The 288358-nt window shown below is 36.6% G+C and overlaps 3 protein-coding genes and 1 long non-coding RNA gene across 12 annotated transcripts; 1 reads left to right on the top strand and 3 right to left on the bottom strand.

Annotated features, from left to right (window-relative positions):
• Nucleotides 1–15779: 15779 nt before the first annotated feature.
• LOC141397313 (uncharacterized) lies at nt 15780–16496 on the bottom strand. Its single transcript, XM_073973458.1, has 2 exons — nt 16374–16496; nt 15780–16267 (listed from the first exon to the last, which is right to left on the bottom strand). Exons 1-2 carry the CDS (start codon nt 16383–16385, stop codon nt 15983–15985), a joined length of 297 nt encoding a protein of 98 aa, XP_073829559.1. The 5' UTR covers nt 16386–16496; the 3' UTR covers nt 15780–15982.
• A 64282-nt stretch (nt 16497–80778) lies between these two features.
• Nucleotides 80779–90012, bottom strand: RNaseZ (ribonuclease Z). 3 transcript variants are annotated; one of them, XM_073975085.1, is made up of 5 exons: nt 89915–90012; nt 89322–89858; nt 89181–89245; nt 88333–89122; nt 80779–82075 (listed from the first exon to the last, which is right to left on the bottom strand). In XM_073975085.1, exons 2-5 carry the CDS (start codon nt 89818–89820, stop codon nt 80952–80954), a joined length of 2478 nt encoding a protein of 825 aa, XP_073831186.1. In that variant the 5' UTR covers nt 89821–89858; nt 89915–90012; the 3' UTR covers nt 80779–80951. The 3 variants fall into 3 exon arrangements, with proteins under 3 accessions (XP_073831186.1, XP_073831187.1, XP_073831185.1); XM_073975086.1 differs by having other exon boundaries at nt 89931–89974; XM_073975084.1 differs by lacking the exon at nt 89915–90012 and having other exon boundaries at nt 89322–89908.
• A 10471-nt stretch (nt 90013–100483) lies between these two features.
• On the bottom strand, nt 100484–101696 carry LOC141399957 (uncharacterized). Of its 2 annotated transcripts, XR_012412034.1 has the most exons (4): nt 101615–101696; nt 101074–101333; nt 100932–100996; nt 100484–100859 (listed from the first exon to the last, which is right to left on the bottom strand). It is a non-coding gene; the product is annotated as an uncharacterized lncRNA (long non-coding RNA). The 2 variants fall into 2 exon arrangements; XR_012412033.1 differs by lacking the exon at nt 101615–101696 and having other exon boundaries at nt 101074–101525.
• An 8876-nt stretch (nt 101697–110572) lies between these two features.
• On the top strand, nt 110573–282792 carry csw (protein tyrosine phosphatase non-receptor type corkscrew). 6 transcript variants are annotated; one of them, XM_073975081.1, is made up of 11 exons: nt 110573–110723; nt 114649–114836; nt 114910–115036; nt 269248–269410; nt 275720–275899; nt 277592–277709; nt 277872–278740; nt 278811–278901; nt 280989–281178; nt 281251–281684; nt 281744–282792. In XM_073975081.1, exons 1-11 carry the CDS (start codon nt 110710–110712, stop codon nt 281818–281820), a joined length of 2451 nt encoding a protein of 816 aa, XP_073831182.1. In that variant the 5' UTR covers nt 110573–110709; the 3' UTR covers nt 281821–282792. The 6 variants fall into 6 exon arrangements, with proteins under 6 accessions (XP_073831182.1, XP_073831181.1, XP_073831180.1 ...); XM_073975080.1 differs by having other exon boundaries at nt 281251–282792; XM_073975079.1 differs by lacking the exons at nt 110573–110723; nt 114649–114836; nt 114910–115036 and adding an exon at nt 237899–239915.
• The last annotated feature ends 5566 nt before the right edge of the window (nt 282793–288358 follow it).

The raw sequence follows: 288358 nt of genomic DNA, 5'->3' as shown, positions 1-288358 counted from the left end.
TAATCCGGAAAATTGTTCCACCTAAAATTGTGAAAGGAAACGAATTATTTCATTTTAAATAAGACTATTTTATACCATAAAATGGTACATCCCTCCCGATTTTCGGTACTTTGAAGGTTGTGGCCTCAATATTCCGCCGAAATGGCTGAAATTTGGTATTTAGTCTTAATTTTGGGTATTATAAACTTTTCATATGAAATTTGTCGGTATAGGTCTACGCCTTCATATAGCCCCCATAGAACTGTACCTCCCGATTATCAGTATTTGGAAGGTTGCGGCCTCAATATTCCACCGAAATGGCTGAAATTTGGTATTTAGGGGTATAAAGCTTTCCCCCAGAAACTTGTCGGTAAAGGTCCACGCCTTAGATAAGCCACCATAGAACTGTACCTCCTTATTTCCGGCATTTTGAAGGTTGTGGCCTCAATATTCCTCAGAAATGGCTGAAATTGGTATTTAGTCTTCGTTGGGGTATAAAGCTTTCCCCCAGAAACTTGTCGGTACAGGCCCACGCCTTAGAATAGCTACCATAGAACTGTACCTCCTTATTTCCAGCATTTTGAAATTTGGTATTTCGTCTTCATTTGAGGTAATAAACGTTCCATATGAAATTTGTCGGTATAGCCCCCATAGAACGGTACCACCCGATTTTCCGTATTTTGAAGGTTTTAGCCTCATTATCACACCAAAATGGCTGAAATTTAGTACTTTGTATTCGTAGGGGGCAAAAAAATTTCTCCCAGAAATTTATCGGTATAAGTCCACACCTTCATATAGCCCTCATAGAATGGTACTTCCCGATTTTCGGTATTTTGAAGGATAACCACATTGTTTTACCGAACTTGCTGAAATTTGGTATTTATTCTTCTTCATAAACGAAGGGAAACTAATTGTTCCATTTTAATTCAATACAACTCGTGGTGAAGGGTATACTCGTTCTTACTTGTTTTCTTTTGCTTTAAAGCGTTCGCAGACTTACAGGGTTTTTGTTCTATCCTGTCATTGGTTTTAGGCCCTGACCAAAACAATATCGTTTGTATTTGCCTTTGTAGAGGGATTGCTTATCAATGTTTTTCTTTTTCTTTTGCATTTCTAATTTTCTTTATATCAAAAATTAGCCCTATATTTAATGGTAAATTCTCCACAGCTTAACTGTGTAAGGGGAACAACATGGCCATGTTATCAAACAAACTGACTTTAATGTTCCTCTTTAGCCTTTTTTTAATTTTTGTTCTAATAAATTTTCTACGCTATGCTGAAACAACCCTTTTTCTATTATTTGTCCAGCTTCCGTATTTTCATTTTGGATTTCTTCTTAAAGCAAAAAAAACGAAGTCTAACAAAAATACAACAACGATGAGTGAAAGTTAAAAACCCTTACTGGTAAATGGTCAGTGACGTTTGTTTCCTATGATGTGAATAAATGTTTTAGAGGCAATCAATGGGGTTGAGGCAAATGAACGGACGGAAGTTGAATGCCGCTAAAAAGGAATCTACATAGCCGATTTTAACAAAATAAAGGATTAACCCAAAACAAAATATTGACGATTAATTTGGGAGGCTGTAAAATCTACAGAAAACACAGACATCAAGGGAAAGCTTGAGGTAGCCTTAGTTATGCAGTTGATATTTTAGTCTAAAAACCGACAACAGAAGGAGGGAAGATGAAAACATCATCATCTGACAAGGGTTTTATTTCTGTACGTTTGATGGATAAATGCATTTGCCTGGCATCAACGTTTTATGCTATGTATGTAGATTGTCATGATGCACCATGAATATGGACACCACCACCACGACCCCTTTTTTTGATTTCAACAGACCACCAACTTTGAAAAGAGGGTTGACCGAAAGCAAGGGCATGTAATAAATTTGACTTTTATTACAAACTTTAATCTGAATGAATTTTCATGCCCGAATATGTAAATTCAAACTGGTTAGTTTCACAATTTTCCCGGGAAAAGAGTTCTAATGGACGAAACAAAAACAACAATGTTGACGACAACATGTCAACAAGGATAAAAATAACTGTCTAAATGAATCCAACGTGTATGAAATATGTCCAAAACTATAATCGCAACCACAAAGGTGAAGATGTAATCTTCATTGTCCAGCGTGCCGAAGGCAACGGCGAAATAATTTGGATGTGTGTTTTGAATTCATTTAAATAAATTAAACGTAATAGGCAAATAGGAAAACCGACAGCAAGGATGTTGATATATTATTTGGACTATTGCATCTGGGCATTGTAGAAAACTAAGCAAAATGGTAGATTTCTAAGTTAGATAAATATCTATCACCTTGAATAAATGTTGACGCTAACTTGTCTTCCTTACTTTTAATTTTTTACATTCACTTCTATAAAACTGGGGAACAAATTAAACTTTTTTCCAAAATGATGAATGAAGATGGTTTGGATGACATAGAGGGTAGAACGATATGTCCTTGATCAGCTTTAACATGACAAAGTCCAAAGAGAGCAGCGCCTGGTTCCCAAATGGGAAAAACCAGATATACGTTCAATCATGCTGTGATTGACGAAAGACACACTTCCAGTGTGTTAGATATTCGATCGATTCAAGGATCGAATATCGATTCGGACCATTTCTATGTTGAAGCTAAAGTGCGATCTAACACAGGATGGAAGCTGGATGTCGACGAGCTGCAAACACGACAGATAGCACCAGTCTACCCCGCTAAACTTACCCACATGCTGGAAGAAGGCAATCCTTGTCACCATAAAGTAGAAGCGCAGTGGCACAGAACAGCCCAATCTCTTCAAACTATACTTGGATACCAAAACCTACCACCTTACCTTACGACTGAACTGAAGGAGGAGGACTCCCTATAAGGGGGTTATAGCCACTTATTGAGTACCAAAAAACCATTTTTTTATGCATTTTTACAAGAAATCTACTAAACTGTTTTAGAAGATTTTTATTATTATTATTATTTTGCATATGAAAGGTCAAACCTTGAACTTCTTTCGGATTTTTTAAGTATTGCTTAGTTTTCTGACAATTGCCCGCCTACGAAACACTGCTTTTACTAAAGCAGTTTGCGGTGCCCACTGTACCTCGAATACGAATTAACCGATCAGCATATATTTTTATGGGATCACTTAGGACCTAATAATCTTGTCCTTAAGTGAAACGGAATTAATTGCTCCCGAAAAAAATTTACCTTCTTTAAAAGCGCTGCATACACAACATGTTGACAAAAATGTAAAAACTATTCCAGACGAGTCCTTAAACTGCACTCCTTTTAAACTTTGTGTGAAAGGTACCAGAAAGAGTGGCCCGATGTAGTCAATATGTACAACGTTTGGACCAAATCGGTTTCTCCCTTCGAGGGTTATCTTATGTACTACCCAGATGGAGATTGTGGGTCATTATCTCAGGAAGTAGAAGAAATTTTTGAAATTTTTTCAAAACTATCCGAGATGAGCTGTTAAATTTTGTGTAGAAGGTACCTGAAGGACGGGACCGACCTCCAACCTGATACATGACTATATAAAATATTACGATGTGCAAAGTTTAAACCAATAAGAAACTCCCTGTGGAAGTAATTTTGCGGATTTGTCAAGGTTTCTTGGAGCTTTTAGGCCATTATCTCAGGAGGTATAGACTTGTACCGTCGTAAAAAAGGCGGCAAAGACTACTTGCTGAAAAAAAAAAATTTAAAACGATCCGAGAGGAGATCTTAATCTTCACTTCTTCCGAATTTTATGTGGCAGGTACCCAAAGGAGTGCACCGATATAGTTCATATTCGAACCTGACCAATGCCTGAAAGTAATATTATCATATGCAAATTTATGATCAATTCAGTTACTCCCTTGGAGAGTTATCATGTGCACCATTTTAACACGCATTTTTGAACTTTTGTGGAAGAGGTACCGGAGAGAGTGGACTGATATGGCGTATCTTCAAACATAAACTAAGTTTGGGCAAAATATTACGAAGTGCAAAATTTAGTTCGAATCGGTTGGCCCGTTCGAGAGTTATCGTGTGCACCAGCCAGGCGGAAACGAACTTCATCCAAACATACTTGGGGTCTAAAACCATTATTTGGATCAGGCAAATTTTTGGCCGTATCAAAGGGTACGTACCCTAAAATATCATGGTATAAAAATATCATTTTTTTTTTAAAAAATAGTGAAATGTCGAAGTCAAAACTTCGATTTTAACGAAAAATATGAACAGTTTTTTTTCGCCAAAAATCCGTCAAAAAATATTTGTATAAAAAGTGTCAAGATTTTTATTTGTTTAATAATTCCACAAAAACATATGAAGAACGAAACATCCGTTCTCGAGCTACAGTGGGTGTTCAAAATACTTTGAACAGATTATCTCACATTTTCCATTGATTTTATAATGGAAGTGTTTTAAGATAAGAGTTGAAGATCCCCCATGCAGTGGTAGCTGGTATCGATAGTGGTATGCGTGTGCGCTATGCACTTAAGATTTTATGACACATGCATTGTGACACTATGAAATCTTTGTATCTTTAGAACATTGAGTTTAGTGATAAGAATTGTAATGCAAGAGTAGCCTAAGAAATATTTTGTATTGATACAGTTAAGCAAAATATTATTGAAATAAATCAGTGACTTACGACCACTCATTGTGTTAAGACGTTCTGCGTCTTTTCTTATTTTTTTACAGACAGCTGCGGCTGTCTGTTGGATGATGCGGCATCAAATTTATATTTATTCATTTTGGTTCTTCGCAATATTGAGTTTTCCTCCACCCGCGGTAAGAGACTCAATAGAACTGGCGAATGGAAGTATTTGGCATAAAAAAATACTTTAGCAATTTTGAAGAATTGTTAAATATTTTCTGTCCGAATAAAAGTGGGCAGTTTTTTTCTAAACCGATAAAGTGGATCGGTAAAGCGTTTGCCGTGGCTTGGACAACGACATAGAGTGAAAATATAAAAAATTACCTCAAAACTGGATTTTAGTATTGAAGGTTTTGAGAGGAAGCTCCAGGAGATGGAGTTTAAAGAACAATGTTGGCGATTTGCTCGAAAAGTCGAGGAGCTGACAATTTGTCGAAGCTGACAATTTGTTAGACCAGTGCGACTATGTTTCAAATAAATTGGACAACATGGACGCAGCTGTAGCCGGAGGCTGGATGACAACAGTGAGGGAGGTGTATGACAAGCTCAAACAGTGGCTCCCAGAAAAAGCTGATATCCACGAGGCGGAAGATTTGGCTTTCAAAATGAACCGTGTTGAGGCGGTGTATAAAAAAACACTGATGAGCGTATTTGATATGCTTACATCGTCCTCTATATTTTTATTGGCCCCGGCAAGCTCTCACCAATACCAGAAAACGAACTCCAGTGCATTAAAAGTCTTTATTGGAATCAGTCGGCACGAATTGACGTAAGTGGAGAACCCACAAAAGAAATTGCCATATCAAGGGGTGTTAGACAGGGATGCCTTTTATCTCCCCTGTTATTCAACGTGTATTCAGAGAAAATATTCCAAGAAACACTCGAAGGAGAAAACATTGGAATCAGAATTCATGGGAAACTAATCAACAATATAAGGTATGCGGACGATGCTACGTTACTGGCAGGGAGCATATCCGGTCTACAAAAACTAGTAGAGAAACTGGCACGTGTAAGTGAGAAATATGGTCTTAAAATCAACATGAAGAAGACGAAGTACATGATCATTAGCAGAAAAAATCCCCATGCTGAGGTGAACTTAAAAGTACAAGGTACACAAATAGAAAGAGTGAGAACCTTTAAATATCTTGGGATGTTAATAAACGACAAATGGGATCCCTCGAAAGAAATAAAAAGTCGAATAGAGATGGCGCGAGATGCTTTCTGTAAATATAGTAAAACCCTGAAAAGTCATGACATAAATATAACAACAAAAATACGCTTTATAAAGTGTTATGTTTGGTCGGTGTTGTTATATGGAACAGAAGTTTGGACGCTCAAATCCTCTGATGAAAGAAAATTGGAATCCTTTGAAATATGGATTTACCGACGAGTACTGAAAATACCATGGACTGCGAAAATTTCTAATGACGAAGTACTAAGAAGGATGAATATAAGCCGGCAATTAATAACAACTATAAAAAGGCGCAAAATAGCGTATCTGGGACATGTATTAAGAAACAACAAATACATAATTTTACAAGCAATTCTGAAGGGAAAAATTGAAGGAAGGCCAGCTAGAGGAAGGAAAGAAACATCCTGGCTCAAAAATATCATGGACTGGACAGGTTATACCAACGAAATTGATCTGCTGAATGCTGCAAAACACAGAGAGCTGACAACCATTATACAATAAGATAATAATTAAAATGCGATAAATATTAAAAAGAGATGAATTGTACGATCATTTATATCCGGATAACGGATGAGTAAATAAAGAAGAGAGAGAAGCTCTCACTGCGGAGAGAATTCCTCGATGGACAGTTCGCTGGAAAATGGTGACATAGGCAAAGCAAACTATATCATTGAAAGAGAAAAACAGCTTTCAGGCGAAGACGATGGTTTAGCTGAGCAAAACAAAGAAGAAGCTACGCCGCTGTCAAATATAGAAGAAAATTGTGGTTACTCCAGAAATAGTGAAGTTGAAGAAGAAACTGAGGTAGAACGTCAGAGCTTGGCTGACTTACAACTGTCTGAGGTAAAGCAAGATGACTTTAACTTGAACAAGCAAAACAGTCCACTGAAAGAGAGAGAATATATATGCAACAAAGAGGTACAGCACAAAATACAGTACGAAAGATCCAAGAAAAAGGCAGTTGAGAAATCCAAATATAGTAAGATGTCCAAAAGGAACCCAGGACGAACTCCGGCAAAAGGAAGCAGCAATGGTAAAATTAAGTATTTTGCATTTTATAAATTCTCTAATTTTAGAAGACATTGTTCGATGAGAACTTATGGTTCAATAAACAAGGAGTCACCTGGCAATTGGAGCATTTTTGGTGGTGGCATGACTGCCGGTGATGCAGACGCTCCAACCGAGTTGAGAACTGAGGTATCTAAACAAATTTAAGTGTTTAAAGATCCTGACAAGCAACATTCAATAACCGAAAAGAAAGTGAAACATCGATGGAAGAGAGGCCCAGTGGTAGCTGGTATCGATAGTGGCATGTGTGTGCGCTATGCACTTAAGATTTTATGACACATGCATTGTGGGAAAACTCTTCAACTATGAAATGTTTGTATTTTTAGAACATAGAGTTTAGTGATAAGAATTGTAATGTAAGAGTAGCCTAAGAAATATTTTGTATTGATACAGTTAAGCAAAATATTATTGAAATATATGATTGACTTACAACCACTCATTGTGTTAAGACTCGCGGGTCTATCCTTATTTTTTACAGACGAGCTGCGGCTGTCTGTTGGATGCTGCGGCATCAAATTTATAATTATTCAGTGGGCACCGCTTAAAAACTCCGATATTACATACAAATCACAATGAATTTTTCCTTTTAACGCTCGTATCTCAGTCAATTTCAGTCAGTGTGTCAACAAATTTGTATGGGATGTACTAGAAGTAATGGACCTATATAGTCCACATTCGAAGCTCATCTACGTCTGGAGGAAATATTATGACCTGCAAAGTTTGGACAAAATCGGTTACTCCTTTCGAGAGCTATCGTTCGCACAATTTATAAAAAAAATCGTACTTTTGTGGGTGAGTAACCCGAATCAATGGATCAATGATATGACCCATCTTCGAACTTTATCTAAGTTTGGACAAAGTATTACGAGAACCAAATTTTGTACAAAATCAGTTGATTCGTTCGTCGGACAGACAGACGGCGAACATGGCTAAATCGACAAATTGTCAGAAACGGATTTCGTTAAACATACTTGGGGTTCTAAACCCATTATTTCGAGTAGGCACATTTTCATCGTATCAAAGTGTATATTGGGGTTATGACTTTTTGACATTTTTTCTCGAACATGATTTCCTGTAGTGAGAACGAATGAACTTTCGCCTATTAGAGTCAAAAATAACCTTCATTCCATTTAATTACTAAAAAGGTCAGGCACAAAGCACTTTGATTTTTATACCCTACACCACTATGTGGTAAGCGGTATTATGTGTTAGTGCATTTGTATGTAACATACAAAAGGAAGCGAGATAGACCCATAGTTCCTTCTAGGGATATACATAGAATCACTTTCTGAGTCGATTTATGCATGTCCGTCCGTCTGTCCGTTCGCAACATACAGGTCGCATTTGTTGACCGATTTCGCTGAAAATTGGGGAATACCATTTTTTACCCTTGGAAGATCAAGTTCGAAGATGGGCTATATCGGTCCAAGTTTTGGTATAGCCCCCATATAACGGTACCTCCCGATTTAAGGTATTTTAAGGATCTTAGCCGCATTTGTTGCCCAAACCAGCTGAAATTTTACATTTGAGGTTCCCAATGGCCGCGAAATTGCTCCACTAAAAATTATCAAGATAGGTGCACGGTTCGGTATTGTCCCCATATAACGATACCTCCCGATTTAAGGTATTTTATGGATCTTAGCCACATTTTTTGCCCAAACTAGCTGAAATTTTACATTTGTGGTTCTCAATGGCCGCGAAATTGCTCCACTAAAAATTGTCAAGATAGGTCCACGGTTCGGTATAGTCCCCATATAACGATACCTCCCGATTTAAGGTATTTTAGGGATCTTAGCCACATTTTTTGCTGAACTAGCTGAAATTTTACATATGTGGTTCCCAGTGGCCACGAAATTTCGCCACTTAAATTGAGCCCATATATATGTTCGCCCGATTTCACATATTTGCTGCACCAAACACGCTATATACGCCCGATTTTGATAAAATTTGGAATGTTTGACTGAATTCGGTCTAGAAATAAGTGTGCCAAATTATATCGAAATCGGTTCCGATTTGGATATAGCTCCCATATATATTTTCGGCCGATTTCACGTATTTTCTGTACCAAACACGCTATATATTTCCGATTTCGATGAAATTTGGAATGTGTGACCGAATTCAGTCTAGAAATAAATCTGCCAAATTATATCGAAATCGGTTCAGATTTGGATATAGCACCCATATATATTTTCGGCCGATTTCGTGTATTTTCAGCTCCAAACACGATATATAAATCCGATTTCAATGATATTTGGAATGTGTGACTGAATTCGGTCTGGAAATAAATGTGCCAAATTATATCAAAATCGGTTAAGATCTGGATATAGCTCCGATTTATATTTTACATATTCACAGTGGTGTAGGGTATTATATAGTCGGCCCCGCCCGACTTTGATCCTTTCCTTACTGGTTTGTTTTTAAATACTTTGAAATGAAAAAAAAATAAATGTTAATAACTAAAATAACTTTTATTCCATTTAAATATTGAAAAATGTCACGCACAAACTACTTTCAATTGATATGATATATGGAATAAAGTTATATATGATATAAAATGATATATATGTAACTAGCAAAGTGCCCACCAACTTCGCATGCGGAAAGGAAATAAAAAACAACAACAAACAATATTTAATACAGAAATGGTGAACACTGAAAATTTGGTTGTACTACTACCTATTTTATTTGATATGTAATTTCATTTAAGTACTATTTGTAACACTTTAGTTAGATTTTCCAAAAAATCGGACGTATCTCCCCCTACAAATTAGCAGCGATGTATTTCAATTTATGGCTTTCTGTCCTCTGTCGCATAGGTCTACGTTTCCAAATGGACTTTTTAAAGCATTCAGTATAAAAACACAAATTTGTTGAAAAATAAAACCGCCTTCGCGTTCACATAAAAACAATGGTACAATATTCAATACAATTTTTCAAACCAAGGACCTTATCTTAAATTTTACAGTTTTATCCCTACGAGTACTTGCTCGTCAAATGCCTTTGGCATTACATGTAGAAACATGCCATACATTACTTAGGATGCAAATTGGTAAAATTGTTAATATAATGAGTATATTTTTTGTCCTATAAGACAGGCTCTTATACATATACATACTAGTTATAGCCATATACATATACATCCCATAGTTTTAATTGTTTGCGGCGTAATCAAAATCACGTTCAAGGTCGCAGTTATAATTCAATAATGACAAAAAATTTCCATGACACGCTTTTCGGAAACAACGAAATCATCTATTTTGATTTGATGGTGAGACATTTGTCGCCTCCCTTCAAATAGTCCCTGAACCAGTCCATTAAATTTAGTACGAAAAGCTAACGGAGAGTAGCGTCCATGAGGCGATTATAGACGTTTAAATGCTGCAATAATTCCCGGCTGCTACCTGGTGCCTTATATACACGATTTTGGACACATGTAGAGCAGTAAGAAAATATTCAGGGTTTATTACCTCGTCAAGGCATACCATAAAATTTCTGTCGAAAAATCCGATATTCAGAAGAATGCAATTATAACACCAAAGTTTTATTTGAGTTTCACAGTACGTCTCTCGGAGTATGTAATGTCGCACAATCGCTTCAATAATGAGGTTGTTCTCCCCTCTGGAGGGGGTATACGGCATGAATTGTTTCATGCTGTTAATACAAAATGTCATGAACAAAAGCACTGGTTATCTTATGATGCAAAAACAGGCATGGGGAAACAAAACAATCTTCAAAACAACATAAAAGCCTACCAATTTAGTGGGTTAAATAGACCAAAATGTTTGTCTGAAAATTGGTTAATATAGATTTTATGGCGTTCCTCCTGGAAAACACATACCGCCCACGTAAGTTATATTTGGAAGAAGATTTCTTAACTTTTCCATTGATGCCAATTATGTTAATGTACGTGATCACTGCTCAGATAACAGAGTTATACCCTAATCTATCCATGGGAAACATATTCTAAGATAGGTTTAGTCTGCGACACACCGTTTAAAGTCGGCAACTAATATTAAGAGTGGATAATCTTCAACCCATGACATACATTGGAAAATTATTCCCGAGGTGGTCATTGGTGGCATCATTACTAAAACATTAGGTCAAATTTAAGGATATGATCGAGTTGACATTACAAAATGCTCTAAGAGTATATACAGCTGATTGGAATTCCACAACAAGTTAAAACATTATTTAAAAAAAAAAAAAAAACAAAATAAGTTATTAACTCTTCTTCAAAATTCAAAAGCGATATTAACAAGGTAGTGGTTTCACACCAGCTGATCGAATATGAAGTGTCAAATCCCTTTATAAAAACATATTTTTGTTTTTCCCCAACTACATAAAGAAAGTTTTGACATAACATATTCAAAATTGTACGATACCACCACTATCTTGGTTGGTAATTGTGCCATGATAAAAACTAATATACTTTTAAAAAGTTCCATGTCTTAGCTGTCAGATGTTGCACCAAAAACATAACATTCAATTTTTTTATTTTTGGCCAATGCACAGTGCGAAATATGGGAAGTTTAGTGGAACTTTAAGGAATTTTGAAAGTACATAAAATTAATTTAATTATACCCTCAGCTTTTAGGCTAGGGTATATACACTTTGATACAACCAAAAATGTGGCTCATTAAAATAACGGTTTTAGACCATAGCCGACCAAGAAGAGCGAGCGCTTAAATTGTTTATGTGTGGGTAAAATTACACTGACAGAACAGGGTGATGATTTTCATATTGAGTATGAAATGAAAAACACAGGAAAAAAGTTGTCACGGCCTGTTAGCGTTCAGAGCCAAACATAGTGGTGGGTGTGTGGTTCGAATCATCGACTTTCCTTTTTCATTTGCATTATAGATCATAAAAAAGCTCGATTAATAAATTAAAAAAAAAAAATTACTACTAAAAATGATCTTCGCCTAAAAAGGCAAAATTTTCAAATAGAAAAAATATATTGCTGGCGCGTTCGCTTTGTATGACTAAAATTAAAAATAATATACAGTGAATCACAGTCAAAAGTATCCACTTCAGTTTCTGTTATTAAAACTGCGATTGCTAAGAGTTAATTAATGATAGCGATTTCGTTCTTTTTTATATTTTTACATTAAGGTCTTAACTTAAATATAATAAAATAAAAATAACGAAATTCGGATAAATTTAGATAAAACTTCCGTTTCGAATGCATCAACAATGGCTTTTCCAGTTACATTACCATAAAATGATTTCAACTTTAAAATTTCTTCAAATGCATTGAACAAATTGTCTACGGTTCTAATATAAATTAGCATTTGACTTGTGTCCCTTATATCAGTGCTTTCATCAAAGCAAACAGACACATATACCGCATTTCGAATCCTCTCCCTTGTTTCATGTTCTATGAATTTCCCTATTGACTCGGTGCGGCGGACTATTGTGGACCGAGATAAAGGCACCTCTTTGAAAATGTCTTCCATTTTTCTACCAGTATCTCCAAAAAAAGGTAATACTGACATAAAAACTTTAAAAAACCCCCCATCTTCAAAAGGTCTACATTTCTTGGCCAATTCCAAAGCAATTTTATATGAGGCCCTGATTGTGCATTATCATAATTGTCTTTGTCTTTTATAATATTAAGACACCTATTATTTTTATTTTTTAAATTATATTTAAGCTGGCATATTATTTTTTCGCACATTTCCTGTCATTAAATGATATTTTGTATGCGTATTATAACGACACCTAAGGTAATATGGATATACATTTTTTATTGTTGCATTGCAGACGAGGCATTCTGCGTCATTAAAAATATTAATACAAACAAAAAATCATTTTCAAATTCTTCCCTCCACATATTTTCTGTACAACTGCAAAATCTTTTCAGTGTACCAAAAAAAACAAATAAAGCGGCATCAACCTGCTTGCATGAAATTCAGTACAAGACTGAAGTAAAAAAATCAAAACATTTGCTCTCTTACTTTGCGTTCGGGTCGCGTGTGTGTGATTTGCCGAAAAACTTCGTAACCAAATCAATACCCACGAACGGGTTTGTTTTAGACCCCAAGTATGTTTGGACGAAATTAGTTTCAGACAATTTGGAGTCGATTTAGCCATGTCCGTCCGTTTGTCTGTCTGTCTGGCTGGCTGGTGCGCACGATAACTCCCGAAAGGATCAACCGATTTGAACCAAAATTTGGCTATCGTATTATTTTGCCCAAACTTAGTCGAAGATGGGTCATATCGGTCCACTCCTTCCGGTACCTCCCCCACAAAAGTTCAAACATTTTCTGTAAAATAATATGAGCGATAATTCTCGAAGGTAGCAATCGATTTTGTCCAAACTTTGCACATCGTATTGTTACGGAATTAGGTTTAACTAATCTCCGTGTAGACGTTGTTTTATTCCCCGATACGATTTGTACCAAATAAAACAGGGTTCGTTTTACATTACGTTTCTACAATGCTTTATTTACTTTATTACACTTATTCAGAACCGACTTTAATTACAAAGCACACAGCAAGTCTCTAGTTAGCACGCAGCAATTCTTTAACCGATCTGTTCAGTTCAACGCTTAAAACACAACTCCACTCGTCATTGCCAGTTCCCCTACATTTATATCCCAAAGTCTCCCTGTTCTAGAGTCCTCCAGAACACATATGGCAACATCTCGAATCTGTGCAGCGAACACACAGACGCACATTCGCACTAAGCGAACAACCATACTCACATACATACATGGGGGAATACAATTGGACGACAAGCACAGTAATGACGTAACAACAACAAACAAGTGCAAAGAAGTAAAAAACTAAACAATAATTACATGATTATGGCAAAACAAAATAAAAGCACATTAATGAAAGGTAAAGTAACATCTAGAATAATGAAGAGAGTTCTACATGGTAGTTGTTGTTGCTTAAATAAAGTAACTGCGTAATAAAAACTTTACGTTACAATTCAAATTTTTAAATTAACGGAAATTAAACTAAACTAACTTAAACCTATCAGTTACATTCGTAACAGTATTATTTCTTCCAGATACAGATCGGGTTCGAATATGGACTATACCAGTGCACTTCTTCGGGTACCTCTCACACTAAACTAGGATAAAGTTAAGTTTTCCATGCGGCTCCCTTTACGATGGTGCACTTTTTTCATGCGCAAGTCCATACTTCCTGAGATATTGGCTCCAAAACCCAGCCTGTACTCACTAAAATGGCTATTGTGCAAGACAACTCTAAAACTTTTTCAAAAATTGCTTCCAAACTTAGTTTAACGTAATTTAATATTTATGAAGAAGTTTGGTTACTAAAAATGATTTGATATAGGCCCACATTACGGCACATCCATATTTTAAAGCAAACTCGTGATACAAAATCAATATATTTTATATACGGCATCATTACGAGTATTGTGTTTGGTTTGATTTAGTTTTTTTACTTTTTGGTCAGTGGCTGAGGGCATTTCTCCGTCAGCACAGCTGACTGATACTTTCTTACTTGTTTTTATTGAATTCGTTAGCTAAGTACTCCACTGCAAATGGCCCATACTAAGTTTGGCGATTTACTCCGTGAAACCACTTAAAAATACACTTAAAAGTTGCACTTTTGTTTCATAATTTTTTTCTTAGAAATATATTCTCTATTCATTAAAAAAATGGAGTGGCGCGGACAAATTGTAAGTCAGTATCCCATGATTTATCTTTCTTAATATTTTCAGAACAATTATTATATTTTACTCTTTAAAAAATGCAAAAAAACTCTTATCGCTTTCGTGCAATTTTAATTGGAAAGAAGTGCTTTTTAAAGATTTCAAAATTATTTTTTTTTATTTTCCGTGGACATTTCAAAAGTGATTCCCGTACATTCCAGTGTTAAGATATATATAACTGAAATATTAGGGTCTCCCCTGTTCGCAAATCTATAAAACAGACACAGAAACGCACAGTCTTCGGAGATATTCAAGATTTTTTAAAGTGACTTCAAAAATTTCATTTAATTGCATTTTCCAAAAGTGGAAGGTAAACACGACAATGAACGCCATTGTGGACTGTGTTTTGAAGAAATGGACTCACTAATTCTAACAAATGGTTAAATTAAGAATCCTCACGGAGTTTTTCATAGTTTTGACCTGTAAATGTTGGAGATTTATATATAGTGCAACATTTGTAGATGCTGTGGTGCAAATACCAATATACGTTAAAAATTTTAAAGCAGTGCAATGGTACAGATCTGCTGAATAGACCAATAAACATTTTTGATACAAATGAACACAAAAAATTATTGACATTTTACTCCTTAATGAATGTGTAGGTTTGTGGGGCTTTACCCAGAAGTCGACGTATGTTGACAGTTTTGTGTGAGGAGGTTTTTTATTCGCTAAAATCTTAAAATTTACATTTGGATCAAAATCGGTTGCAATTTTTGTCTTTAACCTTTAAAATACCTAATATGAGGGTACGCGTCATATGGGGGGTTATACCAAAACGCAAACCTACGTTCCTAATATTTCGCACAGTGGTTTCCTCTCTACGAAGTATCTATATTTCCCAGTTTGAGCCCCACACTACCTACTAATATAAGAAACATGTTCGCAAAATATTTTAATTGCTTCGTACAATGATGAGGAGGGAACACTGTGAACATTTAAAACAGTCATTTCAAAGTTTGGTTTTACCATTAATAAGAACAAATCGATCTTTATCCCTCTTTCATAATTATCCTGATATTCTTTGTAATTATTTTTTGCGTTGCACAATAGAATGCTGCTTCGTTGTCGCTATATGCACTGAACATATTTTGGGCTGCTGTTGTCATACAACTGCGACCACAGTGTAATGATTTCCTTTAATTTTTGTTTAAGAATTTTCCGGAAAATAATATCTTTCTCGTCGCATATTAGTAAAAACTATTTCCAAATTTTATCAAAAAATGTTTATCTTTTATTTACAAAACACTTTTTTCATATAATACACTTTGTTTCCCCATTTTAATGTTTTTTTATATTAAAATTGATTTCTATAGAAACACAAACTGGCCCCTATATAAATGGTTTCTTTGTAATCCTTTGGACTGGCTCTATTATACAAACTCTTTTTTTTTGTAAATCTCTATGTTGATTCTTAATGATAGAATCCATGATGATAGGGATAGTAACCATGACCACCATAGTAGGGAGCAGCATATCCATGATGAACGGCAGCATAACCTCCATAATGGGGATAACCAAAACCGTGGCCGTAGTAACCACCAAAACCGCCTAAACCATGACCATAGCCAAATCCATAAATACCACGTTTCTCTGTTTTCTTCTCAGCCAGGGACGCATCTACTTCCGATTGTTTTGGTTCAGCTGAGGCAGCATAGCAAGCGGCCAAGGCAAAGATAATGAAAATGCACAAAACACTCTGCAACAAAACACATAGAGAGAAGAAAAGGAAATTAATATATTTTTTTTAATTAGTAATCCTTGTTAATCCTTTCGCGTTGAGTTTTGTTTGCTTCCACACTTACGAAGTATTTCATGTTGATTTATTTTTGGTTTATTTGTTTAAGAGCTTTTTACAAGATTGTGATCTTATTTGTATGAGAGCTTAATTGCTTTTGATGTTGAATAGCCCAACTGCAGCATTATTTATACTGACGAAGATAGTCCAAATGGCGTTGCATCGTTGCATTGGGTGCAGCTGAGGTGAATATTAAAATGCAATATGCTCTGAGACCGCTCTCCGATTTGTCGTCACCAACAACATCATCAGCAACAGCTGCTGTCTAGGTAAGCCCTCCTCAATATGACAGTGTGGGGCAATGTAACACCCCTGCCCCAACCATTCATCCATCAGCAGGGCAGCAGTGATTTTTTTCTGCATTCGTTTTAACAAAACAATGGCTTCAATTACCTCTCTTTGGTAACTATATTATAATTATTCAAACATAACTATATATTTCACTAAGTGAATGTGTGTGTGCATCCATGTTAGTATGCAACTATGGCCATGTATAATTATTATTTGGTCTATTGTCTTCTATTTAACCTACTGTTGTCTTTCATATTTTCCAACACTCAAAACTGTTATAAGACCGTTAAAGAAAAAAGACATTGATTTACAAATATTTCAATTTTTTATTTTGCCTTTTCATTGTTTTTAGTTTCGGGCCAACCGCCGCCTAAAAAAGGGCATCGAAAAACTAATATTATTTTCATGGTATTTGAATGTTGTCATCTGAAAAGTATTGCATTATTGTCATCAAATACCTAAAAGAGGTTAACGTGTGTCATATTTTTAGCAGGAAGGCATTGAAAGTAAGAATGGGAGGGAGGGAAGCATGGACATGAGCAAATTTGTGGAAATAAACTGTATTATTGCTGATATGCTGGTTTTCTCCAGGTAAATCTTGAGATTAGATGTTTTAGCCTCCCTATGACTACCACAGTCAACTTGTATATTGACTGTGGTAGTCAGAGGGAGGCTAAAACATCTAATCTCAAGATTTACCTGGATGAAAAACCAGCAACACTTCGGAAAAACAAACCTCCAACCGATGACAAGAACGACCAGACAAAAGACGTGGACCCATAAATAGCATATGATCGATGTCCAAGGCAATGATGAAAGGGGTGCAACGTAACGTAGAGATAGGTAATGAAAAGCAATAACACTGGTCAACAGGACTTTTGTTTCAACCGAAGTTGCGGTTGTTTCTAGATGAAATCGGCGAGTTATTTTCAAATCCGGTCCCGGTTTTTCTCCATCAGCTCTTGTTTTTGAGATATAGCCCAAAATCGGTTTTTACGAGTTTAACCCAGACTTTCGTTATTTACGGATACAAACAAATATTTTTTTGTGGGTTTTTCGACTTTAAAATATTAAGGATATGTTGTACGCTCGATACAAATCATATTTGAAATAGTTATGGTGAGTATATATCAGAAAAATATAGAAAATATACGACGGACCTTGTAAAAATTGCATATTTTGAGTACTTTAAGCTGTAATTACGTCATCGGGGGAAGTCATAGGATCTCCATATGGTACTCCGGATATGCTTAGGGTGTCTACTATATAATCCAGTATTCAAATGTATAATATGAAGTTCATAGCCCCCATGATTCGGCCATAAACTAAAAATCGCCACGAAGTCTGCTAAAGGGAAATAATTTACCAGTGATATCATTACCACATAAGCCATTTACTTTTCAATGGCAGTCTTCATGATGATTTTTAGGTTATGGCCGAATCATGGGCGCTATGAACTTTATATTATATATTTGAATACTGGACTATATAGTAGACACCCTAAGCATATCCGCATTGCCATATGGAGATCCTATGACTTTCCCCGATGACGTAATTACAGCTTAAAGAACTCAAAATATGCAATTTTTACAAGGTCCGTCGTATATTTTCTATATTTTTTTGATATATACTCACCATAACTACTTCAAATACGATTTGTATCGAGCGTACAACATCTCCTTAATATTTTAATGTCGAAAAACCCACAAAAAATATTTGTTTGTATCCGAAAATAACGAAAGTCTAGGTTAAACTCGTAAAAACCGATTTTGAGCTATATCTCAAAAACAAGAGCTGATGGAGAAAAACCGAGACCGGATTTGAAAATAACTCGCCGATTTCATCTAGAAACAACTACAACTTCGTCTGAAACATTCAACTTTTTCAATTTTGTTGAGCAGTGTAATCAATTTTTGGACTTTCCGATTTTGGTCTAAAAAATTTCGATTTTTCGGTTTTGCGATTATTTCAATTGTCCTAAAACTGGACTTTCGACTTTTTAATATCCACAGAAAATCGACTATTCTTCGATTTGAAAAACTGTAGAACCGCCAACGACAACTAAAATCTATGGGCAAAATCAAAAATCGATCACAAAATAATCGATTTTGAGATTTTCTCGACTTCGATTTTTAGATTTTTACAACAAAAAGTCGTCTTCATATCCTCCGACCGCCGTACTCTTCTGAGTCATGGGAAAGCTGATTGGCAAGGGTTCAGAAAATTTATTAAATTCCTCTTCACAGAGCTACCCATTCCGTCACTTGCTACATACCTTGCCGGATAATTTCACAGATTATTAGATTTTTACTACAAAAAGTCGACTAATGGATTAATCCAAAGTCGACTTACCTATACCTAGTACAACGCTGGTTAAACAAATTGATAAGTCCACATTTACCACGCTGTACGAAGACACTCCTATGAGGATAAGAAGAAATTGCCACAGCTAGCCTGACATCACCACTGTGGCACCCGGTCTGATAAATGACGTGTCATGACGACCCGTTATTTTCCTTGGCTCAGACCATCTTCCGTTCAACGTCTCCGTTTGCAGATCATCCGTCTTCATATCCTCTGACCGCCGTACTCTTCTGAGTCATGGAAAAGCTGATTGGCAAGGGTTCAGAAAATTTATCAAATTCCTCTTCAGAGAGCTACCCATACCGCCGCTTGCTACATATCTGCTGGTCGAATACCCGAAATCAGACCAAATTTCACAGCAGATGCGACAGGACCAGCAAATGTGAGTGATGAGTCTCGTCGTACGAACCCTAAAGACCCAAGAGTTAGAGAACTTCATCTTGAAGTTAACAAGCTAGTAGGCGAGCAAAAGCAATGCATCATTGACACATAATTAAGTAAATTGTGGGTAACGGTTAAATCAGTCTCGTAGAACGTCTCGAAGAACGGATTTTAGAACTGATGTTAATTTGAACGGCGTGACAGAAGTGTTAATGTTTTTATCCCCGAGAGTGATAGTGCGAAGAGGAGTATGTGAAATTACGATGAGCGATGGTAACGAACGCGGCATCTGAAACGCGAAATGATCCAATGTGTTGGGTCCACACTAAATCTCACTCGTTTGACCACTACAAGTGACCTCAATCTCTCGTTAGCCACACATATTGTACCAGAAGCCTGGAAAGTAGGGAAGCCAGACAAGAATGCCAGCAGAGGCGAATTGTACAGGCCGATTTCACTGTCGCCAGTATCAAAGATTCAGGAGTCACTTCTCCTCCGGATTCCGGAAAATGCAGAGAATCATAACAGCATTACATGCCATATCCACACATATAAGTTGAAGAAACAGACCATGCGGCCGAACTTTTTGGTGGCTCTTGACCCATCGAAATCCTTTGACACCGTCAACAATACCAAGCTGTACGAGGACGTAGAGAAGACTTCTACCCGCCGTGTTTGAAACTTTGGATAATCAACTGTATGTGTGAACGCCAATAGAAAAAAGAGTCCAAAACCCGTACAGTGAAACCGACTCTTCCTCAAGGTCGGGTTATATCTCCGGAAATGCTTAACCCTTCTGAAATTCAACACACTCCAGACTCCAAACAGATGGTAATGTATGCGGATGATAGCACCATTTTGTCGTCGAGTCCTATCGTAGATGATATGTTAGCGCAGTTCTTCCATCTGATCGGCCGAATAATACACTGCCACACTGTTCACCACATGAACGAAACCTGAAGTGAGGCTTTTCCTGAACATATTGGTCAATGGTGGCTTGATTCCGACCACTAATTACCCCAAAGATATTGGGTGTAACATTTGACAACATGTTTAAGTCGTCCGTACAATTTGCTACAAGATCAGAAATAGGAACAAGGTTATCAAGCACTTAGAGTGCTGACAAAGAAGCCTTGCTGACCTCTTATAAAGCAATAGGCCGATCCTTGGTATGCTATGCGGCGCCAGTGTAACATGCAGATGTGCAACAGGGTGCCTCCTGATGTCGCCAGAGGACCATCTTCACGAGGAGATGAAGATTTTACCGGTGCATCAACACAATAAGATGTTGTCAATGCAGTACCTTATTAGGTGTTACAGCCATGAGGATCCCTGCCACGATCAAGCTGACAGCCTTCCCACACCAAGGCACATCTGGACAGATCCTCATGATATGGAGAGAATTTTTTAATTTGGACTCAGCGGAACCATTACTAGATAACTTAATAAAATATAGAATCGAATATATTTGGCAATTTAAAATCCAGAAAGTGGCGAATGGATAGTTAGCACCAGAACATGTTTGGTCTATTCCTACTGTATCGGCGCACAGTGGTCCCTGTTGTATGGAAAGGAGTGCCAAAAATAGTTCTAATAGAGCTACTGGCTCGAAATTTTAAACATAGGTTTATAACGAGACAAAAAGATAGAAAAAAATACTGGTTGTAGCTTCCACATTTGGGTATAGCCCCCATACAAAGGTAACGCCAATTTGGTTGAAGTTTTGCATTTTGAGCTCTGAGTGAACAAAAAACTTCCTTGCAAAAAAAATTCAAAATAGGTCTACGTTTAGGTATAGCCCCGCCCAATTTTCGGTATTTTAAACTATTTCTATTTTTTATAGCTCCCATATAAACCGACCTCCCGATTTTCGGAATTTTGACAATTTTACAGGAGTGATATAATGGGAATAACATGGCGTGTGGCAGATGGGGCAGCTGGGATTTCTTTCATCGTAAACTAAAAACTTTGCCCTCTATTGCAAACAAAAATTCGAGACACACAAATACTCACAACATTAGAAAAACTCAACATAATTTAATAGTAATGATACAAAAAATACCAGAAAAAGTAATTTACAACATTTTTTAGGGAAGTTAGAAAACGAATTATGACTATGTTTTTCCTAAAATAATTTTCAAGACCATCAGCTATCATTTTTATTTTGAAAGTTACCACATCAATTTTTTATAATTGCACTCAAAAACTACGAATTCTTTGCGGATATATTTTCCCTTATTAAGACACCACAAACAAATCTCAAATTCTTCGACTCAACTTGGCATATTACCGCTGTATAATGACAAAACAATACTGGATATTAAAATTTTGATGTGTTTAGAGAATATTCAGTTTCGATTTTTGTCCACGGGCGGAACCACTGTACGGCTATGTATTATAGGAGAGCAGCTGTCAGAGGTCAACTCTTCATTTTCGTAGATTTTGAGAAAATATCAGTGAGGGTTTTTGATCAGCAATATACAACATCGGGTTTGCCAGCATAACATATTTTTGGGTCCTACAAACAAATATATGTTTGGGTGCAAACAAATACAAACCCAAAAGCCACAAAAAACAAACACATGTACCAGTGGGCGTTTTGTGAGAACAAGGGAGCGTAATGTCACATGTAAACACATTTAAAAATGGTGTTTTTTATTGAAGGGCATAGAAAAAAATCAAGGCAACAAAGACACATAGGTACATACAAAATTCCAAGGAAATACATAACACCCTTTAATAAAAGAAAAACTGAACGAAATAAATTATAAAAAGTCGCACTTTTAAAAAGAAAGAAAATATATAGAAACATCGTTGAACGCATCTTCTTAGGGGTAGTTTACACTATATGTAAATGTCATATGACATGAAATTTTCCATCATAAAATAGCCGCTAATATGTGCAATATTGGGGATTTTCCTTACGCCATTTACTTTGTGCGTCCACACCACCAAAAATGTAATAAAATTTCTTCTCCACATTGCCTGCGTGCGTAGATAAGGAATGTTTTTATTTCGTGTCATATGACATTTACATATAGTGTAAACTACCCCTTAGTTGTGAAATAAAACACATTTTCTTCAAAGTTGAAATCATCAGCGGGAAATCGGCATCTGGAATCAAATGATTATATAATGTAATAAATAGGTACATCCATATTTCAAATATACATATGTATGTATGTATATGAAAAATGTATTGATGTAATTACCAATATTAAAAGCGATTTCTTCCTTGTCCAATAAAGTATTTCCATTCATCTTTTTGATTCAATTATAAAATTTTTCCGGCATTTAATTTACTAAAAAGCACAATTTCTTTTAGAAAAGACAAAACACTGATTTATTCACTCACTTTACCGTCTTCACTCAACGACGTTCTCTAGATCACTGATGAAAAAAGACCAACATAATTGATACCATTTTTTCTTTTCCTCTTCGCTTGCTACGTTGGTTAACAACAACAAAGCACGAAACCCAAGTGTTTTACGTATTACACCATGCACACAGCTCTTTATTATAAACCAGGATTCGGCAACTGTGAGAGCCCTGTTGTTACTCTCTTTGACAAAAATCCTCTCCACCCATAAAAAATATGTTCTAACATAAAAAATATTAAATTTTAAATATTAAATTGAGATATGTTACAAAATGTTGCAAACATATATTTGTTTGGACACAAACAAATTATGTTCGGATCCAAACATATATTTGTTTGCACTTACTCCCAAACAAATATTTGTTTGGATCCAAACATATTTCCAACATATATTTTTCTGGGTGTAATCATATTGTATGTAGCCCTAAAGCTATCCAGTGTCACCAACAATAAAACCCTACATACAGCCATGGGCATACAGACGACATCTGCCTCAATCGAAGGTTGTACGCAAATGGATTTACACTCCGGACTTAAAACCAATGTCTACAAGACAAAGACTATTCATATCAGTACATCAAATACAACTGCGTGGATCCCAAACGGTTCTAAAATTGTTGACGTCAACAAATTTATATACCTTGGCATCATTGTTTCAACTGATAGAACTCATCGCAAATATTGTAGCGGCATAAAATGACAATTTTTGATTAAAACGCAGTGTCTGTTCTTCTATATGTTTGTGAAACATAGAAGGTAACAAATACAATAACAAGAAAACTCCAGGTATTCGTAAAGGAAAGATAAAAATAATATTTCGGCCCAACTGTATAAATCGGAGCGATTTTCTTATGATTAGCGACAAAAGGCAAATGTCTGCAATGAACCCGTCATGGAAGAAGAAATATAGGTCTACGAATGTACCGGGTAATAGAGGTCTATACTGTTTAGGGGAATAAGGGATTTGCAAATGCGCCGCTGTCCTTGATGTTTTACTTGCTTGCTTATTCTTCACTCCAGGAACATGTTCTAGAAAAAGAGTTACACTCAAAAAGCCAATGGACTAATATTTAAGGAGAAGAATTAACAGAATAATTCCAAGTAGCTGAATCCATACAAAATGACAATGTGAATGAAGTGCTATGAGGCTATACTCCCTCCACTGCTCGAGCCCAGCTGACAATCTAGATTGGTATGAACACCGTGGCGTACTTGAGATGCAATAAGTAGAAATCCGCTTGCAAAAATTCGCCAATATATAATATCTACTACATTATACGTTTAATGTTTTTTCTTAAGGTGGAGTATAATTAAGTTTTTTGTTTGCTTTTGTTTTACTCAGCGTTTTCTTGTGATATAAGTCGTTTAACATTCAAAATAAGCAGCATAGTACATTTTATCTTTCTAAGGGCGTGTTAGCTTAAACCAGGGTTTCGGAGTCGAGTCATTTTTAGTTCAACTCCGACTCTGGAGTCGACTTCTTTCACGACTCCGGAGTCGACTCCGAGGTTAATTTTCAATACTACTAAAAAGATAAAATATGTACAATTTTCCAATTCTTTCCTATATGTTGACTTCTTCATAAGATATTCCTTGAGGGATCATTCATTCTAATAAAATACTCAACTACAAAACTTGCTTATAAATCCTGAAATTTCACAGAAATAAAAACTCAATAAAACCATAACTTCCACTGGCACTCTTCCCCGTGAGAAAATCTTTAAGCTTTGAACATTGTCAGCTTGAAGGGGCTATAAAAACGTTGACCTATATAAGATACAATATGTGAACTTTAAACAATTCGGCTTGATAAGAAATCTGAGACGAATTTAAAATTTATAACTTAAAACTCTGTACTGAATTCAACAGACGTACTGACATGGCAAAATAGACATAGAAATTGATTATGATATTGCTCAAATGATAGTAAATATCCTCTGCTTCATCCTCTAACTGAGTACATTATAGTTTTGCCTACATGTTTTCATAGTTTTCTTATAATAGAAATAAACGGGCCAACAAACTTATTTGTTCGCATATCTATATAAATAAAAATCAAATGTCGTTCGTTGGTAATGACATCAGTTGAGAACGGCTGGACCGATTTGAATAATTCTTTTTGTGAAATGTTCCGACTTAGGTTTTTATGCCAAACAAAAATTAACCACGCCCACTTTTACGACCACTTTTTTCAATTTTAATATTTTTTACAAACCGATTTTCCTGAAATTGCCAGGGAATGTACATGTAAATTAGGCTACAAATTTAGTTGAATTTCGGAAGAATTGCGTGACAATTGTGGTTGTGTCTCCGACCTTACTTTCTCCTTTAGGGCCCAAAGACTTGACCACATCCACTTTTTAAAATATGTTACATCTACAAAACTACTGAACCGATTTTCCTGAATATTTTAGGGAATGTACAGGGATGGCCCCCGGTGAAAATAGTATGCATATTTTCTTAAATTTTGAAGGGGGCAGGGTACATCCCTTTGCCATATTTAAAAAAAAACCCAACTTAGGTTTTTATGGAAAGAAAAGTTTACCATGCCCTTTTTCCAATTTTTAATTGAAATCTTTTCTGTACAGGGATGCCCCCGAAAACAGGCTACATATTTTATTGAATTCCAGAGGGGGCGGGATACCTCCCCTATGCGATATTCAAAAAAAAAAACGTTATATTTGCAATAATTATGCATGTATCGGTTTAAAAATTTACGGATTAATCTTCAATCTATGTACTTCTTTAGGGCCTAAAGACCCGACAACGCCTGTTTTTTTTAATATGTCATAACTCCAATACTACTGAAGCGATTTCCATAAAATTTGCAGCAAAAGCTCAATGTTTGCCGGTGTTATGTATATTTTATAAATTTCGGAAGAGTTGGATCACCTTCCCCATGCCTTTATTTTAAACGCTATATGTATAAGCCAAACTTATGATTATATCGGTTTCAACATACATTTTGGTAGGCAATGAAGTTGTGTATATGTTAAAATTGATGACCACGAGTGGTCGTTTTCAAAACATTATTTTTTCAATACTACTGAACCTAATTTTCAGTAATGTTCAGGAATGTCCCTTGGTCCAAAATGCTATACATATAATTGTAGACGAATTTCGGGGCCTATTGTTTTATAATCGCTATATTTGCTAAACTTATAAGTGCATTTGTTTGAAAATTAATTTTTGAGACAACGGTGGTTGCGCCCCCGATCATGACAAACTATATATTTACAAATTTCCTTAAATGGTGATGTTCAACGGTCCATCAGCCATGAAAAACTAAAATATATAAGTCTTAATAAGCGGAAGAATTCGACTTAACCATTTTTTTAACTTTTAAATTTAGATCGCTTTAATAAATCCTAAATAAATAAATTTAAAATCCTCCTCGGTTTGACAATGCACCGAACAAGTGAGGTAGAAAATACCTGTTTTTGAATTGTCAATTGTCATTACGACGGGCCAGCAACGCGGACCGGGGTCTGCTAGTTTTTAATATTTTTAATATAAGAATAAAATAAACCGAATATGTAGGAAAAAATTTAGCAAGGAGTCGGAGTCGAGTTATTTTTTTCGACTCAGACTCCGACTCCAGCAAAATTGTTTGACTCCGACTCATAGACTCCGGCTCCGACTCTGAAACCCTGTCTTAAACCATGTCATTCAGAACACCTGATACAAATTTTAACCAGTAAGGAAAGAATCAATGTCGGGTGGGACCGAATATATGATACTCTACACCAAATCTCGATCGATATCAATATAATTTGTAAGGAGTGGTTTTATCGAAGGCTGAGGTTAGCTTAGCCGCTGCCAGGGTCGACTTACGGACCCACAAACCTTAAGTAAGGAAAACGGTTAAAACTCAATGTTTTATTGGTAGAATTTAGAAAACATGAGTGTTTGTAATTAGGCGGTGTTGGCTCGATGGTGATCGGGTTGATAAGATCGTTCGATAACAATCGTATTGCTGCTATTGGCTCGGCAATCGTCGCTTGGCTTGGCCCGGTTGTATTCGTCAGTTGGTGGCTCCTTCACAATCGTCGGGTTGTTGATGGCTCATTGGTTTTCGTCGGGCAGGAGCGAACGAATCGCAAGGAGCGAACGGATCGGATCGCACACTCAGTGAGAGAATATAGGTGAGAGGATTTCTTTGTCTATACTTTTATTAGTCTATGCAAAAACTAAAAAAAAAAATACTAATGAAAAAAATGTAGATATTTGTTGAATTCGTTGAACAATACTTTGGGTAATAATTTCGGGATGAAGTTGTTGTGCTAGAAAAATGTACGAAATGATTTATTTTTGTAAAAGTTTCTGACTTTGTTGTAATAGTACGGTTACATTAGAGTTTTTTGCCGGTTTAACTTCATGAGGATTTATTTGACGTTTGCGCTATGGAATTGGCATTTGAAACCCAAAAAACCTGGTTAATCCGGTTAAGTACCTTCGATTTTTTCATTCAAGAGCAAATACTCGATCGAATCGAAATACGTAATTAGGCCCCTGGTCTATGTTTTCCTGTACAATCAGACACCAAGATGTTATAATGTTACATACAAATGTGTAGGGTATAATTATTAGCAAGATAGTTAATTGTAACATGATTGTTTTTAAACTATCGACACATAAATTCTTGTAATTTAACTTTGCACCCTGATCTATACTGAACTGAACGTATGTATGTAAATATATCAATTATTTTAGAAATTCTTTTGGTCCATGAACAGAAGCCCTCCGAGTTGTATGTTTTTAATAATAGAATTCATTAAAATAATTATGACTGTTCGTAGGTCAGAATGTATTCACCATATGGTGGTGTAAACAAAACCATTCAAGAACAGATATAATAAACCGCAATTACAAGCAATACCTAGCAATATATAATTAAAAAATTTCATTTTGCTATTGACAGTCGATTGGAAGTAGATTAGTTGGTGATAACTTTATTAATTGTAAACAATGTAATCTTTGGTGACTTTTGCGGAGTGTTTACTTTTTCAGAAACAAACATGTAAAACGTAAATTGTTCGATTTGTTTCTGTTTAAATAAAAATATTTATAATTCTCATACCTTTACGACGTGATTCTGTGTTTTAAACATAATCAAGGTGTGCCTTGGCCAAATTTAAATGTAAGGTGCTTACACCTGGGAAGTTTTTACAGATTCTGAAACTACAATGTTCATAGATGAGAAATATCAAGAAACAAAAAAATCGCCGGAGGGATTTTCAAATAAATCGCGATTTAAGTTCACATTTTAGGGGTTCTTTAGGTTTTCACGATTTTCAAAGCTGATTTTGCTTGGAAACCGCGAGTCCTATGTAAATGGACCATTTGCTTTTTCACATGTATGTTGCCACTTTGGGTATACTAATATACAGAACAGCTGATGTCATACATGTGAAAAAGCAGATGGTTAGTTTATTGAACAAACAATTATTTGTATACATACATATGCTTTTTTATGTTAAAATAAACGCTTAAAATATAGCAATTTGAGGAAATGTATGTATTGGACGTATGTAGAATTTTCCGATATTTAAAATTATATTCAATTTCAATAACAAGTACCTTATTTAATAACGATATGCTATTATAATAGAAAAAATAACTAAAAACTGCAATGAAAAACTTGTATGTAATCAGTGCGGAAACTTTTTTAACGGTAGGACAAAAGTCATAATGCATATCTTAATATTTTTTCATGCTCTATACGGCTATGTGGTGGTATTTGATATTTGCAAAAAATGCAGAAAAGTATCCTAGTGTTTACCTATCGGATTTTTTCATGGAGAGTAGCGATGAAGTTCTTCGCTTGGCAAGATTGTCTCCAATATGTTCTTACAATCTAAAACCGCTGCAGACTTGATAGAGTGGGATCTTAGTGATTTAAGGGCCGCTTGAATATTCACATAAATAGTTATCGATCCAGCTATGTCCCTTTTCATGTTACTTATCAACACTGCTGCTTTTTTGATTGCACAGATCTCAGCTTGGAAGACACTATAATGTTAAACATCCCCATGATGTTTATTCCAAAAATGTGAAAAGGAATATCACAATTTGTGAAGTTAGTCTTTTCAGACAAAATACAGTCGAAATCGCTTATAACGTCATAACGCTTATAACCACGAAATCCAAAAGCCCAGAATTTCTGTTCATAAATGAATATCGGTTGTAACGTCGGTTTTTTGTTAGGAGTCTTGAGGAATACAAATTTCTCTAATATTTTGTTGTGTGTATTTTTTTTAAACTCAAACAACAAAAAAACTAAACATACATATCGGCCTTTTTGTAGAAAATTTACTTATGTTGAAACTGAGGTATGAGGTATTGTAACTCGCGAATTGTTGTAATATACCATAACTTTTGAACGCATTTAGGTAAAATAAATTGTTTTAGCACGATTCACCGATGGATTTGTTAAAATTACGATTTGAGCGGAAGCTGTGGTCATATTAATGTAAAAAAAGAGGAAAAAATCGTTGAAGAAAACGAGTTTTTTTAAGTCAATTTTTAATTAGTGACTTTACAAGATAATGCAGAGTATAATGTTCAAAGAAGAAGTTAAAGAATACACTTCAGAGATGAAGTTCCTAATGTATGATTTTTTAATATAACCAATGCATCAATCTCAAATGGATGCTGACATTTTGAAGACTGAAAAGTTGCGTTTTTTGAATTTTTGCTCTAATCGGGACGCGCAACTGTACTCGTTTAAAAACTGATTATGAGATTGTAGTACTCGCGATTACGCATTTTTTGGTGTATAACTCGGGCGTGTAGCCTTCAAAGGTTGACAACAATATCAGCTTAAAATCGAAATTTTTGTGCGTAAATTTTTCTAAAAAAACAGTTTTTTGGATTCAAAATTTACAAATGCCATTCGATTTCAGTGGAAACCCGCATGAATTTAGTTTTTTTACGTTCTGAATCTAACAAGCCTTTGCGCGTCTAAATCCATCAACTAGATCAGCGGATATGATACCCCTCAAATTTCGAAAATCTGCAAAAAATGTTTTTGAAAATATCGCGTATTTAGATGGGTTTTAGATGTGTTATTACTACTTAGATAAATAGAGCGAAACGCATATTTAAAATATGCGAAAACAGATATTGAAAAACGTTCGCGAATCCGGAGATATAATAGATTTTTTCTAAAAACTCAGTGCGATGCTACATCCACGGTTCTTGATGGATCGCATTGAAATGACATAGGATGATGTATTTTTTAATGGTGATCATTGAAATCGGATGCGCATAAAATGCAAATGTACTTCGTTGAAATTATGGGCATTTTACTGTTTTTTGCACCCTAACATGCAACTGATGCTACATCGTGGTCGCCAAATGGAATTTCACAAAGTGTATATCAAATAAGAGGGATTGATTCGCTGTTTTGGAAAATCGGATGCGCATCTTGTGATTTCCACTATTACGCGGTTTATATGCGTTTCAAATGTTGTAATATTCAATATAACATTATTTAATTGTTATGCCACAATTGGAATTCCTTGTGATTTATTATAATGTTCTAAAAATACTCGCCAATAGGAAAACTATAAGCGAAAAATTTGTTGCAACGGAATATTTTCATTATTGCGTGGAATTTGGACAAAAATGACGAAGAACTCAAATATTGTTTCTTCAACCTTTCCTATAAAACGATAAAAAAATAAAATTAGAATAACATGATTTTTATTTTTTTCGTCATAGTTTTTCTTTGTATTTTTGCAAATAACATGAATACTATAGCTCCAAACTTCACGACTTAGGTTTCATTTTATTCCTCACAATGTCTGGATGCTGCTATATTTTTTATATATATATTTTTTGTAAGTATAAGCGCTATTATTTCAAAAATATGTTTGTAAATACGTGAAATTATTTAACAAATTTAATTTTTCGCGAATCCATTGAAACTTTTCGAATTTTTTTTTGCATCATCGCAAAGGGTGCGAATTCAATTAACGATAATAGGATATAACAGCTTACTATATTAAGCCGCGATTTTTTTAGAATTTTTTCTAATTAGCATAACTAAAACGGTCATATCTTTTGCGCGCAACGATCAAAGTTGGTAACGAAAACAGATTTGGAATGACGATTTTTTTCTTAATCTATGTACCAAAAATCATAGATGTAGTATCAAAAATTTTTTTTTTGATTTTTTTGAAATGGAAAAGACGATTTTAGAAATTTTTGCTGATATGCACAACATGTTCGAAAATGGGATTGGAAAACTGAATTACGACTGTCATGTAGGCGGTCGGTCTCAAGTCAATTACGCTTGAATTTTGGCCACAAAATGTCACATCTGTTTTACAACCCATAGACCAAGGAGTAATAAAATCAATAAAATCGCATTACCGGAATCGGCAAATATCCACTATCCTGCCGAGAATAAAAAAGGATGAAAGTTCGCAATTAAGTGTCTTGGGTACAGTATTATTGTTGATGAAGCCTGAACAAATTTAGCGTCTTCTGTCATTGCTGATTATTTTATTAATGCGGGATTAATGATCCTTTGAACAATTCGGAAGATATTTATCTCCATTCTCATTTCTCCCAACACGTAGAAGATGAATTAGTAGCCATCGAATAATATTGGAAGTTTTAGATGAATGCAATTCTAACGAAGATATTGAGGATACTACAGAACCAGAATTTCAATTACCGCCAGAGTCAGAGGCGTGCTATAGAAACTCTTCAAAAATTTTTTTACTCAAAAGATGTTACAAGCAAAGAATGCGTTTAGGAAATTCTTTCAAAACTCGGATCTGAGTTAAATTTAAAACTTATAAATTCCAAAACAGCCAAAACTAAAATAACAGACTATTTTAATAAGAGCATATTAACGTAATATATCTGTTCGAGAATGAATTTAATGTCGTTAATTTTTATTATTTTGTTTATAAGTCTTTAAACGTATGTATATAGAACGAAAAGTACAAAAATTGAATTGAATTTTTTTATTTACCTAAAAACACAACGTGTTTATACCCAAGAGTCACTACACATAATATAAGTTCACCTCTCTTATTAATATCGTTTATAACGACTATCATTTATAGCGTCCGAATTTGGTCGGTCCCTTGACCCACGTTATGAGCGATTTCGACTGTATATTTAAAACTGAGAACAAACAATTTTTATTGTGTACAGATGCTTCTGGCAAGATTGTATCAATAGATTTAAAATTGTCCCATCACAATATAAAAATCCGTACTTGGGAACCAGAGTCATCCACCAAGATTAGAACTGTAGTATGCTATGGAAAAGAAGAAGGCAGAATATAAGGCTAAGAGGTATCAAGAGAAACGAATGGAGGAAAAAGTATTATCAGTAGAAATTTAAAAGCTGGAGAGTAAAAAATCAGTATGTATAGGAGTCACAAAAAAGTCAGAAAATTATGAAAACACTGATCATTTCAATTCCACCTGACAAATACACTTTGACCTTGCGTCAATTTCTGGAGAAGACTCGATCGATATATACCATCATTTCGTGTATTGCAATTTATCCTTGAATACCATGTTAGGATAAACCACCCCTTCAAAAGTTATCCCGCTTATCAGTAATATATGTTGGTGGCCATTATCTAGGAGGTAAGGATTTCTACATGGAAATAATCGCATCGCCAGCTTTAAACATTTCCAAACAATTCGAGTATAAGCAAAAGTTTTGAAGTTCTGTGGGATAGGATCCAGTAGTAGTGGACCCACTTTGCATATCTTGGAACTTGATCTAAGTTTGGAGAAAACATTTAGCTGTACCAAGTTTCGACTAAATCCGTTACTTACCCACCAGCAACCAACTAAATTATGTGTAAGGGATATGGTGTAAACATATGTGAGTTATAAAACCAAATTTTTCGATCTTATGTGGTTAAATGTGATCAAATTGGAAAAGCAATATGCTAAAGTAAGTTTGGCAGTAAACGTCGATAACAACAAAATTGGAGTCGGAGCTAATAAACTGTGGACAATGATTAAATCACTCACGTTCGCTACCATCATTTGTTGATCCGAAGAGGTGCGCTAGTTATTTTAACCGACAATTTATCGGGTACACTGAGATAGATGCGGCAAACTGAAGAGTATTACGTCGCATTGAAACTAGCAAACAGTAATTTATGCAAAACGTTGGTACCGAACAGAATCTCCATGGTAATGCTGAAACAGCTAATGGTCCAGGAGTCAAATATCTTTCAAAAGTTCTAAAGCTACCCTCATCATTCCCGATGTCTGCAAAAAATAACATGTCGAATCGTACAGACAAATTACACTTTTATCGTCAGTAACAAAGACCCTTCAGACTATAATCCTCACCAGCATTGGAGATATCCAGTTGGCGATCATTAGATTTCACAAGCAACACAATACAATAACAGCACTATACGCCTATACAAGTTCCTCATGTTCCTTGCCGGCAGGATTTGGGGTGCAGATAAAGAAACTTTTACAACTACTTATAATGCTATAATACTGTTTGTGGTAAGCTATGTGGAGTTGGTGCGGTTCTCGAATATAGAAAAGTAATCTGACCCGTCAGAGCCCTGCACTGAGGACTGAAACAGGGTATTCTCCTCATATCTTTACCTCATATCATACTTCCTGCAAATCCGCAAGATTACAATTTTCGCAATTTCAAAGTTAAAATCAATTTTTATCAATAATTGTAGTCTTCGATTTTCTTGTTTTTTATACCCTAGACCACTATGTGGGGAGGGTATTATAAGTTGGTTTTGGCCAAAAAGTTTGTAACGCATCGAAATAATGGTCGTAGACCCATACTTATATATATCAAAATGAATGTCTCGACGAGCTGAGTCGATCGTCCGTGTCCGTCCGTCAGTCCGTCCGTCCGTCCGTCTGTCCGTCTGTCCATCTAAACCTTGTAATCACGCTACAGGTCGCAATTTTGATCGGATCGTCACGAAATTTTGGGTGTTGATAGGGGTCCCGGAGGAGAAGAAGCCTATTGATTTTGGTGATGGTCGGATAATATTTAGAGGTCGGAATGGGCAAAAAACTTATGTGGGTAAAAATACAAGGTTTTTTTCCAAAGCGAATATCTCAGCTTCTATATGGGGTATACCAAAAGCAAAACCTGACAATGAAAGTAGAAAATATCACATTTCTAACTATGTAAAGTAGGTTCTCGTGGGTGATCAAACAAAGAAGATATCACAATAGTCGCAAATTAAACCCAAATTTTCATTTTTGCGATTTTAGTTATAATGACGAATATTACAGCTTTGGTTGGATACTTTCCAAAAGCAAAGCCTTACTATGAAAGTAGAAGATCCCATATTTACAATGATGCAAACTAGGTCGTCGTAGGTGACCAAATAACGGAGATATCGCAATATTCGATAATACATCCCATTTTTCCATTTTTTGGAAATCACGCTACTGGGCGCAATTTTGATCGGATCGTCACGAAATTTTCGTGGGTTAATGAGGGTCTCACAGAGGAAGAAGCCTATTGATTTTGATGATGGTCGGATAATATTTAGGGGAAAAAGTCAACATTTTATTCCAAAGCAAATATCTCAGCGTCTATAAGGGGTCTACAAAAAGCAAGACCTGGCAATGAAAGTATAAAATATCACCCTTACAACAATGTAACGTAGGTTGTCGTAGGTGGTCTAACAACGAAGATATCGCAATAGTCGCTAATAAAACCCAACTTCTCATTTTTGCGATTTTAATAATAATGACGTATATCACACCTTTGGTTGGGGACCTTCTAAAAGCAAAGCCTGAAGAAAGTAGAAAATCCCATCTTTGAAATTATGCAAAGTAGGTTGGCGTAGGTAGTCAAATAATAGAGATATCGCAATAGTCGTTAATGCATCCCTTTTTTCCACTTTTTCTGCAATCACACTACAGGTCGGAATTTTGATCGGATCATTACGAAATTTTCTCACAGAGATAGAGATGTTGGTGATGTCGACAATAGTCAAATATTAAATTAAATATTAGTTATTTTGGTTCAGTTCGCCTTAAGTCATTTGGTATAAAAGCCAGATAGGTGAAAACTTTCGTATCTCCATAAAAGAAATGTTTTCGAGTGAAAAGATTATTCACAGAGGTAGTGGTGTAGGGTATCACATAGTCGGCCCCGTACCGACTATAGCCTTTTCTCACTTGTTTTTATATTACAAATTTTAAGTCCTATTTGGTAGTAGGATTCGAATGATTACTATTTTTTTATTTTTTTTTAAATTTGTCAATACAGTTTTTCCTTTATAACAATGCGAAACATTTGTTATTTTACCAAACAAATAATAGTTTTATTTATAAACATTTGTTTTGATGTTTTATTTATGAATTTATCTTAATTGCCATTTTCAAAATCAAAAAATGATGACGTTTTGAAGATATTTAAAATTAATTCCCAAATAAAAGTACAAAACAAATGTTGAAAAATATATATATTCGAAATGAGTGTATAAAAATAGGTAACAAAAAATTAGGTTTTTGGCAAAAAAGCAATTTCTGATCCACTGTTCAGCGCACACTGGTCCCAACCCGCGACAAAAATCGGTATCAGCAAATCTCTGCGACAATTCAGCAAATTTTCTCTAAACATATTATATTTTAATATTCCAGCACTGTTTTTGTAATTTTTAACGGTATTTAACCAAACAAGACAGAAGAAGTTGACATTTACGTATAATCTCTTAAAAACTTTAATAACATCAGTAAGGTTGTGACTTCTTACAAGGCAAGTAACTCAAAATTGAAAGAATAAAATTATTTTTTTCGAAATGGAAGTTTTAGTACAAGGGTTTCTAATTACTTTTACATAAAAATGTGTACACATTATTCCCATAAAATGAGCTGGAAATCACATTTTTTATAATCCTTTTTTTGTGGATTTTTTTCCAAGTCCTTAAAATTGAAGTAGAGTTTTACTAACTTCGCCATCCTTCGCCACTCTCCAAATTTTTTGAAAAATGTTCGAAATAGTGTCAAGTTTACAAAAAATTTGGTTCCAGCTGCATATATTTGCATTTCCGGGTGTGACATTAAAAATACTGACGATGCCTCTGGTCGTTTCAGTGAATATGCCGTATTACTGTATTCTCAGTTTCTTCATTGTTTTGTGTTTTAATTGTTTGTTTTGGTTTTTTTCTTTAAAGATTTAGACATTTTTGTTTTGGGATCTACTTATGAGTGTATTTTTTACATCTGTATGTTTTTGATATATGTATGATGCTACATATAATATGAAAAACAAGTAAAAATGTGTAGTTCGGTCGCACAGAATTTTATTATGAAATATTCTGACCTCAAATGGAATAATTTGTTTCCTTTCCCGTCCACGATACCAGTCGGAGACGTTTTTTGACCAGTCAGAACTCCAAATCGCAAATTACAACCAATTCAAACCGAAAATATAGATAACAAGTAAGAACAGACTATAGTCGGACGGGGCCGACCATGTGATACCCTATACCACTAAACGCGTCTTCTTGGGATAAAGTTATAAGATGTGCATTAGAAATTTTACCAATTTTCACACAAAAGTTTTGATCAATTTAACCCGCTAAATATTATCCGATCATACCGTTGACTTGCACGCTACTTCTTCATCTCAAACCAAAACTACGTTTAAAATTTCGCGCCGATCGGACTATTATTGCGACCTACAGAGCGAGCAAAAATTTTGTTTTTGGTCCATTTCATCCCTTTAACATTTCACGATCATCGCCAAAAACTAATCAGTTCTATTCTGGTCCAAACCCGACCTCCATACTAAATTTCGTGACAATCGGTCCATAATTGCGGCCTCTAGCTTGATTACAATTTTTAATGGACGGACAGACGGACGGACGGACGGACGGACACACATCGCTAAATCGCTTTATCTCGTCGAGATATGAAGTTTGGTATACCACATGAGGGGTCTACGACGAATATTTCGCGGCGTTACATGAATTTTTGGGAAAACAAACTTATTATACCCTTTTCCACATTGTGGTATAGGGTATAAAAACCTCAAAATAACTATAATAGGGAGGTTCCGTAATATCAGGGCTATACCGAAACCTGGACCTAAGACCACCATTTTTAGCGCAGAAGGTTTCTGATCATTGAAAACCCCAAATGGCAAATTACAACCAATTCGGGCCGAAAATGTTGATAAAATCTCCAAAATACCAGAAATGGGGAGGTATCGTAATATGAGAGCTATAATGAAACCTGGACCTAAGACAACAATTTTTGGTGCAGAAGGTTTCTGACCGTTGGGAACCCCAAATACCAAAGTACAGCCAATTAAGGCCGAAAATGTAGATAAAAGCCTCAAAATACCTGAAATCGGGTGATACTGCTACATGGGGGCTATAGGAAAAACTGGACCCATATTGATGATTTTTTTGGGTAAAGTATTTTTGACTTATTTTTAGCATATACTGAAAAAATCAGATTGATCCGACGATTACAAATATTTTTGTCGCTCCTTCCCATACAAGTGGGACCACTGTGCAGCGTAGCGAATATAGAATACTCGAAGAAAAGTTTTATAGATCTATATGGCTTAGGTTTTTTCTAAAAAATACATCCGCATATCAAAAATATGTATATAAATAACACAAATAAAATATAATTTAAAAAAATTAAGTTTCAGTGTTTTATTTAGAAATACACTTAAACTAGGAAATAATTTGTCGACTAGCCTCAATAAATATATTCTTTCTCATGATGGAATCTCTCAAATAAAACGCTTGCCGTTTAATTTTGCCACCAGTTATAATTTAAATCCTATCGTTTTATTTGAGAGATTCCATCATGAGAAAGAATATATTTATTCTGGCTAAGCGACAAATTATTTCCTAGTTTTAAGTGTATTTCTAAATAAAACACTAAAGCTTATTTTTTTAAATTATATTTTATATTTAACTTTTTAGTAAATACATTTTTTTGACCACTGAGAACAAAATTATAGTCAATTTAGGCCGAAAATTTAGACAAAAACTTTAAAATGCCTGAGATCGTGTAGTACCGTTATATAAAGGCTATACCAAAACCTGGACCTATGTCAACAATTTTTGGTGGAGAAGTTTCTGTACCATTGGGGACTCCAAATGCCAAGTTACAGCCACTTCGGCCTCAAAATGAAGATAAAATCCTCATAATACTTGAAATCGGGTGGTACCGCTATAAGGGGGCTATACCAAAACCTGGACATATGTTCCCAATTCTTGGTGGGGAAATGTCTGTATCATTGGAAATGCCAAATGACAGCTAATTCGGCCAAAAATGAAGATAAAATCCTCAAAATACCTGAAATCGGGTGGTACCGCTATATGGGGACTGTAGGAAAAATTGGGCCCATATTCATGTTATGTCATCCAAATCTGAAAAGTGTGCAAAGTTTCAGTTCGATTGGTCAACTGCAACTGTGTGGAAAATGAGTTACCAGAGTTGTAATGCAAGTTAAATAAAACACCGTTAAAACACTGTAAAATGGACCAATCTTTGTTTTAATTTCAAATTCATGTATTGTCATCCAAATCTGAAAAGTGTGCAAAGTTTTAGTCCGATTGGTCAACTGCAACTGTGTCAAAATTGAATTACCAGATTTGAAATGCAATTTAAATAAAACACCGTTAAAACACTATAAAATGGACCAATATTGGTTTTGATTCCATATTCATGTATTGTCATATAAATCTGAAAAGTGTGCAAAGTTTCAGTTCGATTGGTCAACTGCAATTGTGTTAAAAATGAGTTACCAGATTTGAACTAAACGGACCAAAGCAAGTTAAATAAAACACTGTAATAATTCAGAATCTATATATGTACAAGTCGATTTTTCGTGCTTGTGTCTTAAGTCTTTTGTTTCGGTATAACACAACTGTCCACCTTTTTGTAATCACGTACATACACTCATATGTATGTATGTGGAGCACACATAACCACAAATTAATAAAACAATTGCGTAAATTCAAAGCAGAGCAACCAACAAATTGCAAATCAATATCATAATTAATCAAACCACATATTTAATGAGACTTTTTGGAAATAAAGCCGCTGTCAAACTCGTGGCGAAATTACCCAAGAGTTTACATTTACATTTTTTACAGAAGATACGCCAAGGCACAGCGAGCTTATGAAAATCGATACCCGTAACTTAATATCAACTAACTACAAACATTATCAAAGCCTAGCCTACTGTAAAAGTACCGCTAAAATGAATGCGTCCCCAACACCAAACTGAAGGAATGAAAGACGAAATGTCTGCTTCCCTTTTCAATTTGCCTTTTACTGTCTGGTCGGCAGACTAAATGGAACTATATTTAACCATAGATTACACATGAACTAAAAATGACAATCGTGGAAAAATGGAAATGACGCCACTTTGAGTTTGAGTTGTTATTAGCATAACAGAGTAGGAAAGTCATGAATGATATTTATTACATAATATGTATTTTAATTATTACAGTATTTTGAATATTAAAATGTAGACAACTAGATAAGGAAACATTCTTTGTGAATAAATTCTAAATCTAAATTCTATTATAATCGATTATTTAATAATGGAACTATTTGCTGTTCAAAGTTGTTAACAAAAACATCTGTTGATTTTGTTTAAATTTGAATAAAATAAATCACGATTTTGTTTGTTTTTTCTTTCTTAATTTTTTTGAATAAAGAGAGACCCATCAAATCGTCAGCCAGTAAACATCAACTCAATTTATCTTAATTGGTTTTATGTTTCATGCAATTCAAATCGAATTCAATTTTAAATAATTTATTTGAAACTTAATCGTAAACTATGTTTTCTCATTCTCAGAAAAATATGGTATGAAAGTCTGTATTGAATACACTTGTACCCTATATTAATAATATAGGATATTAATATTGCCCCCATGTAACAGTACCGCCGATATTTTATTTCGTGGATTCTTTGTCACATTTTCAGAACGAAATGTGGATAAGACAGGTTTATTAGTCCGGTCAAAATAGACATTGAAATAGCAAAAATTCCCACAGAGCTGAATTTTGGTGGAGAGCTAGGGTTTGCCATTAGAAGCAATGTCCTAAAAGTCCCCATCGATCCCATGTGTGCAAAAAAATATTCGGGGTCAAAGGTCAAATTTTGTAGGTTTTTAGGTTTTCGGATTTATTTTTTGAAAACTGTTGATCTAATCAAAAAGTGACTAAAGTAAATATTGTAGACAGAAAAATTATCTACAAGTTTGACCTTTATAATTTTTTTCCTAGAAGGAACCATTCTTGAGATATAGCTGTTCTAAAAAACACATGATTTTTATGCACTTCTAAGGGAAATATGCACATATTCAGACGAACCGGCTAAAATAAGCGAAGTAATTGGGCCTGTACCCCAAAAAATACATATTTTCTTGAAGTGCGAAATTATAGCTATCTTCTAAAAAAAATTCCAACAAAATCGGAGCGTGTTTAGTAGAGTTATTCAATGTTAGAGTCATTTTATGCAAAAATAGCCCATTTAACGCACATGTATAATCGAAAGCCCAACGGGAACGACCCCAATGAAAACTCTCCGATTTTTTTCAAGTTTTGTCCGAAGGTAGTGATTGTTGCGTTGATTACGGAAATGTATAATTTTCAACGGTTGCGGATCCGGTTCGCCGGTTATTCGACCAGAAAGGCCAAATTTAAAAACCAGGTTAGACCCGGTTCTACTGAACCGATTACTGCAAAGTGGATATCGTTTGAAAGCTTACGGAAGTATCTAACACATAGTGTCTAGATCGCGATATCTCGAAAATGGTAAGTCTTTTTTAAGAATCATAAAGACAACTCTTGTAGACAATTATTGAATCTACAACTTTTACTTTAGCCGGCTTTTGCCAAGTCTTACCGTTTTTGAGAAAAAATTAAAAAAATTGAATAATGCCTCCAAAAATTACCTTTGACACCGAATAACTTGTTTTGCACACATGGGATCAATGGGGACTTTTAGGACGTTGCTTCTAATGGCCAACCCTAGCTCTCCACCAAAATTCAGCTTTGTGGGAATTTTTGCTATTTCCCCCTTATACGCATGTCTATTTTGACCGGACTATATTGGGAAAATTGTTTATACAGGAAACTTATTATTCCATTTTGCTTCAATGCAACTCGTGGTGGAGAGTATAAAATTTCCGGCCAGGCCCGGAACATAATGCATGTTTTACTTGTTCTTCGGTATGTTAGCGTCCAAAAGAAAACTGCCTTAAGGCTTACCGATAGCAACAATGTAGCTAACTTATATTTAAATTCACTCAATATTTTTCTATTTAAGTGCTACCAATATTTGCATTTTTAAATGAAATTGAGTAATCTCATAATGCAATAACAAGCCCAGCTGATGTCATCTTTTTCTGTCAAAATAAATTTTTGTTTTAAAAAATAACAAAAAAAATATTTTATTTGTTTTCTTATTAGGACGAAGGTCATTTATTTGTGGGAGTTTTTATTTAATTGATTTAATTGAGCTTATCATGACCTAAGGAGTTTTGTATTGAAAAAATTGATATTTAGCGAAGCCCCCACACATCCAACCAATATGTTACGATCGTTTCGCTGGTGGTTTAAGCCAGCTAATAAGACAACAAATAAATAAAAATTCATAGCATGAGCCCGGTTGACCCTGCTGAGGTTTGAACCTGGGTTCTCCCCAACAAACAGACAATGTTGTCAAGGTCTTAGCGTTCTAAGCCAAAGCCAATCTATGAATTCATGAAGAAAAAAGTCTTCGATTGTATATATGCGTGTATTGAAGAAGGATTCTAGGAAAACCAGAGACACTAGGCTGACTTGATAGTAAAAAGGCTTTAAAAAATACTTCACAACTGCAAATTTGCAATAAGTTTAGTATATATACACGTTTTCAAACTCAGCCTTTGTCTAGCACCACATCTAAGTATGCCTGATGAGCTGGCTTAAACCACCAGCGAAACGATCGTGGCATATTGGTTGGATGTGTAGGGACTTCGCTAATTATCACTTTTTCAATACAAAACTCTTTAGGTCATGATAAGCTCAATTAATTCAATTAATGACGACGTTTAGGATTGGTTCTGAAGTATCTTCATTAGGGTTATGACTTTTTTACAGCCTCGTATCCCTGTATGATATTTTTATGAGTTTTTACATAAGATTGCATAAAATCTTAATTATAAAGTGATTCGATAAAAAAAGCTTCCGCACAAAAAGCTTTTAAAGTTTTTATTTTTCCGAACTTTTGACAATTCTTTGAAGTCACTGTAAGCAGATATTTCACTGAAAACAATGTATGGGGGCGCACGACATAAATAAAGTGACATAACCGTTTGTTTCTCACTAATTTTATCATCGTATCATCGTAACATATATATCATTTAATATTATATATAACTTTATTTTATATATCATAAAAATTAAAAGAAGTTTATGTGGGACCTTTTCTAAAATTTAAATGGAATAAAAGTTATTTTAGTCTTTAATAGGCAAAATAGGCCATTCATTCGTGCAGCAGGAAATAATTTTTTGAGAAAAAAAATTTTTTTTTTCATTTCAAAGAATTTTTCCACAAAAAATATTTCAAAGTGCTTTGTGCGGAACCTTTTTTATAATAAAATGGAATGAATGTTATTTTAGGCATTAATAGGACAAAGTTCATTCATACTCACTACAGTAAACCATTTTTGAGGAAAAATGTCAAAATCATAACCCTAATCTCCATCGTCGTATATGTATATATTTATATGTTTAATACAAAAAGGTTGTTGAAATGCTCCTTCCACATCAGATTCCGTTCGTTATCTTTACAAGATAGTGTGTCTGAACCATAACCGTCAGACAGGTGTTTTGCACTCTAGTAAAATGTTAGGACTTCATTCTGACTGATAAACATCTAGACATTCTTACGTTCATGTTTTTCCTGTTATTTTCACTCTTCTGAAAATACGCTTCTCCTTTTCTGCCGATATTTTTCCTACGGGCTTCGTGTTGCTACTGACTGCAGGGTTGCCTTGTATGCCGCGCTCTTCTCTTTAGTAGGCTTTCGGCACGACATCGTAACAAGAAATTTTAGATGGTAGCCGGGCGTAGTTTTGGTACAAGAAGTGCCGTATTCCATCATGTTGGCAAGATCAGCAGAGTAGTTCCGTGCAATCTGTTGTGTTTGCAGCTTCTCAAAATCCAGCTTCAGTCCTGGAGCCTAAGTATGTGAGACGATTCGATCGAGAATTTACTCGTGAATAAGTTTTCGATACGAAAAATAAACGGCATGATAAGAATCGATCGAAAACGTTCCAGCAATGTTATCAATTTTTTTATAGTAACCGGTAACCACCGTGGTGCAATGGTTAGCACGTCCGCCTTGCACTCAGAAGGTCTGCGGTTCGAATCCCAGGCCAAGCAACATCAAATTTTCAACGGTGGCTAAATTCCCCCTCAGTAATGCTGGCGACATTTCCTGAGTATTTAAGCCATGAAAAACTTCTCTACAAGTGGTGTCGTAAGACACGCCGCACAGTGTTGCCGCTTCCATACAAAAGTGGACAAAAATAGAAGGAGTTGACCTATTTTGATGAATTTTTGCACAAGTACTTGTAAGGGCATAGGAATGAAAAATTTCAACTTTGGTTCATATCGGTTCAGATTTGGATATAGCCCCCATATATATCTTTCTCCGATTTTGCTATAACTCGGTCAATTTTGATCGAATAGCCTTCAAATTTAATATGTAATATTTGCTTAGGCCCCTGAGTAGGGGTTCAGATTTGGATATAGCCCCCGTATATATCATTCCCCGATTTTGCTATAACTCGGTAAATTTTGATCGAATAGCCAAATCTGAACCGATTTTTACGAAAATCGGTGAACCTATTCAGGGACCTAAGAAAATATCACATATCAAATTTGAAGGCTATCGGGGAAAGAAATATATAAGGGCTATATCCAAATCTGAACCGATTTCTTTGAAAATCGGTAGAGCTACTCAGGGGCCTAAGAAAATATTACATATTAAATTTGAAGGCTATTCGATCAAAATTAACCGAGTTATAGCAAAATCGGGAAAATATATATATGGGGGCTATATCCAAATCTGAAGCGATTTTTGTGAAAATCGGTAGAGCTACTCAGGGGCCTAAGAAAATATTACGTGTTAAATTTAAAGCCTATTCATCGAAAATTGAGCGAATTATAGCAAAATCGGGGAAAGATATATATAGGGGCTAAATCCAAATCTGAACCGATTTTCGCTAAAATCGGTGAAACTACTCAAGAGCCTAAGAAAATAATACATACTAAATTTGGCTATTCGATCAAAATTGAACGAGTTGTAGCAAAATTGGGAAAAGATATATATGGGGGCTATATAAAATCTGAACCGATATATCTCAGAAGGTTGCAAGGATGGGCAGAATGTTTTTACACATTTTGATTTGGAAGATATGTCCAATTAACGGAAAACAGGAGCCAAGGTGGCAATAGGTGGCAATCAAAAGATCTGCTCTACTAAATATTAAGAATTTTGAATTTTTTTATCAAATTTCTTGATAACGGTACATTGCCCATGTGCAGTTAATGTCAACTTTTTGTACTAAAACGTTATATTTATAGCCCACTCATCAAATCCCCATCCAAAACTTTTAGTATTATCAACAAATTTTTCAGAAAATTTTATTTTAAGTGTCGCCTTATTTTCATATGATTATCGCCGTAGATTACCTGGGAAATATTTTTCATATTTAAAGAGCTATAACTTCATTATGGATGCACATATCGACAAAATTCTTTCAGATACCTTGTATCGGATGTGTTTACTGTAAAAAAAAAACATAAACATATGTAAAAGTTAACATCACATTTTTTGATTTTTGTCCACGCGGCAACACTGTGCGTCGTTGGGACTCGGCAATAAAAAGTAGGTCCCATATCATTGAGCCAATATGAATCGACGTGCACTCATTGATATGAGAGAAGTCTCCCTTGTCCCATCTGGGATGTTTGTGGAACAATTATATATATATTATAACCGGTAATCGAACTGTGAAAACCAATATGTTCTTTAAGGAACATATTTATAGGTAGATGCCAAAAAAGTATTTATACTAAAACAAAAACGAAAAAAAAAAACAAGATTATGACTAAAAAATGTAAATATTTGTGAAATTTTTTTAAAAATGGATTGAATAGAAATTTCGGAAAAAAGTTGTGGTAAGAAAATAAGAACATTGTTAATGTTTACAAATCCTTTTTGAAATTGTTGTAACATATTGCTAATGCATATACCTTAATAAATGTACGGTTGTTTTGACAGAATTAATAAAGAGCAATTGTTGGTTGGCGCAATTTTTAATTCGTAAACAAATTCGTACACACAGTGAACCATTATCTTTACCGGAAGCTGTGTAAGTATTTTAATGTATGAAGCATAAAATTATCAATTTAAAATGTATATGATATTTCTTTCCAGATTTCGACAGAGATTCAGGCTGACGAAAGAGGCTTTCCATTATGTACATTCTTGTTTGGAATTTTCGGGCCAAAGTTCAAAATCTGTCCCCCCAATTTTGCAGTTGGCAGCATCGTTGTCCCTTTTGGGAAGTGGCGGTTGCCAACACACTGTAGGGAATGATTTCCTTTTAGGTCATATACGATTTTCCCCAGAACAATCGACTACCTGTAAGGCACTGATGGGCAGAAATGCTCTGCCTCACACACAAAAGTGTAAAAAATACATGAGTCTCTCGCAATTTGCCCACCATTGCTGTAAGGAATCATTTTATACCAAATATGGAATTCATGGAGGTTCGTATATATCAAATTGATATTATTGATTATTATTATTATTGTTATTATTATTATTATTATTATTATTATTATTATTATTATTATTATTATTATTATTATTATTGATTGATATTATCAATTCTCATTGAGTGAGAGAATTTAGGTGAGAGCATAGACAAATAAAAGAATAGACCATTGATGCTCAAAATAAAAAAGAGAGTAAAGTAGTGAGAGAATCACAAGAAAGTTTGTATCAGCATTCAGTGGTTGCTAGACATGTGACCAGTAAACATGTGGCGGGTGTGTGAGGTTTTGTTCAGTATCCCCACTAAAATTATGCGTATATCCATGCACATGTTTACTTGTCGGCTGCTCAGCGACGACTGATTGTTATTCTCACATACGTTAACGTATATGGATGATCTTGGCTGGAATAGACAAAGAAATCCTCTCACCTAAATTCTCTCACTCAATGAGAATTGAATCAGTTGACGAGATACTCAATTTTTAAAATGACAATAACTATGCAGTTTGAAACTATTTATGATGGTAAAACACAATATGTGGGTAATATTGGTCGGATCTACATCCTAAAATAAAAAAATCAACAAAATCGTGCAATTTACCCCAAACAAAATGCAATTGAGTGAACACAGAGCATATTGAGTGTAAGGGCGACCCCTACAAAAACCAAGCACACTACAATTTCTCTGTCTATTCTTTTATTTGTCTATGGGTGAGAGGATTTCTTTGTCTATTTTTTTATTTGTCTATAATAGTAAGTTTTGTTTATAGAAAATGTTGTTTTCATTACAATTTTATTGACATGACTATAGATCTGCGATCATGAATATACAATTTTGGCAATATGTTCCAAATATGGCGGTGCGGCGCATGACTCATTCGTTTGGAAACATTCAGACCCAAGACAATTGTTGGAGTAGTTATACCCTAGACAGACGGCAGCGTTAATTTGCATTAACTGAATTAATTCAAATTAATTCGTGCATTATCCTCATTCTTACCCCCTGTTTTTGTAACAAATTTTATTGTTCTCACACGAATTGTCAAATTTTGTAGATGGATTTACTCGCCTTAGCGCAAATGTCGAGCGCTGATTTTTAAATGGGGTATTCTTTAATAATGGGTGCCACCGTGGTGCAATGGTATGCACACCCGCCTTGCACGCAGAAGGTCAGTGGTTCGATTCCCCGGCCAGGCAACATCAAACATTTTTCAACGGTGGCAAAATACCCCTCAGTAATGTGGCGACATTTCCTGAGTATATCAGCCTTGAAAAACTTCTTTACAAGTGGTGTCTTAAGGCACACCGTTCGGACTCGGCGATAAACAGTAGGTCCCATATCATTGAGCTAATATGAGTCGGGGTGCACTCATTGATATGAGAGAAGTCTCCCTTGTCCCGTATGGGATGTTGTGGAACAATGTTTTTTTTTTCTTTAATAAATATGGAACGCGTCTACAAAAATTAGTTCTGTATGTCAACTGGGGGAAGAGATATGGATGCTTAAATTATTACGAATATAGACGAACGAACAAAAAATAGTTACAAAAACTGGGGGTTAATGCACAAAATCAAAGGAAATTTAAAGTGAATTTAGGTATTTCAATATGGCAATGCTGTGAAAGACAGCCCATATTCATGTAGGAAAGAGAGCATATTCATGCTCTGAGACACAATTTGCATTGAAAATCAATTGTCTTTTGTCAAACTTCCATGTTTTAGAAAAAAAGGAAAACAAATCAGAAATTTTCGCGTTTCTTTCAAATAAGTAGTGGTCTCTCTCGAATAGAATAGCAGCTAATCGTTTTTCGCGCCTTCTATTAAATCTATTTTTAAAATTTTTATTTGCACAAGCATTTCATTACCCACCATACCAATTCTATCCACCATACCCACTAGAGCCATGGTACATAACCCCATATAGAAATTAACCGGAGGGATCTGTCGAGTCCAAATTTAATGAAGTGCACTCTTCAGCGAGATGTATTATAGAAAGAACGATCGGCGTTTTGAAGGCCAGATGGAAAATTCTCTATCATGACAAAAGAAACCGATATACCCCAGAGAAGGTAGCCCAATTTGGAAATGTATGTGCCGCATTACACAATATATGCCTGAAATTCAAAGTACAAGGGTATACCGACACTGATTTTAATGAAGAAGCTCCTACAATAGAAGTAAACTCAGGCAACCAAACCAATAAAGTAGGAGAAAAATATGATATCAAATTAAAAGAAATATGTTTCCAACTAATAAAAAGTTTGTATTATTAAATAGTGAAATTATTATTTATTTAATTCATTTTTTAATATATAAAGTTTATAAGTATAATAGTACGTTTTTATTTACGAAATACTACGTAGTCCCTGTCCTTATCAGAGTATTTTCATTAAAGGAATTTCATTAAAATATGCGTTCTCAGATCCATTTCATAAAATTGCTCTAGTATGGAACTCCTATCTTAGAAGGCATATTTTAATTTTTTTTCAAGGCACTAGTCTAGTATGGATTGGGACTAAGGGTATAATGTAAGTAATTTAATTCGAGGGAGCTTTAACACTAATAGTACGTTTACATTTACGAAATCCACTCGATTTCAACTGTCAATTTCTCTAAAACCCATTGAATTTTAAGGTTTAAACAAAAGAATTGACAGTTGAAATTGGGTGGATTTCGTAAATGTCAACGTACTATAAAGCAGCGATCGGCAGCGTGCCCTTGCTGAGAGCAAAAGAGCATAAATTTCAATGTAAAATGCATGAAAATTACGCTCTTTTGCTCTCAGTAAGGGCACGCTGCCGATCGCTGCTATAAAGGACAATAATTGAACACATGTGGTGCATGTAAGTGTAAAAGATACATATGATATGATCATTAAAGACAATTTATCACAAATTTGATATTTCTTTTAGAATGTTTAATTGCAAGTTTTTTATTTCTCTTAATTTATATATTTCTTTTTTTATTTTTATCGATTTTGTTTTTGCTTCTATCAACGATTCCCAAAATTCCTTTTGCTCGCGTCTTCCTTCCTCTTGCTTTTCTATATTTTCTTTTAAAAGGGACATCTTTGAAGTGGACTTTGCACGTGAGTTGCTTTATAGCGATCTGGAACTACTTGTTGGCTTTATGGAGCTACTGATTGGTATTGTGACATTTGTTGGCATTGTGGTGATGCTTTCATCGTCGCTAGGGTTAGTTAAATCCAAGTGCACTTCATTACCACCTTCTAAAAGTCATTGATTCTGAGTGCCGAAGCTTTCAACAGATGAAAGTCATTTTACAGCTGCAGATAAACCAGCAGCTTCCAATATTAGCTCCTCGGAATGTGTAAGCAATTTTTCCTCATAGGGACCGCCGCCAGTCTGTTTCTTCGAAGCTTTATCAAATTACAGCTTCTTTTTCACAATATGCTTTTGGTCAGTATACACCTCATTATAAGAGTTAATAAACACTATGAATTTGAACGATTGCCATAATATTATGTGTGTCTAGTTACTTGCATGTTCTTGCTAGAAGAAATTTCTCCAGCAATAAACTGCAAGTTCTCAGTTAAGAACTCTAAACAAAGTGTGATAACAGACAACTTTCTGCAACAATTTGTGTACAATCTTTCTGTAACCAGATAGGCCAATTTTTGAATTCTTGTCTTTCGCCACGATATTGCATTCTTCATTGGGGGCCCCGCGGCATTTAATTTCGTTGCAAGTTGCTCCCATAAACGATTGGAAAATGCCCGAGCTTCTGGACAACTAAATTTCCTTTTGGCCAAAGATGGGTGTTTATCTTTTTTTTTGCATAAACGAAAGCAAAACCTAATTTGCACATTTCTCTTCTTGTATTTTCTTTTTCTTGTTTACGATTGCTAATGTAGCAAGTAAAATCTCGCAAAAAATTGTTCGATAACTCGATAATTTTACTCGATATCGAATGTTATCATACTAACTTTGGGTATTCGGTTCGAAAAAACTCGATATCGACTCATGTAATTAGGCACCTGTATTAGATCGCACTTTTGTCGAAAGACTGAGACTGGTGCGTACCTTTGCTGCTATAAGGAATTGGTCCGGCTGGACATGCGACCGTGGATCCAAAGATATTTTCCCTCCCTATTTCAGCAATAAAATCTCCTTAGATAATATTACTAAGGGAGAGTTACAAAACCGAAACCGGTTTTCGTCAAAAACGCCATTTTTGGTTAACCAAAAAAACCGGCTATTTGTGTCGGTTAACCGGTTTTAACAAAATAGTAATATTTTTAATGCTCAATAAAATTGTATTCTTGAAAGTAAACTAAACTTACACAAGGTATGGGCAAAGTTATAAATGTCAGTACCTTTAAATTTGAAAAATATTTTGTGTAAAATGTATAATTGTGCCAATCTAGTTCAATTGAACGATCAGTGAAAAACTGTGAATACGATATATCACACGGCAGTTTAAATGGCGTTACTCATACGTTTTTGAATTAGTACAGCAAACTAAGAACTTGTCGAATTTTAGGTTGTAAAGGGTAACGATAAAAAATTCATGTTTTATTCCGGCACCATAATTTGAGGTTCTCAACGCATCAGGGGGAATTCAGACGTAATAAAATGTAAACTTAATTCTTTTGGTACACAATATTATATATAGCTCTGTTCCAGAACTAAAAAGTTTTTACAATTTTACCACTTTTACACATTTTGCGTTCCCGTACACAAAATTTATATGAAAATCGTTTACGACTTTTACAACTTTTACCACTTTATAAAGTACGGGAACAAGCCATATGTAAGGGTTTTTGCTTAGAGCATAATTTCAGGCTTAATTTTGCTGTCCGCACTTCGTGGTTGACATTTAACCTATAACAGGGATATTATGAGATAATTATACAATAATGAAGTCGTTATATTTTATTTAAACCTTGCCGCACATTTTTAAACAAATATTTATCAATTATGAGCAATTTGTTACCCATTTCAAAAAATAGGTTAACCGGTTTTGACTTTTTTTGAAAACCGAACAACGGTTTTTAAAGAAATGAAAATTTCGGTTAACCGAAAACCGTTTTGTTTGGAAAAAAGCGAGGTTTTGGACACCCCTATATTAATGCCATGGCCAGGAAAGCGGTTACATGTCCTATCCAGGCGCTCGTACAATATATCTTTGGTTACTTAATTTCGGAGATCAAAAGTCATTTTTGGAGGCAACTGATTTGTCTCAAAAACGGTAAGACTTTGCAAAAACCGGCTAAAGTAATAGTTGTAGATTAAATTTTTTTCTACAAGAATGGTATTTATGATTTTTTAAAAGACTTACCATTTCGAGATATCGTGATATAAAGGTCAAATTAAAAATTAGCAGCCTAAGTACATTATGAGGCGAACCGGTTAAAATAACCACACCATGTATTTTCGATGGAATTGGGCTTACAATTACACATTTGACTTAAAAGGGCGAATTTTGCATAAAATTAATCTAACATAGAACAACACGGTGCTCTTGAAGCAACTTTAAATGGAAGTTGCTTACACCTGGGAAGTTTTTGTGGATTCTGAAACTACTATCTTCATAGATTAGAAAAATCAAAAAACAAACAAAAGATTCTCTATAGTCCCATTTCGATAAGACTTATCGTTTTCAAGCAAATCATGAACCTAACAAAAGAAACCTAAAAATGTGACCTGAACTTCTATAACTTAATCCCCATTTCGATAGGATTTGCGGTTTCCAAGCAAAATCGCGAAAACCTAAAATAAACCTAAAAATTTGAATTTTGACCTCGATTTATTTAAAAATCCCTCCAGCGATTTGTTCTTGTTTTTGGATTTTTCTCACATATGAACATTACTGTTTCAAAATCCGCATAAACTTCGCAGGTGTATGAGATTGTTTTATAGGGGGCCATATAGTCAGTACATTGTCCCAATTTGAACTTCTATATCTCAAAAATGGTAAAACCTACGAAAATACGATTGACGTATCTTGTAGAGAATTTTCACTGCTAGAACATTTTCTTTAATCCTATTTCGATAGGGCTTGCGGATTCCAAGCAAAATCGTAAAAATCTAAAAAAGGCCTAAAAATGTGAACTTTGACCGCGATTTATTTGAAAATCCCTCCGGCGATTTTGTTTTTTTTTTTTATTTTTTTGATTTTTCTCATCTATGAACACTAGTTTCAGAAAACTCTTCCACCCACTGAGAAACCGAAATACAAGTTACAGTCACTAAAGTAGAATAGTCACTTAAAAGACTTCAATTAGAGCGGTATCGTAGTACCTTCCAATCTGAAAGGTTTCAATACCTCTTCTATGGGCTACATTTATCTATCGCTTTGATTACTGACGTAAAACAAACTTAACATCGGCCACCAGTAGGGCGATTCTCTAACTCATTTTTAGAGATACCGACAAAAATCGGAACTTTTAAATTTCCATCCCTGAGTTGAGTATTGGCTGCCCGTGTAATTACACCTGTCCGATGTTGATCTTCCGTGATGTATCAGTTCGTATTTTATTCGCAACGTTCAATCGCATTGTTGGAACAAGGTTGAGATATAGTCGATTTTTCGATTGTATTTCCAGCATACTCGATGTGTACCCTCTACCCACCACGACGTGACCAATTGGGTTTCTTGAGTCGATTATGGCCTTCTGTATTTCATGTTTTTTGCAAGAGCGAAGTCTATCAAACTCACTTGTTAGACGGATGTTTCACTATGGAGACAAAGAGCTTTATAATTTGGAACAGATGTTTCTATATTGATATAGCCCCATTTCGGTATTTTAAAGTTTTAGCCTCATGATCCCAACGAAATGGCTGGTATTTGGTCTTCCTTGGGGTACAAAACTTTTCCCCAGAAATTTGTCAGTATAGGTCCACGTTTTTGTATGGTCCTCATAGATGGGTACCTTCCGATTTCGGTATTTTGAAAGAAGACCAAATACCAGCCATTATACCGGCTGACATTTGGTCTTCCTTGGGCCACAAAACTTTTCCCCCCATAGAAAGGTATCTTCCGATTTTCACTATTTAATCGTTTTACTTCCATTATTAAACCGAAATGTCTGAAAATTGGTATCTAGTTTTCTTTGGAGCTACAAAACTTATCCCCAGAAATGTGACAGTACTGGTCCACGTTTTAGTGTAGCTCCCATAAAATGGAACCGCCCGATTTTTGGTATTTTGAAGGGTTTAGCCACTTTTTATACCCTCATTTATGCTAACGAGGGTATATATGTATATACACTTTTATACGGGCAAAATGTGCCTCATAGAAACAATGGTTTTAGACCCTAAGTATGTTTGGATGAAATCCATTTCAGACAATTTGGAGTGTATTTAGCCATGTCCGTCCGTCTGTCTATCTGGCTGGCTGCAACCGATTCAGTCCAAAATTTCGTAATATTTTGTCCAAACTTGGTTTAAGTTCGAAGATGGATTATATCGGTCCACTCCTTCCGGTAAAGTTCGAAAATGTTCGGAAAATTTGTGCGCACGATAACTCTTGAAGAGAGTAACTAACTGATTTGGTCCATACTTTGCACATCGTAAAAATTCCAATATGGACTCCAATATGGACTCACTCCTTCGTGTATATCCCACACAACATTTCGGAATAGATCAGTTTAGGACCTGCTCGCCAATCGTTTTGATTTTTGTTGTAAGAACTTGTATTCACTGCCTCGCTTACGGCGGTACATGTTTCATCACGGGCAAACCGTGTGTAATGGTTGGAGCGCAAGGTAACTCTCGAACGGATCTGGTGATTCGGTTCAAAATTTGGCCTTTGTAATATTTTGTCCAAACTTAGTTTAGATTCGAAGATAAGCCATATCGGTCCTCCACAAAAGTTCAGAAAGTTTGGAAAACTTGTGCGCACGATAACTCTGGAAGAGGGTATAAGCTTTGGTCAGTACTTTCGGGTACCTCCCACACAAAATTTCGAAAAAAATGCAGTTTAAGGCCTTCTCTCGAATCACTTTGATCTTTGTTGTAATAACTTGCAATCGCTGCCGCCATTACGACGGTACAAGTTTTTTCGGGTGCAAACCCATACTTCCTGAGAAAATAGCCCCAAAGCTATAAAAACCCCTATGGAACCATGTGAAGTGGCTGAATGAAGTGAAGCGCCGATTCGGTCCAAAAATTTAGCTTTCGTAATATTTTTCCAAGCTTTGTTTAATTTCGGAGATGGGCACTATCGGTGCGCAACTTCCGGTACCTCCCTCCCAAAAAGTAAAAAATTTCACTAAAAAGCTACGCGCTATATCTGTGGAATGGAGCAACCGTTCAAACTTTGGATCTCCTAATATTTAGTCCAAATGTAGTTTTACTTCAGAAATGGTCCATATCGGTCTTCATCCAGAAAAGTTCAACATTATTGTTTAAGTACAGTTTAGGATCTGTTTGAAGATCCTTTGGAAATGTATAGACGGAATTACATTTGATATTGTCAATAGATGAAAGTTTCAATTCACACAGGCTGAGGGTATATCTCTGTCGGCAAAGCCGACTGATACTTTGTTACTTGTTCTAACTGATTTCAATCTCACATTTAAGGTTCCCATTGGTCAGAAAACTTCAAAAAATTCGACATTTAAGGTTCCAAGACGTCAGAAAATAGATCTAATAGATCTAGCTATAAGTTGCTGTAATTTCGTACTGCGGAATCTCTGATTTGAACGATACAGCCTAATATGACGTCGTTTAAAGGATTTTTTACTAAATTACAGCCACATTTCGAATTTTCAGTATTTTAATATAGAAGAAGAGGGTTGATGAAAAAGTACGTCATATGAGATTCTCTCGAAATTGTATTCTCGTAAGACTTTATAGTTAAGTCGTTAAGTTCACACAAATTCCTTCCAAAATAAAATATTATAAGTCTATGTAGGGTGCCTTATTTTTTTATTATTTTATACCATCAACTAATAACCATAACCAATTAAGTTTACATGAAATAATGGCCAACATTCATTCAACCGTGATTTTTGTTTCTTTCATTCATTTTGAAATACTGACCTTGACCAAAAAGTGGGTGTTGCCTATGGACTTAAGATATTGCAAGATCATTATAATAGTTTTATTAGCAGCAGTTCCACCTCCACGACCCCCATCATCCTGTGGCATAGAGTTCCAACTTCATTCCGGGTTAAGGTATGCCTTCAAAATAGAAACAAAAGTAACGAACAACGAAGCAATCATCGTCGTCGTCATCGCTTGTCTATTGTTTTCAAAACTTGACATCATCATTGTTGCATGGCATCTTAAAAAACATTTTCTGTTATTTCTTTACTGTTGTAAGAATACAACTAAATACACTAAGTGGCTTGTGATAATTGCAGCGGTTTTTGTTGTTTTTGGCTAATAATAGCAATAAACAATAATTTCTTGGTAATAAAAACAAAACAATAGAAATACTAGCAGTTCAGTTAGTATTGCCACAATACTTAAAAGTATCTTGGCATGATCGAATTGTAAACCCTTGCTTCCTTCCTTCAATGGTTTCCAATAGTTTCCCAAAGCCTTTAGCCGCTGTTTCCAACCACCGACTCTATGTTATGCTGGCCCTGTGAACCGCAGCAAAGTATTTCCATTGTCTGTCAAATTCAGACAAAGGGCATTCAATGCCGTTAGCTTCTTGAGTGAACGAATGTCTTGCTAGACATTTGTTCGTCGTTGCTAATGCATGCATACCTACAAACATACATACAGCATATGTACATGTCGAGTTCTACTAAGTCTAGTATGAGTTACTTAGTTGGACTTAGTAGACAGTAGCAGTTGTGGCATTTATTTTTTATTATGGTTGTAATCAAATGTAAACTGTGAAAATTGTGCTAAATGTAGTCAGATAAACGTAGTTCAAAGAAAAGGGTGCGGAATTTCGCATGACAAAGTGATGATTTACAGTATTTATTTAGAGAAGTTGGACTGTGTATTATTCAACTATCTGGATCTGGTTTCTCATATCCAGATTCATAAATTCTTCAAACTGAAGTGGCTGTATTCATGAAGAGACAGATGAGTGGGTTCGCATGTGCAGGGTTTGTGTAGGGCATCGTGGCATAAAGTCTAGCTCAATATAAACTTAGGCGTCCTAATCATAACTGGGCTAAGACCACTCATGTTTGCCTTGATAGCTTTCGTTCTTCTGCTGCAATGGATGAAGGATGGCCACCGAATACGACATTCACTGTGTACCTTTGTACTGGCTGCGAAACTGTAGCAATATACATGCCTGCCTGATAGGCTCGTTGATCAAGAGGTTCCCGTTTATATCATTGTACCTCTATTTCTCTTTCCAGATCATGAGGATCTCTCCTGATGTGTCTGCGTGGGGGAAGCCTCTCCACTAGATCGTGGCAGGGAGTATCGCAGTGATAACACACAAGAAGTTTGATGCACCGCCAAAATCATCGTCTCCTCATGAAGATGGTCCATGAGGAGTCACGTTGTTGCAGTCCTCAGAGCGGGTTTGAATATTCTTCCACTGCGTAGCGCTAACATTTGAATACCACTCTGTCGCTGCATAGCTTACCGCAGGCCGGTCCATTCCTTTATAAGAGGTCGTAAAAGTTTCTTTGTCAGCAACCCAAAAGCTGCCGGCCAGCGACTTGTTAGCCGTCGTAATCAGGGCACCATCGACACATATGTTCGGGGAGAGCCTCATTTCAGCCGTCCAGGTGAACAGTGTGGCAGTGAATTTAGCGGCAGATAATTGCATATTCCTCAGATGGAAGAACTGCACTAAGACAGCCAAGTAGACATTTAACCTACCACATATGTCATCGACGATAGGGCCCGACGTACAATCATCTGCGTGCATTACGATCTCTATGCGGAGCCAGGGGGTGTGTAATTTCAGAACGCCAGAGGTTAAACTGTCCAGGAGATATCACCCCGCCTTGGGGAACTTCCTGTTTCACTCTACAGGTTTTGAACTTCTTATTTCTGAATTCTACAAACGACTGGCGAACACACATATAGTTGATTATCCAACGTTTCAAACTGGGCTGTGGGTAAATATTCTCTATATCTTCGAACAGTGTGGCATCGTTGACGGTATCGAAAGCTTTCGATAGTTTAAGAACCACCACAACTGTTCGGTCTCACGGCCTGCTCTGGTTCAGTCCTCGACTGATATGAGGGGATATGGCGTATAATGCTGTTGTTGTGCATTTCCGGAATCCATGCTGTTTTTTGGCAACTGGGAAATCGCTTCTCATCATGGAGTAGTGCCTCTAGAATCTGTGCTATTAGCGACAAGAGCAAAATCGAACTTGGTCTTTAGTCTTTTATCAGATATGACTTCAGCACGAATGCCATGCTTCTTATGTGTCGAGGCCTTAACGCTTTGGATGACTTCGTAAATTGTGGTGGTACCTACTCGGCTGCGAGAGGACTTCGTATACGACGTTGGACACTCCCCGTCGCCCTATCACTCTCCGTCGCTCTATAAACTGCCACATAAAATAACAGGCGCACCTCTTCGGATCAGTTTCTGTCACGCCGTTGAAAATAAAGGCTGGGTACATAAGCTGCCGCGCCTGGTTGCCTTGCTTGTCTGCTTCATTTCTGACATAATAAAAATAAAAGACTAAAGAAGAAAAGGGTAATCTAGTTCGAAATTGGTTCGGCCTTCTTTGTTCTTTTATTTTTTATAATATCAGAAATGAAGCAGGAAAGCAAGGCAAGCAGGCGAGGTAGCTTATGTACCCAGGCCTTAACAGACAGCGCTTCTGTCATTCTTCTTTCCCGGGTTTTAGAGTCATTAACCGTTGCCCACAATTTACTTAATAGTGCTCTAAAGTAGTATTGCTTCAGGTGGTCTAGCCACTTTTTCCGTTTATGTTCGCCTACTATCCTGTTGACGTCTAGAGTAAGTTTTCTTACTCTAGAGACTTCAGGTTCGTACGACGAAGCTTATCACGCTCATTTGCTAGTCCTGTCACCTCTGTTGGGAAATTTGGGTTAATTTCGGGTATTCGACCAGCAGGAGCGTGTCAGCGGCTGCTACTATTGGATGTCCCGGAAAGTTCTTTCATCTACTTGGGGATACGAGGGAAAGGGCAAATCTCCGAAGCGGTGATTGGTAAATTCTCTGAACCTTTAGCAGTCAGATTTTCCAAGGTTCAGAAGAGTTCGGCGGTCAGAGGTTATGAAGTCGGTGGGTTAGTTTATGGAGACGACGATAGGAAGATGGTCTGAGCCAAGGAAAATAACGGGTTGAAGTGAAGTGATTGCCCTCCAATAGCGAGGTGGTGTATAAGGAAGACAAGTCCTCATCCGCCGCTTCTTGTACCATCATTCCGCAAAATGTTGTAACTATCGCAACGTTGCAAGCTAATGATGACGGCAAGCTTGGTTTCCTGGATCGCGGTGACCATGATGTTCTTTCTACTCATAAAGTCTACTAATTTGCTAACTTTGTTGCGGAGACTGAATTGCAGGAATGATGCATTTCCGGGGCGCTGAACAACAACTTGGGGTGTTAAGATAAATGCTAAGTTTGTTTTTGCGACAGTTCTTCTGCTTAATCTGGCTCTGGGTCAATCTCCAGTTCCAGGAATGTGAATGAATGTTATTCATACCTGCTTGACGTGTTTGTTGACCTAGGTCTTTTCTCTTGTTACGCTGGACCCCTCATTCTAGATCATGAAGACCCCTCTTGACCTGCCTAAGTATGTGGGGCGTATCCACCATATCGTTATTGGGATGGCTCTCACGGTAACACCCGAGCAAGTACTGTAAAGAAAGCATGTTATTGTTTTGCTGTACTGGAAGAATCTTTGCATCCTCATATAGATGGGGACATGAGGAGGCAGTGTCTGTTGCTGTTCTCAGGACGGTATTCTGACAAATTTTAATATCTTTCTATTACGTTGCACTTAGGTTAGGTTAGGTTAGGTTAAAGTTGCGCGTCCTGTCGTGTTGGACAGCCACTCCACTCGGAGACCTTATGGTCCATTGTGTTCATCCTATAGTAAGGGTAGGAGAAAAGAAAAGAAATAATAGCATATCGAGTTTAGAAATAGGAAAAAGGAATAATTAAGTAAGTTAGAGGATAGTTGAGAATGATTAAGTAAGCGCTACGGATTGAGAGATTATTTGTAAGGAGAGAGAGAGCGAGTAAGGAGGTTAGCCGTATTAAGATGCTGTAGTTTGTTCGTGTTGAAGCCACTTCAGACCCTTGGCGAGAAGAAGCAGTGTTGTCGGCTCGGATTGGCAGAATGTTGTCAGAGATGATAATGTATGTTCACCCATTGTGTGAACTCTCCTGGTCCTGAGCATTGGACAACGGCATAATAAGTGCTCAATCGTCTCTGTTTCTTCTTCGTCTTCGCATAATCTGCAGTAGTCCGTGGGGTCATCTCTATCCCATTTGCAGGTCATTGATCTTATCCTGCAGTGTCCCGTGATAACTCCAATCATTAGTTTTAGATCGGGTTTTCTCATAGAGAGTAGGGAAGTGGTCTTCCTTTTGGAGAGGTTGGGCCAGATTGCCTTTGATACCTTGCAGCCAGGTTCGTTATTCCAGATCTGACCAGCCTTCTCCCTGTATGTTTGTTCTAGGAGCCGCATGAAGTGACACAGGGGTGGCCTGATTGAGTTATCGATTTCGATGTCGTTTGACTCAGATCCGCGACGTGCCAGTTCATCCGCCTTTTCATTTCCCTCGATGTCGCAATGCCCCGGGACCCAGCACAAGGTAACGATTGATCGTAGGGCCTCCAAAGCCTTCCTGCAGTGCAAGACCGCAGCAGATTTGATTGAATGGGATCTAAGTGATTTTAGGGCCGCTTGGCTATCCACATAGATAGTCACCGGTCCGGCTATATCCCCTTCCATATTTTTAATCAATTCTGCTGCTTTCGTGACCGCAAAGATTTCGGCTTGGAAGACGCTACAATTTTCGCTTAGCTTGTACGAGATCCGTAAGTTGAGGGTATCGCTGTAGACGCCCGCTCCTGTTCCCTTTTCCATCTTGGATCCGTCGGTATAAATCTCTATACCGGGTAGAGGTAGGGAGTTGTGGGTCCAGGCTTCTCTGTCAGGTATCCGAACTTCAATGTCGTCGAAGTGTAATTGTGGTGATATATAGTCACTGATTACCTCCAAACCCACCGATAGTCCAGATTGTCGTAAGATAGCAGCATGGCCGTAGTCGAAGTTACGCCATGAATTTAACTCCTTGAGTCGGAGAGCACTCTTTGCTGCCAACTGCTGTACCACGAGATTCATCGGATGAAGATCCAGTAATACATTGAGAGCAGCCTGTGGAGTGCTTTTCATGGCACCGGTAATTAGGAGAGATGCCGCTCTTTGAACGACATTAATCTTACGGAGAAGGGATGTCTTACTCAAAGCATTCCACCATACCAATGAACCATAAGTTATAATGGGGCGAACTATGGCCGTAAAAATCCAGTGTATGACCTGTGGTTTCAAACCCCAACTCTTACCAATAGAGTTCTTGCAAGAATAAAGGGCTATAAGTCCTCTCTTGGCACGTTCCTCGACATTCCTTTTCCACGTTAGTTGGTGGTCCAGGATAATGCCAAGGTACTTGGCCTCTAGGGAGAGCTTTAGGGCCACTCCATCCAGCGTTGGTAGGGTGAATGGTTTGACTTTTCTCTTGTTCGTAAATAGAACCAGCTCTGTCTTAGATGGGTTCACCCCAAGTCCATTGTTGTGTGCCCATCTTGATAATTTGTCCAGAGCTCCTTGCATGAGTTCCGATAGCGTTTGTGGGAACTTCTTGGTGATCATTATGACCACGTCATCAGCATAAGCTACAGTCTTTATACGTAGTTGGTCAAATTCTTTAAGTATTTCGTTAATCACCAGGAGCCACAGCAGTGGTGATAATACACCTCCTTGTGGTGTGCCCCTGGTGACAGACTTCCGAATGGAGGTCTCACCGATATTTGAATTGATTATCCTGCCGCTAAGCATTCCATCGATCCAATTGATCAGTGTAGTGGAAACACCTAAGTTCAAGAGTGAATTGTGGATGGATTCGAGTTTGACGTTATTAAAGGCGCCTTCTATATCTAGAAACGCTGCTAACGTATAGTTTGAGCCCATCATATTCCTCTCGATTAAACCAACGACTTCATTAAGTGCAGTCTCCACCGATCTGCCTTTGATGTAGGCGTGTTGGGCAGGACTAATAACACTGTTTCCAAGTTTGGACCTTATTCCTAGGTCAAGCAATCTTTCTAACGTTTTCAATAGAAAGGAAGATAGGCTGATTGGTCTGTAGTCTTTGGGAAGCGTGTGACTTGACTTCCCCGCTTTGGGGATGTATGTCACCGTGACCTCCCTCCACAGAACCGGTGTGAACGATAGACGTAGACAGGCCCTATAAATATGATCCAGGTGTGGTATCAACACCTCCAATGCGTTTTGTAGCATAGCAGGGAAGATACTATCTGGACCAGGTGATTTAAAGGGCTTAAAAGTGTTTATCGCCCAAGCTATCTTTGTGTGACTTATGATCTCCTCGATGACACTCACTTCCCCTGTGGCTTGGTTACACATTGGTGGATCGGCTGAGCGATCTGGTGCATCCATGCAGTTGGGAAAGTGGGTTTTGGCCAGGAGATCCAGAGTTTCTAGACCGGAGTTAGTCCATGTGCCATCATCCCGCTTGATACTGCCGATGGATTTAGGGTCCTTCGACAGTACTCTACGAAACCTGGCTACATCCTTTACTCCCTCTATAGACTCGCTGAAGCAGACCCAAGATCTGCGTTTAGCCTTCTTTATTTCGCTGTTGTACTTATTGAAAGATACCTTGTAGTTCTCCCAATCTGTGGACAACTTCGTTTTGTTGGCTTTATTGTAGAGCCTTCTGCTAATCTTCCTGAGATTAGCCAGATCTTTCGACCACCAGACCGGTTGACATCTTCTGCCTGGGTAAGTGAGTGGGCAGGCGGTCTCATAGCTGTCCACCAAAACCTCTGTCACGTGATTCACTGCACTATTAACCTCTGTGGCTGTTTGGGGGTATCGTGACACTCCCAGCTTGGAGCTTACTAGTTCATTGAATTTGTTCCAGTCGGTTTTCCGTGGATTTCTAAATGGTGGCTGTCGAATGCCATTAACAGAGACTTGGAAGAATATCTTCCGATGATCCGAAAAGGAGCATTCTTCCGATACCCTCCAGTCACTGATAATAGATTCGTCTTTATTAGTGAGGGTTATGTCTATAACCTCCCCCCTGATTCTATTTTGAAAAGTGTATTCATTTCCCCTGTTGCATATTCTGAGATTATATTTTAAAATAAAATCGAATACGGACTCACCTCTGGCATTTGTGTCTCTGCTGCCCCAGTGGAAATGGTGAGCATTGGCATCACATCCTAGGATGATGAGGCAAGTGCTACCCATCTCTTTGACAAGCTTCTCCACGTCATTACCCGGTGGGTCAGGGCTCTCGAATGGCATGTAAATGGACGAGAATATGGTGGCTCCATGGGAGCTGCATTCCATCCTTACAGCCGTAATATCACCTCCGCTGAAATTAGAGAGGAATATTAGTTTAAGACTCTTCTTAGCAACTACACAGGTTCTTACCTTGTCCCCGTTGGATGTGGCGAAGGTGGTGTAGTTGCTATCGTTTAATCCAGCAACCTTATTCTTGTATAAGTAAGGCTCCTGGATTAAGACGATGTCAACTTCAGACTTCTTGAGGGCTAGAAGAAGTTCAGCAGCAGCCGCTTTGCAGTGATGCAGATTAATCTGCATTATGCGAAGCGGCTGCTGCCTCCGTTCCTCCACTACTTTCGTCCTAGGCGGAATCTGATCCATCCTAGACCAAAGTGTAGTTTGCCCTCACGAGTCCTTAAGTACTCTTGCCCCTGAGTGTCTATTGACACCCTGATGGCAACACCTCCATTTTCCGGATTGTGGCTGACCAGATTCCATGTGCTGGTCCGGAGATTGGGGTTTTGTCTGCCGAGTATGGTCAGTATGCGCGCGGGATCCACAGGTGGAGGTGGCACCCAAGCTGACAACACTCTTCTGAAAGGGACCTCGTTGACCCCAACGACTGCCAATTGACATCCCTCCCAGAGTTCGCCAAGACCCTCTATCGTGGAAGTGAGGAAATCCAGAGATTCCCTATTTTCACAACAGATGACCCTAACGCCTCTGTATGGAGCGGCACTGCCAAATTGGGTGTGTTTACGACGAGTTTCGATAAGTAGCCATCGATCCTCTCTGATTATCCAATCAGGGTCAGATTTATCGATGACCGCTGCTCGCAACTCATCCGGCACCATCGGTCTGCTTGTTCTTTTTCCCCTGCTGTTGGTCTTGAGATGGGAACTGGAAGATTCCTTGTGGCCCAAGTTAGCTTGTGAGGCTGAACTGGCTGCGGCATCTTTCCTGTTCCCAGTCTTAGGGCAACCGGCTGGGGAGGTATGAATAATGGGTTGTTGACCTGAAGTGGGCCTCTTTGCACTGGGGAGTGGCTCCTCCATTGACCTGTCTCTCTTCACCGCGATTTTTGGTGAAGATGGATTGGGCTTGGTAGGTGCTCCCCCAGGTGCGGAGACCGGTGTTCGGTCGGACTTCCCAGATTTTGAACTCTTATGATGCGTCCCCTTCGGCTTGGCTGCCTTCTTCTTTGAGGTTTGCCCTGTCTGTGTGACGGGACATCCCTTTGAAGAGAGCTTTGAGGTCGAAGGAGGCGAATCATTTGATGGTTTACGGATCATGTCAACATCGCTCCCAGTTTGGCCCTTGGGGGCTGTGGGAGTCGATGTAGGCATTGACCTAACCTCTTCGTTTGCCGTAATAAGAGAAAGCTTGCTGATATCAGGTTTTCCCTTGGGTAAGTGAGGGTGAGATCTTTCGATCTTTTTCACTACCTTGAGATTAATCCTGATCAGCTTGCATTCTCTCAGCGTTATAGATGAGGGTTCCCTGTCAATGAACTTCCTGAGGAAGTGCATTGCTCTGTGGTACGCCTTCCTCTTTTTGGCCCATTTACTAGCAGAGCTATCTGAGGTGGTGGGAGCTTTTCCGGCCGGTATTTTGGTCAGAGCTCCTTCCTCAACAGCAGCCAGTCCTTTTGAGCCAGCAACATCGGCTGCGGCCGATGGTTGGGTAGCTGGTGCATCGGTTGGTCCAGAGTTCATACAGGTGGCTGCTTCCACTGAGGTCGAGGCCGACTCATCGTTGACTACAGTCGCTGGAATGACTGTGGTGTTCATTTCGTCATCCGATGAGCCGTCCTCGGCCCCAGTAGAATAGCCACCCTGACTGAGACGCAGGGCCAACGTCTGCTCCAGTATCTCCAGGAGTTTCCGGCTTTGTTCAGCCAAACTGTCAGTGACAGCTCCCAGAGTGGGTACCTTCGGTCCGTCCCCTCCCGACACTACCGTCCCGTCAACCGTTGGCTGGGTTTCCCCAGACTTGGTAATAGATTTTGAATCTGAAGAATTGTCCTTTGGCATTGCATTGTTGTCATCAATCGGATTAGTTTTGGTTGTTTTTTTGTTTAAATTTTTGCTCTCCATACGTCATAGATTTAGTGGGGGAAGTGAGGTCCACCATGGCATAGCCCTCCTGTACCATGGCAAGGACATGCCAACTAAGCCATTACTGCGTTGAGATGCCCAGGTATCAACGAGGCTCCGTTCTAATACAGTTGGTACCCTAACTGCAAACCTTAGAACACCGATGGGCACGGTTTCGCCTGACACCCCGGCGTTAGGGGGTCTCTAATAAGTAAGAGACCGCTACTTGGATAACCTTTGGTCGGTCACAGTTCCCCAACTAAACACTTCCAGGGTGTTGAGTGTGGAAACTGTGACCTTAAGCCTCCGCATCGCGTCAAGATTGTTATCCCTGGCGTTGCACTTATATTCGCGGACTAAAGTTGCACCGCATAACTTATATGTGATCAACAAGGTTTCTTTATCTGCACTTCAAGTGCTGCCGGCTAGAGACCTGAGGATCATGTTCATTCTTTCTCAAATGACATCAGGGAAGATACCTGATGCCATGATCGTACAATCGTCCGCATACATTACGATCTCAATGCCGTGTGGAGAGCGCGGAATACAAGAGAAACTCCCTGTTTCAATCTACGGGGATCGGACTTCTTGTTCCCGAATTCCACGTAAGACTGGCGTGCACACATATAATTGATTATTCAATGTTTCAAACTTGGCCGGAGGGCAGTCTGCTCGATGTTCTCAAATAGTGTGGAGTGCTTTACGGTATCAAAGCATTTAATAAGTCGAGCGCAGTGCAGTAGTGCAGTGCAGGCAAGGATGCCCTTGCCTGACTACTGTTGCGGGACCACCCTGTCCATTTTCCAGACTTCGGGAACGATGAGGGTGGCTAGCGACAGGTTGAAAACTTTAGTGAGATACTCGACTCCAGGCACATCCAGCTGTTTCAGCATTACCATTCAGACTCTATCAGGGCCCAACGCTTTGGATGATTTAGCGTTCATGATGACATTTGCAACATAATCCATTGTAAATTGTGGTGGTTCCTCCTCGACAGAAAGAGATCTGATGCGACGTAGTTCTTTTCTCTTCACCCTGTCATACCCGTGCCGCACGACAAATTGTCGACTAAAATAACTTGTGCACCCCTTTGGATCAGTCAACGTAACGTCGCCAACCGTGACTGAAGTAGTATCTTCCTTCTTTCCAGGGTTCCAGAGTGACTTAACCGTTGCCCATAATTCACTTATACCGACTCCAAAACTGCAACTCTTCAGATGATTAACCACGTGTTCTGCTTATGCTTGCTGACCAGCCTGTTAACTCCCAGTGTCAGCTCCTTGACTCTGGGATATTGGGGGAGCTCAAAACGCTCATTTGCTAATCCCGTCGCCTCTGCGGGGAAGTTTGCTCTTACTTCGGATATTCGACCAGCAGGGATATGGCGAGCGGCTGCAGCGGTGATGATGTCTCGGAACGTCCTTTCCGCTACCCGAACATCAGAAGGATTGGGCAGTTCTATGAAGAGGTGAATTGTGAACTCTGGTTGACGAATGTGTGGCGTTCGGAGGTGATGAAATCATGTAGTCTACTTATGGAGACAATTATGGGGAGGTGGTCTGATCCAAGCGACAAGACGGGTTGCCAGGTAACGTCATTTGTCAGACCAGGTGACACGACGGTTATTTCTGGCGAACTGTGACACTCTCCTCTAATTCTGGTAGGGGCGCCCTCATTGGCCGTGCAAAACGTAGAGCTATCAATCTGCTCAGTCAGGGCTGTACCCCTCTGGTCGTTTCCGAGGGCCCAATGCCACATCTCATGATGCGCATTAAAGTCCCTTAGGACCAGACGATTATGACCTTCCAAAAGCGGGCTAATGTCAGGCTTGTAATCAGAGATACAACTATTTATTTTTTGCAATTGGAAAGCTAATACCCCACCTCTACTTCTGGTGATATCCTTCCTTAGCACGTTGTAACCATCACAACGTTGTAAGCTACAGTTGTTGTTGAAATTGGTTTCCTGCACCTTCGCGCCCCTGATATTCTTCCGACTCATGAACTCCAATATTTTCTCTATCTTACCTCGGAGTCCATTGCAATTAAATTGCAAAAAGTATGAATTTTCAGAGATTGGAACAACAACGACTAGTGTTAAATGCTGCGTGGGCGGTTGCTGTTGGGGGGACTGCGGAGGAGTCTCGTAATCTGACGCCGATGACGCACTGGGGCTGTGTTCACGCAGCATGCAAGGGGCTGTGTCTCTCGCATGAACAAGCCTATAACAGCCCCTTAAATGCACCCAGGCAGGCATTCTGGGATATGCTGCTTCAAATACAGAAAAGCGATACCAATGCAAACATATGAACAATGAAGTGGCAGCCGCTGGCCGGAACGTGTGATTCCGGGTCAATTCGGTGCGAGAGAACCCCCTGCCGTGGGATTGAGTTTGTTGTTATTGGGGACTGTGGGGGTCCCTCGTATTCCGACGACGAAGTTGGAGACATGCTGGTAGATGCACGGCGCAGCAAACAGCAACATAACTCATATCGCAATAGTCGATCATCAGTAGACTCGAATCAAAATAATAACACCCTTTTGCAATATGAATAAATATGTATTTATATGCTTATGATTGTAGGTATGTATTTATTGTTCAGAGCTGTTAAAACAACTGCAAAAAGTTAACTTAGTGACGTCTTAAATTCTTGTCTTCCATCAAACAGTGTCCGTACCCATAGCTGTGTGGATATAAAACGCTGCATTTTTTTATTAACATTATTAGTTATTAGCTTGTTATTTGTCAGAGTGTCATAGCAGCCGTTTGTTATTATGGTGTTGCAGCGCTTACAGCCGTTACTAACAAACTCTCCAGTATGTACCAGTCGTCCGTCCGTTATAGATGTTGCTGAACAATTGTTTAAAGTGTTTATTTTTCAAATTTCCATATCAATATCTATGGCAGTTGTTCTTGTTTTTTAATATTGTTCCTTTGTTGTAAAACGCTTTAAGGCAATCACGTTTTAAACATTATTTTAATTGTTTATTAATTTTTATGCTTTATGCTGACCTGGCTGTGATCTTTTTCCAATGATTTTTTTGTAGTACTTTTAGTTGTACATATTAATTTAAATGTATGTAATTATTTTGCTTCCAATCAGTTAATTTTTAACAATGTTCTATTTTTGAATGTTGGAAATATAATAGCAATTTAATTAAATTCGTGTTGTTAGTTTAATTTAATTAAAAAGTTTTAAATTATTATTTATTATATCATAAACTAATACAGGGGTTTTAAAAAGGGTCCATTGATATTAAACAAAATTGACGTCCACATTTCCCATAATTAACGCTGAAGAATATTTGGCTACAATTAGTTCAACTAGGATATTCAATAGCATCAAGGCGAACCACTGTGGGAAAAATGTAGATCTAGCGTGCAGAAAATTAAAGTCGATGTTTTATGTTATGTTTATCCATAATTATGATAAGAATAGCTTTAGATTGACGATTTTACTTCATTTACTGATATATTTGGCCAATTTGTATTTTTTATATATTTTTTAGTATACATCCCATATGGGGCACCTCCCGATTTATTTAATTTTTATGATTTTAGCCGCATCATCCAACTGATATGGCTGAAATTTGGCATCCAACAGAGAATTGTAGGTACAGGTCCACTTTTTGATATAGCCCCCATAGGAAAGTACCGCCCGATTTTGGTAATTTTGAAAATTATCCAACATTACCCAACTGAAATGGCCGAAATTTAGCATTTAGTCTTCGTTGGTAGTATAAAAATATTCCAACAGAGAATTGTAGGTACAGGTCCACTTTTTGATATAGCCCCCATAGAACGGTACCGCTCGATTTTCGGTATTTTTAAAATTTCACCCACATCATCCAACCGAAATGGCTGAAATCTGATTCAAATATACATAATTAATGGTGGAGAGTATAATAAATGTTCAAAATAACCCCATTCTGCACTTTTTAGTAATAAAAACTTGTATTTAACAGTTTGTTTTGAGACGCATCATTGCATTAATTTTCCTACTTCCACCCATATCGTGGGAACCGAAGGACGGACATTTTAATTTTGTATTTTCCTATCTGTTATGCTGTGATCAAAAATACTTGCAAATGGATGTAGAAGCAGAGTTTGTTGTTCGTGAATAAAAATAAAAAATAATCCCTGATGATGATCGACGATGCCGATCGAAATATTGGAAAAATAAAATGATAAAAAAACAAAATTAAAATTGTTTTTTATTCTACTGACCTTGAGCCAAACTAAACTAAAAAAGGTAATCTGAGTCCAAAGGTCAACAAAAAACCACACAAAAAAAATTAAAGCTAAACTCGACTAATACTAAACCCCTATTTTAATTGAAGAATTTAATACAATTTTCCTTACATTTATTTACCCCGAAACATCTAAATTAAAATAACTTATGAGTTACAAAACTATTTAATTTATTTAATAAAGACCATTACGGTATATCAAAAATACAAAAGATTCCGCAATAATATATTCACAGAATTCACATATACACTCCGGTTCATCTGAATAGAACCAACCAATATTGGTCTACAAATACCGTTATATCTGACGAAAGGAGAAGAATTGTAAATTATAATTTTGCGGACATGTAGAGTATATAGAAGCCGATATTTTCAATACCTAACATGTTTTACATATGCGTTATAACGGTACTTTTTACTCGCTTCATGAAAAAATGTCAAAATATTAGCATGTTTTAATGGTTCACCAGGATAGAACCACCTTAAGAATTTACACAAATCCTTTGTTAGATGTGGTAAACTTTAACAAAAAACTATTTATATTATAAATAAATGTCGTGAGTGTTGATTGCCAACAAATATTGTGCAAAAATTTGTATTAGGGTCTTGAAATTTGATGAAAATCGATGCTTAGGGCTCCAAAAAATATTTTTATGAAGAAATCGGTAGAAACAATTTATAAAGTTGAAGTTTTATACTGGATTATGTTCAAAATTTTCTATACTACAATAAAATTACAAAAAAGTCACATTAGATAGGTTTATGAGTCCGAAACAGAGGAAATACCTTTCCAATCCGAAAATTGATATTTTATCTCAGGAAAGTGAATGCAAATCGATGGGTTCCACCCAGTCTCGTTGAATGTGGACAAAAAATAAAGAAAATCCCACCGCCGAACGCTTCATGTCAACATCAAAAGCTTTGATTTAGAAGATATCGCATGACATGAAAACCACAGAAACATAGGCGCTCTTTTTTGTGTAATAACGGATCAGAAATATTTTTTCGGTACTTATACTATGAGTAAAAGATGTGTGAACATCATATCCATCAAAATTAAACCCTTTCCTTTCGAAAAAATTAACGTCTGCCTTCCCCTATCGCTAAGTTGTTTCTTCACATCAAATGTCTTAGAACCTTTTGAAATTCCACGGACTTGATGGTTACAAGGAGCGTTCAGCGGTGGGATTTTCTTTATTTTTTGGACCTGTAGATGTCCACATCCAACGAAACTAGGAGGAATCAATCGATTTGCATTCACTTTCCTGAGATAAAATATCAGTTTTTGGATTGGAAAGATAGAAATTTGAGTTATCTTTACAATATTTCCTCTGTTTCGGACTCATAAACCTATCTAATGTGGCTTTTTTAAATTTTATTGTAGTATAGAAAATTTTGAACATGATCCAGTATAAAATTTTGACTTTATAAATTGTTTCTACCGATTTCTTCATAAAAATATTTTTTGGAGCTCTAAGCATCGATTTTCATCAAATTTCAAGAACCTAATACAAATTTTTGCACAATATTTGTTGGCAATCAACACTCACGGCATTTATTTATAATTATAAATAGTTTTTTGTTAAAGTTTACCACATATAACAAGGGATTTGTCTAAATTCTTAGGGTGGTTCTATCCTGGTGAACCATTAAAACATGATAATATTTTGACATTTTTTCATAAAGCGAGTAAAAAGTACCGTTATAACGCATATGTGAAACATGTTAGAGATTAAAAATATCGGCTACTATATACTCTACATGTCCACAAAATTATAATTTACAATTCCTCTCCTTTCGTCAGATATAACGGTATTTGTAGGCAAATATTGGTTGGTTCTATTCAGATGAACCGGAGTGTATATCGCAATTTTACAGCTAAAAAAGGCCATGGTTACCATAGTGAAACATATCAATTTTAAATGTACCGTTATTCCGTTCTGACTAACTATTTCTAATTATAACATATGCGGTTAAGTACATTCAACTCTCTAGTTCAATACTGTACTAAGGTTTCATATTTTCCTTCATGTACATTTTTGATTTTCTGCACGCTAGATCGGTATTTTTTCCCACTGTGCGAAGGGCCCTTAAGGCCACCCGTGATTTAATTTCTACAATTTAAAGCTTTAGACAGATCATAGCATTGTTCCCTTTAAAACTATTTATAAGCACATCAACAATACATACAGGTGGGAGATCGATCTTGATCGGCTTTAACATGGCAAAGTCCGGGACTTAACTTGGACTTATCCCTCTGTGGTGTCGCCACGGGAACTAACATGTAAGCTAACATGTGCAATGATTAGGTTAGGTTAAAAATGCGCAGAGGCCTAATTGTGTAGGTTTGGGAGACCGTTGGTCCGTTTGGAGACTTAAATGCTCATCATGAGCTTTGGCATTCAGCCCTAGGTAAATGACCAGAAGGGTACAACGCTGGCCGAGCAAACTGATAGATCAACGTTTTGCACGGTGAATGAAGACGACTATGAGGATTAGAAATGATTGCTACAGCTCGCCAGATATCGCCCTGATGACCCGAAAGTTAGAGAACTTACTCTTGAAGTCAACAGGTTAGTAGGCGAACATAAGCGGAAAAAGTGGCAAGATCACCTGAAGCAATGCAACATTGGTACAGGATTAAGTAAATTGTGGGCAAAGGTTAAATCACTCTCAAATCCGGGAAAGAAGGATGACGGATGTTACTTTCAACAGAAACAGATCCGAAGAGGTGCGCGTGTTATTTTAACCGTATAAGAAAATACCTCCCAGCCGAGGAGGTACCACCACAATTTAGGATGGGCGATGTTGCAGATACCATCCGAAACGCAAAATCATCCAAAGCGTTGGACACATACCGGATATCGATAGTAATGCTTAAGCAACTGGATGAACTCAGAGTTGATTATTTAACAAGAATCCTCAACCTTACGTTAGCCACCCATATTGTACCAGAAGCCGGAAAGTTGGCACGGTTGTTCCTCTACTGAAACCTGGCAAGGATGCCAGCAGAGGTGAATCGTACAGGCCGATTTCAATCCTGTCGCCAGTAGCAAAGATCCTAGAGGCACTACTCCTCCCCACGATGAGAAGCTGTTTTCCAGTTGCCCAACATCAACATGGATTTCGGAAAACGCATAGTACTACAACAGCATTAGACGCCATATCCAGACATATTAGTGGAGAACTGAAGCACAACAGGCCGTGCGACCGAACAGTCATGGTGGCTCTTGACTTATCGAAGTCCTTCGATACTTTCAACCAATACAACCTGTTCGAGAATATATAGAAGACTACTCTCCAGCCATGTTTTAAACGTTGGGTGATCAACTATATGTGTGGATGCCAGTCGTTTGTGGAATTCAGAGACAAGAAGTTCAAACCCCGTAAAGTGAAACAGGGAGTTCCCCAAGGAGGGGTGATATCTCCGGAACTGTTTAACCTCTACCTCACTGAAATTGCACACCCTCCTAATGTATGCGGATGATCTTGGCGCCGGGTCCTATCGTCGACGACGTATGTGTCGTAATGTGACGTAATGTCTACATAACTTACCTAGTGCAGTTATTCCATCTGAGAAATATGAAAATATCCGTCGCTAAATCCACTCCCACACAGTTCACCACTTGGACGGCTGAAATGAGACTCCCACTGAACATATTGGTCGATGGTGTAATGATTCCGACCACTAGCTACCCCAAAATATAGGGTGTAATGTTCGATAGCATGTTTAAGTCGTCCGCGCAAGCCGAAGGTATAAAAGAGGTATCAAAGAGAACCTCTAGACCAACGAGCCTATCAGACATTCACACTGACATGGTTTCACAGGCAGTACAGAAATACAGTGTGAATGCCGTACTTGGGGACCACCCCCATTCCATTGCAGCAGAAGAACGCCAGCTGTCAAGGCAAACAAGAGTGGTGTTAGCTCAGTTAAGATCCGGACGATGCACGATACCCAACACATGCCCGGCATGTGAATTGGGACCACACGACACACTGTCTCCTGATTCTTTATGGAACATATATGCGTTCCTACAACAGTAACAGCTTGGAAAAATAACAGATAAAGAGTCAACATCTGCCATTTAATTCAAGATGACTATTAATTAATTTTTAGACTCTGTTCAAAGTGTGAAGTCCGCGACGATCCGGACTCCCGAAAGATCACGTTCAAGGCGACCTGAGGATTGCGTTTGATTGCTCTGGTAATCAGAATTGACGCAACCCTTTGCACAGCTGATAGTTTGGACAGTAATGTTTATTCCAAAGTGCTTGCCTCCAGACAAACCAGCGTAAGTTAAAATGGGCAGGACAACGGTTACATACAGCCAGTGTATGATTTGAGGTCTCAACCCCCGATTTTTCAATACAAGAATTTCATTTATCACCAGTGGTGTACCTCTGTTAACAGCTTTCATCACTGAACTCTCTCTTATGATTGATTAATTAATACTGCCATTTCACTCCACTAGGATGTTCGAGAGCAACACAAGCTTTATTATTGAAAGCCCCCCTTGCATCGAGAAAATCGTCCAATGTAAAGTTAGAACCTTCCATATCCTTCTCAACGTCTCCAACCACCTCATGCAAGATTAAGATCTACTGAGTAGGAGTGGTGAGATTTACTGATCTTTTTGGAGCCTAATCTTTGCCATAATTTCCAGATCCATTAACTTTTCCATATTCTTTAATAGAAAGAAGGAAAGGCTAATTGGTCTATAGTCATTATAGTGTGCGACTCGGCTTCTCCGCTTTGGGGATGTAGATCCATATTATACCATCTGGTCCCGGGGATTTGTAATGCTGAAAGCTTTAAATCGCCCATTGAAATTTTGGGAGATAAGTTAATCTATCTATAAGCTGTTCATTCTACACAGTTCGGGTTTGATAAAGGTTTGCTGTAGGCAAGTCACCATCAAAGTCCGTGCAACCGAAAGTGAACCCCTAATAGCACATCGATAGTATCTGAATTTACTCCAATCTGTTCCCCTGGAATTCCTATGGGGACTATTTAACTCCAAGTATAGAGGTATGGAAGAGTATCAACCAGTGATACGAGAAGGAGCCTTTTCAGATACCCTATAATTCTTGATATCAGCGTTGTTGTTGTTGTAACAGTGTCTTTATTTTATGTTTGTACGTTCATTTTTCTGCTTAATCTGACTCTGGGTCTATCTCCAGTTCAAGGAAAGTGGATTGATGGATTGATTCGATGGATTGTAACCACAGATCTACTGGATTGTAACCACAGATCTACCAGTCAGGGTAACAATCTTGACGCGATGCAGGGGCTTAGGTCGCAATTTCTCGATGGACGACATGGATTGACTGCGAGTAAAGAAGCAATGGACAGAAAAGACTATCGTTTTGCGATATCGTATTGCCAACGATTTGTCAACAAAGACCCCAAAGATATCACCGAAAGGGAATTTAAATTAATTCGGAAGAACCTAAAGTTTGTGAGGAGGTTCGAAAGAAAATATCCTCACTTAAAGATTAAAAATTTTCCAATTAATGAAATTCCCAATTCGTGTGAGGGAGGGAATCCTGCCGAAACTCACATGGAAGTGACGACAGAATGAACCCTATTCTTTAGCCGCAGCTGACCTGGCTAAATCACAGCCCGCACAGGCTGTGAAGAAGACAAAAAGGTCAAAAGCCAGGCTCAAAAACTAGATGCCTCCCCAAACCCTTCTGTTGGCCCTCTTTCAAAACCCCTAAACAAGGTGATGAAGGTGGGTCAGCTGATGGGCAGGTGGAAGCATGTCAAACGAGATGATGGGTCTGTGGCAGTGTCGGCATCTTCAAAGGCTGGCGGTCCCTCAGCGACTAAATCAACTGCACCTACAGTGGTGAAGAGTATAAGGTCTTCTGAGGAGCAACCTCCAGCTGCGAAGAAATCAACGCTGTCAAAACCGATCAACTCATCTATCTCTGCTGTAACGGCTAACAAGGTTAGTGCAGGAGATAGCAACTGTGGAACCAAGAACTCCACAGCAGCTGTCACTTCGCAGAAACATTGCGAGCCAGTGGGGATCAAGGATAGTGTGAAAGACAACACAGGGAAGAACAATACTTCCACAGTTGTTGTAGCTTCACAAAAACCAGCTAGCAAGTCTTCTGACAAACCCTGCACATCCAGGCAAGGTGACAACGCTGTGCGACGGACAGTTCCGGACGACTTGAGAGTGGCCATCATTGCCAAGGCTGACCCTAATGGGCGGATCAGTACGGGTCACTGGTTACAAATCGAGGGTTATCTTAGAGACGTCCTCATCTCAGACGAGGTGGATCGCAGCAAAGTGAAGCTCGGTCAGTCGGTCCTCTACAAGGGGTCAAGGTCATCAGTTGTGAGAATAAGGAGTCTGTCGATTTCCTTAAGTCTACTTCAGTATGGGTCCATCCTCCATCCATGGAGCTGAACAAAATACTGAAGTTAGTCGATAAGCAGACCGACGGTCTTCGGATGGAAAAGTGGAGAATTCTCGGTTCTTATCCGAAGAACGACGGTCTTGTCATCCGCTTTGCAACGGATGTCAGCGGGAAAACATATCTACGCAGTCGAGAGGGGGTGCTCAATTTCAGATTAGGAAGGATATGCTTCAAAATCCCACCAAAGCACCAGTAGGAGGTAGGCAGCAGCAGCTCAGTGTGGCGCAGATTAATCTGCATCATTGTAGAGCTGAATTAGGTATGTACGATACACGTATATACCTAAGAACTTGAGAGCAGCCTTGAAGGATCTGTAACTATATTTGTCGTAGTCAAGCAGCCCTTAAGACCCTCAAGTCGTGGACCATAAATTCAAAAGCGATCCTCGACTGCAAAAACGCTCTACTTAATCTACGTGATATCGTTGTTCTTTGCTGGGTTCCAGGATACAGTGATATAGCAGGGAACGAAGAGGCGGGGTGAACTAGCACGGGGTGGCTCTCAGTCGACTGACTTACCAGTAGAGTCATCTATCAGACCACCAAAGTGCTACTACATCCGGAAACTTCGTGGTTTCTTTCTTGAGAAAGCAGGGCAAAGATGGCAAACGGAACCTAGTTGCAGGATATCCAAGGCAATCTGGCCTAACTACTCTCAATTTCACAATTCCCTTTTTTCACTGAATGAGTTAGGGATAAAAAAAAATAGGAGGGTTGGCCTTTTTTTGTTTGGGATGAGGACTTCTATTTTGTTTTTCAAAATAGTCAGGCTTAATCCCATAGTCGTTGTTTTAATATTTTATTAAAACAACTTTAATTTATTAGTGGGAAAAATTGGCGATGTTTACCAAGGGGTAAGGCAGGGAATACTATAGTTTCAGATCTCGCAACAGATCTTCATCAGTTCCCATATTTCTTGTTTTTCAACAAGAAACTTTTTATACCCAAGTGTCAATTTCTAGCTCAAATAGATACTTGCGCAAAGAAACACTCTGATCGAGAATTTCTTTGGTACTACCTAAACTCTAGCAACTTCACTTGCAAGCAAAACCAAATTTTTTGTTTGTTAAATTAAAGTTGTTTTAATAAAATATTAAAACAACGACTATGGGATTAAGCCTGACTATTTTGAAAAACAAGATAAAAAACTGTTGGGCTTATTACCGGTCATAGCATGGTCAGATCCCTAATTTCAAGATGGGACGACAGTAGTGCAGACTACTGTAGACTATGTTAAGACGCAGAAGAAACAGAGACGATCGAACATCTACTGAGTATGCGCCCTCGCTTCTTACGAGGAGACACTGATTCTTTGGTAGATATGAGATAAATACTCTGACTTTCTTCTCTGACATAGATCCCATCTACACATACCAATTTGCCAAAAATCTTACATGGCTTGGCCAACACATCTAATTAAATTTATCTTCTTCTCCCCACAGGAGGATCACCAACTGCAGCCCTCATCACAACCTCAGCAGCCACACACCCTTTACACATAATCATCAGCCACCTTTCTCACCTACATAAACATCATCATCAACCACATCACTTCCACAAGCAATAACCAAACCAACAACTATCCGGCTCTCCTTCTCACCTACATACACATCACTTCAACCCCTGCTATAAACCAATCACCACACACAATATTCAGAATGATCACAATCAAGGTCTCCGAGTGGAGCAGTTACCAGGCAAGGCAGCTGCGCGTCCTAAAACTAAACCATTTTGAGAAGGTCTGGCAGGGCAGTTAAAAAGGTACAGTGTGCCGTGCATTCCTGTGCCGCATGCTGGGTAGATGTTTTGCAAGGTATCATCGATAGGAATTCGACGCCCCTCAGCTGCGATGGATGAGTATGTTCTTCGAGGTTGTTTATTGCATCAGCGACTGCATTCGTGTGAATTCTATTTAAACCTGCTTGATATGCAGGTTCTCATGAAGATCCCTCCTGACATGCCTGGGTGATGGGGTCCATTCCGCCTTATTGTGATTAGGACGACTCTAACGGTAAAACCCGCGCAAGTACTGTAACGAAAGCATGCCATTGTTTTGCTGTACCGAAAGAATCGTTGTTGTTGTTGTAGCAGCTAGAGACCTACGTATAAGCATAGGTTTTTTGCTGGGTTGGCAGCCGCTGGCCGAAACACAATGGTTTCGGGTCAATCCGGTACGAAAGAACCCGCTGCCGTGGGATCGCATCGAATAAGTCATTGAAAGAATAAGGATTGAAAGAATCGTTGTCTCCTCATGTAGATGGTCCACTAATGACATGAGGCGGCACCCTGTCGCAGTTCTCAAGGCGGCATTCTGATAAGTTTGAATATTTTTCAATTTGGTTGCACTTATATTCGCAGACCACACTGCCGCCGCATTACTTACCATAGAACCGACCTATCACGTCATATGGGGTCAACAAGGTTTCTTTATCTACCGGCTAAGGATTGTGAATCTTGTTCCCACATCCAAGATTTTCGCAGATAGCTGTGGCATGTGCGAAGGACATGAACATACTGTCGAATGTGACCCCTAGAATTTTGGGGTAGTTTGTGTTGGCAATTCTGCTACCATTGAACATGACATTCAACTCTCTTCTCACCTCTGCCCTCCATGTGGTGAACAGGGTGGCCCTAGATTTAATGGCGGATATTTGCAAATTCCTCACGTGGAAAAAGATAGTATGATCGGTCAAATTGGAGTTCAGCCTTTCACAAATGACATCAGGGAAGGTACCTGACGCCAAGATCATGCAATCATCCGCATACGTTACGATCTCAATGCCGTCTGTAGGGGGGGGCGGAATACAGGAGAGGTTAAACAATTTCGGAGATATTAAATTTAAAATTTGACCGGAGTGTTGTCTGCTCAATGTCCTCAAACAGCGTGGAATGTCTGACAGTATCAAAGGCTTTTGATTAGTCAAGCGCCACCATCACTGTTCTATCACACGGCGGTCTCTGATTGAGTCCTTGATAAATATGTGCGAAGATGGCGTGCAGCGCTGTTGTCGTGCGGAACCCATGCTGATGATCTTCAACTGAATAGTTATTTCTGACGTTGGGGAGGATCAAAGCCTCAAGTGTCTTTGCTACGGGCGACAAAAGCGAGGTCGGTCTGTACGATTCACCAGTAGTGGAGCTTCAGTAGTGGGGTTTCAGTAGTGGGGCTACCCTGTCCATTTGCAAGACTTCGGAAACAATGTGAGAGGCTAGCGACAGGTTGAGAACTTTAGTAAGATACTCCACTCACGGCACATCCAGGTGTTACCATGGAGATTCCATCAGGGCCCATCGCTTTGGATGATTTAGCGTTTCTGATGGCATTCGCAACATCATCCATTGCAAACTGTGGTGGTTCATTCTAGGCAGGAAGAGATCTGATGCGACGTAGAACTCTTCGCCCTGTCACCCCGGAGTGCTCGACAAACTGTCGATTAAAATACATAACTTGCGCACCTCTTCGGATCGGGCAGCGTAACGTCGCCAAACGTGTCTGATGTCTTATTTTTCTTCTTTCCTTGGTTCGAGAGTGACTTTATCGATGCCCACAATTCACTTATTCCGGCTCCAATGTTGCAACTCTGTTAATTTCCAGTGTCAGTTCCCTGATTCTGGGGTTAGAACGACGAAGCTTATCACTCTCATTTGATAATCCCGTCGCATCTGCTGACATGTTTGGTCTCAACCACCAACAGGTGTTTGGCTGGTGGCTGCAGCAGTAATGATTGGCAAAATCTCTGGAGCGGTGGTTAGTAAACTCTCTGAAACTCGACCAATTAGCATCCCCATCATTAATGAGAGTGTGGCTTTCAAATGTGATGAAATCAGGTCCCATAATTGTGGACATGGTCCGACCAAGAGAAACGACGGGTTGCCAGGTGACGTCATTTGTTAGACCACGTGACACCATGTTTATTTCTGGCGAACTGTGACACTCTTCGATAATTCTGGTAGGGGCGCACAGTACACCTCTGGTCGTTTCCGAGGGCCACAACTTATGATGAGCACTAAAGTCCCCCAAGACCAGACCTTCCAGAAGTGGGCTAATGTTGGACCTATATCCTGGAGTACACCTATTTATCGGCTGGATGTATACGTTCAACAACTCTACCTCGGTAGTTCCACACCTGACTGCTACTCCCATAGAGCCAGGCACACACGTCTGTATTGAACAGACTGGTGCAATAGGAAAGTTTATCCCCCACCTCCACTTCTGCTGCGATCCTTCCTCAGTACGTTGTAACCACCACAACGCTGTAAGCTGCGGTTGTTGTTGAGCTTGGTTCGTGAAATCAACTATTTCCTCGATTTTACCTCGGAGTCCATTGCAATTAAAATGTAAAAAAGATGCATTATCTGGGATTGGAACAAAAATGGCTGGTGTTAGGTGCTGAATGTCCGGCTGCTGTTGGGAGCCGCGGGTGAGTTGTTGCTGTAGCAGCTTCTACAAGAACATTTATATCTTCATCTTATTAATTCTGCTCTGCTTCCAGCTCCAAGTTCAGAAAGGACGCAGGTTAGTCGGGTTGGCTGGGCACTTAAACAGGTGCTGCGTTGTGTGCGGACAGGTGCCACAAGCTGGGCAAATATTTCGCGTGCCATCAATCTGGCTCAGTAAGAATTGAGGCGGCTGCACCAACCAGATCTTAGTTGTGCCAACACGACTCTTGTTTGCCTTGGCAGCTGTTGCTCTTCCGCTGCCATGGGTGGTGGGTGATCATACAGGACGATATTCGCACTATACGCTACCAGAGCCTCGGCGACCGCATCAGTGTGAATATCTCTCAAACCTGCCTGATAAGAACGTTGATCTAGAGGTTCTCTTTTATATATCTGGACCTCCCTTTTCAGATCACGATAATCCTCCCTGACTCGCCTGGGGGGTTCAGGCATATCCACCAGATGGTGATTTGGGTTGTCTTGCCATAGCATCCAAGCAAGTACTGCATCATCAACATCCTGTTGTGTCGACTCACCGGAAGGATCTTTGTCTCCTCTGTAAATGGTTCACTGCAGACATGAGGTGACACCCTGTAGCTGTTCTCAGGGCAGCATTCTGGCAGATTTGTAAGTTACCGCATTGCATATCACTTACGTTAGCAAACCACGCTGGCGCCGCATAGCTTACCACAGACCGACCTATCGCGTTGTATGTGGTTAACAAGGTTTCTTTATCCGCACCCCAAGTGCTGTCGGCTAGGGACTTAAGGACCTTGTTCCTGTTTCTCAGCTTATCGCATGCTGTGACATGCTCGGACAACTTATACATGCTATCGAATGTGACCCCTAGGACTTTGGGGTAGTTTGAATATTCCTCTCGTGGAAAAACTCTACAAGATCAATGAGATAGGCGGAACTAATTGCTCCGCGGGTGAGTCGCGTATTCTAATGACGACTCACTGGGGGTTGTGTTCACGCAGTGGCAAATCCCTGCCACCCATTAAGATGTCAAAGATGGGGCACCCAGAGAAGGTTGAGTCGACGGAACATTCTCAAAATATGGCGTTTGCGCACTACCTTGAGATTAATCCATATTTGCTTTTTCTCACCGTGATGAACTTCCGAAGGAACATTGTGGTAAGCACCCCTCTCTTAATCCATCAGGTTTATCAAGCAATTTGGAGAGTTGGGAATTCTTTTGGCTAATTCTGTAGGTTTCGGCCAATAGGCAGCCCTCCCGGATCCTCGATGGTCCTGATTTCGTAAGGTTAGTATTTTACGATTACGGTCGGGTGAGCTTATTAACGACTGTTGTCGCTGGAACGACTGTTATCCATTTCGTCCTTAAATACGCAGGCCTTGGCCTTAGGCCAAGGACTATCTATAGTCTACTTTGTTCTGTTAAACTATCGAATTACAAGTTTTGTCCTTATAATATGCAAAAATGTTGGTCACTCACATTAGGTCCAACTTTGTATAGGACTTCAAAGAAGCTATTCGACACTTACCTTAATTAGACCATATTTTATTTCAAAAAATCAAAAATCGAATACAATTCACTCTCAACTTTTTCACAAAGTCTTCTCCTTTATTACAAAATAAATATACAGCGATGTTGTATAACTTTTCAATTTGTACTTACAGTCAATAAAGTAAAAAAACATAATTCCATACAAATACAATAATTAAGCTAAAAAGCATTCCAATATAAATACAAAAACATTTACGTGCTCATCAATTTACGTTTTCTTTCCAATTTCATTTCTCGTTTTAAAGCTTTCTGTTCCAACTCCTCGGCGTGCTCGGCAAACAAAGAACGCATTACAGGATACATTAAATGGAAATGTTGCAAATCGTCCAAAGATATTTGCATATTGTCAAAGGCAATAGAAACATTCGACATTGTACAGGTATTATTCTCGTCCACAGATAGACGTGGCAATTTGGCATAACGTTGTGAGAAATGTGTGAGGATAATATGTTTGGCGTTCATAGCCTGACCTTGCTGAATGGCTTGAGATATTGTGCTGTGCATTTTAATTTTTGCTTCATCGGCCAAATCGTCTTCCATTGTGGCTTCATGGATGAGTATTGTGGAGTTGAGACCCAAATCCACCAAGTCCTTACAAGGCATTGAATCACCACTATATGTGACCGTTATGGGTTCCACCTGATCACCACCTTCCACTGGAGTAATACTGAGTTTAACACCAAACGAATGAGGACAATGTTTAACCATGCAGGTTTGTATTGCATCAATGCCCAAATCTTGATGTGTTTCTCTCAGATTCAGGGGTTCATCTAACATGTCGGCATTACCTATCAATTCATAGGCATCTTTGATATTGTGTATACAATTTTGATAGAAATTTAACCAGGGTTCGATTTGTCTGGGTGCCATTACCAAGACTTTCTTCAAATCTTCCTTCATTTCAGCTGCCAACTTCATTCTTTCCGATAACAAACCAATAAGACCAATATGATGATCGGCATGTAAATGTGAAACATAAATTATTTTTAGATTCCGAATTACATCCTTTGCCCTAGTCATGCCGAACATTCGTTGTATCTGCCCCAAGGTACCTTCACCGCAGTCCAACAAAACATAACCATTATCGTGAGATTGTAGCAGAATGGAACTAACATTACGTGTCTTATTGGGAATACATGATCCGGTGCCAAGGAACGTAATCACGGGATATTTTGAACTTGGAGTTGGAGAAGTGGAGGTGGCGTTCTTCAAATCGATTTTTAATTTCTCCAGCATGTTTGGGAAATCTGGTAAGATTTGAGTTTCATTGATATATTCACTGGGTTGTAGTTTAGCTTCAGATGTTCGATCTAAACCTGGGGGGAGGAGGAAAAAACGTTATAATATATGACAGAGTTTAATGACAATTGAGAGTTGAGAGTATGAGAAAATCGCCAACCTAATAATATTATGATATTAAAAAGTTTGTCTGAAGAATCTGGAAAACATTTGGCAACCCTGTTCGCTGTAGTGTCAAATTTTTGTGTGCTCTGTGCATTTTTTAAAAAAAAAATCAACTTTTAATTAAATTAGCGTGTATACGTTATCAAAAGTTTATTAAAATTATTAAATAACTTATTGTCTAAATATTGTGCTAATTGGTGAAGTGTTATTAATTACATTTGTGCTAATAAGCTGCTTTTTTGTGTTGAATTTGTCTAATTGGCTATTTCGTTTTGTGCATATATTCTGTTACATTAGCTTATTGTGTTGTTGTAACAGCTTGGTTATCATATCAAAACAGAGTTGCCAAAGATTGCTTTTTTTTAATTAAAGGATTAAGAAATTCAGCTACAAAATCTCCAAAAAATTTTAACTTATTAGTAAACTGAAATATAGTTAACATGGTCTGTTCATACGAAATATGTAATATTCGTGATGATAGTGAAGTTTGTGTTACATGTTGGTTTTGTTTAGATCAATGGCATTGTAAGTGTGCTCGTATGAGAGTAATAGTTACTGACATAATTAAAGAAAATGATGGAATTCGTTGGTGCTGTCCCAATTGTAGAAAAATCTCTGCTGATTTTTACAATTTTGCAAAGAATCTACATTCCGAACTAGTTTCAATTAAAGGGGAACTTTCCATAATTTGTTCCCGTTTTGATAAAGTTTCAAATTTGTTTAGCAAATATCCGGATTTGGACGAATTTGCATCGTCACCATCGGTTATCGGGCAGAAACGCAAAAGGTCGACGAAAAAGAGTACAGGTAAAACTGTTTCTAGTCGTAAACCTAGTGTTTCTCGGGATACTGTAGTACAATCGGATCAAGTTAATATTTCTGATACAACTGAATCTGGTCGTGCTCAGTTATACGCCAATGTTGTGTTGGATAAGCCTTTGGAAGTAAGCAAGCAGTTAAAGGAGGTTGTAGCAACTCCTGAGTTAATGAGTACTGGTGGTGCTAGTCTTGAAAAGACCTCACAATCTGCTCAAGGTATGCAACATCCTTGCCTGTTGTCTCTTCAAGGGGCTCATCTGCCAATGTAGGCCATACCCAACAACCTGTGCAAAGATCATTATCTATGCCTCCAGCTATGAAAATGGTATTTGCGTCAAGGTTCCCTCCCGAAACGACGGCTGACGAAATTTATGATTATATAAGATCAAGTATTCAAGGAGATTACTTTCTTAAATGTTACAAGCTTCGTTCAGCATTTTCGGAAAGTAGATCTTCTTTCAGGATTGTTACTAATCAGTCAATATTTAATCAAATTATATCGAGAGAATTTTGGCCTGTAAATGCTTTTATAAAAGAATTTGTGGAAAGAAACGACAAGTTAGCACATTTGCCTCCGCGAACAGCTACAGTTTCAAAAAACTAAAAAATTCTATTTCTATATGCTATCAGAATGTAAGGGGTTTAAATACAAAATTAACTCGCTTATATACTGATAGCTTCGGTTTTAATTATGATGCAATTGTTTTATCTGAAACTTGGTTAAAAAAAGCTGTATTAAATAGTGAAGTTTTATGTCCGAAATATCAAATATTCAGAAATGATCGTGTTGCTAAAAAAGGTGGTGGAGTCCTTATTGCAGTTGACTCCTCTTATTCCACTAATTTAATTGAAATAAATAATATTCCTGATATTGAATTTTTAAGTATATCCATTGAACTAGGCAATTTTAAATTATTAATAACTTGTTCCTATATTCCTCCTTCTTCTCAACTTGACATATATAAAAAACATATATCCGCAATCAGTTCAATCGTTGGAAATATGAATGAAACCGATCGAATTTTGGTTCTGGGCGATTTTAATATGCCCTCTGTTAAATGGCTCTTATTACCAGATTCTGAAGCTCTAACACCACTAACATCCCGGGCGAATGCTAATCAAGATACATTCGAAATTGTTAGTCGATTTTGTGACCTCAATCTTCATCAAATAAACGATATACTGAATAGTTACGATAGAATCCTTGATTTAGCATTTGTAAATGTTACTCAATATTTTGAAATAATTAGAATTCCACCAATTTCTATTCCTGAAGATATTCATCATCCCTCATTATGTATAACCATGACCCATAATCATTCCTTTGGGGAAAATCAGTCCAAAGTGTTAAAAAACTGTCCTTAATTATAAAAAAACAGATTTTCGGAAACTCAATTCTCTTATTTCTTCTGTTAACTGGACATCGGTATGTCTTTGCAGCAGTGATATTGATCTTGATATTAAAATTAACAAATTCTATGAGATCATAAATAAATTTATGCTTGAATGTATTCCAACTATTAAAGTCACAAATTCTTATAAATTTCCATGGATTACTCCTGAGTTATCAACTATAAAAAATTCCAAAAATAAGCTTTTTCGTAAATATAAAAAGTCAGGTTCTTCAATTGACTACGCCAATTATTCTGTAGCTAGGTCTAAGTATACGCTAGAATCTCGTAGATCATATAATGAGTACCTTAACAAGATTAAAGAAAATTTTTAATCCAATCCTAAGTCCTTCTATGACTTTGTTAATTTAAAAAGAAAAACACCTTCTAAACCCTCTTTATTGAAATTCAATAATCAAGAATTTACTAAAAACACAGATATTGCTGAATGTTTTGCAGAATTTTTTGCTACAACTTATTCAAATGCATCTTGCCAAATTAGAGATACATATCCTTATAAATTATCTCAGATTGATGAAATTTACATGCCTTTCTTACAATTCCAAGACGTTTCCAAAAGTCTGCGATGTTTAAAACCCATTAAAAGTCCAGGTCCCGATGGAATACCTAGTTTAATTCTGAAGCATTGTTCAGTTGCATTGTCAACCCCGTTAACTCTATTGTTTAACTATTCCCTTAAATTCGGTCATTTCCCCGCAATATGGAAAAAGTCTTATATTGTACCTTTACATAAGTCAGGCAGTCTGACTAATGTATCCAATTATAGAGGAATTGCAAAATTAAGTGCAATTCCTAAATTGTTCGAAAAATTAATTACTTCTGTAATTTCCCATAAAATTCAACCCATGCTAAGTCCATATCAGCATGGTTTTCGTAGTGGTCTTTCGACCATAACAAACCTTATAGAATTCACATCGAATGTAATAAAAGGATTTGTTCGGCATAATCAAACTGACACAATATATACAGATTTCAGCAAAGCATTTGATAGGGTTAACCATAGGCTTTTGTTGTATAAACTAGATTATATGGGCTTTAATACTAATTTAGTAAGATGGATATCTTCTTATTTACAAAATAGATCACAAACAGTTTTGTTTGATGGATGTGTCTCAAAATCGATTGACGTGCCATCGGGTGTTCCGCAAGGAAGTCACCTCGGACCGGTTCTCTTTCTTTTATTTATAAATGACTTGCCAAACTCAATAATGCATTCTAGATTGCTAATGTACGCTGATGATGTCAAGCTATTCATTACTCATAAATCGGAAAAGCAAGCTGATCTTCTCCAGAGTGATTTAAATAGCCTTTTTCAATGGTGTAAAATCAACTGTATGGACTTAAACTTAAAAAAATGTAAACATATGTGTTTTTCCAGATCTTCTTCTTTAATAAGGCAATACAATATTAACGGTTCTCAATTATTAACTGTAGCATCATTTGTTGATCTTGGCCTTTTGATGGATCGAAAATTAAAATTTAATAATCATGTAATTTCTATTGTTAATAAAGCGCATGGAGTTTTAGGATTTATAAAAAGATGGGCCAAAGAATTTTCAGATCCCTATATAACAAAACAACTATTTACGTCACTTGTAAGACCTATATTAGAATATGGTTCTGTTGTATGGGACCCTCAATACGCAGTGTATTCTGATAAAATTGAATCAGTGCAGAAACAATTTTTACTTTTTGCACTGAGAGGTTTACATTGGAATAGCGATTTTGTCTTGCCTTCATATACAAGCAGGTTAAAATTAATTCGATTACCTACATTAAAAAGTAGACGCACAATGTTAAACACTATGATGGTGCATAAAATTTTAATGGGTAATATTCCCTCGGATTTCTTAATATCATCTATTAGAATAAATGTTCCTTGTAGAACAATTAGAAACTATCAACCCTTATTTAGAGATTTCCACCGCACGAATTACTCTATGGGAGATCCTATTAACAAAATGTGTGTAGATTTTAATTCCATGTATTGTAATGTAGACTTAGGCATGAGCCTTGACCTTATAAAATCTAACATAATTTTATTTTTAAATGAATAGTATATAAAAATGTATTAGTAAGTAACTAACTAGCTGATGAAGTAAATTCTGTAGCTGGTTTTCAATTTCCCTCTCATACCCCATCATGATGCGGATCATGGTGTGTACGCGATCCCTACGTAAAAGGGAGGTCGCCCCCTCGGTCGGCAGGGGTGGGAAAGTGAGACGTGGGAACGTTCGAAAAAAAAAAAAAAATAAAAAAACTGCTTAAAAGTTTTTCTCTACCTGATACAATGGTGCGACAAATGAGAGACGGGAATGACTTTTCGGGAATGTTTCTGCTAACATTTATACACTTTTGCACAGATATGTATTTTGTTAGCATGCAGGTCAAGCTCGAAGATGGGCTATATCGTTTTGGTATATCCCCCATATAAAGGCACTGCCCGACTTTCGCAGGTTGAAGCCTGAAAGTAGAAGAAGATCATAAAGATCCCTCCTAACATGCCTGTGTGGGGGTCCTGTCTCCCAAAAGGATGACATTAGGATGACTCTCACGGTAACACCCGAGCAAGTACTGCAACGAAAGCATTGCATTTTGTTGACGTACCGGAAAAATATTCGTCTCATCATGCAGATGGTCCACTGATAACATGAAGGGGGGAGTATACCATTGCGTTGCCCTCTACCCGAGGACCATTTATAGGTTAAAACAAGTAAAAAAGTATCAGCCGACTTTGCGACAGAGATATACCATCAGCCTGTCTGAATTGAAACTTTCATCTATGGACAGATCGAATACCGGCAACAAAATTCCTTTTGCATAAAGAACATTCATTTAAGGGATCTTCAGCATTTTTTGATCCTTTATAGATAAAAAGTATTGCGGAGAAGGTACCGACATGGATCTTATTTTGGTTGTCATTCCTTTCCATAGATATCGCGCCCAACAGTCATTTCAGTGGGTCACCGTATAATTTATAGAACTTATGGGTCATTGTGTCAGGAAACATGGACTGGACATGGAAAAACATAACATCGCTGTAAACAAGACCACAAGGAGTAGATTCGATAAAAATTTCCAAAGGATCCTGGAACAGGCCTTAAACTACACTTATACAAAAATATTGATCTTTTGTGAGGCAGGTATCCTATTACCCATTTTCGAACTTAAAATATCGAACTTTGGACGAAATAGCTTTCTCCGCTGAAGAATATTGTGCGTACCATCTTAGCAAAACATTTTTTAACTTTTGTGGGGAAGGTACCGGAAGGAGTGGATTGATAAGCACCATCTTCAAACTTTATCTAGGATTTACAGAAACATTACAATATGCAAAGTTTGGACCAACGCAGTACCCTGTTCGAAAGTTGTCAATCTACACATGGTGGCCGTGGGGTTTTTTCACAGCATTCGGGCCGTTTTTAATGGGAATATGGAACTGCTCTGGAAAAAAATCTTATACCGTCGTAAAAGGGGCCCTGCAAACCAGTTCCAAAAAAATGAAAACTATTCGAGAGCAGGTCTTAAACTACACTTCTCCAAAATTGTGTGTGAGTGAGGTACCCGAAGGATATAAGAATATAGTCCATATTCGAACCTGTTCTGTCTGGAAGAAATATTACGATGTGCAAAGAATGGACCAAATAGGTTACTCCCTTCGAGAGTTATCGTGCGTATCATTTTTGCGAATTTTAAGGGAGCTTTAATTCCTCATATGTTTAGAGAATTGGTTTAGCCACCAAATTCTTTTTTCTAATTTCATTGCCGTTCAATCAATTCCAGATTCTGTTATATGGCGCTACTGAGGCCATGAAAGGTCTTATACAAATCGATACTGTAGTTAAAATGAATAAATGAAATAAATAGCAAAACTAATCAATAATTACATATACAACCCTTCATACTTTCCACTTTCAGCAAAACAAAATCTCACTTACCCTTTCTTGGCCTCAGATGATAAACACTCATTGTGTTCAAATCATTTAACCTCTGCTCAAATCCTGAGTTCTCGGAACATCTTGAGACTGGTTCCATTCCATTAACTCCTTCCACATCATCCAATTTAGTTTTCTTCATTTTAATACTTAAACCACCCAAAAGATTTGTTGCCTCTGCCAAAATTGGAAAAACTTTCGGATTCAATTGATTCAGCTGATATTGTATGCGATGCGCAGCAATATAACCGGAGAAAGTATTTTGTGATGCATTCAAGAAAATATGTTGTGTCGAGGGAGCGAACTTTTCCAAAAATGTTTTATAAACATTATTATTAACCACTTCCATCGGGGCGAAATGTATCATTAATGCCAGTTCTGGAGTACTATCAGCATTGATACGTGTATTGACCAGCAATTCGTGATGCTTTTCCAAATTACCCAAAAATTCCACAGAAGGTATATCGAGGAATACAAAAGACAATGGATTTTCATTGGGTTCACTAACATCGGCAGATTTGACCACCGTGCCATTTTCCAAAGTAACATCTATGCCATTTTTCAAAAGACCCAACAAAGGTCCTGGTGGTACACCATGTGCTACACATTTTTCCAAATTTAATGGGCCTGGACGTGGTTTCAACGTACAAATATAAGAGATGGCCACTGATTCTTGGCTATTGGATTCAGCGGTTGCTTCACCACTGGACTTTGTGCTATATAATGGCAAACATTTTACACTCATAACAGAATCCTCAAAGTTTTGTGAAATGGTGCAGTCCACAGTTTTTAGCTAAACAAAAGAATCAGCATTTAACATTTTGGTAAATTGTTAAATAACTTTTACCTACATGTAAACTTTTAAGTACCACAAACTTCTTCATTGACATCAAAATATTATCTATGTATGGTGGACCTGGAAATAACAATATCTTTTAACCGGGCTACATACCAGCCAATGATTCGAGAACGAATGGACAAAAATTACATACCATGTAAAGACAACTCCTTGACGCCGGCATCTTGTACTGTTAACGCCAAACCAGGTAGACCACCAATAGTGGGCCATGTGTTTCGGGTGACAAAAATCTGTTCCAGTCGAGCTAATTTTGTTTTATGTTCATGGGCCAAACGTTGTGTCCCCTCGCCACAATTAAACAGATACCGCGATTGATCTGTAAACAAATAAACAGAAGCGGGTGAACCATTCGACCCAGCTCCAAGAATCTGCAGCGTCACAGTTCCGGGGATATATGGAACAGCTTTCTTTTTGGCTGCTTGTTGTTGCCGTTCCTTTCTCAAAACTATGGGCTTATCGCCACCCTTTTGAGTTTTGTTCTTTCCCAGTTGCTGCTGTTGTTGTGGATGATTTTCGGATGCACTCATAGTTTTGCCGGCCACACTACTTCCTTTGGACGAATTTATAAGCAATTCCTTTAGATGATCTTTGCTTTTGCCACGTATTGCGTTTCGTAAGGCTGTCAGCAACATTCGTAAATCCTTTTTCCTTTGCAAAAGTCCACTCCTCCCTGAAATTATGAAATATATTCAGCACGTTTCGTCAATGTTTTGATTTGTTTCTCACGCCTGTTTCATATTGCCTGAAAACACGATGTTATTCCTTTAATATGTACGGAAGCAATCTGACACATGTAAAATTATAACGCATTTATATCAATTGGATTTTAGTTTAGTCCACACTTGCTCTGTTCCATGGCAGAACTACCAGGTAGTGGTATCACACCAGCTGATCGAATATGAAAAGTCAAACCCCTTTATAAAAAATATTTTTGTTGTAATTTCCACAACAACATAAAGAAAGTTTTGACATAACATATTCAAAATTTTACGATGCCACTACCTGGGTAATTGTGCCATGCTCTGTTCCTTTACGTGCCTGAGGTTACCATTTCTTACCATTTTTAACCTGTAAAGTGTTCCCTTACTTTTAATAGCATACAATTTATATGATAGCAGTTTACCACTTTTACCATTTTCTGCCACTGTTACCATTTATAAAAGTAAAGGAACAGACCAACTCTCTACTATGGAAGTCGATCTAGAAACGCAATATGTTGTGTCAAAATTTTAGTGAAATTACTTTAGTGTGGCCCGGGTAGTTTTTTTCAGTTTGATGGGCGTAGTAGATGTCTCATATATTAATGAGTGATGCCTGATTTTATTTTTATTTCGACGGCGTGTCGTACAGAACAGACCGAGCTCATTACTTTCAATTGCTAGTCTCTTGTCGGAGTGTTATTTAAACTATAAATTTTTTTCTTTGCTACCCGGAGATCTAAAGAACGAAGCAGCATTCTGAAATCGTGATTAGTAAATGCTATGAGCCAAGGGAAAATGTATTTTATAGCAGTAGGATATATTTGACGTATATGCAATGGAATTGACATCTTAAATTTGCTGGATTTACAAAATCCCATGAAATATAAACGTATTTATCCCTGTCCATGCATTATTTTTCCAAAAGAACAAACGAAGGACAAATGAAACACATGTTTCTGCGCCATCTACTAATAATTTTCGGTACTACTAACAAGAGGAGTTATGCATAACTTAGTGCCCTCTATATATAAACATATACCGAGATACGTCTATTGATATGCAGATGCCGCAATTTTAACCAATAGAAACCTCGTGCTATTTTATACGTAGTGACATCTATTTTTAAGTGACAAATAACCAACGTAATACTTGGAATATAGATGTGTCTGTACAACAGGCAAGTAACTAAATTAAAGTTATCGCCTGGTGAAACTTATCGATGAACCAGCTGAAACTTCAAACACAAAAGATAAAGAGAAACTTGCGAGTGAGGAAACCACGTCTTCTGAAAAGAAATCAACCTCCACTGAAAAGGAAAAAGATGAGTTATTTTGGAAGTTGTGCAAATGGAGTTATGATTTCACAACACCCTTCGATGCAGTCCACACAGAGTTATGAAAAATGCACTCCGTTGGATACAATTTATAAGCAGTTGCTTTAGAGATCCCTAGAAAAAAAAAAACAAAACAAAAAACAAAAACAGTTGGTTGATCCCTACCCGCCGCTGGCGAAATCACTTATAGCTCATTTAGACTAGCCATAAATCCTCGACTGGATTTAATAAATCCAGTACAAATCTCATTGCATTTAGATATACATTTTGGAGGATTTACCACAATTACCAAGGTAGATGAATCAGCCCATCTGATCGAATTTGAAACTTCAAAAGAATTTTTTGTTAATTGAATTCGCCTCAAAAAACATACGCCAAATTACAAATTTATTGTTTAATACTAAAAATTGGTCTGTTCCAGAACTGCAAGGATCTACAAATTTTTACTATTTTTTCCGATAACACAAAGGAAAAATTGTTATCGTAGTAAAAAATAGTAGATTCTTGCAGGTTCTGGAACACACATAATGTTAGCACATTATAGCTCTGTTCCAGAACTAAAAAGTTTTTACAATTTTTACCACTTTTACACATTTTGCGTTCCCGTACACAAAATTTATATGAAAATCGTTTACGACTTTTACAACTTTATAAAGTACGGGAACAGGCCATATGCTACTAATGCTAACTAAATAGCAAATAAAGAATTATTTGATCGCAGTTTGCCCATCTAAAATAAATAAACGAATTATTTTATCGTTTAGACATCATAAATATTAGTCTTGGTTGATTAAAATCAACTTTGTACATCAAAACAAATTAAATTTTTCCCCCTCGTTTACGAATTTTTAAATTTTAAATTATTTTTAGTGTAGCAATTCACCGATGCATCTACCTTGTTTCTTGTGGCAGCTTGCAACTTTTTGTATTTTCTAGCAACATGTTGCAAAAAACAGAGTTGTATACGAGGATTTATGCCAGATTTAAAACAAATCCACTCAATAGGAGGATTTATTGTTGTATGGGAAGTCTGGTAGATTTTGGCTGGATTTACCAAATAAAACCTGATAATGTGCTAAATCTGGCTAATGAAGTCATATCTTAATGGGATATTATTCTAAAAATAAGAGAGATTGTATACATTTCTAAGAATTTGTTATAAAATAAATAAAAACTTAAGTTGCGAACATTTTTGCGGTAATTCACGACACGGAAATTTTTAATGGAGTGGGGTCCAGTTGGAACTTTAAATAATAAAGTTCTTTGTATTATTGTTTTATACAAATAATAAATGCATTTTATTTATTCTGGAATATTTCGCAATGGCTTGCATTTTTATTGCATCTTTTGACCGACTAAAAATACAATCCGAAAAGTGCCTACAAATTCAATCCAAACGACTACATCAAATGCTGTGAATTGGATCGAAAACGGAGTGCATCCTAGCTGTGTGCTGCGGAAGCAAAATAGAGTGCAGCCTAGCTGCGCGCTCTCTTGTAAAATTCATAAGTGAATTCATACCCAGCAAAATTTATTTCAAGTTGTTCCTTGTGAAGTAGTTATTGAATAGCTTTTTTTGAAGCAGACCACGCAGAGTCATGAAAAATGCAGTCCGTTCTTCACATTTTAGAAATTTCCAAATTTTGCAAAAAAAAAAAAAAAAAAAAAAAAACTTAAAAAGACAAAGAACTTAATTTGTTTCTTGTTAATTATAATAACAGCAATATGTTTGCATCCATAAAAAGTAATTTGTATACAAAAAATAATAAAAGTGATTTCGAACTACATCTTTGTTTGTAACCAAAGAAGTAGTTGAATCATATGTTGTTGTGATTTATTCACTACAAAGAACCAATGCAAAATGTGTGCTTAAGAAGTAAATTAGACAGTATCCTCACTGCACCATGCCCTTGTAAAAATCATGACTTCTTTCACGTAAAAAGATGTAGTCCGGAATCACTTGCACTCATGATTTAACTACTTCTTTGGCTACAAACATTTTGCAGGGTAGGAAAAGATGTACTCCAATGGCAAATGTACTGTACACTTGTAGTGATTCAATTGCATCCGCGGATGCAAACTTTTTGCTGGTTAGTAAATTGGTCAAAGGCAATATTTGACATTTTTTGAAAGAACGAAAAATAAAAAGTCAGAAAGAAACATCAATAAAAAAAACCAGTAAGGAAAGGATCAAAGTCGGGCGAGGCCGACTATACGATACCCTACACCACTGTGAATATGTAAAATATAAATCGGAGCTATATCCAGATATTAACCGATTTTGATATAATTTGGCACATTTATTTCCAGACCGAATTCAGTCACACATTCCAAATATCATTGAAATCGAACTTATATATCGTGTTTGGGGCAGAAAATACACGAAATCGACCGAAAATACAGTCAGGGACAAAAGTTTACATACACCCCCAAAAAATCGGGAATTAAGGTTAGTAGTTATTTTTATGAAATTCCATGTATGCAGTTTTATTTCGTCTCACTAATAAACAATATTTAATAGAACAAAAGTATATTCCATAACACAAATAACGGTACATTTTACAAAAACCTAAAAATGATGGGGACAAAAGTTTACATACACCCCAAGGAAATATGCGTATTGCCGTGCAATTTATGGAATTAACAGCAACATTTATACATTTTATTGTTTTGACGAATGCCTCTGGGTGTTTGAGATATAAAGTCTGTCTGGTTACTTTCCCAGCAAGAATTGTCCAGCAAGAACTTTCTCAGAGAGTAAGGGATTTTTATTCTCTTTTGCTAGAAAATTGTAAAAAGTAAACAGACACCTTCCCAGCAAAAACCAGCAAGCAATCAGCTGACTTGCCAAAACAGAACAATTTGTCCGCCAACAAAGGAAGCAAACACGTTGTATTTTATTAAAAATAAAAAAGAAAATGAAACAAAAAAAGTATTTTTCCACTTTACAAATTTGTTCTCCATAAAACAATACAATTAGACTATGCTATTTCCACAATAAAATTGTTTTTAATGTTCACAAACATAAATCAACAAAAAACTAGAAACATCCGATTGATTGTTTTCAGGAAGAAGAAGAGCTTGCAAGTGCTTGCTAGAAGAAATTTGTCCAGCAAGAATTTGCACACTCTCAGTGAAAGAACAGTCAAAATGTTTCTCTGGATTCGCTCTCTTTTGCTGGTTTTTTGTGTTAACAGACGACTTCCAGCAACAATTGGTACAAGTTGTTACAAATTTTAGGGTAACCAGACACAGCTATATTTTAGAGAAAAGAAAATAATTTTTGGGGGTCAAATGCCGTTATTTAATGTCAAACTTCTTGCATAGTTTGATAAAGCCTACCCTTGCTTAATTATTTGCGTTTTTAGGTAATAACAAACCACAAAATTAGTGTCAGATTACAAATTTTGAGACCCTAGAAAGCTTTGGAGTTGTTCTTGTGCAAAATATTGCTTCTTGGACGTCGATAAATGCCCGCTTTTCATCAGATTTCTCAGGAAGTTAATAGATTCCGCGGAATTCTTGGTGCAAATTACATATAGAAGGCCTTGAATTGCCTTGTAATATGGTCTGATACAATCCTCTGGCATCAATTGAATTAGAAATGTGAAATATTCTGTTACAAACCTGTTCCCAAAGCTTCCAAAGCAAGGTCTATAGAAGGTCGGACACTTAGCTCATCTGACTGTTATGTTTAATGTCAAAGTATGTTTGAATTCGCCTTAGTATACATACAAATGAAGATAGATGTCAAACGAAAATATTAACAGTTTGTCAAAATTAAATGAAAATTTAAATTTATACCGTCTTTGGATTTTGAAAACCAAAAAGATTTTTATCTAATTTCTCGTTGGTGGAAAAGGAAGATTTTGTATTGTAAAGAAAGATTTTGCATCTGTAAAGAATTTCAAATAATTAAAAAGCTTAAAATTGTGTTGTGCCTTAATTTAAAAAAAATGAGAGTTTGTAAAATCTGTAAAAGGAAGGAAGGTACTGGAAAGGAAAAGTTTTTTTCTGTTCCGCGAGATCAAGATAGAAGGGCCAAATGGAGTGAAGTTTGTAATGTGGAGTTTAAACCGACGTCATTTGTATGCTCCGAGCACTTCAACGCTGCTCATATCGTGCAAAGTGGTAAGAGATTTAGGCTATTGCCTGTTGCTTTGCCCGAAAAGCAATATCCGCTGAAGGACCTTAATAAAGCATTGAATACGAGGTAAGGAGTATATTCAGAGGAACAGGTTTATAATAAACATCGTAATTTGCCTTTCCAAATGAATTTGTTGCAAGTTCAATTTTGAGTAATTACTCATTCATTCAGCAGTTAAAAGAAAGCGCGTATTCATCCTATCATCCACCACTACCCCTGTGCATAAGCATGGGTAAAAATTAAAAAAAAGCAAGTAAAAAAACGTTAATTTCGGTTGTACCGAACTTTTTATACCCTCCACCACAAATTTCAGCCATTTCGGTGGATTAATGAGACCAAAACATTCAAAATATTGAGAATCGGAAAGTACCGTTCTATGGGGGCTATATGATGGCGTGGACCTATACCTACAAATTTATGGGGGAAAGCTTCATACGCCCAAAAAAGACTTAATACCAAATTTCAGCCATCTCGGTTTGATAATGAGGCTAAAAACTTCAAAATACCGAAAATCGGGATATATCGTCCTATGGGGGCTATATCAACACATGGACCCATATAAAAATGTTATGTGTAAATGTTTCTTAGCCTCTGGAATCTCAAAATACAAAATGTTAACTTATTCTGTGGTCAAATGTGTCTAATACAAACAAAATATATTAAAATGACGCGTACTTTATATGGGGACTATATCAACACGTGGACCTATATAACCCAACTTTGGCAGAACTGTTTTCCGGCCTATGGAAGCACAAAATACCAAACTGCAACTAAATCGGTGGTAAAATGGAACAAATATCTTAAAAAATCCTTAAAAAGCGACGCTAGACGCATCATTTTGTATGGGGGCTATACGAAAGCGTGGATCTACATAGACCGCTTTCAATACCAAAAGTCCTACTTACAAAAAATAGATTTTCCCAAAATTTCATCCACCTACGTCAATCCGTTCGGACGCTAGAGTGATTTCCACAGACGGACATACATGGTTATATCCATGTAGAATTGCACGCTGATGAAGAATATATATACTTTGCAATGATTATTTCGAGTAGTTACAAACGGAATGACAAACTTAATATACCCCCATCCAATGGTGGTGGGTATAAAAAAAAAATGTCAACTCAAAACCTTTGTTGATAATATGGCACATTTTATAGTACACATATTAGTCGATCTTAATTTATATACATACACTATAATCTACACGTTACGCAAATATTAACCAAGATAGGAAAATACTTAATTTGGTTTTAAATTGGCTGATTTCACAGAAACATTATAATGCCTGCTCAAGAAACGGAGCTCAACTTTGTACCGGAAATAACAATTGAAAACAATTATCATTCAAAAACGCCACGCGAAAAAACGTTTAAAGATCAAGATATTCAGACTAAGTACAATATTTAATCATTAAAAAGAGACTGTTTTGTAACGCACCTTACTTATAGCCCAGTTGTGTTTGCCGCAGAGACAGATAAATATGCTGGAATTGTTAGACAACTTCAAAACGAAAATAAAGAATTGAAGCGGGAGCTTTGGGAAACAAAGAATGGCCTAGAGTCAATCAATGGTATCTTTACGGAGGGTCAAGTTAAAAAGTTGAAGACTAAAACCAGGGTAACATGGGAATGGCCAGATATATCAAGTGCCATATGTTTGCATGCTGCTGGGCCTAGGGCTTATAAACATCTGTATCAGAAAGGACATCCCCTACCCAGTGTGTCCACACTTAAGAACTGGTGCAACAAAATTAGTATTAATGAAGGCATACTCTGGACGTCAATAGACTTTATGCGGCAGGTCAACTACATGACAACAGAGGAAAAAATCTGTTTGATATCTTTCGATGAGATGAAGGTTTTCGAAACATTTGAATACGACTCTCGGAGTGATTTAGTACGGAAAGCGGCTAGTAATGTCCAAGTGGTGATGGCAAGTGGGATCATAAAGTCATGGAAACAACCCGTGTTCTATGACTTCGACTGTAAAATGTCGAAGGAAATATTATTTCAGTTAGTTGTAGCATTAAAAGATGCTGGATATCTGGTGGTGGCTATGGTCTGCGATATGGGCCCAGAAAATCGCAAGTTTTATAGAGAACTGGGCATAACAGTAGGTAAGTACTGCCACCAAAATCTACAATAACTGTACATTCACTACATAACATCATTTGAAAGATGTGTGAAGATGTTGTGACGTAAAAAGTCAGACGACCTAGGATACACATTGAGTCTGCTGCAGAACCTGTAAGAATCTACTAATTTTAAAAATTTTTCGATATTAGCAGATTCTTGCAGTTCTGGAACAGACCAGTTATGTAATTAAAACACTTGTTATTTTACAAAACTATTTACTTTAATTTTTTAGAGAAACCGTGGATTTCTCATCCCACAGATCCTGACGAAAAGATTTTTGCATTTGCGGATGTGCCACATCTTATAAAATTAATCCGAAATCATTACCTTGATTCAGGTCTGCTGATTAACAAAAAATTCATAACCACGAGAACTATAGCAGATCTCATGAAATATACAAATAAATCAGACATATCAATAACCTTTAAACTATCAGAGCAGCATCTTACCGTTAAAGGACCAGGTTTATATAAAATAATAATTAAAAATTCGATAATTTGAATATTTTTTTTAGCAAGGCAAAAGGTCAAATTGGCAACCCAATTATTTTCACATACCACTGCAAATGCAATCAAAAGATGCCATTCATTAGGTCTGGAATTATTCAATGCTTTGGAAGCAGCCGAATTCATTCAGTTGACAAATGACTGGTTCGACGTGCATAATTCTTCACCTAGTACAGTGGGATTACCTGGAAAGGTAAAGGGATAATTAATATATATCCATGTTTAGATGAGGTCATAAAATTACAACTCGATCCGACAAAACAACACCCAACTTAGGTTTTCATAAAATCCAGAAAATATGTTGTTTGCAGATGATTACATTTAAAATTTCGTACTGTGTAATTCAAGCCATATATATTTTATCTTTCTACTTTTAGGAGCCATTCGGCAATGACATAGAAAAGCAAAAAAATACACTGGAACGGATGAGCAATATAATGTCTTCTCCAATTATCCCAAATAAGAAGAGTTTGGAATACTTCCAAAAGGGAATTCTTCTTTCCAACAGTGCATTGATTATGTTGTATGAACATTTACAAAAATACAACATAAAAAGTATTCTAACCAGGCGTCTAAACCAGGATACCTTAGAACATTTTTTTGGGGCAATTCGTAGCAAAGGCGGACTAAACGACCACCCATCTCCGCAGGATTTTAAGTTTAGACTACGAAAATATATATTGGGTAGGTTGCTATTATGCTTCTTATTTATTTAATTTATAAAGATTATCTCTCACTTCAGCACGCAACACTGAATTCCTACCAAATACCGGCAATGTTGATATTGATGATACCACCGAATGGATCAATCCAAATCAATCGCAAATCGGATATGGAAAGGCAAATTGCCCTACAGAAGAATTTGAATTTTGTGAATATGAGGAACTACCGTTGGCAGAAACAGACGTCGCAGAATTTGAAGACGTTGAAGAATTTGAAGACGTTGAAGAATTTGAAGACGTTGAAGAATTTGAAGACGTTGATGAATTTGAAGACATCGAAGAAATTGATGGCGTCGCCGATTTTCTTGATCTTGCCGAAATTGATGAAAATATTGTCCGTGACACTGATACGCTTCAAGACGATGCTTTGGAGAATTTTGCTGGATGTATTATTAGAAACTTAGGTCTTGAAGAATACCAAAGTCGGGAACATTCGTTCACATGGGTGGATCAGCTATCCAAAGGGTCGCTTATAAAACCCTCAAAGCATTTCCACACACAAATTAAAAAATTGGATACTATTTTTAATAAATTTAATGGAACGGCTTTATGTCATTCGCCCAATATTAAGCAATGTCTCGTGGAAGAAAGCAAAGACGTGGATTTACCCAAAAAGGTGAAAGAATATTTTTTCAAATGCAGGATTTTTTTTAGAATCAGACATTTGAATGGCAAGATTAAGGAAAAAAAGTCCAAAAGGCGCAGAAAGGCAAAGAAAATGTCAAAAATTACTTCATAAAAAATAGCAACATTTCTGAAAATGACCGTAATATTATTATGGTCTGATGTATAATTTCTATGTTACACAAGTTGACTACCCAAGAAAATAATTTCATATACATTTCGTACCAAAATTTATAAATCATATTATGATTCTTAAATTCCTGATTATGCGCATATCTAAACATACAAAATTTCCAAAAACAAATGTTTAATGAAATACGCAATTTATAGTTTTAACTTCAAACTATTTTCTAAATAAAACACACATTTTTGTTATTCCTATATAATCCAAAAATAAAAAACCATTAACATACATATAAGCTTCGTTTTTTTAACAAGAAACAACGATAAAGTTTTGCCCCGTTCCACACTTAAGTAGTTTCATGAGTAAATTAATGAAAATTATGTAGTTGTGAACTCGCATAATGCCAAGTCATTTTGCAATAAAACCAGTTTTGTGTGGACAGGGACCGAAAAATTGTTTTTCTCCTCTTATTCCAGTAAAATAATATAAAGTATCTCTATTTTGAGGAATGCAACAATCTTATCTTAAATATGGGTAACAAAACGAAAAATTCTTCTTGATTTAAGTTTGCACGACATATTACTCTGGGCACAGGTTTGGCCAATATCCGTTGCCGAGCTGTAGGAACAAAATCCTCAAGATATTCAACCTTGTCAGAATGCCGCCCCGAGAACAGCAACAGGTGCCTCTTTTTGTGCTACTGATTATAAAAACTGTTATCGCAGTTCTGAATTATGGTATATAAACGATATGAAAAAAATAGTTTTATATTCGTGGTTTAGTTGCATTTTTTCTTAATTTGTTCTTTGAAATATTAAATTAAAATTTAATAACATATTTGTTTTAACTAAGCAATACCGATTTTATTTTAGATGTTTATTTGTGGACGGTTATTAAAAATAGTATAAAAATATAATAATGTATAATGTTATATTTGTTTCAAACAATTAGAATTAAATCATATACTTTTCATTTATTTACTACTACTTATTTACCACCCTAAAACACTTTTTGAGTTACCGACAAAAATCCTTAAAAATAAAACGCAACATTATGAATAAAAAGTTCAAATAAAAGTTAACAACACTCTTGCTATCGGTTGAACTTTACGACTACTTTTTATTCGTCGCTAACTTACCGAAAAGCATCGATAATTTCCGAAATTATAAGCATTGTCGGTAACTCAAAAAATTAGTTGGAGAATCGCACTACTGAATTTGCTTTCCAAATAGCAGTTTATCTCTGGTATTGAATCCATTGTAGGGCATTGGTATAATTTTATTGCCACTGTCTTCAGCGGATCAAAGCTAAGATTAGGAAGGCAAGCGGTTGATTTATGTGTGGCAGACGTCATAGTCGAAACCATTAACGAAAACCTGTAAGGACAGGGGAAATAAAATATACGTTGTTTTATAACAATTTTTAATAGTCTTGAAGAAAGAACTTACTTGATGGAATCCTCATGTGTTTTATTAAGTGATAAAGGATTACGCTTGTTATCGAATGTATGTATCTGAAAATGAGAAATATTTTTAATGCTTGGGTCTTATGGGGAGTGACAGAGGCAGTAACTCCTTAAAGTGGTCTTACATTTTATAGAGATTTTTCACCAATAACATTTCAAAATGTTATCTAACAGCAAGGCCGATTCATCGGATTCATATGCCGAACTAGCGTCTCCTCAGGATTCAATGAATTTTCATAAACACAACAAGGTCTTCAAAAACCAATATTTCAGTCATCCATAATCACCAATTGATAAATTTATAATTGTAGAACTTTGGTCACGAGTTTCTTTAGCGTAAGCATCATAATAAAGGCTACCCCAAGGGTTTTGTGTTGGATTTGCACTGGAAGTGGTGGAGAAGGTTGCAGATTTTACTTGAGACCATGTAATTTAATAAATTTACAACGATTGATCTGTAGAAGTTTTTTTGAATGCTGGATGTCATCGAAGGCGGTAGATTGGATTGATATTGCAATGTTAAATGTGTTCCATGCATTTTGGAACGTTGTGTCTTTTGAAGCAAAACGCTATCCAATTTGCAAACTCTTGCACACCTCAAAACATATTTATGAGCATATAGAAGAGCAAACTTTAATATGACATTTTCCACGTTTTAATACTCACCAATTAGGCAACGCAAAAAGACATGATTTTGTGCGGCCAGCAGACTCTTTAAAGCATTAGAAAAAACAATGGAATTGGCCATTGGAACAGTTAACATATCATTATCGGTGGGGATATATTCGCCTCTGTAATCCATATCTAACATTTGGCAATAGCTTTTCTTTATTGTACTTTTTCCACAAATGATTAACTCACTACACTTTCCAATTGCTCCAATTGTACCCATCGTCGTCTTTACGTGCGACCAACATTCCAGAAACGGAATCATTTTCAAATTAATTTACAATGTTTGTTTGTTTTCACAATAAACAAATTCGCCACATTATTATCTGTCAAGGCGAATTTTTTTCGCCTCGGCAAAAGAAATGACGTTAAACATAACCGGTAGAGTTGTATTTTGTGCTAATTCGCTTATTGTCCAACCTGATAATAGACCTTGTTCCAAAGCATCAAAATGTAAGCACTACCAAAAAAGCATGAAATTTGTACTGTGAACAACGTCGTTTTTGTATTATGACCATTACCGTCACTATAGGGGCAAAAAGTTTCGTATAATTGTACATTTCTGAGTTAATTGATGCCAGAGGTTTGTATCAGACCATATTACAAGGTAATTCAAGGCCTTCTATATGTAATTTGCACCAAGAATTCCACGGAATTTATTAACTTCCTGAGAAATCTGATGAAAAGCGGGCATTTATCGACATACAAGATGTAATATTTTGCACAAGAACAACTCCAACGCTTTCTAGGGTCTCAAAATTTGTAATCTGACACTAATTTTGTGGTTTTCTTAAAGTGCATTATCTAAAAACGCAAATAATTAAGCAAGGGTCGGCTTTAACAAACTATACAAGAAGTTTGACCTTAAATAACGGCATTTGAGCCCCAAAAATTATTTTCTTTTCTCTAAAATATATCTCAAACACCCAGAGGCATTCGTCAAAACAATAAAATTTATAAATTTTGCTGTTAATTCCATAAATTGCACGGCAATACGCATATTTCCTTGGGGTGTATGTAAACTTTTGTCCCCATCATTTTTAGGTTTTTGTAAAATGTACCGTTATTTGTGTTATGGAATATACATTTGTTCTATTAAATATTGTTTATTAGTGAGACGAAATAAAACTGCATACTTGGAATTTCATAAAAATCACTACTAACCCTAATACCTGGGATTTAGGGGGTGTATGTAAACTTTTGTCCCTGACTGTATATAGGGGTGCTATATCCGATTTCGATATAATTTGGCACATTTATTTCTAGACTGAATTCAGTCACACATTCCAAATTTCATCGAAATCGGAAATATATAGCGTGTTTGGTACAGAAAATACCTAAAATCGTCCGAAAGTATATATGGGAGCTATATCCAAATCTGAACTGATTTCTATATAATTTGACAAATTTATTTCTAGACTGAATTCGGTCACACATTCCAAATTTCATCGAAATCGGAAAAATATAGCGTGTTTGGTACATAAAATACGTGAAATCGGCCGAAAATATATATGGAAGCTATATCCAAATCTGAACCGATTTCGATATTATTTGACACACTTATTTCTAGACCGAATTCAGTCAAACATTTCAAATTTCATCAAAATCGGACGTATATAGCGTGTTTGGTGCAGCAAATACGTGAAATCGGGCGAACATATATATGGGAGCTATATCCAAATCCGGACCGATTTCAATATTATTTTGCACACTTATTTGTAGACAAAATTCAGTCACACATTCAAAGTTTCATCAAAATTGGACGTATATAGCGTGTTTGGTGCAGCAAATACCTGAAATCGGGCGAAAATATATATGGGAGCTATATCCAAATCTGAACCGATTTTCACCAAAAGCAATAGCGTTCTTCCTATGTCTAAAAAAGTTGTAGTCCCCAATTTTCAGCTGAATCGTACAAAAAATGCGACCTGTATGTTGCGAACAAAAATACATGGACAGACCGACAGACGGACGGACACGCATAAATCGACTCAGAAAGTGATTATATGGATATCCGCAAAAGGAACTGTGGGTCTATTTCGTTTCCTTTTGTATGTTACATACAAATGCACAAAGACATAATACCCCTTACCACTGTGTGGTGTAGGGTATAATAAATTTAGAACAAATTAAATAGAAATAAAGCAGTCAACCAAAATAAAATTAAGATATTTCGGTAATAGTCGTTAAATCGTTTTATAAAAATGCGTGGTAATGAATAACAAATGCTCTGTTCCTTTACTTGCCTGAGGTTACCATTTCTTACCATTTTTAACCTGCAAAGTGTTCCTTTACTTTAAAAAGCATACAATTTATATGAGAACAATTCGCCACTTTTACCATTTCTGCCCCTGTTACCATTTTTAAAAGTAAAGGAACGGGCCAAAAATGTCGTGAAGCTCATAATTATCAAATAATTTCAATCTTACAGTTCAACTACGGCAATTGTGACCAAGAATTTTCAAATTTCTATGTAAAAAACAAACAAATATGTATATCCTCAAGTACGGCGATTATCGGCACACGTCCGCTACAAGAACTTGATTTATATTGTCCTCCAACGTTCAACAATAGCTGTGTCTGGTTACCCTAAAATTTGTAACAATTTGTACCAATTGTTGCTGGAAGTCGTCTGTAAACACAAAAAACCATGGTATAAGTAAAGAGGTAGATTTAAATGAAAAAATCTATAGAACCCTTGTTTTTCTTGAATTCCTAAAACTTCAAAATAAAACCAACAAGTGGGTTTGTTTACAATGTATTTCTTGAGCATTTTATAAAAAACGCGAAAAATGAATGAAGAGTTAAGTTTTCTCCACATAATCGAGTTGTGAATATGATAAACTGATTGTTTCAATGCAAATCTCACCAATTTCTTCCATACAGATGGTCTAAAAACAATTTTAAAAATCATTGAATTCGATTGTTTTTAAAATTGTTTGGCATATTATTCAAACACCACACACACATACACAGTTTGTTTATATTGTTTTGAAGTTTTAGGCATACTCGAATGAAAAAATTTAAATTGACATAAAGCTTTGGCTAACCTTTCTTATTAAACCATGCAAAAAACCAGCAAAAGAGAGCGATTCGAGAGAGACATTTTAACAGTTCTTTCACTGAGAGCTTGCAAATTCTTGCTGGACAAATTTCTTCTAGCAAGCACTTGCAAGCTCTTCTTCTTCCTGAAAACAATCAATCAGCTGTTTTTAGTTTTTTGTTGATTTATGTTTGTGAACATTAAAAACAATTTTATTATGGAAATAACATAGTCTAATTGTATTGTTTTATGGAGAACAAATTTGTAAAGTGGAAAAATACTTTTTTGTTCCATTTTATTTTTTATTTTTAATAAAATACAACGTGTTTCCTTCCTTTGTTGGCGGACAAATTGTTCTGTTTTGGCAAGTCAGCTGATTGCTTGCTGTTTTTTGCTGGGAAGTTGTCTGTTTACTTTTTATATTTTCTAGCAAAAGAGAATAAAAACCCCTTACTCTCTGAGAAAGTTCCTGCTGGACAATACTTGCTGGGAAAGTAACCAGACAGACTTAATATCTTCGTTGGAAAACTTGCTTGGTATACAGAAGCCTAATGCCTTCTTCCAAAGACTAATTGTTAGCTTTCACACTAAAGGGGTGAGTAAATAAGCTGCCTTGCCTGCTTACCTTGGAATTAACACAATTTTTATTGTTGTTTTCATGGTAAAAGTCAATATAATTTATATTGGTCCACGCCAAATTGATGGTTGGATTTGATATAACTATGGCGAGAATTATCACCCGCCTTTTGTGAACAATTTAGACCTCCACTCTTTCGATCATTTCTAAATGAACATAAGAGACTTGCATCAGATGATCTACATAACATTCGATATAAAAAAGGAAATAAATTCAAAATCATAATTCGTTACTATTTATTTTTATTTATTTCTATATGACGTCTGACATTTTTTATTCTTGAAGTATTAATTAACTTTACTACATTTTCCGTTCCTGTACTTTTTGAACAAATATGTGTTCAGAGAGCAAATTTGTCAGTTTTCCCTTTAACTATTTTTGCCATTAAAAAAGTTCTGGAACGAAGCTTATATAAACACAAATTTAGTATATATGGTAACATGGGGCGCCTTCGCCACGTTTTCGCTACTTGTGTGGCTGTAGCGATTTTTACCTCGGAACAGTTGGCATTCCTGAAATCAACGGACTTTAAAACTGGCATTTACCATACTTCCTCCCCAAATATCAACATTATGCATAAAATGAACATGTTTTCTATTTAATAATGAAAATGATTCAAAAATGTACAAAAAGAAACATATTTGGTCTGTTCCAGAACTGCAAGAATCTACTAATTTTTACTATTTTTTCCGATAACATGAAGGAAAAACTGTTATCGTAGTAAAAAATTGTAGCTTCTTGCAAGTTCTGGAACAGAGCAAATGTTACGAATGTAACTGATAGGTTTAAGTTAGTTTAGTTTAATTTCCGTTAATTTAAAAATTTGAATTGTAACGTAACGTTTTATTACGCAGTTATTTTATTTAAGCAACAACAACTACCATGAAGAACTCTCTTCATCATTCTAGTCGTTACATTACCTTTTGTTAATGTTCTTTTGTTTGTTTTGCCAAAATCATGTAATTATCGTTTAGTTTGTTACTTCTTTTCTTGCATTTATTTTTTGTTATAATTACGTCATCGATCATCCCCCATGTATGTGAGTCTGGTTGTTCGCTTAGACCCCCTGCAGACAGTGAAATTAATATCATGAAATTATGCGCTCTTAGATCGAGTTCCATATTAAAGTCACTTTACTATATTGCTTGTAGCGGGTAATTCAATCTAAAAACCCCTGTAAAATGTGAAAATTTTCAGTGCCAGTTTCACAGTCTGGCATTAGTCTTTGTGCGAATGTGCGTCTGTGTGTTCGTTGTACATATTCGAGGAGTTGCCAGACATTTTCTAGAGGACTCTCGAACAGGGAGACTTTGGGATATAAATACAGGGGAACTGGCAATGACGGGTTGAGTTGTGTTTTAAGCGTTAAAGAATAGCTGCGTGCTAACTAGAGACTTGCTGTGTGCTTAGTAATTAAAGTCGGTTCTAAATAAGTGTAATAAAGTAAATAAAGCATTGTAGAAACGTAATCTAAAACGAACCCTGTTTTATTTGGTACAAATCGTATCGGGGAATAAAACAACGTCTACACGGACATTAGTTAAATCTAATTCCGTAACAATATTCTAGCCGTTAGTTGAAGTATGTACCTTGAATTTAGGCATAAAAATGAAATTTTTGCCAAATTAGATAGGTTTAGTACAATATTTGATTCCAACTACATATTATAGCGTGGCATATCAATAGCATAAACAATTTAAGTTAAACCTGGCATATTTCTCACATTAACCCACAACACCCCAATCATGGCGTAGCCGCCCCACCCCCTACATAGTTCATAATACGAATATATTGACATTTATAATTACTTTTATCATGCAAATTATTTGGATTTATATTCTTCAGTAGTTGTCTATTAACGGCATAAAATATAATTTTGATATCACAAAAGGTATACAAGATATCACAAAATATACCTACCATGAATATTTTTCGAAGAGTTTTGTATTATTCGACCTTTTTTCTTCTTAAAAATTGATAGAGTAGTCAAGCTCGAGGTCTATTTTTGTAAATATTTATTTATTTAATCATCAATATTTCGCAATTGCATTGAATTGCTTCATCAGGATTATCTACAAATACAGATGGATACACAATAATTTATTATTAAGTTTCCGTATCTAATATTCTCACTCTCTCCAATTGTGGGTGATGACTTGCATTGGCACAGTGGCTTACTAGTGCTGTTTTGGGTTTTTCGTTTTGATGCCGTAATTTAATATCGGACTTATGAGATGATAATCTTGTTTTCAACTTGTTTTTAGTTGTTCCGACATATAACTTATCACATTTTTCGTTAAAACTGCCGCCACATGGAATTTGATAAATAACATTATTCTTCTCTGTTTTTTCAATTTTAGTTTTGGTATTCGAGAAAAGTGTATTTAGTGTATAATTGCTTTTGTGTGCTATTTTGACTTTGTTTTTGTTATAAATATTAGAATGTTCAAACCGTTCTGATATACCAGGTACATATATCACAGATTTGTAAATTTTTTTTTCATTGTTATCATTTGTAGATTCCATAGGTAAATTTTTGTAGTAATCTTTGATTAGATTGTTAATAATATTGCGTGGAAAATTGTTGTTGGATAAAATATGTTTGATTTTTATTTTGTTCTGCGGGTGAAACTCATCGTCACTTATAAACAGACATCTATAAATGAGATTTTTCGCCGTATTCATGATTATTCTTTTAGGGTGCTTAGAGAAGAAGTTAATTATACGCCCTGAGGCTGTAGGTTTTTGATACCAATCTGTCTTAATCTTATCATTATCCCTTATTACCATTATGTCTAGATAAGGAAGCCTGCCATTTTGTTCTCTTTCCAACGTAAATTGTATATCTTTGTGATAACTATTTAGGGCTTTCAAAGTATCATCTATTGCACTTTCTTCAATAATCGCAAATAGGTCGTCAACATACTTAGATAAAAAAGATGGTTTCGAGGTTAAGTTATTCATACAAGCGTCTAATAGGTTCTCCATCACAATATCTGCAACTACTGGCGAAGCTGGGGAACCCATTGGTAGACCTCGTTTTTGTTTATATACACACAGTCATAGAACATAAACATAATCTACTAACTGAAAATAAAAAACATTATGAACTAATAAAAACACAGATTGAAGGATGCCTGTCAGAATCCGAACTTTGCACTTTCCAACAAGCCGAACAGACAATATTAGAGGCTGAGAAACAAAAACAAAAAGAAATACACATACGCAAATTCGAAAAACTTAAATCTAAACAAAAAGAACAAATGAAATGTGTATTTCTTTTTGTTTTTGTTTCTCAGCCTCTAATATTGTCTGTTCGGCTTGTTGGAAAGTGCAAAGTTCGGATTCTGACAGGCATCCTTCAATCTGTGTTTTTATTAGTTCATAATGTTTTTTATTTTCAGTTAGTAGATTATGTTTATGTTCTATGACTGTGTGTATATAAACAAAAACGAGGTCTACCAATGGGTTCCCCAGCTTCGCCAGTAGTTGCAGATATTGTGATGGAGAACCTATTAGACGCTTGTATGAATAACTTAACCTCGAAACCATCTTTTTTATCTAAGTATGTTGACGACCTATTTGCGATTATTGAAGAAAGTGCAATAGATGATACTTTGAAAGCCCTAAATAGTTATCACAAAGATATACAATTTACGTTGGAAAGAGAACAAAATGGCAGGCTTCCTTATCTAGACATAATGGTAATAAGGGATAATGATAAGATTAAGACAGATTGGTATCAAAAACCTACAGCCTCAGGGCGTATAATTAACTTCTTCTCTAAGCACCCTAAAAGAATAATCATGAATACGGCGAAAAATCTCATTTATAGATGTCTGTTTATAAGTGACGATGAGTTTCATCCGCAGAACAAAATAAAAATCAAACATATTTTATCCAACAACAATTTTCCACGCAATATTATTAACAATCTAATCAAAGATTACTACAAAAATTTACCTATGGAATCTACAAATGATAACAATGAAAAGAAAATTTACAAATCTGTGATATATGTACCTGGTATATCAGAACGGTTTGAACATTCTAATATTTATAACAAAAACAAAGTCAAAATAGCACACAAAAGCAATTATACACTAAATACACTTTTCTCGAATACCAAAACTAAAATTGAAAAAACAGAGAAGAATAATGTTATTTATCAAATTCCATGTGGCGGCAGTTTTAACGAAAAATGTGATAAGTTATATGTCGGAACAACTAAAAACAAGTTGAAAACAAGATTATCATCTCATAAGTCCGATATTAAATTACGGCATCAAAACGAAAAACCAAAAACAGCACTAGTAAGCCACTGTGCCAACGCAAGTCATCACCCACAATTGGAGAGAGTGAGAATATTAGATACGGAAACTCACCACAGCAAACGCTACACGATGGAGATGCTCCACATACTCAATGTGCCAACAACAAAACGCATGAACTTCAAAAGTGACGTTGACAACAGTGCGTTAAGCTACCGAGGACTCATAAACAAAACAAAGAATGTAAATGGATCGCAATGCGAAAGAAAACGACAGTGCAATATTTACCTCACATGACGATGGTGGTTATTCTACTCTAGTTATAAGTAAATATTTTTTAAGTTTGTTTTTACGTATTTTGCGAACATGGTATGTTAGTTGTTTTTGTAATATGATGTATACCTCGGGGTTAATAATAAATTATTGTGTATCCATCTGTATTTGTAGATAATCCTGATGAAGCAATTCAATGCAATTGCGAAATATTGATAATTAAATAAATAAATATTTACAAAAATAGACCTCGAGCTTGACTACTCTATCAATTTTTATGAATATTTTTCGCAATACCCCAAAAACATGAAACCGAGTGCATCAGCAATTATATATTTGATAGAAATGCCAATTTTTGCGAGATGAAAGATCTTCGTTAAGCTCATAATTTTCCCTTTAACGGCATTTCTGTAGCAGCTATAATTATCAAGAGAATCGGTGCTGGCGAAGGCGCCCCAGTGGCGAAGCCGCCCCATGTTACCATAAACACAAATTTAAAAAAAGTTTCCATTAAATTCAATCACATTTAGCTTACTTCCTCCGTTCTCAGTATGAATTGTATGGTGTCAGAGGTATGGTGAACGTAAAGGAATAGAGCTAAAAAAGCACTGGAACGGAGCTATGAAATATAATGGATTGGAAAATCGAAAGTCGAGCAAGAAAAGTCGATTTTTGTTTTCTCCATAATCAAAAGTCGACTTCGATTTTTAGACTTTTCAAACTGAGAAATCGACTAATCGATTAATTAAAAGTCGAATTAACTATCCCTACTACGAAATAAGTGTTGAGAATTTTAATTTTTGTTTAATAAATAATAAAAAAATAATAACGCATAACGTATTGTTTTTTATTCAATACAACGAAGAAAATGTCATCGCGAAGGTAAATACTTAAGAGAGAGTGGAGAAAACTAAACTAACTAAATACTTTTTAAAGTGTTAAAATAACATCAAATGAAAAGTATCCACAAATCCACAAAGTCGAATGAAATGTTGGAGCAGAAAAAATTTGTTGTAATGCAAAAACGACGTCACTGCGAAAAGAAATCATTTGCAAAAAAAGTGAGAGTGTGTGTGATACGACTCCCCAATGAATGCTGGACGGGAAAAAATATTTAAAGAGCCGTGAAAAATGAAAATGTTCCAAAGTTTTCCCCACGCCCTATTGCATTTTGATACCCCTTATTTTGGCAAAGAAATCTGATTAGAATAAACAAGGACGGTCTGTTGGAATCACAACCCATATGTTGCATATTTATTGAAAATGCTGAAAATGCTGCAAGGATGTTGTAAAGTCCTTATCTAGGGTTATTTGTGTGATTTGTCCTTCGCTATTTAATGTCTTCGTCATTATTATTTTGTTGGTGTTTTTGTTTTTTGGGAATTCGTTTGTCGTATTTTTCGTTTCTTGTTTGATGACGGTGCAATGCAATCCACCCACCCCCACCTCCCCCTTTTTGTAGAAAATTTTTGTTGGGTGAGAGAACATTGTTGTTGTTTTGTTTTTATTCTTAAACTGTGATGTCAATTTGTATACTTTTTTTAAGATTTTAACGATTTTTTTGAGATAAAGCAAATAAGACGAATGCGTGCAAGCCAATACAAATTTTTGGAGTAGTTTGTTCTTATTTAAGAAGTCATATCCAAAATATTCCTCTTACTAAAACTTTGCTAACACAAATCTGATATTGTTTAAAATGCTGACGATTTCTATTCTCATTAATTATCTTTTTTGTCACATCAAAATATCGCTGTTTTGTTTGTATTTCCCCAGTTTTTTGTTTCCAACATATTAAAACGGTTTCTAAATGATTTAATGTGGTTTATTGTTCTGCCGTTAAAGCATTGTTCGAATTATTTTTTAAACGGCAGCGCATTCATTAGCAGTGAAATTAATTTAGTGGTCAAAACATAGTATATTAGAGTGGATCATATATTTTGTTTATTTAAACAACGTTTATTTGGCTTAACTTTGGTTAAGTAAAAATCTCATAAGATTTTCAAATTTCTTACATTGGTAGATGTTGTTAAACAGATATTGTTCATGGGAGACGGACCCAGTCTCACGGTTATTTGACCCGAAAATCCGGTTACAATTGCGATTCTCTAAATCATTAATAAACTTCTCTAACTTATTAATTAACTAACTCAACGATTAACTAACTCATTACCGACAAAAATTGGAAAAAATAAAATGCCTATAATTTCGGTAATTGACTATATTTATTTCGGTAAGTTAGCGATCAATAAAAAGTAGTCGTAGTGTTCTACCGATAGCAACAGTGTTTTATTTGAATGTAACCGATTTTTGTCGGTAACTCAAAAAAATGCGTTAGAGAATCGTACAAAAAACGGGGTTTATTTGAGGACTAAAACAAAAAGAGGAATATGTGGTCTAGAAGATTTTTGATTACCTTTTCTGACAGCATTCAACACCAGCCATTGCTGTTCCAATTCCTGAAAAAGGCATCCCTTTTGCAATTTAATGGAATGTGCAGTAATGTGGGGATTGCCGATGTAGTTTTGCTTAACGTATACATCCCCACGAAAAATAGCTGACAGGTTTTATGTCCAACATTAGGCCGCTTTTGGATGGTCATAACCGTCTGGTATTGGGGGACTTTAATGCTCATCATAACCATAGTGTCGCCTGGTCCGACAAATGACGTCACCTCGCAACGCGTCGTTTTTAATGGATCAGACGATCCCCCCTTAATTGTCTCCTTCAGCAGACCGCCCGATTTAATCACCTCAGAGAGTTCACTAATCACCGTTTCTGCGATCTGCCCAAACTTTTTGATGTTCAGATAGCAGAAATTATGTTCAGAGACATCACCACTGCTGCAGCCGATCGCTATATACCAGCTGGCCGAATAGTCGAAGCGAGACCAAATTTTCCAGTAGTGGCTGCGGGAAGCAAATGAGCGTGACGAGCTTCGTCAAGTCAACCCCAGTGACCCCCAGAGTCAGGGAGCTGACGCTTGAAGTAAAAGGTTGGTCGGTGAGCATAAGCGGAACAAGTGGCTTAATCATCCGGAGAGTTGTAACATTGGGCAAATATCGTTGTGGCCATATGTTAAGTCATTTTGAACCCTGGAAAGAAGGAAAATAGGACTTGGCGATGAGAAGTGTACTACGTCGTATTAGACATCTTCCTGTCGAAGAAGAACCACAAAAATTCACAATGGATTATGTTGCGAATCCCATCAGGAACCCTAAATCATGCAAGACTATAGGCCCTGATGGAATCTTCATGGTAACGCTGAAACAGCTGGACGACCTGGGAGTTGAATATCTCACCAAAGCTCTCTACCTGTCGCTAGCCTCCCACATAGTGGCCGAAATATGGAAGATCTACAGGGTGGTGCCGCTGATGCCAGCAAATGTGAAACGTAAAGACTGATTTTGCTTTTGTCACCCGTAGCAGAGAAAATCTTGAGGATTTACTCCTCCCTAGCCGAGAAGGGAGTCGAGGACTCAACCAGAACAAATCGTGCGATAGGACAATATTGATGGCGCTCTTCTTATCGAAAACCTTAGATACTGTCAAGCACTTCACGCTGTTTGAAGACATTGTGTAGACTACCATCCGGCCAAGTTTGGAAAGTTGGATAATCAGTCAATCAATAATTCAAGCTCCGTTGAGTGAAACGGGGAGTTCCTCAAGGTGGGTTGATTTTTGAAGGTCATAAAGGATTTTACGATCATGGCATGAGGTACCTGCCCTGATGCCGCTTTTGAAAGGTTGAACTCCTATTGATTGATATTATCAAATTTTTCCACGAGAGGAAAATACAAATGTCCACCACTAAATATACGGCTAATATGGTCACCACCTGGACTGCAGAGGTGAGCGCTGAGTTGAATATCTTGGTCGATGGCAAAATTCCTACCGCTAGTTACCTTAACATTCTAGGGGTCATATTCGATAGCATGTTGACGTTGTCCACGAATGCCACAACTATCTGCGACAAGCTGAGTCGTCAAGTCTTTAGCTGGCAGCAATTGGGGTGCAGATAAAGACACCTTGTTGACCATATATAACGCAATAGGTTGGTCTGTGATAAGCTATATGGCGCAAATGTGGTCCGCGAATACAAGTGCAACGAGATAGAAAAAAAACCTGTCAGAATGCCGCCCTCATGTCTTCAGTGGACCATTTACATGAGAAGAAAAATATTCTTTCAGTACAGAAACACAATGGCATGCTTTTGATGCAGTGCTTGCCATACTAATTACCATATTGTGGAAATAACCCTCCACACAGGCATGTTTGGACGGATCTTCATGATATATGTAGAAAGAGAGGTTCCACATTACAAGAGAGAACCCCTTGATCAACAAGTCTATCAAGTTGCCATAAAGAGCTATCGTGTGAATGCGGTCCTCGGATAGCATCCTCCATCTATCGCAGCCGTTTAAATTCCTATAGGGCAAGGATTGATGATACCGTGCAAAAAAATTACCCTGCATGCGGCACAGCCCCCCACCACACACGGCATCATTTCAACTGCCCTGGCAAACCTACTTAACTACCTCCAGAAGATCTGTGGTTACACCCCTTCGAAGCATCCGCATTCCTAGAACTAGAGATAGACCAAGAGCCAGATTAAGCGAAAAAACGAACATATAAACATATTAAATACTGTTACAACAACAACGACCGACCTTCAGTTGTTTCTTGTATAGTCCATTTATCGATTAAATATTAATCACTTGGATATTTTATTTACAATAATTTTTCAGAAAACTTTGCAAAAATCTTTATACTCAAAAAATAATTAATTGAAATTTGTTCTTTTTTCCAGATGGTTTCATCCCACAATATCGGGCATCGAAGCTGAAAAATTACTATTGGAACAAGGTTTCGATGGTTCATTTTTAGCCCGTTTGTCCTCTTCAAATCCCGGTGCATTTACATTATCTGTACGAAGGGGTCAGGAAGTGACACACATAAAAATACAAAATAATGGTGATTTTTTCGATCTCTATGGAGGTGAGCTGGGGGGCAACGATGTATGACACAATTTTTGAAATACTAATATTTTCTCTCTTTGTTACATTTACAGGTGAAAAGTTTGCAACATTACCTGAATTGGTACAATATTACATGGAAAATGGTGAATTGAAAGAGAAAAATGGTCAGGTGATAGAATTAAAACAACCGCTAATATGTGCGGAACCCACAACAGAAAGGTAAGTGGGAAATAATTAAAATTGACACTTTAATCTGCAAAGATAATTCTAAAAAAAAGTATAGTGGTGAAAGTGAAAATGAAACTGAAATGCGTTTGAATACAATTGAATACTACTACTATGGAGGGGAATTACACAAAAATATCTAGTTGTTGTGGGTTAATAATCCTCATAAATAAACAAGAAAAAGTATGTCGAGAATTTCAAGGTTTATCACTAGTGTAATTTAAGCACTCGTTTTAAATGTCATCAGAACAACTTTTCTTTATAATTGATTAGAAAGTTCTTTATTGATTTAAATCTAATGATTGCATTATAAATAGCTATTATATCTCATAATTGTTGTAGTAATTGAATTACGCATTCTTACGCTATTTAATTACACAGAGACAATTATTGATAATTCCTTAGTTAATATGTACGTTTTATTTAGACTTTATTCCAAGTACAATGTGATTACAGAATCTATAAAAAGATTATTGTAGCAATGTAATTTCTCTTCTACGAGAAAAACAAATTGTGAAAAGTAAAAGTATTGGGGGGTTCGGAAAAAGAGGCAATATTATATGTCTGTACTCTAAAGAGAACATTCTATATTGATATTTTCGATTTACAATTACAATTAATGTTCATATTATGTACTTGCAGTGGATCCCTTTGTTGTTGTAGCAGCGGTTACATGTTGCTTCCTTGTTCTTCGTTAATCGGGTGGTCCTTGTAGGATTAGGAAGGATGCAACCTCAATGAGTGTGTGTATATCGCTGGGCAGTTAAAAATGTGTATCGTATCGTATGCGTAACAGGCTCAGTTACGCAAATGCCGATCTTGTCTGTCTAGAGTTGTTCTTCTTCAAATGCAATGGATGGATACAATATTCAAACTATAGTTTTAGATGGCGTTGTTGTCTGCGTCTGTGTGAAAAGCATTTAGACCTGCTGCCAATTCCACATAAACGGATAACATGAATGATCGTTAACATCCAAGCATTTATTGCTTTGGCTACATATTTTTGTTGCGGTGAACGGGAATAAACATAAAGTCATGTTTATACGAGAGGTTGTCTTTTTGCCGGGATAACCTCTTTTATGGAGATTTATTTTGCATACATATATGCAATGCAATTGACAATTTAAATCTAGATCTACTAAATCTAATACAATGTTGTTGTAACTGTTTTTTTCTGTTTAATCTGGTTCTCTTCTCTTAATCTGTTTCGATAGGTTGCCAAAGCTTCTGGAGTTAGTTGGGTAGGTTTAACAGGATTGGGATGGAGGCTTGTTCCGCATGCAGGACAGATTGTTTTGCATATTGTCATCGATCCATGCCGAACGTAGTTGAGCCTAAACTAATCTGGTTTGTCTTGGCTGTTGACACACTTCATCTTCTCCGAGGACCGCATTCACACGATAGTTGTTTATGGCATCTGCGATTGCGTCCGTGTGAATGCTATTTAAACCTGCTTGATGTGATTGTTGATCTAGGGATTCTCACTTGTAACGTTGGACCTCTCTTTGTAGATTCTGTCATGCCTGCAAGGATGGCTCTCACGGTAACACCCGAGCAAGTACTGCAATAAAGCATGCCATTGTATTGCTGTACTGGAATAATCTTTGCCTCCTCATATAGATGGTCCATTAAAGACATGAAAAGGCACTCTGTTTCACCCTGTTTGGGCGGCATTCTGACAGGTTTGAATAATTTTCCATCGTATTGCACTTATATTCGCGGACCAAATTGGCGCCGCATAGCTTACCACAGACCGACCTATTGTATTATATGTGGTCAATAAGGTTTTTTATCTGCACCACAAGCGGTACGAACTTGAGGAAGTTGTTCCTACATCTCAGCTTGTTGCAGATAGCTTTGGCATGCGCCGTCGAATGTAATCCCTAGAATCTTGGGGTAGTTGGTGGTCGGAATTCTGCTACTATCGACCATGACGTTTAACTCTGTTCTCACCTCTGCCGTCCATGTGATGAAGAGAGTGACCGTAGATTTAATGCCCGACATTTGCATATTCCTCGCGTGAGAGAAAAGGTGGTAAGATAAGTCAAATAGGAGTTCCGCTTTTCGCAAATGTCATCCAGGAAGGTACCTGAAGCCAAGATCGTACAATTATCTGCATATGTTGCGATCTTAATGCCGTTTGGAGCGGGTGGAATACTGGAGAGGTAGAGGTTCTTGTTCCTGAATTCCATGTACGCATCCACACATATAATTAATTATCCAACGTTTTAAACTTGGCTATAGGCTAGTCCGCTTGATGTCCTTAAACAGCGTGGAGTGCTTGACAAAGGCTTTTGGTAAGTCAAACGCCACCATCACTGTTCTATCACACGGCTTGCTCTGGTTGAGTCCTCGACTAATATGTGTGGTGGTGGCGTATTGTCGTGTCGTGCTGCTTACGGAACTCCTGCTAATGATCGGCAACTGGGTAACTAGTATTTCTGACGCGGGGAAGGACTATGGCCTCAAGGGTCTTTGTTTTTGAGACAAATGCCAAATCGGTCTGTTTGTTTGTTTTTTCACCTTTGCTTGCGTCCTTGACTGGCGTCAGTGGCAGGACGACTCTAAACAATTTGGTGCCTAGCCACAGGTTGAGAACTTTAGTGAAATACTCGATTCCCGGCTCATTTAGCTGATGACATTCGCAATATCATCTATTGTAAATTTTGGTGGTTCATTCTCGGCAGGAAGAGATCTACTGCGATCCCTTCTCTTCGCCCTATCACTCGCAGGCTGCTCAACAAATTGTCGATTTCTTTCCAGGGTTCGAGAGTGACTTAACCTTTATTTACACACTTATTCCTGCTCCAATGTTGCAACTCTTAAAATGATTTATCCATTTGTTCCGGACTGAGGGATGTCGCGTATTCTGGCGACGACAACTCACTGTGGGCTGTGTTCACGCAGCATACAACATAGTCCCTGTAGTATTCCCTCACATCGACGAGTCCAGAAGAACCCCTGAGATACATTGATTACAATGTTGTTGTTTTTGCATCGACCACATTTTTGTTTTTTTTTTCTTTAATCGGTTTGGGTTTCCAGATCCATGAAGGATGCACCCTCAATTGGGTGCGTCCATAGCTACCAGGCGCTCAGATTATTTATCATTGTTGGGTAGTTTTAGTGTGTGCCATTTGCACACGCCTATTAAATCAAGCCTATCATATGGGCCCGTAAAATCTTTGGGTAATTGGTGTTCGAAATTCTTACTTCTTCGACCTGCAGATCCAAGGGACTACTCATTTACGCTGTCCATGTGGCGAAAAGTGTGACTGTATATTTTACTGCTGATATTACTTTTTATTTCGTCCAGTTACTTTTAGGAGTCCGTAGTGCGGAGAGATAGAGATTGAAAAGTTTCGAACATGGCACTCAACCTTGGGGGTTTCGACTTCATCTGACGCATGCAGAGATAAAGATCTAACGTTTTGGCTGCAGATAGTGGAGTCTATTGTATAAAAACTCAATTATAATTGTATTCAATTTAATACTTCAAAAATGACCCGAGGCGTGGGAGATTGTTCATAATATTGCCAGAGTGTGTTAATTCCAATAAAATTTTTATAGTACTTGAGAAAGTGTGAAACGCATGACAAGTCAAGTAGAAAGTAATTTGTAATAAATAAATTTCGTTTTGTTATTATTTCTTCTGAAGATATTAATATACATCAAGTGATTGCCGACATGCGATTCGTGGGCCAGTTTGAAGTGTTAAGAAAATTTTCATTCGATTTGTATAAAATATCAAAAAATATTTTAGTGAACAATTTTTTATAAGTAAACAAAATAGAAAAATCATCTAATAAAGAAATGAGAGACAATCTGGATATTTGTATACTCTCGGATGGCAAGATGAAATTACACATATCTATCGAAAGACCCAACACGAAATTAGCAAATTATGATTGCTGTCACTAGCCCCAATTTATATGTTTGTCTTAAAAAGTTTTGTAAGAATAATTATAAGTTTAGTAAAATTTTCAAATTTTACATCCCTGTCTAAGTTCTGTTATTTAGGTCCTAGGACCGTTGCCATATGATGAACAAACGTCTTCCAAGTTGTTCAGCGCCTAGGAAATGCATTATTTCTACAATTCAATTGCAACGGTCTCCGCAACAAAGTCAGACCATATTCTGATCATCGTCTCTGTAAACAGACTAACCGATTTCATAAACCTTGACCGCCGTTCATTTCTGAACCAGTCACTTCTTTAGAGTAAGTGACCCTCCGGTAACTGCGAGAACTTTTCGGAACATCATCACTACTGCAGTCCCTCGCTACATACCTGCTGGTCGAATACCCGAAATCAGATCAAATTTCCCAGCAGCAGCGACGAGACTAGCAAATGTGCGTGATGAGCTTCGTCGTGCTAACCCCAGTGACCCAAGAGTCAGGAAGCTGACACTGAAAGTTAACAGGTTGGTCGGTGAGCATAATCGGAACAAGTGGGAAAATCATCTGAAGAGTTGCAACATTGGAGGCGGCAACGGTTAAGTCACTCTCGAACTCGGGAAAGAAGGAAGATAGGACTTCAGTCGCGTTTGGCGACGGTACGCTGAGGTGCGCAAGTTTTTTCAATCGACAGTTTGTCGAGTACCCCGGATATGACAGGGCTAAAAGAAAATTACTATGTCGGAATTTACAATGGATGGTGTTGCGAATGTCATCAGGAACACTAAATCGTCCAAAGCGTTGGGCCCTGATGGAATCTCTGTGCGTATGCCGGTTGTCGGCACAGTTCTCAAACTGTCAATGGCACAAAATCTGGAAATGGGCGTGGACCACCTAGTTATTCAATGCGACATGACCTTGTTAAAATAATGGGTTAGTAGGGTGTTTTGTAAATAGTGACGACTATCAAATAGTACTATAACAAGTAAAATTAGCAGTCGGCTTTGCCGACAGAGATATACCCTCAGCATGTATATATTAAAACATTTTTTTCCCAAATAACGTATGTATTTAGGGTTTTTAAAAATTTTGGGAATTTGAACCGACAAAAATGTCCATTAGGATTAGAGATCAAAAGTTTTGCGGAGGAGATACTAAAAGGAATGGATCTACATTTACCATTATGGAAGTGGATCTCCAGCCACTACATATGGTGCCATAAGGGGTTTTTACACCCTTCGGCATGTTTGCTCAAGAAGTATGGACTTGCCCCTAAAAAAACGTTTACCATCGTATTTGAGGCAGCGAATGCAAATTGATTAAACAAAAATCAAAGTAATTCGATAGCAGGTTCTCAAGTGAACTTATCCGAAATTTTGTGTGGGAGCTACCGGATGGAGTGGAGTCCATATTTGAACCTGATCTATATCTAGTAGATATATTAGGATGTGTAAAGTATGGACCAATTCAACCACTCCCTTCAAGAGTTACCGTACGAACAATTTTTCCGAACATTTTTGAACTTTTGTGGGGTGGGGGAGGTACCTGAAGGAGTAGACCGATATGGCTTATCTTCGAACTTAAACCATGTTTGGAAAAAATATTACTAAGACCAAATTTGGACCGAATCAGCACATCCGTTCTAGAGTTATCTTGCGCTCCAACCACCACAAATGGTGTCATAGGGTTTTTTTGGAACTTTCAGACTATTTTCTCAGGAAGTATGGACTTGCCCCTAATGAAACTTGTACCCTCGTATGGAGGGCAGTGAGTACAAGTTGCTAAAACAAAAATCAGAGCGATTCGAGAGATGGCCCTAAACTGAACTTTTCCAAAATTTTGTGTGGGAGGTACCCGAAGGAGTGGGCCGATTGAGTCTATATTAAAACATTATCTAAGTCTGGTACACATTTTACGATGGGCAAAGTATGGGCCAAATCGGTTACTCCCTTCGAGAGTTTCATGCGGTCCAGCCAGCAGGACAGACAGACAGACGGACGGACATGGATAGATCGACTCCAAATTGTCTGAAACACATTTCGTCCAAACATACTTGGGGTCTAAAACCATTATTTCGATGAGGCACATTTTCATCGTATAAAATTGTATATACCCTCCTTAGCCTAAAGGCTGAGGGTATAAAAACACGTTATTTGGAAATGACTTGTTTTGCTGGTGACAATAAACTAGGATTTTGGTCAAGAACTCTGAACCAATCACAGTGCTTTGAATCAACTTTAAATGAAAGGAGCTTACACCTGGAAAAATTTTCACGATTTTACTTGGAAACTGGACGTTCTATCGAAATGGGATTAACGAAAAAAAGTCGCTGGAGGAATTTTTAAATAAATCGCGCCCAAAATTCATAGTTATAGGTTTACTTTAGGTTTTCGCAATTTTGCTTGGAAACCGCAAGTCCTATCGAAATGGGGCTAAAGAAAATGTTGTAGCTGTAAAAATTCTATAAAGTATTGATTTGTTCCTTGGTTTTACCGTTTTTGAGATATAGAAGTTCAGCAATCTTGTAGAGAATTTTCTCTGCTACAACATTTTCTTTAGTTCCATTTTAATAGGGCCTGCGGCTTCACAGCAAAATTGTGAAACTCTAAAAATGTGAACTTGGACCGAGATTTATTTTTTTGGTTTTTTTCATATATGAACATTGTTATTTCAGAATCCGCAAAAACTTCGCAGGTGTAAGTTCCTTTCATTTAAAGTTGGTTCAAATGCATCGTGCAATGTCAAACATTTTTATTTGTTTAGAAAAGTAAATGCATTGTGAACGGATTTTAGGTTACTTTTGATCTTAACTGACTTCTTTCTTCCTAGAACCGGCTGAGCTCATGCATTTCTTTTGTATAATTTTTATTAGACATAGAATAATGTTAATGACTTTCCAGTTTCACAATAACAACATTCTTCGGTCTTATACGGATAATTTCGGATAAACGTATTTGCGATAATTTGTTACGTACTCAGAGTTTAGCTGTTTTTACCATATTTGAAAATGTTTATTTTTTGCAATAAACAAATTTTGTTTCAATCTTTTAAGATGTTTATGAACGAAATAAGTTCGCTTCCAAGATACGTTGGAATTTATATTGAAATTTTTTCTTAGTAAGTCAATGACAGTTTGTCTTCTCTCCATCCATCTTTAACCCTTTCGGTCCCGAACTTTTTTCCTCGCATTAATAGATACTTTAAAAACATAGAATTAAAGTATAAGTCAAAACTAAGACATAACATAAATTGGTGGGCGTTACCCCACCTATTTCGGAAGATACAGTACATTTTATCTACAATTTATTTGCTCATTATTTTGTGCAATTATGTAAATATAAATGTAATAATCGTATAGAAGTATACATCTGACCTTACTTTTGATGAATCAAAACTAAAGTTTAACATAAAGCTCATACATTTTGGTTTAGAAACGATTTAAATAATTTGGACTGTACACATCGATTTTTGACATGCCGTGATTTTCCAGACTTCACATTGAATAATGCATCGTAGTTCTGCTGATCGGCATACAACTGTCACTTTTTTATAATTTTTGCATTCTTAGGACTACAATTGGCCAAAGCAATGTGTTCTTTGAGGAAAAAATTCCGTTAGTTTTAAATAAAACGACGTCAAAATCGAAGTTGCTTATAAGCAACGTTGGGGCCGAAAGGGTTAATATGGGCACTATGAGTAGACAGACAGTTGAAGCCATGTTGGTCGTGCGCATGTTTTTTTTAACTCTTTTGTTTGAAAAGAACACCCACTGTTGAGATAAAACAATTCAGATCATTTTTGGTTTTATTCGGTTGGTCATAAATAATACAAATAACACGAATTGGACAAATTTTGAAACTGAAAACAATTATGTGCGGGTGGTTTTTTGGCCAAATTCTCTTACCAATTAAGCCCACATAACAATTTTTAAATGGCTAAAGAATTCCACAACAACAACAAAATTAAAACAAATTTCTCCATTTGGGAAATATGAAAGTTTATTTCTTCGATTGGGCAGGCAACGTTGTTGAACACTTAAAATATTAAAGCATCATTTAAGAAAAAATAATTAATATTGTGCCTTTTCAAAACCAAAATACTACGAATGAGAAAATATGAAGAAAAAACAAAAAGTATAACAACAAAACCACAAGAGGTGTTAATTATATCCCATTTAAAATAATTTATGATAAATTTATAACAAAAATGTGTCGATCGTTTCATTTGTTATGTTGCATTCAAATAAAAATATTTTTAATTTATTTTTTGTTTTTTGTTTAAAAATTGTTTTCCATTTAAAATTAATACATGTTATAATCTGAAAGCTTGCCATCATGGAACCTGCTTCTTTTAATAAAAATAACATCAGAACTCTATATTTAGTTGAAGAATATTGCTACACGATTGAGGGCTATCTCTCCCTAACTGTCATCACATTAAATTATGTTAATACATATTTCAAAAAAGTTTATTGAACCCAATAAAATGAGACACAAGGTCATTTATGTGTCGTATCACAACATTCATAAATATGGATATGAATATCAAAAGCGAAATTATCGATTATTGATGGACAAATTTTCAAACTTTGGGCAGTGATTAGTTATGATTTTGGAAACAAATAGGGGTTTCTTGTATCGAATTGACTTAAAATTACATTCAAGAAGTCAATGGCTTAGGGGCCAAATACATATGGTCCATTGAGTGCAGCGATACAATAACCACATGAAAATTCAAGAACAAACTTGGCATCACTTACATATTTTTCATTTGTTGGTTTTAACGCGTGACGCGACTCACAATGGACCGTATGTTTTTGGCCAGTTAGTTTTGATATGAAGTGTGTAAATTTTGATCAGGTTAATAATCGTGTCCTTTACCAAGTTGTTTTATATGGTTTAATCGTCCCCTTTGTACACTTTTTACAATAGTCAACTGCAGTTTTTACCCATCCCTATTCATAACCGCTTTAATGGAAGTTGACATTTGTACCGGCTCTGTTTTCAAGAGTCTTTCAGATGTTGCAAAGGTATGAGCAGTTGAATTCTGGATTGTCCTTTGATCGTATTTACATACAGCTTTCCTATTGCACCAGTCTAATGACCCGTACATGGAATCTATGGGGGTAGCTGTAAGGTGTGAAACTGCCAAGATAGCGTTGCTGAACGCATGACATAAGCCCGCTTTTGGTAGGTCATAATCGTCTGGTCCTGGGGACTTTAATGCGCATCATGAGATGTGGCATTCGGCCCTCGGAAACGACCAGAGGGGTACAGAGCTGGCTGAGCAGATTGATAGCTCTACGTTTTGCTCTGTCAATGAGGACGCCCCCACCAGAATTGGAGCAGAGTGTCTCAGTTCGCCATACATAACCATCGTGTCACCTGGTTTGACAAATGACGTTACCTGGTAATCCGTCCTTTCCCATGGATCAGACCATCTTCTTATATTTGTCTCCATTAGCAGACTACCCGATTTCCTCATCTCTGAACGCCGCACATTCGTCAATGATGGGAAAGCTGATTGGCCGAGTTTCAGAGAGTACCAATCACCGCTTCAGAGAACTGTCCAATCCTTCTGGTGTTAGGGTAGCGGAAAAGGCGTTCCGAGACACCATCACTGCTGCAGCCGTTCGCCATATACCTGCTGGTCGAATGCACGAAGTAAGACCAAACTTCCCAGCAGAGGCGATGGGATTAACAAATGAGCGTGATTAGCTTCGTCGAGCCAACCCCAAAGACTTCAGAGTCAGGGAGCTGACACTGGATGTTAACAGGCTGGTCGGCGAGCATAAGCGGAACAAGTGGTTAAATCATCTGAAAAGTTGCAACACTGGAGTCGGTATAACTGAATTGTGAGCAACGGTTAAGTCACTCTCGAACCCTGAAAGGAGGGAAGATAGGACCTCGGTCACGTTCGGCGACGTTACGTTGACTGACCCGAACAGGTGCGTAAGTTATTTCAGTCGACAGTTTGTCGAGCACCCCGACAGTGACAGGATGAAGAAAAGAGTATCATCAGATCTCTTCCTGCCGAGGATGAAACACCACAGTCTGTCTACAAGGAATGATGTTGCGAATGCCATGTAATCTCCATGGTAATGCTGAAGCAGCTGGATGAGCCGGAAGTGGAGTATCTCACTAAAGATCTCAACTAGTCGCTAGCCACCCGCATTGTTCCCGAAGTCTGGAAAATGGGCAGGGTCATCCCGCTACTGAAGGCGGGCAAGGATGCCAGCAAAAGTGAGTCGTACAGACCGATACCTTGAGGTATCTCCGAAACTGTTTAACCTCTACCTCTCCTGTATTCCGCTCCCTTCAGACGGCAACGAGATCGTATCTTATGCGGATGATTGGACGATCCTGGTGTCAGGTACCTTCCCTGATGACATCTGTGAGAAACAGAACTCCTATATATGAGACGATCTAAGAGTATATTTCCGATATAACCAGATATAGATTAGGTTCGAATATACTATATCGCTCCACTTCTTCTATACCTCCCTCACAAAATTTCAAAATTTTCCGCAAAAGCGAAGTTTATATACATGTCTCGGATAGTTTTAAATGGTTTACAGCAGGTGAACTTCGTGGCCCCTTTTGCAGAAATACAATTATTCTCGAGGGAAAATTTATACTTCCTGCGATAATTGCCCAAAAGTTATAAATATCCGGTCAATTGTAGTGCGATTATCTTGTTTTTTAAATAACCGACAAAAATCGGTAAAATTATTTTTTTTTGTAATTAACGATATTATTCGGTAAGTTAACGACCTATAAAAAGTTGTCGTCTATTCCAGAACTGCAAGAATCTAATAATTTTTACTATATTTTTCGATAGCATAAAGGAAAATTTGTCATCGTGGTAAAAATTTTAAGATTTTTGTAGATTCTGGAACAGGCATTTAATGCTACCGATTTTTTCGGTAACTCAAAAAATGAATTAGAGAATCGCACTACTGATGAGCACGATAACTTACGTATTAAGTATCCGATTTTGCTGAAACTTTACATATCCTAAACATTTTTCAAGTGTGCTTTAAGTTCGAAGGAAGATCTATTCGGATAACTGATTCGGTAACGACCCCATTAAAACAACTCTACGACGGCCGGTTTTATTCACCTGATTGAGTCAGAGGAATCTTGCACCAGGGGCTGTCACCTCAACAATTATGTGTGTTGTGTTCGTATATTTTTTAAACCATTGGAGCGGCAATATATGTCGGAATGCCTGTTCCGAGCTCTTTATGTGCTTGTTCGGATCGATAAGGATCTCGGGCTATGGCTCTGTTCGATTTGCCAGATGTAGGGAAAAGGTGTGCTTCCGAGTCAGCTGTTTTCAGGACTACTGTGATGTTATGTTGCTGCTTGCTGCGCCAAATTGTCCCCCAGCATGTCTCTAACTTCGTCGTCAGAGACATCGTCGTTGTCTAAATACGAGACCCCCTCAGTCTCCCCAACAACAACAGTAAACACATGTTGTTGTTCAGCAATTGAACTGCAATGGTCTCCGCAACAAAGTCAGCGAAATTGTAGACTTGATGAGTCGGAGAAACGTCATGATCGTCGTGATGCAGAAAACAAAGCTCACCGTCACCTACAGCTTGCAACATTACAATGGTACAATGTTTTGTAAAAGGATCATACAAGTAGCGGAGGAAGAGGACTTGTCTTCATTGTACACTAGTCTGACCAGTATAAACCTATCTTGCTTGACTCTGGTGACCCACACAAGGAATGTATGTATGTAAAGTGTGGGACTGCAGAGGTAGAGTTGCTTAATGTGTACATACCGCCCTGCCTTATATGCCCGACATTAATTCGCTTTTGGAGGGCAATAACCGTCAAGTGCTACGGGATTTCAATACTCATCATCAGCTTTGGTATTACGTTCTAGGCAATGTGGAGAGAAATAGAGAGGTAACGCGCTGACCGAACAAATTGATAGCTCCACATTTTGTACGGTGAATGTGGACGAGGATAACATGAGATTGCCACAGCTTGCCGTACATAAATATTGTGGCACCCGGTCTGATAAATGATGTGTTCTGGCAACCCATCATTTCCCTTCCATCATTTCCCTTCCTCCCCGAACAGTCCAAACGACTTCAAAACCTCTGATTGCCGTTCTTTCTGAACCATGGAAAAGCTGATTGTCAAGGGTATAGAGAATTTAATCAGAGTTCTCCCCAATCGTCTTAGATCCTAAGGTAGCTGAGAAAATTTTCCGGGATATCTTTAGAACTGAAGCCACACGTCGAATAACCGAAAATTTCTCAGCAGAGTGGACGGTACAGGCAAATGAGAGTATATTCATTGTACGAATCCTGAAGACCCAAGAGTTATGGAACTTACTTTTAAAGTCAATAGGCTAGTAGGCGAGCATAAGTGGATAAAGTGGCCAGACCATCTGAAGCAATGCAACATTGATACAAGATTAAGTTAAATGTGGACAATGTTGAAATAACTCTTGAATCCGGGAAATAAGTATGATAGACCAGTTGTAACTTTCATCGGCGTGACAGTAAGAGATCCGAAGAGGTGCGCATGTTAGTTTAACCGACAGTTTATAGAGTACCCCGAGAATGATCAGACGAGTAGGTAGTGAGACCACTACTAAAGCCAGGGAAGTTTGCCATCAGAGGTGAATCGTACAGACCGATATCCCCCTTGTCGCCTCCTCATGAAGCAGTTTCCCGAGTTGCAGCACCACAACAGCAAACCAAATTTCCTAGTCATATTCACACATTTCAGTCGAGGACTGAACCAGAACAGGCCGTGCGACCGTGATGGCTATTGATCTATTGAAGGCTTTCGATACCAAGCTTCTCAGTGATATAGAAAGGACTTCCCTCCAGCCGTGAGTGAAAGTTTGGATAATCAACTATATATCTATGTAGACGCATGTCATTTATGGGATTCCCAAATATAAAGTCTAAGACCCTTAGAGTGAAACAGGGAGATCCCAAAGCGGGATGATATCCCGGTACTGTTTAACTTCTACCTTTCTGAAATTACTTAACCACCAGACGGCAGAGCGAGATCTAATTTATGCGGATGATTGTATGATTATGGCGTCGGGTCCTATCGTCGATATATGTATGTGATAGGTTAAATATCTACATAGCTGACTTGGTGCAGTTCTTCCATCTGAGTAATATGAAAATATACGCCGCACAGTGGTTCAGGAATCGATTTTTCTGGCCAAAACCCCAATGTTTTTGCCGTCGCATTGTAATCAAACTCCAGACCGCAATTATGGACCGATTGTCGCGAAATTTGGTTTGGAGGTCGGTTTCACATCAGAATAGATCGCTATTGTTATTGATGATGATCGTGAAACATTTAGGTGGTGAAATGGACCAAAAACAAAAATGTTATACGAATTTGTATCTGCTCTGTAGGTCGCAATCATAGTCCGATCAGCGCGAAATTTTAAGTAAGATATCCTGGTAGACACATTCCGCCCACGTGAGTTATTTTTGAAAGACGATATCTCGATCTTTCCATAGATGCCAATTTTAATATAAATAATTGGTTCACAAACATCCTAGGCGGGACAAGGGAGACTTCTCTCCCCGATTCATATTAGCTCAATGATATGGGACCTACAGTTAATCGGCGAGTCCGAACGGTGTGCCCTATGGCACCACTTGTAGAGAAGCTTTACATGGCTAAAATACTCAGGAAATGTCGCCAACATTACTGAGGGGTATTTTGCCACCGATGAAAATTTGATGTTGAATGGGCGGGGAATCAAACCCACTACCTTCTGCGTGCAAGGTGGGTGTGCACACCATTGCACCCCGGTGGCACCCATGGATGCCAATTTAGTACATCGTATTATTTCTTAGATACTTGGATTACGTCCGAATATGGAATACAACGGAACACTCATTTAGGTGCTTCCCAAACAAATTTTGGAAACAGTGCCCTTTAAGGACTATTCTCGGATTTTTTCAAATTTTTTATGCATTTTTTTTTGTGGCCCTTGTTACGACGGTGCAATTTTTTTAGGTCAAAGTCCATTCTTCTTGGGAAATTGGCCCAAAATTAAAAAAAAAAAAAAAAAAAAACATAGAGACGTTAGAAATATTGAGTTTACTTATTTTCTTTGATATTTTCTAACTTGTTTTTGCTAATTTAAAGTTGTGCAAGCAGTATGTGTTAAGTAAGGTTATTTTAAAGCCCGTAGGCAAGATCTCTAATTTAAATTATAAGTCTTCTCTTTGAGCCATCCGAAAACGAACTGTGCATTCTTTCATCTTGAACAAGGCAAATTTCTTCTTCACACTTCGTCGTGCTATTATGAAAGTCTTAATTATTTTTATATTCATATACCGGTTTTTTTAGTTTTGTCAAAATTAAAAATAAATCCCATTGTCAAATAATATTCGTGCATGATTTACGCCACGCAAATAAATTTTTAGTCACGAGAAGAATATTTGCCTTAATTTTAGAAAAGAAGGATGGGTATTGCGTCCTTTTCATGGTGAAAATAAGGGAGAAAGCCTGTAACAACAGCAGCGAACCTTTCCTCTCTCCGTTTTTATTGACTTCACACTTCATGTCATTTTATTTTTATTGAAAGTTTTCTTTTCAATATATTGTTTAATTATGAATGTAATGTACGAATGGACTTTAAATACCGTTACAATGTTCTCATGAGAAAGATTATACACTCATTTAACGATGTTTAAAGTTTCAGGCAAATCGGATACTTAATTCGTAAGTTATCGTGCTCATCAGTCATTTTAGTTCGTGCCGACTGCGGATCTCGTTGGTACCTTTAGACCTTTCTCTTGATTATTAAGATGAGTTCTGACGTCCCTGTGTGGGAGAAGCCTGTCCATTCAATTGTGGCAGTAATGCTCACGGCGATAACACCCAAGCTGGTACTTTATCGACAACATCTTGTTTTGTTGATACACCTATAAAATTTTCGGCTCCACATGAAGATGGTCCACTGGTGCGTCCTGAGGGTGCACGCCTGGTTTGATTATTCTTCCACTGCATAGCACTAGCATTTCCATACAACACTGGCGCCGCATATCATACCACAGGCAGGAGGTCAACAAGATTTCTTTGTCTGCCCCTGTAATGCTGCTGGTCAGCGACTTAAGGGCTGTAGCTTGCGCGGCCGACTTAAACATGCTGTCGGCAGTTACACCCAATATCTTGTGGTAGTTAGTGAGTGGAATCAGGACGAACATCGACCAATATGTTCAGGCGGAGCCTCATTTCAGCCATCCAGGTGGTGAACAGTGTGGCAGTGGATTTAGCGGCGGATATGTTCATATTCCTCAGATGGATGAACTGCGCTGAGTCAGCTATACGAGTAGATAGATCAAGATAGGTTAGATAGGTCATCGACGATTTCACCCGACGCCAAGATCGTACAATTTTCCGCATACATTACGATCTCTCCGTCGTCTGTAGGATGTGGTATTTTTGAAAGGTAGAGCTTAATTCCCGAGAATTTCCTGACCGCCATTTAAGCTCCCTATTTCACTCTACAGATCTTCGACTTTTTATACCTGAATTCCATAAACGACTGGCGTCTACACAAATATTATTGATTATCCAACGTTTCAAACATGGCTGGAGGAAAATCATCTTTATGTCCTCGAACATCTTGGCATTGTTGACGGTATCGAAGGCACCACAACTGTCGCACGCCCTGTTCTACACCTTTTTCAGATGTATTTCGAAACATTTTATTTGTAATTCGAGAATTCCATTTGTAATTCGAAATATTTCATTTGTAATTCGAATTATTCCATTTGTAATTCGAATTTATCCATCTGTAATTTGAATTATTCCATGTGTAATTCGAATAATTCCGTTTGTAATTCAAATTATTCTATTTGTAATTCAAATTATTCCATTTGTTATTCGAATTATTTTATTTAAAATTCGAATTGTTTTATTTGTAATTCGAATTATTACATTTGCAATTCGAAATTTCTTGTTTCAAATTTCAAATGGAATAATTCGAATTACAAATAGAATAATACGAATTTCAAATGGAACAATTCGAATTACAAATAAAATAATTCGAATTACAAATGGAATAATACGAATTACAAATGGAATAATTCGAATTACAAGTGGAATAATTCGAATTACAAATGGAATAATTCGAATTACAAATGGAATTTTCGAATTACAAATGAAATGTTATGAATTACAAATAGAATTCTCGAATTACAATTAATATAATTCGAATTACATCTGAAAAAGGTGTAGAATTACAAATGAAATAATTCGAATTACAAACGGAATTCTCGAATAACAATTAAATTGTTTCGAATTACAAATGGAATAATCGAATTACAATTAAAATGTTACGAATTACAACTGGAATGTTTCGAATTACATCTGAAATAGTAGTTCTGTCCTCAATTGATATGTGTGGATATGGCGTAAAATGCTGTTGTTGTGCATTTCCGGAATCCATGCTGTTTTTGGCAACTGGGAAACCGCTTCTCATCAAGGGTAGGAGTAGTGCCTCTAGAATCTGTGCTATTAGCAACAAGAATAAAATCGGCCAGTACGATTCGCCTATGCTGGAATCCTTGCCTGGCTTAAGTAGCGGGACCACCATACCAACTTTCCAGGCTTCGGATACAATATGGGTGGCTAACGATAGATTTAGGACACTTGTCAAATACTCAACTCCGGGTTCATTATGTTGCTCAAGCATTGTCATCGATTGTGGTGGTACCTTCAAGGCTGGGAGTTCTCTTATACGGCGTAGCACACCCCACTTCACCCCATCACTCTCGGATACTCTTTAAATTGCTGGATCATTTACATCTTCGGATCATTTACTATTACGCCGTCTATTATCTTTTTTCCCCGGATTCGAGATTTAACCTGTTGCCCACAATTTACTTAATCCTGTACCAATGCTGCGTTGCTTCAGGTGGTCAAGCCACTTTTCCCGCTTATCCTCGCCTACTTGTCTGTTGACTTGAAAAGTAAGTTATCTAACTCTTGGGTCTTCAGGGTTCATACGACGAAGCTTATCAGCTCATTTGCTAGTCCCGTCGCCCCCGCTGAGAATTTTTTCTGATTTCAGGTATTCGACCAGCAAGTATGTGGTGAGCGGCTGCAGCTGTAGTGAGAGTTCTCTCAGCAACCCGAGCATCAGAAAGAATGGGCAGCTCTCTTCCTACCTTCTCGGCTGGGAGGGCACTTATGGAACACTCAACCCCATCACTCTCGGGTGCACTTTAAATTGCCGGTTAAAATAATACGCGCGCCTCTTCGGATCTGCTACTGCTAAAGTAACAGCCGTTCTCTCATCCATTCCCGCATTCGAGAGTGACCTAACCGTTGCCCACAATTTACTTAATCCTGTACCAAAGTTGTTTTCTCGGGTGATCTGGCCACCGAACCTGTTGACTTAGGCGTAAGTTTTCTAACTATTGGGTCTTCAGGGTTAGTACGACGAAGCAAGCTCATCACGCTCGTTTGATAATCCCTTCTCCTCGGCTGTGAAATTTGGTTTAATTTCAGGTATTAGTTCAGCACGTATGTGGCGGACGGCAACAGGTGTGATGATCTCCCGGAAAGTTCTCTCAGCTACCCGAGCATCTGAGAGAATGGGCAGCTCTATGAAGCGGTGATTGGTAAATTCCCCGAACCCTTGCCAATCAGCTATTCCATGGTTTAGAAAAGTACGAAAGGCAGAGAATGATGATGGACCGAGCCAAGGGAAATGACGGGTTGCCAGGATACGTCATTTATCAGAACTGGTGTCACAATGGTGATGTCTGGCAAATTGTGGCTCATTTGAGCGTCGTCGTTCACCGTGCAACACGTGGAGCTCGACCAGTGCTGTACTCCTCTGGTCATTGCCAAGGGCGGACTGCCAATGCTCATGATGAGCGTGGAAGCACCAGATGGTTATTGCCCTCCAAAAGTGAGCTAATGCTGGACACTACTTTTCATAGGCGGTATGAACACACTAAGCAAATCGGCAGACCCACACTTTACTGCTACCACATGCTACCACCTCACTAGATCTGTAGATCTAGATCTGTATTGGGAAGTCCTCCTTATCTGCTTCTAGGAAAATCATTCCGCAAAATGTTCCAAACTACAGGTAGTCACTTTTTGAGCTTTGTTTTCTGGACCGAAGCGACCATGACTTAGAAAGTCTAAAGTCTTTGACTTATAAAGTCTACAATTTTGCAAACTTTGTTGCGGAGACACTAAACCACTCTAACTCGGCAGTCTCACACTTTGCTGTTACCACCTGCTGTGGGTAACTAGAGCCAAACTAGATTGGTCTGTATTGGACAGGTTGGAGTATTAGTAAGGGAAGTCCCCTCATCTGCTTCTTGTACATTCCTTCCGCAAAATTTTGCAAGCTACAAGTGACGATGAGCTTTGTTTCCTGCATGGGGGCTACCATGTTCATTCGTCTCATAAAATCTATAATTTCTCTGACTTTGTTGGGGAGACTGTTGCAATTAAATTACAGGAACGATGTATTTTGTAACGCTGCGTTTGCTGCAGTTGGAAAGACTGCGTGGATGTCTCGTATCCGACGACGAATCTGACGACGAAATTGGAGACACACGAGTGATTATATGGATCAGTAAGCAGCAACATAACTCCTATCGCAGTAGTCTTGGAGCGCCTAAGGCAGCATCGGTGGTACACCCATTCCCTACATCCATTGTATATTGCAGCTGCGATGGTAAACAATATACGAGCATAAACACATAATTGTTTAGGTGAGGCCCCTGGTCGAAAATTCCTCTGAGTCAATCCGGTAGTCGTGCGATTGACCTAAAGTTGTGCTTTAGTCTGGTGCCTGGGGCTTGTACTTCTTCCTTTTATTACCGTGGCCATAGGATCCCTTGACTCACATTGATTAGTGATTTGTAAACCAAAATTTACACATCCTACTCACTACCTAATTTACCAAGATTACTAAACACAGCTCTATACAGTCATGGTATACCAAAACAACATTGTATATATTGTTACGATAATGACTTCTAATTTTGTCCTACCTACCCATAACGTCCAATGAGTGTATAAGCTTGTATTGGGTTTGAGTTATTTTTAGCATCATTTCTCCTTTGTAAAGAACAAAATGTATTTTATTTACATTTTGTCGAATTTTATAAATCTCTTTTTAACTCTCTCACTGTCTCTCCCTTGAAGTAAGTACGTCAATAAGCCCCCAATCGATCGATCATAATTCGATTGGGTGGCATTATTTAATGATGCTAAACACGTTTCAGACGGATTACAAGCACGATTTGTTTACTTACTTACGCACACGTAACATACCGCTGCCGTATTCTGAAAGAGATTTCAATGGGTAAATACGGCTTAATGCGGGAAGAAGACTTCTGCTGTTCAAACCAGCAGACCATAACACTTTTTAAATGTCTTTTTTTGGTTAATTAGTAATGCAAAAAAGGCTTTAACAGAACGAATGTATGCTCGTTTGTGGTTGAACAAAACGATATTGGCAAACAAAGATGATGATGGTTGGAAAAGCCTTTGTTGCCTGCCACTCTCCTCCGTCATTTACATTGTTCCCAGCAATTGTTTTTTGCTGGTAGGTATTATAATACCATATATGGAGAATTGTTCATATCGCGACAACAAAACTACATAAGTTTTTCAGTGTAATTCGGCTCCCTTTCCCACATAAGTACATATGTACGTACGAACGTACGTCATAGGGGTGGGTGTTTAATTCACTTTTATTCAAAGTTCACTTCAATACCTGCGACAAATTGTGGGGGTGTTGGTGATGGTTATATTACAACAAATAAAAACCAATAAATTATCTGTGTGCCGATTTGTTGTTATTACATTTCGCATGTAATTTAGATGAAGACGTGTCCGGAATTGACAGTTTTAAGGTCGTGTTTTTTTGCTGCTCTTTCATCAATTCTAGAAAGAAGCTCAAAACTAAATTCTATTTTTAGACATGATCGCAGTTCCCTAGCTTTTCTTATTGTTATTATTATTATTACAGCACATTTGCGTAATAGCTCACGACTGGTGTTCGGTTGAGAATAGTAAGTAGCCCAGCGAATCAGTTCGCTTGTGTTCAAGTAACTGGATCAATAAATATGGTTTGATGACACTGCCGCCAGCTTTCAATATAAAATTTATATGTAAGAAATTCCCTTTTTTGACCTTCATTGTTTTAATTTTGGAGTGCGTTGACCCGCAATGTCCGGCCCTTTATGTGTTTTTTGTATGTAAGGTTGATAGACAATAAACTTCTTCGTGACATGCTGCACGTTTTCACAAGTTATGCTTCGGAATTTGTTGTAAATTAGTACACGTTGTTATTTTAATACAAATTTAATATTGATAACCAATGTTTGAAGTTATATGTATGCATATCAAAGGGGGCTTCTTTGAAATCAGAAACATTGCGGAAATGTTTAATTTGGGGGATGACAGATATAATCACATACGCACGTAAAGGCATAATAAAAATATGATACATTAAATGTCAAAAATTTCAAGAAATGGAGTGAACCTCTGCTGTTAAAATACAATTTTAGGTGTTTGTGGGGTAGGTATCATAAACTGTGGACCTTATTATTCCACGGATAAACCTTATCAACACAGTCTATTGCAAGAATACCACTTGGGAGGAGTTTGAAACATATGGACAAGAGTATGGAGAATAACATTGTAGGTTGTAACCTAGTCCACAAAGACAACTACAACCTTTAGGGCAATAAGTGTATGAAGGAGTGGTCCTTAATATTAAGACATTTCGGGGCCCATATCCCATATAATGTTGTAGTCACTATCGCAACTTTTCAACACGATCCGAGAGGTGACATTAGACTGGATTATGCGCAAAGTGTTGGAATTTTATGGACTGGATCTAATTTTAGGAGCCACTCCTTTCGACAGTTATAGTGCCAACCAGTCATTTTAGTTGGTCACCGTAGGTTTTTTTTAGAGATTTTGGGTCATTATTTCAGGCAGCATGGACTATGTCCACGAAAAAAAAAATATATTGTTCAAACAATCTTCGAACAGTCATTAAACTGCATTCAAGCGAACATTTTGAACTTTTGTGAAGGAGGCACCGGACGAAGCAGCTGTCCCATATAGTTCATCTTCGAAATTTATTTAAATTTGAGAGAAATATTACATTGTGCAAACGTTGGGTTAATACTAGGGCTTTGGGGTTTCCCGGTTTTTATCATTCCCGGGAAAAGGAAATAACAAAATCGTCACTCCCGGGAAATTTTAAAATACGAGGGTGGACCAATGTCTCCGTGGTTTTTCCATCTTCCCATAGTAACATATATGAAATACAATACCGGTTCCACTTATTAGAGACCCAGAGCAAATTGACTCCATCGAGTAAAAACGAAAAAATTACGGAAAAATGGATGGATTCGATTGCGAATTTGCGCCTCAGCCACCTCAGCCAAGCTAAGGAAATCGCACGATGGAAAGTTATTTGGCTCAATGTTTTGAAAAATGTGTTCTTATGCTTAAAATTGTTTACAAAATGGGACTTTAAATAAAAAAATTCTATTCTATCGCACATGTATGATGCAGGACAATAATGCGTCGTTATAGTCCAAGTATTGGTGTGGTTCATATAACTTCCTCACTGAAAAAAACTTTGCGGGTTAAAGTTATTTCCAAACCTTTTGTAATTTTCCGATTCTGTAAAAACTAATCGAATTGTGATCATCATTCATAGCTTATTCATTCTCGATTGATTTTGTTTCTCGGGAAGATCCCGTAGCCAAAAAACTAAGAATTCCCGGTGCGGGATTTCTCTCCCTATCCCCAATAGATATGTGTCCACTAGCCATTTTAGTGGGTCAATGTATAATTTTTTAGAGCTTTGGGACCGTTATGTCAGGATGCATGGACTTGTCCACTAAAACATTATATCGTTGTAAACAAGGAGTATCTTCGGTAAAAATATTAAAACTATGCTCGAACAGCCCTTAAACTTGATAGCTCGCCAGACATCATTTTTGTGGCACCCGGTCTGATAAATGATGTGTCCTGGCAACCCGTCATTTGGTTCAGATCTTCGTCTCCGTTAACAGACCAACATACTTCATATCCCCTGACCGCCGTACTTTTATGAACCATGGAAGAAGTAATTGTCAAGGGTTCGGATAATTTACCAATCACCGCTTCAAAGAGCAGCCAATTGCCTCAGATCCACGGGTAGCTGAGAGAATTTTCTGGGACATCATCTCAGCTGCAGCCGCTCGCCACATACCTGCTGGTCGAATAACCGAAATCATCTAAATTTCCCAGCAGATGCGACAGTAGTAGCAAATTAGCGTGACGAACTTTGTCCTACGAACCCTGAAGACCCAAATGTTAGCGAATTTACTCTTGAAGTCAACAGGCTGGTATGCGAGCATAAGCGGAAAAAGTGGATAGACCAGTTGAAGCTGATTGGGAAAATTGTGAGCAACGGTTAAATCACTTTATAATCCGTGAAAGAAGAATGATAGAACGGTTTTTACTTTAAACAGTTTGACAGTGACAGATCCGAAGAGGTGCTCGTGTTATTTTAACAGACAGCTTACGGAACACCCCGAGAGTGATATGGCGAAAAGGAGTGTGCTATGCCAGTCGAGGAGGTACCACCACAATTTACGATGAAGAGTCGTCCGAAACGCGAAATTCAAGTCGTACAGGACGATCTTCGTCTTGTCGCCAGTAGCAAAGTTTCTGGATACACATCCCCACAATGAGAAGCAGTTTGCTTATTGCTCAACATCATCATGGATTCTGGAAAATGCACAGTACCACAAACAGCATTACACGCCATATTCACACATACCAGTGGAGAACTTAATCAGAACAGGTCGTGTGACCGACTGTTATGATTGCTCTTGACCTATCAGAGACCTTCGATACCGTCAACCATTCCAAGCTTTCCGAGGATATAGAGAAGACTTCCCTCCTGCCAGCAGCACTTGGTGTGCTGGCAAAGAAGCCTTTTTGATCTCTTATTTTATATATTTTTGTTCCGATTCATGTTAAATTTTGGGACTGGGCATATTTTTGGCTTCTGCTTAAATTGCAATCGAAACATATGACATATGCAAAATGCATAAATTTTTGCATATGCAAAATTTATATTTTCTTATGCAACAAATATTTCAATAATAGTTACAAAAATGTTTGTATGTACAGTTTTTCTGTTTAAAATTCTTTTCAGACAAGTCAATAAAATAGAGAAATGTATAACCACTAGGGTTATGACTTTTTTACAACCTCATATCCCTGTATCATAGCGTGATGAGTTTTGCCATACGATTACATAAAATCTTCGGTGAAAAAACCTCACGCACAAAATGATTTTAAAATTTGAATTTATCAAAATTATGGACAATTTTTTGAAGTCACTGAAAACAGATATGTATATAATTGAAAATAAACTTTAGAGCCACATGAGATAATTAAAATGACATAAAATGTATTTCTCACTATTTTGCTTCAATTCTGAGAATCAAAAATGTCGTAAACGCTTTTATTCAAAAAAAAAAAAAATCATTTTTTAACAAAAAACAAAAAATTTAAAATTTTTTCAAAGTGACTTTTTTCGCGACTTTTTTAATATTTGAATGAAATAAACGTTATTATAATTACACTGTGCAACACTGAAAATGCAAACAACTTCTAGTGGGCATTTTCTGAAAGTACATATTAAGACTACAAAACCCCTAGTTGGGTTTCGAGTTTTTAGATCGGGTTTAGATTTTATGGCCTCATCTATACCGGGCTAAAACGACCCTGTTTTCAATTGATTCGTACTTTATCTCATAAACTAATAAGAATTTTGCTTTGCAGTCTTCATCAATATTGTAGTCCTAATGTAGTAGAACTTATATGTCAAACAGACGAACTACGAAAAACCGCATATAGCGCATCAAAATTGATAAAATATGGGAAAGATTACATAATTTCTGGAATTATGGTCAGTAACTGCCAAACTATTGAGAGTTGAACCAAGTAGCCTTTCGCAAAAATTTTCCAAATAATGTCCTCAGCAATTCTTCAGAACATTCCGAAACTGTAAAACACTTATTTCATGTTGTTTGGGCGGTATTTCATATCATACTTTCTACAAAACATATTTCAAACAACGTTCACACAGGCTGTTTATTCTCATATTTGAAAATTCAATGTATTGTTGATATATTTATCAAATTGTCGTTGAATAATATGCTAGAAACAACGCAACAGAGGCATTTTACAACAATGATATATTCTGAAGAGTTATGCATTACATTCCAGCGAATATTTTTCCCAAAGGTACCATTAACCCTTCGTTGGACACCAATATTGTTTGTCATATTCGTAACACATGAGTCTGGCCAGACCCATACAATTATTTATATTTTTTTAGTAAACTTAATTAACATTTTCATATTAAAAGTTGTAAAATATGTTTAAAGGACCCTAATCTTTAATGAATAATCCTTATTTGTCAAAAAACATGCCGAAAAACTACTAATTTAAATGATATTATCAACTTAGTAAAATAGGACTTATGCCTACGAAGTAAAAAATTCGAAGTTTTCTTGTCTCTATTCTCGAAAATCCTATTTATATTTCATTTTGAAGCACTATATTTTAGTTTTGGTCTATTATTCAGAATGAAGAGTGTCTATTTTATAACCTTACAGCTTATTGCAGTGAAATAGCGATGATATCAAGAGGTAAATAAAGGCATATTTCCCAAGGATTTTCTTATAATTCATGTGGAGAATCCTATATTTGGACCAATAAACCCTACAAAAAGAGCAAAAAAGCTAAGTAATAGGTTTTATTAGTCCAGTTATGTGTATAATTCTCTAGAATACAAGTGTAACCCTATTTGCAAGGGATTTTTTAGGTTTTGGTACATTCACCGATTTCAAACCCATATCCTGCCTTTGGGACCTTTTATGTGCAATTTTGAAGACATGGTAGGGTGAAATGTGACAAGTTTCATAAAAGGGCATTAATTTAGTCAAGTAATGTAGGAAAAATCAAATTTTAAGAAAAATTTCGGAAATTTTTCAATAAAAAATGGGTGGGGTCTGGCCAGACTCATGTGTTACGAATGTGATATGTATGTCAAAAAATCCTTGTAGCTCCTTTTCTGGTGATCCTTTTGACTTCACGTTTCCTTCATTTGAAAGGTAAGAAAATTTCATGAAGCTACCTGGAATCTCAGGTTCATAGCTTTATCGTAACCCAGTTTAAAATGCTAATTAAAATGAAAAAGGCCTGGCCAGACTCTGGTGTCCAACGGAGGGTTAAGAAAAATTTGACGGTTTTGGAGGTACGCTGCGAAATATATACAAATCACGGAAAATTTAGATATATTATATAATTTGAGGTAATGAATGATGTTAGTCGTGTTCATTATGTTTCCAAGTACATTCTTCTTGTTCTTATCTAAAAGTTTGCTGCGAATGTCATGGAAAGATTCGTATTGGTTTCAAAGATATAGCCCCGATTTTCTATAAAAAGACAATATTTAGCCATCTTTAGATAGGGCCAAACAAAAATCGATGGGAGAAGACCAAGAGGGCGACGGGAAACATCATGGCTCAAAAACATTCAAGACTGGACTGGACACCATAATGAAAGAACTCTTCTGAATGCCGCCAAAAACAGAAACCTATATATAAATTAATAAACTGATTTGTTAAATATACCAAATTATCATTATGTAATTGTATGATCGCTAAAACCCGAATACGGAATGGCAAATAAAGAAGAAGAAGATAGGGCAATAAAATCCGAACCCGATCTAACAAAACAAAACGCAAATAGAGTTTTTGTCTATTGTGTCTGTACTTTCATAAAAACCGCATTTGAAATTGTTTGCACAAAATGACCTTGAAAATGTTGCACAGTGTTATTAGTATGCTTATATTAATTCATTCGTGCAACAAAAGATAATAAATATTTTTTTCATTTCATACATTTTTTCAAAAAATTATTTTTTTAAAATCGATTTGTGCGAGAACTTTTTTTATATTTCAATGGAATAAACGACAGCATAGTGATTAATAGGCAAAAGTTCATTCATCCCTGCTACAGGAAATCATTTTTGAGGGAAAATGTCAAAAAGTCATAACCCTAATAACCACAGCCACAACCTTCAAAATACCCCCAAGGAAGACTTAATACCAAATTTCAGCCATTTTGACGGGATATTGAGGCCACAACCTTCAAAATACCGGAAATCGGGAGTTACCGTACTATGAAGACGTGGACCTATACCAACAAATTTCAGGTGGAAAGTTTTATACCCCAAGGAAGACTTAATACCAAATTTCACCCATTTCGGCGGTATATAGAGGCCACAACCTTCAAAATACCGGAAATCGGGAGGTACCGCACTATGGGCGCTATATGAAGACGTGGACCTATACCGCCATATTTCAGTTGGGAAGTTGTATACCGCCATGGAAGACTTAATACCAAATTTTAGTCATTTCAGTGGGATATTGAGGCCACAACGTTCTAAATACCAGAAATCCGGAGGTACCGTTCTATGGGGGCTATATGAAGACGTGAACCTATACCGACAAATTTCAGGAAGAAAATTTTATACCCCCAACGAAGACTAAATACCAAATTTCAGTCATTTCGGTGGGATATTGAGTCTACAACTTTCAAAATACCGAAAATCGGGAGGTACCGTTCTATGGGGCTATATGAAGACGTGGACCTATACCGACAAATTTCAGGTGGAAAGTTTTATACTCCCAACGAAGACTTTATACAAAATGTCAGCCATTTAAGTGTGATGTTGAGGCCACAACCTTCAAAATATCGGAAATCGGAAGGTACCGCTCTATGGGGGCTATATGACAACGTGGACCCATGCGGACAAATTTCAGGTGTAAAGTTTCATACCCCTAACGAAGACTTAATACCACATTTCAGCCCTTTCGGTGGGATTTTTAGACCACCAATTCTTGTATATATTTTTGCTCATTTTATGCAAATATGTCAAAATATGCACGATATGCAAAATATGCAAAAATTTCTGGGCCTAATTCGTTTTATTTTGTGATAAAACGAGTTTCTGTCTAATAAGATTTTCCCTACGACCCTCCTAACCATATATATGCATTTGCATAGGATTCCGCTGTCTACTTACAACGCAATTACCACCGTGGTGCAGGGGTAAGCACGTCCGTCTTGCACGCAGAAGGTCTGTGGTAGAATCCCTGACCAAAACATCAACATTTTCGGCAGTGTAAATACCCTCAGTGTAATGCAGGCTTACATTTCCTGAGTATTTCAGCTATGAAAAACGTCTCTATAAGTGATGCTGTAATTGATATAAGAGAGGTATCCCTTGTTCCTTCGGGGATACTGTGGGCCGGTCTGTAGCAAGCTATGTGGAGAGAGATCTTAGGGCAAGTTTTAGTAACATTCGCACTGATGCAGTTGCGCAGGCAATAAAAAGATATAGTGTAAATGCCATACTTCAAGGCCACCGCCATCCGTCGCAGCAGAACAATGCCGACTGCCAAGGCAAACAGAGTGGTTTTAGCAAAGTTAAGCTCTGGACAATGCACCGCCTCAATTCCTATTGGGCCCGAATTGTTGACACGATACCCAATACATGCCCTGCATGTGGATTGGGATCGCACGACAATCTTCATTTGTTTAACTGCCCAGCTAACAGCCTGATTCTTTATGGACACTCCAGTCCAGGACCAGAATCAGATAACTGAAGATATATACGAACGAACACATTTAACACTATTGCAGTTGCGCAGCCGTACTTTGAGACCACCCAACATCCATCGCAGAAGAAGAACGCCTGCTGCCAAGGCAAAATAAGATCCGGACGATGCACAGTTCAGATTTGGATATAGCTCCCATATATCTTTCCCCGATTTTGCTATAAATCGCTCAATTTTTGATGAATAGTCTTCAAATTTAACATGGGATGCTTTCTCAGGACCCTGTACAGTTTTACCGATTTTGATTTGATTTCGCAAAAATCGGTACAGATTTAAATATAGCCTCCATATATATCTTTCACCAATTTTGCTATAAATAGGTCAATTTTTGAAAAATAGCCTTAAAATTTAACATGGCATGTTTTCTTAGGCCCTTTTTTCAGTTTCACAGATTTTGAAAAAAATCGGTTTAGATTTGGATATAGCTCTCATACCTTGCCTATGTCCAGTTGATGTCATCTTATTGTACTAAAATTTTAATCCCCATCCAAAACTTTTAATATTATCAACAAATTTTTCAGAAATAATTATTTTATTGATCGTTAGATTACCTGGGAAATATTTTTCATATTTAAAGAGCTATAACTTCGTTATGGATGCACATAGCGACAAAATTACTGTAAGAAAGAAACGTAAACATATTGTTACGAATGTAACTGAAAGGTTTAAGTTAAATTAGTTTAATTTCCGTTAATTTAAAAATTTGAATTGTAACGTAAAGTTTTTTTTATTACGCAGTTACTTTATTTAAGCAACAACAACTACCATGTAGAATTCTCTTCATCATTCTAGTTCTTACTTTGCCTTTTGTTAATGTGCTTTTGTTTGTTCTCCATAATCATGTAATTATCGTTTAGTTGCCATTTCATATATCTTGCATTTGTTGTTGTAATTACGTCATTAGTGTGCTTGTCCAATTGTATTTATCTTCCCTCATGTATGTGAGTATGGTTGTTCGCTTAGTGCGAATGTGCGTCCGTGTGTTCGCTGCACAGATTCGAGTTCTTGCCACATGTTCTGGATAATTCTAGACCAAGGAGATTTTGGGAATAAATACAGGTTGGAACGGCAACATTGAGTTAGTTGCGTCTTAAGCGTTGAACTGAACAGATCGGTTAAAGAGGAGCTGCGTGCTAACTAGAGACAAGCTGTGTGCTTAGTAATTGAATTAATTTTATTGCCCGAGAAGACTTGAAGTTTTTACAATCAACGCCATCTGCACTTCAATGTTAACAATATTCATGCTAATTTTTGAACATGCTTTTGGGCGAATATACTTCAGCAACAAAAAACCAAATGAAAATTAAAGGAAGGACTGGTAAAATCAGACCTCCACTTCTTGTCTTGTATAACTGGATGAGAGGTTTACTCCTCTATAGTTTCATAATTCGAATAACCCTGTAGGAAGTGTCAATAGTGAATCAATACTAACTTTCTACTGACATTGTCAACAGTACTACTGACAAATTCCTATAGACATTCTTAAACTACACTTTATCTGAATTTTGTGTGGGAAGTACCCGAAGGAGTGGACCGAGCATACTTCAGCAACAAAAAACCAAATAATAATTAAAGGGAGGATTTATAGAATCAGACCTAAACCTTTTGTCTTGTATAACTGGATGAGAAGTTTATTCTCCTATAGTTTCATGATTCGAATAATAACCCTGTTGGAAGTGTCAATAGTGAATCAATGCTGACTTTCTACTGACATTCTGAACAGTACTACTGACAAACTGTAGACAACTCTCATAATTTCCTATAGACATTTTGTATGAACGTTTCATTCGAAAGTCAGTAGTGACGTTGGAAGTAGTGGGTCAATGGAGTCATTGGAGGTAGTGAGGCAATAGTTCATAAAGGGTCATATGCAGACATAAATATTTAATATTTATTTTAATATTTTAACATTTAAATAATAACAAAATCGTTTTCATTGTCAGCAATATCATAGACTTTTTATCTTTTTGGCCATAAGGCTTGGTGTGACTTTTCTGCTTAAAATACTTTTTCTTCTTCTGCTGCAATTAATGTTTTATCAGGGGATTCGCTGAATGTTGATATAACATCTAGGAATTGAAAATAATATACATGTATAAATAAACAAAATGTCCTTAAATGTGCTTACCTATTATAACTGTATAAACATTGGAAAAATCTCGCAATCGATTTTTGCCAAATAATTCATCAACATTGTAGCTCATTATTATGTCGTGTCCAAATATCAGATGTAAGTTGCGTGCAGCATTTCCAGCGAGAAGAGACAATATACTCTTCAGGCTCCACAATATTTTCTAAATATTGTATACCTTAAATTTAATCACTCGTTTAATTCACGATATTTTATTGATTTTTCACAAAAACACTTTTCACGAACCGCCAAAATTATTTTACACCAAACAATAAAGAAAATGAAGAAAAAATAAGAAGATGCTTATAGTACATTTACATTTACGAAATCAACTCGACTTCAACTGTCAATTCCTTTGCATATACGTCAAATGACATCTCATCTAAAATCCATTTGATTTCATTTGACGTTTAAGCAATGGAATTGACAGTTGAAATGGAGTGGATTTCGTAAATGTAAACCTAGCATTAGTTGGGCTATCAGTTGTCAATATAAAGAATGCTTCTTCTTATTAAGGTAAAATTATCCATTGTTGACAACATGTTGACAAAGTGTTGACTTTGTCACCATAATAGTAGACAATGTGGTGACATGTCGACACATGACGCAATGCTTCCTACAGGGAAGTTGCATGTATTACTGGCATTTTATTAGCATAATTGTTTATTTTTCGTAACATTTCAAACGAAAAATCCCCATTATCTGAGAGATCTTTACAATTTAATAAGAATTTTCCCTACCTATTTACTTTGTGAGTGATCCTCACATAACTTGAACACTTCGAGTTAATTACAGACTCGGCAATTTCAATTACCAATTAATTTCGATCCATATCAAAACAATAACACGAAATGTCCGAACATGACCGACAGACAAATCACATTGTCTGTCATAGAGAATGTGGAGACAGTGAGTGTGTTATGGCTACTTCGAGTAAACAAAAACAAATTAAAATTTAATTATATTGTTTACAGAAATGTTGTGGTTTAGGCAGGTCGGTAGGCATTATACAAACAACAAAACTGAGAACATTTTATGAAAATGGGTCACAGTATTTTGAAACTAGTTGGCGTTTTTCTTTCGTGAATAAAAAGTAGTTTCTAAACATTAGAACTTGAATCATGTATATGTATATCAGCTGAGTCGTTAGCACCTAAAAGTATGCACTGGGGTTTGTTTTGGACATAAAATATGTAGCACGGTAGCACCTTAAAGTAGATCACGTGTTTTGTACTTTTTGTTTTAAAATTTTAATTTGGGTTAATGAAGTTGAAATTAGATGGAAAATATAAAAAAAAAACAAATGTCGACTAAAAGTAGACATCACGATACAACGAATTTAATTTAACGTAATTTTCCAACCACTGTTCCTTACCTAGCTGTTAGGCCCAATTAAATTTTATAAACAAAAAATACACAACAAACACTATTTGTCATAAGAGCAGGTGGTGGGCGGGCGGTAAAGGAAGTTCACTGCTGCGAATCAGTGCATGAGTGAATGATTTAGGAAGCCATAAAAATCACACGATACCAATCAAAGAAACCAAATGAAATAATTAATGAAAAATAGCAATTCCAAAACAAAAAAGCAACACACGGCACAGAGTGTAAATTGCCCAAACGTGATGAGTAAGAAAAGGGTAACTGGACGGGTTGTTAACACTACTTACATGCATGCGATGCGATGTCAATCAGATAAAATAACCATAAATGGTCAGCTGACTATCCCACAACATTTTTCTTCTGTAATTGCAATTAATTTCTCTGCTCCTCATAAAATAAAACAGGGAGAGGACCACAGTAATACATATTTAAGATTTATGTAAAAACTACACCAAACAATGCTAATGCCCCGCTACTCACAACCCACTACCACCAACACCTGCATTGAATTTACATTCAGATCAAAATAAGTTGCATTCAATTGCGGTTGATAAGCTCCATTTTTTGTGGTTGTTGTTATTTTGTCTGTCTGAATTTAATTACTTGAAATATATCGCAAATCGTTTGGCATTCATCAAGAAAGTTATAAAACCATTTAGTATTGTGTAGTATGGTGGCTGCGAACAGCTTCGTGTCCATCAAATGTGATGAATATTTCAAGGAAATAATTGTCGTAAAAATCAACAATTATCTGGATTGTTCTAAATATTTTATATTTGATGCACGATTCTGATTAGAGGTGATATTCTAATATTTGTTCTCTTCAATTGTCCCCAAGCCATTTTGTAGATAGGTTGTAGTATTTTGTATGGTTGTATTGAAGGTCTGTCAAAAAAGGCATATTGGCCACATTTTTGTCCCGAAATACATTGTGATGATTCTTAGTTTATTGGCGAGAGAGGTGAGGCATATAAACCCAGTCAACACCCTCTCTCAGCGACAAACTTAAGGAAAAAAGCAAGAAAACCTGCCAAATTAAATCTTTCTATAACTCGAAAAGCCACTTTTGAAACGATATTGGTGTATGCGCTTATGTCTTCTTCAAGATTTTCGGACACAATTTGTTTTTTAAGTAACACAATGCAGATTTGCCGGAGGTCTTAGACGACCTATCGTAACGACCGTTAGGGAGATCATAGCCCCTAGAGGTGGCCATATAGCCCAAATAAATAAGACACAAAGCCCAATTTCCTTTGATCGGATTTATGACTTCCAATTTTGGACATATGTATGTAAAATAGGTTGCGCATTCATAGCCTCTTTACATTATACACAACTAAATTATATTTTTAAGGTCAACTAAGATTTTCACTTAATCCGGCTACGTATTTTAAATTATTCGTTCTAAGTAAAATTCCTAAAAAAATGATAAAATGACCTATCGGCAAAATGAACTGCAACATGACGGTTATAACGATCAAAATCCTTATGACTGTTGTTGTTCTTGTTGTAGCAACACAAATATGTTCGTTCGTATATCTTTTCGGTTATCTGGTTCTGGTACCTCTGTGTCCAGATTCAAATTCATGTATCTGGTTCCTCTGTGCCCAGATTGAAAATGATCAAATCCGTAAACAATCAGGAGACAGGTGAGTAAGTTTGGCAAATGCAGAGAGTCGAGTGGTCCCAATCCACATATAGAATATGTGTTGTAAATCCATGTTCTCAATTCTGGCCCAATACGAATTGAAGCAGTTGCGTCGTAGGGATCTTAACTGAGCTAAAACCATTCGTGTTTCTCTTGACAGCTGGCGTTCTTCTGCTACAATAGATTGGGGTGGTCTCATTGTAGGGCATTGATAGGTTCGTTGATCTAGAGGTTGTCGCTTGTACCTTTGGAGCAATTTCTCCACATCATGAAGATCTCTCCTGACGTGTATGGGTTGGGAAGCTCGATGACAATATCGAAAGTATCGATTATTTCTTAAAAATTCAATATCGACAGATAGTTTTGTTAGACAGTAAGTCTGTAGTCACACGTACACATTTTTCGGAAAAGAAAGTTATATTTTTCTGTATTTATATCCTCAGTCTTTAGGCCAGAAAGGGTATATACACATTGATACGATCAAAAAATGCGCCTCATTAAAATAACGGTTTTAGTTTAAGTTCGAAGATGGGCCAGATCGGTCCACTCCTTCGGGCACATCCCCCGCAAAAGTTCAAAATTTTTCTATAAAATGGTGTGCACGGTAACTCTTGAAGGGAGCAATTGATTTGGCCCAAACTTTGCACATCGTATTATTCCTTCCAGATATATATACCGGACTCGAATACGAACTATATCGGTCCACACCTTTGGGTATCTCGGATTAAGTGAATTTTAAGGGCACCTCTCGGATCTTGTTGAAATTTGTTTCAGTAGGTTGTCCTTGCGGCTGCCTTTACGACGGTAAAATTTTTTTCTTGCGCATGTCCATACTTCTGGAGATATTAGCCTAAAAGCTCCATGAAATCCTGACGGCACCAAACAAAATGGCAAAGCCGCATGATAATTCTCGCAGGGAGTTTCTGATTGGTACAGACTTTGCACATCGTATTATTTCATCCAGGCGTGTATCAGGTTAGAATATGGACTATATCGGTCCACTCCTTCGGACCAATATCGATAGTTTGCCAGCTTTATGCTCAGGGCGATAACAGCCAAGCAGGTATAGACAACATTTTTTGTGATAATGCACCGTTAAAATCATCGTCTCCTTGTGAAGGATATTCACTGGTGTCAAGAGGAGGAGACAGGGTGCAGTCCTTAGATCGGCATCCTGGCAGGTTTGAATATACTTCCACTGCGTAGCACAAACATTTGCATGTCACGCTGGCGCCGCATAGCTTACCACAAACCGGCCTATTGCTTCGTAAGAAGTCAACAAGTTTCTTTGTCAGCAGAGTGTCGTGTGGCACGAATTTAGGCGGCTGCATCGTTCGGATCTTAGCTGGCCTAAAACCACTCTTGTTTGCCTTGGCGTTCTTCTGCTGCAGTGGATGGGGGTGGTCTCCGAGTACGACTTTCACACTGTATCGTTGTATTGCATACGCACCTGCATCAGTGTGAATACTACCCAGCCATCCTGGTAAGCTCGTTGATCTAGAGATTCTCGTTTGAACCTTTGAAAGCTTTTTCTAGATCATGTGCCAAGGATGCTCACGACAAAAACACCCAAGCGTATACTGCATCGACAACATCTTGTTGTGCTACTGCACCGCTAAAATCGTCGTCTCCTCATGAAGGATATCCACTGGTGTCATGAGGAGCCACCCTGCATCAGTGTGAATACTATCCAGCATGCCTGATAGGCTCGTTGATCTAGAGATTCTCGTTTGAACCTTTGAAAGCTTTCTCTAGATCATGTGCCAAGGATGCTCACGACAAAAACACCGAAGCGGATACTGCATCGACTACAACTTGTTGTGCTACTGCACCGCTAAAATCATCGTCTCCTCATGAAGGATACCCACTGGTGTGATGAGGAGGCACCCTATTGCCATCCTCAGGACGCCATTCTGGCAAATTTAAATATTCTTCTACCACACTCATTTTAACCGCCCAGGTGGTCAACAACGTGGTAATAGATCTAGCTGCGGATATTTCTATATTCCTCAGATGAAAGAAATTCACTAAGTCACCTATGTACACATTTAACCTATCACATATGGCCTGTGCCGCATGCTGGACAGATCTTTTACCCTATAGGAATTCTGACGGCTGCACCATACCGAGCGTAGTTGAGCCAAAATTACTTTGGTTTGTCGTGACAGCTGACGCTTCTCAGGTGTCATAGATGGAGAATGTTCTCCGAGGACCATTCACACCCCAAGCCGGCTAGGTACTAGCTTGTGCAATGTGTATGGTGAACATGCTGTCGAATGTGACCCCTAGAATCGTGGGGAAGGTACCTGACGCAAGATCGTGTAGTTCGCCGCATTTATTACGATCCTCTAAGCCATCAGGAGATTGTAGAATTATATCCCCTCGTTGGAGAGGGCTCTCATACGATGTGACATACTTCTCTTCGCCCTATCACTCTCGGAGTACTCTATAAACTGCCGGTTAAAATGACATGCCCATCACTTCCGATATGTCACTATCACGCTGTAGAAACTAAAAGCTTTTCTATCCTCCTTATTTAACGGATTCGAGAGTGATTTACCGTTGCCCACCATTTACTCAATCCTGTACCAATGCTGGTTTGCTTCAGGTGGTCCATCCACTTTTTCTGCTTATGCTCGACTTCATGATGATTCAAGTTCAACAATCTCATTTCCTAGTCCCGTCGCTTCTGCCGAGAAATTTGTTCTAATTTCGGATAATCGACCAGCAGGTATGTGGCGAGCGGCTGCATCTGTGATGATGTCTCGGAATATTCGTTCAGCTACCCGATAATCTAAGGGAATAACAGCTCTCTGATGCAGCCGGCGGTTAGAGGTTACAAAGTCGGGTGGTCAGTTAAAGGAATAGAAAGGTGGTCTTAGCAAAGGCAAAGGGTGCCACAATGATGATGTCTGGCGAAATGTGGCAATCTCCTCCTCTCTTATGTGTTTGTGTCTAAAGTAAATCTAGACTTTTAATATCTTCAATGGCCACTTTAGAATCGATATTGGAGGCTGTGCCTATATCAAAGCCTCTTCTTAAGCTTTTTGAACATCAGAACGTTTTTTTTGTAACACTATAAACTTATAATAAAACAGTTACAACTCAAAATTAATTTGGTTAGGACCGCGGCCACATGACAATGAACAATTCTAGGATTTTGTTCCTCATGTCATGTGGATGTGGTCCAAAAAGGCTGTGTTGAGTATTATCTAGTTTGGAGGTGGACGATGTTAGTTTCATGCATCAAAATATTTTATTTCATGTCACTCGGTTGATTTATTTTAATGTCATGGCTCTGAATTTGATATTATTGCTCAAAATATCCCCTTTTTATCACTGTTTTCTAATTTTTTTTTTTAGAATTAAGGTACCAAAAATTTAGATTCAAATAACGTACTCCTGAAGACGCCAAGGAAAGAGCTATATAGAGTATAGAATATTCCTCTCACTCTTAAATCAACTTTAAAAGAAATTTTGCTAAAATCTGCTCAGAATAAAATTGAATATGCTAAGTAATTCGTCAATGATATTAAATTCAATATCAAAATGGTTCATTCATGTTCCTCAAAAAACAGACACACACACAAAAAAGTTTTTATTTCAAATGTTTTTATTTTGATGATGGGCATAATTCATTCTAGCAAAGGCGGTTTCTTCCACTCGTCATAATCTGCCATTTTATTGTTGGCAAATTTGTTTTATTGCCCATGTTTTGCATTCACTCACTCAGTCGCTTTGTTTGCTTAGGTTCTTATGGGGCATTAGAACACCAAAGCTTCAAAATAAACACCAAATCATAGTTCCGTTTAACGCTCAGCGGGGTATTAGGACATTTCAACGGTATTAGTTCAACGATTATAAAATAATAATTCGAATCGTTAAAGTAATTCATAAAACAATATATATTGGCGTCAACAGGCGTCTATAGGCGGTAACACAGGTCATTGTCCATTGATAGTCCCCGCCAATCTAGCTAACGCTATCCGTTGTTATCTCAACACTTGCTGCTTATGGGAGTTTCGTGACTTTTTGCTACAAATTTTATGGCAAATCACAAGCAAATAAAGAAAACACAAAAAAAAACTAGTTGTCATTATTGTTTGTTATTGTTGCAAAATTTTTATTTTCTTTGCGATGGCATATCAAAAACGCAAATTTGCAATTCAGTTTTCATAGTCAATTTGTAGTTTGTTTTTGTTGCGATTTTTAATACCCATACAGACCTGTTTAGACTAACGGCAGAAGCACCGTAAACGACATGGGTCAGAACGGGGTTTGGTTTATGATAATTAACACAAATAAAACGGCGTTAATTTTGGTCCAAGTTTTTGTGCGAGGAGGTTGGTTTTTTTTCTCGAACAACGTGTCAACAATCCCACACAACATCGAGACAGGTACGGTCTATATGAAAACGTTATAATGGTACATTTTTTGTATTGAGGTATTCTGCCCTCTGCAAGAAGCCTAAATGACAAATAGAATGTATTGTTTGAACTCAAAATGCCAAAATATAAAAAATCAGAGGATAAATATGGCGAACATCTGGTCGAAGGGTGTCTTCAGAGGCATATATATAGCTGATTTTAAAACCTTTTAGATGGTCATAACCGACAGGTCTTGCGGAACTTTTATGCTCATCATGAGTAGTGACATTCAGTCCTCGGGAATGACCAGAGCAGAGTTGAACAGATTAATAGCTCTACATTTTACACCAAAATTAGCGGAGAGTGTCACAGTTGTCCAAATATAACCATCGTGTCACCTGACCTGACAAATGATGTCACCTGGCAACCCATTGCCAGACCTCCCAATTTCATCACCTGTGAATGCCGCACTTTCATCAATCATGGGAAAGCTAATTGGCCTATTTTATGAGTATTTACTAATCACAGCCTCAGGGATCTGCCCAACCCTTCTGATGTTCGGGTAGCAGAGAGGACGTTCCGAGACATCATCGCTGCATACCTGCTTGTCAAATACCCGAAGTGAGACCAAATTTCCCAGCAGAGACGGCGGGATTGGCAAATATCGTGATAAGCTTCGTCGAGTCAATCCCAGTGACCCCAGAGTAAAGAAGCTGACACTGCAAGTTAACATTAAGTCACTCTCGAACTCTGGGAAGATAAGACCTCAGTCACGTTTGGCGATGTTACGCCGGCTGATCCTGGAGTGAGAGGACGAAGATAAGAGTACCTCGTCGCATTAGATCTCTTCCCGCCGAAGAGGAACCACCACAATTAACAATGGATGACGTTAGAAATACCATCAGGAACGCTAAATCCTCCAGAGCGTTGGATCCTGATGGAATCTCCATGGTAATGCGCAAAAACAGCTGGATGAGCCGGGTGTCGGGTATCTCACCAAAGTTTTCAACCTGCAACTAACCACCCACTAACCTCTTGAGGTTCTACTCCTCCCCAGTGTCGGAAATAGCTATACAGTTGCAGATTATCAGTATAGGTTCCGAAAGCAGCGCAGCTTGACAATAGCACTGCACGCCATCCCCACACATATTAGTCGAGGTCTCACAAGAGGAAGCCGTGCGATGGGACGGTGTTGGTGGCGCTTGAATTATCAAAAGCCTTTGATAATGTCAAGCACTCCACGTTGAGCAGACAACCCTACGTCCAAGCTTCAAACGTTGGATAATCACTAAAATATGTGTGGATGATAGTCGCGCGTGGAATTCAGCAAAAAGAAGTCTAAGTCCCGTAGAGTGAAACAAGGAATTTCCCAGAGTGCGGTTATATATCCGGAACTATCTTGGCGTCATGTACCTTCACTGAAGTCATTTCTGAAAGACTGAACTCCTATTTAACCAATCTTACCACCTTGTTCCACGCGAGGAATATACAAATATCTGCCAATAAATCTGCGGCCTCTCTGTTCACCACATGGACGGTAGAGGTGAGAAGAGTTGAAAGTCATGGTCGATGGTAACCGAATTCCGACCACATACTACCCGAAAGTTCTAGGGGTCACATTCGACAGCATGTCGTCGTCCGCGCATTTCGCAGCTATCTGCGACCAGCTGAAATGTAGGAACAAGGTCCTCAATTCCCTAGCTGGCAGCACTTAGTGCAGATAAAGAAACCTTGTTGACCGCATATAACACGATTGATAGATAGATCTGTGATCTGCTATGTGTCGACATTGTGCCGCTTTCCTCTAATATAATATACGTATATGCAACACGATGGAAAAATATTAAAACCTGTCAGAATGCCGCCCTGAGAACTGCAACAGGGTGTCTCCTCATGTCTTCAGGGGGCCATCTACATGAGGTTACAAAAATTGTTTCAGTACTGCAACACAATGACATGCGTTCCTTGCAGCAGTTGCTCGGGTGTCATCGTGAAAGCCATCCTAATCACTATATGGTGGATTGGACTCCTCCATCCAGACATGTTAGGAGAGATTTTATGATATAGAAGGGGAGTTCCAACGTTACAAGAGAGACCCCCTAGATCACCTAGCCTATCAAGAAGGTTTGAATTGTATTCACACAGATGCAGTCGCAGATACCTGAAGCCTGAATGCGATCCTCGGAGAACACCCCCTTCTATAGCAGCTGAGGAGCGTCAGCGGCCACGACAGAGTGGTTTTGGTTCAACTACTCACGGGATGGTACAGCCGTCTAAATTTCTATAGGGCAAGGATTGATGACACCGTGCAAAACATCTGCCTAGTGTGTAGCACAAGGCCGCACGATACACTGCACCTCTTCAACTGAACTTGCAAACCTACTCAACTAACTCCTAGAACTAGGGATACAGAGCTCAGATTTACTCGCCAGTGAAATTTTGGGGTGAGGTGGTAATTTAGTTGGTTGTAATTTTTTGCTGTGGGTGGGGCAAGTTTATTTGGAAGTGGGATAAGTTTTTGTTTGGTAGTGAGGATGGCGCAAGTTGCCCCCCCTTAACTTGCTCGAATTCGAGAAGAGTTCACTCGCGAGTGGAATTCTAGTGAATTTCTGCGAGTATTCGAAGCTCTGCAAATGATATTACAACAACACCAAACGTCGTGGTGCTTCATGTGAGTACCTACCTTTCGGTCTACCTCACAGTGCTCTTAACACCGGGTAAATACAATGCGTCTACCTACAACCCCGTACAAAAAGTACGAGTACCAATTCGCTCACACGTATTTGAACGTTATTGCCTCCTTGGTTAGGAGCGGAGCCTATCTACACTCCTACCTTTCTTTGGGTCTGGAACCCAGTTAAAGTGCAACTTCACACTCGAACCGAAGCTCTCCCTGCGATTTGGGTCTTAACCACAACCACCGCGATGGTCGCACAAGAGGGCCAACACCAACCGCCAGGCCACATCCAAGGATCACACAAATCTCTCCTCTTGCATGCAAAAATGCATTTAGAGAGTTATGCCCCGTCAGTAAGAATCCCAGACTCTTGGTATAACCGAAGTCTTGGCGGACCAGTACGAACGTAGTGTCACGAATAAATTCGTCATACGTCATTCTCCCTTTGTCGCTGTTCGTCCACCTAGTCCGCCACTCCCAGGCCAGGAAACATCAAATGTTCAGCGGTGCCAAAATATCCCTCAGTGAAATCTTTTGCGACATTTCCTGAGTATTTCAGTGATGTCTTAGACATGCCGTTCGGTCTCGGCGATATCCCATATCATTGCACTAATATGAACCGGGTGCACTCATTGCTATGAGAGAAGTATTCCTTGTCCCTTTGGAATGTATGCGGAACAATTATTATTATTACTCATAGACAGTAAGGAAGAAAACAATTTCAACGTTTTGTTTATTTGCGTGCACTGATTCTCACCGCATTAAGCACCGCATTACGTTAAACCATTCATAAATTCGCTATAATTTCACGTTTTTTTATTTGGCTAGTGTAAACCGTACTCCACCTTCAAAATTTAGATGAAACTTTGATTGTAGTTTGTTTTATAGTTCAAGCCAAAAAAAAACTGGACTTTGTTGTGTCAAATGTTTTGTTCTATCAACGCCCCATCAACAACACATGAATGAAGCTCTAAACAATTTCTGTGTTCTTAGTGGTAGTACTACTCATGACTGGCGATTTCTTGTGGTTGCTTGAGTTGTTGATATTCTTTTTTTTCACCACTTCTACTTCTTCGTCTGGTTCGTAAAATGTATTCTTTTGTTTTAGTTGTTGTCACTTTAATTAAAATTCCTGTCACTTTCGTTTACTATGTATGAGAGTGAGTTTTCGTTTACTGAGCGTGTAGTTTTTTTGTGTGTAGTTTTGAAAACTGTTTAGAATACTAGTTTTTGTTTTTAGTTTGTCAGCCTGCTGCTAGAGCTATGTTGGTTGTGTCATCCATATGTATGGCCCGTTGATGTTCCAAGAATGTGGGTTTTGTTCTCCGGCGCCCATACTTGGCACAATCGCTTCAGGCACTAAGCATTCACCACCTGTGTGCGTGTGTATGTGCGTGCCAAAGCTTGATTTAATATTTTTCCTTAAAACGTTCACCAAAAATGGTGGGGACTTTATTTCGAATTTCCGGTATGAGCAATGTGCGGTGTGTTGTTGATGGCTGGCTAGCTGCTGCTGCTAAATAAGCTTTTCATTTGAATGTTGTATTGCCATAACAAACTAAAAATGATGGGCATGACAAATATCCTCAGACCTTCAAAATATCACACCGTGAGAGAGAATAAATATTTTATTATGAAGGGTTTGGTGGTGGCATATGACTTCTTTAAAATGAGTTATGGGTCCGCTGAATTTTTGTTTTGTGAATCATAGTAAAAAGTGCTATATTTGTTGTAACATAGAAGAGCCTATGTTTAACTTGGTTCTTATCGAAATAAAAAGGAATAATAAAGCCAATCTAAAACCCTGTTGATTTGACAAGAGAGACGAGACTAATAGAGCTGGCATTTCAACTGTTGCAGAAGTTCGAATAACATCTAGTTAGTGTCGTCTTTACCCTTAGAAGATGTTGTACTATATTATATATAGATCCTTTCTGAAGTCTTCCTATCTGCAATATTTTTTATTTTTATATTTTTCACTGGAATAAGTAACCTTCGGAACAAATGTTTTGTCTACAAGGAATTCTCAGCTGAAAGATCTTTTTTTAACAGATCTGATTTTCCAAATATTGGGGGTTGTTGTTGTAACAGTGCTTTAATTATATGTTTGTAAGTTCACTTTTCTGCTTAATCCAGCTCTGGGTCTATCTCCATTTCTAGGAATGTGACTGCTTCGATGGGCTGTAACCACAGATCTACTGGAGTTAGTTGAGTAGGTTTGGCAGTTCAGTTGAAAAGGTGCTGTGTGTCGTGTGTCGGGCTTGTGCCCGACCTGTAGGAATTCGGATGGCTGCGCCATCGCGAACGTAGTTGAGCCAAACCAACTCTGGTTTGTCGTGGCAACTGACGCTCCTCAGCTGCGATAGATTGGGGATGTTCTCCGAAGACCGCATTCACACGACAGTTGTTTATGGCATCAGCGACTGCATCCGTGTGAATGCTATTTAAAACTGCGTTTTGATCTAGGGGTTCTCTCATGTAACGCTGAACAACCCCTCTTTCTAGATCATGAAGATCCCTCCTGACATGCATGGGTGGGGGTCCCATCCACAATATGGAGCAACGGAAGCATGCATTTGTGTTGTTGTATTGTTAGAAGCTTTTTCTCCTTATGTAGAAGGTCCACTGAAGACATGAGGAGGCACCCGGTTGCAGTTCTCAGAACGGTATTCTGACAGGTTTGAATACTGTGCTGCCTGCTAGGGACTTGCGGACTTTGGCAGACATTCAACTCTGTGCTCATCTCCATAGTTCATGTGGTGAACAGAGTGGCCGTAGATTTCGTGGCGGATATTTGCATCTGCGTGGAAAATTGTGGTAAAATCAGTCAAATACTAGTTCAGTCTTTCACAAATGACATTAGGGAAGGTACCTGACACCAAGATCGAACAATCATCCGCTTACGTTACGATCTCAATGCCGTCTGGGAGGCGGAAGATATCACCCCACCTTAAAGAACTCTCTGTTACACTTTATCGGCCTCGGACTTCTTATTCTTGAATTCCAACGTTTCGAACTTTGTTAGAGGGTTGTCTGCTCGATGACCTCAAACAGTGTAGAGTGCTTGGCAGTGTCCAAGGCTTTTGATAAGTCAAGCGCCACCCCCTTTCGACTAATATGTGTGGAGATGATTTGCAGCGCTGTTGTCGTACTGTGCTGCTTACGGAATCCATGCTGATAGCTGCTTCTAACGCCTGGGGAGGACTAAAGCCTCAAGAGTTTTTGCAACAGTCGATAAAAGCGAAATCGGCCTGTACGATTCAGCTTTGCTGGCATCCTTGACTGGCTTCAGTAGCGAGACCACCCTACCCATTTCCACCCTACCCATTTCCTCACTTTAGTGAGGTATTCCACTCCCAGCGCATCCAGCTGTTTCAGCATTACCATTGAGATTCCTTCAGGGCCCGAAGCTTTGGATGATTTTGCATTTCTGATGACATTCGCAACATGATCCATTGTAAATTGTGGTTCCTCCTCGACAGGAAGATATCTAATGCGACGTAGTACTTTTCTCTTCGCCCTGTCACTCCCGGGTTGCTCAACAAACTGTCGATTGAAATAACTTGCGCACCTCTTCGGATCAGTCAGCGTAACTTCGCCAAATATGACTGATGTCCTATCTTCCGTTTTTCCAAGGTTCGAGAGTGACATATTAACCGTTGTAGCTAATTCACTTATTCCGACTCCAATGTTGCAACTCTTTAGATAATTTAACCACTTTTTCTGCTTGTGCTCACTGACCAACCTCTTAACTTCCAATGTCAGGCACCCTAACTCTGGGGTCACTGGGATTGGCACGACGAATCTCATAACGCTTATTTGCTAGTCCCGTCGCCCCTGCTGGGAAGTTTGGTCTCACTTCGGGTATTCGGTCACCAGGTATTTGATGAGCGGCTGCAGAAGTGATGATTCTCGGAACGGCCTTTCTGCTACCCGAACACCCCAAGGGATGAACAGTTCTCTAAAGCGGTGATTAGTAAACTCTCTGATACTCGGCCAATTAGCTTTCCCACGATTGACGTAAAAGTTCAGAGGCGATGAAATCGAGCAGTGTGCTTATGGAGACGATTATAGGGTGATGGTCTGACCCGCGAGAAACGACGAGGTACCAGATAACGTCATTTGTCAGACCAAGTGATGTGCTATGTCTGGTGAACTGTGACAATCTCCGCTTATTCTGGTAGGGGCATAATTAAGACCGTGCAAAACTTAGAGCCATCGATCTGCTCGGCCAGCACTATATGCCTCTGGTCGTTTCCGAATACCGAATTCCACAACTCATAATGAGCATTAAAGTCCCCCCAAGACCAGACGGTTATGACGTTCCGAAAGCGAACTGTTGGGTCTATTACCTGGAGTACAACTATTTATCGGCGGGATGTATACGTTCAGCAACTCTACATCGGCAGTTCCCCACCTGACTGCTACCCCCATACATTCCATGTACGGGTCGTTAGTGCCAGGCTCAAGGTCTGTCGGATGTTTTTGGGCGACACCCGCCTGAAGTGTTTAGTTTTGTTAGATTTTAAGATTGCCAAAGTTTGAGCACAATCGGAATATGTTAACACGTGCCACTGGGGCCTCAAAGTTTCCATAGTAATTTGTATGGGCCAAAGGCGAATTTTCAAGAAATTGTTCTAAAGGCCGCATTTATAGTCCAATCGATGAAAAATTTTTACCAGTTCATTTGTGTGGCTAAATAAGTAATCCTACAAAAAAATTTTAAATCGGGCTGGCTTTTAATATTAGCTATATATAGGGCCCATGGAAACTTTCAGCAACAGTGGCACGTGTTAACATATTCCGATTGTGCTCGAACTTTGGCAATCTTAAAATCTAACAAAACTAAACACATTAGGGGTTGCCGACTAAAAAAATTCGACATCGATTTTTAAAACCACTCTAGTGTGGACATAGTCGCTTTCATTGTTCCCTTTGACACGAATAAAACAACATTTTGTTTTTTCTGTACCGCTCGTACTCGTTTAGAAGTTTTCTTAGTTTTTGCTCAAATAGTTTGATCAGATATATGAGGGAAGTTCAATATGATGCCCAAGCTTTAAATAGGACTTTAAATAATGACCTCTCATAAATATGGTTTCTGTAAAAAATCATTCCTAACAGACAGCCAACGAAAAAGACAAATAAATAACCAGTAGGGAAAGGATCAAGTCGGGCGGGGCCGGCTATATGATATATATATATAAATCTGAATTGATTTCTATATAATGTCCACTTATTACTGGACCAAATTCCTTCACGCATTCACAATTTCATCAAAATTGGACAGATATAGGGTTTTTGCTGCGGAATATACGTGAAGTCGGGCGAACATATATATGAGAGCTATATCCACATCTGAACCGATTTCGATATAATTTGGCACACTTATTTTTAGACCGAATTCAGTCACTCAATCCAAATTTTATCGAAATCAGGATATATAGCGTGTTTTGTGCAGCAATTACCTGATGTCGGACGAAAATATTTATGGGAGCTATATGCAAATCTGAACCGATTTTGATATAATTTGGCACACTTATTTTTAGACGGAATTCAGTCACACATTCCAAATTTCATCAAAATCGGACGTATATAGCGTGTTTGGTGCAGCAAATTAGTGAAATCGGCCGAAAATACATATATGGGACCGATATTCAAATCTCAACCGATTTCGATAAAATTTTGCACATTTATTTCTAGACGGAATTGAGTCACACATTTAAAATTTCATCGAAATTAGGAATATATAGCGCGTTTGGTGCAGCAAATAACTGAAATCCTTTTGTATGTTGCATAGAAATGCACAAAGACTAATACACCTTACCACAGTGTGGTGTAGGGTATAAAACTATGAAAATTAATATGAGAGAGGTTTCTTCTCAATGTCCCATTAGGGATGCTCGACGAAAACTGAACTCGCGTGTGATTATTTTTCTTTTTAATATTCATTATTATATCTGATTTTTTGCTAATAAATATTTTATATTCTTTCTTTGCTTACCTTTATACTTCGAGCTGACGATTGATGTTTGGGTATAAAAAGTTTCTTGTTGAAGAAGTTATTGAAAAATAACTTCGGTGGAGAATATTCACAAACAAGAAACAAGGGAACTGATGAGATCCAGTGGCGTGGATCGAAACTATAGTATTCCCTGCCTTACCCCTTGGCGAACAATGCCAAATCTTTTCCACTAATAAAATAGTTGTTTTAAAATATTAAAACAACAACAATGGGATTAAGCCAGACTATTTTGAAAAAACAATATTTTATATTAACAAATGTTTTTTTAATTATTTTCAGGTAAGTCAAAACGTTCTTAAAAATTAAAAAAAAATCATTGGCCATGTAAGTAGATTTATGTTGCCTTCTCTTTGGTGATTCCTTAAAATTTGTTCAACACTTTCTCTATTGCGTAATTTATTACAGATTTTTCTAGCCAAAGTTCGAACATAGAATAAATGGTTTCTAATTGCTGATTTATTGATTACCGGTGTCGACGATGTTTTGTTGTTCATTTATTTAATCGTTTATTCTAATAAATGTTTCACTCTCTTCATTCATGCCTTTCTATCTTTCCTTGTTCTTCTCTCACTTTCAATTTGTTACACTTTCAATTGCTGCTGTTATATTTCACATTTATCACTTGACCCTCGGGTGACAAGCAAGATAGCTGAGAGCCAGTTTATCGAGTTGATAATTAAATTTCACGCTTGGTGCTTAAGTCTTTTGTTTTTGTGTTCATTTTTTTTTTTTTGCATACACCACAAAAAATTTTTGCAGGTGACAACTAGCTGATCATTTATCATTTTCATTAAATAAAATCTAAAAAGCCAACAAAAACAAAATAAATCAAAAAATAATCTAAAACAATTAATTGTGATGACCTTGATTAGAAATCGAATCAACACAATTTCTTTACTTCAATTAAAACAAAACCACAAATAAAAACAAAATAAAAAATCTGTGTTTGTCGTGTCGCACAATATTTATGCGATAATTTTTGCTGTTCTTGATATGGTTTTTGTAGCTGATTTGTTGTTGCTAGTTCACCTTGGTCCCCATACTACTAATAATAATGATCTCCATCATAAATGCTTATGATTTGATGATAATTATCATCATTCTACTGTGTTCGGGTTTATGTTATTTGTGGCGTGTTTCAAAATTCTAGTCACGTGCAACAGATTTATAATTAAAATTATCTTCAGTTTTGTCTTGCCTGCCTTTTTTGTCAAGTGAATTGTCATTTCATAATTATATTCACCGCAATACCAAGCCGCCACAGAGTCAGGCCCAGAATCAGAATATTCGGCTTTTGTTAAAATATGCAAATTAGAAAAAAATGAAAAAAAAGAAAATGTATTAAGAAATTATTATGTTGTTTTTATCTTTTTTTGTTTTAAACCTCAAAGTCCCATCCGTCTGTCCACCTCAGGTACTCTTCTTTATTTGGCATATGCATCAGAATTTGCCGTAGAGCGGAAAAATCAATTAAAATTATTATTTTTAGTTTTACCCTATTTGGATAAACTGAAAGTTGTGATATCGCTTTTGAGTTAGCAGGAGCGAGTGTGTCACTAATGACGTTCTTCGTACATACCTTAAAATGTTTTCAAACAGCATTTTTGAAATTTCCGTTAAGTTGCGTTGCATTTATGGCAGAGCCAGCAAATATAGACAGTTTTGAAAACATTTCCTTGTCACAATTACCTAGCTTTAATAATTTCTATTTTTTTTAAAGAATTTGAATAATTTCATTATAGAATAATAACGAAGGCGAAGTTTTGAATGTTCAACAAAAGCTTTGATACGTGGCTATAACGAAATCCTAGAAGATCTTTAAAAAACTATTGTTTAATAGAGGGTATACCACGGTCTTCGATGTCATCATTAACCTGTTCATTCCATTGAAGTGTTGGCCTACCAGCTTTTCGTTTACCACCTTATGGCCGATGTACATATGCCTATCGTTGTAGCTCAATACGTTTAATTATGTCGATGTCAGAATACAACTGGTATGTCAGAATATAACTTGTGGTTCATTCGACTCCGATATTCAGCACCGACGGAGCTTGGGCCGCATATCTTTCGGAGAGTTTTTCTCTCGAACACACCAAGTACTGCCATATCTGCTTGCGCAAGTGCCCATGATTCGGAGCAATATAGCACAGGTAGTATCAGTGTTTTGTAGAGTGTGATTTTTGTTTCACGGGAGGTGGCTTTGTTTTTAAACTGCAATATTATTCATCGTCTTATTTTAGCACTGATGTTATTATATCTATTTATGGTAGCCCGTCACCTCCCGCCTTATTATTTTTAGTCGACTTATTGCTGTCAGACCCTCACTATCCTCACGAATTGCACCATCTGAATTTAGTGTTCCTACATACCATGTGGAGACTCGCAGATCATGGTCCTTAAAACGTTTGCGGTAATTTGTATCTCTTTTCCCTTGTTTTTGGTGGTAGTAAGTTTTTTTACAAGGGAGGTTTACAAAGCCTTCACGTAAACCCTTATCCTTTCTGATCCGGGCTTGGGAGCGGCAATGACGCAAAGATAATTATGCTGCTCAAAGGATTCTTTGATCTAAATACCTACAGTTAAGCACAGACTCCGTCAACAGTAGCCTTGACAAAAACATAGGGATACCTTTTTGAGGCTCTATGCTCACCCTCATTTTATTTTTAATAGTTCATTCCAAGTTTGATTAATGACATGATTTATTTCTAATTTTGGAATAATGTGATATGATTTTATATCAAACCCACATTAATACTCACAATACAAATATGAAGCATTAACCGGCGGCATGAAATTCCATTAGTGCATTCATTGTTTCAATTGTTGTACATCGTTTATAATGAAAAAAATCCATCTATGAAAAAATGAGGATGTCGAATTGATTGCTTCGCAAATAATAAATCATATTGAAACCAATTCTAAAGTCTCCGTCAAATGGAATTTTAATGGGCATTGAATGAATGACAGTCTAGCCGTATGTGAGAGAATAAAGCAAATACACAACGAAAAACAACTAAAAAATCGACATTAAGTACCCTCCAGGTCCAACAGGGTGATGACTTTTTTTACAACCTCATATCCCTGTATAATATTTTGACGAATTTTAATTTAAAATTAGATAAAATCTCACATAAATTCGACAAAAAACCTCATGCACAAAATATCACATATACATATATGAAACATTATATAGGATTATCAAACACTCAAGTAAAAGATTAAGGAGGTTGTCCTTGTTGCGGCAGGAGTTGAATAACTTTGAAAATACGTTCACAGCACTGGAATGGATTGTACATTCATATTCTTTCCAATGTGTCTTCAAGCATTGAGAGCTTTTGGGTAGTCATTCCGAGCTACAGCTAGTTCTTCAAAATCTTGACTACAAAACCGAAGTGAGACCAAACTTCCCAGCAGAGGCGACGGGATTAGCAAATGTGAGTGATGAGATTCGTCGTGCCAACCCAGTGACCCCAGATTCAGGGAGCTGACACTGGAAGTTAACAGGTTGGTCGGTGAGCATAAGCAGAACAAGTGGTTAAATCATCTGAAGAGTTGCAACATTGGAGTTGGAATAAGTGAATTGTGGGCAACGGTTAGTCACTCTCGAACCCTGGAAAGAAGGAAGATAGGACCTCAGTCACGTTTGGTCCGATCCGAAGAGGTGCACAAGTTATTTCAGTCGACAATGTACAATGGATGATTTTGCGAGTGTCATCAGGAACGCTAAATCATCCATAGTGTTGGCTCCTGATCTTACTCTTAACCTGTCGTTAGCCACCCACATTAGTCCTGAAGTCTGAAAAATGGATAGGGTGGTCCCGCTACTTAAACCAGGCAAAGGATGCCAGCAAAGGCGAATCGTACAGACCGATTTGGTTTTTTTGTCTATTAGCTCTCCAGTTGTCGATCATCAGTATCGGTTCCGTAAGCAGCACAGCACGACAACAGCGCTGCACGTCATCTTCACACTTATTAGTCGAGAACTCAACCAGAGCAAGCCGTGTTATAGAACAATGACTTATCAAAAGCCTTTGAGGATATCGAACAAACAACCCTCCGGCACAGTTTGAAACGATGGATAATCAATTCAATGTGTGGACGCAAGTCGTATGTGGAATTCAGGAACAAGAAGTCCAAGCCCCGTAAAGTGAAACAGAGAGTTCTGTAAGTTGGGGTGATATCTTCCGCCTATCAGACGGCATTGAGATCGTAACGTCAGGTACCTTCCCCAATGTCATTTGTTAAAGGCTGAACTAGTATTTGTCAGATCTTTCCACCATTTTCTAAGCGAGGAATATGCAAATATCCGCCACGAAATCTACGGCCACTCTGTTCACCACATGAACTATGGAGAGTTGAATGTCATGGTCGATGGTAGCAGAATTCCGACCACAAACTACCTCAAAATTCTAGGGTTCACATTCGACAGCATCTTCATGTCGTTCGCGCATGCCACAGCTATCTGCGGCAAGTTGAGATGTAGGAACAAGGTCCTCAAGTCCCTAGCCGGCAGGGTGGCTCTTCAGGTCTTCAGTGGGCCAACTACATAAGGATACCAAGATTCTTCCAGTACAGCAACACAATGACATGCTTTCCTTAGAGTACCCATCTATCGCAGCTGCCACGACGAAGCAGAGTAGTTTTGGCTCAACTACGTTCAGGATGGTGCAGCCGTCAATATTCCTATAGAACTAGGATCGATGACAACGTGCAAAACATCTGCCTAGTATGTGGCACGGGCCCGCACGATATACTGCACATGTTCCACTACCCTGCCAAGATGTGAAAGCGAAACTTCATGTCCAGGCACTTATTCCATTTATCTCCGTTTTACCATTGCTGAAGGGTAATTTCAATTGAGCAAAATTGCTCATCAAATCCTGCACAAAGAAGTACTTGACGTTTGGTGATTTAATCGACCCATACATCACAACTTCCATGATAACGCGAAGACCGCGATCGAACATATGCTGCTGGCAACTGATAAACCTGGGCGTAGGGTGACATTTCTTATCGAACATTCGCTGCAGTCGAACAACAACGTCTGTCTTTTTGCCGGTATTCACGCCTGTTGTATCGGCAACAATCATCATAATTGATCCAGGTTGAACATTCTGAAGATTGTTTCAGCTTTTCCATCTTTCAATTTGGGCGTATCCAAAATTTCTATAGATTCAACGGTCTGATATTAGATTCAATGGCCTGATATTCAAAGCTCTCATTGTGTTTGACCCCCCAGATAAGGTGTGGTTATCAAGTTTTCTTTCTCCCGAACAGTTTCTAATTGTGATACCCTTGTGGATTCGCGACTGAAAAGGGGGTTAGGAATTTAATGACCTCAACGAAAAGCTCGTGGCACACCGTTGCTGCATCCTCCCAAACACTATATGTACTGCTGTCGGATAAGTTCTCGCTAATTTTGAAACAATAATCAATTATCGAAAGGCTGGTTAGCGCGGACAAAGTAACTTGTATTGTCCTCCTTCGCTTGAACGGGTGAGTGATATTGCCTCCAGCAGGTTGCCTTGCTCTCATTTTGTTGTTGTTGTTGTAGCAGTGTTTATTATTATGTTTGTATGTTCGTTCTTCTGTTCAATCTGGATCTGGATCTATCTCCAGTTCCAGGAAAGTGGCTGCTTCGATGGGATGTAACCACAGATCCACTGTACATACATATGCTCTCATTTTGTAGTTTGTTGAGGTTCTTTTACTCTCTGCACATCGATTCGCCTTTTACCTTGGAAATGACGAACATTTCCTTCAATGAATCAACCATTTGTTCTTTTCAGCACCGCCCGTACTCTTATAGAATTTGTTTAGGTTTGTACTAATTGGTTGATCAAATATATAAGGCAAGCTCAATGTTTTGTCCCATAGGTCTTTTTGCTTTAAATAGGGCTTGAAACAATAAATGTGGTTTCTGTAAAACATCATCCATAACAGGTAGCCACGGACAAAGACTCGTCAATAAAAAGTGCACTTTGTTTTCTCCCAACATTATGTTTGTGTAAAAATGTGTGATTTTATCGAAATCAAACACATTTCTCGATTTTTCATTAACTTTTTAACAACTTTACTCATTGTTCATTTTACAACAATTTCATTTGTTTGTTTTGTAGTGGTTACAAAAACAAAAGAAATTTTAACAACTTTTCAATCGACAAAAGTTACAGAATAGGCCTACAGATATATAAAAGTACAACAAAAAATACATAAAAATACAAAAATAATGGCAATTACGGACAAAAAACTAAATGAATTCTGAAATATGTCTTACTTATTTTTTTAAATACATATGTTAATTAAATAATTAAATTTGATGTTCGAGAGTTTAAAACATACAACTTTGGAAGGGTAAAAATTCGCATCACGATTTTTTTTAAATTATTTTGAAATATGTCTTACTTAAAAACTTTCGTTTTTATATGTTTTAATTAAATAATAAAATTAGGAGCTTGAGAGTTAAGAGCTAAAACAAAAAAATATTTGGAATGACATAAATTCGTATCACGAACTTTTTTATTATTTTTGATCTCGGAGTCGATATAAAATTGGGGAAGAGTTTTTGTCTTAAAAGAAAAACAGGAGTACTGGGCAAAGACATAGAAGAAATAAGACTAGTCAAAATGCATGCAACAAAAAAATGTTTATGAAACAACGCATAGAAACATTATCCTTAACAGCCATTCACTGAAGAATGATAGCAAAAAATGTCTTATCTTGTTGTATTTATGCAAAGACATAAATATCTTGTTGTATTTATGCGCGTAATTTCTACGCGTAGTTATCTATGAGTTCATAGATATCCCCCGTGTAAGCAAAATTTCATAATTTCAATCCATAGGTAACGTTACCGTGTCGAAAACGGTCGTGTTACACCAAAGATTTTGCCTGGTTGATTGTTGCCAATGTGTTGGGAAATTTGGTCTGACTTCCGATAGTCGACCAGCTGGTACGAAGCGAGCGGTTGCGGCAAATCATCTTTGTCATGATTTAGAAAAGTACGGCGTTTACAGGTTATGAACTCTGGTGGTCTATTTACGGAGACGATGATAGGAAGGTGGTTTGAGCAGAGGGAAATGACGGGTTGCCAGCAGGGTTTCGGAGTCGAGGTATTTTTGGCTCGACTCCGACTCCGACTCCAGGCGAGTTTTTTTCACGACTCCGACTCCGACTCAGACTCCGGGTCGACTCCGAGAGTGAATTCCTATACCACTAGAAATGAATAAAATGTGCACAAATTTTTAATATTCTCCTATATTTTGGCCTATATATTAGCACATTAATTTCCTTACATATGCATTACTGTTTCTGCCGAATCTTACATTGAAAAATAGGAAAATTGGAAAGTTTTTGTCGGTTTTCCATATTTTGCAGAATTGGCGGAATTCTTTCGCGTGAGAACATCTTTAAGCTTTCAAAATATGTGAAAATGATGGGGCAATACAAATCGTAAGGACTACATGCAATAAAAACTATAAGCAATTCACGACCAAGTTTCAAACTGGATGTAAGCCAACATTTTAGTGTGCTTAGCCTTATAAGGAGACGCCATGTTGTAAAACTCAATAAAAGCCATTTTTCATAATTGTTTTTCGAGAAAAACTACGTAACTTTTTGGCAGTTTTTTTTCTTCATCTGAAAGAGAAAAATATTACGAAGTTTTGAGGCCGTCTACGAAACCCTGTTTTTATTAAAGCATTTTGCGGTGCCAACTCTATCTCGAAAACTATAAACCAATTGTCATATATTTTTGTGGCCGGTTTCGAGAAAAACACAGTTTATATGCTGCATACAAAATAAAATAAATTGTTCCCATCCAACGCTCATTCTGAGGCATTATTGTTCCGATCGACTTTAAAAATTTGACAACATATTATATGCTATTTATACTTTCTACTTTTTCCGAAATTTACAAATAGGGATCACCCCTTAAACTAATATTCAGCTCTCACATTTTGAACTTTGGTGTGGGTGGAGTGGATAATTTTATTGAAATATTTGAGAGATATTGTGTACACCACTCAGCACGTAGGCAGATGGATGTTTATTTGGAACTGAAAAATTAGCAAACGATGAGATTTCGTGCATAAAAATATTCTACAAATATGTTGCTAGGAACATTTTATGTAGGATCGGTTCACTAGGACAAGAAATCGACATTGTCATGTTTTCATTGTCCTTTATCACTTTTACCCGATCCTTTCTCATGAAAACTTTATGATTATGTATTTCATTGAATTTCGTATATGCAATTAATTGTGTAGAAAACTCGGATACACATCAACTATATCTGTTCCTGGCGGACAGATCCCGTTATTTGAATGTCTACATCTAAAGCCCTCATTGAATATATAATGAATCCTATTGTATCCTTTGGGGTTCTCATTTGGGGATTTCATTCCCAATAGGAATTGTCCTCCCCCAGATCTTGACTTTCATTTTGTGTCACAGGGTATTCAGTAAGATTTTCTATAGAGACCACAATGTCTTTAATAGAAGACAAAGATGATTTCTCATTAAAAACAAGATGAGTATACCAGTAGACCTTTGCGAGAAGACCAGTAAGAAATCTGACGAAAGAAGTTAAAGGTCCAATCTTAATTCGATCTCAGAGTATAGTAAATATCCTGTGAATTGTCCTTTAACTTAGTATAATATATAACTTGCATATATATTTTCTTATACCTTTCTTTTAAAATAAATAATGATTATTAAAAAATTTTCTTGTTCAAAATTTAATGTAATATTTCTATAACGTGGAAAAAAATTTGCCCGGAGTCGGAGTCGAGTTATTTTTTTCGACTCAGACTCCGACTCCGACTCCAGCAAAATTACTCGACTCCGACTCGTAGACTCCGACTCCGACTCCGAAACCCTGGTTGCCAGGATACGTCATTTATTAGACCCGATGCCAGAATGGTGATATCTGGGGAGATGTGCGTGAAGATAAAAACGTTTTTGAAAAGCCACCACCACTAACACCACTACACTTAGCAAAGACACATTTCTCATGTATAACAGTTATATGACAGTTTTGTTCGAGGCTAAAAACGTTTTTGACAAAATGATTTTGAAGGATAGTTGTTTTAGACTATTGTTCAGGATCTAGAAAAGATACGCGCAAGTTAAGTAATTGTAAAATCAAAGTCTTTTTATTTCAATTTTAATATTTTTATTAAAGACAAAATTCAACATTATCATTTGAGAGTTACAATTAGACTGAACTTAAATCTAAGAATACATAAATTTATAAATGATGTTTAGTACTAAAAATTGGAAATGAGAGTAATTGAATATGATGAGATGTTTGAATAAAGAAGAATGGATAATTAGAGTATTATAATAAGAATGAACACTAAAACTAAGCAAAAGCAAATAAAGAATAGCTATAAATAGAATATGAGGGAATGTAATGGGATAACAATATTTATTTTAAAATATTTATTTAATGTATCATAACTACCCCACCACTAATATTATGACACTCCTGGGTCTTAAAACAGATTTTATTAATTAATATTGACTTATACTTGGGTACATTTCAATAAACTTTTTTTAACATAATCTTTACTATTTTATACAGAATTTTAGTTTTTATCATTATCAAAATGTTTTGTATCAACTACGCCACTATATTTCTTTCTTCTTTGTATGTTTGTACAATGTACATTTTTCAATTCACTTAGTCTAAATTTCGGTTGCTCTTTATGTCTTTTAGCTCTATAGTTTTTAATATAGGCTTTTTCTCTGTTTTCAATGTAATGTTCTCTAGTTTTATTTCTCTTATCAATATAATTTCTTTTAGTTTTTAAAATATTCTCATAGATCTTATTTTTTTCGCAGTTACCATGTTCGATGTCAAAAGGCTTTTCTTTTGTAGCAGAATGTAGACTATTATTATAAAACTCAATGCATTTGCTTATTTTATCCTTTATATTCATCGTTGAATTTTCAATCGTCAATGTCCTTATTTTTTCACTAATTGTGTTATGAAGCCTTTCAATGTCACCATTACCAGTGTGACTATTCGGTTTCGTCAAATGAAGGATAATATTTTCATTTCTCAAAAAATCTTTAATGTTGATGCTCTTAAATTCATTGTCTGTTATAAGTTTTATGAAGTGTCCTTTTTGCGAAATGTATTGTCTGATTTTTTCGATAATGGTTTGATTATTTCTATCCTCGAGATAAAAAGCTGAGGCAAATTTTGAAAAGCGGTCTATAAATGTAAGAAAATTGAACTTCGAATTAGTATAGACATCCATATGAATGATTTGATTAACATCGGTTGGAGTCTCCGTCAAGCTGAAATGTGGTTTTATTGGTTTGCGATCGAATTTCGCTCTATTGCATACATCGCAATTATCAATATATTTTTGAACTAATAGCTTTAAATTCGGAAAATATATCCTTCTTTTCAACCCTTCATAATTTTCGGTTATACCAGTATGTCCTGTTTCGTTTTTGTGATATTGATGTATCTGGTTAAAAGTTTCTTCCTCAGTTGGCATATCAACAGCAAGATAAGAACACCTAATAAACTTTATTACGTCATTTCCTTCAAACAAATCTATTATCTTTTTTTTGTAAAATATTGTATCTATGGTCATCAAGCTCTGTATATATTCCCACTTTACCTTTTTCTAAATTCTGAGTTAATATATTATCTAAATTTTCACTGATATCTTCTGAATTAATAAATATTTTTTTATTTCCGTGAATATTTTCTATATCCTTTATCTTATTATTCGTTAGGATAATTTGAGTTTTAAACCTGTTAACTACAGTGTCCAAAAGGGGTATATGATTATTCCTCTCCTCCTCCTGTGAGTGAATGGTCTCCATTTCACTTTCCACGTTGTTGTACAGTGAGTCTATATCATTGGAAGAACTGAATAAATATATTTCTCCATTGTCGTTGATTCTGCTTAGAAAATCGGCAACGACATTATCTTTTCCTTTGATATAGTTTACCGTTATGTTATATTCACTCAACTTTATCATCCATCTGTATAATCTGGGATTTAAATCTTTGCTCTGGGACTTTACAAACAGCCATCGTAATGGTTGGTGATCGGATAAAATTTCGAATTTGGATCCATATAAATATGGACGAAAATATGCTGTAGCCCAAACGATTGCTAAGAGTTCTTTTTCTGTCGCGGAATAGTTTTTTTCATGGTCGCTGAGTGTTCTACTAGCAAAAGAAATGGGATGACCGTTCTGTTGCAAAACGGCTCCTAAGGCATTTAGGCTGGCATCAGTAACCAGCTGAAAAGTATTTTTGAAGTCCGGGTACTTTAGTACCGGTGCCTCCGTTACAATAGTTTTAAGTTTTTCAAAAGCATGTATGTAGTTTGGGTCGCTGCTATTCAATTTAATATCTTTCTTTAGGTATCTAATCATAGGGTAAGCCACCCGGGAATAATCTTTTATGAATTTTCGATAGTACCCAGTCATCCCCAAAAAGGATTTAATACCTTTAACAGTGTTTGGAAGCTTTATATTCTGGATCGTCTCGACTTTAGCCGGATTGGGCTTGACTCCTTCAGAAGTTAAAATGTGACCAAGATACAATGTTTCTTTAGAAAAGAATTTACACTTATTAATTTGAATTTTAAGGTTAGCTTCTCTAAGTTTATTAAAAACCTTTTTTATGTTACAAATATGCTCTTCTAGGCTTGTGGAAAATATTAGTATGTCGTCCAGGTAAACAACGCAAATTTTGTTTATATGTTCCCGCAAAACAGCGTTGATGAATCGTTGAAAGGTGGCTGGAGCGTTCTTTAACCCAAAGGGCATCCTTACATATTCATAGTGTCCGTGTGGCGTAGAAAAAGCTGTTTTCGACCGATCTTCTTCTTTGAGAAGAATTTGGTGAAACCCCTTTGCCAAATCAATTGTCGTAAAGTATTGAGCACGTCCTAACTTATCTAATATATTTTCAATATTGGGGATAGGAAATTTGTCATCTACGGTGATTTCATTTAATTTTCGGTAATCTATTACAATACGCCATTTTTGTTCCCCTGAATGATCGATTTTTTTTGGTACAATCCATAATGGGCTATTGTATGGAGAGTTACTTTCCTTTATGATACCTTGCTTAAGCATTTCATCTATCTGTCTATATATTTCGTTTTCGTGGATTTGTGGGTAGCGATAAATTTTTGTATATACTGGTCTGTCATTTGTTGTACGTATTTCATGTTCAACTAAGTTTGTGTTTGTTAAAATTTGACCTTCTGTATACACTAAATCATTATATGTTTCTAACAAACGTTCTAACTGAGAGGATTCTTCTTTATTTAAGCCGTCGTAAAGTTGATATAATATTCTACTGTTTGTTTCTGTTGTCTCTAACTGATGAATTTCCTGATCTGTGTATGGACATGTCTTAATAAATTCTATTGTGTTTTGATTTATTGTTAGCGTTTCTAATTCCATGTTGATTATTGCCCCCAGTGGTTTTAAGAGATTCTGTCCAAGAATTGCATCGAATTGTTTACCATCAAATTTTGTCAACTTCCAGGACATAGTGGCTGATTCATTAAATTCAATTGGCACGTCAGTTATAATTTCATGAGTTATATTTGTCTTACTATTCAACGATGAAAAGAATAAAGGAGTTTTTAATGGCAATCTTTTAAATTCTAATAATTTACCCTCATCTAACAATGATGTTGTTGATCCAGTGTCAACTAATGTCCTAATTTTATGATCACCTATGGAAAGCATTACTATTGGAAGTGCTTTCGATGGGCACTTGTGAGAAAATTTACTTCATCTTGAACTTGGTTAGGAAAGCCTTCTTGAACATGTTCAACATCAATTTGCATATTATTGCTACGTCGAGAATTTCTGCTATTAGTATAATTTGTACTGTTTGAATTACGTTTAGGAATTGCTCCTTGATAAGTGTTATTATATGTGTTGGGGTACTGGTTGTGATTATTTTGAGTGTAACCAGTTTGAATATTATAATTAGGTCTATTAAAATTACTATTGTTTGGGGTATTGTTATAATTATAATTGAATTTATTCTGATAATTACTCTTATGTTGTCCGTTATTATTATACGATGTTGACTGTTGAACTGAGTTATGTACATTGTTATGAGTTTGATATCCAACGTTACTATGCAGGGATTTTGTACTTTTATTAGTAGAACTATAGTGGCTGTTATTGTTACTAAAACTACTATTCCATTCGGTTAAATGATTACGTATTAAGCCCTCTCTTTCTAATAGATTATAAGCTTCTCTTAATTTAACAATATTTCTATTAATTATGACTGATGCTAAGTTTACGTCTATATTATTCATAAAAGTTTTTAAAATTATTTTCTCTGCATTACTATTATTAAATTCTATAGGTTTTTCTTTATCGTATTCAAATTTTTCATTAATTTTGCACAATATTTCTCTTAACTTATTATAATAACTCACTATATCTGTATTTTTAGCAGCGAATGCCTGTTGATAAAGTTGGTGATAAGTCTCTCTTACTCCAAAATTACTAATAAGCGCCTCCTTAGTTTCCTCCCACGTTGGATTCAGACCCAATGTTCTCAGAATGTGGAGAGCCTCTCCCTGTAGTTTATTTAAAACCACTCTTTGATATATGTACTGCTGCACCTCTGTATTTGATTGTACAAGCATGAAAACAGTCTCGACTTCTCTTAAAAATGATGAGAGGGCATAACTATCATCTCCTCTAAATTCATGAATTCTCTGAGCGTCTTTTAGAACATCATTGATTGACAACATTGTGAGATTTGATTGTTGTTGATAACTAGGTGTTGCTGATATGTTGTTGTAATTTTTTCTGTTGTTGTTTTAATATTAAATCGTTGTTACTTATTTCTCAGTACTTTTTTGGCGAGAGTAGTACAAAAAATGTTTTTTAGGTTTCTTTTTTATTTTTCTTGTTGTTTCAGGTGAGAATAATACTTTTCTTCTTCTTTTTCTATTTTTTGTAATATTTTTTCAATGTGATTATGCAATCAATAAGTTCGATGATGTAATTTTGTTAAACAATTAATATTTTTTAGATTTTCTGTTTGATGACTGTATATTTGGATTTGTTATAGACATATGAATTGTTTTAGAGTTTCTTTAATTAATTTAATTTATTCACTTTGTAATGTTTTACATTCCTTAAATATTCAGGTTTTCCAAATAGTGATAAACGTTTTCTTTCAAATAATTTGGGTTATAATTGTTCATGTTATTATAAACTTATGTTTAGAATGGTTTATATTTCTTGTAATTATTGTTTTATTTATTTTTCGTAATATTTTCAACGTTGTTATGTAATCACTTTACACACAATATTTGTTATCACTTGTACGATTTGTATTTTTGTGATTTTTAACATAAACTGTTTTTGAAAATTGAACACTATATTTTTTGGCTGTAAACTTTAGAAAGTTCACTTATTTCTCATTAAACTTTGGTTTAAAATCGGTTCGAATTAACGACTGCGCCAGTTAAGTAATTGTAAAATCAAAGTCTTTTTATTTCAATTTTAATATTTTTATTAAAGACAAAATTCAACATTATCATTTGAGAGTTACAATTAGACTGAACTTAAATCTAAGAATACATAAATTTATAAATGATGTTTAGTACTAAAAATTGGAAATGAGAGTAATTGAATATGATGAGATGTTTGAATAAAGAAGAATGGATAATTAGAGTATTATAATAAGAATGAACACTAAAACTAAGCAAAAGCAAATAAAGAATAGCTATAAATAGAATATGAGGGAATGTAATGGGATAACAATATTTATTTTAAAATATTTATTTAATGTATCATAACTCGCACACGGAAAGTAGCGTTGGACAGCTAAAGGTGCCGAAATTAAACAAATTAAATGGCCTGAGCATTTCATTGTAGAAAATTTGAGAAAATTTTATTTTTTTTGAGAAAAAATGTATTTTCAAGGATGTTTTGGGCTATAGCCCAGGATCTAAAAATGATACGCGTATACAGAATGTACCGTTAGAGTCCTGACAGTCCCTGCTCTTCATAAAAGCACAGAATTGAGCATTTCATTGTAGAAAATTTGAGAAAAATTTAATTTTTTGAGAAAAAATTTATTTTCAAGGATATTTTGGGCTATAGCCCAGGATCTAAAAATGATACGCGTATACAGAAGGTACCGTTAGAATACTGACAGTCCCTGCTCTTCACAAATGCAAGGAATTGAGCATTTCATTGTAGAAAATTTGAGAAAAATTTATTTTTTTGAGAAAAAATGTATTTTCAAGGATGTTTTGGGCTATAGCCCAGGATCTAAAAATGATACGCGTATACAGAAGGTACCGTTAGAATCCTGACAGTCCCCGCTCTTCACAAATGCAAAGAATTGAGCATTTCATTGTAGAAAATTTGAGAAAAATTTATTTTTTTGAGAAAAAATGTATTTTCAAGGATGTTTTGGGCTATAGCCCAGGATCTAAAAATGATACGCGTATACAGAAGGTACCGTTAGAGTCCTGACAGTCCCTGCTCTTCATAAAAGCACAGAATTGAGCATTTCATTGTAGAAAATTTGAGAAAAATTTAATTTTTTGAAAAAAAAAATATTTTCAAGGATGTTTTGGGCTATAGCCCAGGATCTAAAAATGATACGCGTATACGGAAGGTACCGTTAGAGTCCTGACAGTCCCTGCTCTTCATAAATGCACAGAATTGGGCATTTCATTGTAGAAAATTTGAGAAAAATTTATTTTTTTTGAGAAAAAAATTATTTTCAAGGATGTTTTGGGCTATGGCCCAGGATCTAAAAATGATACGCGTATACAGAAGTTACCGTTAGAGTCCTGACAGTCCCTGCTCTTCATAAATGCACAGAATTGGGCATTTCATTGTAGAAAATTTGAAAAAAATTTATTTTTTTGAGAAAAAATTTATTTTCAAGGATGTTTTGGGCTATAGCAGGGACTGTCAGGATTCTAACGGTACCTTCTGTATACGCGTATCATTTTTAGATCCTGGGCTATAGCCATGCAAAATGTTGAGCTATTTGTTCGCTGTACCCCTCTGGTCATTTCCATGATCGGAATACCAAAGCTCATGATGAGCGATGAAGTTCCCTAGCCCCAGACTGTACTGTTTGTATTTGTGCCACCCACTTGTGTTCGTCCATGGTTTTGAGGCAGATTGGAGCTGCTTGCCAGAGTCTACTGAACGTTTTGCACGGTGTTCTTGAACCAAATTTAAATGGAAGATTCTTACACCTGGGAAGTTTTTGCAGATTCTGAAACTACAATGTTCAGAAAAATCAAAAAAAAAAAATCGCCGGAGCGCTTTGTAAATAAAGTTGACATTTTTAAGGATTTTTTATGGTTTCACGATTTTGCTTGGAATAAACTCCTATCAAGATGGGACTAACGAAAATTTTGTAGCTATGAAAATTCTCTACAAGATTGACTCTTATCATAAGCACCTTCAATTCAAGAGCACCGTGTTTGTGCACTGTTAATATCGATAGGACTTAACGACAACTTCGTTTTGGTTGTAAACTTACCGAAAAAAATCGTTAATTACTGATATTTGTCGGAACTCGAAAATTGAGTTACAGAATTCCACTACTGGTCGAATAAGGTTGACAAAATCAAGGTCATAGCTACCGAGGTGCACTGTTGGCATGTCCGCATTTGACATACGCATCGATATTTAAGTGATGTCTATAAAACTCTTCACTTTATTTTAAAGTTTAAAAGACTTAGAAGGGAAATCATCATTTCAGTCATTTATTAAAAAATGGCATGCGATATGTCCTTTTTTAATTATTACATAACTTTTTCTCTCCTTAATTGACATGTTCTCAAAATAAGGAAGTTTATACAAATATGGTATTTTTATATGTATGTATAAAAATCCTTACAACTTAACGATGCCCTTGACCGAACAAATAAAAAGTCACACGTGGCGATTATCACAACAAATGTCATCATAACCGCTGGGAGCTTTATTACAAGAATACGTGAGCAGCAAATGCAATTTGAAAGAAAAGTTATGCCACAGTTGTGTTTGTATATGTACACATATACATATTTTTATATTTTATTTATTTCTTCGGTTAGCTTGGGAATGCTGTGAAAATTGTAGAATTTTAAAATACTTTTTACACATTCAACGGGAGGTAAATCAACAAAGATGCAACCGGGGAAGGTATTGTATTTTTATTTATTTTATGCATATGTGTAGAACTAAAAATGTATCTGCATTAAATGGAATCAAAGAATTTTATCAGATTCCTCAAACTCTCCAAATGGGTGTTAATAACCGAATTATTCTAGTGATATTGTACTTTGTGCAAACGTCTAAAAATAACTTCTTTCTTCTGTATGAAATATGTGGTATTTGGACTATAAATTTAAATACAAAAACGGCTTACCTCGTGATTTCGTTTCTTGAACTTTAAAATGTGTTTTATGACGAATTATAATGACCCGGTCCTTACGTGACACAGCAACACAAATTTTTACCGTTTTTTGTGGTTTTACCCAATTTTGTAATGTGAGATGGTAGAGGAATATATTTTATTTTGTGATTAGTCAACCAAAAAGGTTCTGAACATTTTCTGAATCATGTGTTTTTTGTCGTACGGAATAATTTTCGGCATATGTGCTGATAGGCAACATTTCATTATGGGGAGAAGTAGTGCCGCTGGCATCCTTGCTTGACTTCCACTGAGGTACTAAGGGTTACGTTTCCGGGCATCGCGTACATTATTGATAACTCCTGAAATGTTCAGCTAATTTTCCAATACTTTAAATGATCGTGATTAAGGGGCAAAATGATAATGGCTTTTCTAAATAAACGGAAAATTTCGTAAGAAAAAATCACAATCATACAAAAAGCAGGAAAAATTATTTTTGTCAAATTAAATACGGTATTGATACTTAGCAACTCAAATTACCTAATAAGGGAATTTTATAGTACTTTTTTGTAATTGTAACTACTTACAAATCAAGATAAGCCGCAATGTCCCTAACGCGCATTACGCAATTTGATTTCGGAAGTAGCAGTTTCATTGGATGTCTCTAAAATGCTGTTTGTTCTTCGACATTTTCACCGAATGAAGATTTAGTAGCACTTTCCACCGTGGTGCAATGGCATGCACACCCGCCTTGCACTCTGAGGGTCGTGGTTTCGATTCCCCGCCCGGGCAACATCAAACATTTTTCAACGTTGTCAATATACCCCTCAGTAATGTTGGCGACATTTCCTGAGTATTTCAGCCATGTAAAACTTCTCTACAAGTGCTGTCTAACCGTTCGGACTCGGCGATAAACAGTAGGTCCCATATTATAGAGCTAATATGAATATGGTATGAGAGAAGTCCCCCTTGTCCCTTCTGGGATGTTTGTGGAACAATTATTATTATTATTATTAAATGTTTACCGTGCCCATCTCTCTTCACTAGCTTAATGCGTACATTGACGTCTTTCGTTTTGTTGATTCTCTTTGTTCGAGTTTACAATTTCCACTGGTTTAAAGGAGGTTTTCATTTTCTTCAAGATATTGGCGTAAGACGAACGAACCGCTTGTTGGAATCATAATTTATTCGCCATTGCTTCAAACCGGGTTAACCGGGTTCATCTGCGTCTTTGTCTTAATTTTCTTTTCCTGTTTTCTTTCTCCTACGGTGGTCCATTGGGCCATATGTGCAAACCTTCTTGTTCCCTTTTGCCTTCTCCAGTGAAATTGTAGCAGTTATTTTTGGCTGCTTTTTGAAGTTATCTCGCATTCTGTTTGGACGTGCTCACCTTCCAGCTCTACTTTTTCGCTTTTCTCGGTTTCTCCCACAACTTTGCTCTGTGCAATTGCCTTCCTGTTCTCTCTCAGCTGTTGGTATGTGACCACAGCACTGATGGGCAGAAATGCTCTGCCTCACACACAAAAGTGTAAAAAATACACAAGTCTCTCGCAATTTGCCCACCATTGGACCACAGCCTACATCAGATTATCTCTGAGCGTTTTGTGGATATTTTCAACATCACTCACTATCGAGTTTGCTGCAGTGCAGTTAAAAAAGGGAGAGTCCGCATGCTGGGTAGATGTTTTGGACGGGTGTCATAAATCCTTGCCCTATAGGAATTTAGACGGCTGCACCATCCCGTGCGTACTTGCGCTAAATTAACTCTAGTTTGTCGTTACATCTCATTGTACTTATATTCGCCGGCCAAACTAGAGCCACATAACATACCATAGACCGACCTGTTGCCTTATATGCAGTCAACAAGGTTTGTTTGTCTGCACCCCAAGTTCTGCCGGATAGGGACCTTGTTTCTACACCTCAGTCTCCGGCAGATAGCTGTGGCATGTGCGGAAGACGTGAACATGCCCCTAGAATCTTGGAGTAGGTGGTAGTAGGAATTCATCCATAGCATTCACCTCGATGCTCACCTCCGCAGTCTATGTAGTGAGCAGAGTGGTGACAAGAGTGGTAAGATCGATAAATTAGGAGTTCCGCCTTTCACAAGTCATCCGCATACGTTACAATATGAATGCCGTCTAAAAGGGAGTGGATTACAGGAGAGGTAGAGGTTAAAATGTTCCGGAGATATCACCCCACCTTGGGGAAAGTCCCTGTTTCAATCTATGGGGATTGGACTTCTTGTTCCTGAATTCCATGTACGACTGGCGTCCACACATATAATTGATTATCCAACGCTTAAAACGTGACCGGAGTGTAGTCTGCTCGATGCCCTCCAACAGCGTAGAGTGTTTGACAGTATCAAGCGCCACCATCGCTGTTCTATCACGCGGCCTGCTCTGGTTGTGTCGTCGACTAATATGTGTGCTGATGGCGTCCAGCCCTGTTATCGTGCTGTGCTGCTTACGGAACCCATGCTGATGGTCGGCAACTGTATAGCTACTATTTCTATACTATTCACCTTTGCTGGTATCCTTGCCTGGATTTAGTAGCGGGACCACCCTGCCCATTTTTCAGACTTCGGAGGCGATGTGCGTGGCTAGGGACAGGTTGAGAACTTAATTGAGATACTCGACTCCGGCATTACCAGGGAGATTCCATCAGGGCTTAACACTATGGATGATTTAGCGTTCATAATGATATTCGCAGCATCGTCCATTGTAAATTGTGGTGGTTTCTTCTCGACAGGAAGAAATAGTATGCGTCATAGTACTCTTGTCTTCGAGATGTCTCTCCCAGGATGCTCGTCAAATTGTCGATTAAAATAACTTGCATACGTTTTCGGATCAGTCAGCGTAATGTCGGCAAACGCGACTGAATTATCTTCCTACTTCCTTGTAATCGAGAATGACTTAACCGTTACCCACAATTCACTTATTCCGGTTCCAATGTTGCAACTCTTTAGATGATGTGCGCTTGTGCTCACCAACCAACCTGTTAACTCCAGTGTCAGCTCCCAGACTCTGGGGTCACTTGGGTTGATTCGACGAAGTTCATCACGCTCATTTGTCAACCCCCCGCCTTTGTTGTGAAATTTGGTATTCCTTATGGTATTATACCAGCAGGTATAAAGCGAGCGGCTGCAAGAGTGATGATGTCTCGGAATGTCCTCTCAGCTTTCCGAGCATCAGAAAGTTTGGCTGAACTCTGAAGCAGTGATAACTGAACTTTCTGAAACAAGGCCAATAAGCTTTCTTATGATTGATGAAACTGCAGCGCATGTATAAAAAAATTATAATAAAATGAGAATAAAATAAAAATAAAATAAAATAAAAAATGAAATAAAATAAAACAAAAATAAAATAAAACAAAAATATAATAAAACAAAAATAAAATAAAAATAAAATAAAAATAAAATAAAAATAAAAATAAAAATAAAATAAAAATAAAATAAAAATAAAAATAAAATAAAAATAAAATAAAAATAAAAATAAAAATAAAAATAAAAATAAAATAAAAATAAAATAAAAATAAAATAAAAATAAAATAAAATAAAATAAAATAAAATAAAATAAAATAAAATAAAATAAAATAAAAATAAAAATAAAAATAAAAATAAAAATAAAAATAAAATAAAAATAAAATAAAAATAAAATAAAAATAAAATAAAATAAAATAAAATAAAATAAAAATAAAATAAAATAAAAAAATAAAAATAAAATAAAATAAAAATAAATAAAAATGAAATAAAAATTGAAATAAAATAAAAATAAAAACAATATAAAAATGAAATAAAAATAAAATGAAAATACAAATAAAATAAAAATACAAATAAAATAAAAATAAAAATAAAATAAAATAAAAAAAATAAAAATAAAATGAAAATAAAAATAAAATGAAAATAAAAATAAAATGAAAATAAAATAAAATAAAAAATAAAAATAAGATAAAATGAAAATAAAATAAATATAAAGTTAAAATAAAAGTAAAATAAAAATAAAATAAAAATAAAATTAAAATAAAATAAAATAAACATAAAATAAAAATAAAAAAATGAAATAATAAAGGGTCTGAGGGTGGAGGTTGGGAGAGGGAAGTTCAGAGGGGATGGATCCTTATAATTTCTTGTCATTACCGTGTTTCAATATTTTCGAACAAAATCTTCCTTCGTAACGTTTTAAAAACTTTACTTATTTTAACAATGTACATTGGCAAAGAGAACGTTTACCCCGCAAATTTTAGGAACGAAAATGTGGAACGAAAGAGCACAATTTTTTTTTGCAAAATCTTAGCAAATGCACTTTGCAGTTACAAATTTTCACTTAGCAGAAGAGGACGTTTGTGGAACAGAAATAAAAACGAGAGCAACAATTTTTTGAAAATTTAGCAAACTCAACTTATCATTAGCAACTTATTACTTATCAAAAATAAGGGTTCTGTGGAACGGAAAAATTTGCGAATTGTCAAAAATATTGCTCGAAGGACCAAAATGAAAACGCCAATTGTGGGTGTTCTCACAGAATGAAGGGTGGTTGGGTTCTTGCCGTGAGCCTCGAAAATATTTCAATAGTGGAAATATTTTCCTCAAGATTCATCCACCAAGGAATAATGAAATGGAAAAAAGGAAAGAAAATGCGATGTATTAGAATTTGGAAATAAGAACAGTAATGGTTCTTTATTGAATTCAATGAAACAGGAACGACCGCTTACCAAGGACAACAGGTACCATTCTGAAAAGAATTAGGGATGCCGATTGCAAGTATTTCGGAACGTAGGAAAATGTGAATTAGGGTTGTCGATTGGGGAAATCCGGCGTAAACAGTGCAAAATGAATAGTTGATAAGTTGTTTCGTGGAATAGGCCCATGACACGATGGTCATATCTAGCGAACTGTGAACATTAATGTTATGATCACCCAAAAGCGTGCTAATGTACGGCCTATAACCTGGAGTACAGCCATTTATCGGCGGGATGTTTACGTTAAGCAACTCACCTGATTGTTAGCCACATACATTCCATGTACGAGTCATTAAAGCCAGGCTCAAGAAATAGGTCTATATTGAACAGACTGGTGCATTAGGAAAAGTAATCCCCCACCTACACTTCTGTTGCAGTCCTTCCTCAGTACGATGTGAAGAACCCACCGATGTGGGATTGCCTTTTTGTACAGAACAAAGATACAGTGAGATCATCTCCATCCGTCGCAGCAGAATAACGCCTGCTGCTGAAGCAAACACTAGTGGTTTTAGTACAATTAAGATTCGGACGATGTAGCCCACTTAATTCGTATTGGGACCGAATTGAAAGCACGATACTCAATGCATGCCCTGCACGTGGAATGGGACCGCAAAACACCCTGCATTTGTTTAGATAGCCAGCTAAACCCACCCGTCTCCTGATTCTTTGTGGCCGCAGCCAGTTTATGTTGCCGAATTTTTGAATAATCTGAGCCTGTAGGAAATAATGCTATGTACAACGTTTGGATCAAACCTATTTCTCCCTTCGAGGGTTATCTTACGTACCACCCAGTTTATTTGGTGTCTGCAGGAATTTTTTGGAGCTTTTGTGTCATTAAAAAAATTAAATACGTGCGTGGAATACAGTGCCCGAAATAAACATAGGTTCACATGTAAATTTGTAATTTTTGCATAATTCAGATGACTTTTATAGGATTTTATAATTTTGTATTTTGGAGTTGGGCATTCCCCATGATGTCAATATATCAGTTATTTGGTTTTGCGACAAAATAAAAATTAATTTTTTTTTTCCTTATTTTAGGTGCGAAATAATGATAGGTTCAGGGCAATTTTTGCGGATGTACACGTATTAAGTTGAGGAAAACTTTTTTACAAATCGTTGTTTTTTTAGATCGCCGATGTCCCACGAGTAATTTAGTTTAGAAGTTGTCTCCGAATTATTTTCAAAGTGCAGATTTGTTCAACACTTTAAAGCAGTTTTCAAGAAACAAATTTTTAAGGTGGGAGAGGAGGCGAATCTGTGGTTGTCAGAGGCAAGGATCATTTCAAATTGCATGAAAAGAGTAACAATCAAACAACTAAATCCAATTTTTTAAAAAGTTTCATAAATTGGGCGCAAAATTTGAACGTCAAAAAAGTCTGGAGGGTTCTCCAACACCACTTTGACGGCAAGAATCGCTTATTTTTCCCATTTATTGGAGTTAAAATAATTTTGCATCTCAAAACAACAGTCAACGTGATCTTCCGGTATCGAAAATGCGATGTAAACAAACGTTAGTAAGCTCGAATCGACCTAGGAAGAATACAAAAATTGCCAAGGAAAACAGCAATCGAGCCTGAAGAAGAACAGACGTAGGTTTAGGTAAAAATGCTTATGAAAAATGGATGGGAAATTGTTTGAGTAATAGAAAAAATCCATCCTAGCCATTTTGCATGAGAGTTCACAGAATTTTTAGTCGAGATCTGGCGGTTTTCTTTTTTGGACTCGGTTGCAGTTTTACTTGGCAATTTTTGTATTCTTCCTTGGTCGATTCGAGCGTACTAACGTTTGTTTACATCGCATTTTCGATACCGGAAGATCACGTTGACTGTTGTTTTGAGATGCAAAATTATTTCAACTGCAATAAATGGGAAAAATAAGCGATCCTTGCCGTCAAAGTGGCGTTGGAGTACCCTCCAGACTTTTTTGACGTTGAAATTTGCGCTCAATTTATAAAACTTTTTAAAAAACTGGATTTAGTTTTTTGATTGATACTCTTTTCATGCAATCTGAAATGATCCTTGCCTCTGACAACAAAAGATTCACCTCCTCTCCCACGTTAAAAATTTGTTTCTTAAAAACTGTTTTAAAGTGTTGAACAAATCTGCATTTTGAAAATAATTCGCGGGCAACATCTAAACTAAATTACTCGTTGGACATCGGCGATCTAAAAAAACAACGATTTGTAAAAAGTTTTCCTCAAATTTATACCTCTAAATCCCCAATAATTGACCTGAACCTATAATTATTTCGCACCAAAAATAAGGGAAAAAATTTTAAAATTTTACAAATTTTTATTTTGTCGCAAAATCAAATAATTGGTATATTGATATCATGGGGAGTGTCCAACTCCATAATACAAAATTATAAAATCCTATAAATGTCATCGGAATTATGAAAAAAATAGAAATTTACATGTGAACCTATATTTATTTCGGGCACTGTACGTAGGAGTATACCGTCCATATTCAAATCTGATCTATTATGTAGTTTTAGCCGAAAGCCTTAGATGCTAGTGCTATTTTTTATATAACTTTATTTTTATTTTTTATAATAATAAATATTTGAAATAAATAAATAAATAAAATATTATGCCCGCGGAATTTTATAACCCCTATTTTTGGTCCGATTAATGTCAAATTTTTGGCTTCTGACTAAATTGCAATCGACATATGACATGTACAAAATTATACAAATGCATAAATTTTGCATATGCAAAAAATAATATGAACATACGCAAAATTTATGCATTTTACACATTTTCTTATGGAACAAATATTTCAATAATAGGTACAAAAATGTTTGTCTGTACAATTATTCTGTTCAAAATTCTCTTCAGACAAGTCAATAAAATAGAGAAATGTATAACCACAGCCACAACCTTCAAAATACCTAAAATCGGGAGGAATCGTTCTATGTTGGCTATATGAAGGCCTGAACCTAAACCGACAAATTTTAGGTGACAAGTTTTTTACCCCCAAGGAAGACTTAATACCAAATTTCAGCCATTTCGGCGGGACATTGATGCCACAACCTTCAAAATACCGGAAATCGGGAGGTACCGTTCTATGGGGGCTATATGAAGACGTAGACCTATACCGAGAAATTTCAGGTGGAAAGTTTTATACGCCTAAGGAAGACTTAATACCAAGTTTCAGCCATTTCGGTGGGATATTGAGGCCACAACCTCAACCTCAGAAGTGGACCTATACCGACAAATTTCAGGTGGAAAGACTAAATGCCAAATTTCAGTAATTTCGGTCGGATTTTGAGGCTACAACTTTCAAAATACCGAAAATCGGGAGTTACCGTTCTATGGGGGCTATATGAAGACGTGGACCTATACTCATAAATTTCAAGTGGAAAGTTTTATACCCCTAAACAAAGACTAAATACCAAATTTCAGTCATGTCTGTGGGATATTGAGGCTACAACTTTCAAAATATGAAGACGTGGACCTACACTGACAAATTTCAGGTGGAAAGTTGTATACTCCCAACGAAGGCTTAATAAAATATGTCTGCCATTTCAGTGTGATGTTGAGGCCACAACTTTCAAAATACCGAATATCGGTAGGTACCGTTCTATGGGGGATATATGAAGACGTGGACCTATGCGGACAGATTTCAGTTGTAAAGTAGCATACCCCTAACGAAGACTTAGTACCAAATTTCAGCCATTTCGGTGGGATAGTTAGACCACAAAACCCTTGTACATATATATTTTTGCATATGCTCATTTTATGCAAATATGTAAAAATATGTCAAAATTTGCACGATATGCAAATATGCATTCTGGGCCTAATTCGTTTTATTTTGCGATAAAACTAGTTTCTGTCTAATCAGATTTTCTCTACGACCATCCTCACCATATATGCATTTGCATAGAATTCCGCTGTCTAGTTATGACCAATTCGGTTACTCCCTTCGACAGTTATCGTGCGCACTATTTTAGCGAAAAATGTTGAACTTTTGTGTGGGAGGTACCGGAATAAGTGTACCGATGTTGTCTATCTTCGAACATAAATTAAATTTGGAAAAATGTTACGATTACGTTCAAGGCTTATCGTGTGTACCAGCCACCCGGACAGACGGACATAGACCCATTATTTCAATGAGGCACAATTTTGGTCGTATCAAAATGTAAAGGCTGAAGGTATAAAGACCACTTCATACTCAAGCACTTCCATTTGGTTTGTTTGAATATCAGATGAAGAATAATTCTTATTAGCAGGTCGTCGCCGGTATTGAATAGTTCGGTTGGTAGACTTACAATTTACCCTATTTAATTTAACTTTATAATTTAATATATGTATTTCTATTTAAACCTGCGCAATTCAAAAGTTAATTATCAATATGAATATATCTATTACATTCTACCTAGCCATTTATCTATCTGTTCATCCTTTGCATTACAATTTTGTTCAGCTGACGATGATAATTGTGATAATTACATAGGCATTTGTGGACTTTAGCCACAAATTGTTATAGTTTATTTTTTTTTTTTCAAACATTTTGCGGATAACGAATGTGACTTGAGCGGCGGCAATATTTCTCAAAATAGAGGAGTGCCCACAAAGTAAAAGATTAATGAACTGATAATTCAACGACAGCAGTAATAACAGCTTGCACACCTTATGCATGGCTATGAATGTGGATCTATGGGCGTTAAAATATCATTCCGAACGTAGAAAGCAAAGTAAAACAGCGGTCCATAAAAATTGTTATTTGAGAATTTCAATTATATAACATTAGAAAAATAATAATTATATTTAGATTGCAAAACGACGGAATACATAACGACTTATTCAACATTGATCGCTGTGAATATGTCATTAGAAATTTTGCCAGGGGGTTTTTTGTGTGTGTGTTTTTCTATAAATTTCTCAAAAGAAATTTTTGCAAACAGGGCAGAATACAATATCACAATGAGAAGGAGGAGGAGTAGTGCTTCTGTGTTGATGCCCACATTTAAGAACATTTTGTAATCAATGCACGTATGAATTGAACGATCATGACGATGGACTGACGGATACTTGTTGTAGTCGTAGTCAGTCGTTGTTTTTTAAAGAAGAACACAGAAATCATGGTTTCTCACAACACTAAAAAAACCGCAACAACGAAAAACCCCATCATCATCACACAACTGTTAGAAATGTACAAAAAAAATTATTCAATTTAATTTATTTTATATTTTAATTAAGGAATCGTGCTTAAAGTCACATACGCCTTGCCACGCCAGAGAGCCGGACAGTCAATCGTCACAGTTTCTAAATCATTGGCTCATTAAATACGCATAAAAAGTTATTTTGGCAAATTGCAGGGAATAACCGGGTAAAAATAACCACCCCCTTTTGGTCATGTTCAAATCGGGGTGCTGCTCCCGTTTCCTAATAAATTAATTGATTCTTTGTTTTCAGCCACACACAAAAATATGAACGCAAAATCCATTGCTCATGTTTTTTTCTGTCTGCTTAATATTGAGCAAGTGTTTTTTGTAACTCACGTTTCTAGCGTTTTGTCCCGACATTGATACGTGTCTAGAAGAGATTTTGTAACAAAAACTTTTGTATCACTAAGTGCAGAAGTGATTTCGTGTGTTATACAGCTTTAGATATTTTCCTTCAATGGCTGGCACGGGTAAATATAATTTAAAATCACAATAACTATAAATAGTCTGGAAAACGGAGTCGAACATTAAACTTAATAGAAGATGACTGTTCTAGAAATTGTTGCTAAAATTTAAATTTAGTTAGGTTAGGCAGAGGTAGGTATAGGTTAAGTCAGCTATTTCTCTGGAATGTAAATATAATTCGGAAAACTACTTAAAAAATGTATTAAAGAAATTATTACTTTCTAGTAAAGTGATGACCAGTAGTGGTTACAATTTTAATATAGTTAGGTTAGGTTGAGTCAGATCTTTTGTAAGATCTATTCTATAGGAAATTTTTAAAGATATCCTCATACAATTGATGTTTCATCGAACTCTTGGCATACCCCCATTGCGTGAACTGTCACCAGGTTTGCCACAGAATGTAACCAAACTTCGGTATCATACAACATCAGCAGGTCAGGTCACACTGTACTAATTTACCATGACTGAAGTATTATTTGCGATTTAGATATTTAAATGGTGAAATAACTGATGAAATATCAATATCAAACGAGTTCAGACAATGATGCATCTTACCACCATTGCAGTTGAAATATTCTCACATAAGATACGCAATGAATCGATTGAAACTGAAGGGATATGTATAGGAACTTGGGGATTTTGCTGGACGAGCAATGGGACATATCAATAGGAGGTGCCTTTTTATCTCGATAAAGACCAACTTCGTCAAATGTTACATTTGATACATATTATTATATGCTATAGAAGCGTGGACAATACTTACTTAGCTGGCCCATTACAGAAAATTTGTTCCATAGGCCGAACTAAGAAAATATCTCCAATTCTCTCTATTTGTTGCTTCACACTCTGGAATACCGGGCCTTTTCATCTCATCATCCACTTGTTTGCGCCATCTATTCCTTGGCCTATCAATTCTGCGTGCACCGCCAAGCGGTCTGTGTTTATACGCCTTTTTAGCGGGTTCATCATCGCTCATTCTTATGATATGGCCTAACCAACGCAATCGCTGCATCTCGATACGTTTAACAATGTTGATGTCGTTGTATAGCAGATACAGCTCGTGGTTCATGCGACGTCGATATACACCGTCAACGCAAATTGGTCCGTAGATCTTTCGAAACACACCAAGCACTGCCATGTCTGCTTCGGAGCCATACATCAGCTCGGGTAGTATCCGTGTTTTTTAGAGCGTTATTTTTGTTTGACGAGAAGTGGCTTTGTTTTTAAACTGCTTACTTAAACCAAAGTAGTATCTGTTGGCCAATACAGTTCTTCTTTTTATTTCACAACTGATGTCGTTTGTTGTGTTTACGGAGGTGCCGAGGTAGACGAAGTCTTTTACTACCTCAATATTATAGGAACCAACTTCCACAGTCGGCCCAAGCTCAATGGACGCATTGCGCGTCGACACTATCAACTTGGTCTTCTCACCGTTTACCGCCAGACCCACTTTAGCAGGTTCTCCTTCGACCTACATAAAGGTATCAGTTACTTCTTTTACTGATCGGCCCATGATGTCTATATCATCAGCATAAGCAAGTAACATGTGACTATTGGTGTAGATTGTGCCACTTCTTTTGACGTTTGCCTCTCGTATAACCTTTTCCAGCAAGATGTTGAAGAGATCACACGAAAGGCTGTCTCCTTGTCTGAAACCTCTTTTGGTATCAGACTCTTCGGAGAGGCTCTTTCCTATTTTAACTGAGGACCTCGTGTTAGTTAAAGTCATTTTACAAAGCCGGATGAGCTTTGCGGGGATACCAAATTCAGACATGGCTTGGAATACTTTAAACGTAGGGGGCTGTCGAAGGCTGCTCTGTAATCAACAAAAAGGTGGTAAGTGTCGATCTGCATCTCTTGGGTCTTCTCCCGGATTTGCCACAGGGTAAATATCTGGTCAATGGTGGACTTGCCAGGTCTAAAGCCACATTGGTATGGTCCAATTATTTCGTTGACCATTGGCTTTAGTCGTTCGCACAATATCCCTGACACTATCTTATAGGCAATATGGAGAAGACTTATGCCCCTATAGTTGGAGCATACATTCTTATCTCCTTTCTTGTGGACGGGACATAGGATGCTCAGGTTCCAATCGTCGGGTACGCGTTCTTCCTGCCAGATGGTGCTAACTAGCTGATGCATACACCTTATCAGCGCGTCGCCTCCGGTTTTAAACAGCTCGGCTGGTGAGCCATCGACTCCTGCTGCTTTGTTATTCTTCAGCCGGTTGATTGCTGTTTTTACCTCATCTTGGCCGGGCGGTATACATTCTATACCATCTTCTGGGATTGGATCTGTGGTATCATCGTCTTCGCTACTATTGGATACCAGCAGATTGGAGAAATGTTCCTTCCATATCCTGAGCACGGTATCTGTATCTGTTACCAGATTTCCTTGCTGGTCTATACAGGAGGATGTGCCTGTACCAAAGCCATCTGTTTGATGTTTCACTCTTTGGTAGAATTTTCGGACTTCATTCTGGCTCCTGTACATCTCGATTTTTTCACACTCCCGCTTTTCCATTTCTCTCTTTTTCTTGCGGAAAAGACGTTTCTCTTTTCTCATTTTCTCCCGATATCTCTCTCGTGCGCTACACGTTGCTACTGATTGTAAAGTAGCTCTATATGCCGCATTTTTCTCTTCGGTAGCAGCACGACACTCCTGGTCATACCATGAATTCCTTTGTGGAGGTCTCTGGAATCCAAGTATGGATTTTGCGGCTGTTTGCATGGAGTGGGCAATATGTTGCCATTGTGTTGTTATGTTATCGGGACAAGGAGTGCTCGCGTTAAGCAATTGGGCTAGTTGAGTGGAATATGCTGTGGCTAAATCGGCTGATGTTGAAGAATTTAGCTTTTATTCGAATTGCAGCAAGTCTTTCATTCACTGGGGTGAGGCTGGATACCAGATGTTTTAGTCTCCGACTAACTACGAATCCGCAACCAAACTCATGCTTTACGTCATGGCAGCTATAATACAGTGCGTCACCATTAGGTGTTGTTGTAACGCCTTTCCCAATCCATCGTATTTCCTGTATGGCAGTAATATCGGCCTTGTACTTTTCAAATACGTCTGCCAATGCGAAGACTTGATTCGCAGATCAAGGTCCTTAAAACGTTTGCGGGGTTCATCAACTTTAGAGGGGTTTGTTTTTCTTTTCTTTCGTTTTTTCATAGTAGGCTGTTTTTTCTAGGGGAGGGTTACTAACCCGACGCCCAAACCCAAGTTTTTAACGTTCTTATGGGTGAACGCGCGGCACATGTTAGCTCACTACCTTTAACGGGTGTTAAAGTCAGTTCCAAGGTATTTTCAAGATGCGATGGTATACTCATTAGGGTTATGACTTTTTTACAACCTCATATCAAGTGGACACTGACCTCCCCGTGGTGTCACCTGGGGTCCACTTGATATGGGGTTGTAAAAAAGTCATAACCCTAATGAGTATACCATCGCATCTTGAAAATACCTTGGACTGTCCAGTAGTGGAATTCTGTAACACATTTTTCGAGTTACCGACAAAAGTCGGTAAAATAAAAATACTTATTATTTCGGTAATTAACGAAAATTTTCGATAATTTAACAACCAAAATAAAGTTGTCGCTAATTCCTATCGATAACAACGGTGTTGCGAACTTTTATTGGTACTTTTCATTTATAATTTTGCGTTTTAATTTTACCGGGTTTTGTCGGGGTGCAGGGGTTCTCATGCACCAATTCGGTTTTGTTCGAGTCCATGGAAGACGAAAATACCTTTGATATTGCAAGATCACTTCGTAAAGTGATTCTAAAATGGTAAATATAGAGGGGCTTTCTTAGATTTTCAACTTTAAATGGGCATAACTTCTCCATTTTATCACGAATTTCGTTGAAAGGTTTGAATTTTTTCGGTTAACAAATAACTAAGTGACATTGGTTGAAGTGTTAAAAAAACGTATAAAAACAGAAAAATGATTTTTCTAGAGCTTCTGCTGCGTAGAATACACCAAACTGCATAATTGTCTATTTTTTTCTCAAAAAAGGACATTATGTTAGCTTTCGAAAATGGGAAAAACTAATGAAATCGGTTTAAAAATAAATGGGTTACGCAATTTTTTGTGTTTTAGCTTTTTGGGCTTTTATGCTTATCCGTCTCTCCACCCGGCTGTGGTAATCACTCTAGCGTCCACAAAAATTGAGATAGGACGAAATAGAAAGAAATTTCTCAAAGTTTTAGCGGCGACCACCTGTGATCCCGGTGCACAGTGTATCCAAATTAAAATTCAAACATTGTGACAAAAATGCTATTTTTTAAATTCTCAAAAATGTTACATGCTAACTAAGTTGGTCCCATTTTAAGGTTCTTTAAGGTTTCTGGCCCCATTTTTAACCAAATTGCCTGAAAATTGAACTTTTGGGATCTTAGGGAATAAGGAGCATCCCAGCAAATAACGGTTTCAATAAGGGTCCACGTTTTGATGTAACCATCATATAACGAAGTGAGCATTCGAGAGCTTTTGAGTAGACAGTGAGTTGCCCATGAGTAAGAAATGAATGAACCGATATTACGCATCCTTTTCAGGCATCAGAATAAATGCAAGAAGAGCTAGAATGGCATCATTGCAGATGTTTGGGATCTGCCTAAACATTACCAAAAATATGTCACTCCTCTCACGTAAGTGACGGAAGACACAAATGTGGTGGAAGAGGAACTTCATGCCGTTTCATGTTTTACTGTACGAGGCTACTAGAAAAATGTCTGGCCTAATATTGAAAACGCGAATACATTGTTCTTTTTTTCCTCGATCTTTTTAATTTTTAATTAAATGAAAGAGTTTTTGGAGAGTTTTGTATTACCTTTATTTATTTTCCAATATTTCGGAATTTTTTGAATTCCATTTTAAGGTTTTTTTTCGCGAATATTTACCATCAAACATAGTTTTATTGTTTTCTTAAGTAGTCTGCAGCATGATTTATTTACATTTGCATGCGCTCACACAAATTGTTGAAACACTTTTCCCACTCCGAATGAGACACCTCTAAAACATGGTTTTTGAACGCTGCAACAGCATCTTCTGGCGACGAAAACCACACCAATTCCACGTTTTGCCCGGTCAAAAAGCCGTTGGTTTGAATCGATATGTGAGAGCTCACATTGTCATGGTGTACAATGAATCGTCTTTTCTTGTTCGTTTTTCGAATTTCTCCTAAGACTTCAGCAAATAGTATTGATGGTCTTACGTTTCTCAAGCCGTATAGTGGCCACATGGCCAGTTTAGCCAAAGAAGCAGGCAACCATTTGCTTCGAACTGCTTCTTTAATGAACAACTTTCGAACACTTTCATGGTCTATTGCTGTTTTGTTTCGGGCTCGTACGCATAGATTCATAATTCGTCAACTGTGAGGATCTTTTAAACGTATTTCAAAAGCACCGCGATCGTATTCTTTCAAAATCTCTTTGAACCAATCAACACGTGCCTTTTTTGATCTATGTTGTTGTTGTAGCAGCTTGAAACCAACGTAGAAGCATAGGTTTAATGCTGGATTGGCAGCCGCTGGCCGAAACACTATGGTTTCGGGTCAATCCGGTACGTAAGAACCCGCTGCCGTGGGTTGCCTATTGCCTATTGATCTATTGTCAAATTGTGCTGGATCCAACGAAAACAAACCATTTTTACGGACAGGTGTTCATGCAATATCGAAAACATGGAGTGGTGGTAGAAATCCCTAAGGATGCCTCTATCTCACGGTATGTCAAATGACGATCTTGCATTATCAGTTCACACACGGCATCAATGTTTTCTGGCACAACAGCCGTTCTTGGACGAAAATGTTCCGAAGTAAATTCAATTTTATTCTGTAAACAAGTTTTCCAAAGGAAATGTCTAATGGCGCCTAGACCACAATCTATTCTAGTTGCCCCCGTGTGTTTATCCATAATTATGATAAAAATTGCTTTAGATTTCTGCAACATTACCCAACCTAGATGGCTAAAATTTGGTATGTATGTATGTAGTTTCCGTTGGAGTTATGCATACATTACTGTAAGAATTGTCGGTATAGGTCTACGTTTTCAAATAGCTCTTACAATCAAAATCACCACATCCTTCACTTTTTAGTAATATCAAGTAAAAAACATTAGGTTCCGCCATAAAATATTCTGAACTAAAATTGAATAATTAGTTTTCTGTTAGGTCCAAAAATTGTTCGACCATCTACAATCTGTTGGTATCTTCGTATGGGGGATATACCAAAACATGAACCTATGTGGACGATTTTTCGTGGAGGCGTTTCGGGACTTCTTAGAACTTCAAATGTCAAATTACAGTTAGTTCGGTTAAACATTTTAGCTAAAATTCCCAAAAAACCGAAATTGCGATGTACCGTTCTTTAGGGGCTGTACCGAAGATGGACCTATGTAGACGATTTTTTGGAAAAGTTTCAGAACCACTGAGAACCTCAAATGTCGAATTGTAGCTAGTTGGGTTAAATATTGTAGCTAAAATCCTCAAATACCGAAAATCGTGGTTACCGTTACATGAGGGCCGTGACCACTGGGGCTATACCAAAAGGTGGACCTATCTTGGTATTAGTGGAGAAGTTTTTTGGTCATTGGGAACATTGGGAATGTCAAATTTCAGCTAATGCGGTCAGAAAATGTGGCTAAAAGCCTCAAATCCTAGTAATATTTGATCTGTTTTAGCAACATTTTTCCCAAAATCTTCTCAATATATTTGAACCAAACTTTAAAAAGCTTCATTTTTCAAAGTTTCATTCCATTTAGTCCACGTTTGGTCGGTCAACGTGCGCTTGTTTCTGGTATCCCCGTTTTACCATCGCTGAAGGCTGCTTTCAATTGAGGATATTTGCTCAACAAATCCTGCACAAAGATTTATACCACCCATGGCCCAATCCAACATATGGTGCTGGAAACTGATGAACTTAGGTGTGGGGCGACCCTGCTCTTCGAGCATTTACTGCAATCGAAATACAACGTCTGTCTTTTTGCCGGTAATCACACTTGTTGTATCGGCAACTATCATCACAATTGATCTCCACGGGTTGAACTCATCTAACACATTCTGCAGATTGTTTGAGCTGTTCCATCTTTCAATTTAAACGCCGACACTTTAATTTCTTTAGGTTAATTCCTGAGGCCACCGCCTGATATTCAAATATCTCAATCGCGATTGCGATTTTAATACTGTGAGATTGGTTTCACTTTTATTCCATATATCGTCCCCTATTATTCATCGATTAGAATAATTTTATGATTTAGTAGTTAGTGAAATAAGATTGTCTTGCCAGTTAAAATCCATTATAAATCGTTACCTGACATTTGCATATTTCATATGAACATATTGACAAGTTGAATTTTCCAAATTACTGCCTTTCTTGAAACGATGTAAATGCTATAAAATATCCAAGTATTTTTTCAAGATAATAGTAAAATAAATTCCACAATGTAAAATTCTATGAATTGGGATTTCCCATTTATTTGTATATTTCATTTCATTGATTGGTATTTGGAAGGCAATTAATTTTCTCCATCATAATTATTATGTGGTTAGAAGGAATTCATCATCTATCGACATCCATAGAAAATAAAATATACAAATACGCCAGCCAGTCAGTCAATAAGTAATTTTAATATGCACGTGTTTTTAGCAAATGTTTGGAAAACTGAGCAAAAAATACAAAAAAATCCCAATGAAAGTTTGTATTTTACAGAATAGCCTGCCTGGCTGGCGAGTTTATGTCCAATTAATGAAGTTTCCACAAAAGCTGATGTAGATTTCTATTGTAATTGACGACGACATATCTATTGTATAATGGGTAAACAATGAAAATGAATGTACCGTGTAGATTTGAGTTACCGGTATTTTTTATAGATTGTTGTTAACTTTAGAATCGTATAGCAATGAATGAATGAATGTACGACAGACTTGTTGGCGATCTGTCTCCACGAATGGTCAAGGTAAAAGTAAAGTTCATTTCATAACTTTCCCATTCCCCAGGCATTTCTTAACTTTTAACATTTTATTTGTCCGCCTTTGGGAAACAAATTTTATTATCTTTTTTTCTTTCACCCATTGCTCAAGTGAAAAGTCTCCCCGTGAGTTTAAGTTGTTTTGTTTTATTATTAAATTGTTGTTGCAAAACAATATTCAATTGAAATGCTGTCTTGAAGGGGTGACGTTGTTAAGTGGTATCAGACCTTCAAAACATGTGCAGCAGTCACAGTTTCAATTTCTGGTTACTCTCACTTGTGTGTAGTTGTCATATGTATTTTGTTATGTAAAATTCTGATGAGTCGGTCAATTAGACAAATGTTTAATTTTATCATCAGTGTAACTTTTATTCGGAAGAGAAGGCCCTTCCTACTGTGTGTCTTCATATAAAATGTTTTATTTTTTCTAAGGAAATTTTGTTAATTGATTTTGGGTATATTTCAGATGAATTCGTAACACAAACCCATTAATTTTATTCATCTGATGTTGGACAGGGCATTTGTAGGTTTTTTATTTTGTTTGAAATCGTGACGGTACCGTTCTATTGGGGCTATATCAAAACGTGGACCTTTTGCCGACAATTCTCTGTCGAAACGGAGACTAAATACCAAATTCCAGCCATTTTATTGGAATAATAAGACTAAAACCTTTATAATGTCGAAAATCGGAAATATCCTTTTATGGAGGTCATATCAAAACGTGGTCCTGCTCCGATTATTCTCACCAATGTCGGCCAGAGAAACATTTACTGAAGGGGCAGGGGAGGCATGGTATAGTTAGAAGTGTAGACCCCCAAAAATGTAAATTTTACATTTGTGCTAGAGGAAAATCGAAAGAGTAAGAGAAAAAGAGCAGTGAGAGGGAAAGACTATAAAAGACCACCATATGACGTTTCTATAGCATAGAATACCAACGTAGTTGGCCTCCATAGCATAGAAGCAGGGATGCCAAGTTGATGGTTTTCTCCGTACAAAAATACTGTTTAAGTAGGGATGTCAACTGTTCCGAGGTAAAAATCGAACAGTTGAAATCCCTGCAAGGAAGAGCCGTAGGTGGCTCCCACAGCATAGAAGAGTACAGTATGTGGCTTCTACAGCATAAAAGACCACGTAAGTGACCTTTATAGCGTAGAAAACCACCGTAGGGCCATATCACGTTTTACTTCACGTTAACTATTTTTATACCCTCAGCCTTTAGGCACTTTGATACAATGAAAATGTGACTCATCGAAATAATGATTTTAGACCCCAAGTATGTTTGGACGAAATGTGTTTCAGACAATTTGGAGTCGATCTAGCCATGTCCGTCCGTCTGTCTGTCTGTCTGTCCTGCTGGCTGGAGCGCACGATAACTCTCGAACGGATGAACCGATTCGGTTCAAATTTAGCTTTTGTAATATTTTGCCTAAACTTAGTTTAAGTTCGAAGATGACCTACATCGGTCCACTCCTTCCGGTACCTCCACCACAAAAGTTCGAAAATGTTCGGAAAATTTGTGCGCACGATAACTCTTGAAGGGAGTGACCGATTTGGTCCATACTTTGTATAGCATACAATTTCTACCAGAGTAATATGAGGTTCGAAACGGTATCAATAGGTCCACTCCTTCGGGTACCTCCCACACAAAATTTCGGAAAAGTTCAGTTTAGGGTCATCTCTCGAATCGCTTTGATTTTTGTTTTAGCAACTTGTATTCACTGCCCTCCATAGGACGGTACAAGTTTCATCATGGGCAAGTCCATACTTCCTGGGAAAATAGCATGAAAGTTGCCAAAAACCCCTATGAAACCGTGTGCGGTTGTTGGAGCTCAAGATAACTCTAGAACGGATCTGCCGATTCGGTCCAAAATTTGGCCTTAGTAATATTTTGTCCAAACATAGTTTAAGTTTGAAGAAACGCCATATCGGTCCACTCCATCCTGTACCTCCCAAACAAAATTTCGGATAAGTTCACTTTAAGACCTAATATCGAATCACTTTGATTTTTGTTGAAGAAACTTGCATTCGCTGCCTCAATTACGATGGTAAAAGTTTTTTTAGGGGCAAGTCCATACTTCTTGAACAAACAGCCCGAAGAGTGTAAAAACCCCCTATGGCATGATATGTTGTGGCTGGAGATCCAATTCCATATCGGTCAATGTCGATACATTCCCTTTAGTAGCTCCTCCGCAAAACTTTTGATCTTTAATCCTAATCAAAATTTTTTCAGTTCAAACGCCCAAAAGTTTTAAAACCCCCAATATACACAGGCTGAGGGTATATCTCTGTCGGCAAAGCCGACTGATACTTTTTTACTTGTTTGAATAGAAGACCACCATAGGTGGCTTCTACAGAGTAGAAGACAACCGTAGATGTCTTCAATAGAATAGAAGTTTACAGTAGGTGTCATCTATGGAATAGAAAACGATCGTATGCCTATATACAAAATGTAGTCCTGCACCGACTATTTCGGGCGCTACAGTACCGGGTCTATTTTATACACTCAACGAAGACTAAATACCATTTATATTGTTTTTCTGTGTTGGGAGCAGCATATCCCTGAATGCGTGTTCCGGATTCTTTTGCGCCGTGCCAGGACGCAGGAAAACTCAGGACCAATTTACATGTGATCAGTTTGTTACGTCCACATCCGCCACACTCAAACTTCGCTGAGATGCATGGGTTGTTCTGGACTCGTCCATGCGAGGGACTACGACAGGAACTATATTGCTGCATGAACACAGCACCAGTGAGTCGTCGTCAGAATACGTCGTTGTTCCAATCCCTGAAAATGCATCCTTATTGCATTTTAATTGCTATGAACTCCGAGGTAAGATCGAGAAAATAGTGGATTTCATGAGTCGGAAGAATATCATGGTCGCGGCGGTACAGGAAACAAGCTCAACAACCACTGCAGCCTACAGCTTTGTTATGGTTACAATTTACTGGGGAGGGATCGCACCAGAAGTGGAGGTGGGGGATTAGCTTTCCTATTGCATCATTATGTTCTTTACATACCATTCTCGCTTGATCCCGACTCGTACATGGAATGTATGGGGGTAGCAGTCAGGTGTGGAGCTACCGAGATAGAGTTGCTGAACGTGTACATGCCGCCGATAAATAGCTGTACTCCAGATTAAAGGCCCAACATTAGCCTGCTTTTGGAAGGTCATAGCCGTCTGGACTTGGGGGACTTTTATGCTAATAATGAGTTACGGCATTCGATCCTCGGAAACGACCAGTTGGGTATAGTGCTGGCTGAGCAGATTCATAGCTCTAAATTTTGCACGGTCAATGAGGACGCTCCTACCAGAATTTGGGGAGAGAGTTTATTACCCCTAAACGCCGCATTTCCATCAATCATGGGAAAGCTAATTGGCCGAGTTTCATAGAGTTTACTAATCACCGCTTCAGAGATCTGCCCAACCCTTCTGATAGCAGAAAGGACGTTCCGAGGCATCATCACTGCTGCAGTTGCTCGCCATATGCCTCTTGGTCGAATACAAGAAGTGAGACGAAACTTCCCAACAGAGGTGACGGGATGAGCGTGATGAGTTTCGTCGTGCCAACCTCAGAGTCAATGAGCTGACACTGAAAGTTAACAGGTTGGTCGCTGAGTATAGGCGGAACAAGTGGTTAGAACATCTGAAGGGTTGCAACATTGGAGCCGGAATAAGTGAAGTGAAGTCACTCTCGAACCCTGGAAAGAGGGAAGATAGGACCTCAGTTACGTTACGCTGACTGATCAAAGACCCCTGAGGCAATTACCGATCATCAGCATAGGTTCCGTAAGCAGCACAACATTGCTGCACAACATCTCCACACAAATTAGTCGTGGACTGAACCAGAGCAAGCAGTGTGATAGAGCAGCGATGGTGAGGCCATGCCTACTAAATTAACTCCAGTAGATCTGCGGCTACATACCATCGAAACAGCCACATTTCTAGAACTGGAGATAGACCCAGAGCCAGATTAAGCAGTAAAACGAACATACAGATAAAATACTGTTACAACAACGACAACAACAACGGTTTTTTTGTGGCAACGAAATTTGTCGGTGTGTCCAAGGTTAGTCTGTATTTATTTTGGGACCGGCTACGATCGATCCAAGGCATATCTACATATCAACAGCGTATGCAGGGCATGCGGAGAGGATGATGAAACATTGGAGCATTTTCTCTGCCAATGCCTCGCTTTCGCAAACATCAGTTCCCAGTTTTTAGGGAACGACACAATACCAGATCTTAATCAGGTAATTGTAGACGACCTAAAACAATTACGGGATTTTGTTAAGGGAACAGAGTACCTTAATTAATTTATAGTAGAGTCCCCTTCTTCAAAAAACTTAGACTAGAGCGCACAACAGGCCTACTTCATGGCTTATGTGTATGTCCACCAGGACATGTGGCGAGTACTCGCCCCTCTTTTCAACCTAACCTAACCTAACCTAAGGCATATCGAACAGGTACTGGCATCGACATGTTGGGGGAATTACAACATATAATATTTTGATATGTTTGTTACAAAGGGGTTTGAAATTGCATATTCGAACAGCTGGTGAGACACCACTACCTGGCCTTGGATTGATCATAATCAGGACTCTGAATTAAAAAAATGTCATAAAACTCGTGTAAATTACCAACTAAAATAAAACTTATTTTCTGCCTTCAAAGGCGGAAGGTATATTCCCTTTGGCAAAACATGTATATCTTGACCTACATACATATATATAGTTTCCAGATGCAGCCAATAAAACCTAACCCCGTGGGATTTTTATTTCTTTGCAACATTTATTTTTATTTAATACTGAAAAATTTGGTGATTTTTTCATATACTTTTTGTAACAAAGAAATGCCAGACATTGTCTGCATTTTTAATGAAAAAAGTCAAGTTCAGAACCAATGATCAAATCCGCGCAGAGTATCTGCCTACATGCAGAATATCTTATGTAATTTTATAGCTTTGTCCCGGACAACAAGAAAGAGAAAAGAAGACAAACGACGACTAAGTTCGTTCACCTTTAAATTTATTGGGGGAAAACATTTTTAATTAATAAATTTAAATTTGTCTCATTGGAAACAGAGAACTGTAGACTCCTGACAGCCCCGGGGGACTGTTTTAGCAAAAACTAAGGAAGATTTTAGTTACAAATAAATTCTTTGTTTATCTTTATGCAAAAAACAACACACCTTTAAAGGTTGAGAGAACAATTAAAATGGCTTGATTCCCTAAAAAAATCATGGGCATAAGGAGGAGATCTTTCACAGGCATGTAACAAATAAATTGCGTTTTTATGATTATGGGCTTGTGGAAGGAATGTTTCGTTAATCTTTTGAAACAAAAAAAACAACAAATTTTGTCAAGGCAACAGTTGAACGCTATTTGAACAAAAAAAAATGCTTGGTCAGTAGGCGTTCACACTTTTTAATGTTAATTAACCTCGTTTTACCCCCTCCTTATCATACTAAAGAACATGATTTGTCCTAATGAAAAAGGTGAGAATTGGTTGTTTTTTTTTTATTCTCTAAAGCCAGTGACACCGCAATAAATTCATTCACTCATTTATGACATAACGCAAAAAAATTATTCGTCGGAGATTTTAAAACAAAAACAAATCCCAACTGCAACCATAACAACACAAATAAAAACAAAGCGGTAAACCTAAAAAAGAATACATGACTTTCTTCTCAAATGATGTTATTTTCCCCTTCCATCTCCCTCATAATCCTTTATGGGTAGCCGTTTTTCAACATTTGATTAAAGGCCTTTATGTCGTTTTTGTTTTGTTACAAATTTTTATGAGTAAATCCACTGTCAGTCATGTTTTGCTTAAATCCTGAGAATACCCTTCTCATGTATAATTATCGTCATTAACTGTGATTTTTATATTTTATTTTAATTTTTTTTATTCAAACGCAGTGCGAACTGTAATCAAAGGAAATGCGAAGTGTATTTTTCTTAAATTTTGAAATTTGAACGAAAGTGTTGGCAGTTTGTTCGATGTCTGTCCACTCGGTCCAACGGTTGAGATTGACAGTAATAATGCGGAAATGGGAATTGGCTAATTTATTGATTAAACAGTTTTGAGGTAACAATGGAAAAATTGACTCAATCCTATAATTTCTTTGTTTTTGTAATTAGGCAATGATATACATAAATTTTTCTTTGTTATTATTTTTGTATACATACATATGTATCTATCACGAATATTGTCAAATATTTCATATTCCATTACAGAAAAAAACGATAAATTTTTTTCGCGCTACATCAACGATTTTTGATATGTAGGTTAAGAAAAAAATTCCCAGTATGAATCTGGTCGCGAGCCAATTTTTAGTTGTTGCGGACAAAAGTTATGGCGCTTTTATTTCGCTTTTTAAGAAAGAAAATATTATAAAAACGCTAATTATTTTAATGAGCACAATTGTTACAAAAAAGTTCTCTCGAAGTGACTTCAGCGAGTAGATTGCATAATACCTGCAAAATGTTACACAGAATTCGCGGAATGTACATAAAATTGATAAATTATTGAATATAAGTCAACTTTTTTCAAAATAAGGCCCATTTAGTGGTCATAAAATTAACTAAAAATATGTTGTGGATCAAAACTTCACGGCGAATCAAATGAGACTACAATCGTACATATTGGTGTTATAGTTTTGATGTTACAGCCAAAATAAGCACATATTTTGGCCAAAAAAGAATTTTTTTATTTGACAAAATATTTTTTCACATGAATTATGTAGTAGAAAATATTGGAAAAATCTATAGGAATACTTCCTTCATTTTGCTTAAATCTCCCAATAAAATAGACGGATTTTGCTTTATTGACATTCATATTAAAGCTTTCCCATTAGGGAAGGTAATTGGGTTGATAAGGATATATCTCAAAGCTTCTGAAATGGAAACAGAGGTCAAATAACCCATTTTAATTTATATGAATTTTAAAATACCTGTAAATCGCGTAATTATCAAAATCATTTTGTCCGCATGTGATTTTCATGTACAGCAAGACCATATCTTTTAATTTGTATACATTTTTCGAAATTTAATTTGGAGGCTAAGATGTAGCATCGGCTGCATCTAAGCACTCAAAAACCTATAAAATATCGCTAATTTGCCCAAAGTGCATACAATTTTTGTCCGCATCCGATTTCAGTGTTCACCATGAAAATCTATATCGAAATATATCTATTTCAAGGCGATCAATCAAGAACCGTGGATGTAGCATCACACACTATTTTTTCGGATAAAATGAATGTAGCTCCCTTATCAGTGAAGTTTTCAAATCTCTGTTTCCGCTAAAACGAAGATGCTGTACTAGTTTTTTCATTGCAGGGGAAACGAACCGTAGAAAACGTGACAAACTACGCGATATTCCCAAAAACAATTTTAGATCATTTTTCTACTTTGGAATTTCTTGTAACTCGCGTTTTAGTAGATGGATTTTCACGGGGAATGATTTATTGGATCAGGAACGTAAAAAACTAAAATGTGCAATCAAGTACGAAGAAATCGAATGACAATTGTTAAAATTAGGCCCGAAAAATACGATTTTTAGAAAAATGTTCCCACAAAATTTTCGCATTTGGATGCAGATTTCTATGAATCTATGCAGACTACATTCACAATATTCATATCAAATAACTCAGAATCGCAAGTACTACAATCCTATATATGGTTTTTTGAAAAACCTGTTTGCGGAATGAAATTAGAAGAAAATTTCAAAAAACACTGTAAATCAGGCTTCAAAATGTCAGCATCATTTAATGGTAGAAGCAGACGAAATTTTGAAAAGTAATACATTAGTGAGATAATCCTTATTTAGTTTGCTTCTGCTTTTACTTTGACAGGAAACTCGAGAGAAGTGTGGTTTACTCACAAATCCAGAGAAAACAAAAAAAGACATGGTAGCTTCAACCCATTTTCACAAATTTTTTAACATAAATATAGCCACAGCTTCCACGCAAATTATCTTTTAAGACCAATATTTTTTGCCACGTCCAACAACATTTCATTTTATCCAAAAGTATTTAATTTGTATAATATACAATCACGAGTCGCGTGTTCTAAAAGGGTAAACCTTGGCTTCAGCTATGTTAAATTTTCAAAAATATTGGTGATATAAAGATTAGCAAAAAAGTTTTTAAGTTCGTTCAAAAAAGACACGTAAATTTTCATGCGCTTTGTTTGCTGAAAATACTTATTTATGTAGGTGGCTCGATGCAGAACATTTGTCTAATACCATCTGTTGGTCCAAAACTATTACTCTGCGAATCGAAATTGTCTTTTGTTGTGAAAACCCCATTTTTAGAATGAAAGCCCTTGGTGAGTGTAATAAGGGGTTAGCCCTACTTTTCACTTTCAAAAACTCGAAAAAAAAACTAGTGGCTTATTACAAAAAAGGGTTTTGCAAGTAGCCATTTACCACAAAACTATGTAATATTTTTAACAAAAAAATTTGTTTTTTGGTCTGCACAACTAGGGATAACCCCTAAAAAATGCCGAAGGGCCGATTTGCGGGGAGACGAACTTTTGAGTTATGGCGTGATTAATTTTGTGCTTGATATATCTTCGGGAATTATAGTTATTGTTGTTGTAGCAACGCAAATGTGTTCGTGTATTTCAGCTATCTGGTTTTGGTTCCTCTTTATCCAGACGCAGACTAGATGTGTCCATGAAGAATCAGGAAACAGGTGAGTGGGATTAGCTGGGCAGCTTAACAAATTCAGATGACAACACATGTGGCACGTGTTGGGTATCGTGTTATCAATTCGTTCCCAGTACGAATTGAGGCAGCTGCATCGTCCGGATTTTAATTGAGCTAAAAGCACTCATGTTTGCCAGCGAGCGTTGTTCTCTGATGGTCTCCGAATACGGAACTGCATCAGTAGGAACGCTATTCAGGCCTGCCTGTTTGTGCCTTTGGACCTCTCTTTTAGATCATGAAGGTGATCCACTAGCGTCATAAAGAGGCACCCTGTTGCAGTCCTTAGAGCGGCATACTTGCAGGTTTGAATATTATTCCACTGCATAGCAGCGCTAACATTTGCATACCACACTGTCGTCGCACTGTGGCGAAAAATACCGATCAAGCGCGCAAATAATGAAAAAATCATATACGCCAATTTAAACATGATTAGTGCAGTATTGATCTAAAGTGTGCAGAGAATTTAACGGCTTTTAAAGTAATTTGTTTTTCAGCCAAAATAGAATAACGGTCCATTTTTTATTGACAATTTTTAGAATAATTTTGATAGTATATTTTAGTGGTAAAATTGTGCATTCTTCTTACAAAGCAATTTGATATCTTTTTTGTATTTAACATTTACCAAGGAAAAATATATTTTATATAAAATATTACTTATTGTAATTCGAATTTGCCAATTAAAATATATGGCATATCATTTTCTTTCAACTTATTGATACTGGTCAAGGTATTTAGTAGGGAGTCTCGAGGGATGGCGCGTTGATTTTTTATTTTATTTTTGGTGCACATACTTCCTAACGAATCTGTGAAAACTTTAGCTGCAATAACTTTTTGATATAAAAATACCGAAAATCGGGCTGTACCTTTCTATGCGGCCTATATCAAAAACGTGTGCCTGTACTGAAATTTTTAGAGGCCTCCAAAGGTCTTGTGGATTTTTAAAACATACTTTTAGAGGCCTCCAAAGGCCTCTTGGATTTTTAAGAATAGTTTTAGAGGATTCCAACGGCCTCGTTGATTTTAAAAAATAGTTTTAGAGGCCTCCAAAGGTCTCGTGGATTTTTAAAAATAGTTTTAGAGGCCTCCAAAGGTCTCGTGGATTTTTAAAAATAGTTTTAGAGGCCTCCAAAGGTCTCGTGGATTTTTAAAAAATATTATTATAGGCCTCCTGGATTTTTACAAATAGTTTTAGAGGCCTCCCAAGGTCTCGTGGATTTTTAAAAAATATTATTATAGGCCTCCTGGATTTTTACAAATAGTTTTAGAGGCCTCCAAAGTCTCGTGGATTTTTAAAAAATATTATTATAGGCCTCCTGGATTTTTACAAATAGTTTTAAAGGCCTCCAAAGGTCTCGTGGATTTTTAAAAATAGTTTTAGAGGCCTCCAAAGGTCTCGTGGATTTTTAAAAATAGTTTTAGAGGCCTCCAAAGGTCTCGTGGATTTTTAAAAATAGTTTTAGAGGCCTCCAAAGGTCTCGTGGATTTTTAAAAAATATTATTATAGGCCTCCTGGATTTTTACAAATAGTTTTAGAGGCCTCCAAAGGTCTCGTGGATTTTTAAAAAAATATTATTACAGGCCTCCTGGATTTTTACAAATAGTTTTAGAGGCCTCCAAAGGTCTCGTGGATTTTTAAAAAATATTATTATAGGCCTCCTGGATTTTTACAAATAGTTTTAGAGGCCTCCAAAGGTCTCGTGGATTTTTAAAAAATATTATTATAGGCCTCCTGGATTTTTACGAATAGTTTTAAAGGCCTCCAAAGGTCTCGTGGATTTTTAAAAATAGTTTTAGAGGCCTCCAAAGGTCTCGTGGATTTTTAAAAATAGTTTTAGAGACCTCCAAAGGTCTCGTGGATTTTTAAAAATAGTTTTAGAGACCTCCAAAGGTCTCGTGGATTTTTAAAAATAGTTTTAGAGGCCTCCAAAGGTCTCGTGGATTTTTAAAAAATATTATTATAGGCCTCCTGGATTTTTACAAATAGTTTTAAAGGCCTCCAAAGGTCTCGTGGATTTTTAAAAAAATATTATTATAGGCCTCCTGGATTTTTACAAATATTTTTAGAGTCGTCCTGGATTTTTAAAATTAGTTTTAGAGGCCTCTGTCGTCTGGAGGGTGTGGAATTTCAGAAAGTTAGAGGTTAAACAGTTCCAAAGATATCACCCTGCCTTGGCCAACTCCCGTGCTATTGAATTCTTGTTTTCGAATTCCACAAACGACTATATCCTCGAACTGCTTGGTATGGTAGTCGGTATCGAAAAGCTTCGATTGGTCAAGAGCCACCATGACTGTTCGATCGCACGTACTGTAATGTGTGTGTAATATAATAATGTTATAATCGTGGTGGTACCTCCTCGGCTGGGTGCCCTATTCTTATACGGCGTAGCACACCCCTCTTCGCCCTATTACTGTTGGGGTGCTCTATAACCTGTCTGTTAAAATAACACGCGCAGCTCTTTGGGTCAGTTACTGTTACACCGTTCTATCATCTTTCTTTTCCGGATTCGAGAGTGCCTCCTCGGCTGGGAGGGCTCTTCTTATACGGCGTAGCACTGCCCTGTTCGCCGATCACTGTCGGGGTGCTCCGACGCGCATGTTTTCGGTTCAGTTACTGTTACGCCGTTGAAAGTAGCAGCCTTTCTGTCATCCTTCTTTTCCGGATTCGAGAGTGATTTAACAGTTGCATAACCACTTATGTTCGCCTAAGTTGTTTAACTCTTGGGTCTTCAGGGTCCGTCGACGATGCTCGTCACGCTCATTATCTAGTCCCGTCGCCTCTACTGAGAAGTTTGTCTGATTTCTAGGAAACGAACAGCTGTAGCAGTGATGATGTCCCGGAAACTTCTATCAGCTACTCGAGGACCTGAGGGAATGGGCAGCTCTATGAAGCGACTTCTCTGAATCCTTGCCAATCAGCTTTTCTATGGTTCACAGAAGTACGGCATTTAAAGGTTAGGAAGGCGGGTGGTCTACTTACGGAGACAATGATAGGAGGGTGGTCTGAGCCAACGGAAATGACGAGTTGCCAGTATACGTCATTTATCAGACCTGGTGGCACAATGGTAATATCTGGCCAATCCCCTACTATCTTCACCATGGAAAACGTGGAGATATCAATTTGCTCGGTCAGCGCTGTACCCTTCTGGTCATTACCTAAGACGGACTGCCCCAGCTCATTGAAGTCGCGTAGCACCAGGTTATTGCTTACTAAAAGCATACTAATATTGGACATATAACGCGAGGCACAGCTATTCATCGGCGGTATGTGCACTTTAACTAACTCTACCTCGACAGTACCACACTTTACTCCTAAAGCTTAAGCGAGATAGATCGGTTCTGTACAGGCTGATGTACTATGAAGACAAGTCATCCTCCGCCTCCGCTTCTTGTACGATCCTTCTGCAAAACGTTGTAGCCATCACACCGTTGCAAGATACCGGTGACGGTGAACTTTGTTTCCAGGATCGCCGCGACCATGATGTTTTTCGACTCATAAAATCCACAATTACGCTGACTTTGTTACGGAGACCGCTGCAATGAACAATTGAACATTTCCGGGATAACTGAACAACAGTTCTTGCAAGCAACAAATAACTCCTACCGCAGTAATCTCGGAAGCGATATTTCAATTAGGCAGGTATTTCAAAGTTAGTAAACTCTATTACACCTTCATATTAAAATCCCAGCAAAATGTTCGATGCCAAAGATGTCATTCAATCATGGGTGGAAGTGATCTGGCATGTCATCTTTTTAGCATCTTCACCGATGAATTTTATATGAGCGTGAACCCTAAATGATGCTATTAATTTTTGGATGTCATGTCATTCACACCAATGCTTTGACATGTCATTTTCACCAATGCTTTGGCATGTCATTTCCACCAATGCTTTGGCATGACATTATCATTACGACGAGAGTTTTAACAACGTTGGTTGTGATTTCTCGTCTCCGGAAACATCAAGTCTCTTGTAAATAATTTATCTTATATATTTAAAAAAAATGTGTATAAATAAAAACACAAAATTCATCTTTATTGGATCGATGGAATGGGTTCAATTGCTGATGAAAAGATCGGATCTTTCACGACTTCCTTTGCATGGGTTCAAATGCTGATGTAAAGATAGGATCTTTCACGACTTCCTATGTATTAATTGAAATGCTAATGATAAGATGCCATGATATCACGTCATCGCATGGAACCCCTTCCTTCAAATTTTGCTGGGATGTCTAAGGGGGTTTGCTGAGAAACAGCAAGCATTCACGACTGCCAAAAACGGTTAAACTAGTCATTTTTTGACAATGACTATTTGCTAGAATGGATGGGCTGTAGGTTTTTAAACACATTGTTTGAAATTAACGACATTTGAAAGTAATTATCATAAAATTGATACCGGAATTACTTTTGCAGTCATTGCTTTATTTTCGTTCGTCAACAGAATGAATATCCGTTACTAGGCTATAAAATCGGCACTTGACATACATATTTAAAAATATCACAACTGTTTGGTTTGTTCATTACACAATGACGGCAGGTGAAATTAATAAATTTGAATTGACTGATTGCGATATTTATTGGGTCAGGCGACTGAAAGTTATTTCCTTTCCTTTTTGCGTTTGTTATGAAGAGGGGAATTCTTCATAATTTCCCTTACTAACCAATAAACACAATTCTGCATTTAAAAATAATATTGTCGTTAATTGAGAAACTGAAATAACATTAAATTGAAATATTTGTATTTTTCGGACAAGTCAATTTGTGTGCGTGAAAACTGCTATTGTGTTCAGAAACGAGCATAAATGTGCGTTATGTTTCTATTATAAAACTGGGTGCAATAAAAATCTGTGACGTTAAAGATATTTTTAATGTCATTCATATAGTACTATGCATGGCAAAGTAGAGCCATGTAATTATGAACACGAGACGGTATAATCAAAAAAATACTGCCCAAGACATTGTAAAATGTTTCGCAGTGTTGCGGTTATGAAGTCCGCCCTTCTCCTTCTATCCTGAAAGTAAATCAATTTAACCACAAAATGCTTAACAACATTTGTTGTTTTAAAATTAAAAAGAAAATTGAGATAAAGCTGAAGCATTTTACAAATCAAACAAATGTCAAAAAACTGTCAAAGTGAATCTAACAAGAATAAAAAAAAAAATAAAAAGGTTAAAAATTATTCCATATTACAGAACTGTTGTCATAAAATTTAATCCAAAGAAGGCTTTAGATTTTTCTTGAAGATCTATAAAGACTTCCCCACTAGTAAAATTATGTACATTAGTCATAAGATAATATATTCTTTACAAAATTTAATCTAGTTCCAAATTTGTTTAACCTCAGTAAGAATACACAGAATAAAAAAATACAAATACCTGAAGCTGTATTTCAACTAATACTGTCCAATCCAATCTAATGACAGATATCTCGTCTTTTAAACCTGACTCACGTGATAAGAGACACTTTGTCTGCTATTCCGTTATTGGTATTCTATTCCTTTGTCATTATTTCCTTATATTTTTCAAGAGCTAATTAATTTACTTTTCTTGAGAGTTTAGAATATTTTATGAAAATATTTGCATAACACTTCTGACAAACTTATTTTTATTTTTGTCATTGGGAACAACTTTTATTTTAACAAAAAGCATCATATGAGTATTATTGACCAATATTTTTCTTATCCAAAACATTTTGAAATTTATGATGACAAGTGGGGTTATTTATATTTATTTGTTATGAGATTTGAAATAAGAATATCATTAAAACATAACCTGAGGCATTAACAAAGGCAGCAAAGTGTGTTTGAATATGAAATAGTTCCAAGAATTTGATTCACATTGTGCAAGGTTACAGTTAGCCACTAAACTAACATGGAATTAGGGCAAATCGATAGAGATTAGATAGGATTAAAATGTTGGGTTCAATGTTAATTAATTTTATTTGCATATTCGTGTATGCAGTGCTTCATGACACACTTTGTATTTGTTGACTCGTGACATATTCTAAAAGCATTCACTGTCGTTGCAAAGTATTCAAATGATTCGTAAAGTCATTAAAGAAAGTCACACATACACAACTTTTCACGAAATACGAGTATGTAGTCCCCAATTATGAAACTATTATATTCTTTAAAATTATTATAGGATATAGGCCGAATACAAAACAACGAATGCTTTGATAGAATGAATCATTTTTATTGGAAAAACATTCATTCGTGCCGGTCTCTGAGTAAACTATTAAGATGAAAGTAATATTTTAAGAAGTATGTGTCCTCGTATGTATTACAATAAAAATCTATAGAATTTTAGAAACCCACATTGATATTTTCAGCAGTGACGTAGAATTGTATATCTTATAATTGCACGGTGTGCCTGAACTAACATATATGTATAATGAAACTAAAATGTTGGTAAATAAATCGCGGTCAAAGTTCACATTTGTAGCTGTTTTTGAGGATTTCGTGTATTTGCTTGAAAACAGCAAGCTTTATCGAAATGGGACTATAGAAAATCTTATAGCCATGAAAATTGTCTACAAGATTGGCTTTTATGATTAGCTATAAGACTTGCCGTTTTCAAGCAAAATCCTGAATACCTAAAAATCCGTCCGTCTGTGGTAATCACTCTAGCATCCACAAAAGTAGAGATAGGACGCTGACATTTTCGAAAGATGCGCCTTTTATTTGCAGGCAGGTCAAGTTCGATGATGGGCTACATCGCTCCACGTTTTGGTATAGCTCCCAAGAAGGGTAGCGCCCGATTTCTAATATTTTGACGTTTTTAGTCGCATTTTCAAACCGAATTAGCTATAATTTGACATTTAGGGTTCCTAGTGATCAACAAAGTTAAATTTATGGACATATGTCGTCTATGTTTTGGTATGGCCCCCATATAACGATACCTCCCGATATTCGGTGTTTTGAGGATTTTAGCTAAATTTTTAACCGACCTAGCTATAATTTAAAATTTGAGGTTCTCAGTGGCCACGAAACTTCTCCACCAAAAACCGTCAACTACTGTTAATGTTTTGGAATATACCCCATACAACGGTACCTCCCAATTTTCGGTATTTTGAGGATTTCAGCTACAATTTTTAACCGAACTACCTGTAATTTGACATTTTAGATTATCAGTGGCCACGAAAATTCTCCACCAAAAATCGTCAATAAGGGTCCATGTTTTGGTATAGACACCATATAACAATACCTCCCGATTTTCGGTATTTTGTGTATTTTAGATACAATTTTTAACCGAACTAGGTGTAATTTGGTCACGAAACTTCTTCACCAAAAATCGTCAATAAGGGTCCATGTTTTGGTATGGCCCCCATATAACGGTACATCCCGATTTTCGGTATTTTGAGCATTTTAGCTACAATTTTTAACCGAACTAGCTGTAATTTCACATGTGAGGGTCTCATTGGTCACGAGACCCATGTTTTGGTATAGCCCCCATATAACGGTACCTCCCAATTTTCGGTATTTTGAGGATTTTAAATACAATTTGTCACCGAACTAGCAGTAATTTGCCATTTGATGTTCTCAGTGGTCACGAAACTTCTTCACCAAAAATCGTCAATAAAGGTCCATGTTTTGGTATAGACCCCCATATAACGATACCACCCGATTTTCGGTATTTTGAGGGTTTTAGCTAAATTTTTAATACGAACTAGCTGTAATTTGGCATTTGAGGTTCTCTGTGGTCACGAAACTTCTCCACCAAAAATCGTCAATGAGGGTCCATGTTTTGGTATAGACCCCATATAACAATACCTCCCGAACTAGGTGTAATTTGGTCACGAAACTTCTTCACCAAAAATGGTCAATAAGGGTCCATGTTTTGGTATGGCCGCCATATAACGGTACATCCGGATTTTCGGTATTTTGAGAGTTTTAGCTACAATTTTTAACCGTACTAGCTGTAATTTCACATGTGAGGGTCTCAGTTTTCACGAGACCCATGTTTTGGTATAGCCCCCATATAACGGTACCTCCCAATTTTCGGTATTTTGATGATTTTAAATACAATTTGTCACCGAACTAGCAGTAATTTGCCATTTGATGTTCTCAGTGGTCACGAAACTTCTTCACCAAAAATCGTCAACGTATGTCCATGTTTTTCCCGATTTTCGATATTTTGAGGATTTTAGCTACAATTTTTAACCGAACTTGATGTAATTTTACATTTGAGGGTCTCAGTGGTCACGAAACTTCTCCACCAAAAATCGAACTAGCTACCATATACCGGTATCTCCCGATTTTCGGTATTTTGGGGAATTTAGCTAAAATTTTTAACCGACCTAGCCGTAATTTGACATTTGACGTTTTTAGTGGTCACGAAACTTCTTCACTAAAAATCGTCAACCGTACTTCCCGATTTTCGGTATTTTAACGGAACTATTGTTTGACGAAACTACCCTAATTTGACTTTTGAGTTTGTCTGCTGTTATAACATTTTTCCACCAAAAATTTAAAAATGGGTCCATATTTTGATATAGCCCCGTAAGTGGTACCTAGCACCTGGCTGACATTTTTTTAGATTAGATTAGATAATTAAGGCATTTGGAGTATCCGTATTCGAAAAATTTTACACCAATTTTAATTAAGACTATTTTATAGTGAACGAACATTTTAGTTTGAAGTTAGTTCAGGAGCACTGTGATTGCTCTATGACAGTTACTACAAAAAAAAAATAAATTTAAATTTTTAAATTAATGTCAATTTTTTTTTTGTAATTTCACTCTTTGTGTATTGGTTGCTTACTTTTACTACAGCTACAACAGAAATTCTATCATGAATGACATTCGTGTTCGCTGGTGTGCACTTCGCATTAGGAAAAATTGTGTTATTTTTTTAATATTAATAATTTCAATTTGTAGTATCATAATTAAAGTGTTTTTTTTTTCAAAAAATTAAAATTATAATAAATCACATATCAATTATAAACTATAATTTTTTTGATTATATCACGAATATCTGTTTTAAGATTAATGAATTTCCTTAATGAAATTATATGTCTGAAGAGATGATATATTGGAAAAATATATATATGTAATACATTTTAATGCAATCATCAACTGCGACACGTGCAATCATCTGTTTGTTTCAAGTGACCTGACCAGCTGCTGCTTGTAATAATCTGTATAGCAAGTTGTAATAGTTATAATAGTCTGTATAGCATCTCTCGTTACTTTATGATTGTCTAGTTCAAAAGTTATTAATCATTGTGCCAGAAATTCCCAAAGTACTTTAGTATTTGTGTCAAAAGTTCCTATTTGTTGTTTTTATAGAAAACAAGTAAAAAACATTATGTTCGGCTGGGCCGAACTTTTTATACCCTCCATCATAAAATATTCTGAACTAAAATGAAATAATTAGATACCTGTTAGATGCAAAAAATGTTAGAACACGAATACCCCAAATGCCTAAATTAGGTAAAAAGGATCTAAACATTTCTTCAATCTGTTTTCTTTTTTGAGAAGCCTGCACTCTTCCCGGAAATATCTATGTATATAATAAATGTTTGTGGTAATTATCATCTGAGGAGCTTTCTTCTTCTTCTCAAGTTTATAGAATCCCGACTTTCCAATGTTGATTAGATCTGTGATAACCATTCTGATAAGGGCCCGATCTCTACGTTCATATGTTTTTCGAGCTGTGGCAATTTCCTCTTATCATCGTAACGTCTTCGTTCACCTTGCAAAATGTGGAGTGATCAATTTGCTCGATCAGCGCTGTGACTCTCCGGCCATTGCTTAGGGCAGAATGTCAAAGCGCAAAATGGGCATTGAAGTCCTCTAGCACTAGACGGCTATTGTCCTCCAAAAGCGAACTAATATCGGGCATATAACGCAGAGCAGAACTATTCATCGGCGGTGTGTACACAATTGGCAACTTTACCTCAGCATTCCCACACCTTACTGCTAGAGTCAAGCTAAAGCGAGATAAGTCTGTACTGGACAGACTGATGTATAAGAAAATCAGGTTCCTCCTCATCCGCTTCGTGTACAATCCTTTCGCAAAACGATGTAACCATTGCAAGCTACAGGTGATGATGAGCTTTGTTTCCTGGATCGCGGTGACCTTGATATTCCCCATGAAGTCTACAATTTCGCTAACTTTGTTATGGAAACCGTTGCAATGCATTTTCGGAGCGGTGACTGCTAAGACTAGTTCAGCCTTGAAAGTGCACCCATCCCCTACATCCAATACATTACATGTGGAGGATGTGGATCTGGCAAACGGAATAGATTCATGGCCCTCGAAGATTCATCCTAGTCAATCCGGTGCATATAATCGGACGTTGGGTGATTGAGTTGTTCCTTGTCACCGAAGGAGCACGGACTTGCATCCGAAACAAAATTTATTGTTGTAATTAAAATGACAGGAATGTTACCAAGAAACAAATAATAATACCGTCGTAATAGGGGACCCGAGGACAACCCGCTATAAATTTCAAAACGATCAGAGACATGTCTTTTGAACTTCACTTTTGTGATATTATGAAGGGTGGGTAAATGAAGGTGTGGGTCGATATGTTACACCTTCTAAATTGATTTAAGGGGTCGGTTATCGATAAAAATTATCGTTGAGTGGAGTTGTCAGTTGTCAAAATTACTTTATGTATGGCAACCTTCAACTGAAGTTGCGAATCTCAGTTGACTAACCGGCTATTATTTTCAGTTGCAGTGAATATATTAAAAGAATCAAGAAGTAAAATTGAAAAGAAAAGAAAATTTTCTTAACAATTGTTGATTATTTGCACGATTAATAAATTTTGTGTATCAAAAATATGGTGAAAGTAGCAATAAAACAGTAGTTTGAAATATTAATTGATAAATTGAGTGCAAATCCAATGTGCACATGGGTTCAATCTATACAGCCGACTACACCAGGGAATTTCGTTTTTGAATAAAAATTATTTTTGCAATTTTTTTTTATTTTTATTCCCTTAGCCTTTAGGCTAAAGAGGGTATTTACACTTTGATACGACCAAAAATGTGCCTCATCGAAATAATGGTTTTAGACCCCAAGTATGTTTGTACGATATCCGTTTCAGACAATTTTGAGTAGATCTAGCAATGTCCGTCCGTCTGTCTGTCTGGCTGGCTGGTGCGCACGATAACTCTCGAACGGATCAATCGATTCGGTTCAATTTTTGGGTATCGAAATATTTTGTCCAGATTCGATTTAAGTTCGAAGATGGGCCATATAGGTCCACTCCTTCAGGTACCTCCTTCACAAATGTTCAAAAATTGTCGCAAAATTTGTGCGCACGATAACTCTTGTAGGGAATAACCGATTTGGTCCATACTTTGCACATCGTGTAATTTCTACCAAACTTAGTTGAGGTTCCAATATGGACTCAATCGGTCCACCCCTTCGGGTACCTCCCACACAAAATTTCGGAAAAGTTCAGTTTAGGAACTGGTCTCGAATCGCTTTGATTTTTGTTTACGCAAGTTGTATTCGCTGTCCTCTATACGACGCTGTAAGTTTCATTAGGGGCAAGTTCACTCTTCCTGAGCAAATAGCCTGAAAAAATTACAAAAAACCCTATGACACCGTGTGTAGTGGTTGGAGCTCAAGATAACTGTGGAACGGATATGCCGATTCGGTCCAAAATTTGGCTTTCGTAATATTTTGTCCAAACTTAGTTCAAGTTCAAAGATGGATTATATCGGTCCACACCTTCCGGTACCTCCCCCACAAAAGTTCGAAAATGTTCGGAAAATTTGTGCGTACGATAACTCTTGAAGGGAGTAACCGATTTGGTCCATGCTTTGCACATTATGAAATTTCTACCAGACTTAGATGAGGTTCCAATATGGACTCAATCGGTAAACTCCTTCTGGTACCTCCACTCCTTCAGGTACGGAAAAATTGTGCGCACTATAACTCTTGATGGGAGTGACCGATTTGGTCCATACTTTACACATTCTCATAATATCTACCAGATATAGATCTGGTTCGAATATAGACTATATTTGTCCACTCCATCCCGTACCTCCCACACAAAATTTTGGATAAGTTCACTTGAAGACCTGCTATTGAATCACTTTGATTTTTGTTGAAGCAACTTACATTCGCTGCCTCAGTTACAATGGTAAAAGTTGTTTCAGGGGCAAGTCCATACTTCTTGAGAAAACAGCCCGAAGGGTGTAAAAACCCCCTATGGCACCCCCATGGTCTATGTCTGTTCATTCCTTTAAGTACCTTTTCCACAAAATGTTTGAACTTTAATCCTAATCAACATTTTTGTCGGTTCGTACGACCAAAATTTTTGTGAAAGTTTTTTGTGAAAAAGGTGTTTCATTTTGCACAGGCTGAGGGTATATCTATGTCGGCAAAGCCGACTGATACTTTTTTACTTGTTTTTTTTTTTTAAATTCCGGTATTGCTGTTGATCTGTAACTTACTTTGAAGCCATCCTTTAACGTTTCGAAAAAATAATTTACTGATTTTACAGATCTTTCCAACATGAGCTTCAACTTACAATTCCAATGGATTCGACTTGTTCCTTCTTCTAATAGATGTCATGTCATCAAAAAAAAATTTCCACTGAACTTATCATTTTAAAATAGTTTTTTTTTTGCGAATTGTGCCTTTTGGACTTGATAGAGTTCACAAGTTTGAAAAAAAAAACTGTTCGATAACACGTTTATCGACAACCCAGTTCGGTTGACACCAATAATACAACATTTCATCTCAGTTGTGCTGACAATTGACAACGCAACTCAAGTTTAGTGGCAATGCATAATCGACCCCTAAGTTGGGACAAAATATTAGATAGAATCCGTCGAGCAACGAAACGGACATGGTTAAATAGACTCAAAATTTTCTGAAACGGATTTCGCCCAAGCATATTTGGGATCTAAAACCATTATTTCGATGTGGCACATTTTTGATCGTGTCGAAGCCAAATATCTTACGAACTCATAAGGGCCTTGTGCAGCACCAAATATCAAATATCCTTGTTGACTTTTCCTGATCATGGTAACCAGCAGAATATCTGTAACGATTCGTTGAATAATAAATACCCAAAAAACGCTTAAAAGTTGATAGGCGTTCGTCAAAAGGATGAAGGCTCGCTGTAAAACAAGTTGTCAGGTTGCAACAGAGGGGTTTTTTGGCGAATGTTTTGTTGTCGTTTGGTTTATTTATCCTCTTCCCACGATAATGCAGTAAGGGGATGAAGGGAGTGACGACCTTATCTTTGAGTTACTTTGTCGGCCCCTGTCAATGGATTTAATCAGACAAGAGATATCCTGTTACTCTAAAAAATAACAAAGCTTTCCTCAATGGTATTGTGATAGTCTTTATGAAGTTTCAAACCACAACTTCTTCCTTCATCTGACACTTGAGGTATCGTCGATTAAGGTGAGTGATAAAACTTGTAATTGAAAGTAGTATCAAACTGTTGTTGATCGTGTCCTCAATAGTTTTATGGTGGTTTTAAAGTCACACCGCCATTGTATCGTCGTAGTCAGGCGTCTTCCTTATCTGTATACTTGGCTATATCTTTTCGGTATCGCTGAACTCGACAGAATACACTATTGCCTGTCCCACCTTTGTGATGTGATGATCCTTGCGTGGAAGCTCGTTTTGTTTTGTGAGAAGAGTTCTGCTAATCACAGCGATAAGGAGGATGCTGATAGAAGTAGAAGTTTAATTTTAATTGATTTGTCAATTATCAATGATTTAGCCTTTAACCTCGAATAACTTGTTTCCATACATGGGATCGATTAGGACATTATTTTTAATGGCAAATATCATCGGTGTCATGCTTAAGTGTTCCATACGCCATTTGCCTGATTCGAGAAAAACTCAAGTTAATGTTTAAGGCCATACAGGATAAAAATGGTGCAATAATCCAATACTTAAAGAGCTCAGTTCTACTTAACTAAACTCATAAAATATATTAGTAGTTTATTTTAGTCAGATATCTGTGATAGTCTAGAAGGTATGGCCAATTTTTATAATTGCAAAAAGTTGCTGAATTGTTCCATGGAATCTTTTTTTCATGTTTTTGGCAGTTTCTGTCACATGGAACACGTTTTGTCACATTTCAACCAAAACAATTTTTATCAATCGTGTTCCACCTCCCTTATATGAAGTGCTACTGTGGAGTTTAAAAATCAGGACTTTAAATGAAACATTTATTTTTCTCATATAAATACAATAAGAACCATTATTATAGGTTTCTTTAACATTAATTTAAGGCATTTTCTCCACTTATTACAATTTTTTTGTGGTAAAAATTTCGATCGGACAAAACGGATTGATATTTTGCATTTCTAAGGTAACATAAAACATTTAAACGCGATTTTCTTATAATACCATTTTTGTAGTCGGTGTCCATACTAGCTTCAAGTCGTTTTTGCGTATATTTTTGTGGACTTACATCCAAATTTTGTCTTTAAACTAGGGATTTCTTGTTTAAACGATTGATAAATTTTCGTTTTCATATCACAATACAATATTCAAAAATATTTGGATTTAGAAACTATTATTCTTCAGTTTTTAAACCAAGTCCTTTAAAACAAATTGTTCCATACGCCACATTTTTGCGTAACTTGGCAAAAATGGGCAATTTTTTGTTCCAAACGCCATCAATTTTGGGCGGAACAATTCGTTTTTGTTTCTTTTTGTTCCATACGCCAAACGACATGGATATGGAACTAAAAAGTTCAAAGTTGTTTTGTTCCATACGCCAGGCTTTATGGATATGAAACAAAACGACAAGATTTTTTGGGTCACAAAGGGGATATGGAACATACTGGCATTTGAATATCTCAGAAACTATAAGAGATAGAGAAAACCCGACAAAAAATCTGAAAAAGCATGGTTCAAAACCTTGTAAGGTACCTTTATCTCAAAATGTCAAAAATGGCGTATGGAACACTTAAGCTTGACACCGACGATATGTAGCATTGTGGAAATTTTCTCCTTATTGGTATGTCTATTTCGATTGGCCTTCTTCCCTATAAACAAAAATTAGATATGCTGACATCATGCGGGGAAATCGAGTGAATTTCTACCAACATCTTCTTTTTTTTTTTTTTTGCACAAAGTTTACCTAAATTAATTACATACTTACATTCAATAATATAATATCTAACACAATATTTTTAATTTCATTTCAGGTAAGCCGAAATATTTACAATAAATAGTATAAACACATGAGGTAAGTTCTTCCATTTATTGCATATCCCAAAAGTAACCTGACGCATGCAAAAATGTTCCTTCTTTTAAAAAATGTTCCTTCTAAGAATATTCCCGGAATATAAGTTAGAATTACTCATCACAAGTTGAAACGAAAACAAAACTTCCATTCTAAAATTGTATTAGTCATTGAATTTCTTACAAATTTCTACCTGTGGTTCTCCTCTAACCAACCTCTCTTTGTCCACAGCAACAAACATACATCAATGTAAACCCGAACACCCGCCTTTTGTTATGACATTTTTTGTTGTGACCGATACCAATATGGGCTATGATTTCATAATTATTGCAGCATTAAAACAAATAATTAGTAGTGGGTGTGTGCTACGATGATTAGCAAATGAATTTCTTTAGAAATGTTGAGCTTATGACGTTCCAGACAGATACCAAATGTCTAATAAATGGCTTACAAATCTACATGGCTTGTTTTTATTACAACAGCTAGAATTATTACTCAGCCCTCAGTGTGGGAACTGATAGCACCAACGGTGGTTGGCGTTATTCTTCTGCATACCAAACTGAAAACAGCTAAACCGCAATAACAAATTCTGCCGACCAACAAATACTCAACAACCGGCAACCGGTAAATGTTTTGTTTACCATAAAAATCTTTCGAATTGAGTTATTTTATTTAAAATTTTTTTTTGTTTTGTTTGTGGTCAGCCAAATAATATTCACAATACAAATGACGAACAATCTAAATAAGAATGCTTTTTTTCTCGGAAAAAGAAAAATGTGGGCTGGCTTACTTTTCATAAATATTAACCAAAAACGCAATTTTTAAATGCTTGCTTAAATGATTATTGACGACGCCAATTGCATGGATTTTTATGGTCAGTCTAGTGCGCCTCCCATACAAAAAAGAAATCAAAAAAAAAAAAACAAAGATTTAGGAGACAATTTTTATGTAGGTATGCCATGTCTACTACGTAATTTATAATTTCTTGCAAATTCTACAGAAACACTACATAAATATTACAACAATAGTCTTAGTAATATTGAATTACCATTTCGATAAATATAAAAAATCTGAAGGTTTATAACTTGAAAGATATTTTTCCAACATTATTAAAATGACAATAATTTTTATATTTTTCTAATGATTTCCGCTTAAAACAACACTTATTTCAATGTTAAACAAAACATGTTTAATATTTTTTATATTATACAATTAATAAGTTAATAATTTTTATTTAAGAAATAATAAATTTTAAACGATTTCCTTATAGGAAATGTAGTCAGGGCTTCAAGATTCAAAATAAGTTTTCACTGAGAATGTTAGCAAATTTTGTGATGAAAAATACATATTGTAATATTCAAAATAGTTTTGCAATCGTTGAAGTTGAGGTTTACCACTTAATAAATCGCAAACTGTAAATATATTTTATGCAATATGAATATATTTCTATTAATTGATGTGTTTTAGCCACGATCTTATAATATGGGACATAAAAAATAATTTACATGGAAGCTGTGTTGGGGGTATTACAAAAAAAAAATGGATAAAAATGTGTTGAAGTAAACAATTTTTTTGTGTTCTTTCTTTATTTCGGGCCAAACCACGCCTCATTCAGAGCTGTGCTCAAAGAAAGAGTTAAAGAATACCCATGGGCAACATGGTTCTAATGTATGATTTTTTTCTATATAAACACTGCATCCCACAAAAATCGATGCTGGTATTTTGAAGTTTAGATTCCGGTGTTTTTTGAATTTTTGTTATAATTAGAGAGCGCAACAATTTATACGATTGTAGATCTCGTGATTCAACGTCGTTTGATCTCATGAGTGTGCTCCGTACAGCCTTCTAGTAATAAGAGTCCAAAGTAAAAAATTTGGTGCGTAAATTTTCTTAAAAACCCTATTTGTGGCTTACACACCGCCGATGAATAGTTGTGCCCTGCGATATATGTCCGACATTGGTTTGCTTTTGGAGGACAATAGCCGTCTGATGTTATGGGACATCAATGCTCATTATGCGCTTTGACGTTCCGTCAAAAGCAATGGTCAGAGAGTCACAGGGCTGGTCGAGCAAATTGATCTCTCTACATTTTGCACGGTGAACGAAGGCGTTACGATGATAAGAAGAAATTGCCACAGCTCGCCAGACATCGCCATTGTGGCGCCCGGTCTGATAAATGATGTGTCCTGGCAAGCCGTTACTTCTCTTGGTTCAGACCATCTTCCGATCATCGTCTCCGATAATAGACCACCCGACTTCATAACATCTTCTCTGCACCATGTTTCCATGATTAGCAAGGGTTCAGAGAATTTACCAATCGTCGCTTCAGAGACCTGTTCATTCCCTCGGATCCTCAGGTAGTTGAGAGAATTAGAATTATCACAGCCTCTCGCTACATACCTGTTGATAGAATACACGAAATCAGACCAAACTTTCCAGCGGAGGCGATGGGGCGAGCAAATGAGCAAATGATGACCTTCGTCCTGAAGAACCAAGAGTTGGGGAGCTTACTCTAGAAGTCAACAGGCAGGGCATGTTGGCACCGTAATGTGGGGTTATACTAAATCATGAACTGGCGGGTTTGTCATTTTAGTGGGATCCGTCAAGGTTTCTTGGAGCTTTTAGACTATTATCACAGGAAGTACGGACTTGCCCCGGAAAAAATTGTACAGTCGTAAGGACAACCTGCCTAAAAAAAATCAAAACAATCGATAGGAGCTCTCAAACTTCACTTTTTCCGAATTTTGAGTGGGAGGTCCTCAAAGGAGTGGACTGATATAGTCTATATTCGAATCCGATCTATGCCTGAAAGTAATATTATGACCGATTCGGTTACTCCCTTCGAGAGGTAACGTGTGCACCATTTTAGCGAACATTTTTGAACTTTTGTGGGGGAGCTACCCGAACGGGTGTACCGATATGTCATATCTTAAAACTTAATTAAGTTTGGACAAAATATTACGAAGCCCAAATTTTGGAACTAATCGGTTGATCCGTTCGAGAGTTATCATGCGCTCCAGTCAGCCGGACAGACGGACAAACATGGCTAAATCAACTCCAAATTGTATGAAACGGATTTCGTCCAAACATACTTGGGGTCTAAAACCATCATTTCGATGAGTCACATTTTGCCCTTCGTTAGCATAAATGCTGAGGGTATAAAAACACCAAAGTCCTATGGCGAAATTCGGATGAGGACAACACAAGGAACTAATTACACTGTGCAACAAAATAGAGCTCAAAGTCTGGGGGGTGGAAAATTCCTTTTGGGGATGAAAGCTCTTGGTGAGTATACACAGAACCCAGAAGGACAGATCCGCCGTGAGTCGAACTTTTGAGATATGACGTGATGAATATTTTGCTGGAGACCCTAAAAGCCCTCAGTTATTAGCGTTATATCTTTGTCCGCTGTTGTTTTAGCTTATTTTTGAGATCACATTTCTTCAGCCAAATCAAATGAGGATTATTTTCGTATATGTTCTGCAAAAATGTCGCTCAGAAAATGTTAGGTACGGCTCTCATTGACAACAAATCGATATTGTCGCGTTTTCGTGGTCGTTTTGTGCATTTACCCTGTTTTTGTTAAGAAAAATACTATATTTTGTTTTGTTTTGTATTCGTTACAGAACATACAAAAACACAAAACAAGGTTTTTTTTCTGAGCAAACAGGTGTAAATGTAAACAAGTGAGCCAATGCTACAGTCGGGTCGGGGCCGACTATGTGATACCCTACACCACTACCCCTCTTCATAAGCTTTTGACTAATAAAATTCAAAATATTAAAATTGGGATAGCTTAGCGCCTTTGCTCTGAATGTCTTCATTAACACAGGTCAATTTTTTTGAAACGCATTTAAGTGCATCGACAGTACAACCCAAATAAAAAATGGAAAAGTGGGATGTATGTCAATCATCAATAGGCTTCTTTCTCTGTTAGACCCCCATCAACCCCCAAAATTTCGTGAGGATCCGATCAAAATTTCGTAGTGTGATTGCACAAAAATGGAAAAAGGGATGCATTACCGACAATTGCGATATCTCTGTTGTTTGACCACCTATGACAACCTACTTCACATCGTTGTAAAGGTGATGTTTTCTACTTTCCTTGCCAGGTTTTGCTTTCGATATACCTCCTACAGAAGGGAGATAATAACTTTGAAATAAAACGTTGGTCTTTTTTCCAAATATTTTTTCACATTCCGACCCTGAATAATATCCGATCATTATCAAAAATCAAAAGGTTTTTTTCCTCTGTGGGACCCCCCATAACACCCAAAATTTCGTGACGATCCAATTAAAATTGCGACCTGTAGCGTGATTTCGAAAAAAGTGGAAAAATGGGATGTATTACCGACTATTGCGATATCTCCGTTATGTGGTCACCTACGCCGACCTAGTTTACATCATTGTAAAGATGGGATCTTCTACTTTCATAGCCAGACTTTGCTTTTCGAAAGTCCCCAACCAAAGCTGTGATATTCGTCATTATAATTAAAATGGCAAAAATGAAAATTTGGGTTTTATTTTCGACTATTGTGATATCTTCGTTGTTTGATCACCTACGAGAACCTACTTTACATGATTAGAAAGGTGATATTTTCTACTTTTATTGTCAGGTGTTGCTTTTGGTATACCCCGTATAGAAGCTGAGATATTCGCTTTGGGAAAAAGCGTTATCTTTTTATCCACATAAGTTTTTTTCCCATTCCGACCCCTAAATATTATCCGACCTTCACCAAAATCAATAGGCTTCTTCCCCTCCGGGACCCCCATCAACATCCAAAATGACGATCCGTGACGATCCGATCAAAATTGCGACCTGTAGCGTGATTACAAGGTTTAGATGGACAGACGGACGGACACACATACCCAGATCGACTCAGCTCGTCGAGACATTCATTTTGGTATATATAAGTATGGGTCTACGACCATCATTTCGATGCGTTACAAACTTTTTGGCCAAAACTAACTCCCCACATAGTGGTGTAGGGTATAAAAATGACTATGAAAACGCGACAAAATCGATTAGTTGTCAATGAGAGCCGTACCTAAAATTTTCTGAGCGACATTTTTGCAGAACATTTCGAAGCTGAAAAACGTTATCTTGTGGTACTTTTATGGCGGCTCTTAAAATAAAGGACGAAAAGGACATTGAAGGAAGCGAGATAGAAGGTCAAAATGCTCTACGAAAATAATCCTCATTTGATTTGGATGAAGAAATGTGATCTCAAAAATAAGCTAAAACAACAGCGGACAAAGATATAACGCTAATATCTGAGGGCTTATAGGGTCTCAAGCAAAATATTCATCACGCCATATCTCAAAAGTTCGACTCACGGCGGATCTGTCCTTCTGGGTTTTGTATATACTCACCAAGAGCTTTCATCCCCAAAAGGAATTTTCCACCCCCCAAAATTTCGGTTCACAGTGTTATTTATGTCTTAGGTAGACATTAGTCTACTTACCTTGAACTACAAGCGCATCTGCACAAAACTAGCTTTGCTCGTTTTTGAGTTTTCGTAATTATTTTCTTAATCCGCAGCTGCAAACGAAACAAACAAAAAACTTCCGACTCCCCACTCAGCAACATCAAAAACCATTTGCTATACACACACGAACGCACAAACAACAATCCCACGTAATGTTATACGTAGGTTTCATGCTGCTACAACAACACCAACAAGCCCACGACAGCGGGTTCTCTCGTACTCCGGTACGACACGGAACCACACAACCTTCGTATTCCGACCAGCGGCTGCCACCTCAGTGTGCATATGTTTGTATTTGTATCTTTTTTTTCTGCGTTGTGAGCAGCATATCCCGGAATGCCTGCTCCGGATTCTTTTGGTTCGTGCCGGGACGAAGGAAACCCCACGACCAATATATTTGTGCTCGGTTTGCATCATCCACATTTTCACTTATATCCAACCTTCGGTGAGATGCAATAGATGTCAGGAGTGAGTGCATCTAAGGGGTTGCTCTGAACTTGTCCTTGCAAGTAACTACGACAGAGGGGCTATGTTACTGCATGCTGCATGAACACAGCCCCCAGCGAGTCGTCGTCGTTAGATTACGAAACTCCCACGCAGTCCCCCAAACAGCAACCGCACACGCAGCGTTGTCACATGTCACGTTTGGCGACTCACAGTGGTTCAGAATCGTTTTTTCTGGTCAAAACTCTGTAACTTTTGAACGGATACAGATATCTTCATAATTCTTTTTTGTTCGACAGATAAACTTTCAGCTTTCCGACACATGAAAAGCCAACGATTTCGGTCTAGCGGTTGCGGAGGAATTCAAGGTCAAAGTTAAAAAAATTGTGTTTTTTTTCATATTTTGCATCAAAATATGAGTGCTTTTGAGAATTTTGCATGTTCTAACTATTTAAAAAGGTCAAACCCCAATAAACAAACCATAAAAATACAAAAAAAAAAATTTGTAATAAAAATTAGAAAAATTTTTCCCAAAATTGATTTTTTTCAAAAATTGAAAAATACTTCTTGGGTTTTCATAAAACTCTTATAACTCTTATAACAACTTATATATTAAAAAATTTCCATTCGTGTGAAAAGCTATAATTTATATGGGAAACTATATGGAAAATGCACACATTTTTACTCATTTCAAAAAAATTTAAAAAGTGTTAAACGGGAGGAACGGGTCGGTTGCAAAAGTATATATGGGCTGAAAGGGTGAAATCGAAACTTTGTTCCAATTTATTACATTTAGGAGCACGCCACGCCCACGCCTTCCAATATTTTGATCTATTTTTTAGCTTTTCGTAGTAGAAATTAATAATCTGTGACAACAAAATATGGGGGGTTTGGCCAGGAAAATTGATTTCTGAACCACTGTGCGACGTTACTTTGACTGACCCGAAGAGTTGCGCAAGTTATTTCAGTCGACCGTTTGTCGAGCACCTCGGGAGCGACAGGGCGAAGAGAAAAGTACTACCTCCCAGCGAAAAGTTTGCCTCCAAAGAGGCAGTTAAATGATATGTACAAGTGATTTGGAAGTGCATCAAATTATGCATTTTCACTCATGATTTTTACAAGGGAGTGACCCCGGAAAGAGGCACTCCATTGCACCGCATTTTAACTGACCCTTTGGCACTGCATTTTAACTGACCCTTTGGCATTGCATTTTAACTGACCCTTTGGGGTAGAATAAGAGGCAGTCCAGAGCACGTGTTTTGAATAACAAAATAAAATGCATTTATTATTTGTGTAAAACAAAAATATTAATAACTTTATTAAATTAACATAAATTATGAAAATTCTCTATTGAATTCAATAGCAAACATGTGTGTTCCTTCGCTCTTTATTTAATCCAAGCTTATATTGTCTTCCCATCACCAGTTAAGATTTCGACATGTACTCCAACAGCACCCCATTGGGAAATTTTCTTCTCGTGAGTTACCGGAAAAATGTTCACAAATTAAATATTATTTAGTTTGTATTAACAAATGTTTGGAAATATTAACGCGATTATCTCTTTTATTCCGCTGCCTGTAGAGATGTATAAACTGATTTATGTACATGTAGGGATCTCTAACAACTGCTTATAAAATGTAGTGAACGGAGTGCCTTTTTCACGACTCCGTTTGCACTGCATCCGGATGCTGTTAAATTGTGAGGAATTGGAGTGCCTTTTTCACGACTCCGTTGAACTGCCTCCGGATGTTGTTAAAATGTGACGAATGGATGTGATTCTTTGGATTGCATCCAAATGCGGTTAAAATGTGAGGAATGGAGTGCCTTTTTCACGACTCCGTTTGAACTGCATAAAAACATGCCGTGAAAGAACTAGTCTACATTGCACTACTTCCAATTTATTTTGCTGGGCTCGTATCATAGTTCCTCCTGCCGAAGATGAACCACCACAATTTATAATGGATGATGATTACGCTAAATCAACCAAATCGTTGGGACTGATGGAATATCCATGGTAATGATGAAACAGTGAAGTATCTCACTAAAGTTCTCCACCTGTCGCTAGCCAAAATCATCGTTCTCGAATTCTGGTCCCGCCACTGAAGGCAAGGATGCCAGCAAAGATGAATAATACAGGCCGATTTCGCTTTTGTCGCCCGTAGCAAAGACCCATGAGGCGTTAGCGTCAAAAATAGCTATCCAGTTGTAGATCATCAGCTATAGAAAATTGATGAAGGCGCTTGACTTATCAAAGGCTTTTGATTCTGTCAAGTACTCCTCGCTGTTTGAGGACATTGAGCAGACCCCCTCCGGTCAAGCTTGAAACGTTGGATATATGTGTGGACACCAGTCGTACGTGTAATTCAGGAACAACAAGTCCAAACCCCGTTTAGTGAAACAGGGATTTCTCCGGAACTGTGATATCTCCGGAGCTGTTTAACCTCTACCTCCCTTTTATTCCGCCCCCTCCAGACGCCATTTGACCATTACGATGAAGTTGGCTGGATTTTATGTGTTTACAATTTTTGGTCTTTGTGATAATAGCTACAACTTTGCCTCCGAGAGTAAATCAAAATTCTTAACGGTTTAGAATATATGAGACTGCCAAAATGTTCCCATTTTGATATAAAGGCCTCAACACTTTAGGTGGCCATAATCGCGAATTTGCAAGTGATGGAGAAAAACGCCGGTACACGTGTCAAGAAATTTCTTTAGTGTCGCACAATGTTTTATAAAGTAAATTTTTATCTTCATCCGCTCTTCCCTGGCAAGACCACGAAAAGAATGTATAATTTCTCCATACAGAAAGTGAAAAAAAATAAAGCAACAAGAAAGACACACGGTGCAGTATGGCGTATAAAGGAATGGAATATTTTTGTTATTATACCTGCAAAAAAATTCCATAGTGGCTATTCCTTTTACAACGAAATGTTATGTTAGACCTTGAAGACGGGCGTGTTTATTAATTTGAAATTTTTAATTATATTTAAAGTTTAATTTCAAATAATATTTAAGTGTTTTTCCGTTCCATTTATTCAGTATCAGACACAAAAATTTAACGAACAAATATTCCTCCACAAATCAGCCATTATTTTTAGTGGCCATTTTTTGGCTGGTACTGATCGACCTACACACAATTTTGTTGCTTTTCTCTTCCAGGTTCACATTGGTAAAGAAGAAGAAAAGTTGTTTTGTTGTGGTATCTTCCTCTCTCGTGTTTTAATGGTTACCTTTAACAGTAAAATTATTTAAAATATGTCTTGTTATAGTTGTTGTTGCTGCTGACTGTTTTGTCCGGCAGAGATGTTGCCAAAATAGGAATACGCGGGCAGACAGACACCCGAAACGTAGGCGATTTTGTTTTCACCGAATTTAATTTGTTCATTCATTGAAATAATATTGAATCACAAATTGTTGATGATGTTTAGTCAGCTTAATAAGGGGTTTAATGGAATATTGGAATGGGCCGCAAAAGATAAATGATTAAAAACAAAAGACTTAAGACACAAACGTGCAGCAAGTCATCATCATCATTAACGCCATCTACTAAGGAAAATTACAGACATTTTTCTGTGTTATTAAAATACCAGCACCTCAAACACACCCCCTTTCTTGACCCCTCTCCTATACAAATATGAATTGCATTTATATTCACATACAACAACAAAATAATTTGTTTATTCACAACTTATTTTTTTTTTTAATTTCATTATGATTGTTATGTGTATTTGCAATGTGGTGTTTTGTTGTGGTTGTTGCTGTTGTTGGCTAATTCACAGAATTGAGATACTACTGCGTGAGTAAACGCAAAACTCATCGATCATAGAGCTTAGATTTATTTACCGCACACTACGTCGTACTTGTTTTGTTTTCAAAAAAAATCTTGCCGTGTGACTGACTGACGACGTCGGACTTTTAAACTGTGAGCGATTAAACATCAACTGTCAACTGTTAGCCCAGCCAATACGTCAATGGATTTTTTGAATTTAATTGTGTAACACACGCACGTATTCACTTGTTCTCTTTTGCAGATGACATTTTAATCAAGATTTATTTTTTTTTTTATTTCTTATTTATTTTGTTTATTTTTTGCTGTTAAAACCAGTGTGGACAACAGCATATATTTCATAAAAAATCGAATCGGAAATTTGTAATAAAATCAATATTTTGCGGTGATTCAATATTTGGCTAGTTGTGAAATTCGCAATAAATAGTCAGTCAGTTATCTGCATATTATTTGAAATTACATTATTCCATTATAATCCATCCATGGTTAGCATGCTCGTCTCATACAAAGAAGGTTGGTCGTTCAATCATTGTGAAGAACATAGCATTTCATTCATACGGGATCTCTAAAAGCCCCAATTCTTTCAGACAGGATCTATATAGGCACCCTTTCTTTAACAAAGGATCTCTAGTAGAAACATTTCTTTCAGACGGAATCTGTAAAAGCCCCAATCCTTTCAGAAGGGATATCCAGATTCTATAAAAGCACCATTTCTTTCTCTTGGAAAAGGTCTATAAACGACCCCTTTCTTTCACTTAGAAAAGGCCTATAAAAGCACCATTTCTTTCTCTTGGAAAAGGTCTATAAACGACCCCTTTCTTTCACTTAGAAAAGGCCTATAAAAGCACCTTTTCTTTCTCTTAGAAAAAGTCTATAAAAGCACCCTTTCTTCCTCTTAGAAAAGGTCTATAAAAGCACCATTTTTTCTCTTAGAAAAGGTCAATAAAAGCACCCTTTCTTTCTCTTAGAAAAGGACTATAAAAGCACCCTTTCTTTCTCTTAGAAAAGGTCTATAAAAGCACCATTTTTTCTCTTAGAAAAGGTCAATAAAAGCACCCTTTCTTTCTCTTAGAAAAGGTCTATAAAAGCACCCTTTTTTTCTCTTATAAAAGGTCAATAAAAGCACCCTTTCTTTCTCTTAGAAAAGGTCTATTAAAGCACCCTTTTCTTTCTCCATTCCGTTTCCTTTCTTTAAGACCACACCATTCTTTCAGAAAGGGTCTTTGGAAACATCCTTTCATTCAGAAAGGATCTCTAGAAGAACACTTTCATTCAGATTCTCAACAAGTACCGTCTCTCTCAATGGCATGTCTAGAAATACAGTCTCATTCAATGGGGTCTCTAGAAGCACCCTTTCTTTCAGATGGAATCTCTTTCGAATGGGATCTCTAAAAGCACCCGCTATTTCAGATGGGATAATTCATTCACAAATGGTCTATATAAGAACATTTTATTTCACAAATAGTCTACATAAGAACCTTTTATTTCAGAGAGGGCCTATATAAGAACATTTTCTTTCAGAAAGGGTCTATATAAGATCCCTTTCTCTTAGAAAAGGTCTATAAAAGCACACTTTTTTCTCTTAGAAAAGGTCTATAAAAGCACCCTTTCTTTCTCTTAGAAACGGTCTATAAAAGCACCCTTTCTATCTCTTAGAAAAGGTCTATAAAAGCACCCTTTCTTTCTCTTAGAAACGGTCTATAAAAGCACCCTTTCTTTCTCTTAGAAAAGGTCTATAAAAGCACCCTTTCTTTCTCTTAGAAACGGTCTATAAAAGCACCCTTTTTTCTCTTAGAAAAGGTCTATAAAAGCACCCTTTCTTTCTCTTAGAAACGGTCTATAAAAGCACCCTTTCTTTCTCTTAGAAACGGTCTATAAAAGCACCCTTTCTTTCTCTTAGAAACGGTCTATAAAAGCACCCTTTCTTTCTCTTAGAAAAGGTCTATAAAAGCACCCTTTCTTTCTCTTAAAAAAGGTCTATAAAAGCACCCTTTCTTTCTCTTAGAAAAGGTCTATAAAAGCACCATTTCTTTCTCTTAGAAAAGGTCTATAAAAGCACCCTTTCTTTCTCTTAGAAAAGGTCTATAAAAGCACCCTTTCTTTCTCTTAGAAAAGGTCTACAAAGCACCCTTTCTTTCTCTTAGAAAAGGTCTATAAAAGCACCCTTTCTTTCTCTTAGAAAAGGCCTACAAAGCACCTTTTCTTTCTCTTAGAAAAGGTCTATAAAAGCACCCTTCCTTTCTCTTAGAAAAGGTCTATAAAAGCACCCTTTCTTTCTCTTAGAAAAGGTCTATAAAAGCACCCTTTCTTTCTCTTAGAAAAGGTCTATAAAAGCACCCTTTCTTTCTCTTAGAAAAGGTCTATAAAAGCACCCTTTCTTTCTCTTAGAAAAGTCCTTAAAAAGCACCCTTTCTTTCTCTTAGAAAAGGTCTATAAAAGCACCCTTTCTTTCTCTTAGAAAAGGTCTACAAAGCACCCTTTCTTTCACTTAGAAAAGGCCTATAAAAGCACCCTTTCTTTCTCTTAGAAAAGGTCTATAAAAGCACCATTTCTTTCTCTTAGAAAAGGTCTATAAAAGCACCCTTTCTTTCACTTAGAAAAGGCCTATAAAAGCACCATTTCTTTCTCTTGGAAAAGGTCTATAAACGACCCCTTTCTTTCACTTAGAAAAGGCCTATAAAAGCACCTTTTCTTTCTCTTAGAAAAAGTCTATAAAAGCACCCTTTCTTCCTCTTAGAAAAGGTCTATAAAAGCACCATTTTTTCTCTTAGAAAAGGTCAATAAAAGCACCCTTTCTTTCTCTTAGAAAAGGACTATAAAAGCACCCTTTCTTTCTCTTAGAAAAGGTCTATAAAAGCACCATTTTTTCTCTTAGAAAAGGTCAATAAAAGCACCCTTTCTTTCTCTTAGAAAAGGTCTATAAAAGCACCCTTTTTTTCTCTTATAAAAGGTCAATAAAAGCACCCTTTCTTTCTCTTAGAAAAGGTCTATTAAAGCACCCTTTTCTTTCTCCATTCCGTTTCCTTTCTTTAAGACCACACCATTCTTTCAGAAAGGGTCTTTGGAAACATCCTTTCATTCAGAAAGGATCTCTAGAAGAACACTTTCATTCAGATTCTCAACAAGTACCGTCTCTCTCAATGGCATGTCTAGAAATACAGTCTCATTCAATGGGGTCTCTAGAAGCACCCTTTCTTTCAGATGGAATCTCTTTCGAATGGGATCTCTAAAAGCACCCGCTATTTCAGATGGGATAATTCATTCACAAATGGTCTATATAAGAACATTTTATTTCACAAATAGTCTACATAAGAACCTTTTATTTCAGAGAGGGCCTATATAAGAACATTTTCTTTCAGAAAGGGTCTATATAAGATCCCTTTCTCTTAGAAAAGGTCTATAAAAGCACACTTTTTTCTCTTAGAAAAGGTCTATAAAAGCACCCTTTCTTTCTCTTAGAAACGGTCTATAAAAGCACCCTTTCTATCTCTTAGAAAAGGTCTATAAAAGCACCCTTTCTTTCTCTTAGAAACGGTCTATAAAAGCACCCTTTCTTTCTCTTAGAAAAGGTCTATAAAAGCACCCTTTCTTTCTCTTAGAAACGGTCTATAAAAGCACCCTTTTTTCTCTTAGAAAAGGTCTATAAAAGCACCCTTTCTTTCTCTTAGAAACGGTCTATAAAAGCACCCTTTCTTTCTCTTAGAAACGGTCTATAAAAGCACCCTTTCTTTCTCTTAGAAACGGTCTATAAAAGCACCCTTTCTTTCTCTTAGAAAAGGTCTATAAAAGCACCCTTTCTTTCTCTTAAAAAAGGTCTATAAAAGCACCCTTTCTTTCTCTTAGAAAAGGTCTATAAAAGCACCATTTCTTTCTCTTAGAAAAGGTCTATAAAAGCACCCTTTCTTTCTCTTAGAAAAGGTCTATAAAAGCACCCTTTCTTTCTCTTAGAAAAGGTCTACAAAGCACCCTTTCTTTCTCTTAGAAAAGGTCTATAAAAGCACCCTTTCTTTCTCTTAGAAAAGGCCTACAAAGCACCTTTTCTTTCTCTTAGAAAAGGTCTATAAAAGCACCCTTCCTTTCTCTTAGAAAAGGTCTATAAAAGCACCCTTTCTTTCTCTTAGAAAAGGTCTATAAAAGCACCCTTTCTTTCTCTTAGAAAAGGTCTATAAAAGCACCCTTTCTTTCTCTTAGAAAAGGTCTATAAAAGCACCCTTTCTTTCTCTTAGAAAAGTCCTTAAAAAGCACCCTTTCTTTCTCTTAGAAAAGGTCTATAAAAGCACCCTTTCTTTCTCTTAGAAAAGGTCTACAAAGCACCTTTTCTTTCTCTTAGAAAAGGTCTATAAAAGCACCCTTCCTTTCTCTTAGAAAAGGTCTATAAGAGCACCCTTCCTTTTCTTAGAAAAGGTCTATAAGAGCACCCTTTCTTTCTCTTAGAAAAGGTCTATAAGAGCACCCTTTCTTTCTCTTAGAAAAGGTCTATAAGAGCACCCTTTCTTTCTCTTAGAAAAGGTCTATAAGAGCACCCTTTCTTTCTCTTAGAAAAGGTCTATAAGAGCACCCTTTCTTTCTCTTAGAAAAGGTCTATAAAATCACCATTTCTTTCTCTTAGAAAAGGTCTATAAAAGCACCCTTTCTTTCTCTTAGAAAAGGTCTATAAAAGCACCCTTTCTTTCTCTTAGAAAAGGTCTATAAAAGCACCCTTTCTTTCTCTTAGAAAAGGTCTATAAAAGCACCCTTTCTTTCTCTTAGAAAAGGTCTATAAAAGCACCCTTTCTTTCTCTTAGAAAAGGTCTATAAAAGCACCCTTTCTTTCTCTTAGAAAAGGTCTACAAAGCACCCTTTTTTCTCTTAGAAAAGGTCTATAAAAGCACCCTTTCTTTCTCTTAGAAACGGTCTATAAAAGCACCCTTTCTATCTCTTAGAAAAGGTCTATAAAAGCACCCTTTCTTTCTCTTAGAAACGGTCTATAAAAGCACCCTTTCTTTCTCTTAGAAAAGGTCTATAAAAGCACCCTTTCTTTCTCTTAAAAAAGGTCTATAAAAGCACCCTTTCTTTCTCTTAGAAAAGGTCTATAAAAGCACCCTTTCTTTCTCTTAGAAAAGGTCTATAAAAGCACCCTTTCTTTCTCTTAGAAAAGGTCTATAAAAGCACCCTTTCTTTCTCTTAGAAAAGGTCTATAAAAGCACCCTTTCTTTCTCTTAGAAAAGGTATATAAAAGCACCCTTTCTTTCTCTTAGAAAAGGTCTACAAAGCACCCTTTCTTTCTCTTAGAAAAGGTCTATAAAAGCACCCTTTCTTTCTCTTAGAAAAGGCCTACAAAGCACCTTTTCTTTCTCTTAGAAAAGGTCTATAAAAGCACCCTTCCTTTCTCTTAGAAAAGGTCTATAAAAGCACCCTTTCTTTCTCTTAGAAAAGGTCTATAAAAGCACCCTTTCTTTCTCTTAGAAAAGGTCTATAAAAGCACCCTTTCTTTCTCTTAGAAAAGGTCTATAAAAGCACCCTTTCTTTCTCTTAGAAAAGTCCTTAAAAAGCACCCTTTCTTTCTCTTAGAAAAGGTCTATAAAAGCACCCTTTCTTTCTCTTAGAAAAGGTCTACAAAGCACCTTTTCTTTCTCTTAGAAAAGGTCTATAAAAGCACCCTTCCTTTCTCTTAGAAAAGGTCTATAAGAGCACCCTTCCTTTTCTTAGAAAAGGTCTATAAGAGCACCCTTTCTTTCTCTTAGAAAAGGTCTATAAGAGCACCCTTTCTTTCTCTTAGAAAAGGTCTATAAGAGCACCCTTTCTTTCTCTTAGAAAAGGTCTATAAGAGCACCCTTTCTTTCTCTTAGAAAAGGTCTATAAGAGCACCCTTTCTTTCTCTTAGAAAAGGTCTATAAAATCACCATTTCTTTCTCTTAGAAAAGGTCTATAAAAGCACCCTTTCTTTCTCTTAGAAAAGGTCTATAAAAGCACCCTTTCTTTCTCTTAGAAAAGGTCTATAAAAGCACCCTTTCTTTCTCTTAGAAAATGTCTATAAAATCACCCTTTCTTTCTCTTAGAAAAGGTCTATAAAAGCACTCTTTCTTTCTCTTAGAAAAGGTATATAAAAGCATCCTTTCTTTCTCTTAGAAAAGGTCTATAAAAGCACCCTTTCTTTCTCTTAGAAAATGTCTATAAAAGCACCCTTCCTTTCTCTTAGAAAATGTCTATAAAAACACACTTTCTTTCTCCTTTCCTTTCCCTTTCTTTAAGAAAATGTCTATATAAGCACCATCTCTAGAAGCACCCTTTCTTTCAGATGGGATCTCTTTCTCGACCCTTTCTGAAAGAATGGTTGCTTCTTTCGACACTATCTGAAATAAGGGGTGCTTCTTCCGACCCTTTCAGAAAGAAAGGGTGCTTGCTTTGAACCTTTCGGAAAGAAAGCGTGCTTCTTTCGACCTTTCCTGAAAGAAAGGGTGCTTCTGTAGATCCTTTCTGAGTGAAAGAGTGCTTTTGTAGATCCTTTCTGAAAGAAAGGGTGCTTCTACAGACCCTTTGTGAAAGAAAGGCTATTTCTATAGACCCTTTCTGAAAGAAAGGCTACTTCTATAGCCTGAAAGAAAGGGTGCTCCTATAGCTTCTTTTCCAGATGTAAATCGAATTATTTTAATTTTATTTGTAATTCGTAACATTTCATTTCTAATTCGAATTAATCCACTTGTAATTCGAATTATTCCAAATGTAATTCGAATTATTCCATTTGAAATTCGAATTATTCAACTTATAATTCGAATAATTTTATTTGTAATTTCAAATAAAATAATTCAAATAACAAATGGATTAATTCGAATTACAAATGGAATAATTCGAATTTCAAATGGAATAATTCGAATTACAAATGGAATAATTCAAATTACGAATGTAATAATTTGAATTACAAATCGTCACCTGAAATGCCCAAAGACTTAACCCTCAACATAACCCTTTGATGGTTACGTCTTTGGGCATTTCAGGTGACGAAATAGAATAATTCGAATTACAAATGGAATTCTCGAATTACAAATGAAATGTTACGAATTACAACTAAAATGTTTCGAATTACATCTGAACAAGGTGTATAGAGCCTTTCTGGAAGAAAGTTCTGGAAGAAAGGGTGCGTCTATTGACCCTTTCTGCTACGTTCCGTTTTTCCTCATCCCCTATAGCACTATATAATCTAATAATGATACCTAAAACCGGTGTGAACTACCAGGTAATTTACACGTTTTTTCACATGTTATGAACTTTTGTGCAAGTTTTGTTTTATAAAATTATTTCCCTTCGATTCGAGTATTAATTACCGTATTATCAACTAATATTTATTTGTTGCAATCATAACAAATAGAAAAAAAAAACCGCTGGAATTGCCGGTAAATTTCATGCGATTGCGTACTCCAATGCTTGTTTCTCAGATCTCAATCTCGTTGTAGGCAGGTAGGTAGGGGGCTTAGTCATATCTTTCGTAGTATGACAGTTGTATTATCGTATAAAACACTACAAAGCGAGTGTTGTGATACATGAATGAGTCGTAGAAGAAAACACAAAGAGACGGAGTAAAACTTTGTAGAGAGAAGAGCATTTTGTGCTTTGCAAAACCAGGTTGTATTATCGTATATCGTTGCTTGATTAACGTTGGGCCCGCACACACCTCCACACTCTCGCACTCACAGCGCTCAATATCAGCCAAGTCGCTTGGCGGTTGTTTACCATTTTTGTTTTGTTTTGCGCTTTTTTAATGGTTGTTATTTAAAAACAAATGTAAGTTTTCAATCTTGATTCATTTACGTTCATACAGTCGAAGTGTTGAGAAGTGTTCTGAGAAGTGTTGCCGCGTACGACGAAACGCGTATTCATTCGCATTTCACATCCCAATTATCATCATCGTATATTGCACCTGAGAAAAACGCGCGCGCGCTCCGCCTTAAATAAAAGAAGTGTTGTTTAGATAACAAAAACAGACAAAAGAAGTTGGAAAACATAACTAACAAATTGAATTGAACTGAATTAAAGTTTGCTATACTACAAACTTTTTGGTTAACATTTTTTGTATTTTTTGAAATCGGTCGGTTGTGTGTGTTAAAATTGTGTTTTGCCAAGTGATCGATAGATCGATAAATGGATGGATTTGTAAATTGTTGAAGTTGAACAAGTTTCCTTACAAAGGAACTCCTCCAACCAACATCACCACTACAAACAAGTTTAACAATTTTGTAACCAAAAAACCAACAACAGCAGCAAAAACTAGTCAGTCAGTCAGTTAGTTAATTGAGAAAAATAAGCAAAAAAAAAACATAAAATATAATTGCACTTCGTCGTATGCGTATAAAAAGTTGAAAAAAAAAACATATCGTAATTGAACGAAAAAAACGTCCTCAGCACCAAATGAAGGGGAATTTAATGTGGTCAATATGCATTCATTGTATATCCATGAGCATTTAATGTGTGCCCAATTGAAACAAGAACAACAAAAGTCACAAAACCCCAGAGTAGCTCAAAACTTAAAACAACAAAGCCAAAAGTGGTTCAGTTCTTTGAAAAGTTGCCATAAAAAGTTGTTAAAATCTCTTCAAGAAAAATACAATAAAAAATCGAATAAGAAAATTGTCAAATAAAAACGAAACAAAAGGAAATACTCATACAAACAAACTTAAAGTTTTAATATTTAAACAAAATAGAAAAACTAGGAAAATAAGTGAAAAGTGAACATATCTATCAAAAGCAAGAAATAACATCTTGAAAATCCAAACAACGAATTTTGAAACAAGGAAGTGCACGACATTTCAAAACCAAAAAGATTTGGGATATTCAACAAAACTAGTCAAAACCAACTCAAAGAAAACAAAAACAAGTCTTAAGACAACAACGAATTTTTTCTTCATTCATTAATAAACAAAACAACAAACACCCTCACAAAAATGCTTAACAAATATTTAACAAAAATCTCCAATGCTGTTCAGCATAAAAACAAAGAAAATCTTAAAAATAATCATCACCCACAGCTGAGCAGTAGCCAAAGCTATGATGAGACGGCCAATGCTCAAAATAAACAAAATGACCGCAATTTGGAATATGAGCGAGCCATTGCTGCATCATATGCCACCAAGTCGTTGTCCTCCAACGCCGTATCCACCACCACACCCAAAAAGAAGAAACCAAAAATTAATGTACACAACAACAACAATACCAAAACTTGCCTTTCCACAAATGAATTGGCCATTATAATAAAGGGAGGAGAATCGCACGGCCACAACAAACGTCACACACTAAAAGAATCCTCACATAATTTCTACTCATGTTCTCCCCCACCACCACCAGCACCGCTGAGAGAAACAAAAAGTTCCTTAACATTACATTTTTCCACATCACCATCATCGGGTATTTACTCAAATGTTTCTTCATCATATGGCTCGGCTACAACGAATTCACTGAAAGCCCACTCCTCGGCATCATCGTCGGGAGCATCATCATCAGCCTCTACAGAATCGCTAAATTCATCGGCAGCCAGTGAAACACCCTATTCATCGAATGTCTCAACACCCACATCATTGCCATCATCGGGTAATCTTGTGTGGCCTGTATGCGCCAGCAGACTTCATTTGCCGCATGAGCTGGCTATGCTGAGGATTCGCATGTGGATATTCCCGTGGGTACTTTTTTTAGTTCTTATATTTATTATTTAAGTAATTAATTTAAAATCAAAATAAATTTGATTTAAATAAGTCTTTTATGGCTGTAGTGTTATGTGTAGGAAAAAGTTAGATATTGCCAGCTTGGGCGCCAACAAAGGGAATAATTTCCCAGTTACACTAATGGCCTCTTTTACACTAAGATATTTTGAAACAACCTTTATTCGAAATACTATCAAACTTATGTTTCTTTTGACAAATATTCGATTCATTTTTTGTTTTCAATCAAACAAAAATTTTCTGCAATAGTAGGAATCTGGTTGTAATTCGAGCGAACGGTCGCGTATCACGATCGTGACACTAAACAATAACATCTAAGCACTTTAGCGACGACTTAGTACTAGACACTTTAGATGTTGTTTAGTGTCACGATCGTGACACGCCCCCATCTCTAGATTAGAACTAAATAAAAAAGGATAAAAAATAGGCAAATACCCACTGTTGTTGTAAAAAATGCATTTGAAAGAAGAAAAGTTCGATGACAGAGAAGCCACTCCACAGCCGATATGTCTGATGAGCAGCTCTACCATAGTGGTGGTTGTGTGGGTTCGAATCTTCGGCTTTCCTTTTTCACTTACAAAAATAAACGGTCATTAAGCTCGATTCCAACAAGAAATTAATTAAAATTAATATTAAAAAAATGATCATCGCCCTAATACGTAAAATTTTTAAATAAATAAAAATCAGCTGAGTCAGTGTTTGAAAAACACGTCATTGAAAAACACGTCATTGAAAAACACAAGAAAAAATGTGTTGTCACGGCGCTAAGCGTTTTTCATGAAACCAAAACTAAATTTGCAAATTCTCATTGTTATTGTAAAAAATGCATTTGAAAGAAGAAAAATTAGATGAAATAGAAGCCACTCCACAGCCGATATGTCTGATGAGCCACTCTACCAACGGCAAGGCCTCAAGCCTTTTAGGGACCATAACCCCCGTTAGTACGATGAATATTTTTCGACTTTTATACTCAAAAATAATTTCCTCCTGAACGAATAAATTAAATTTTGCTTATTATGACTAAAATAACGTTTTTTCCATTTAGATATAAAAAACCTTCCGCACAGCTACTTTGATTTTTAGGGTTTTCCATCGAATCAGCTTATATGTCCCGGTCCACACTAGCGTGAATTTCATTAAAAAATTTCATGAAATTAGGTGTTCTTAAATCGAATTCCCCACTACAGCAATTTAATGATTTTACTCTACTATGGACGTCGATCTAGAGACGCATAATTTCATATCAAAATTTCAGTGAAATTACTATAGTGTGGCCCGGGACTATGTAAGGTTTTATAGATAAAAAACCTTCCGCACAATCCACTATGCAATGATTTTTCTATTTATTTATTCGTTTTGTATTTTTTTTTTTCAATAATTTTGTGCGTGACGAATCACATTATATGTAACATTTTATCGAATCTTAAATAAAAACTCATCAAAATATGATAGAGTGAAACGAGGTTTTAAAAAAGTTATCATTCTAAATAAGACTTATATGCAAGTTAAAAATAAAATTCGAATTTACTTTTGCCATATTTTGATGAATTTCTATTAAATAAAATCTTATATATAAGGTGATTAGATAATAAAACCTCTCACACAAAATCTTTTCAATAAATTAAATAAAAAACAAATTAGTTCGCGAAGAAGGTTTTTTATAGAACCACCTTATAAGTAAGATTTTGTATAATTTTAAATAAAAGCTCATCAAAAATGTGCCTAATCGAAATAATGGTTTTACTAGACCCCAAGTACGTTTGGACGAAATCTGTTTTAAGGCAATGTGGAGTCGATTTAGGTCGTCTAGCTGGTGCTTACGATAACTCTGGAACGGATTAACCGATTTTGTCCAAAATTGGTTGTTCGTAATATTTTTTCTTTGTCCAAACTTAGATCAAGTTCGAATATAGGTCCACTCCTTTCGGTACCTCTGACACAAAAGTTCAATTTTTTCGCTAAAAGAGTACATGCGATAACTCCGACCGATTTTGTCCAAAATTTGTTTCTATTTCTTCCAGACATAGAGGTATGTGATGAGAACCAATTCGACTCAATTTTCAGAATCGAAATTTAACGTATTTGGGTTGTCTTATTATTATTATTTTTAAATAATAAATAATATTTTTAAAATTTAAAAAATTCAATAAAATATCTATCAAAATTCGAAATATACGATTTCGATTTATGTGAAATAGAACCGAATTCAGTTTCCATTACATCAGGTTCGAATATAGACTATATCGGCCCACTACTTTGGGTATCTTCCACACAACATTTCAAAAATTTTTGCACAAGTGTAGTTTAAGGAGGTATCTCGGTTCATTTTCAATTTGTTTGCATCTGATTGTCCTCGCAGCCGCAGGATGTTCCACACAAAATTTCAAAAATATTCGCTCAAGAGCAGTTTAAGGGCATGTCGTTTAAAATTTATTGAATCAGATTGTTCTCGTAAGCAAGTCCATACTTCCTGAGATAAGGGCCTAAAAGCACAAAAAAAACTCTGCCGGCTCCAACTAACTAACGATTGACTATCCGACTTAGCTGAAACTTTGCACAACGTAAAATTTCTTCCTCACACGTACATCAAATTCCAAGAAGGTCCGTATCTGACAAAACCTTCGGGCACCTCCCTCAGAATCATACGAAATTTTTCGCTTAAGTGTAGTTTGAAATTTTCGTCGAAGGTACCCCAGGTGATGCTGATTACAACGATATAATTCGTTCCATGAAATAATGACCCAAAAGATCAAAAAAATTCTACGGTGACCTACCTAGTAGCCACGAACTAGGTTCGAGGATTGTATTGAAATTTTTACCCAAGTCCTGTTTACAGCAACATGATGTGTTTCGTGGGAAAGTCCATGCTTTTAGACATAATGCTCCAACAGCTCTAAACTTCAACTAAAGCAGCTAGTAGTGACAAAAATTGAAATAAGTAGTGACTGACATTGGTCCAATCTTTGCACATCTCTATAAAGACTTGCTGCAGCTTGTCTAATAAAGACTTGTTGCAGCTCGTCTATAAAGACTTCATGCAGCCCACCTATGAAGATTTAGCGAAGCTGCAGCAACTCGTTCATACAGTCTTGCTGCACCTTGTCTATTAAGACTTGCTGCAGCTCATCTCTCTATGAATAATTAAAAAATAAACTTGGTCAGATTTTTAATAACTGTGGGGGAATCGAATTGGTATACTTAATGAAAACAAGTAAAAAAGCATTAAGTTCGGCCGGGCCGAACTTTTCATACCCTCCACCATAAAATATTCATTTCTGTCCCCAACTTTAAGTGAGTACGTTAAAATGTCAGATAATGTACATACAATGCTTCATTCGGGAGGCCCTTTTTTATGGTGCCTATATCTAACTGTTGACAATTGTTGGTGGGCTAGAAATTGTGAGGTACTCTTATATAGGGGTTATAATAAAACATGGACCTATGTTGACAGTTTTTGATGGGAGCCTTTAATGTCAAATAACTCCTAATTCGGTTAAAAAATTTAGCTAGAATCCTGAAAATATGGAAAATCGGTACATAACGTGGGAACTTCAAATGTCATTAACAGCTAGTTCGGAGGTATCTGGACTATACGAAAATATGAACTTAAATGAGCAATTTTGTTGCAGAATTTTTGTTGACTTTTAAATCTCAAATTACAGAAAGTTCGTCCAAAAAATAAAGCTAAGGTACGGAAAACTGGAGGTTTGTTATGGGGCTATACAAAAACATGGACCTACGTTCGGTTAAACATTTTAAGTAAAATCCTCAAAGTACCGAAAATCGGGAAGTATCGTTATATTGGGGCTATGTTGAAAATTGTTGATGCAGATGTGTGGGGACCACTACAACCTTCAAATGTCAAATTACAGTTAGTTCTGTTAAAAATTTTAGCTAAAATTGCCAAATTACTGAAAATTGGGAGGTACCGTTACATGGGAGCTATATCCGAACATGGACCTATGTTGACAAATTTTGATGGAGAGGTGTTGTGACCACTAAGAACTTCAAATGTCAAATTACTGCTAGTTCGGTTTAATATTGTAGCTAAAATCATCAAATTACTGAAAATAGGGAGGTACCGTTATATGGGGGCTTTCTGGACAATTTTTGGTGGAGAGGTGTGGTGACCACTAAGACTTTCAAATGTCAAATGTACAAATTGCAGATAATTCGGTTAAAACTTGTGGGTAAAATTCTCAAAATACCTGAAATCGGGCGGTAACGTTATATGGGGGCTATTCCAAAACATGGTCCTATGTCCACTAGTTATAAAGGTTAATTGACATTTAAGAACCCTAAATGTCAATTGATAGCTAAATCGGTCTGAAAATGTAGATAAAAACGTCAAAATGCCGTAAATCGGGGTACCGTTATGTGGGGGCTATACCAAAACGTGGACCTAAGTCCACAGGTTTTGTCGCATAAGTTTATTGACATTTAAGAACTGCAAATGCCAAATTATAGCTTTATCGGTCTGAAAATGTAGCTAAAAACGCCAAAATACCGTAAATCGGGGGGTACCGTTATATGGGGGCTATACCAAAACGTGGACCTATGTCCACAACTTTTGTTATATAAGTTAATTGATACTTAAGAACTCTAAATGTCAAATTATAGCTAAATCGGTCTGGAAACGTAGCTAAAACCGTCAAAATACCGTAAGTCGGGGGGTACCGTTATATGGGGGCTATACCAAAACGTGGACCTATGTCCACAACTTTCGTTATATAAGTTTATTGACATTTAAGAACCCTAAATGTCAAATTATAGCTACATCGGTCTGATAACGTAGCTAAAACCGTCAAAATACCGTAAGTCGGGGGGTACCGTTATATGGGGGCTATACCAAAACGTGGACCTATGTCCACAACTTTCGTTATATAAGTTTATTGACACTTAAGAACCCTAAATGTCAAATTATAGCCAAATCGGTCTGAAAATGTAGCTAAAACCGTCAAAATACCGTAAATCGGGGGGTACCGTTATATGGGGGCTATACCAAAACGTGAACCTATGTCCACAACTTCTAATATATAAGTTTATTAACACTTAAGAACCCTAAATGTCAAATTATATCTACATCGGTCTGATAATGTAGCTAAAAACGTCAAAATACCGTATATCGGGGGGTACCGTTATATGGGGGCTATACCAAAACGTGGACCTATGTCCATAACTTTTGTTATGTAAGTTTATTGATGCTTAAGAACCCTAAATGTCAAATTATAGCTAAATCGGTCTAAAAATGTAGCTAAAAACGTCAAAATACTGCAAATCGGGGGGTACCGTTATATGGGGGCTATACCAAAACGTGGACCTATGTCCACAAGTTTTGGTTTATATGTTTATTGGCACTTAAGAACCCTAAATGTCAAATTACAGCCAAATCGATCTGAAAATGTAGCTAAAAACGTCAAAATACCGTAAATCGGGGGGTACCGTTATATGGGGGCTATACCAAAACGTGGACCGATATAGCCCATCATCGAACTTGACCTGCCTGCAAACAAAAGACGTATTTTCCCAAAATTTCAGCGTCCTATCTCCATTTTTGTGGATGCTAGAGTGATTACCACAGACGGACGGACGGACGGACGTGCTCAGATCGACTTAGAATTTTACCCTGATCAAGAATATATATACTTTATAGGGTCGCAAATGAGTATTTCAATGCGTTACAAACGGAAAAACAAACTTAATATACCCTCCATACTATGGTGGAGGGTATAAAAAGAAATCTGATTAGGCTCAAATTTATTCCATTGAAAATAGAATTGAAACCATGTGCATATTTTTGCATATTTAATTATGTTTTTAATATTCCCCTACAACTGCAACATTTGAAGAAAGACATTTCATAAACACAACTTTTTATAATAAAATACGGAAAAAATCTGAGTCCTACTCTTCTTAACACTTCCAAACTTAGATTTTCTTTTGCAAAAATGTTGGCAAGTGTATGCCATACTATATCTTAATTTAAAGCCCAACAAAATATGATTATTTTCCATACAAATTCACACCCCCTTTTGTTTGGGTTATAGAAAAATTAAACAAAATTCCAGCAAAGCTAAAAAAATTGTGTCCCCCTACAAAATTTCAAAAGTAAACAAACATGTGACTTTCGCCAAAAAAAAAAAATACAAGTAATAATAACAAAAAAATTATAAATTCAAATAAAAGAAACGCATACAAGAATTTCTTATCGCAAACTCTCTACAAGCGGTTGCTGTTGTCATTTGCTGAATTTCTTTTCAATTAAGTGGACGGTATTGAGGGAAGTAAGAATTGACGGGGCGAATACATTGACTGATTGATGTCGTCTTTTGCTACCGCTTTGCTACAGTTTTAGTCTTTGTCGTGTTTGCTTTCATTGCATAAATAAATGATTGTGGGTGGTTGGTTGGTTGCCTTGTCTTTCTGGTTTCTGTGTCTTGTCATGTTTATCGCTCACATTTTTTTGTTTAACACTCTGTTAAACATTTCAATTAACACAATTTTGTTATTATTGTTATTCTGTTTTTTTTTTTTTTTTTTTTTTGGTTTGGTAAAACAATAGCAAGGCAAATGTTCAAAGAAATTCTAAAACAATGGTAAACCATTGTTTTTAAAAAATAAATATGTATTTTTTTCAAATATTTAAAATTCAAATAAAATGTATTCCATATTTTTTTGGTGTGGAATTTCACAAGTAATATTCATTTAGGTTAAATGGCAATTGTGGGAATAAAAAGTGTTAAAGAAATAAGAAAAGCATCCCTGAAGAAATCTCTTATTTTCTGCTTTTCAAGAATGAATTAATGGATGCTACGAATGGATCATTGTTCTACCGCTCAGGCTATGTGATTAATTTTTTTTACCGCAGGGAGCTTTCAAGAAGAAAGAAAAGTGGTTTGATTTAAACAGAAATTTGATTTTTCTTTTTCAGCCTTGCACAGTTTGCGAAAAATGATAAACAAAAGACTTGCTACAGCTCGTGTGTAAAGACTTTCTGCAGTTTGTCTACAAAGGCTTGCTGCAGCTCATCTCTCTGTAAAATCACATAATTTAAAGATTTTTTAGCGTTGGTCACATCTTTAACAACTTTGGGAAAAAATATTTTTAAGATCATGCAACATTTTAAATATGAAACCCTATATGACAATCTTTACAAAACTATTCAGAACTTTCCGTGAAATAATCTTTCATAGTAAAACCGTTCAATTAACTTGAAAGTTCGTTGCTTTTTTTGAACAAATACTTTATACGTTTTTAATGGAGTGTAGAGTTCAAACTTTTTTACATACATATGTATGTACATAAATCTCGTGAATTCTTTATGTAATTAACGTGAAGTAGTTAAACAAAACTCACCTTCGACTATCAAAAAAGATCAACATTAAAAGGTGTGAACCTATGAACTCTCTTTGTATGTCGCTTCTGAAGTAAGAAAGAAAATTAACACTTTTTGTTTAATAAAAAAAAACACAGCAACAGAATTAATGAAAAAGTTAAACAGCAACAACAACAAATAAAGAAACTTTAATTGAAATAAAATGAAAAATAAGAAGAAAAAAAAAACATTCAAAATATAGTAAATTCTGTGTGAACAACACCAATGTATTTTTTCAAGTAGATAGGAAGTCACGTATTTTATATTTCTGAACATTTGTCACTCGCCATATATCTATCAACATACAATGTACGTACACAGATATTTTGAGGTATATTGACATTTCTGAAAAAGGCTATTTGCTACAATGACGTAGATGGGTTACTATCTCCCTCTATGGGTGGGGGAGCGAGCGTTAGATTTTTTGAAAATAATTGATGTTACATTTTTGAGAAATTCTAATGTTCATAGAGGTCGAAAACTTTGTATATTGGGAAAAAACTTTAATGTAGATATCGTTTGTTGGGATAATTTTTTGAGTAAATCCGATTTTTTTATATTATTTACATTGATATTATAGTTGACCTTTGGAATCCGAAATTCTATTCATTCATTCAAATTCATTTTCAGCTGTTATTAAATCCATCCATAAAGTGGGGCATACACTTTCAAATTTTGATGTCAATATTTGTAGTAGTATCATGGTGCAAGAAAGAAGGTGATACAATAATACCAACTGATATCTTCATTTGCTTTCAAAACAAACATTTAATTAAAAATAAATAACAAATATCTTTGTGTTTATTTCAGCTTTAGTCCATATTTTGTTGTATTCAAGTATTTGAATAACAACAAAATGTTTTACAGTGGATATGAAATTGATTAGTTGCGGGCGGAGGGTCGGGAATACTATAGTTTCAGTTGTCACCAAACAACTTCATCAGTTCCCTTTTCCGCCGACTCTGTATCGATAAACAGGTCAATAAGCCCATCCAGCAAATTAAACAAAATGAGAAATTTGCTATATGGCCCTAAAACTGATTACCCTACAATTTGAGTCGAACTAAAGAATTTTATATCCACCACTGTTTTTATGTCGTCTTTGCATTGCAAAGAATACGAACATAGTGTGTTGCTTCAATAAGCGGGGGTAAAACAACGAGAAAGTTGTTGTTTTTGCATTACGCATTGATCAACAAGGCCGTGCTGATGCCTATTATTGTTGTTGGCGTTTTTTATTGTTGGACTGCAGAATTTTACATCTTTGTGTTTATTTCAGCTTTAGTCCATATTTTGTTGTATTCAAGTATTTGAATAACAACAAAATGTTTTACAGTGGATATGAAATTGATTAGTTGCGGGCGGAGGGTCGGGAATACTATAGTTTCAGTTGTCACCAAACAACTTCATCAGTTCCCTTTTCCGCCGACTCTGTATCGATAAACAGGTCAATAAGCCCATCCAGCAAATTAAACAAAATGAGAAATTTGCTATATGGCCCTAAAACTGATTACCCTACAATTTGAGTCGAACTAAAGAATTTTATATCCACCACTGTTTTTATGTCGTCTTTGCATTGCAAAGAATACGAACATAGTGTGTTGCTTCAATAAGCGGGGGTAAAACAACGAGAAAGTTGTTGTTTTTGCATTACGCATTGATCAACAAGGCCGTGCTGATGCCTATTATTGTTGTTGGCGTTTTTTATTGTTGGACTGCAGAATTTTACATCTTTGTGTTTATTTCAGCTTTAGTCCATATTTTGTTGTATTCAAGTATTTGAATAACAACAAAATGTTTTACAGTGCCCGCAACTAATCAATTTCATATCCACTGTAAAACATTTTGTTGTTATTCAAATACTTGAATACAACAAAATATGGACTAAAGCTGAAATAAACACAAAGATGTAAAATTCTGCAGTCCAACAATAAAAAACGCCAACATAAATAACAAATATTTCGAATATCTGTGTACAACATCTTTATTTAAGCTTCGCGAAGAATATTTTACCGGTTTCTAACTTTTGTGGATATTACGCGCAAAAAATTTTGACAGCAAATAAAGACTATGTACGGTCTGAATTCGCCTTTTGGATCACCTTATTAAATTCGCCTTGAGTAGTATGTATAAATTTTTCAAAATATGAAAATGTGTGTGTGCATTTTATGGATTGAGGAAAATCAAACTAGATTTGATTTTCAAAATGAAACTCAGTTAATCCGATGAATACGGTTTATTTTCAAAGTTCTTAAAAAGAAATTTTGAAAAAAAACAAAACATTGTGTTTGTGAAGAAATAAAAAATTTTAAGTTCATTCATTTTTAGAGGAAAATTTTAAGATTTCGGTTGCAGATTGAATGCTTTGCTACACACTTGTCAAGCACACACGTACAGCATGGGTTCATCGGCTGGACAAGCCAATTTGATAGTGCATTGCCGCTTAAAAGTTGGGGTCCTATCCTTAACCCCTGTTTTTGTAAAAATTTTTATTCTTCTCACACGAATTGTCAAATTTTGTAGATCGATTTATTCGCTTTAGCGCAATTGTAGAGCGCTGATTTTTAAATGAGGAATTCTTAACGATATATGAAACGGGTATACGAAAAATTAGGTATGTATGTACTCTGGGTGCTGAGCTATGGATGCCCAAATTATTACGAATATAGACGAACGAACAAAAATAAGTTACAAAAACAGGGGGTTATTCTATGAACATGTGAAATGACAAATTTTATAAAAAAAACTGTAAAAGAAAATATTTTTCATTTGAGATTTTCATATGACAAGAATCCAGTCCCGTCCCCATACTCTGAGTATTTTGTTTATGTTAAAATTCTCTATATAAAACTTCTCTCTAAAACTATGTTCAGTACACAATAAGATCTCTGTATTTTAACTTTTCCATTTTCACAAGTGCTCCCTAAAAATATAGCCCAGCTACGCCCATGCTCATGTATATTTAATTGTTTTTACAAATAAATAAATTGATTTTATAAACAAACATATCTGAATCCCCCTCCACCATTAAACTATGCACATGATGAGGGAGGGGAAGACTATGATACAAAAAAAAAAAAAAAAATTCCTACTGTATAAGGAACTATTAATTGTATAAGGAACTATTAATTGTGTTCTGGAACAAAAAATTTAAGGGCAAAGGAAGGAAATGCTTTAAAACAACAACAATTTTCAAATAAAATTACATTGAAAGTAAAATAAGCGGAAGCTTCCATTAGAAGCTAACGTGAGTTTAGACAATAATAGATTATAAAAACAACATTTGTTGCAATAGCTACACGTTAAATGGGTTTAATGGGTTTCTACGTCTGAATATTCTAACTCCACTTTTCAAATTCAGACTTTCACTTTCTAAATTTCATTTAAACCCATTTGAGCAATCTCTAGAATGGATGACAAACTTATAGGAAAATCAACGCGATAATGATTTTGATTTTTGTACAACACTTTAATTAGTGGATTTATTAATTGGCAAATACAATTTACCAGCCTTCTATAGCCATTATAATGCGTATTTGCAATGCTACGATGTATAAATTAGAGTGACCAAAAAAAAAACAATTTTAAAGCAATCAACATTTTAATACAGTTTCAACGCCATCTATATTTCAATAGTAACATTTTTAAGCTTTTGTACGTTTGTCTTTGTGATATAACTTTTCATATTTCCTATTGTGATTGATTTTTAAATTTAAAGTTAACAGCTAAAAATACACCTCTGTAAAATATATTTAATACTACTAATATAAGCAACTATGTACTACTAAATTTATCAAGCAATACTAGATGACAATATCGCTTCTCGAAAATAAAAGCTAAACAGAAGGAAATTCAATAAATTCGTTCATACCATTTGAGCAATTTAAACTCTGTACATCAACTTCAGTGCTTCCTTAAGTAGTTGAAACTGATAGTAGAGCATCATCCGCAATACAGAGAGTGAATCAACCAAACAATCTCGGCATCTTCCTTCTTTATTGGCGGCGCAATGTGGGGCGATATAAGGAGACAGTTCATTCCTCTTGAGCAACTTGAACTCTGTACATCAACCTTAAGTAGTTGAAACTGATAGCAGACCATCATCCGCAATACAGACATTCAATCAACCAAGCAATCCACGAAACTTGTTTTGTTTTAATTTTTTTTTATTTCCTTCCCCCCAATTTTTTTCCATTTAATCCAAAAACCTTATATATGAAAATTTATGGCGATCGGTTAAGATTAACCCGTACCAACCCAGCGATCTTTGTTTCTATAGTAATTTGAAGGGGGTCAAAGGCGCATTTTAACCACATTTAACCAAAAATTGTGGCTAAAAAACGATTTATACAAAAAATTTTGAATATTGAAAATCTGAAAATTTTGAATATGCCTATTTGGCCGATTTGGGATATTTTGGGCTCTATATAGCTATATCCGTTCCGATTTTCATTTTTTTTAGCCACAATAATGAACTTAAATAATGCAAATATTGGTTGCTGGGGCAAATATTTGCCTAATGTGACCTTACCTTAAGACATTTTAGTGTTTCAAGTGAATGATGCAAGCTTTCATAGTCTATAGATCAATTTTTGCTATGGTTAAAATTTGCAAGCTAATACCCCGGGATGAGATGAAATTTCTTTTGATATTCAGCCTAATTTTATTATTCCTCCACCAGGCAACATCAAATTTTCAATGGTGGTAAAATACCCCTCAGTAATGTAGGCGACATTTCTTGAGTACTAGTATTTCAGTCATGTAAAACTTCTCTACAAGTGGTGTCTTAAGACACGCCGTTCGGACTCGGAGATAAACAGTAGGTCCCATATCTTTGAGCTAATATGAAGCGGGCTGCAATCATTGATATGGGAGAAGTCTCCATTGTCTCGTCTGGGATGTTTGTGGAACAATTATTATTCAGCCTAAATATAGGCTCAAAATTTGTGTTAAGTCTCTTGAGTTTGAAATATAGATATTTCAAACAATATTCTATGTTTTCGGAAGAAATCATAGTTCTAAACCGAATGAGTTGGATATGTTTTTTTATTTCCTCATGTTTACCCTTATATTGTTTCGAGTTTGCGTTGCGAAATACAATTTAATCTTAGAGTCAGCTTTAATATATTCTCATATTTTTTCAATAATTATTATTAATTCGAAGTACAGAAGACGCTACTGTATAAGTATAGATTAAGGATCATTTTGCAGTTTTTTAAACCTTCTAGGATGAATCTCTTAAAACCCGAAAAACCCGAACTTATATCACATAAAATTGCTGGATCCAAACTGCAGCCGTTTTTTTGTAAATAACTACGACTCGGTTATATGATCCTTCTATTTAAAGATATTTTATTTCAAACATTAGATCCGACCCGAGTGAGTTGGTAAGTGTTGCTTTGAAATTATTTCTCGAAGTTGAATCTGGTGGTATTCTTTTCAATTGGCATTGCGAAACACAATTAAATTTGATGTGCAGCCTAAATATATGCTCATAAATATCGCAAACAATTATCTTGCATTTGAAATAAAGATGGCTCTATAATAAAGGTAAAATATTAAGAATTTTTACAAATTTCCAGTCTTTCTAAGACACATCTCTTAAATCCCGAACTCATCTCGTATAAAATTGATCTATCCATGCTGAAGATGTTTATATTTGTAAAATGTTACAACTCGATTATATGATCTCCGGATTTTCAGATATTTTATTTCAAGCACAAGTCCTTACCTGAATTAGTTAATTAGTTCAGCTTTTAAACAATTTCTCCAAGTTTAATATGTTATTTTTGTTTTCAGTTTAAATTGCGAAATGCAATTTAATTAAATATTCAGCCTAAATACATGTTCGTTCATAGACAATTCATTAAATTTGAAATATAGATGGTGCTAATTTGTTAACAAAGTATTGAAAATTGTTGTATATATTTTTTGTTTGAAAATCAAAATAGAAGACGTCATTCCAAATAAAAGACGCCAACCCTCCTTTTTTCTAAAGTTATCGGACAAATCTCACATACCTCACAAAGGGTTTTCTGTATCCAAGCTGGATCCGGTATAGCGCACTAGGCATAGATTTTTTATTTTCATTTCCTGGCAGACAAATTTATTTTATTATTTATTATTACTTATTTATGTAGATTTTTGATAATGCAAGCCACAGGTATCCCACAAACACACCACATTATGCCAGTACTTTCGCTGTTGGTTGAGCAGCTCTTCAAGCACATTGAGTGTGAAAACGACTTCTTATGGCAGTGCTTCGAATTTTGTATTATAACGAAGTTGTAATAGGAAATCAGAAAAGGGAATTTCGATTGAATAATAAATAACTTGCATTCTAGGCTCACCATTTCATTCAACTTCACAAGATTTAATTTGTTTAACGCAAATCGAAAAAAGTTCGCAGAATGACTTTCATATTCCCCCTGAATATAAATCATTGATTTAAAAGTATTTCTTATTTATCATGCAATTATATTTGGAATTTCTCTTTCTCTCGCCTTTCACTCTCTTTCTCCCTGAATTACCACCAATATGGCGAAATTTACATGTGATCTCCTTGTTATTGATTATTTACTGCGTCAATAACGATAATTGTGTCATTACACTGGCTTGTGTTGAAATACTGCAAAGGTACATGTGTTTGGAATCGGCATCGTTTAAACTACCGTTATATGATATAAATAACTGTACAGCATCGACAACATGTAACACTTTTAACAAAATTAATAACCGTTATTACAAATACATTTTTCAGAGAAAAAGAGAGAGAGGAAGAGAGCTGTAAAAGCTCCTTAATCATCAATTCACTAATACTCGGAGTTAATTTATGTTTAATGAATTCAAGACTTAATGCGTAACTTTTGGTTATTTCATTCATTAATAGCCAGGATTGACAAGTCGAAAATTATGACGTATTTGACAAATCCGATAGAAAATAAGTATTCAAAATAATTCTTATTTGGCTGTTGTTTACATTAGTAATTCTAAGAGAACTATCAGAAAACTTAAGATTTGATTGGAATTGAAAATAAATTACTCAGAATTTTCTTACTGAACGACTTATTTTGGCAATAAATTATTTTTAAACTAAATTTAAACTTTAAATGTATCGAACTTCTAAAAGAAATCGGAAATAAAATAGTCTTTGACTCAAAATTAAAATAATTGTCATACTTTCATCCCGCAATACTTGCACACTTTTTGGTGCAAAAATGTCGTAAACCTCAAAATCAAATTTTACGCGCATCACTTCTGTGCGTAACTCCAAAACAAAAACAAACTCAAAATTCACACATCATATCAATAATAATAATTAGTACTTTAAATACGTCAGGGTGGGTATTATCAATTAACAACGGATCAACAAATCAAATACGAGCTACTAAAAACTTGAGTTGATTTTTATATTTAAACTCGAAAAGAAGACAAGCAGTCAGCCAAGCTGACTGACTGCTCATTGAATGGGAACAATGACAAACAATGGTTTTATTATTTCAATGATTATTATTTTTATTTGTTTGTTTTTGTTGCTGTTGCTTTTTTCTCCGATATTTTTGGTGTTACTTAAATTTGCCGATTAATTTGCAAAAAACCGTCGTCGTCTTGGTTGGTAGTCGTTGTCATGACTGTCAATAATTGCTGCGCTGATGGGTGGTTGATGGTTGTTGCTGTTATCATTTTGTTTTGGATAACCGGTAAAAAGACAATGACCCCAAAACGCCAAAGAAGTGCTATATTCTTTTTTTAATTTTCACTAAGTGGTTTTCCTTTAACCTTAAACCAATTTCAACAAGTGAAAAATAATAATAATATGCCTCATAAATTCTGAAAACCAAAAACTGCTCAATGTCAACGACTTTTATGCAGCCGGTTGTCATTGCTAATCGATTTGTATTTATTTACAAATATTTGTAAATTAAAATTTGCGTTAAAAACTAGAAAAAAATTAAAATCAATAACAAAAAAAAACAGAACTTAAATTCCAAAAGCAGTTAAAGACCGCCAACTGCTGAATATTTTCACCTTCACAAGTAAACAAACTAAATAAATATTGAAAACTTATATGCAAATAAAAATAATTTAGAACCACTTACCAATTATAGCGAAAAGTATAGCATCAAGTGTGTGTGTGTGTTTTCAATTTAGTTCAAGGTCTATATAAATATTTTTGGAATATTGACAAAAAATATCTCTTTAAATCGATATAAGACAATTTGCATTTAGAGGTAATCTTTAGTTCAATTGAAGATTTCCAATAGAAATCACAATTCAGCCTGACTAAAAGGAAGATTTCCTAATTTCTATAGGAAATCTTCAATTCAGCCTGGCTGAATTGTGTTCGCAATGGGAAATCTTCAATCCAGCCAGCCTGAATTGTGTTTGCTATAGAAAATCTTCAATTCAGCCTGGCTGAATTATGTTTGCTATAGGAAATCCTCAATTCAGCCTGGCTAAATTGTGTTTGCTATGGGAAATCTTCAATCCAGCCTGCCTGAAATGTGTTCGCTATATGATATCTTCAGTTCAGCCTTGCAGAATTGTGTTTTCTTTAGGAAATCTTCAATTCAGAATGGCTGAATTAAGTTTGCTATAGAAAATCTTCACTTCAACCTGGCTGAATTGTATTTGCTATAGTAAATCTATAATTCAGTCTGGCTGAATTGTGTTTGCTATGGGAAATCTTCAATCCAGCCTGCCTGAATTGTGTTTGCTATAGAAAATCTTCACTTCAACCTGGCTAAATGGTATTTGCTATAGTAAATCTATAATTCAGTCTGGCTGAATTGTGTTTGCTATGGGAAATCTTCAATTCAGCCTGCCTCAATTGTGTTTTCTTTAGGAAATCTTCAATTCAGAATGGCTGAATTACGTTTGCTATAGAAAATCTTCAATTCAGCCTGGCTGAATTGTGTTTGTTATAGGAAATCCTCAATTCAGCTTGGCTAAATTGTGTTCGCAATGGGAAATCTTCAATCCAGCCTGGCTGAATTGTGTTTGCTATAGGAAATCCTCAATTCAGCCTGGCTAAATTGTGTTTGCTATGGGAAATCTTTACTTCAGCCTGGCTGAATTGTGTTTGCTATGGGAAATCTTCAATCCAGCCTGCCTGAATTGTGTTTTCTTTAGGAAATCATAAATTCAGCCTGGCTGAATTGTGTCTTCTTTAGGAAATCTTCAATCCAGCCGCCCTGAATTGTGTTTTCTTTAGGAAATCATTAATTTAGCCTGACTGAATTGTGATTAATGTAAGTTAATTAGATTTTGAACTCCTTTTTGAATCATATTAATTTACTTTGCTGGGTGTAGGGCATGGGAAATTATCATATGTAATTCAAGCTGCTGCCTTATTGTTATTGTTTTTAAACATTTGCTTTTAACCCACTTTTGTTTACTTTATTTAATGGTTGTCTTTAATGTTAACAAAAGAAATTACAAACAAAATGTGGGTTATTGTTCAAAACAATAATAATAATAAAAACAACACAAGAATTGAAGTGCATTGAAATATTTTTTTTTTTTGTTTTCTTTTTTTTTCCTTTATCCCATTAACCTTAACAATGGAATTTTGTAAATAATATTATCTAACTTATATTTGAACACATTTCACAAACGCAAACTGGGAATAAAAAGTGTTGGTATAATTATTGACAAAAAGTTTGAACAAAATCAACATCAACAGGCCAGAAGAAAAAAAAAACAAAAACCTAATGTAGTTGATCTTGTTAATATATTGGATGTTGTTGTTTTTGTTGTAGCATTATTATTGTTATTAATAGTACAACAGGAAGAGAAAATAACATAGGTTGTTGTTTTTTGTGATTATTGTTATTATTGTTGTTGTTTATACGGTATTATGGCCAGCAGTAGCTACACCTGTATTGCTGGACCCCATTGACCACTGTATAGGAGTTTTTGCTTTGTTTGTTTTATAAATAAGCCTCTAGAGAAACAAATGTGTTTAATTGCAAAATAGTTATTTAATAAATTTATTTAACTTTCCACTTAATCTCTCTCTTAAGGACAAACATTTGTATTGGAATTATTTAACAATTCCACGTGTGCAGCAATTGTCAATCATTTATTCAAACACACACACACACACTTCGCGCAGTTCAAAAGTAAGGCGACCTCTACTTTCTATTGTTGTCATTATAGAAATTTCTACAGATCTGCCGTCATTAGTTGCATTTGTTTACGATTGCGAGATTTTCAATAAATATGTAATTTAATTGCAATTTTAAAAGGATTTTATCCATGAATTAATTCATTAGGTGCTTATCTCATGAGTTTTTTTTTCTTTTAAAATAATTTGTGGGAAATATGTGCAAATGAATTTATGGCGCCATCTAGGGGATGGCAAAGAACACTACAGCACTAACTTCACAGGCATTCTATTGAATTGGGAAGTAAACGATTTTTTAATTACATCAAAGGACAAAATTTCTGGGAAAATTGACCCAAGAATGAAGTTTACTCAAAATTAATATCGGGTACAATTTTGTTGTTAAAATGCCCAAACATTTTTTAAGGAGTGGACAATTAATTCATTGCGGTTCATTGTGTACTACATATTTCTTTTAAGATAGTGTTGTATCTCTCACATAATTCTCATATTTTTCAACTTTTCTTAATTTTTTTCTTTACCAACAAAATAAAAATACAATACAAAATACAACTGCAAATTTGCATTATCATTCTTCCTATAAAATATATTTTGCAACTCAAGAATTTTCTATCCGCATTTTGTAATATAAATCTCCTTAAATATTATTAAAATATTATAAACAGTATTTATAAAAAAAACTACAAAATTGATTATTCATGCCATCATCACGATTTTCTATTTGAAATTTCAAACATATTTTTGCATTTGCGTTAATTATTTTAAATAAATTTTCTCCACTTGTTGTTGTTGTTGGTATATGACGAACAAATACAGTGATATCGACCTTGTCCCTGGTGTGTGACAAATGTGCATTGTTTTTAATTTTATTTTGTTTATAATATTTTTTAGGCAGTAACCCATATTTGTATTCAAATTTATTAATATAAAAAATAAGGAATATTTTTGTTTTGTTGTTTTTTTTAAGTAAACCTGTTTAAGAACAAAAAAGTGATTTTAAGGAATTTTTTTTCGGTTCAATACTGTGGAAGGTTAGTTTACCTTTTAAGGGAGGAAGAGTTCAAAAACCTAATAATAAGGAAGACTGGGAAGAGAATATTGAATATTGTTAGAAGTTGTTGTTTGTATAGAAATAATGACATATGTACATTAGAGTGACCAAAAAAAATATATCTACCCCCAAATGTTTTCTATTTTTTATTATTTCCTACCTCTCAATTTTTTCCCATTTGATCCAAAAACCTTATATATATGAAATTTTATGGCAATCGGTTAAGTTTAACCCGTGCCATCCTAGCGATCATTGTTTCAATAGTAATTTCTATGGGGCCAAAGGCGCATTTTCACCGAAATTCTCTAAATGCCGCAATTATGGTCCGATCGATGACTTTACCAGTTCATTATTTTGGTCAGAAGTGCCTGACTGTATCAAAGGCTTTTGATAAGTCGAGCGCCAACATCACTGTTCTATCACACGGCGGTCTCTGGTTGAGTCCTTGACAAATAGATACGGTGCTCTTGAGTCAAATTTAAATGGAAGGTGCTTACACCTGGGAAGTTTTTGGGGATTCTGAAACTACAATGTTCACAGATGAGAAAAATCAAAAAACCAAAAAAAAAAATCGCCGGAGCGCTTTTTAAATAAATCGCGATTCAAGTCGACAATTTTAGGGGTTGTTTAGGTTTTTGCGATTTTGCTTGGAAACCGCAAGTCCTATCAAAATGGGAATAAAGAATATGTTGTAGCTATCAAAATTCTCTACAAGACTGACGTTAATGATATTTTCGTAGGTTTTACAACTGATGAGATATAGAAGTTGAAATTGGGACAATTCAAATTCAATTCAATTCTGTATCGTCTCCTTATAAAACAATGTCATGACTGCAATTTCCCAACTTAAACTTATATATCTAAAAAATGGTACAACCTAGGAAAAATTACATAAGCCTGTCTTGTAGAGAATTTTCACAGCTATAAGATTTTCTCATGGCCCATGCCGATAAGACTTGCCGTATTCAAGCAAAGTCGCGAAACCCGAACAAAAAAACCTAAAAATGTAAACTGAGCTTCTTTATCACAAAAATGGTACAGCCAGATAACAAATCATAAACGTCAATCCTGTAGAGAATTTTCACAGCTACAACATTTTCTTTAGCTCCATTTCGATTGGACTTGCGGTTTCCAAGCAAAATCGTGAAAACCTAAAAAACACCTAAAAATGTGAATTTTGACCGCGATTTATTTAAAAATCCCTACAGCGATTTTTTCTTGTTTTTAGATTTTTCTCATCTATCAACATTGCTGTTTCAGAATTCACAAAAACTTCCCCTGTGTAAGCGATTTTCTTCATTAAAAGTTAGTTAAGGCTCACCCTTCATGACATTGTTTTATAAGGGGGGCGATACAGTCAGTGCATTGTCCCAATTTGAACTTCAATATCTCAAAAATGGTAAAACCTACGAAAATACCGTAAAGGTCAATCTTGCTGAGAATTTGCATAGCTACAACATTTTCTTCAGTCTCATTTTGAAAGGACTTGCGGTTTCTAAGTAAAATCGTGAAAACCTAAACAACCCCTAAAAATGTCAATTTGAATCGCGATTTATATAAAAAGAGCTCCGTCGATTTTTTTTGTTTTTTTTTATTTTTCTCATCTATGAGCATTGTAGTTTCAGAATCCGCAAAAACTTTCCAGGTGTAAGCACCTTCCATTTAAATTTGATTCAAGAGCACAGTGTATATGTATAGATGGTGTGTAGCGCTGTTGTTATGCTGTGTTGCTTACGGAATCCATGCTGATGATCGGCAACTTCATAGCTATTTCTAAAGCTTCAGAGGACTAAAGCCTCAACAGTCTTTGCAACGGTGGACAAAAGCGAATTCCGTCTATACGATTCACCTTTGGTGGCATCCTTGCCCTGCCTGCACCCTCCCCATTTTCCAGACTTCGGGAACAATGTGGGTGGTTAGCGACAGGTTCAGAATTTTAGTGAGATATTCGACTTCCAGCACATCCAGCATTACCATGGAGATTCCATCAGTGTCCAATGTTTTGGATGATTTAGCGTAGCCTGATTCGCAACATCATCCATTGTAAATTGTGGTCGTTCATCCTCGGCAGGAAAATATCTTATTCTACATAGCACTCATCGCCCTGTTACTTCCGGGACGACAAACTGTCGATTAAAATAACTTGAGCACCTCTTCGGATCAATCAGCGTAACGTCGCCAAATGTGACTGAGGTTCTATCTTCCTTCTTTCCACGGTTCGAGAGTGACTTAATCACTGCCCACAATTCACTTCTTCCGGCTATTGTGTTGCAACTCTTCAGATGATTTAACCACTTGTTCCGCTTATGTTCACCGACCAATCTGTTAACTCCCAGTGTTAGCTCTCTGACTCTGGTGTCACTAGGGTTGGCGCAAGGAAGCTCATCACGCCCATTAGTTATTAACATCGCCTCTACTGGGAAGTTTGGTCTCACTTTGGGTATTCGAGCAGCAGGTATATGGTGATAGGCTGATAATGTCTCGGAACGTCCCTTCAGAAACGTTGGACAGATCTCCGAAACGGTGATTTGTGAACTCTCTGAAACTTGGCCAATTATCTTTCTCATGTTTGATGAAAGTGCGGTCATGAAATCAGGTGGTCTGCGGATGAAAACAGTCATGGGGGATGGTCTGATCCAATAGAAACGACAGGTTGTCAGTTAACGTCATTTGTCAGACCAGTAGTGGGATTTTCTAACCCATTTTTTGGTTACCGACAAATATCGGTAAGTTAGCGACCAAAATAAAGCTGTTGCTAAGTCCTACCGATAGCAATACTATTGTTAATTTTTATTTGTACTTTTCTTTCATAATTTTGCTTTTTAATTCTACCGACGGTTATGACCTTCCAAAAGCGGGCTAATGTTAGGGGGTTGTATACCTCCAGCAACTCCACCTCGGCAGTTCCACACTTGACTGCTACCCCTATACATTCTATGTACGGATCGTTATACCCAGCCTCAAGGAAGATAGGTCTGTACTGAAGAGACCGGTGCAATAAAAAGGTTAATCCCCCACCTCTACTTCTGGTGCGATTCTTCCTCAGAACGTTGTAACCATCACAACGCTGTAAGCTGCAGTTGCACCGCCGCGACCACAATATATTTTCGACTCATGAAATCCACTATTTACTCGATCTTACCTCGGAATCCATTGCAATTATATTGCAAAAAGGATGCATTTTCTGGATTGAAACAAGGTGATGAAGTTGAAAAAAAAAATACAAAAATGTACTTTGTGTTTGTTAGCTGTAAACTATCCCTCCTACTCATTTAGCTGATTATATATACATTTCTCTCAATTATTACAAAACTTTTATGAAATCATATGCAGTATATTAAATGCTCATAAATAAACAGTTAATTACTACACTGTGTGTAACTTTAATTATGAATTGCTGGTGCTGCAGCTGCTGGCGCCCATTTTTTAATCTTCAATAAGAAGCTTATTTGCCACTTATTATGGCAAACAACAAGTTTTACAACTTTCCTGGCATTTTAAACAATTTAATTATGTATGTGTGTGTGTGCGTTTTTTATTCAACTCAATGTAGAAATACTTAAGATTTTAAACCACTTTTGATTTTAATTTTCTAAAACACAGAATTAAACTACAACAAAATTTAAAACCGAGACCTGTTTTAAATTTTAATATTGGAAATCTATAAATAACACACAAGACTTCTAGTTGGCTGGCTAATAACGTTGCTGCTGCTGATTTATTTACCCTTTTGCCGGAAATTTTATTGAAAAAAAAAAACGTTCCGTAAGCCACTTGCATTAAATCAAATGTAACTGGTTTAGTAGAATAGAAAGCGAAAAGATTGAGTTTTGTTTTCAATCAGTTGCTGTTATATTTTTACACGAGAATGTTACAATTTGTTGTTTAGGTAGATGCGGAACCAACCACATGGGAACTTGTTGTTCTACCATGTAACCAAAAAAAAAACATGAACTGGAAATGACACTCACTCTAATCATTTCACACCATGACTAGAGAAACAAGATTACTGGTTTACAACAAAACGCTCCCTCTTTCTCTTTTTTTTTTTTTTTTTTTTCTTTTTTTTTTTTTTTTTTTGTTTTGTTATGAGACTATTAATTTTAAGAACTATTTTTATGTTTTAAATTATGTTATGAAACAATTTGTTTGTTTTCTTAACCAAAGTTCACTTTGTATGGAATTTCACCTACAAACCGCATGAAATGAATTCCACGTGATAAAGAGAAATAGAACTCTTTGTTAATAATTTTTTGTTAAATATTTAATCTTTGGTAGATGCCTTCAAGATATTTGCTAAACACACATTTCATTTAAATGAGCGACAAGAGAATGTTTTTATACCCTCAGCCTTTAGGCTAAAGAGGGTATTTACACTTTGATACGACCAAAAATGTGCCTCATAGAAATAATGGTATTAGACCCCAAGTATGTTTGTACGATATCCGTTTCAGACAATTTTGAGTCGATCTAGCAATGTCCGTCCGTCTGTCTGTCTGTCTGTCTGTCTGTCCGTCTGTCTGGCTGGCTGGTGCGCACGATAACTCTCGAACGGATCAATCGATTCGGTTCAAATTTTGGGTATCGAAATGTTTTGTCCAGATTTGATTTAAGTTCGAAGATGGGCCATATCGGTCCACTCCTTCAGGTACCTCCCCCACAAAAATTCAAAAATGTTCGGAAAAATTGTCCACACGATAACTCTTGAAGGGAGTAACCGAATTAGTCCATACTTTGCACATCGTGACATTTCTACCAGACATAGATGAGGTTCCAATATGGACCTTATTGGTCATCTCTTTCGGGTACCTCCCACACAAAATTTTGCTTAAATGCAGTTTAAGGCCTGCTCTTGAATCGCTTTGATTTTTGTTGCAGCCACTTGTATTCACTACCCCCATTACGACGATATAATTTTTTTCAGGAGCAAGTCCATACTTCCTCAGAAATCAGCACGAAAACTGCAAACAACTTATATAATACCATGTGCCGTAGTTGGAGCGCACTATAACTCTCGAACGGATCAACATATTTGGTTCAAATGTTGTGTCTTTCAATATTTTGTAAAACTTAGTTTAAGTTCGAAGATAGACCATATCGGTCCACTCCTTCCGGTACCTTCCCCACAAAGGTTCAAAATTTTTCGCCAAGATTGTGGGCATGATAACTCTAGGAGGGTGTAACCAAATTGAGCCAAATTTTGCTATTGGTAATATTACTTTCAGGCATAGATCGGGTTCTAATATGGACTATATCGGTCCACTCATTTGGGTACCTCCCACTCAAAATTTGGAAAAAATATAGTTTAACAACTCCTCTCTGATCTTATTAATTTGTGATGCAGCTGGTTGCACTTGCGGCCCCTGTTACGACGTTGTAATTTTTTTTCGTGGGCAAGTCCATACTTCCTGAGATAATGACCCAAAAAGGTCGAGAAAATCCTACCGGCACCACCTAAACTGGTTAATGTGTAAAATAACCCTTTAAGAGAGAAATCGATTTAGCTCAAACTTTGTAAATTGAACAGTAAAATTTTAATATATTTAAATTCAGAAAATTAGGTACAATATTTTTTTTAATTATATAGTCTGTAAGGAAAATATCCATAGACTAGTAAAGAAAAAAAATTATTGCCTACAGATTTGTATTAGGTCCGAATATGTACTACATCGGATCACCCCTACGGAACAAATGCACTCGTCTTGGATCATTCTGAATTTTGTTGCAACATGTAGTTTTTTGCGGCCCTTTCCATCCTGGAAAATTTTCCCAACAGCTAAAAAACTTACAGAAGTATTGTGTAAACTTTTTTTCTTCGGGTACGTGGCTGAGGGTATATTTCTGTCGGCTCAGCTGACTGATACTTTCTTACTTGTTCTTTTTAATGATAAAAAATTCCACTAAAAAGAATAAACACGCAATTTATAGATACGCAAACATTTTGAGGTGAATACGCATTAAAAATTTCAACATGACCCAATTGACTTTAAAACAAATATTCAGAATTATTGAATAGACCTCAAAAATATGTTAAAATGTTATAGAGTAACAAATTCAAAAGTGCATATTTTTTTAATTTTATTATACGTATTGTTTATATGTAAAAATGAAACATTGTTGGTACAACCATACATTTTCTATTTTACATAAAAAAAAATTCATAGTAAATATTTGCAAACATTAAATATACTATTTTTCAGAATTATAAAAAAACTTCAGAAATACATTCCCGCATAGATTTTGCGCTGATACCGAAAGTGAAAGACTGAGAATGAGTTCAAGGATAAATTTTGTTGTATGATTATCACAATTTGTAACTATTTTCTAAGATATATCTAGTCATTCTACTAATTATTCAAGAAAAAATCTGGCATTGATGAAAGTTCTGCCAAGAGAACAATAAATACGAAGGCAATGAATTCGAGAGGACAATATTTATCTTCAACGTTACAGACAGGGATGCCAACTGTTCCGAGGTAAAAATCGTTACAGAAAAATTGTGTTAAGAAACCACCACAAATCTCTACTGATAAGGACCAAAAACACTACGAAAATGTGTAAAAACGGCAGAAATTATCAACTATTACACAGAAGGAGAGAAATTGAAAAAATCGCACATACATGTTTTTATCCATTTCTTCAATAAAAAAATGTCCCAATTCCCATACTTTTCTGTATGTATGAACAATATCTGGCCTCTAAATGTATGAATATTTCACTCGCTGCACAATATTCCATTTTTCGTTTGCTTTAAAAAATGATGACAATAAACAATGTTGCGTAAAAATCGCTACAATCGCACCTTAAACAGCCAAAATCGCTACTGTAGCGCTTAAAAATAAAAAATCGCTACAACTCCTAAAAAGTGTTTTTTGTACGTCAAAAATCACCACAAGTAGCGGGAAAACCATCAACTTGGCATCCCTGGTTACAGACGCGCCCAGAACTAATTTAGAGGAAAAATATTATTTACTCTCAACTTCAAACACTCAATTGCGAGGGCACTGGCTTCAAGAGACCGACGGTTTATTATGACATATTGTGGTTAATTAGGCTATATAACAGAACGTTTGTTTTTGCGCCCAACTCAGGACATTACATAAAAAACATATTTTCCGAATTTTTACAAAAAAAAAAAAACGCCTTATGGTTTACAATAAATAGATTTTTTTTAGGGTCTTCCCTTGTAGACAGAAGACTTTTTAAGGTCTTCCTTATACACAGAAGACCTTTTTAAGAAGTCTCCCTTGTCCCGCCGGGAATGTTTCTGGAACAATTGTATTATATATATTATAGTAGACAGAAGACCTTTTAAGGTCTTCCCTAAGTAGACAGAAAACTTTAAGATCTTCTCTAGCAGACAGAAGACCTTTTTATGTATTCTTTAGCAGACAAAAGCTTTTTAAGATCTTCCCTAGTGTACAGAAGAGCTTTTAAGACCATCCTTAGCACACAGAAGACCCTTCAAGGCCTTCCCTATTAGACACAACACATTTTAAGGCCTTCTTTAGTAGACAGAAGACCCTATAAGATTTTCCCTAGTCAGAAGACCTTTCAAGGTCTTCCATAGTAGACAAAAGACCTTTGAAGGTCTTCTCTAGTAGACAGAAGACCTTTTAGGTATTCTTTAGTACACAGAAGACTTTTTTAAGGTATTTTCTATTAGACAGAAGACCTTTCAAGATCTTCCATAGTATACAGAAGACCTTTAAATGTTTAATGTAGTAGACAGAAGGCATTTTAAGGTATTCTCTTGTAGACACACGACCTTTTAATGGCTTCTATAGCAGACAGAACACCTTTTAAAGTCTTCTTTAGTACACAGAAGACCTTTTAAGATCTTCTCTAGTAGAAGACCTTCAAGGTGTTCTATATTAGACAGAATACCCTTTAAAGTCTTCTCTAGTAGCCAGAAGCCCTTTTAAGGCCATCTCCAATAGAGAAAATAATTTTAGAGTCTTTTCTAGAAGACATAAGATCTTCTAAGCTCTTCCCCTTTTAAGTGTTCGATTTTTCCAAAAAAAAACGAGATTAATGGGAACTTTCGGACCCACATATGCGAAAGTATGCTATTTCCAAAGAAAAAACTCACAGACCTGGCTAAATCGACTCCAAATTGTCTGAAACGGATTTAATCCAAACACATGCAGGGACTAAAACCACTTTAGCCATAAAGCTGAGGATACAAAAAGGTGATGTTGTTTTGTGAAGCAGGAACTTTAACTCAGACTCTCCTATCCTTATCGCACCCTTAGGTAGGAGTGAGCAATTCTCTCCCCGCTGCACATACATACACACTATCATACAAACATCCCCGAAGGGACAAGGAAGACTTCTATCATAACAATAAGTGCACCCCGATACATAACAGTTAAATTCTTGGGAACTACTTTTTATAGTCGAATACAAACGGCGTGTCCTTCGCCATCACTTGTAAAGAATTTTTACATGGTTGAAATACTTGGGAAATGTCGAAAACATTACTCTGAGGGAAATATGTTGAAAATGTCATATTGTCTGGCCTGGGAATCGAACCAGGGCATACAGTGAGCACACAGGCGGGTGTGCTTACCATAGCACTACGATGGCAGCGATATAATGTTTTTCGTAGACAAGTCCATGCTTGTAGAAAAAATGATCCTAATGCTTTCAAAATATCCTACGGTGACCACAACTGGTGGTAACGAAACGACTGAGATTGGTCCAGTAACACGCTATAACATTTCTCTCAAACATAATTCAAGTTCGAAGATGTGCTATGTTGCAGAACTCCTTCCAATACCTCCCTCATAAAAGTTCAAAATTTTTCGCATAAGTGCAGGGTTGTTTTGTTTGTTTTTCAACGAAGGTAATCCTTGTGATTCTGATTACAACAATATACAGCCTTATTCTAAGTAAGTATAAACTGCCCGTGAGTTTTGCCTGGTGAGTGATAAAACTCAAGGCGAATTTAGAATAAAGCTGATAATTGATATTCTGGCCAAGTCTTTGCTTGCTGAAAGTCTTAAAAAAAACTCTAAGAAAATCCTGTTGAAACCAACTAAAATGGTCACGACAACTATTGACAGAAATGTCTCCGAACATTAGATCAACTTTCTAAAAAGTTTAACGTTTATTTGGAACGCCCCCATAAAAAATATCCAGTAGATAGGGTAATTCTAGAAAAAATAGGGCATCATATTTTGCAGGAAGTAGAAGGGTGCGTATGACTACTGTCAATACTAATACGCCATGCATAGATAGTCTGTCGTATTTCTGGAATGAGTTCGACAACAATCTATTACGCAGTCGATGTTATATTTTTTCCGACGGGAAATCCCTACATTCATTCGACAGTAGAGCTAGATACACTTGAAAAGACAATCATTCCTTCAAATAAGAGTCGTGTTCCTTTACGTGCCAGAGGTTACCACTTTTTACCCGCACTTAAAAAAGCATACAATTTATATGATAGCAGCTCACCACTTTTACCATTTTTCAAAGTAAAGGAACAGACCAAAGGTTACTAACCTACCTCTAAACCCTGATAATTGCCCAAAACGGTAATACTGTTACTGTTAAATTCTTCCAGTCGATTTTGCTGCCATCTTCCCAAATGATAAAATTCAACAAAAACGTAAAAAATAGTTAAAAATTTTTGCTGGAAGTAGAAGGGTGCGTATGACTACTGTCAACAGTAATACGCCATGGATTGTTTGTCGTATTTCAGAGATGGATTCGAAAAAATGCAATCGATGTCATGATATTTCTGACGGGAAATTCCCAAATCCACTGGGCCGGATAACTCATAAAATTGCTTAAAACTGACCTAGGCTTTAAAATAAAAACCAGGAAGGGACGAAATGTTTTTGAAATGGTAATCAGTTTTTCATATAAGGTCAATAACCTACTCTAAACCCGTAAAATTATCCAAATTGGTGGTACTGCTATATTGCAACCATACATTTGTCGTTAAATACATCAAAATCATGTAAAACATACGGTTAAATTCTTCCAAAAGTCGATTTTGCTGCCATAGATTTATTCCTGCAATAAACTTAACGCTTACCATCTTCCCAATTTGTAAAATAAAAATAAATAAGTTTCTTACCACTTTTACCCAACTCTATACCCTACTTGTCATGAAAATTCTCACAACTTTTTCGTTAGTCGTCTAAACGTGAAATAACCTATTGTTTGTATTTGCATATTAACTAACCACTACATCAACAGATTTCAACCGTTTATTTAACGTTGAGAGTAGATAATCGAAAAAGTTTCAAATACACGTGCTAACTGAGCAACAGGTGATTCAAACAGAGAGAGAAATATAATAACGTTCTTTCTCACACACAAACAAAGCAAGCTTTTTAAACAGATGTTCTTTCTGTTACCAAATTGTTGTGAGAGCAAATGTTCATAACAGAGAACAAATGGCATGAGAACAAATATTGATGCACAAAGTTTGAAAGCCATAGAAACAAATTGAAAAAGAGCTTTGACAAATTGTGTCATATTTAGAGGGAATGTCAGTGTTTTGAAAACAAACAATTAGTACGCAATTGATAAGCCAATGTAAAGGACTTGAGAAATTATTTGCAAGCTATACCTATTAAAGATTAATTGAGGAAAAGAAAGTGTATACAGAGGAGGGGAAGGATTACATACAGATTGTAGGTTTGATTTTTCTATGAAATATTCAATACCTTATTGATTGTTTAAATAATTTTATTTATTTTTTTGGTGTATTTTCAGATGGTTTCATGGCAATCTTTCTGGCAAAGAAGGTGAAAAATTGTTATTGGAGCGTGGAAAGAATGGTTCATTTCTGGTTCGTGAATCTCAATCTAAACCAGGCGATTTTGTATTATCTGTAAGAACAGACGATAAAGTTACACATGTCATGATACGCTGGCAGGTATGTACAAAGGAGGCTTAATGTCAGCCAACCACTATACAATATATGTTTTTTATTCTATTAAAAACCAATACTAAGTTTGAATCATCATCAAAAAAAAAAACAAAATAATTGGCATTTAACAACAAAGTAAACAAAAAATTACAAAAAATGTGATTTGTTTTGTGGATTATTATTTTATTGTTTTTTTTTTTTTCATAGAAGTAGTTGTGTAAAAAATGTTAAACAATAACAACAATTTCAATTTAGCAAAATTTCAAGTTCAACTAAACATTTGTAAAGTTTTTCCTTATTATTTATGACCTTGAACGAAAAAAAAAACAACAAAATCCAACAACAGGCAAAAATACAAATATACAGACACGTAGAGGAGGCATACAAACATATGTACATACATGCAAAATATATAACCGACATACAAATGTACATGACTGCATCTAACTAATTTTCAATTTGCACCAAGTCCGTGCTCGCAGCACACTCACTTGCACACCTACCTACCTTAGTAGACACAAACAATTTTCGAGTTCAATTTGATTTTTTTTTTTTTTTGCTACTAGCCATACTTAAATTGACAACAGCTTAGTTCGCCGTCGGGTGAGAGTAATTAATTTTTTGTGTGTTATTGTTACTGGTATGAGATGGGGACAAACAAAAACAAAAAAAAAAGAAATTTATTAATTCTGTTTAAGTTAGAACTGAGCTTTAATGATTTTGTGCGCCGATGATTGTGTGAAATTGCAATTGTTTTTGTTGAAAACAAATCCATAAAATTTGTCTATAAATTAAAATTTTTTCTTTGTTGTTGTAAGACACTAGGGAATGAAAATTTACAATACTGAAACGCACTACAAAAATAGATATTCCTTCTAATATATAACAGAAAAATCAATATAAAAGAAATTAAGGTCAATGAAGAAAAGTTCGCAATGGTTTTAATAATGATTTCATTTTTCCGGTGAAGGATTGGCACGCAATTTTATACAGCCGTCATGCATAAGAAATATAAAGTTTTAAGAAAATTCACATTAAAGTAGTAGTATATATTTGTTCCAAGGAGAGAGTTATAGGAAAGCAAGTTACAAATTATTCAAAATTTTCTTCTGGAAGGTGGAGGTAAAAGGGTGCGTATAACTACTGTTAACACTAATACGCTTTTGGAAAATGCTCAAATTCATTAGCCGCAAGAACAAAATAGACCTTAGATAGAAATACTTTAGCAAATATAGAATATTTTTGTACTCTTTGATGTGAAAGAGACTTCTTTCCGTCTGAATTTTTAAAGAAAATTCCAAATAACATAGTAGCAGCATGGCAATATTTTAGAAAGCTTATTAAAAATAATTGAACATTGTTGCTGTAAGTAGAAAGGTGCGTATAACTGTTGTTAAGACTAATACGCCTTCGTTTGCTGCTATTTTACAGTCTATACAGAAGAATTCAAATCCATTAAACACATAGACCTTAGAGATAGAGATTTAACATAGATATAACTTAAAATAAAAAAACACTGTAAAAATAATCGGATATTTAGAAAGCGTATAAAAATAACTAAATATTTTTGCTGGAAGAAGAAGTTTGCGTATGACTATTATCAACACTAATACGCTATAGTGGATTTGAAGCATTATCTTATGCAATCGATTTAGAAAGCGTATAAAAATAATTGAGCCTTTTTGCTGAATGTACAATGGTGCGTATGACTATTGTCAACACTAATCCGCCCTAGATGGTTTGTCGTATGTTATAATATTTCTGAAAGGGTGCCACCGTGGTGCAATGGATGCCTTGCACGCAGAAGGTCGTGGGTTCGATTCCCCGGCCAGGCAACATCAAAATTTTCAACGATGGCAAAATACCCCTCAGTAATGTTGGCGACATTTCCTGAGCATTTCAGCCATATAAAACTTCTCTATAAAATGGTGTCGTAAGACACCGTTCGGACTCGGCGATAAACAGTAGGTCCCATATCATTGAGCTAATATGAATCGGGGTGCACTCATTGATATGAGAGAAGTCTCCCCTGGCCCGTCTGGGATGTTTGTGGAACAATTATATATAAACCCCTTAATCCATTCACAAAAAAGCAAAAAGGTCATAACAGTTTGCAACTGTTCTAGAGCTTTGAAATATTTAATATGAAAAAAGTGTCTGAACTTTTTTTCTGGGTGCGTATGACTACGGTCAACGCCAATACGCCATCAATGATTTGTCGTATTTAGGGATAAATTTGAAACAATCTGTTATGCATTCGATATTATAATGATGTTTCCGAGGGGAAAACCTCTAATCCATTCGGAAAGCTAACTTGAACTCTTTGATTAGAAAGAAATCTATATCCACCCGAAATTAGTAAATTAGTAAAAATTTAATAGTAAAACTCGTAAAAGAGAGAACTGCAAAAAATTTGTTCTCACACACAAGTTTTTTGAAATAGTTCGGGAACGGAAAAATGAAAAATACGTCAAAAAAACTGGAACAAATGTCAAAGTCGGCGTATCAGCCAATCAGACGCCGGCAACCATGTTACTATTTTTTTACTCGCCCAAATTTGTCGTGTAAAAAGTTTTTAAAGAGAGCGTCATTCAGCGCCATTTTTGTTCAAAGAGAAGTGAACATTTTACAACTTTTTTGTGTACGGGAACGCTTTTTCGAGTAAAATGTGTAAAAGTCGTAAAAATTGTAAAAACTTTTTAGTTCTGGAACACAGCTAATAAAAATAAAATAATTTATCGTTTTTGCTGGAAATAGTAGGATGCGTGTGACAACTGTCAACACAGGGATAGTTTATCATATTTAGGGATGGATTTTTAAGGGTGACCCCCTTAAGAAAGCTATAAAACTGATTTGGTATTATAATTATTTTTTTTATCTGAAAGAGTACATCTTAATATACTTTCTGTTTTTTTTTTTTTTTTTTTTTTTTTTTTTTGAAAATTACGGTGCCAAAGCTAGCTAAAAGACTGATGGACCGATAATCATGTTTTTGTGGTCTTATTTAGAACATAAATATCTAATCCTTCATCGATCGATTTAATTTGAAAAATTCATTTTTCAATTTGAACTCTTTCATTCTTTCATTTAAAATTCGAATTATCCATTTCATTTTTAATTCGAAGCTTTCCATTTGAAATTCCAATATGTAATTTCAAATGATATTCAATTTATCATCAATGTGTAAAATTGAAGAAAAAGTTAAATTTCGAATTTAAATTACAAATGGAATGAAATTAAAAAAACAAATAAAGGTTTTAACTCCCAAAAGCAACCTTTGAAGCTAGAATAGCAGAAGAACATTTTGGCGGGCATAACAGCCTTCTGTATTCGGTTCCACGCCACCTCGTCATTTCCAGCTCGTACGCAAGATTAAAAAGATTTAATCAAAATAATTGGTCGTCCCAAAGACGTGTGATTGTTTTTTTTAGTTCTGAAGTATTTTCTTAATTAAGGATAGTGAAAAAGTACTTCTTCAAAATGCCATAGGTAAATGACTTCTTTGCTAAAATGCCTCCTAATGTCGAGTTAATATTCATGCGCCATAAACACAAATCAATAAAGTCCAAAGCATAAAAATGGACTAAAATATCTTTGGGACATATATTATTTTTATTAATAAAAAAATATCCCATACAAAAATTTGTGTAAATCAGTTTTGAGTGTTTGTTTTCTACAAGCATTTTACAGAATAAATATCAAGGAGCGTATGGGTAGCTTTAATACTTATACGCCACCTACGAAGTAGTTAAATAAAAAATATTCTCCATTTCATTTTGTATAAATATCCTGGAGCGCATGGATAAAGTTAAATAAAAATGTATTCACCATTTCTTATTCTAGCCCTGCGCCATAACTTTTTTCTCATTACTGAATTTTCCCATCACATTCACAGAAATCCTAAACCTCTTTCCTAATATTAAACTTCAGAGAGTTCACTCATCGTGTCCTCATAAATCTTTCCCTTAGAATTAACCAGAGAGAAGGCAGTATTTGTTAACATTGGCCCCATTTAAAAAGGATCCAAAATATGTTTCGCACTCTGCTCATATTTTTTGGTACGATCAAACTTCTTTACAACGAGAAATTTTCTTTGTGACGAGTTGTTTTAAAAAGTACAAACATGAGTTATCATACAAAATATTTTCTTTATAACTAATGTTCGCGATAACAAAAGCTACGTTTCATTGTATTTTAATCATGGAGCGTATGAGTGACTATAATATTCATAAGCCACATATAAGTAATGTAAAAAAGTATTTACCTCTTTGGTGGCATATAACGTTTAAAGAAATTCTATAAAAAACGAAGAATTGTTTGCCATATAAAATCGGAACTGAAAAGAGTAAAGAGATTAGTTTCTGTCCCATATATCCCGACACGGCTAGCTATTGTCTGAACCAGGAACCAACCAGTACTACTCAAAAACTGGATACTAGATATTCTGCGCGTTTTTACCTGAGCCTGTAGGACTACCAGATCTACATTAGCCGACGCTATTTACAGCTGTCTAATTTAAATAATTTCCAAGAGAAGTAACAAGGGTCATATGAGAGACCATAACATATGTATGTATGTGCATACGCCACATATCAACTAAATTTTATCAGAAGCAATAGGATCCCAAAGTGACTCGCTATTTCTATTTTTTATAATGAAGAACTTTAGGGATTAAAAATATAGGAATGTTGAACGAAGTTTATTTAATAGTACGAATAACAAGGACCGGCAGTATGAGTGACTATAACAAGCATACGCCACGTATGGACAAATTATCAAAACCAATTTTGGAACATCATTGACGTACAAATCAATTATCTATTTGATCATAGCAACAAAATTACAGTTACAAAGAAATGATTTTCTGTCCTAAATTTTCCAACGCGAATCGATCTCGTATGATTTTTTCGTATTCAACCACAAACATGAGATAAGAGCTAAGGAGATTTTGCCTCCTCCATTGATAAAAAAAGTAGTTAAGGGATGACCCTCTGTTGTAAAGCCCAATTAAAACCATTTTTCATTATTTTTGTCTAACAAAACTACGAAACCTTTTTAATAGATTTTTTATTTGAAAGAGCATAACTTAATCTAAATTTTGAATTTTTATTGTTGAAAAATACTACATAGTTTTGTGGCAAATAGCCATTTACGAAGCCCTGTTTTAAAAATATATTTTTTTAATATTTGTTTTACAGAAATGGTGGACCGAAAAATTCAAAATTTTTGCTTAAAAAACTACCAATTTTGGCCATAAAACGAGCAATTCTTTTTAAATAATTCGATCGATTATTGTCATATATTTTTTATAACCTTGATAAGTCCACAAAAAAATATATGACAATCGGTTCATTAGGTTTCGAGCGGGTCACCCCTTAAGTCATTTTTATACTATTGATAGCAGGTGGCGTATGAGTGGCTACGATACTTATACGCCACATATAACCCAATTATAAAAAATCTTTTTTCAATATGTATGTATGTATATTGGTGGGAAATCGCCAAGAAGCTTATATGTATCGTTGAATGGCTTGTCCCTCGCAACGAATATAAGAAAATAAGTTTTCTTACTTCGATATATTCGATATATAATTGTTCCACAAACATCCCAGGAGGGACAAGGGAAACTTCTATCATATCAATGAGTGCACCCCGATTCATATTACCTCGATGATAGGGGGGTCGCCGAGTCCGAACTGGCTGAAATGCTCAGGAAATGTCGCCAACATTACTGAGGGGTGTTTTGCCACCGTTGAAAATTTGATGTTGCCTAGCCGGGAATCCAACCCACGACCTTCTGCGTGCAAGGCGGGTGTGCATACCATTACACCACGGTGGCACCCAAGATAGATGGATATAGTCCCTTGGAATAACCTTATCAATGGTCAATTGGGTGGCATTGTTACTTCCTCCAAACTGTTGTTTTTTGCCTATAATGTCTTTATCTGAAGTGGAGCATCGATTCAGTGTTCAAATATGTATACTTCGTTGACAGACTAAAAGTGCAGGCCATGAATATCGAAACACATCATTTCAATTTTGTTATCTGCAGAATGACAGTCCTCCGTGTTGCCCTTTAACTTGATAAAACAATAATTCTAGTTCCAACATCTATTCTTATATATTTTGCATTACAAAAACAACAAAGTATATATGGTTGATGGAAGCTAGGGCTTATAAATGTATCTCATTTCTATATACCCATACTTTCACTTTCTACCATAATTTGCCATGTCAATTTTCCTTCTAATTGCTTAATTGATTTCTCCTAATGAATGCCTTTTAATTGAGTCATTTTTTCTCCTTTACTTTCAGGATAACAAATATGATGTTGGCGGTGGTGAACCATTCAACACTTTATCGGAATTAATTGAACACTACAAACGTAATCCAATGGTTGAGACGTGCGGTACGGTTGTCCATTTGCGACAGCCATTTAATGCTACACGTATCACTGCTGCTGGCATCAATGCTCGTGTAGAACAGCTGGTAAAGGTAAGTGAAGTCTGTTCATCCATCACAGACAAATGTCAAAATATAACACGGGGACCGAGGGTAGAAATGTTGCTCAAGTTAATTGTTTACTTAAATGTGACAGTTTCCCATAGATTTATGAATGATTTTCCATTAGTATTTAGCGATGGCAACGATGTGGTATCAATTTACAGAAATTTTATCTCAGTTTGATAGATTATCTCCTTTCCTCTGGGCGTTGGAAAGATTTTAATATGGAGGCATATACATAACGTTCATTGTTGATCTAGTCTATTAATAATAATGATTGGCGGTTTGTTTGTTTTTATTTTTGTTCGTTATATTTGTTTACATTGGCGTATCGTCGACGTCCATTTAGGTCCACTTTTTATTTGTGTGTGAGATTTGCAAACTTTTTTGCCAGTGTCAGTCAGTGTGGCAGCGTTAACAGAGTTTGATGGTTGTCGAGTAGTCTTAACCTTTTAAGGCAACAGCCAGCCTTATGATGACAATCTGACAAACATAGAGATAGCCATATATTTATATCGTCAAGATTGTTTATGGTTTGTAGACATTTACACAAAAAAAACGCAAAACCACATATTAATTTTGCAATTACTTGAATTGCATTTCATAACTTTTTAGGCACATATTGCTTTGTAGCTAATTAGGAGATGATAATATTTACAATAAAAAGTTTTTTTTTGTTTTCTAAAAGGGGCCAAGTCAATATTTTTAACAACTTTGAACCTACTAGACCATGTTTATATTATAGCCATTTGCAGGGTTAACCTCTTTATGAGGATTTATTTGAAATATTAACAATAAAATTGACATGACAAACCCAGTCGGTTTGTTAAATCCGGTTATATATAAACGTACTACTAGTCGACTGTTCTGAGATTTAGTTGAATACTCTAAAACACCTTTATCGTGATGGGAACTCTATATCCACATAGTCCAATCTGGACACATTCGTTTTGGAAGTCGTTGCGAATACTTCTCCTGTGCCGCGGGTGTTAGGAGCCCTAGATTTTTTGATTTAGCCTGACAGCCGTGGTTTCGATTCTCGAGAAGAACTTCGGCTTGATGTGGACTTGCATTCTCAAAAGTGTGCTGTGACTCTTACAACGGATATATATATATATATATATATATATATATATATATATATATAACTCGAACCGACAAATTTCATTTGAGGCGTGTGAGAACTCTTATAGACTTTTCCTGATGGCATCTAGTATTATTACGACATTTATTTTGCCTTCCCGCCACACATTTCGTCCAGCAAGTGGATATTTTATCGGCTTATCCCATCACGCTGCCTTCAGCGTCTTCTTGGCGTCCAATATAGACATTATAACTAAATCAGAGCGCAGTAGTAAATACTTGAGAATGTTACCAGGATTTATAAATTCTTTATGACCGTGCCTCCTTGTACTTTGATTAATATTTACCCTAATGAAGTTGGAAATTTACGTCGGCATTTACTTGGGGACATTATATTGTAACAGTAATTACAGGTTCCATGTTTGAAACAGTTTAGTCTACCTTAGAAGCCTTCCTCAGGCAAATTCAAAATTTCGCTTGATGTATGGTAGTCCATATTTTCTTATATTTGAGTGTATTCGTGATTTAGTCTCCTCCGTCCCAGCACAATTATATTTGTTTTTGTATACTAATAATAATTGAATTTCTTTCTTTTCTTAGGGTGGCTTTTGGGAAGAATTTGAAGCTTTACAGCAAGATAGTCGTGACATTTTCTCACGTAATGAAGGCTATAAACTGGAGAATCGCAACAAAAATCGTTACAGAAATATATTACCATGTAAGTTAATAGTTTTAAATAAAATTTTTGTAGTTAAGCAGCGAAAAATAGCGCTCCATTTCACTTTCGTCATTGCTTTATTTAACTGCATATAGACATTTTTGTTATTATATTTTACTAATAAATACACTTCCTCTCTCTCTCTCTCTCCCTCCCCCATAGATGATCACACTCGTGTCAAATTGAACGATGTCGATCACAGCATATCCGGCGCTGAATATATCAATGCCAATTATATACGCTTACCCACCGATGGTGAACAGAATAACATGAATGCTTCCCAGGAAAGTTTAAATGCCATGGTGTCATCGTGTCCAGCATGTACAGCTGCCCAAATTCAAAAGAATTGCCCCAACTGCCAGTTGTTGAATAAAACCTGCGTTCAGTGTGCTGTGAAAACGGCCACGCTGCCATATAGCAACTGTGTAACGTGCAACAAGAAAACGGATAATTTAAACAAACACAAGCGTAGTGAATCTCTTACCAATAATGCATTAATTGGCAATTGTAATGGTTTAAGCCAACCACAAGGCCAACAACGTTCAGGCGGAGCTTCTGGTTCCAATGGTGGTGCTGGTGTTGCTATATCACGACCCCTCAATAAAAAGAATAGCAATGATTTAACCGAACGTGAAATGTTCAAAACATACATTGCTACCCAGGGTTGTTTGGCCAATACCATTACCGATTTCTGGAATATGATTTGGCAGGAGAATACACGTGTCATTGTGATGACAACCAAAGAATTTGAACGTGGCAAAAACAAGTGTGCCAAATATTGGCCAGATGAGGGACAGACCAAACAATTTGGACCCGCCAAAATTCAATGCATCTCAGAGAATTCCACCAACGATTATACGTTACGGGAATTCCTATTTTCATGGCGTGACCAGCCAGAGAGGCGTATATTCCACTATCACTTTCAGGTGTGGCCCGATCATGGTGTACCCGCAGATCCCGGTTGTGTGTTGAACTTTTTGCAAGATGTCAACACCAAACAGGGACAATTGACACAGGCTGGTGATAAGCCGGTAAGATTGACGATGATAATTTCATATGAGTTCTTTTTTTAATTTATTTTAATTTTTCTTTTCTTTTTAGGGTCCAATTTGTGTCCATTGTTCAGCGGGTATTGGTCGTACGGGTACATTTATAGTGATAGACATGATTTTGGATCAGATCGATAGGAATGGTAAGTAAAAATTTATTTATTATTTCGCATTGAACCAAGATTTAAACATCATCACTCATCATCAGCAATTATTTGCTAACCATTGACCATGTCTTAATATTCTGATAAGGCACGCGTAGGGATACAAACTTTTTGGAGTTCTCTACTAATCTACAAATAGTGTGTTAAAATTGATCGAAAATCGCTCTAAATTGTACAGAAAATGAAAAATAACTCAAGCATGTATTGCAGAAATTAAAGCATACTTTTAGGCGCTAATAATATTCCACAATGGGCCTTTTGAAACTACGTTTCATTTCTATTTTCTAAAGCTTCCTTTCCATATTAGAGCCGATAGGAAGCTCTATTCAATAGTAATCTCGATGATTCGTAATGACACGTTACTTGATTTTGCATCGAATTTCCAACGTTAAAGATTTATGGAGGTTTGAGGTTGTAATGAAGGGAAACGACCGTTTATAATTAAATATTGATGTTTTCATTTTATCGGGTTCGTATAATCGGCATTCTACTAAAAATATGTATTCTTCTTAAACCTATGTATTATTTTCGACAAGAAACCCCAACACCCGAGTACAGATGATGCATTGGAATTAATGCTCATTCTTTTCAAAGCAGACTGTTGACACAAAATTTTTTCCACAAATATCCCCCACAAGGGACAAAGGAGACTTCTCTCATATCAATAAGTACACCCCGATTCATATTAACTCGATGATAGGGTAGTCGCCGAGTCCGAACGTTGTGACACTACTTGTGGAAAAGTTTTATAAAACTTCCATTGACACAACGGCCTACATATATTTATAGAATAGTCGGAATAGTTAAAGAGTCATAGGAGGTTATTCTGAATGAAATACAGAATAACCCCCATATAGTTTTGCCCCTACTGTTATTATTCAGGACTTATGTACTAACCTCGTGCATTAACAAGGTTAACTGATCGGTAAATAAAGAATGGATACGGGGAACCGGGGAAAATTGTTTCTGTGACCTCAAGCCATGTACTGTCGTCGTACTGTATCCCGGCTTACATCTACATGAAACGTTAAGAACTTCCAATCGTTCCAGTACCTCCCCCACAAAATATAATTCTTTTCGCAAAAACGGTGCGCATGACTTTGCATATGGAAATATTACTTCCAGGCATAGATCGGGTTTGAGTATGGACTAAATCGGTGTACTCCTTCGTGTACCTCCCTCACAAAATTTGGAATAAGTACAGTTTAACAGCACGTCTCTCCCTATTACGACGGTACATTTTTTGTGATGACAAGTGCATACTTCATGAGATAATGGCCCAAAAACTCCGGAAAATACTGCTGGCACAAACTAAACTTTGTAGTACGTAAGATAGCCCTCGAAGGGAGAAAACGATAATGGTCCAAACTTTGTACATCGTATTATTTCATACAGACTCGGATTATGCCCGAATATTGCCTACATCGGATCACTATTTCGGGTATCTTTCCACACAAATTTTGGAAAAAGTGCAGTTTAAGAACTAGTCTGTGATCGTTTTTAAATTTTTGACATGATGTGTATGCGGCTCTAGTTACGACACACACACAATTTTTTCGGGTGCAAGTACATACTTCCTGAGGAATTTGCCCAAACACTCAAAAACCCCCTATGGACATCAGAAGTATTGTGTTTACTTATTTTTTCTTTTTTTTTTACAAAAATGCCAAGGCAATGAACATTTTCAGGAGGTGACATCCACACAACTATAACAAGCATCCTCTTCAGGAAATGTCAGTATTACGTTGAAAATGTTATGTCTTGGCGGAAATAGAACTTTTCATTTATTTATTGTCTTATTCAAGCCTAAACACAAAAAGAGGGTTTAAAAGCCGGGAGCCACAACGATTTCTGGCGAATAACAGTGTGTATGTTACACATCCCTTGCAAAACATTGCAAAACGTGTTCAAGACTTTTAGGGGTTAGGAATAAAAGCCTTAACCGTTTCGCCGTAACACCCGATCTCAACTAGACTTTGCACTTCATTAGAGACTTGTTTTTCTCATTGAAACTTTTCAACATATGTAAAACTTTAAATTAGCACCACTCTCTGTTTTCTTTGCAGGTTTAGATACCGAAATTGATATACAACGCACAATACAAATGGTACGATCCCAACGTTCTGGTCTAGTACAAACTGAGGCACAATATAAATTTGTTTATTATGCTGTACAGCATTATATACAAACATTAATACAACGCAAACGTGCCGAAGAGCAAAGCATACAAGTTGGTCGTGAATATACAAATATAAAGTAAGTCGTGTAAAGCTGAACATTAATTGTTGTAGTTGTAATATAAAAAATGTTTCTATTTCCTAATTGCAGATATACTGGCGAAATTGGTAACGATACACAAAGATCTCCTTTACCACCTAATTTAAGTTTAGCAAGTAAACAGCAGCAGCAGCAACAGATAAGCTCGTCCAGCAATAGTAATGCTAGTGCTGACAACGTTCAACAAGCATCGAAATCCGCTTTTAATAAAATGCCATTGGCATCGCCAACAACACCAAGCAGCCGTCATAAATTTACACAGGCTACGGCCGGCACACAACCACCACAACAACAGCAGCAAATCTACTGCAACGATGTATTTCAAGCAACAACACCAAAACACAACGAACAACAACAATCTCATCATCATCCAACCCATCATTCACATTTAACACAACAGCAACAACAGTTGCAACACCATCAAATGTCGTCCTCATCATCCACATCATCATCATCAGCAGCTGGTGGACATGCGGCGGGAACAGGTAAGCAGGTCTCGTCACGGCCCGGTTTGCTCAAATTGTTTACTCCCGTCATTTTTCAGCCTACGAAAACATTCCCAAAGACATGATGAGGCATCATTATGCGGCGCCTCCTCCAACACCGCCACGTAAAACATGACAATTAAAGTTTTGAATCATTCATTGATTTCGTTTGAAAATTTGTTTGTACCCTTTCCCGCTTCCGCGAAACGTACCACATCTACTAACTGTCCCGTTAAGTAAACACTATTACCTACCAACCACCGTCACCTCCTCCGAAAACACCTCATAAACATAAAATTGTTTTGAAAAATAACCCCCCTCCCCCTTTCATAATTCATTGTTATGTGTTATTTTGTTCATATTTTTTGGATATCTTCTTATTTGCTGTTGTAGTGTAAAGTAGAGTATTTTGATTTGTTTTTGCAAGTATCCCCCCTCAAAGTCCCTCGTAACATTGATAAGTAACGAAAATTTAAATATGTTATTTTAAGTTTTCATTTGTGCATTGTTTCATTCAAATGTGTATTCATTGTTTTTTGCATTGCTTCATTGTGATATTGAAAACAGAAATTTGTATAACTTAGAAAAAAAATCAAAACAGAAACAGAGCTTTCACAATTTCTTGTTGTATCTTTAATTTTCAAATTGTATTTGTATTTCTATTTTCTGCTTTCTCCTATTATTTCTTCTTCTTCTTAATTTATAAATGTTGTTAAGAAATTTTTGAAATTTCTGTAATTTTTCTTCCCCTCTTGTAATGTGAGATCAAGATGTTGTTGCTATAATTTTGATAGCATCCCATTTTTTTGTCTTTTGTTTTAATGTTAAATAAGAATAAGAATGATGATTACATACCCAATACAACAATACACGTATATTTTTGTTATTTTGTAACTTTTACATTGTATTACGTATTTTATTTAATTTAAACAACAACAACAAGTACATTTAACATTTTTTATGCGAGTTAGACAATAATTTCTTGGAAAATATTGTAATTTTTCTTAATTTTAACAAATTTGCTTTAATTTATAATATAATAGTTATTACAAAACAGAATATGATGATATTAATAAAGTGAAAAACGCAAAATATTACAAAATGAAAATACAATTTTTATTTTTTTTTTCTTTTTTACACATTTGTTTTTGGTTTTGTGCCTACATAAAGGGCATTATGATTTTAGAACTTTTTCAAATGTTTTCGAAATAAATCATAAGAGTGCATTTCTATGTGGATAGGTCCATTCCAGCCACGATTCTAATTAGCTGAGTGTTAAATATTTCCCACAGCTAGATATCATTCTGCGAGATTTTAGCATTTAGGATTTAGATTTGAGGATGTGGTACCTGCAATCGCATACTTTTCATTTTCATCATTCTAATAATAGGAGAAAGTAGTGGGATCTCAAATGAAACAAAAAGATAGCGTGGAGGAGGAAAAAAAGTAAGAAGTTTTAAAGTTTTGCACTGTGCAAACTTTTTCAGCTTTTTGTGTTCAAAAACTTATCTAGGGAACTAGAAATGATTCTACAAATTTACAATGTACTTTGGATGCCGCGAATGAGTCATCTACAGAGCCTTGTTTCCTTTTCGTTATTTCTATGTTTGTATGGAAAGGTGCAACAAAACCCATTCTAATGAAAGTAACGACTGGAAACATTTAACATGCAATTACACCCTCAGCCTTAAGGCTAACGAGTGCATATACACTTTCATAACCAAAATGTGCCTGATCGAAATAATGGTTTTAGAACCCAATGGTTTTAGAACCCTGGCTGGAGCGCACGATAACTCTCGAACGGATTAGCCGATTTGGCAGAAATTTGTCTTTCGTAATATTTTGTCCAAATTTAGTTTAAGTTCGAAGATGAGCCATATCAGTCCACTCTTACAAACGTTGGAAAACTTTGCATATCGTAATATATCTGCAAATCTTAGACAAAGTTCGAAGATTGCACTTATCGACCCACTATTCCGATATCTCCCACACTAAAGTTCAAAAATATTCGATGGTACATGGTACACGCGATACTACCTCATAAACAGAGCAACTGATTTGTCTCGTAATATTTTGTCCAAACTTAGTTTTAGTTCGAAAAAGGACCATATGGGTCCATTCCTTAGGGCACCTCCCTCACAAAAGTTCAACATTTTTGTTTCAGTGAAATTTAAGGTCTGTTAGATGATCTTGTGGACATTTTTACAAAAGCGTTGTTATGTTTTTCGTTGTTGTTGTTGTAACAGTGTTTTTGTTATGTTTATTTGTTCGTTCCTCTATTCAATCTGGCTCTGGGTCTATCTCCAGTTCCAGAAAAGTGGCAGCTTCGATGGGATGTAGCCACAGATCCACTGGAGTTAGATGGGTAGGTTTGGCGGGGCAGTTGAAAAGGTGTTGTGTGTCGTGCGGGCCCATGCCGCATACTGGGCATATGTCTTGCACGACGCGATCGATTTCCGCCCAATACGAATTTAGGCGACTGTAATATCCCGAGCGTAGTTGAGCCAAAACTACTCTGGTTTGTCGTGGCAGCTGACCCTCCTCAGCTGCGATAGATGGAGGATGTACTCCGAGTACTTTATTCACACTATAATTGCTTAAGGCCTTGGCAACTGCGTCCGTGTGAATGCTATTCAATCCTGCTTGATATGCTTGTTGATCTAGGGGTTCTCTCCTGTATCGTTGGACCTCTCTGCATATTCCTCGAATGGAAAAAGGTTGTAAGATCGGTTAAATAGTTGTTCAGTCTCTCGCAGATGTCATCAGGATAGGTACCCGACGCCAGGATCGTGCAATCATCCGCATACGTCACGATCTCAATGCCGTCTGGAGGGGGTAGAATACAGGAGAGGTTAAACAGTTCCGGAGGTATCACCCCACCTTGGGGAACTCCCTGCTTCACTCTACGGGGTTTGGACTTCTTATTCCTGAATTCCACGTACGACTGGCGTCCACACATATAGTTGACTATCCAACGTTTCAAGCTTGGCCGGAGGGTTGTCTGCTCAATGTCCTCAAACAGCGTGGAGTGCCTGACTGTATCAAAGGCTTTTGATAAGTCAAGCGCCACCATAACTGTTCTATCGCACGGCCGTCTCTGGTTGAGTCCTTTACAGATATATGTGGTAATGGCGTGCAGCGCTGTTGTCGTGCTGTGCTGCTTACGGAATCCATGTTGATGATCGGCAACTTGATAGCTATTTCTGATACTGGGGAGGGTCAGTCAACGTAACGTCGCCAACTGTGGTCCTATCTTCCCTTCTTCCAGGGTTCGAGAGTGACTTAACCGTTGCCCACAATTCACCTATACCGGCTCCAATGTTGCAGCTCTTCAGATGATTTAACCATTTGTTCCGCTTATGCTCGCCGACCAGCCTGTTAACTTCCAGTGTCAGCTCCCTGACTCTGGGGTTGATACGACGAAGCTCATCACGCTCATTTGCTAATCCCGTCGCCTCTGCTGGGAAAATTGGTCTTACTTCGGGTATTCGACCAGCAGGGATATGGCGAGCGGCTGCAGCAGTGATGATGTCCCGGAACGTCCTTTCCGCTACCCGAACATCGGAAGGATTGGGCAATTCTCTGAAGCGGTGATTGGTGAACTATCTGAAACTCGGCCAATCAGTTTTTTTATGATTGACGAACGTGCGGCGTTCAGAGGTGATGAAGTCGGGTGGTCTGCTAATGGAGACAACTATGGGGAGATGGTCCGATCCAAGGGAAATGACGGGTTGCCAGGTAACATCATTTGTCAGACCAGGTGACACGATGGTTATGTCAGGCGAACTGTGACACTCTCCTCTAATTCTGGTAGGGGCGTCCTCATTGACCGTGCAAAACGTAGAGCTATCAATCTGCTCAGCCAGCGCTGTACCTCTCTGGTCGTTTCCGAGGGCCGAATGCCACATCTCATGATGCGCATTAAAATCCCCCAGAACCAGGCATTTATGACGTTGCAAGAGCGGGCTAATGTCAGGCCTATAATCAGGGATACAGCTATTTCTCGGCGGGATGTATACATTCAGTAACTCTATCTCGGCAGCTCCACATCTGACTGCTACCCCCATAAATTCCATGTACGGGTCATTAGAGACAGGCTCAAGCGAGATAGATCTGTATTGGACAGACTGGTGCAATAGGAAAGCCAATCCCCCACCTCCACTTCTGGTGCGATCTTTCCTCAGAACATTGTAACCATCACAATGCTCTAGACTGTGGTTGTTGTTCAGCTTGGTTTCCTGCACCGCCGCGACCTTGATGTTCTTCCGACTCAAAAAATCTACTATCTACTCGATCTTACCTCGGAGTCCATTGCAATTCAATTGCAAAAAGGCTGCATTTTCGGGGATTGGGACAACAACGGCTGGTGTTAAAGGCTGCGTGTGTAGTTGTTGCCAAGGGGACTGCGGGGGAGTTTCGTAATCAGACGACGAGGGAGTCTCGTAATCCGACGACGACTCACTGGGGACTGTGTTCACACAGCATGCAGCAACATAGTCCCTGTCGTAGTCCCTCACGTGGACGAGTCCAGAGCAACCCCTTAGATGCACCCACTCCTGGCATCTATTGCATCTCACCGAAGTTTGGATGTGGGGTAAGATGCGGATGTGACAAACTGAGCACAGATATATTGGTCCTGGGTTTTCCTCCGTCCCGGCTCGGACCAAGCAGGCATTCCGGGATATGCTGCTCCCAATACAGAAAAACGAAACAAATACGAACATGTACACACTGACGTGGCAGCCGCTGGCCGGAACATTGGTTTTGTGTTGTTCCGTGTCAATCCGGTACGAAAGAACCCGCTGCCGTGGGATTGTATGTTTTTCGTGGACATGCTTCCTGATATAATGGTTCAAAAGTTCTAAATTATACGGTGACCGACTGAATGACTGACTCCCAAAAAAAGATCATTCCTTCGGGTACCTCCTCCGCAACACCTTTGAGCCATAATCCAAATCCATATTTTCAAGAATCTACAAATGTTTACTACGATAACAATGTTATCGAAAAATAGTAAAAAAAAATAATAGATTCTTGCAGTTCTGGAACAGACCAATAATTTTTTTTAGAAAAAGGTTTCAATTCACATAGGTTGAGGGTATATCTCTGTCGGCAAAGTCGACTAAAAATTTTTTACTTGCTTTTATATACATATTTAGCTCCCTCATAACGATGTCCACAAATGTTTCGTATTTTTATGGGTTTAATGATATTTTTTAATCGACTTGCCTGTAATTTTGCATTTTGGATTATGAGGGACTAAAGTATCTCCTAGTAAAAAATGTTCAACGTAGGTCCAGAGACTATTTAGAACTGAAAAATAATAACCATTTGACAATTATAACGTCAACAGAATTTCAATGTTGTGGTGTGCATTAGTCCTCTGGTAGAGTGATGTAGTGTTATTTAGATGGTTCATTCCATACAAAATACTTCCCAAATCATTCCATGTTCTGGTCGATTACTACATGAACTACTTTCATACATATCGTCACCATAAATGCCAAAAGTCGTAACTATCAAAATAATAATTTTACAGGAGAAGCAAAAAAACGTTATAAAATGAAAAACTGTTTTATGGAATATTAATCTTATGAAGGCGAGTATATGGGATATTATCAATCATATACGAATGGGAGTAAGTAATGAAACCAAAATCGCGGAAACGCTTGGTTTTGGGATCCGTCATTACAACAAAATCTGCAATGTTAAATGTTTAACGTAGAAGCTTTATGGTGACGATATGTTCTTGGTGATACTGAGGTATGTACTTGTGATTTGATTATATATTTAACAATATTTTACTTTTAAATATGTTCTTCAGTAATATTTGCAAATAAATTAACAATCTTGTCCAACCATGCATGATACTATAGAAATTGAGTTGTTTTTCTGCAATATGTTACTTTTAAGTTGGACTTAAACTAATTGTTGCCAAGCATTGTGTAGTAAATACAATTTCCTATTAATTTGTTCGAGCTGTTTGTGAAATATGTATAAGTTTACATGTTGTAGTGTGTGCATGAACATGCTTGTACCGAAATACATTTTAACGTTTAAGTTATTTTCTACAATGTCAAGGGCAACATTTTTAAGAAATATTTAATGGCAACATTTAAACTTTTGCAAAGAATCCAAAAAATATACATATTTACAAACATATCCTTAAGTCCCCCACTCATTACCCAACTAACAATTTTTTCCGAGGGCTCTGATATCAGATTTTTTCTGAGATTTTCTGAATTTTTTTAGAAATGTGGCCGATTTCTCTAATATTTTCCTAGAAATTGGACCGATTTTCTATAAGTTTATTTTAAGAATCTCTGCACATTTTCTAAAGAATCTTAAGAATCCGTTCCGATTTCTAATGGATTTTCTAAGGGAATTTTTTTTCGGTTGATGTCGAAGAACAATATTACTGGTCATAAAATTCGAATATACAAATTTACAATTTTTTTAATATAAATGCAACATATAATAATTCAAGCTAGTGTTGATAGCTTCGACATACTTCTGCACATTGTTCTACTGTTAATCATAAATTGATAACAACAGGCAAAATCATTAGAAAGTTTGAAATTATAATCTTCCATAAATAGTACATTAAAAGAAAATTGTCTCTGAGTGGAGGTTGTTCAGTACAGTACACGTGTTGTGTCAATATCAAAGGCGTC

The sequence above is a fragment of the Musca autumnalis genome, unplaced genomic scaffold, assembly GCF_047663935.1.
Source record: "Musca autumnalis isolate F117 unplaced genomic scaffold, ASM4766393v1 scaffold_3, whole genome shotgun sequence".
Lineage (NCBI taxonomy): Eukaryota > Metazoa > Arthropoda > Insecta > Diptera > Muscidae > Musca > Musca autumnalis.
Note: the sequence above shows the minus strand (reverse complement) of the source record. Positions and strands in the feature narration are given on the sequence as shown.

Coding starts and splice junctions, on each gene's coding strand:
- csw (XM_073975078.1), top strand. CDS start 239,188: ATGCTTAACAAATATTTAACAAAAATCTCCAATGCTGTTCAGCATAAA. Junction 269,411..275,719: donor ATGTCATGATACGCTGGCAG/GTATGTACAAAG, acceptor CTTTACTTTCAG/GATAACAAATATGATGTTGG. Junction 281,179..281,250: donor CGTGAATATACAAATATAAA/GTAAGTCGTGTA, acceptor TCCTAATTGCAG/ATATACTGGCGAAATTGGTA.
- RNaseZ (XM_073975085.1), bottom strand. CDS start 89,820: ATGTTGCTGACAGCCTTACGAAACGCAATACGTGGCAAAAGCAAAGAT. Junction 89,246..89,321: donor CAAGGAGTTGTCTTTACATG/GTATGTAATTTT, acceptor TGTTATTTCCAG/GTCCACCATACATAGATAAT. Junction 82,076..88,332: donor TCATCTGAGGCCAAGAAAGG/GTAAGTGAGATT, acceptor TCCTCCCCCCAG/GTTTAGATCGAACATCTGAA.